This window comes from Salvelinus alpinus, chromosome 28 (assembly GCF_045679555.1).
Source record: "Salvelinus alpinus chromosome 28, SLU_Salpinus.1, whole genome shotgun sequence".
Taxonomy (NCBI): Eukaryota; Metazoa; Chordata; class Actinopteri; order Salmoniformes; family Salmonidae; genus Salvelinus; species Salvelinus alpinus.
In genome coordinates this window covers 18,812,575-19,027,787 of record NC_092113.1, presented here as the reverse complement: position 1 = coordinate 19,027,787, position 215,213 = coordinate 18,812,575, and the positions used below count along the sequence as shown (strand labels likewise).

At 41.9% G+C, this 215,213-nt stretch overlaps 6 protein-coding genes across 21 annotated transcripts; 2 read left to right on the top strand and 4 right to left on the bottom strand.

Annotated features, from left to right (window-relative positions):
- The first annotated feature begins 287 nt into the window (after positions 1-287).
- Positions 288-30,448, top strand: LOC139557330 (matrix metalloproteinase-23-like). Of its 3 annotated transcripts, XM_071372001.1 has the most exons (9): positions 289-669; positions 15,378-15,531; positions 17,988-18,123; positions 21,551-21,690; positions 22,153-22,320; positions 28,015-28,179; positions 28,550-28,660; positions 29,604-29,730; positions 29,887-30,448. In XM_071372001.1, exons 3-9 carry the CDS (start codon positions 18,011-18,013, stop codon positions 30,059-30,061), a joined length of 999 nt encoding a protein of 332 aa, XP_071228102.1. In that variant the 5' UTR covers positions 289-669; positions 15,378-15,531; positions 17,988-18,010; the 3' UTR covers positions 30,062-30,448. The 3 variants fall into 3 exon arrangements, with proteins under 3 accessions (XP_071228100.1, XP_071228102.1, XP_071228101.1); XM_071371999.1 differs by lacking the exon at positions 15,378-15,531 and having other exon boundaries at positions 288-669; positions 17,984-18,123; XM_071372000.1 differs by lacking the exon at positions 15,378-15,531.
- Positions 30,449-31,349: 901 nt separating this feature from the next.
- On the bottom strand, positions 31,350-63,143 carry LOC139557329 (cyclin-dependent kinase 11B-like). 8 transcript variants are annotated; one of them, XM_071371991.1, is made up of 21 exons: positions 63,033-63,111; positions 62,356-62,403; positions 61,917-62,050; positions 61,168-61,307; positions 60,836-61,014; positions 53,740-53,890; positions 42,116-42,294; positions 41,848-41,976; positions 41,603-41,698; positions 40,316-40,429; positions 40,122-40,196; positions 39,727-39,932; positions 38,145-38,235; positions 37,948-38,069; positions 37,582-37,687; positions 37,297-37,418; positions 36,964-37,071; positions 36,389-36,505; positions 35,808-35,956; positions 32,248-32,437; positions 31,350-32,028 (listed from the first exon to the last, which is right to left on the bottom strand). In XM_071371991.1, the coding sequence occupies exons 3-21, from the start codon at positions 62,025-62,027 to the stop codon at positions 31,936-31,938; spliced, it is 2,478 nt and encodes an 825-aa protein (XP_071228092.1). In that variant the 5' UTR covers positions 62,028-62,050; positions 62,356-62,403; positions 63,033-63,111; the 3' UTR covers positions 31,350-31,935. The 8 variants fall into 8 exon arrangements, with proteins under 8 accessions (XP_071228092.1, XP_071228096.1, XP_071228095.1 ...); XM_071371995.1 differs by having other exon boundaries at positions 42,116-42,255; XM_071371994.1 differs by having other exon boundaries at positions 53,740-53,887.
- Positions 63,144-63,230: 87 nt separating this feature from the next.
- LOC139557332 (solute carrier family 35 member E2A-like) lies at positions 63,231-89,736 on the bottom strand. Of its 3 annotated transcripts, XM_071372003.1 has the most exons (10): positions 89,525-89,736; positions 84,866-84,951; positions 75,775-76,196; positions 75,462-75,597; positions 70,247-70,374; positions 69,081-69,201; positions 68,899-68,952; positions 68,566-68,638; positions 67,775-67,920; positions 63,231-67,458 (listed from the first exon to the last, which is right to left on the bottom strand). In XM_071372003.1, the coding sequence occupies exons 3-10, from the start codon at positions 76,052-76,054 to the stop codon at positions 67,170-67,172; spliced, it is 1,227 nt and encodes a 408-aa protein (XP_071228104.1). In that variant the 5' UTR covers positions 76,055-76,196; positions 84,866-84,951; positions 89,525-89,736; the 3' UTR covers positions 63,231-67,169. The 3 variants fall into 3 exon arrangements, with proteins under 3 accessions (XP_071228104.1, XP_071228103.1, XP_071228105.1); XM_071372002.1 differs by lacking the exon at positions 84,866-84,951; XM_071372004.1 differs by lacking the exons at positions 84,866-84,951; positions 89,525-89,736 and adding an exon at positions 79,664-79,934.
- A 672-nt stretch (positions 89,737-90,408) lies between these two features.
- On the top strand, positions 90,409-102,267 carry LOC139557328 (uncharacterized). The gene is made up of 9 exons (XM_071371989.1): positions 90,409-90,558; positions 92,051-92,147; positions 92,468-92,639; positions 92,879-93,027; positions 93,281-93,457; positions 95,536-95,652; positions 97,314-97,400; positions 97,507-97,654; positions 99,871-102,267. The coding sequence occupies exons 1-9, from the start codon at positions 90,545-90,547 to the stop codon at positions 99,891-99,893; spliced, it is 984 nt and encodes a 327-aa protein (XP_071228090.1). The 5' UTR covers positions 90,409-90,544; the 3' UTR covers positions 99,894-102,267.
- A 2,177-nt stretch (positions 102,268-104,444) lies between these two features.
- LOC139557327 (NAD kinase-like) lies at positions 104,445-131,932 on the bottom strand. Of its 4 annotated transcripts, none has more exons than XR_011671365.1 (10): positions 117,107-117,554; positions 112,360-112,489; positions 110,128-110,233; positions 109,485-109,570; positions 109,230-109,332; positions 108,910-109,046; positions 108,253-108,352; positions 106,014-106,171; positions 105,488-105,697; positions 104,445-105,153 (listed from the first exon to the last, which is right to left on the bottom strand). XR_011671365.1 is itself a non-coding variant. In XM_071371987.1 (10 exons), exons 1-10 carry the CDS (start codon positions 131,915-131,917, stop codon positions 105,006-105,008), a joined length of 1,170 nt encoding a protein of 389 aa, XP_071228088.1. In that variant the 5' UTR covers positions 131,918-131,932; the 3' UTR covers positions 104,445-105,005. The 4 variants fall into 4 exon arrangements, 2 of the variants coding, with proteins under 2 accessions (XP_071228088.1, XP_071228089.1); XM_071371987.1 differs by lacking the exon at positions 117,107-117,554 and adding an exon at positions 131,799-131,932 and having other exon boundaries at positions 105,615-105,697; XM_071371988.1 differs by having other exon boundaries at positions 105,615-105,697.
- Positions 131,933-143,321: 11,389 nt separating this feature from the next.
- Positions 143,322-199,204, bottom strand: LOC139557326 (guanine nucleotide-binding protein G(I)/G(S)/G(T) subunit beta-1). Of its 2 annotated transcripts, XM_071371985.1 has the most exons (11): positions 198,790-199,204; positions 160,514-160,620; positions 159,814-159,852; positions 159,247-159,353; positions 154,608-154,671; positions 154,208-154,370; positions 153,710-153,776; positions 153,259-153,460; positions 150,204-150,420; positions 148,850-148,965; positions 143,322-145,032 (listed from the first exon to the last, which is right to left on the bottom strand). In XM_071371985.1, the coding sequence occupies exons 2-10, from the start codon at positions 160,568-160,570 to the stop codon at positions 148,859-148,861; spliced, it is 1,023 nt and encodes a 340-aa protein (XP_071228086.1). In that variant the 5' UTR covers positions 160,571-160,620; positions 198,790-199,204; the 3' UTR covers positions 143,322-145,032; positions 148,850-148,858. The 2 variants fall into 2 exon arrangements, with proteins under 2 accessions (XP_071228086.1, XP_071228087.1); XM_071371986.1 differs by lacking the exon at positions 159,247-159,353 and having other exon boundaries at positions 198,790-198,821.
- Positions 199,205-215,213: the final 16,009 nt, after the last annotated feature.

Sequence of the window (215,213 nt, the reverse complement as noted above, 5' to 3'; positions counted from 1 at the left end):
CTGTTCCCCGGTAGACCGTCATTGTAAATAAGAATGTGTTCTTAACTGACTTGCCTAGTTAAATAAATAAATAAATATGCGCATACCTCAGCTAAAATGAGAGACCTGCACAGACTAGAGAATTTTTTCCCTAATCTTTTATGAACTTTATTAATAAGCAGTCAAAAATAATTGATTCGTCAAAATAGTTTTGAGATTGTCGAATACATGCAGGTGGTTTCCTTTCCATTTAAACTTGTCAAGCTCTGACTTTAATTTAAAGTAATGTGAAACCATTGGCAGACTGTGCGAATAGCGCTGCGCCGGAGGGTTGTATAGCTGCAGACTTTTTGATGTAGCTTTGAGCTGGCGGTGGGTGACAAAGGATTCCACAACCCATTCCGCTGGACTGTGCGTGCCACGGTTATCCTCAATTGAAAATATTGTGTTCAAATAAAAGGATGCAATGGATGGCCATTGATATCCATGGGGATAGATGGTGGTGAAATTGACTGGTCTGTCTTTGTTGAGGGAATTTTTCTGGAAGGTGATATCGCAACGATGGTGTGTCAGACGTTCAGAAGTTTACAAAGAGGCGATGTCAGTGCCCCGTTGCTTGCTGTGACGGTGCTTGGGGTTCTGTTCGCAGGGATGCAAGAAACCACAGCCTTTGCCACCTGGAGAATAGAGGTAGGGTGTGACAATTCCACTTTCTAACAGCATACCTTCTATCGCACCGGTTTATTCAGTTTGTATACTGGACAGGTTAAGAAAACCACATTGCTGGAATGATCAAGACTTTGGATGTTGAAAACCATTCAGGACCAAAACAATCCTTTCATTTGAAAAAAACATCTGTGTCTACCAAGATATATGCTTTGTGACAGCTGTTGGACAACAGCAACTTTTAAATAAAGAAATGTCATTGTAATATGAAGCACATTTTTCGTTAGACGGTAAAGGACTGTAGCCCACTATGACTTCATCAGATAGAAATCTAAATGCCTTTTCATAATCATTAATTATGCACGAGATAATGTAGCCTTTTCCTATTCAATAATTGGAGGAATTCCAATTTTGATGGTGCAATAAAATTGTAGGCCTTCAAAATAGGCTACCTATCCACTGGATAGGCTACAGTTAGTGGAAAATATTAATATTAAGGACAAAAATAAATTATGGAGTTGAATACGGATTGGATGGTTTCATCCAACTGGGCACACACTTGTTGAATCAACGTTGTTTCCACGTCATCTCAAATAAAATAAAATGTTATTCCTCACATGCTTGGTAAAATGTTTAGGGCCTTCCTCTGACATCGCCTGGTATAGAGGTCCTGGATGGCACTTTTGTATTTTTTAAATTTTATTTAACCTTTATTTAACTAGACAAGTCAGTTAACAACAAATTCTTATTTACAATGACGGCCTACCAAGAGGCAAAAGGCTTTCTGCGGGGACGGGGGCTGGGATAAAATATTTAAATGTAGGACAAAACACATATCACCACAAGAGAGACACCACAACACTACATAAAGAGAGACCTAAGACAAATCAAATCAAATTTTTATTTGACTACAACAGGTGTAGACCTTACATTGAAATGCTTACTTACAAGCCCTTAACCAACAATGCTTTAAGAAGTTAAGAAGAAAAACGTGTAAGTAAGTAAAAATTAGATAAGTTAAAAAAAATTAATCAATAAAAGTAACAAATAATTTAACAGCAGCAGTCAAACAATAATAGCAATAGCAAGGCTATATACAGGGTAGAGGTCGACCAATTATGATTTTTCAACGCCGATACCGATACCGATTATTGGAGGACCAAAAAAAGCCGATACCGATTAATCGGCCGATTTTTATTTATTTATTTGTAATAATGACAATTACAACAATACTGAATTAACACTTATTTTAACTTAATATAATACATCAATAAAATCAATTTAGCCTCAAATAAATAATGAAACATGTTCAATTTGGTTTAAATAATGCAAAAACAAAGTGTTGGGGAAGAAAGTAAAAGTGCAATATGTGCCATGTAAGAAAGCTAACGTTTAAGTTCCTTGCTCAGAACATGAGAACATATGAAAGCTGGTGGTTCCTTTTAACATGAGTCTTCAATATTCCCAGGTAAGAAGTTTTAGGTTGTAGTTATTATAGGAATTATAGGACTATTTCTCTCTATACCATTTGTATTTCATTAACCTTTGACTATTGGATGTTCTTATAGGCACTTTAGTATTGCCAGTGTAACAGTATAGCTTCCGTCCCTCTCCTCGCTCTTACCTGGGCTCGAACCAGGAACACATCGACAACAGCCACCCTCGAAGCAGCGTTACCCATGCAGAGCAAGGGGAACAACCACTCCAAGTCTCAGAGCGAGTGACGTTTGAAACGCTATTAGCCCGCACCCCGCTAACTAGCTAGCCATTTCACATCGGTTACACCAGCCTAATCTCAGGAGTTGATAGGCTTGAAGTCATAAACAGCGCAGTAGCTGCTGGCAAACGCACGAAAGTGCTGTTTGAATGAATGCTTACGAGCCTGCTGCTGCCTACCATCGCTCAGTCAGACTGCTCTATCAAATCATAGACTTAGTTATAACATAATAACACACAGAAATATGAGCCGTAGGTCATTAATATGGCCGAATCCGGAAACTATCATCTCGAAAACAAGACGTTTATTCTTTCAGTGAAATACGGAACCGTTCGGTATTTTATCTAACGGGTGGCATCCATAAGTCTAAATATTCCTGTTACATTGCACAACCTACAATGTTATGTCATAATTACGTAAAATTCTGGCAAATTAGGCGGCCCAAACTGTTGCATATACACTGACTCTGCGTGCAATGAACGCAAGAGAAGTGACACAATTTCACCTGGTTAATATTGCCTGCTAACCTGGATTTCTTTTAGCTAAATATGCAGGTTTAAAAATATATACTTCTGTGTATTGATTTTAAGAAAGGCATTGATGTTTATGGTTAGGTACACATTGGAGCAACGATACACACCGCATAGATTATATGCAACGCAGTACACGCTAGATAAACTAGTAATATCATCAACCATGTGTAGTTAACTAGTGATTATGATTGATTGATTGATTGTTTTTTATAAGATAAGTTTAATGCTAATGTAACAGTATAACTTTAAACCGTCCCCTCGCCCCGACACGGGCGCGAACCAGGGACCCTCTGCACACATCAACAACAGTCACCCACGAAGCATCGTTACCCATCGCTCCACAAAAGCCGCGGCCCTTGCAGAGCAAGGTGCAACACTACTTCTAGGTTTCAGAGCAAGTGACGTAACTGATTGAAACGCTAGTAGCGCGTACCCGCTAACTAGCTAGCCATTTCACATCCGTTACACTCACCCCCCTTTCAACCTCCTCCTTTTCCGCAGCAACCAGTGATCCGGGTCAACAGCATCAATGTAACAGTATAACTTTAAACCGTCCCCTCGCCCCGACACGGGCGCGAACCAGGGACCCTCTGCACACATCAACAACAGTCACCCACGAAGCGTCGTTACCCATCGCTCCACAAAAGCCGCGGCCCTTGCAGAGCAAGGGGCAACACTACTTCTAGGTTTCAGAGCAAGTGACGTAACTGATTGAAACGCTAGTAGCGCGTACCCGCTAACTAGCTAGCCATTTCACATCCGTTACACTCACCCCCCTTTCAACCTCCTCCTTTTCCGCTGCAACCAGTGATCCGGGTCAACAGCATCAATGTAACAGTATAACTTTAGTACGTCCCCTCGCCCCGACACGGGCGCGAACCAGGGACCCTCTGCACACATCAACAACAGTCACCCACGAAGCATCGTTACCCATCGCTCCACAAAAGCCACGGCCCTTGCAGAGCAAGGTGCAACACTACTTCTAGGTTTCAGAGCAAGTGACGTAACTGATTGAAACGCTAGTAGCGCGTACCCGCTAACTAGCTAGCCATTTCACATCCGTTACACTAGCTAGCAACTTACCTTGGCTTCTTGCTACCCTCGCGTAACAGGTAGTCAGCCTGCCATACAGGCTCCTCGTGGAGTGCAATGTAAGGCAGGTGGTTAGAGCGTTGGACAAGTAACCGGAAGATTGCAAAAACGAATCCCCGAGCCGACAAGGTAAAAATATGTCGTTCTGCCACTGAACAAGGCAGTTAACCCACCGTTCCTAGGCCGTCATTGAAAATAAGAATGTGTTCTTAACTGACTTGCCTAGTTAAATAAAGATTAAATAAAGTTGTACATTTTTTTATATATATATTTTCGGCCTATTCGGTGTCCAAAAATACTGATTTCCGATTGTTATGAAAACTTGAAATCGGCCCAAATTAATTGGCCATTACGATTAATCGGTCGACCTATAATACAGGGGGCACCAGTACAGAGTCAATGTGCGGGGGCACCGGTTAATTGAGGTAATTGAGGTAATATGTACATGTTCAGTGGGGAGAACAAGTATTTGAAACACTGCCGATTTTGCAGGTTTTCCTACTTACAAAGCATGTAGAGGTCTGTAATTTTTATCATAGGTACACTTCAACTGTGAGAGACGGAATCTAAAACAAAAATCCAGAAAATCCCATTGTATGATTTTTAAGTAATTCATTTGCATTTTATTGCATGACATAAGTATTTGATACATCAGAAAAGCAGAACTTAATATTTGGTACAGAAACCTTTGTTTGCAATTACAGAGATCATACGTTTCCTGTAGTTCTTGACCAGGTTTGCACACACTGCAGCAGGGATTTTGGCCCACTCTTCCATACAGACCTTCTCCAGATCCTTCAGGTTTCGGGGCTGTCGCTGGGCTATACGGACTTTCAGCTCCCTCCAAAGATTTTCTATTGGGTTCAGGTCTGGAGACTGGCTAGGCCAGGACCTTGAGATGCTTTTCCTTCGTTGCCCTAGCTGTGTGTTTCGGGTCGTTGTCATGCTGGAAGACCCAGCCACGACCCATCTTCAATGCTCTTGCTGAGGGAAGGAGGTTGTTGGCCAAGATCTCGAGATACATGGCCCCATCCATCCTCCCCTCAATACGGTGCAGTCGTCCTGTCCCCTTTGTAGAAAAGCATCACCAAAGAATGATGTTTCCACCTCCATGCTTCACGGTTGGGATGGTGTTCTTGGGGTTGTACTCATCCTTCTTCTTCCTCCAAACATGGCGAGTGGAGTTTAGACCAAAAAGCTCTATTTTTGTCTCATCAGACCACATGACCTTCTCCCATTCCTCCTCTTGATCATCCAGATGGTCATTGGCAAACTTCAGACGGGCCTGGACATGCGCTGGCTTGAGCAGGGGGACCTTGCGTGCGCTGCAGGATTTTAATCCATGACGGCGTAGTGTGTTACTAATGGTTTTCTTTGAGACTGTGGTCCCAGCTCTCTTCATGTCATTGACCAGGTCCTGCCGTGTAGTTCTGGGCTGATCCCTCACCTTCCTCATGATCATTGATGCCCCACGAGGTGAGATCTTGCATGGAGCCCCAGACCGAGGGTGATTACCGTCATCTTGAACTTCTTCCATTTTCTAATAATTGCGCCAACAGTTGTTGCCTTCTCACCAAGCTGCTTGCCTATTGTCCTGTAGCCCATCCCAGCCTTGTGCAGGTCTACAATTTTACCCCTGATGTCCTTACACAGCTCTCTGGTCTTGGCCATTGTGGAGAGGTTGGAGTCTGTTTGATTGAGTGTGTGGACAGGTGTCTTTTATACAGGTAATGAGTTCAAACAGGTGCAGTTAATACAGGTAATGAGTGGAGAACAGGAGGGCTTCTTAAAGAAAAACTGAGCCGGAATTCTTACTGGTTGGTAGGTGATCAAATACTTATGTCATGCAATAAAATGCAAATTAATTACTTAAAAATCATACAATGTGATTTTCTGGATTTTTGTTTTAGATTCCGTCTCTCACAGTTGAAGTGTACCTATGATAACAATTACAGACCTCTACATGCTTTGTAAGTAGGAAAACCTGCAAAATCGGCAGTGTTTCAAATACTTGATCTCCCCACTGTAGGTAGAGTTAAAGTGACCATGCATAAATAATAAACAGAGAGTAGCAAGAGCACAAAAGAGTGGTCTGGGTAGCCCTTTGATTAGCTGTTCAGAAGGTAGAAGCTTTTAAGAAGCCTTTTGGACCTAGACTTGGCGCTCCAGTACCGCTTGCCATGCAGTAGCATAGAGAACAGTCTATGACTAGGGTTGCTGGAGTCTTTGACATTTTTTAGGGCCTTCCTCTGACACCGTCTGGTATAGAGGTCCTGGATTGTGGGAGGCTTGGCCCCAGTTATGTACTGTGCCGTACACACTACCCTCTGTAGTGCCTTGCAGTCGAAAGCCGAGCAGTTGCCATACCAGGCAGTGATGCAGCCAGTCAGGATGCTCTCGATGGTGCAGCTGTAGAATCTTTTGAGGATCTGAGGACCATTGCCAAATCTTTCCTTCTCCTGGGGGGAATAGCCTTTGCCATGCCCTCTTCACGACTGTCTTAGTGTGTTTGGACCATGATAGTTTGTTGGTGATGTGGACACCAAGGAACTTGAAGCTCTCAACCTGCTCCACTGCAGCCCCGTCGATGAGAATGGGGGCGTGCTCGGTCCTCCTTTTCCTGTAATCCACAATCATCTCTTTTGTCTTGATCCCTTTGAGGGAGAGGTTGTTGTCCTGGCACCACACGGCCAGGTCTCTTACCTCCTCCCTGATGTTTGTCTCATCGTCGTCAGTGATCAGGCCTACCACCGTCATGTTGTCTGCAAACTTAATGATGGTGTTGGAGTCGTGCGCGGCCATGCAGTCGTGGGTGAACAGGGAGTACAGGAGGGGACTAAGCATGCACCCTTGAGGGGCGCCCGTGTTTGAGTTTATTTTATTTTTACAGGGCCAGTGCACAGTAATCAACGTTTCAGTAAAAGTGCCGGTTTTAGCCAGCATTTTTCAACCGCAGTCCCTGGGCAGGTTATTAAAAACAATTACAATATAGACAATCATTGAGCAGTGAGCACACGCAGAGCAACATAGGACAAGCAGACATAGAATACAGACAGAGCAACATAGGACAAGAGAGACGTAGCATACAGACAGAGCAACATAGAACAAAAAGCAGCAAGACAAAATTCATAAAAGCAACAAAGTGTTTCCACACCTCACAAGCTACAGACAACAGACAACATGGAAAGCGGCAATACACAGCTAGGGATTATGTTCACAAATCTGATTGACCTTTAGCCATGTCATCATGCATTTTGTGAAAGTGTGATATGTGGTGCAGTTATGTGTGTCTGATGGCAGTGTATTCCAGACATGGGAAGCTCTCACAGAGAAAGCGGATTTACTAAAGGTGCTTTTCCTGAAGGGAACTATACAGTCACCTCTCATGGCAGACCTTGTTGATCTGCTGCCATATGTTTGGGTTTTCTGTTTAACAAAAATACTGAGTGGAGGGGGAGCCAGGCCATTTAGGATCTTGAATACAAGACATGCGTCGGTGTATTGCACAAGATTTTCCCAACTCAGGAGCTCATGCTTTCTGAGGATGTAACAGTGATGATGGCTATTGGGCTTCCTATCAAGCACTTTGAGAGCCTATTTGTAGACAGACTGAATAGGTTTTAATGTTGTACAGCAAGCTTGGGCCCAACTAGTCAAGCAGTATGTTAAGTGGGGGAGTATCATAGATTTGAAGTTCAGTTTTGCTACCTCTGTAGTCAAACAATTTCGTATAAATCGGAAATTAGCTAGGTTGAATTTGGTTATCTGAATTACCTTTTTCACATGCTTTTTAAAAGAGAGGTTGGAATCAAGTATGATGCCAAGGTACTTAAAATCAGATACCACCTGGAGCTTCTCCACTGACACATAGACATCTGGTTCAGTAGCATCTGTTGCCCTCTTTGTGAAGAACATGCAAACAGTTTTGTTCACATTGAGATGCAAACACGAGTCACTGAGCCACTTTGTAACCTGGACCATTACAGTAGTGGGTTCTTGTGCAGCTTGTTGTTTGCTCTTAGCATGTACATATATCACTGTATCATCTGCATACATTTGAACTTCAGACCCAGTACAGACAGAAGGCTGAACAGGAGGGGCCCCAGTATTGACCCTTGGGGCACGCCCACATCATAGCTAAGAGTGGGCGACAGCTCATTGCTCACTCTGACACACTGAGTTCTGCCTTCAAGGTATGATTTCATCCATCTCAAGGCATCGGGGGAAAAGTTGAACTTGGACAATTTTGTGATGAGGAAATTGAGAGTAAGCGTGCTGGATGTGTTATTGCCTACCCTCACCACCTGGGGGCGTCCCTTCAGGAAGTCCCAGGGTCCTTAGCTTAGTGATGAGATTGGAGGGCACTATGGTGTTGAACGCTGAGCTGTAGTCAATGAACAGCATTCTCATGTAGGTGTTCCTTTTGTTCAAGTGGGAAAGGGCAGTGTGGAGTGTAATATAAATTGTGTTATCTGTGGATCTGTTGGGGCGGTATGCAAATTGGAGTAGGTCCAGGGTGTCTGGGATGATGGTGTTGATGTGAGCCAAGCCTTTCAAAGCATTTCATGGCTACAGATGTGAGTGCTATGGGGCAATAGTAATTTATACAGGTTACCTTAGCGTTCTTGGACACAGGGACTATGGTGGTCTGCTTGAAACATGTAGGTATTACAGACTAAATCAGGGAGAGGTTGAAAATGTCAGTGAAAACACTTGCCAGCTGTTCAACACATGCTCTGAGTACGCATCCTGGTAATCTGTCTGGCCCTGCGGCCTTGTGAATTTGAACCTGTTTAAAGGTCTTACCGACACTGGCTACAGAGAGTGTGATCACACAGTCGTCTGGAACAGCTGGCGCTGTCATGCATGATTCAGCGTTGCTTGTCTCGAAGCGAGCATAAAAGGCATTTTTCTCGTCTGGTAGGCTCACGTCACTGGGCAGTTCGTGGCTGGGTTTCCCTTAGTAATCCGTGATAGTTTGCAAGCCCTGCCACATCCGACGAGCATCAAATCCAATGTAGTAGGTTTCGATCTTAGTCCTGTATTGATGCGTTGCCTGTTTGATGGTTCGTCGGAGGGCATAGCGGGATTTCTTATAAGAGTCCGGGTTAGAGTCCCTCTCTTTGAAAGCATCAGCTCTAGCAGGTCAGTGTGGATGTTGCCCGTAAATCCATGGTTTCTGGTTGGGATATGCATGCACGGTCACTGTGGGGATGATGTCGTCGATGCACTTATTAATGAATCCGGAGACTGATGTGGTATACTCCTCAATGCGGATGAGTCCGAGAATGGATGAGTCCCAGAACATTTTCGGATGAGTCCCAGAACATATTCCAGTCTGTGCTGGTGAAACAGTCCTGTAGCTTAGCATCTGCTTCATCAGACCACTTCCGTATTGAGCGCGTCACTGGTATTTCTTGTTTGAGTTTTTGCTTGTAAGCAGGAATCAGGAGGATAGAGTTATGGTCAAATTTGCCAAATGGTGTCACGTGTGCTCCCTCTACGGCCTCTTCTACGGCCTCTAGGTCACCAGGCTGCTCGTTATGGCGCACATCGTTACGTTCACCTGCGCGTCATCAGACTCACCTGGACTCCATCACCTCCTTCATTATCTGCCCTATATATGTCACTCCCTTTGGTTCCTTCCCCAGGCGTCATTGTTCCTGTTTCAGTTTCATGTCTGTGTGCTGTTAGTGTTTCTTGTTTTGTATTATGTTCCATTTATTTTATTAAAACACTCACTCCCTGAACTTGCTTCCCGACTCTCAGTGCACATCGTTGCAAATGGAGGGCAAGGGAGAGCTTTGAATGCTTCTCTGTGTGTGGAGTAAAGATGATCTAGAGTTTTTTCGCCTCTACTTGCAAACGTGACATGCTGGTGGAAATTAGTTAAGACGGATTTCAGTTTTCTTCCATTAAAATCCCTTGCCACTAAGAGTGCCGTCTCTGGATGAGCATTTTCTTGTTTGCTTATGGCTCTATACAGCTCATTGAGTGCGGTCTTAGTGCCAGCATCAGTTTGTGGTGTTAAATAGACAGCTATGGAAAATATATATGATCAATATCTTGGTAAATAGTATGATCTACAGCTTATTATGAGGTATTCTAACTCAGTCGAGCAGAACCTCGAGACTCCCTTAAAATTAGAGATTGCTATTCTGTCCTGCCAATGCATAGAAAAACTAGAATATTATCCGTCCTTTTTCAGACAGGTTTCCAAGATACATAGGATATTACAATGAGCCAACGTGGAATAGACGTTGAATTGATGTCTGTGCCCAGTGGGATGTCATTTCCTTTAAAATAGACATATCATCACTATCAGGATAAGGTAATACCCAGATGCAGACCGCGTCGAAGTAACAATGTTTATTACAGCAACAGGGGCAAAGGTACAGGACGGCAGTCAGGGTCAGAGGCAGGCAGAGTGGTCAGGCGGGCGGGCTCAGGGTCAGGACAGGCAAGGGTCAAAACCAGGAGGATGAGAAAAGAGACACTGGGGAAAAGCAGGAGCGGATTCAAAAAATGCTGGTTGACTTGACAAACAAGACAAACTGGCAACAGACAAACAGAGAACACTGGTATAAATACACAGGGGATAATGGGGAAGATGGGCGACACCTGTATGGGAGTGCAGACATTCACAAAGACAGGTGAAACAGATCAGGGTGTGACAATCACAAAAGCCAGACTTGCTTGTATGAGCAACAACAATTCTTATTGTATTGTAGATATAATAAACATTGTTTGATCTGGCTGGCTGAAGTCTTTACCCTCCCTTATACCAAGTTAGCTATTCTAAAAGTGTCTACTATTATTCATAAATTCTGTTTCGATTTTTAGTTGTTTTCCCCAGGAATAAATGGAGTAGCAGTTTGACAAGGGTACAGCTTGTCTTAGAACAACATGTACTGTAGCTTAAAGTAATCATGATTTAGGGCCAGGCTACATGGACATATCTCAAGTTACTCCAACTTAAGTGCAATGCCTGCTCCAGCTTGTAGGCTATGTCCTCTTCTTTTGTAGTGTATGTTTCCTTGACTCCGTTATCAGTGTGGCAGGAAGTCTTCAGTCTTCTGCAGGGCTCCTCTGCTGTTAGTCTGGGAGTATAGTCCTCAGCTCTTGGCAAAGGTCTTGTTTTCCTGACGATTAAGGAACATTGGAAATCTTGAAGGAATGCTTAGTGTTTACATAATTTCTCTCTGAAGAAATGTTTCCTTTTCATACAGATATTTTACCAGTATAGATTCTGATTTATCAAATAGCCAATTCTTTAGGTTCTATTTCCACTGTATTTGTATGTAAGTTTGAAAACATTGTATATAAACAATGCAACGAGGTCAGGTCGTGTTGGTCCATTCCTTATCGTTGATGGTAAGGTGTTTGTGGAGTAGAGCTGTCGATAGGCTAAATGAGCTTATTCACTTGTCATAAAAGTCACCTATCACAAAGTCACCTAAAGTGATTTGGATAATCAGTCATACAGTGTATACTTTAACTGTATATTTTACGTTCTATTACTATTATGTAATAACAACATAGTCACAAAATATTTCTAACCGCTCTGAAATAGAAAACACCATGCTGGCCTCTTTCAAAGCTGTAAAACACGAGTAGAATCCATGTGTTATTATTGGGAGAGTCTTATTTGTCCCTCTCCAAAGGGACATCAGACATACTGTATCTGCAAAATGTATCATACTTAAAGTTTGGAAAGCAGTTTTCTTTTTCCACAAGATGGAATGCCCTCGCATGAAAAAGTAATGCCTAACATTCACATGCAAGGCATTGGAGTAATAACCTGAAGTTATGTGCTATAGTAACTGCAAGAATTACAATAGAGATGAATATCCTCAGCTGGTGAAGTCAAGCCAGAACTCTTGCAGCATGGAACTGTTTCTTGTTTTGATTTTGAACATGAGATTGATACCTATCAATACTGTAGAAATGCCATAAATCACAACTGTCAGTTCAACTAACAGTCTTAGTAGATTACAGTACGAAGTACATGGTAACACTTTACTTGAAGGGGGTATAAATAAGACATTCAAAAGAGTTTTCAAAATAAAAGTGAATTTTCATTACGGTACTAAAAGTCTCGAAGTAACACTGAAATAGATCTTTATTTATCCATTGTACAACAGAAGTTTGTACAATGAAATTGGTACAATGGATCAAAACACATATTTTTGGCTTATTTTAGCATAGAACACACTGTAGGCCTAACATTACATTATTTTAGCAGAGAACCCACTGTAGGCTTAACATTACATTATTTTAGCAGAGAACCCGCTGTAGGCTTAACATATTATTGTAGCAGAAAACTGTAGGCCTAACATGACATTATTGTAGCAGAAAACTGTAGGCCTAACATGACATTATTGTAGCAGAAAACACGCTGTAGGCCTAACATTACATTATTATAGCAGAAAACACGCTGTAGGCCTAACATTACATTATTGTAGCAGAAAACTGTAGGCCTAACATTACATTATTGTAGCAGAGAACACGCTGTAGGCCTAACATTACATTATTGTAGCAGAAAACACGCTGTAAGCCTAACATGACATTATTGTAGCAGAGAACACGCTGTAGGCCTAACATGACATTATTGTAGCAGAGAACACGCTGTAGGCCTAACATGACATTATTGTAGCAGAGAACACGCTGTAGGCCTAACATGACATTATTGTAGCAGAGAACATGCTGTAGGCCTAACATGACATTATTGTAGCAGAGAACATGCTGTAGGCCTAACATTACATTATTGTAGCAGAGAACATGCTGTAGGCCTAACATTACATTATTGTAGCAGAGAACACGCTGTAGGCCTAACATGACATTATTGTAGCAGAGAACATGCTGTAGGCCTAACATGACATTATTGTAGCAGAGAACATGCTGTAGGCCTAACATTACATTATTGTAGCAGAGAACATGCTGTAGGCCTAACATTACATTATTGTAGCAGAGAACATGCTGTAGGCCTAACATTACATTATTGTAGCAGAGAACATGCTGTAGGCCTAACATTACATTATTGTAGCAGAGAACATGCTGTAGGCCTAACATTACATTTATTATTGGTGCTCCAGGCCAGAACTCGCTTTAGGCCAGGTACTCGGTTTACTTCAGATTAGCTTTCTCACGGATACTGTCACAGAAAAGTTCTTAATTCGATAACAGAACATTGATCTTAAGGGCTGTCCTGCACCATTGAAAAATGACAAGAGAGGATACAAAATACTCAATGCAAACAGTTACTAACCGCTTACCCTGTGCTGCTCCCAGCCTATAACATGAAGTGTGTCACAGGGTTGGGTACTGTGGCTGTAAACATATACATTTCCACTGTACAATAGATAAATAAAGATATATTTCAAGGGACTTTTATTTTGAAAACTTCTCACAAATGATGTTGAATAAATGTGTTATAAGGTTTGTTATTAATGATACTGCAACACTGTTATATAAAGGTATAAAGTTGTTATATAACTGGTTTCATAAAGGTGTTATGCATGCTTTATATATACCCCCTTAAAAGTAAAGTGTTATCACTTACTTTTACTTAGGCTATCTTTTACTCCTTGAGGATCTCCACCGCACCGCATGTTTTTATGTCCAGTTTCTCGAGTTCCCTCCATGAATACTTCTGATCTTCCAACTCATGTTGTTACTGATATTCTCCTTAGTTCTTTGGTCAGGTTCAGACACTCCTAAATCAAGTCAATCACATCATAATAATACATTTTGCAGAGCTGATTTGATTGGTCGAAAGACCGATTAGTGAAAAAACGTGTAGACGCAGCCATCGACAGCCATCGACAGGAGATAAGAGCACTAACAGTGACAGAACACTAAGTACTAGCTATGGATAGTTCATTACTATCATTCCCCATCCTGATATCTCTGCACTGGCTCCCCGTCTCATTCCGGATTGAATTCAAAACCCTCCTGCTGACTTTCCAGTGTATTCATGACAATGCCCTTCCTTATCTCAAAGAACTGAGCTCCCTCCAAAACCCCACCCGCACCCTCAGGTCAATCGATATCCCTCCTCCATGACCCCAGAACCAAGATCCGCTCCTTGGGGGATCAGGCTTTCAGCCTCTGGAATGCCCTCCCGGCCTAAAAACGTTTCTCTTTAGGAAGGCTTTCTATTGATAGCTGTGCTCCTTGTTGTTCTTGTTCCTTGTAGTTTCAGCTGTGTTCTTTGTGTCAGTTGCCCTGTCTAGTTGTGTCAATATTTGTTATTCTATTTGGTAAAACATTTGTATTTTATGCACTTTGAGTTTATTCTGTAAAATGAAAATGAAATTATTATTATAAACACAAAGACAACACTCTACGTTATAATTTTATTTTAAAACCCAGCTAACACAGAACATATCCATCACTTTCCTTAACTTCTCTGGGATATGTGGGACGGTAGCGTCCCACTTCTCCAAAAGCCAGAAAAAATGTAGCGCGCCAAATTCAAATATATTACTATAAAAATTAATCTTTCATGAAATCACACATGAAAGACACCAAATTAAAGCTACATATGTTGTGAATCCAGCCAACATGTCTGATTTCAAAAATAATTTACGGCGAAAGCACACCAAACGATTATGTTAGCTCAGTACATAGCCACAGAAAAACACAGCCATTTTCCCAGCCAAAGATAGTTTTCACAAAAAGCAGAAATAGAGATAAAATGAATCACTAACCTTTGATGATCTTCATCAGATGACACTCATAGGACATCATGTTACACAATACATTTATGTTTTGTTCGATAATGTGCATATTTATATCCACAAATCTCGGTTTACATTGGCGCCATGTTCAGAAATGCCTCCAAAATATCCAGAGAAATTGCAGAGAGCCACGTCAAATAACAGAAATACTCATCAGGAACTTTGATGGAAGATACATGTTTTACATAGAATTAAAGATACACTTGTTCTTAATGCAACCGCTGTGTCAGATTTCCAAAAAAACTTTACGGAAAAAGCACACCATGCAATAATCTGAGACGGCGCTCAGATATAACAACATTTCTCCACCATGTTGGAGTCAACAGAAATACGAAATTACATCATAAATATTCCCTTACCTTTGATGATCTTCATCAGAATGCACTCGCAGGAATCCTAGTTCCACAATAAATCGTTGTTTTGTTCGATAATGTCCATTACTTATGTCTAAGTAGCTACTTTTGCTAGCATGTTTAGTGCACATGTCCAAATGCTCGCGCAGATGCAGGCGAACTCGGACGAAAATTTCAAAAAGTTATATAACAGGTCGAATAAACTGGTCGAACTAAGTAGAGAATCAATCTTCAGGATGTTGTTATCATAACTATCCAATAACGTTCCAACCGGAGAATTCCTTTGTGTCTCTAGAAGTTATGGAAAGCAAGACGATATCGTTTGGAACACGCGTGACCAGGAACTGGCATTCTGCCAGACCAATGACTGAAACACCTCCCATCCGGCTCAACATCACAGTAGAGGCTTCAGTCCACGTTCTACAGACTGTTGACATCTAGTGAAAGGGGTAGGAAGTGCAAACAGATCCATATCTTACAGGGAATTGAATAGGCGATGAGTTGAACATCGACCAGCCTCAGAATTCTCACTTCCTGTTTGAATTTTTTCTCAGGTTTTTGCCTGCCATATGAGTTCTGTTATACTCACAGACATCATTCAAACAGTTTTAGAAACTTCAGAGTGTTTTATATCCAATAGTAATAATAATATGCATATATTAGCATCTGGGACAGAGTAGGAGGCAGTTCACTATGGGCACGCAATTCATCCAAAAGGGAAAATGCTACCCCCTATCACAAAGAAGTTAAAGATTCTCCTTTGATTATTTGACAAATGACTTTCCCACTAAGTTCTGGAAACCCAAATTAGTTTGCTGGGAATACAGATCATGATCATAAATATAAATGAAATCTGGATGGTGAAGTTACACACGCACGTGCACAGATAAGGCTCTACCTGTGCAGAGCACATGCTCCTTTAACCTTCCATGCTCTAATACTTGATATATTTACTTTGTAAACTGTTTTTTAATTGTTGTTCTGAACCCAGTGCCCATAAGTCATCATTAAATTCAAGTAAATTATGTTTAATTTAATTAGCCATTAAGATGTGGCCATCTATTGCTTTTATGTACAGTGGGGCAAAAAAGTATTTAGTCAGCCACCAATTGTGCAAGTTCTCCCACTTAAAAAGATGAGAGAGGCCTGTAATTTTCATCATAGGTACACTTCAACTATGACAGACAAAATGAGAAACAAAATCCAGAAAATCACATTGTAGGATCTTTTATGAATTTATTTGCAAATTATGGTGGAAAATAAGTATTTGGTCAATAACAAAAGTTTCTCAATACTTTGTTATATACCCTTTGTTGGCAATGACAGAGGTCAAACGTTTTCTGTAAGTCTTCACAAGGTTTTCACACACTGTTGCTTGTATTTTGGCCCATTCCTCCATGCAGATCTCCTCTAGAGCAGTGATGTTTTGGGGCTGTTGCTGGGCAACACGGACTTTCAACTCCCTCCAAAGATTTTCTATGGGGTTAAGATCTGGAGACTGGCTAGGCCACTCCAGGACCTTGAAATGCTTCTTACGAAGCCACTCCTTCGTTGCCCGGGCGGTGTGTTTGGGATCATTGTCATGCTGAAAGACCCAGCCACGTTTCATCTTCAATGCCCTTGCTGATGGAAGGAGGTTTTCACTCAAAGTCTCACGATACATGGCCCCATTCATTCTTTCCTTTACACGGATCAGTCGTCCTGGTCCCTTTGCAGAAAAACAGCCCCAAAGCATGATGTTTCCACCCCCATGCTTCACAGTAGGTATGGTGTTCTTTGGATGCAACTCAGCATTCTTTGTCCTCCAAACACGACGAGTTGAGTTTTTACCAAAAAGTTCTATTTTGGTTTCATCTGACCATATGACATTCTCCCAATCTTCTTCTGGATCATCCAAATGCTCTCTAGCAAACTTCAGACGGGCCTGGAGATGTACTGGCTTAATCAGGGGGACACGTCTGGCACTGCAGGATTTGAGTCCCTGGCGGCATAGTGTGTTACTGATGGTAGGCTTTGTTACTTTGGTCCCAGCTCTCTGCAGGTCATTCACTAGGTCCCCCCGTGTGGTTCTGGGATTTTTGCTCACCGTTCTTGTGATCATTTTGACCCCACGGGGTGAGATCTTGCGTGGAGCCCCAGATCGAGGGAGATTATCAGTGGTCTTGTATGTCTTCCATTTCCTAATAATTGCTCCCACAGTTGATTTCTTCAAACCAAGCTGCTTACCTATTGCAGATTCAGTCTTCCCAGCCTGGTGCAGGTCTACAATTTTGTTTCTGGTGTCCTTTGACAGCTCTTTGGTCTTGGCCATAGTGGAGTTTGGAGTGTGACTGTTTGAGGTTGTGGACAGGTGTCTTTTATACTGATAACAAGTTCAAACAGGTGCCATTAATACAGGTAACGAGTGGAGGACAGAGGAGCCTCTTAAAGAAGAAGTTACAGGTCTGTGAGAGCCAGAAATCTTGCTTGTTTGTAGGTGACCAAATACTTATTTTCTACCATAATTTGCTAATAAATTCATAAAAAATCCTACAATGTGATTTTCTGTATTTTTTTTCTCATTTTGTCTGTCATAGTTGGAGTGTACCTATGATGAAAATTACAGGCCTCTCTCATCTTTTTAAGTGGGAGAACTTGCACAATTGGTGGCTGACTTAATACTTTTTTGCCCCACTGTAACTAAATAAGTCGTAATAGCTCAACGATTCTGTGACCACAGTTGCAAATGTTTTTTTTGGGGGGGGGGGTTTCCCTTTTTTTTTTTGCTTGAGCACCACCCCCCAAAAAGTCTGTGCACGGCCCTGAAGTGACATCTGTGTCCAGTAGGTTGTAAATCCCTCCCTCGCTCCTAACTGGTCGAGCCAAATCTCAGGTGGTTAATCTACAATTTTTTTGTCCAAGGAAGAAGCTCACACCTCCGGTGTGTTGATGATTGGGATTCGTAAAGATGCTCACTCGCAGGTTCTCCACCTCTCCAGGAACAAGCGCTACACCTTCACCCCCGAGAAACTAAAATGGGACAAGTTCAAGCTCACATACAAGTATGGAGATTGCTTTTTTTTCACGCCTTCCTTTCTAACCAAAGGATTACTGCCTAAAAAACAAAAGAAATGCTGTTTTATTTGACTTCCGACATACAGTTGAAGTCAGAAGTTTACATACAGCTTAGCCAAAAACATTTAAACTTTGTTCACAATTCCTGACATTTAATCGTAGTAAAAATTCCCTGTCTTAGGTCAGTTAGGATCACCACTTAATTTTAAGAATGTGAAATGCCAGAATAATAGTAGAGGGAATGATTTATTTCAGCTTTTATTTCTTTCATCACATTCCCAGTGGGTCAGAAGTTTACATACACTCAATTAGTATTTGATAGAATTGCCTTTATATTGTTTAACTTGGGTCAAATGTTTCAGGTAGCCTTCAACAAACTTCCCACAATAAGTTGGGTAAATTTTGGCCCGTTCCTCCTGACAGAGCTGGTGTAACTGAGTCAGGTTTGTAGACCTCCTTGCTCGCACACGCTTTTTCAGTTCTGCCCACAAATTTTCTATAGGATTGAGGTCAGGGCTTTGTGATGGCCACTCCAATACCTTGACTTTGTTGTCCTTAAGCCATTTTGCCACAACTTTGGAAGTATGCTTGGGGTCATTGTCCATTTGGAAGACCCATTTGCGACCAAGCTTTAACTTCCTGACTGATGTCTTGAGATGTTGCTTCAATATATCCATATAATTTTCCTCACTCATGATGCCATCTATTTTGTGAAGTGCACCAGACCCTCCTGCAGCAAAGCACCCCCACAACATGATGCTGCCACCCCCGTGCTTCCCGGTTGGGATGGTGTTCTTCAGCTTGCAAGCATCCCCCTTTTTCCTCCAAACATAACGATGGTCATTATGGCCATACAGTTCTATTTTTGTTTCATCAGACCAGAGGATATTTCTCCAAAAAGTACAATCTTTGTCCCCATGTGCAGTTGCAAACTGTAGTCTGGCTTTTTTTTATGGCGGTTTTGGAGCAGTGGCTTCTTCCTTGCTGAGCGGCCTTTCAGGTTATGTCGATATAGGACTTGTTTTACTGTGGATAAAGATACATTTGTACCTGTTTCCTCCAGCATCTTCACAAGGTCCTTTGCTGTTGTTCTGGGATTGATTTGCACTTTTCGCACCAAAGTACGTTCATCTCTAGGGACAGAACACGTCTCTTTCCTGAGCTGTGTGACGGCTGCGTGGTCCCATGGTGTTTATACTTGCGTACTATTGTTTGTACAGATGAGCGTGGTACCTTCAGGCATTTGGAAATTGCTCCCAAGGTTGAACCAGACTTGTGGAGGTCTAACGTTTTGTTTCTGAGGTCTTGGCTGATTTCTTTTTAATTTTCCAATGATGTCAAGCAAAGAGGCACTGAGTTTGAAGATAGGCCTTGAAATACATCCACAGGTACACCTCCAATTGACTCAAATGATGTCAATTAGCCTATCAGAAGCTTCTAAAGCCATGACATCATTTTCTGGAATTTTCCAAGCTGTTTAAAGGCACAGTCAACTTAGTGTATGTAAACTTCTGACCCACTGAAATTGTGATACAGTGAGTTAAAAGTGAAATAATCTGTCTGTAAACAATTGTTGGAAAAATTACTTGTGTCATGCACAAAGTAGATGTCCTAACCAACTTGCCAAAACTATAGTTTGTTAACAAGACATTTGTGGAGTGGTTGAAAAACTAGTTTTAATGACTCCAACCTACGTGTATGTAAACTTCCGACTTCAGCTGTATTTACGAGGGACAGTTGTCTAAGAGGTTTAATCAGAATTGGTGAATTTCAGGTGTTTTGATAGTGCCCATTGATTTATAGTGGCAAGAAAAAGTATGTGAACCCTTTGGAATTACCTGGATTTCTGCATAAATTTGACATAGATGAAGATCAGATCAAAATGTAAGTCCCAACAATAGACAAACACAGTGTGCTTAAACTAATAACACAAATTATTGTATTTTTCTTGTCTATATTGAATACATAATTTAAACATTCACAGTGGAGGTTGGAAAAAGTATGTGAACCTCTAGTCTAATGACTTCTCCAATGAGTCAACTAACCTGGAGTCGAATCAATGAGACGAGATTGGAGATTTTGGTTAGAGATGCCCTGCCCCATAAAAAGTTTTGCGTTTTCTATTCACAAAAAGCATTGCCTGATGTGAACCATGCCTCGAACAAATAAGATCTCAGAAGACCTAAGATTAAGAATTGCTGCCTTGCATGAAGATGGAAAGAGTTACAAAAGTATCCCTAAATGTCATTCCACGGAAGACAAATTGTCTGTAAATCGCGAAATTTCAGCACTGTTGCTACTCTCCCTAAGATGACTGCAAGAGCACAGCGCAGAATGCTCAATGAGGTTAAGAAGAATCCTAGAGTATCAGCTAAAGACTTACTGAAATCTCTGGAATATGCTAACATCTCTGTTGACGAGTCTACAATACGTAAAACACTAAACAAGAATGGTGTTCATGGGAGGACGCCATGGAAGAAGCCACTGCTGTCCAAAAAAAACATTGCTGCACGTCTGAAGTTCGCAAAAGATCACCTGGATGTTCCACAGCGCTACTGACAAAATATTCTGTGGACAGATGAAACTAAAGTTGTGTTGTTTGGAAGGAACACACAACACTATGTGTGGATAAAAATAGGCACAGCACAGCACATCAACATCAAAACCTAATCCGAACTGTAGACTATGGCGGAGTGAGCATCATGGTTTGGGGCTGCTTTGCTGCCTCAGGGCTTGGACCGTTTGCTATCATCGACGGAAAATTGAATTCCCAAGTTTATTAAAGACATTTCGCAGGAGAATGTAAGGCTATCTGTCCGCCAATTGAAGCTCAACAGAAGTTAGGTGATGCAACAACCCAAAGACAGAAGTAAATCAACAACAGAATGGCTTGAACAGAGGAAAATAAGACTTCTGGAGTGACCAAGTCAGTCCTGACCTCAACCCGATTGAGATGCTGTGACATGACGTCAAGAGAGCGGTTCACACCAGACATCCCAAGAGTATTGTGGAACTGAAACAGTTTTGTAACGAGGAATGGTCCAAAATCCTCCTGACCGTTGTGCAGGTCTGATCCGCAACTACAGAAAACATTTGGTTGAGGTTATTGCTGCCAAAGGAGGGTTAACCTGTTATTAAATCCAAGGGTTCACATACTTTTTCCAACCTGCACTGTGAATGTTTACATAAAGTGTGTGTTCAATAAAGACATGAAAAATTATAATTGTTTGTGTTATTAGTTTAAGCAGACTGTTTGTCTATTGTTGTGACTTAGATGAAGATCAGATAACATTTTATGACCAATTTATGCAGAATTCCAGGTCATTCACAAACTTTTTCTTTCCACTGTAACTGATTTCTGCTGTTGTAATATGCCAAGTTGTTTCCCCAGATAATCACATTGTGTCTGTGCAGGCTGCTCTCTTTCCCAAGGAACCTGATGAATGCCAGTGACACGCGACGGGGTATCGCCAAAGCCTTCACTATGTGGAGTGACGTCTCACCCTTCAGCTTTAGAGAGGTTCCCACTGACCAGGAGGCAGACATCAAGATAGGTGGGGGCACAACAAACATACTGTACCTAAAGCATATCAGGCATTATGACTGCCATATAGTCCTATTCTAGTAGAAGGCCTACACAGTGAAATGGGTCTGAAATGCCATCAGCATTTGAATTGAACAAATCTGCCTCTACTGTTTATTTATCTAATGTTCAGTGTGAATTATGCCTGAGAAAGAGTCTTGAGCACCTTCAAGCATGTGTAATAATTTTCAAGTGCCCTAAATCATGCAGAAGCTGTCTCAGTGGGAGCACCACGGTCTGGGACTCTTGTTCCATAAATAAATTATTGGTGCAAATGTGAGAAATGTCTGTCATCCCCAGGGGGATTGAGAAGTTTGTCCTTTGAAATCCATCATCTCCTAGACTGTATGTAGAATGAGATAGAGGCTGAAAAGGATGGTGTGTTTTGCCTCTTGGCTGCTCTGACTAAGGCACAGCTCTCTCTTTTTGGCAGGCTTCTACCCCATCAACCACACAGACTGTCTGCAGTCCTACTTGCACCACTGTTTTGACGGCATTACCGGTGAACTGGCCCACGCCTTCTTCCCCCCGACGGGGGAGATCCACTTTGACGACCATGAGTATTGGATTCTGGGAAACATGCGCTTCAGCTGGAAAAAAGGCATGTACCTTTTTCTGAGTTTTTGTAAACTGCTGTTGTGGACTCAGCACCAAAGCTACTTGCAGGATGTCCAGCTCAATTATTGTCAGATGCACTGGGTTGAATAGTATAAATTGTAGTAGACACTGTAGTTGGTAATTATGTCTTGAAGCTGGAAAAGTAGACAGTGTAATACTGTTCCTAAATGTGTAATGGTTGGTTACTGTGAGTTTAGAGCAGGGATGGGCAACTGGCCCTTTTGAAGGCCCTCGGATCAATTTGGTTGTTTTTCTTTTGTTATGTCGGTCACTGAATTAGCCCATGTTAGCTAAACATTTTAGATTGGTGAATTAGTCTAGCGGCCAGCTATCTAAACATGTAGTAATCAAGGTCGAATTAGAGCCAGGGGCCCTTTTGTTAGTCAAATAAATGTACACATTCAATCTATTCATCCAAACTGCTTGCGTACGTCAGCGTGCGTCTGCATAGACAGGCTCTAAAATAGAACTTGGTTGACACTTGACTACTCATTGGTTTTTACAAGCAGATATCCACGTGGGTGACTGAAAGATGCACAAGGTCCAGTTGGTGGTGGTAATGCTCCTTAAAGTTGGTTGCCAACCGCAATATAAAATCCACAGATGAAGAAGGATGAACGAGGAGAGATTATGAAAAGAAAATTAATTAAAAACTAACTAGGTTTCCCCTTTTTATCTGTGAATTAATTGTCGGAGTAGAGAATAAACAATTTTGAATGACCATATGCATGTTAGGTAAAATAACAACCCAATGTTTATCTCACCGGAAGAATTAACAGAAAGCTGGCTAAATGTCCATGAGTGTTTTGACCTGTCCCCAAATTAATATAGTTGGTTCACAGTTGGTTTTGGTATTTTAACCTTTTCACAGTCCCAGTCCAGAATTCAAGGAAACGTACAGTATTACGTGCTGACCACACCTCTCGCGTCGTGTGCGCGAGTATTGCAAAATAAATGTACACATACATGTTATTCAATCATTGCACTCACACTGCTCGGGTGCATCAACGATCGTCTGCGTAGCCAGGCGCTAAAATAGAATATATATATTTGTGACGCTTGACGCACTGAAAGTCCCACCTCTCTCATCTCCTCATTGGTTTTTAGGAAGCATTTACCCAAGAGCGTGATTGAAAGATGAACTGAGGTTCACACTCCAGTCCAGTTGGTAGTGGTAAAGCACCTTAAAAGGTTGGTTGCCAACCGCCATATAAAGTCCAAAGAAGAAGAAGAAGCAGCCTGAAGGAGGAGAGATTACAAGAAATGAACTCGTGGATTAATTGTCGGAGTAATTGTCGGAGGACCTTGTGCATTTCAGGTAAAATAACAACCCAATGTTATATCCCAGGAGAAATTAGGTAGCAACAGCAAGCTAAATTGCAATACATGTTTCATGCTTTTCGACCTATCCCCAAATTATTATAGTTGGTTCAGAGTTTGTTTTGATATTTCAACCTGCGTGTCCTGGTCACGTCTGGTGTGGGTTGACAAAATCAACATGCGCGTGAGTGGTCTGGTCAGTATGTTATACAGAGCCATGATTGCATGGAACTCCCACCTTATACAGCGCAAGTGAACTCCTCATGGCACAATCCACATTTTGTTACGTTACAGCCTTATTCTACAATTGATTAAATTGTTTGTTTTCCTCATCAATCTACACACAATACCCCATCATGACAAAGCAAAAACAGGTTTTAAGCACCTTTGGTAGGTTGGGTATGACGCTACAAGCTTGGCACACCTGTATTTGGGGAGTTTCTCCCATTTTTCTCTGCAGATCCTCTCAAGCTCTGTCAGGTTGGATGCACAGCTATTTTCAGGTCTCTCCAGAGATGTTCGATCAGGTTCAAGCCTGAGCTCTGGCTGGGCCACTCAAGGACATTGACACTTGTCCAAAAGTCACTCCTGCATTGTCTTGGCTGTGTGCTTGAGGTAGTTGTCCTGTTGGAAGGTGATGTCCTTAGCGCTCTGGAGCAGGTTTTCATCAAGCATCTCTTTGTACTTTGCTCCGTTCATCTTTCCCTCGATCCTGACTAGTCTTCCAGTCCCTGCCGCTAAAAAACATCCCCACAGCATAATGCTGCCACCACCATGCTTCACCGTACGGATGATGCCAGGTTTCCTTCAGATGTGAAGCTTGACATTCAGGCCAAATAGTTCAATCTTGGTTTCATCAGACCAGAACATTTTGATTCTCATGGTCTGAGAGTCCTTTAGGTGTTTTTGCAAACTCCAAGCGGGCTTTCATGTACTTTTTACTGAGGAGTGGGTGCAGAGATGGTTGTCCTTCTGGAAGGTTCTCCCATCTCCACAGAGGAACTTTGGAGCTCTGTCAGAGTGACCATCAGGTTATTGGTCACCTCCCTGACCAAGGCCCAGAGGTGGGACCAAGTCATTGTTTTACAAGTCACAAGTAAGTCTCAAGTCTTAGCACTCAAGTCCCAAGTCAAGACCGTCAAGTATCAAGTCAAGTCTCAAGTCCTAAACTAGTCATAATGTGCTCTTCACCAAATGTAATACCACTTCATATTTTTAACAAGAGTAATAGTTAGTATATTACAGTTACGCAAATCATGAATGCTTTTAAAAATATCTATATATTTATTACTTTCCAAATAAACGTTATTTCCATGGAAATACATGGGTAAGACCTATTGAGGATCGCTATGGGGCGCAATCGGGCGATGTAGGCTTGTACACAATCGGCCAATCTTAACACACACACACACTCTGTGTGGTTACAGTAGCCTAACGTATGTCAATGGTTTTATGAACAGCAGTAACATCAGGCAGGATTTAGGCTACCAACTGCCTGGGGTTGTAGCTCAATCTTGGGTGCATTGATCACGTTCCCGCACTGACTGACTGTGTGGAGGCTCATTAATTTAACGTTATGTTAGCCTACATGCTATACTAGTAAAGTTATAAATTATATAGCTGTCGGCTATATTAGCCACGACTTCTTTGTGCAGCTTCAAATGTCGAACAAAGTTGGAAATTGTTGCGCCTCCGTCTGTAATTTTCTTCCCGCATGTTTTGCAAGTTGCAATCCGTTTTTTGTTGATACAGCGTCGTCTTTATATCTGAAAATAATAATTTTGGGTATCTTCTTTCTAAGGGCTTCATCTGAATTCACTCGACAACGTTCCTCTGCACTGCCACGCACAACTTTCTCTCTGCTGGCACAATTTGATTGGCTGCTGTCCGATTCAAACTGTAATCCGTTAAATTAAGAGTTGATGCGCTGCACACTTTTTTTAATAGCATAATTTTTAATATTTGGGTTTGGAGGGTATCAAGTCAGGTTGAGTCAACAGGCTCAAGTCCAAGTCAAGTCACGAGTCATTGGTGTCAAAGTCGAGTTGCAAGTCATCATATTTGTGACGCGAGTCTGACTTGAGTCCAAGTCATGTGACTCGAGTCCACACCTCTGCCAAGGCTCTTCTCCCCCGATTGCTCAGTTTGAACAGGCGGCCAGCTCCAGGAAGAGACTTGGAGGTTCCAAACTTCTTCCATTTAAGAATGATGGAGGCCATTGTGTTCTTGGGGACCTTCAATGCTGCTGAAATTTTTTGGTACCCTTCCCCAGATCTGTGCCTCGACACAATCCTGTCACAGAGCTTTACGGATAATTCCTTCAAACTCATGGCTTGGTTTTTGCTCAGACATGCACTGTCAACTGTGAGACCTTATATAGACAAGTGTGTGCCTTATCAAATCATATCCAATCAATTGCATTTACCACAGGTGGACTCCAATCAAATTGTAGAAACATTTCAAGGATGATCAATGGAAACAGGATGCACCTGAGCTCAATTTCGAGTCTCATAGCAAAGGGTCTGAATACTTATGTAAATAAAGCATTTCCGTTTTGTATTTGTAATAATTTTTCTAAAATGTCTAAAAACCTATTTTCAGTGTCATTATGGGGTATTGTGTGTAGATTGATGAGGGGGAAAAAACTATTTAATCAATTTTAGAATAAGGCTGTAACGTAAAAAAAAATTGGAAAAAGTCAAGGGGTCTGAATACTTTCTGCATGCACTGTATGTAAATTGTAAAATATGTCTTTAATGTCTTTTTTGTTATGTTTCGGACCACAGTAAGACTAGCTGTCGCCATTGGTGTTGGCTAATGGGGATCCTGGTAAATTAAATAAATGAATGTGTCTGGTGGGGATAAAAATCAACATGAGCACGCAGATGCATACGCGGAGCCGGTTTGGTTAGTGTGGCTTGTATTAGCAAATGTATACTACCGAACAAAGAAATATCAACATTTATAATCATCACTTGTGTTCAAACATATTAAGTAATCAAAATGTCTGTCGATCAGTGGCCTCTCAAACTGTACACTTCCATGAGAATTTGACCCCTGAGAGTGTGGCAGTTTGAACAAAACATAAAACCACAAGAAAACCATCAGAACATTTAAAATTCATGTTTTTCGCCCCACTGTCACTAACCACGTTTCAATCCACAGTTATGAAAGTAAAGTAATGCTATTTAAAAAAAAAAAATCACAAGTGTGATGGAAACAGAAAGTGTCAAATGTTATAAATGTCGACAATTTGTTCGACATGGTGGAAATTATATGTTGATACCATGATGTCGAGGTAAATTTGCAGTCACGCGATGGTATGTTGTGTGGTCCTCCCACTGCAACATGGAACAGCATGCAGTTTAGCCTACAGGGTGGTGAAAGTGCACAGTGATGAGCTTATGCTACTTTCCAACCATGGACCCTTATAATGAGTAGACTTTTTGTGGCCCCCAGCCCCATCAAAGTTGCCATCCCTGGCTTAGAGCTTTGCAGCTTGTTGTTAGATCAACTGTATCTCAGTATTGTCTTCTTCATCGACACAGAGTCCAATGGCGGCGGGCTTTCCACCACTCCAGACGACACTTGGTAATGCGCATGGTAATCTTAGGCTTGTGTGCAGCTGCTCGGCCATGGAAAGCCATTTCATGAAGCTCCCGACAAACCATTCTTGTGCTGACGTTGCTTCCAGAGGCAGTTTGGAACTCGGTAGTGAGTGTTGCAATCGAGGACAGACAACTTTTACGAGCTAAGCACTTCAGCACTCGGCGTTCCTGTTCTGTGAGCTTGTGTGGCCTACCACTTCGCGGCTGAGCCGTTGTTGCTCCTAGACTTTTCCACTTCACAATAACAGCACTTACAGTTGACCGGGCAGGTCTAGCAGGGCAGAAATACTGACTTGTTGGGAAGGTGTTATCCTATTACGGTGCCACGTTGAAAGTCACTGAGCTCTTCAGTATGGGCCATTCTACTGCCAATGTTTGTCTATGGAGATTGCATGGCTGTGTGCTCAATTTTATACACCTGTCAGCAACAGGTGTGGCTGAAATCCACTCATTTGAAGGGGTGTCCACATACTTTTGTATATATAGTGTATTTCCATGGATGAGGAAAAGAAGAAGGAAAGGATTTTCGCCACTTTAGACTATCAGGATGCTCCCCAGGCTGCATCACATCCGGCTATGATTGGGAGTCCCATAGGGACACAATTGGCCCAGCGTCGTCCGGGTTTGGCCGGGGTAGGTCGTCATTGTACATAAGAATTTGTTCTTAACTGACTTGCCTAGTTAAAGGTTAAATAAAAAATAAAATAAATTGCAGAGACAGAATTAACAGTGTTGTGTTGTTTGTGCAGGGGTGTGGCTGACAGACTTGGTCCACGTAGCGGCTCATGAGATCGGCCACATCCTGGGCTTCATGCACTCCCTGAACCCTAAGGCCATCATGCACCTGAACGCAACTCTGACGGGGCGCAAGCTCATCACACAGGACGAGGTGTGGGGCCTGCACCGACTCTACGGTATGCCAAGCACCCACAAGCAAATAACCCTGTATTACAGACAGAGAGAAACAATGGTGTTACATTGATTTGTAGCACAAAACAACCATCGGTACTTAGCACATTTTAAACTTTAAAGAACCAATTTATATTGGCTTTATAGATCATTCATTAAGTCTTCATGAGCACTACATAGCTGCTTCACAAATAATTTAGACGCAACACCATTGCCTGCTACAAGTAAATGTGGCAGTAATGAGTAGTCGAACCTCTTATAATACAGAGTTATTGTAAATGTGCAGCCAGATTGTCTTCCCAATTTTTTTTGCTGTTGCTAAAGTTGCTCCCTTGTCCCTCTCTCCCCACTCCTTCTCCTCCTCCTCTCCTGTAGGATGTTTGGATAGATTATTTATCTGTCCAGCCTGGGCGCGGAAAGGCTATTGCGACAGTAAGCGCAAACTCATGCAGAAGCACTGCCCCTCCAGCTGTGATTTCTGTTACGGTAAGTGCAGCACTGCAGAGGAAAAAAGATTACTCTCAATCTACTGGTGCAAGGAATTGCTCAGTACCGTCTGCCAAAGCAGCGAAACACAGCCAACAAAGTTCAGCCATGCAGAACCATGATGAAGGTTTGCAGCCCTCCTGATTTAAAGGCAGATTAGATACTTGCCACTGGAGTAGTCATTCACAAAGAATTACCTCCTGATGAGATCCAGTCTGCCTAACAGTAAGCGAGCAAAGAAGTCAGTGAGGCACCTCGACAGCTTGAATTCCCATAACCTCCACAGCTTATGACTCCTCCACCCCGGCAGCCATAGATTGTTGTGGGTTTGTCCGATTTTTGTGTGTAACAAGGGAGAACGTGGAGGAGTGAGGATACCATTCCTGGCTCCGAATCTGTTCCTCATTGTTGATTGGAAAACGTTGTACGGCTGTGGAAAATTCCAGAGTGACTCCAAACCACTGGAATTTCAGACTGTGGCTTGACGGTTAGAGACACAGAAAGTCAATTTGGGATTTTTGCAGCCCAAACTAGTGGCTGTCTTTTAAAAAGACTTCCAGCTGGTCATGACATTGTGTTTACACTGGCCTAAATTAACTAGATAGACAATGTCCATCGTTTACAAATGGCTTCTGACCGGTTCCAGTGACTTTTTTGATGCACAATATGGAGGTAGATATTACGCTTAATTTGAGTGCCTATGTCTTGGGGATAATTTGAAGTTTAATGATCCTAAATTCCCACTCAGATCAGGGTATACAATTAGTAAGACGGCATTTTCTGGAAGCTTCTTAGTTTACTTTTTGGAGTAAACATGACATGAAAAAAACATTAACATCCCCATTGCGAAATGAGTCATACTAAACCGAGTCATGTCTGGTTAAGACTTTATACAGAAGTGGATATCTCAGCCTTTAGCCTTGTGTTCCCTAACTCTCCTCAGAGTTCCCATTCCCCACTGTGGCCCCCACCCCCACACCCCAACGGACCAAACACAAGCTGGTGGCTGAGGGGAAGAAGCTCACCTTCCGATGTGGGAAGAAAATTGCAGCTAAGAAAGGCAAAGTATAGTGAGTATGGCTTATTTAGTCCCGACATCACTTCGAACAAATCATGATATCCTACCAACATTAGCTTATATTGAAACGGATTTGACCCCAATTCTGATATTATGCGCTCTCTGAAAGTTTTTCCCAAGCTAGGTGTACTTACTTGTGTTTCCGTAGCTGGTACAAAGACGGAGAGCTTCTGGAGTACTCCCACCCTGGCTACCTCTCCCTAAAGGACGACCACATCAGTATTGTGGCCAATGCTATCAACGAGGGCACATACACCTGCATCGTGAGGAAAAAGAACAAGGTCCTCACCAACTACTCCTGGAGGGTACGTGTGCGCTTCTGAGGGCATTGCCACTCTCTGCACACAGAAGCACTGGTTATTAGCACAGAGACCGACCACACACACACACGGCCACAGAAGAATAATTCCTAGAAAATAAGTCCCTCAGACCACTGCAATTTCACTGCATCCTCTTGGGTACACTCAAAATGGCCACCAGTCCACCCATTGACTTTAATGTGGATGTCCGTTCTAGGAATTATATTTCCATGCACACGTTCGCTCACACAAACATTGCTTGGTCAAACGGGGACTGCACTCACTTGGGCACATATTTTAATGTATGTACGTTCTATTTCTAAAAAATCATGTTATGTAAAAAATAAATAAATAATTGTCATGCATTTTCATATGCGCACAATAAACTTCTGTGATCATTAGTATATTGAATATTGATGTAAAATTACATTTTGTGACAATCGAGTACAAATTAGATACACTGCTGGCATTGTTTCTGTTATATTATGTGAACAACAGAATGTTCTTTGAAGTTAGAGGTCACTAACACTTACAGGCTAGCTAGTAACCTCAAACTTGAAATATTGTCCTGAAATGTTTTATAATTTTGCCTATCCTGGCTATATTAAGCCATGGATAATGCATTCTAAAGCTACTGCCTCTTAATGCAAGTCATATAAATCATTTACTGTCTGAATTGAAGTTGGGTAAACCTAAAAACAAACATTGTTTACAGTCACTGGAAATATTTGGACCTTTATTCACATATGGAACACCACCGATATCTAGCTTGCTCAGCTATCCTTTAGGTGGAGTCAATACTTTTCCTCCAGAAGGTGCAGTTCCACTAACAGCTCCCTTTACATGCTCATTTGACACATCAGGTGTAATAATCCACAGAAGGGCTTAGAGGGGACTCGCAGATAAAACTGATGAATGTACATTTCCATTTGTGTTGGTTCTAAAGAGTCTCCAGACGAGGGAACATTTTGCAACTGTTCCAGTCTGAGCAGCCAGCAGTCTCCCAGGAATGAGACTGCACTGTTTATTTCCCTCCAGCTAGAAATCAAATAATTTATTGGTTTAGTCCTAGAAATCGCAGCCACTTCAACAACAAAGACAGAAATCTGGGGCTCTTTTCCCTGAAAGAACAAAGTCCTGAGACAAAGTGTGCAGTGCAAAGAATGACATCACTCTTGGGACGGCTACTATTGAGCTGGATTCAACGCTGGGAATTTTGGGGGACTCGACTTCCCTTTTGGCAGGCAGTGTGTGGTGCTGTTTGCTTAGCTTAGACAGCATTTATAAATACCAGCAAAAAGGTGGACAAATAAAAGCTTCACATTTTATTTCTAGCAAAAACATGTCCCGGGTCAGTATGTAAGCCATCGGTTATACAGTAAAGTCCTTATAATATGATGGATCGACATGGCTCTAACACTGCTACATTATTATACAGTATCTCCAGTACTCAAGAAATACCAACGACTTCAAATCTAGTCCTCTTCAGCAGTGTAAAAAAGTCAGAAAACAAAAAGCCAACATGAGCTAAGGTACAGTCAAAATTGTAGTTAGGTTTTGACGCACAGTTGCCTCATTTCCATAAAAGTTAAACCTTGTCAGAATCGAGAAAATACTTTAAAAGTTCAATGGTTGGGATTCAGCCATATAGTTGGGAAAAAGGGACAGTGTGTTTGTCCGTCGTTCATGTTATGTGACGACCAGTCTCCACCCTCACAGGGTTACGGTGAGGGCAGTACGCTGACCCCTGACAACGGAAGCCATTCCCCCAATGAGTCCAGCCACATAAAAAACGAAATGTCCCATGATTCTTGTTCGGTCAGCTGGCCAGGCTAGTATGTCTCTTCCCATAGGGTGCACCATAGGGTGCGCAGGGTGTCCTGCCCTCCAGGCGCAGCTCAGAACTTGAGGCTGAACCCTGGGCCCACGGCAGAAGCCCCTTGGTTGCTGGTAGTCAGATGGAAGCCTGAGTCTTTCAGGTCATCGTCGCCCTGGAGAGAGGACAAGCCACACACATTAGCTGATGAGGAACATTGCCTTTATGCCAGGGAACTAATGTATTCTGGAAAAATAAGTATTAAGCAGTGGGAGGATGCGTCTTGACAACACACAGTAAAGTGCTGTAGGTCTTCAATCTGTCAAACACAGAAACCAAGCTCAGATGTCAAAACCTAGTCGACAGAGGGATGTAGAGTTAAACCCAGCCTCACCAGCTGACTGTAGCCCAGTCCTCCCTCTGGGGGGCGCGGGCTGGTGCCCCTCTTCACCCTCTGTTGCTCGCTCTTGGCCGGCCAGGTGGGGAACATGGAGGGGTCGATGGGCTGCGGTGTCTCCCGGAAATACTCGTGCTTCAGCGCCTCGTCCGACAGGATCCTCTTGCTGGGGCAGTAGGTGAGGAACCTAGTGGAAAGGGAAAAGGTCAAGGGCGGCAGAGGTCACTCAAAATGGCAGTACTTCTGCAATTAGGTGGTACTCGCGAAACAAAAGTCCCGACTTTAAATATTCGTCATACTTCTGCACGCTACTCTTCTGACAGTTTAAGCTAGAAACGGCATTCAAACTTAAATGTGCTGACTGGTCTGCTTTTTGATATGAATTAATTTGTGTGTCTTTTTGTCCGTCTTCGTAGACTAACATTCTAATGCTCCCCATTGTGACATCACTTCCAACTTCCATTCACTGTAAATGCAACAATTCAACTTGACACACAGCTACTTTGACCATTTTGCCAAACCCTGACACAAAAAGTTAAGAGGGTAAAACATCTTCCTCTACTTCACTGCTATTCAAATCTGAAACAGAATTATCTGGTACCGATGTAACCTTACAGCTGTTTAAATGACCGTATCAACATTTTCTGTAACTTTTTATAAACTGACATTGACCACTTTCGAAACAAGTTAGACAAAAAGTTAGACGTTATGACATCTGTCTACTTCTTTGTTATTCAAATCAGGAATTAAGAACATAAATATCTACAACCAATCAAGAGGTACAGCTGTTTTAGTAATAACCATGTCAACTAATTTAGCTAACTTCCCACTGTTGGATTTACTGCCATGGAACTTTTCAGAACTTTCAAATTATAAAAATGGGGGGGGTTAGCATGAGACACTGAGTAAACATTATGACTTTTGACACTAAATCAGCTACCTTGACCACTTTTCTGAACAATTCGTCGTAGACAAAAACTTCAAAAAGGTATGGCACATTGGGTCTACTTCTCCGATATTCAAATCTGAAATCAGAACAGCAATAACTACTAATCATCCCACACACAATCTACACCTTCAACCATACATTCATTCCTTTATCATACCAATCAGTCCAACTTAACCTTGTTTTATCCCTTCATCCCTCCATACATATGGTCTTCCATCCCTGTATCCTTACTTTATTCACCTGTCCATTTATTTATCTATCCTGTCATAACATTCTTTTAACAGCTTTTTTCTTTGATTAAGAAATTCATGTATGGTTGAAGTAAGGGATAAATGCTTGGGATAAAATAAAGTTTTTAAATGTGTTTTAAAGTTCATCAACACCTCCTTGTCTTCTGTACTCTATTATTACAGTTAGCATATACTGTGGTATTAATGTAGGAGTGTATAAAAGTGTAGTAGGCTAGTCTGAGTGCAGTTATTTGTGATGAAATATGTGATCCAACTGCCCCACAATCCAAAGTAATAAGGTTCATAGTGTCCTCTATGAAAATAATCAGACCAATTATTTTACTACATTTAACTTGGACTATATTTAACTTATTGGCTTATGTAAAACGTTTTAAACTTATTCCACTACCACAAAAATACTTGTAAAGAGTAAAAGTCCAATCAACCTTTCTTCATGAAAAATTACCATCTAGTCTGTATTAGTAATTTTTCATGAAGAAAGGTTGATGGGAGGAGAGCACATATAGTCCCTCTAAATGAACTCAGCAAAAAAAGAAATGGCAATTTTTCAGGACCTTGTCTTTCAAAGATAATTCGTAAAAATCCAAATAACTTCATAGTAAAGGGTTTAAACACTTTTTCAATTAACCATAAACAATTAATGAACATGCACCTGTGGAACGGTCGTTAAGACACTAACAGCTTAGAGACGGTAGGCAATTAAGTTCACAGTTATGAAAACTTAGGACACTAGAGGCCTTTCTACTGACTCTGAAAAACACCAAAAGAAAGATGCCCAGGGTCCCTGCTCATCTGCGTGAACATGCCTTAGGCATGCCACAAGGAGGCATGAGGACTGCAGATGTGGCCAGGGCAATAAATTGCAATGTCCGTACTGTGAGATGCCTAAGACAGCGTTACAGGGAGACAGGACGGACAGCTGATCGTCCTCACAGTGGCAGACCACATGTAACAACACCTGCACAGGATCGGTACATCCGAACATCACAACTGCGGGACAGGTACAGGATGGCAACAACTGCCCGAGTTACACCAGGAACGCACAATCCCTCCATCAGTGCTCAGACTGTCCGCAATAGGCTCAGAGAGGTTGGACTGAGGGCTTGTAGGCCTGTTGTAAGGCAGGTCCTCACCAGACATCACCGGCAACAATGTCGCCTATGGGCACAAACCCACCGTTGCTGGACCAGACAGGACTGGCAAAAAGTGCTCTTCACTGACGAGTTGCGGTTTTGTCTCACCAGGGGTGATGGTCGGATTTGTGTTTATCGTCGAAGGAATGAGCGTTACACCGAGGCCTGACCTCGGGAGCGGGATCGATTTGGAGGTGGAGGGTCCGTCATGGTCTGTGGCGGTGTGTCACAGCATCATCGGACTGAGCTTGTTGTCATTGCAGGCAATCTTAACGCTGTGCGTTATAGGGAAGACATCCTCCTCCCTCATGTGGTACCCTTCCTGCAGGCTCATCCTTACATGACCCTCCAGCATGACAATGCCACCAGTCATACTGCTTGTTCTGTGCGTGATTTCCTGCAAGACAGGAATGTCAGTGTTCTGCCATGGCCAGCGAAGATCTCAATCCCCATGAGCACGTCTGGGACCTGTTGGATCGGAGGGTGAGGGCTAGGGCCATTCCCCCCAGAAATGTCCAGGAACTTGCAAGTGCCTTGGTGGAAGAATGGGGTAACATCTCACAAAAGGAACTGGCAAATCTGGTGACGTCCATGAGGAGATGTACTGCAGTGGTGTGGCCACCAGCTGCATTGACTGTTACTTTCGATTTTGACCAACCCTTTGTTCAGGGACACATTATTCCATTTATGTTAGTCACACGTCTGTGGAACTTGTTCAGTTTGTCTCAGTTGAATCTTATGTTCATACAAATATTTATGTTAGGTTTGCTGAATATAAACGCAGTTGACAGTGAGAGGATGTTTATTTTTTTGCTGAGTTTAGTCTTCATCTCATATAATCACACAGGGTAAGTTAAAGCAACAAGGCTGACAACGCAATCTTAAGCCTAGTCTTGTGGCTGAAGGACCGACATCCTCCAGTCCAAACATGAGACGGCTAGCAGCCACTGGCCAGGGGTCATTGCACTTCCTGGGTCATTATACTGAAGACATTCCACTGCACTGATGTCAACATTCACCCAAAAGATGACAAACTTATGTATAGCAACACTTGGCAAACATTTCATTCTTGCTAGTATTTAGAGTACATTTTTAGATTACACTTTCATGGCATTGTTCATTGAGTCGAGTGGTTTTGTATTAAAATCTTCTCAACTGAGATTTTCTAAGAACCAAAGCTTGTTTGTCTGAGAAATGTAACAGATATGGGTAGATTAGACGTACTTGTTCATGAGGTCGAAGCCCTGGTCTGAAAGCAGGGCTCCGAAGCGCTTGCGCAAGTTGTTGTAGGGGTACTCTGTAAAAGTCATCTTCTTCACAGCAGGGAGCTCGTTGTAGCCTGGCCAAATCTTCTCGCTGGGTGACCCAAGGTCCTGATAAGAACATGCGTCAACACACAGACACGACACATGGAGTTAATGTTTTATGTGTGGGCTGGGGGGGGGGGGTGTACTGGAGCACAGTCAAGACCACAGCTTTTAATCTGAGTTTTACAGTTTAGCCCAGTCACACAACCGCCACAGACAAGTCTGTTACGTCACCATGTCTATCTAAAAGAGACTGGGTCACTGAACTGCAGTCCCTCTTTGGAAAATACATTGTGTAGTCAAATCAAATCCATTTAATCTGACTACATCCTATTCCTAACTCTGCCACCTTGTGGGGAGATCATAAAACTGGAAAACCCACAAAAGCATGTGGTAGCTGTCAAGAATGCACGCAGATGTAAGAGTGGAGTATATAAAGTGCTTTTACTTTCCAAACAGTATGAAGTAAAATGTACTTTTTGATACAAATTTGCTAACCTTAAATATCTTGTTAATTTGGTCAATTTCTGATTTTCCAGGGAAGAGAGGTTTCTGGGTAAGGAGCTCTCCAAATATGCAGCCTACAGACCACATGTCCACAGCTGTGGAGTACTCCTGTGGAGAGAGAAACACACACTCGCTAAAACCACAGTATTCTAAGTAACAGACAGCACCGCATGAGTCTGGGTTGAAGTGTTTAGTCTGGGCGAGGACAAGCTTTGACTTGGTAGTGGTGCTGTGTGTATGTAGTCTTAGGCTATGTTTAGAACTACAGACTTCGACACTATTGGAAGGCATACAAAGTATGTGTTGTGTTGTCTGGATGCGGTAATGTTCACACTCAGGTAGCGGTTTAGAATGGCACTTTTGACTGGAGAGGGTCTTTGATGACTGAAGTTTCTTGAGATGTTTTGACTCAAGGCAGAGTTTTGAATGCAGGTGTCTCTACTGTGGCTATGTCGCTCACAAGACATTGATTCACGGTCAGTTTTGTATAACATCCCACAAATGGTAATTGTTAGGATTTGGGGAGGTTAAACAGATTCTAGATCTGTGCTTAGGTCCTGACTCACTTTGGCTCCCAGCAGCAGTTCTGGAGAACGGTACCACAGGGTCACCACCACAGGGGTGTAGGGCTTCAGGGGAGAACCATACTCACGGGCTAGACCAAAGTCCCCCACCTAGAACAGCACAACAAAGAACAAACATTACAAAAATGCCCAAGACGCAAGCATACACACTCACGCACATTCAAGTCATTAATAAGCCTAGAGCGTTGCATTTCTTCATCTGAGCCATGGATGATCTAATCCTTATCTGAAGTTCCCAACCCACAGCAGTTTTAATATTATTATAATGGAATATAATACATCATACATATATAATACAACAGGGCATTATTACACCTTGAGGATCCCCTTGTGGCTGAGCAGCAGGTTAGAGGTCTTCAGGTCGCGGTGGAGGATCCAGTTGTCGTGGAGATGGCGGACGCCTCGCAGCAGCTGGATCATCAGGGTCTTCACTTCGCCTGAGGCCGACAAAAAAGAGGAAGTGGAAAAGAGACATGAGCTCATAAGCTTACATTAAAACAATTCTCTTACTCTAACCTAGCCAAAATACATGGGAAAATGGCTGGAGGACATAAGTGTACTGTATTTTTTTGCAACTCAAACTGAATCCCACAACATTACCTGGGAGAAAAGGCTGTTTCATGGTCTCCATCAAGCTTTTCAGGTCGTGCTCCACGTAATTCATCACAATGTAGATCTTGTCCATGTTGCTTCCAACAACGATTTCCTAACATGAGAGAAAGGATGAGTTTAGCTGGTACTAGTATTCCATTTTTTTTTTTTTTTTTTTAATTTTTTAACAGCCATTATATTATGTCAATTTGTTTAACACTTTTGGCTACTATGCATTGTATGAAAGGCGCTACACAAAATGTATTTCAAAATAATATATTATTGAGGGGGGAGTTCCTCTGAGTCAGTTGTGTGCTGCTCACCATTGAAAATATGATAAATGTTTATTTCTATGTGCATTTCTATGCACCTCACCCTGACAGTGACGATGTTGGGGTGCTGGGCCTTCAGAATGGTGTTGATCTCTCTCAGAGACGTGATGGGGAAACCTTCTTTCTCCTTCTCCATCTTCAGACGCTTTAAGGCCACAATCTCATCTAGAAGAGAAAGGCCTGTTTTAGAGTGTCTGTCCAGGGATGGATCGGAAGTCAATTGCAAGGTAGTCCACATACCTGTCTTTTTGTCCTTGGCCCTATACACCACGCCGTAGGTCCCTTCCTCGATACGATTCAGACACTGGAACTCCTCGACACTGCGACAGCCCTGAAAATGAAATGAAACCAATGCCAATCAATACGTGTCCATATGATTTGCATGTGTGTGTACAGGCCTGAGTCAAATACGTATTACTTTTCTGTCAAGCACTTGATTTCGTCTGCCAGGTGAGAGCATTTCTTGAAATATTCCATTGTACCAGGCAAGCTATGTCCAGGTTCATACACATTTTGAAAGATGGAATTTCTTGAGTTATCCATGACTTTTAACCACATTTCCATGACCAACAATTGTAAGCGCAACTATGTAAGCGCAACGTGGTAGACACGTGGAGGCTGCTCTTCGATCTCATGTATCATATCCTGTCGTTATGCAAGGTACTTAAGCCCACACAAAAGTAGACTACCTGTAAGGCAACTGTATAAAACATGTGGTCAACCCTCAGTCTGGAGAGCTACTAGCTGTGCGGGCTTTTGATAAGGCCCTGCTCAAACACATCAGAGACAGTTTTTCAAGGTCCGGTTGAGCAGATCATTTCAAATGTGGTTTGTTAGAAGGCTACTGGAATAAAAGCCTGCATAAATACGAGCTATCGTGGATGATGGCTGACCACCCTTGACGTATAACATTGCAACAATAAAACCGAATACGTTTTATACCTTTTGAAATAATTTGCTAATTTAATATATCAAACAACAAATGGCTATGGTAGGCTACAATTATTTTTATTCAGCTGAAGCAAGCCCACAAATTTTCTTCAGGAAATGTACCTTTTCTAGTTTAGTCATATTTACCATAGAAGTGTTTACATTTCAGGCTATTGAGTTGCAATGTCCCATACATTGGATGGCCAAATAAACTGGAAGTATCTACAAATCAAGTTGAAGCCAAATAATCCAAAATAAAGGCTACATCTAACTGAATCTGAACTAATAAAATGGCGAAGTGAATCTTTAGTTTCATGAAAATAGTTTAAATTAATAATTTTAAAAAGTAAATCAACTTTGTATGGCCTTATTCGTGAGTGTTGGGACATCACATGAGGAAAACATGAATGCATGCTAATAATAGCTAAACAGATAACTAGAGGGTACAAGATATGTTTTGAATTGGCAAACTAGTTATTAGTCTGTTCTCTATCATATTTTATAGACTAGGCCTACCTTCTGCCTCAATGTCCGACTGTCTCTCTCTCATTGAGCAACGGCCGACTCCTCACGCACACATGCAGGTGATGCGCGCAAACACAGACTCGCTCAAGTGTCATTCTGAATCTGGCTGATGTGTTGATTTTTTATTTTATTGGTAAAATATTGATATGATGAAAAATGATGATATTAATTTCCATAACTTTTCGGGTTTGATCCTTTTCCAAAACTTTCCCAGGCCTGGAAAACACCATTTAAACATTTCATGACTTTTCCAGGATTTGAATAATGACCGTACGAACTCTGTAGGTCAAGTGCACCTCAGGCATTTGAAATAAAATAAAAAGGTATTTGACCCAGGTGTGGTGTGCTGCCAGATAGATGGACAGACCTGTAGAGCTGGCAGGTACTTGGGCAGCTCCTTTTTTAGCTCCACGGGGGAGATGGGGGGAGAGTCGGGGATGTAGTTCTCCTCAGGCTCAGGGGTGGCTGAGTGGGAGTGAGACACAGACTGGGGGGTCACGTCTCCATCCCCTGCCTCCTCTTCCTCTTCCTCTCCACTTTCCTCAGTATCGTGGTCAAATCGTGACTCTGGCACTGTGAGGGTTAATGAGGAGGCAGTTATAACTTACAGAAACAAGACAAAAATCGCATCTAGAAGCAGCTGGTTGAGAGTTAGACCTTTTCCGATAAAAAAGCTTAAAGAAAACGAACTTTACTCTCAGACATGACAATAACACCTGTTCAAATGACTGCCATCAGACAAATGGTGTGTGAAATGCCTACCTGGGGGAATATGGTTGCCGTTCTCTCTCTCTTCCTCAAACTCTTCCTCAGACTGCTCGTCTTCACTCACCACACCTGAAACACAGACAATGGGTGGGTCAGAGCCATGTCACTGTGACAACACTGTAATTGTACTAAGTGATAAAACAAGCGCGCACACACACAAGCAACAGAAGTAGAGTAATTCAGCAGACCTGCAGTCTGGTCAGATTCTCCTGAGCCTGATTCCTCGTTCTCTCCCTCGCTCAGGCTGCTAGATCCATCTTCAACGCCATTACCCTCCTCATCGTCAGAGCCCGACCCTGAGCCTAGGGAAGAGAAGTCCACTCAATGTCACCTCCAAACAACCCACAAAAACTGATAACACAAGAAGATGTCTGGATTGTAAATACAGTATTGTTAAATTTAAATGTTGACAGATAACGATGAAATAATTCCACTCTGTAACATTATAACTGTATGAAATTGATTAGAATCATACATTTATTATCTGATGGGTTTGTTTAGGGGTAGTCAGTAAAAGTATAATTAATGATGTGTGTAGTTTGTCAGAATTAGGGTAAAACAATATATCTTTATAGTATCTTAAACACAGACTGTCTGAGCAAAATTGGGTGCCGACCTTGCTAGGGCCCTCAGAGATTTGGGAGAGGGCAGTGAGTACTCCCTAATCTTGAGGGAGGACAGGGAGTGCTTCCCACGGTCTCCCCTGTTTTTCTATATTGATAAATAATGTTAGTTCATAAGAAAGAGGTTATGTAGCATGTACCTGGGAAGAGAGGAATGTATGTGTGTGCCTAAAGAAAACAAAGTGGATCATTAAACTATGTTTGAACCGACCCGGCTATAACTCTGGGGAGATAAGATAGGACAGGGAGAGCCCCTCCAGATTTCCCGTATCTGGGGGGGACTGGAACTGTCAGCTGAGTGGTAATAAACTGTGGTGAGACTCCAGGAGAAAAAGAGAGAATCCAAATATTAGTGTGTATGTATGTGCGTAGGTTAAGAGAATATTATTAAAGGAACGTCTTTGTATATGCACGGCAGAGCTCTCGTAAATAAACATTCTGACTATTGTAGACTGGCGTCGGTCTGTTTCATTTCAATAAGAACCTTACAAATTCTTAGTAACAGACAGAGTAGTTTAATTGAAGTTCAGTTTATGAACATTGAGAACACAATTATCGTAACAACAACGGACTAGGGCTCTCGGGAATAAACATTTTGACTATCATAGCTGGGCCCCCGTCTGTTTCATTCAACCAGAATCTTACAAATTCTGGGTTGCAGACTGAGTAGTTTAATTGAAGTGGTTTATGAACATTGAGAACATAATTCTCGTAACAAGTATCTATAACAGTTACAACTCTGTTAAAGATTAAACATCAGTAGAAGTGTAATGTTTTCATAACTTTTTTGTGATGCCATCTGTTGTGGGGTATGTTGCAACCTTGAGTGAGTGTGTGTGTGTGTCTACCTACCTAAGGAGGACTCTCCTGTGCTGGTCTTCCTCTCACTGTCACTGATGTCCTGAAGGTCAGAGAGAAGGTCCTTGTCCTCTGGCTTCTCATCTTTCACTGTTGGACCACAAACAAAACAAAATGAGCATCCCATATCACACAGAAAAATTATAGTTAAGTAAATTGAATGAAATCAATTACTAAGTCTTGACACCAATTCTACCAAAGCAAAATTATGTAAAACCATCTTGATTGGAAAGTCTCACCACCAGTTCTACGTGGCTCGCTGCTGTGCTCCGGTCGGTCCTGGGGAGCCTGGTTGGGACTGCGGCTGCGGTGGCTCTGTTTGGGCTTGTCCCCGTACTCATCGGGCAGCGCACGGTGGTGGGACGGAACTGTCAGAGAACGGACAAGACATTTCGCTTCCCGTCACCAACAGCGCATCCTTACATATATCAAAATACTTACATTCACGTACACGCTAAGGCTGTAAACTCTAACCCTACACGTGTGCGCAAATGCGTGAACCCTGACCTTCTCGGCGCGCCTCACGCTCTTTGCGGCGCTCCTCTGCCCTCCTCTCTCTCTCCTTCTGCTCGCGCTGCTCCTTCTGCTGCTGCTCACGGAGCTTGCGGTCCCTCTCGCGCTGGCGCTCCACCTGCTCCAACCTGTCCCTGTAGTCCGGGGAAGACGGGGGAATCCTGTCAGGAGCTCTCCAGAAACCCAAAAGCCACCCACCCCACACTGTTAATGTCTGATGCATGGAAGGGGAAGAGTACAGTATACAGTGTGACAGGTAACTGCACAGTAAAAAATATGTCTGACCAGCATGTGACAGTTTGAGGATATGCACGTTTAAAGGTAGACTAAGATATGACATCATAAGCTAGGTTTCCACCCAATTTGCGACAGATTTTCAAGCAAATATTATAAAATAGTTTCCATCAGACGGACTTTGTTGCGAATAAAGGGCTGCGTGTGATGACGTAGTGCAAACACTACTGCACTTAAGTTTCCATGTACAGAAAAAAAAACATAAGTTAAACTTTTTAGGGATAGGGGGCAGCCTTTTCACTTTGGATGAATAGCGTGCCCAAAGTGAACTGCCTCCTACTCTGTCCCAGATGCTAATATATGCATATTATTATTACTATTGGATAGAAAACACTCTGAAGTTTCTAAAACTGTTTGAATGATGTATGTGAGTATAACAGAACTCATATGGCAGGCAAAAACCCAAACAGGAAGTGGAAATTCTGAGGCTGGTCGATTTTCAACTCATCGCCTATTGAAATGCCAGTGGGATATGGATCTGTTTGCACTTCCTACGCCTTCCACTAGATGTCAACAGTCTGTAGAACATTGAATGAAGCTTCTACTGTGATGTTAGGCCGGATGGGGGCTGTTTGAGTCAGTGGTCTGGCAGAGAGCCAGGTCCTGGTCACGCGCATTCCAAATTATATCGACTTGGGTTCCATTAATTCTACAGACACAAAGGAATTCTCCGGTTGGAACGTTATTGAATATTTAGGATAACAACATTCTGAAGATTGATTCTATAGTTAGTTTGACAAGTTTATTCAACCTGTAATATAACTTTTTGAAGTTTTCGTCCGACGTTCGCCTGGACCTGCACGAGCGTTTGGATGTATTCTAAACACGCTAACAAAAGTAGCTACTTGGACATAAATAATGGACATTATCGAACAAAACATCAATTTATTGTGGAACTAGGATTCCTGGGAGTGCATTCTGATGAAGATCATCAAAGGTAAGGGAATATTTATCATGTAATTTCGTATTTCTGTTGACTCCAACATGGCGGAGAAATGTTGTTTATATCTGAGCGCCGTCTCAGATTATTGCATGGTGTGCTTTTTTCGTAAAGGTTTTTTGAAATCTGACACAGCGGTTGCATTAAGAACAAGTGTATCTTTAATTCTATGTAAACCATGTATCTTTCATCAAAGTTTATGATGAGCATTTCTGTTATTTGATGTGGCTCTCTGCAATTTCTCCGGATATTTTGGAGGCATTTCTGAACATGGCGCCAATGTAAACTGAGATTTTTGGATATAAATATGCAAATTATCAAACAAAACATACATGTATTATGTAACATGATGTCCTATGAATGTCATCTGATGAAGATCAAAGGTTAGTGATTAATTCTCTCTCTATTTCTGCTTTTTGTGACTCCTATCTTTGGCTGGGAAAACGACTGTGTTTTCTGGACTTGGCGGTGATCTAACATAATCATATATTGTGTTTTCGCTGTAAAGCATTTATTTTTATTATTATTATTTTTTTTTTAATCGGACACGATGGGTAGATTAACAAGATGTTTATTTTTCATTTGCTGTATTGGACTTGTTAATGTGTGAAAGTTACATATTTCAAAAAATATATATACAGTGGGGAGAACAAGTATTTGGTACACTGCCGATTTTGCAGGTTTTCCTACTTACAAAGCATGTAGAGGTCTGTAATTTTTATCATAGGTACACTTCAACTGTGAGAGACGCAATCTAAAACAAAAATCCAGAAAATCACATTGTATGATTTTTAACTAATTAATTTGCATTTTATTGCATGACATAAGTATTTGATCACCTACCAACCAGTAAGAATTCCGTCTCTCACAGACCTGTTCGTTTTTCTTTAAGAAACCCTCCTGTTCTCCACTCATTACCTGTATTAACTGCACCTGTTTGAACTCGTTACCTGTATAAAAGACACCTGTCCACACACTCAATCAAACAGACTCCAACCTCTCCACAATGGCCAAGACCAGAGAGCTGTGTAAGGACATCAGGGATAAATTGTAGACCTGCACAAGGCTGGGATGGGCTACAGGACAATAGGCAAGCAGCTTGGGGAGAAGGCAACAACTGTTGGCGCAATTATTAGAAAATGGAAGAAGTTGAAGATGACGGTCAATCACCCTCGGTCTGGGGCTCCATGCAAGATCTCACCTCGTGGGGCATCAATGATCATGAGGAAGGTGAGGGATCAGCCCAGAACTACCCGGCAGGACCTGGTCAATGACCTGAAGAGAGCTGGGACCACAGTCTCAAAGAAAACCATTAGTAACACACTACGCCGTCATGGATTAAAATCCTGCAGCGTACACAAGGTCCCCCTGCTCAAGCCAGCGCATGTCCAGGCCCGTCTGAAGTTTGCCAATGACCATCTGGATGATCCAGAGGAGGAATGGGAGAAGGTCATGTGGTCTGATGAGACAAAAATAGAGCTTTTTGGTCTAAACTCCACTCGCCGTGTTTGGAAGAAGAAGAAGGATGAGTACAACCTCAAGAACACCATCCCAACCATGAAGCATGGAAGTGGAAACATCATTCTTTGGGGATGCTTTTCTGCAAAGGGGACAGGACGACTGCACCGTATTGAGGGGAGGATGGATGGGGCCATGTATCGCGAGATCTTGGCCAACAACCTCCTTCCCTCAGTAAGAGCATTGAAGATGGGTCGTAGCTGGGTCTTCCAGCATGACAACGACCCGAAACACACAGCCAGGGCAACTAAGGAGTGGCTCCGTAAGAAGCATTTCAAGGTCCTGGAGTGGCCTAGCCAGTCTCCAGATCTGAACCCAATAGAAAATCTTTGGAGGGAGCTGAAAGTCCGTATAGCCCAGCGACAGCCCCGAAACCTGAAGGATCTGGAGAAGGTCTGTATGGAGGAGTGGGCCAAAATCCCTGCTGCAGTGTGTGCAAACCTGGTCAAGAACTACAGGAAACGTATGATCTCTGTAATTGCAAACAAAGGTTTCTGTACCAAATATTAAGTTCTGCTTTTCTGATGTATCAAATACTTATGTCATGGAATAAAATGCAAATTAATTACTTAAAAATCATACAATGTGATTTTCTGGATTTTTTAGATTCCGTCTCTCACAGTTGAAGTGTACCTATGATCAAAATTACAGACCTCTACATGCTTTGTAAGTAGGAAAACCTGCAAAATCGACAGTGTATCAAATACTTGTTCTCCCCACTGTATATTTCCGCCTTTTCAGCGGAATATTGTCGAGGGGTCGTGTGTCCTAGAAATGTTAATGTGTTTTCATTGCGTTTTCCATAGATTTTTTGGTTGTCTCAAACTAACGATCGGGGTTTGATAATGTAACCAAAACAATCGCATTTGCGACCGTTTGTTTGATTTGACAGTGCAACATTTTTAATTGGTCGCAAGTTATTTATTTTTTTACCTGGTCACGTTTTTATTTATTTTTATCATCATGATTTATTCAAACAGTAATGTACAATTGACCAAAAATAAACCAACTTGCTGAAGAGGCAACAATGGCACAGGAATGACCTTGTCGGTTTGTGTCAGGGCTTGACATACTGGAGAGGTTTTGGAAACCATACGGGCCAGTCAGACATTTGAAAATCAGACATTTCCTCTCAACCTGGTCTCATAGCATTTCGTATTATTTTATAGGTGAATCTGAGACTCTCAATTTAGTATGATATGTTACGTTTTTTGTATGGTATGTATTAATTTCTGGATGTCCATCACCCATTTCGCATGATATGCTACGAATTCTAGCTAGGTGGCTAACATTTGCTAGACTAGTGGTTAGGGTTAAGTTTAGGAGTTAGGTTAAAAGTTAGGGGAATGGTTAGTTAAAAGGGTTAAGGTTAGTCTTAGAGAAAGGGTTAGCTAACATGCTAAGTAGTTGCAAAGTAGCTAAAAGATAGAAATGATTGAAAAGTGGATACTTAGCTAAAATGCTAAAGCTGTCAGTGATGAGATTCGCTAGCCATTCGTGTTCTACGCCCAACCAATCACCAACGTTTCACCTTATACGGCCACCCATCCACCCACCACCAAACGTAACATATCCTACTAAATGCAGTGTCTCAGATTTATCAAATCAAATGATAGTCACATGCACCAAATACTAAAGGTGTAGACCTTACAGTAAACTTACAAGCCCCTAACCAACAATGCAGCTTACATTTTTTTTTTTAAGTAACAAATTATTAAAGAGCAGCAGTAAAATAATAGCGAGTCAATGTGCGGGGGCACCGGTTAGTTGAGGTAATATGTACATGTAGAGTTATTAAAGTGACTATGCATAGATAACAGAGTAGCAGCGGTGTAAAGGGGGAGGGGTGCAAAGCAAATAGTCTGGGTGGCCATTTGATTAGATGTTCAGGAGTCTTATGGCTTGGGGGTATAAGCTGTTTAGAAGCCTCTGGATCTAGACTTGGCGCTCCGCTACCGCTTGCCGTGTGGTAGCAGAGAGAACAGTCTATGACCAGGGTGGCTGGAGTTTGACAGTTTTTAGAGAACTCCTCTGACACCACCTGGTATAGAGGTCCTGGACGGTAGGAACCTTGGCCCCAGTGATCTACTGGGCCGTACTCTCTACCCTCTGTAGTGCCTTGCAGTCGAAAGCCGAGCAGTTGCCCTACCAGGCAGTGATGCAACCAGTCAGAATGCTCTCGATGGTGCAGCTGTAAAACCTTTTGAGGATCTCAGGACCCATGCCAAATTTTTTCTGTCTCCTGAGGGGGAATAGGTTTTGTCGTGCCCTCTTGACAACTGTCTGGGTGTGCTTGGACCATGTTAGTTTGTTGGTGATTTGGACACCAAGGAACTTGAAGCTCTCAACCTGCTCCACTACAGCCCCGTCGATTAGAATGGGGGCGTTCTCGGTCATCTTTTTCCTGTAGTCTAGAATCATCTCCTTTGTCTTGATCACGTTGAGGGAGAGGTTGTTGTCCTGGCACCACACGGCCAGGTCTCTGACCTCCTCCCTATAGGCTGTCTCATCGTTGTCCAGGCTGTTGTGTCACCGGCAAATTTAATGATGGTGTTGGAGTCGTGCCTGGCCGTGCAGTCATGAGTGAACAGGGAGTACAGGAGGGGACTGAGCACGCACCCGAGGGGCCCCTGTGTTGAGGATCAGCGTGGCAGATGTGTTGTTACCTACCCTTACCACCTGGGGGCGTCCCGTCAGGAAGTCCAGGATCCAGTTGCAGAGGGAGGTGTTAAGTCACAGTGTCCTTAGCTTAGTGATGAGCTTTGAGGGCAATATGGTGTTGAACGCTGAGCTGTAGTCAATGAATTGCATTCTCACATAGGTGTTCCTTTCGTCCAGGTGGGAAAAGGAAGTGTGGACTGCGGAGTGTACACGTCCAGGTAATCCGTCTGGCCCTGAGGCATTGTGAATGTTGACCTGTTTGAAGGTCTTACATCGGCTGCGGAGAGCGTGATCACACTGTCTTCTGGAACAGCTGGTGCTCTCATGCATGTATCAGTTTTATTTGCTTCGACGCGAGCATAGAAGTAGTTTAGCTCGTCTGGTAGGCTCGTGTCACTGGGCAGCTCTCGGCTGTGCTTCCCTTTGTAGTCTAATGGTTTGCAAGCCCTGCCACATCCAACGAGCATCAGAGCTGGTGTAGTATGATTCAATCTTAGTCCTGTATTGACGCTTTGCCTGTTTGATGGTTCGTCGGAGGGCATTGCGAAAGGGGGCATTCAAGGAGGGCATTGCCGCTCCTTGAAAGCGGCAGCTCTATCCTTTAGCTCAGTGCAGATGTTGCCTGTAATCCATGGCTTCTGGTTGAGGTATGTACGTACGGTCACTGTTGGGACGACGTCATCGATGCACTTATTGATGAAGTCAATGACTGATGTGGTGTACTACTCAATGCCATCGGAGGAATCGCGGAACATATTCCAGTCTGTGCTAGCAAAACAGTCCTGCAGTTGAACATCTGCTTCATCTGACCACTTGATCGAGACACTGCTGCTTCCTGCTTTAATTTTTGCTTGTAAGCAGGAATAAGGAGGATAGAATTTGGGTCAGATTTCCCAAATGGAGAGTGAGGGAGAGCTTTGTATGCGTCTCTGTGTGGAGTAAAACGTGGTCCGGAGTTTTTCCCCTCTGTTGTACATTTAACATGCTGATAGAAATTTGGTAAGACGAATGTAAGTTTCCCTGCATTAAAGTCCCCGGCTACTAGGAGCGCTGCCTCTGGGTGAGTGTTTTCCTGTTTTCTTATGTCGGAATTCAGCACTTTCAGTGCAGTCTTAGTGCCAGCATCAGTCTGTGGTGATATGTAGACAGCAACGACAAATACAGATGAAAACTCTCTAAGTAGATAGTGTAGTCTACACATGAGATACTCTACCTCAGGCGAGCAAAAGCTTGAGACTTCCTTAGATATTTTGCACCCGCTGTTATTTACAAAAATACATAGTCCGCCACCCCTTGTCTTACCAGACCTGCTGTTCTATCCTGTCGATACAACGTATAACAAGCCAGATGTATGTTGATAATGTCGTCTTTCAGCCACGACTCCGTGAAGCATAACCACTAATAGGTACAGAATAATACGAAATACTCAGACCAGATTGTCCCTTTAGTCGTTGGTCCTTGAAGTAATTGAAGTTGGCAGCTGATTTAGAAGTTCTACTGCTCCAATATATTAATGCCATGATTTCATTTCTGACCAGTTCTTAAAGAGTTGTAAGCGCTTTTGTTTGTTTCCCGTCTTTTCAATTGAAAGGTGTTGTGCTTGTCTGTTGCGGTAAAGCCATGTGCGGTTATTATGAACAAGACAAAAGTGAATGTTGGCTTCAAATTGTTTTTTTGTTTTTTTTACCGTTATTTTACCAGGTAAGTTGACTGAGAACACGTTCTCATTTGCAGCAACGACCTGGGGAATAGTTACAGGGGAGAGGAGGGGGATGAATGAGCCAATTATAAACTGGGGATTATTAGGTGACCATGATGGTTTGAGGGCCAGATTGGGAATTTAGCCAGGACACCGGGGTTAACACCCCTACTCTTACGATAAGTGCCATGGGATCTTTAATGACCTCAGAGTCAGGACACCCGTTTAACGTCCCATCCGAAAGACGGCACCCTACACAGGGCAGTGTCCCCAATCACTGCCCTGGGGCATTGGGATATTTTTTTTAGACCAGAGGAAAGAGCGCCTCCTACTGGCCCTCCAACACCACTTCCAGCAGCATCTGGTCTCCCATCCAGGGACTGACCAGGACCGACCCTGCTTAGCTTCAGAAGCAAGCCAACAGTGGTATGCAGGGTGGTATGCTGCTGGCATTTTTTTCATTCAAAACAGTGGAAAACACTGGAAAATCTGTGCACTTTGTGTAGCCGTTAGCGATGCTAATCATTTTTGGGTAGATGGAAAGGTAATTAAAAAGTTAACTACAAAGTAGCCTATGCCTACCCAGCAGAATCATGATTATTTGCATCAATGCAGTGGCCATTTGTTTTTGAAAACTCCATCACAAGTTTGCTACAGAAACACAGTTAGCCAAACAACTGTCTGGATAGGTGCGCAACTGAATTAAAGGCTAACTACACTAACAAACCTAGATTTCTCCAATTTTACCCAGACCTCCAAATGTTTCCCCTGATGTGGTTTAAGAACTATTGTGGAGTGAGAAAAGCAAAATGTTTATTTTGTTGTTTTGATATTAGAAAGTGTGATTGAGAAAAAACCTGGAAAGAACAGAGGGAAATCAGTCCTCTCCTGCTGTTCTTTTTGTGTGTGCTATGGTATTGTTTTGGTATTAAGTATAATTATTTTTACGTTCTGCCCTCTAGAGGATGTTGCAGGAAGGAACACATGGCACACTCAAATCGCTGCAAAGAAACCACTAATATTTATTTAATTTAACTAGGCAAGTCAGTTAAGAACAAATTCTTATTTACAATGACGGCCTAACCCGGCCAAACACTAACGAAAGCTGGGCCAAATGTGCGCAGCCCTATGGGATTCAAGACACTTGCTTGGGCCAAGAAACATGAGCAACGGTCATTATACCGGTGGAAATCTGTCCTTTGCTCTGATGAGTCCAAATTTGAGATTTCTGGTTCCAACCGCCGTGTCTTTGTGAGACGCAGAGTAAGTGACCGGATGATCTCCGCATATGTGGTTACCACCGTGAAGCATGGAGGTGGTGTGATGGTGCTTTTCTGGTGACACAGATTTATTTAGAATTCAAGGCACACTTAACCAGCATGGCTACCACAGCATTCTGCTGCGATACGACAACTCATCTGGTTTGCGCTTAGTTTTTCAACAGGACAACGGCCAAACACACCTCTAGACTGTGTAAGGGTTATTTGACCAAGAAAGAGAGTGATGGAGTGCTGCATCAGATGACCTGGCCTCCACAATCACCCGACCTTAACCCAATTGAGATGGTTTGGGATGAGTTGGACCACAGAGTAAAGGAAAAGCAGCCAACAAATGCTCAGCATATGTGGTAACTCCTTCAAAACTGTTGGAAAAGCATTCCAGGTGAAGCTGGTTGAGAGAATGACAAGTGTGCAAAGCTGTCATCAAGGTTAAGGGTGGATACTTTGAAGAATCAAAAATATATTTTGTTTTGATGTTTTCACTATTATTCTACAACGTAGAAAAAAGTAAAAATAAAGAAAAACCCTTGAATGAGTAGGTCTGTCCAAACTTTTGACCGGTACTGTACAGTCGTGGCCAAAAGTTGAGAATGACACAAACATTAATTTTCACAAAGTTTGCTGCTTCAGTGTCTTCAGATATTTTTGTCAGATGTTACTATGGAATACTGAACTATAATTACAAGCATGTGTCAAAAGCTTTTATTGACAATTACATGAAGTTGATGCAAAGACTCAATATTTGCAGTGTTGACCCTTCTTTTTCAAGACCTCTGCAAACCGCCCTGGCATGCTGTCAATTAACTTCTGTGCCACATCCTGACTGAAGGCCGCCCATTCTTGCATAATCAATGCTTGGAGTTTGCCAGAATTTGTGGGTTGTTTATTTGTCCATCTGCCTCTTGAGGATTGACCACAAGTTCTCAATGGGATTAAGGTCTGGGGAGTTTCCTGGACATGGACCCAAAATATCCATGTTTTGTTCCCCGAGCCACTTAGTTTTCACTTTTGCCTTATGGCAAGGTGCTCCATCATGGTGGAAAAGGCATTGTTCATCACAAAACTGTTCCTGGAAGGTTGGGAGAAGTTGCTCTCAGAGGATGTGTTGGTACCATTCTTTATTCATGGCTGTGATGTTAGGCAAAATTGTGAGTGAGCCCACTCCCTTGGCTGAGAAGCAACCCCACACATGAATGGTCTCAGGATGCTTTACTGTTGGCATGACACAGGACTGATGGTAGCGCTCACCTTGTCTTCTCCGGACAAGCTATTTTCCATGTGCCCCAAACAATCGGAAAGGGGATTTATCAGAGAAAATGACTTTACCCCAGTCCTCAGCAGTCTAATCCCTGTACCTTTTGCAGAATATCAGTCTGTCCCTGATGTTTTTCCTGGAGAGAAGTGGCTTTTTTGCTGCCCTTCTTGACACCAGGCCATCCTCCAAAAGTCTTTGTCTCACTGTGCATGCAGATGCACTCACACCTGCCTGCTGCCATTCCTGAGCAAGCTCTGTACTGGTGGTGCCCCGATTCCGCAGCTGAATCAACTTTAGGAGACGGTCCTGGCGCTTGCTGGACTTTCTTGGGCGCCCTGAAGCCTTCTTCACAACAATTGAACCGCTCTCCTTGAAGTTCTTGATGATCCGATAAATGGTTGATTTAGGTGCAATCTTACTGGCAGCAATATCCTTGCCTGTGAAGCCCTTTTCATGCAAAGCAATGATGGCACATGTTTCCTTGCAGGTAACCATGGTTGACAGAGGAAGAACAATGATTCCAAACACCACCCTCCTTTTGAAGCTTCCAGTCTGTTAATCGAACTCAATCAGCATGACAGAGTGATCTCCAGCCTTGTCCTCGTCAACACTCACACCTGTGTTAACGAGAGAATCACTGACATGATGTCAGCTGGTCCTTTGTGGCAGGGCTGAAATGCAGTGGAAATGTTTTTTGGGGATTCAGTTCATTTGCATGGCAAAGAGGGACTTTGCAATTAATTGCAATTCATCTGATCACTCTTCATAACATTCTGGAGTATATGCAAATTGCCATCATACAAACTGAGGCAGCAGACTTGGTAAACATTTATATTTGTGCCATTCTCAACTTTTGGCCACGACTGTATATGCCATATCTCACAACCTGGTGATGTAGCTCTTGCGCTACCTTTCCCTGAGTGAGAGAGGTTTGTATTTTGATAAAATAACCACGACGAGGTAAATTGTCTACCAACAATTGCGCAATAAATAATTTCCACTACAATTTGTTGCATAATAAATTTTTACTGACACAAAAAGATCCCACTGTGTCAAACAAATTGTTGAGATTTAGGAAATTGTACCGACACTCCATGTTTCCATCACAATTGCTAATTTAGTTTTTGTTTAGCATGACTTTACTCGCATAAAAACTGTAGATGGAAATGTGGTTAGTGACAGTGGGGTCAAAAAGCATGAATAAAAATATGTTTTGGGGGGGGGGGGGTTATGCGCTCTAAAATGTTAAAATTGCCACACTCATGGGTCACATTCTGGTAGAAGTGTAGTTTGAGAGACCACAGAGACATTTCAATAACTTCATACCTTTGAACACAAGTGATGATTATAAATGTTGATATTTCTTTGTTCTGTAGTATATATCTGCTAATACAAGCCACGCAAACATGCTGACCAAACCCTCTCCGTGCATGCGTCTATGTGTGCATGTAGATTTTTTTCTATCCCCATCAGACGCTTTATTGACATGCAGGTTAAAATACCAAAACCAACTGCGAACCAACTATATTAATTTGGGATAAGGTCGAAACACAAATGAAACATTCATGGACATTATGCTAGCTATTTTGTCCTGGGAAATATATAAACATTGGTCTGTTATTTTACTTGGTCCTTTCTTTAGCTGGATCTTTGTGTGTTCTCCACTTTTTTTTTATTTTTTATATTTCTTCCTCTTCTGTGGATTTTATACAGCGGTTGGCAACCAACAAAGTTGCATTACCACCACTAGTGGACTGTGGACCTCATTCATCTTTGAATCACCCACGTGGGTATATGCTCGTAAAAACCAATGAGAAATTGGGACTGGAAAGACGTGCAGCGCGTCAACCAATTTAAATTTAAGCACCTGGCTACGCAGATGCCAGTTGACTCGCTCAAGCAGTTTGGATGAAATGGACGGTTTGGTCAGCATGTAATACAAACGTGTTTGTATGTGGTCACAGTAGTCACCTCTCTCTGCGGGATTGGGCTCTGGCCTGCTCCCTGCGTTTCTGCCTCTCCCAGTCTCGCCGGGCCTTGTCCTGCTCCTCCCACTGCCGCTTCCTGCGCTCACTCTCCCTGTCTTTGTCTTTGGGCCGCACATGTTTCCCTGCTGCTGCTACTGTGATAAAAACAAACACATGTAAAACAGTGCTACTAGGTGCTACATATGCATGCATACAGTTTAAAACCACAGACAAACCAGTCCCTATTCAACTATCTACAGCAATACCATAGAGAAAGATGGAGGACTCATCCTTATATCTTTGCCATTATAGCATCTGTGACAGCATAGCAGGGCTGACCACATTTAGTGGACTGGTGGATAGGCTGTTGGTCGACCAAGATTTTTTTTGTCGAGCAGTCACAAATAGATTCCCCCCCATGAGACACCTGTCTGATTCTCACCGGTCTTCTGTGTACTAACCCATTGAGTAGGCTGCGGAGATGCAACCATCCAAGAAGGGAGTGTGGCTAAGATGCACAAGACATGTCTCTCTCCGGAATGTGCTCTGTTCCGCCACTTCGTGCACTTTCATTGTTTCATTGTGTAAATTGTTTGCCCTTTGATTGTTAGTGTTTATCAATTCCCCATTACATATACCTAAATGTAGGCTAATACACCAGTATCAGCCTACATTTACTGTTCATTTGCTTTATTTCTAATCTATAATGAACAAAAATATAAACGCAACAAGCAACAATTTCATTGATTTTACTGAGTTACAGTTCATATGAGGAATTTACTCAGTCAATTTAAATTCATTAGGCCCTAATCTACGGATTTCACATGACTAGAAATTTCTAGCATCTGTTGGTCAGATACCATGAAAAAAAAAAGGTCCTCAGGATCTTGTCACGTTATTTTTGCGCATTCAAATTGCCATCGATAAAACGCAATTGTGTTCGTTGCCCGTAGCTTATACCTGCCCATACCATAAGCATACCACCAACTTGGGGGACTTTGTTAGCAACATTGACATCAGCAAACCGCTTGCCCACACAATGCCATACACGTGGTCTGCAGTTGTGAGGCCGGTTGGACATACTGACAACTGTCAACAGTTTCATGAGCTAAAATAAAAGATCGCAGTAATGTTCTATATGCATAAAAAGCATATTTCTCGAAAATGTTCTGCACAAATGTTTACATCTCTGTTAGCGGGGCTGTGCCCAAACAAAAAAATAAACAAATTGTTGACCAAGAGACGTCGGTTATTTTTAAACTTTTCTATATACAATGCATTCGGAAAGTATTCAGACCCCATGACTTTTTCCACATTGTTACTTTACAGCCTTATTCCAAAATGTATTAAATAAATGATTTCCATCAATCTACACATAATACCCCAAAAAAAACAGGTAAATTATTTTGCCAAATTTATATAAAAAACAAAACAGAAATACCTTAATAAGTATTCAGACCCTTTTATGAGACACAAAATTGAGGTCAGGTACATCCTGGGGGAGAAGGGCATTGGTCAGGGAGGTGACCAAGAACCAGATGGTCACTGACAGAGTTCCTCTGTGGAGATGGGAGAACCTTCCAGAAGGACAACCATCTCCGCAGCCTTCCACCAATCAGGCCTTTACGGTAGAGCAGCCAGACGGAAGTCACTCCTCAGTATGAAGCACGACAGCCAGCTTGGACTTTGCCAAAAGGCACCTAAAGGACAGACCATGAGAAGCTAGTACAAAGTATAGAGAGATCCTTGATGAAAACCTGCTCCAGAGCACTCAGGACCTCAGACTGGGGTGAATGTTCACCTTCCAGCAGGACAACGACCTTAAGCACACAGCAAAGAAAACGCAGGAGTGGCTTCGAGACAAGTCTTTGAATGTCCTCAAGAGGCCCAGTCAGAGCTCGGACTTGAACCTGATCAAACATCTCTGGAGACCTGAAAATAGCTGTGCTGCGACACTCCCCATCCAACCTGATAGTGCTTGAGAGGATCTGCAGAGAATGGGAGAAATTCCCCAAATACAGGTGTGCCAAGCTTGTAGCGTCTTACCGAGGCTGTAATCGCTGCCTAAGGTGCTTCAACAAAGTACTGAGTAAAGGGTCTGAATACTTACGTAAATGTAATAATTCAGTTTTTTATTTTTAATACATTTCTAAAAACCTGTTTTTGCTTTGTCATTATGGGGTATTGTGTGGAGATAGAGGATAAAACAATTGAATCCATTTTATAATAAGGCTGTAACGTAACAAACTGTGGAAAACTTTAAGGGGTCTGAATACTTTCCGAATGCATTGTAGACACATCCTATGTTTTAATCAAATCAACTATTTGCACTGAGCTTGTCTTATGCTTTAAGCTAACTGTTGGATGAAATAATTAAGACACACAAATGACCGCAATTTATTTGATTGTGCCGCCTGCCTCAGACTTGCTGTGCTGTGTTAAAAAGAAAAGACAGAGTGACTGTGTGACTAGCACCCGTTACCCCTCTCTCCTCCCTGCTGCAGCAACCACCACAGAACACGTGTGTATAGTGCTGTCCATGTTGCTGAAGCTGCAACATAATTACAGCCATTTCTGACCTAAAAGTTGTTACCGAAATCCCTAATTTGTTTTGGGAAAACATTCCCTACTCCCTCAACCCTGGAGAACAGTTGACTAAATGGGGTGTGCCCTAACTGTTCATGAGCAGTTCTTTGCCAAGATAATCCATCCACCCGACAGGTGTGGCATATCAAGAAGCTGATTAAACAGCACTATCTTTACACAGACGCACCTTGTGCTGGGGACAATAAAAGGCCGCTCCAAAATGTGTAGTTTTGTCACATCATAATGCCACAGATGTCTCATGTTTTGAGGGAGGGCGCAATCGGTATGCTAAATGCAGGAACGTCCACCAGAGCTGTTGCCAGAGAATTTAATGTTAATTTCTCTACCATAAGCCGCCTCCGATGTCGTTTTAGAGAAATTGGCAGTACGTCCAACCGGCCTCACAACCACCGGGTGAGTGGTTTGCAGATGTCAACGTTGTGAACAGAGTGCCCCATGTAGTCAGTGGGGTTTTGGTATGGGCAGGCATTAGCTATGGACAATGAACAATTGCATTTTATTGATGGGATTTTGAATTCACAGAGATACCGTGACGAGATCATGAGGCCCATTGTCATGCCATTCATCTGTACACAATTCCTGGAAGCAGAACATTTCCCAGTTCTTCCATGGCCTGCATACTCACCACACATGTCACCCATTGAGCATGTTTGGGATGCTCTGGATCAACACGTACGATAGCAGGTTCCAGTCCCCGCCAATATTGAGCAACTTTGCACAGCCATTGAAGAGGAGTGGGACAATATTCCACAGGCCACAATCAACAGCCTGATCAACTCTATGCGAAGGAGATGTGTCGAGCTACATGAGGCAAATGGTGGTCACACCAGATACTGACTGGTATTCTGATCCACGCCTCCACATTTTCTTTTGAAGGTACACTACATGACCAAAAGTAAAAGGACACCTGCTCGCTGAACATCTCAGTCCAAAATTATGGGCATTAATATGGAGTTGAGCCCCCCGCCCCCTCTGCTATAACAGCCTACACTCTTCGAGGAAGGATTCCACTAGATGTTCTAACATTGCTGCGAGGGACTTGCTTCCATTCAGCCACAAGAGCATTAGTGAGGTCGGGCACTGTTGGGCGATTAGGCCTGTCTCGAAATCGGCGTTCCAATTCATTGCCAAAGGTGTTTGATGGTGTTGAGGTCAGGGCTCTGTGCAGGCCAGTCATGTTCTTCCACACGAATATTGACAAACCATTTCTGTACCGACCTCGCTTTGTGCATAGGGGAATTGTCATGCTGAAACAGGAAAGAACCTTCCTCAAACTGTTGCCACAACGTTGCCTTGGAGGGGGTGGCTGCTATTTTACGGGCTCCTAACCAACAACTATTTTGTTTGTAACTTATTTTGTACATAATGTTGCTGCTACCGTCTCTTATGACCAAAAAGAGCTTCTGGACATCAAAACAGCGACTACTCACCTCGAAATGGACGAAGATTTTTTCTTTAATGAGTCTGATGCGAAGGATATAGTGCTTCCCCAAGACCAGGCCCAAATCCCCATCATTCGCGTGAAGAAAAGACGGAAATACAGGGGGTGGAGGTCAGACACTTTACTCAGTACTTTGTTGAAGCACCTTTGACAGTGATTACAGCCTCGAGTCTTATTTAGTATGACGCTAAAAGCTTGGCACCCATTCTTCGCCGCAGATCCTATCAAGCTCTGTCAGGTTGGCTGGGGAGCGGTGCTGCACAGCTATTTTCAGGTCTCTCCAGAGATGTTCGATCGGGTGCCTTGTGAGAATTAGTCAGCGAGTGTGTAAACCACCTTTACCATCCGCTCTATTAGCTACGTGCTTCAGCACTTGCCGGTCCCGTTTTGTGAGCTTCTGTGACCTAACAGTTTGCGGCTGAGCCGTTGATGCTCCTAGACGTTTCCAGTTCACAATAACAGCACTAACAGTTGACCAGGGCAGCAGTAGCAGTGCAGACATTTTACGAACTTGTTGGAAAGGTGGCATCCTATGACAGTGCCACATTGAAAGTCACTGAGCTCTTCAGTAAGGCCAATATACTGTCAATGTTCACATTTGGAGATTGCATGGCTGTGTGCTCGATTTATACACCTGTCAGCAACAGGTCGGTGAAATAGCCGAATCGACTAATTTTAAGGGCTGAATACATACACTATATATACACAAAAGTATCTGTGACAAACAGATTCATATCTGTATTCCTAGTCATGTGAAATCCATAGATTAGGGCCTAATACATTTTTTTCAATTGACTAATTTCCTCATATGAACTGTAACTCAGTAAAATCTTTGAAATTGTTGCCTGTTAAGTTTATATTTTGGGTCAGTATAACGTTTTCTTCACCTCAAACAGCAAGTAAAACAAAGTATATTTTTAGAATCAATTGAGAATGCCAATAGTTCTCTCCCTTTCGATAACCATTCAACACGAAAGAGAAACATGTAATGCTCTGATCCAATGGAAACCTAAAATACATGATTACGTCTTATCCCTTGCACAAATAGCCTACAGCTGTGTCTGTCCCAAGCTCACTGGTGCTGGAAACTTAAGGCCCAGAATATTTCATACAATGCTGCAAGTTTGCTAGTGCAAGCTTCAGTTGATACAATGTTTCAAGTTTGTTGCAGACAGGCCATGTGTAGCCAATGTGATTTATAGCAGACTTAATTTCATCAGGATATTTTCTACCTGCAGGCTACAATGTTTTTATTGGCTGGCTTTATTTGAGCTACTTTTACACTTACAGTGCATGCGGAAATTATTCAGACCCTTTTACTTTTCCCACATTTTGTTACGTTACAGCCTTATTCTAAAAATGATTAAAATGTTTTCCCCCCTCAATCTACACACAATACCCCATTGTGACAAAGCAAAAACAGATTTAGACATTTTTGCAAATGTATTAAAGATTTAAATTAATAAAATGGAAATATCACATTACATAAGTATTCAGACCCTTTACTCAGTACTTTGAAGCACTGTTGACAGTGATTACAGACTCAAGTCTTATTTGGTATGACGCTACAAGCTTGACACACCTGTATTTTGGGAGTTTCTCCTATTCTTCGCTGAAGATCCTCTCAAGCTCTGTCAGGTTGGCTGGGGAGCGGCGCTGCACAGCTATGTCCAGTTCTCTCCAGAGACGTTCGATCTGGTTTAAGTCCGGGCTCTGGCTGGGCCACTCAAGGACATTCAGAGACTTGCCCGTGAGCCACTGCTGCGTTGTCTTGGCTGTGTGCTTAGGGTTGCGGTTCTGTTGGAAGGTGAACCTTCACCCCAGTCTGAGGTCCTGAGCGCTCTGGAGCAGGTTTTCGTCAAGGATCTCTGTACTTTGCTTCGTTCATCTTTCCCTCGATCCGGACTACTCTCCCAGTCCCTGACCCTGAAAAAACATCCCCACAGCATAATGCTGCCACCACCATGCTTCATGGTGTCAGGTTTCCTCCAGAAGTGACCCTTCGCATTCAGGCCAAAGAGTCCTTTAAGAGCTTTGTGGGTTCTGTCTGGCCACTACCATAAAGTCCTGATTGGTAGAGTACTACAGAGATGGTTGTCCTTTTGGAAGGTTCTATTTCCAAAGAGGAACTCTGGAGCTCTGTCAGTGACCATTGGGTTCTTGGTCACCTCCCTGACCAAGGCCCTTCTCCCCCGATTGCTCAGTTTGGCTGGGCGGCCAGCTCTAGGAAGAGTATTGGTGGTTCCAAACTTCTTCCATTTAAGAATGATGGAGGCCAATGTGTTCTTGGGGACCTTCAATGCTGCAGACATTTTTTGGTACCCTTCCCTAGATCTGTGCCTTGACACAATCTTGTCGTCTCGCAGCCCTACAGACAATTCCTTCGACCTCATGGCTTGGTTTTCGCTCTGACCTGCACTGTCAACTGTGGGGACCTTATATAGACAGGTGTGCGCCTTTCCAAATCCTGTCCAATCAATTGAATTTACAACATGTGGACTTCAATGAAGTTGTAGAAACATCTCAAGGATGATCAATGGAAACAGGATGCACCTGAGATCAATGTTGAGTCTCATAGAAAAGGGTCTGAATACTTATGTAAATAAGGTATTTCTGTCTTTAACACATTTGCAAAAATATCTAAAAACCTGTTTTTGCTTTGTCATTATGGGGTATTTAATCAATTTTAGAATAAGTCTGTAACGTGACAAAATGTGGAAGGGAAAGGGTCTGAATAGGTTCCGAATGCCGTGTATACATAGGGTGTCTATGTATGGAAAAATACACGGTTAAACATTTTGACCAATCCAATCTTAGAAAAGACAACTTTTGGTCGTCCAATTTTTTTTGTTGTTGCTGGGGCCAGCCCCACAGCATGGCCTGCCCCATTGAGGCTACAACCCATAGGAATCGCCACGTAATTGACTACTTTAAAATGGCGGAAGCATGGTGGAAGCCCTCAATGGCACTGACCATGCTAAAAAGACCTTTTAGCCACTAGAGTTGTCTATAATTCTCTATGAGCAATACACATCCCAGGATGGCAATGTACCTCCTTCAGCAGAGTGACTGCGACGACGTCTCTTGTCCTTTCTCTTCTCCTCCTTTCTGTGGTGAGATTTGTCTTTCCTGGCCATTTGCTGGGGAGGCTTTATTGCCAGCGATTCATCCTCTTCTCCCCTGGAATTGGGAAGACTGTCTAGTGCCAACGACTCAACAAACAGGCTGCCCCTGTGCATAGCAGGGTCGCGTTCAGTTAGGACAAAAATGGGAGAAAATGTATTCAAAAGGGATAAGTTCAGTTTTTAAAGACGTTTTCTCCAGTATCTGGCCCTCCTGAACGTAACCCCAATTCCCACGGCTCTTTTTCCGTATCCCCTTTACCTGTCCTCTGTGGAGTCTTCCCGTATGTACGGGGAATTCCGGATTGTTATTTCCATTTTTTTATCCCGTAGTTCTCCTTCCTCCGGAGTGTTTCGTTTGGCTTCCCGATCATCCGTCTGTGGACCAGGGCACGGAACGCACTGGACAAAACATGGGACAGGGACATTATAATGTTCTAAAAAAATGATACGCGGTACAGTAAACATAACAATGATTGATTGCACATAAGGTAAGATAATGATAAAGTTTGAGGCACTAGTTCAAGGACAGATCTAGTCTGTGTAATACATTTAGATACACAATAATGTCAAAGTGAGAAAAAGCATCCTCTGATGGGGAGAGAAACAATTATGTCCTAAATCAACACCTTAGCCTATAATCAGGTGGAGATCAGAGCTGATCGGATATGTGTAAGCAATATGGCCAACCTTTCACCTAGTTTATCAGGGGGCAAAGTTGAGACATTTCCACATTCCTTATCCCAATCTCTTCTCAGATCTCCCCAAGTGTATAGTTGGTATTAGGGCAGTGTTTTCCTCGAGTACCCCCAACAGTACACATTTTTGTTGTAGCCTATGACAAGCACACCTGATTCAACTAATCAACAAGTCCTCAATGAGTTGAATCAGGTGTGCTTGTCATAGGCTACAACAAAAATGTGTGCTGTTGGGGGGTACTCAAGGACACTGTACTAGTGTATAGGGGCTAGTGGTCAGTTTGGGGCACAACAGCATTTTTCTTCTGTTTACATTTTTCTGGCTTTTGGGCTCTGTCCTCTCTTCCAGCTCCCTTCTGCGTTTCTTCTCTTGGAGAATTTCGTCGAGTGTTTTCACTTTCCAGGTGTCCTTTTCGTCCCCCATCAGCACCCGCTCGCCACCGCCTGCTACACAGAGACAGAGACCCCCAACACAGAGATTCAATGCAAGAGCATTGTGAGATATGTCATGTTAATGGCAACTGTGGTATTCATGTACAATGATTTAATTTCATACCTCTACAGTTCAACGCATGCGTTTCATGATTTGAGCCAAGGTGTAAATGCACACTATTTCGCAAGAGGGTTGTACGAATATGAATTTGATGGGTAATAATAGTACAAACGGTTAATGCACAGGATAAAAAAGGTTATATCGTATAGGGGTTGTATGGGAGAAGAGGGTCAAGTTGGTAGACTATAATTGCTGTTACCTGAGTAGCGCCTCGTATCTTATCCATAGCAGTAACGTCACACTTTCACTGGTAAAAAATAAACACAAAACACCAATCCAAAAATGATGGAAGTAAAAAGTCGAGGTGATATCAAGGGGGCGAGAGAAGTTAAGTTCAAGTCAAATCGAGAAATCTACAAACACACGATACGTGAAATCTGTCTAACAGTAGTTAACCATAAACTCTGAATATATTACATGTTACTGCCTAGCTAGTATGTTTACTTAGCTAACGTTAAGTCCGTTACCATAAATACACAAACTCTAAACGTTACGTAAGGTCAAATAGTTTGCAGTTAGCGTACAATAAACATCTAGCAAAATTACCGGTCTGACGTAAATTAATATGCTAACCGTCTTTCGTTATGAAACATCGGTAGGTGTACAGTTAACTAGCTATCAGCTAGCCGCATCCGTGCATGCTTCTTCTAACTAGCTAATGTTAGTCAGATGCTAACGTTTGCCAATAAGCATGCTAAAGTTTGCTTGCTAGCTAGCTCACGGACGCTCACATATGCAATAAATGAACATTCCGGTGATACGTTTTGAGTTTAAGGGCACATTTTTATTGAATTTCGTCTCTTCTAAATATATCCGAAGTGTGTTAGCTTAAAGCTTTCGAATGATTCGCATTTTAACTTAAGTGATTTAACAAACCTGAAAAACGCTCCGCGCAATTTTGGAACTCCGGAAGATTCGTTGACTTCTGGGGTCATAAAATTACTTCCGGTTAATACTTCTTCGCTGCATTGAAAAATAAGAGGACACCTTACTGCCATCACCTGGGCAGGAGTTGCAACTGTTTCTAGGTGCAAAACTACGGATACCAACGAACAAAAATTTCCAGACCTGATATAACACAAGAAAAATCACTTTTATTAACCCAGTTCATACTGTACATTATCTATTATTAAATCGATTAAACCTTACATTGTTTCACTTTAACAGCTCCCCAAAATATACAATTAGTAACCACAAACTCACATTACCAGCACCCCAAAATATACAATTAGGATCCTCATTGACAATTTCAAATGAAACACCCTTTTCAGTTATATGTATTAGCACTAGGCCTATTCAGTAGACCTATTTTGTTATATTATCATCCCTTAATCCTACACAATCATTTTACCTTCCATCTTCTGTTATACACAGATTGAGAGGTACATTAAATGGGAATTTTGACATATTGCTAGACACATAAATTACAATGAGAAGTGGGAGATAAATCCCAGTGTAAAAGTACTATATCAAGTTCATATGGCAACCAACAAAATAATTGAGGCGAATAGATCAACATCAAATAAAAATGTCCACAGGTTTATTATATATATATTTTTAAGATAAATGCCTCTGTTTTAAAATAATACTTCACTTATAAAATACAACCCAAAAAACAGATTCTGAGCAAATTCTCAGAGAATAGGAGAAAAGCGTCTCTTGATGAGAATTTTACAAAGCACTAGACATGATGTAGTCTTTGATATACCCCATTGGTTAAACATTTTGAAGTTGACAATAAATACCTTAATCACAGTAGTCTTATCAACACTGTACCATTACTGAAAAGCACAGTCTGGTAAGATCATGAATACAGAGAAACGTGCAAAAAGTGGGACTAGTAAAATAATTAGAAGATTGAACAAAGCCAGTCTGCAAGAGTCAGAAACAACTAACTATAAACATTGATTGATTGAAATAGTCAGGGAACACAATATGACATTCTAGTCAAAATGCACACACATTAGTGTGTACATTAGTAATGTACCAACATTGTCATCCAATGGCATGTGAGAACTTTCACAAATATTGTGTTGTTTAAACGCAGACTCAGCAATATGACATTGTCATACACAGCAGGGTGACTTCCTGCTTAGATAAGATTCAAAAATATATATATTTTTTTTAAACATTCCAATTTGTCAAAAGTTGAGACATGCCCATATCGGGAAGTGCCAACAGTGCCAGTGTTGGTAAATTATAACTTTCCTTTGTTGAACTTTTTGTTCGTCTGAGAAAAGTACCACAGAGTACCACACCATGACAAAACCAAGGCAATGCCAGTACTATTCACTCAAGCAAACAGACGTTTCCTTTTTATGTCAGCTTCCCCTTACAAAATGTAATCAGTTTTGAATAGTTTCACTTTAGCCTATCCTACTGACCACATGTTTTCTATAGAAAAATGACAAAAATTACCTCCAGTTTTACTAAGCCAAAGCTCAATAGAGATGTTGAATCATTTCAATCTTTGTAGCTAGCTCTTTCAATCCATAGGACTGACAGTTTTTAATTAAAGTGGCAATTCCCTCCATATGGGATATACTGTTGTCAAATCAAACACACTTCTGAAAGGCCAGTGCAGAAAAAAATTGCCGATCTGAAACGATTGAATTCCAGCCATGGTCTGCTTCAGTCCTTCAGGTTTTCCACTAGATAGCACAGCTACAAAGTCAAAATTGGCTATATCATAAAAATGTATGAAAACAAAGACGTTTTTTGGTCTTAATTTAAGGTTCGGTTTACGCATAAGGTAAGGGTTAAAAATCTAATTTTAAGTAGATAGATTGTAGAAATAGGCAGGGTTTATGACTTTGTGGCGGTGGCAAATAGTGACGGCCGTCATTGGTGCCAAAGTCCTTCTGGTTTTTGTTTCTCCCTGGTGCTTAATTGCTCAAAGTGTCATTGATTGGCTAAGGAAGTCACACACCTGGTTATGCAGATATAATTCAGTTCCAAGTTAAAAGGCAAGAATGAAAAACCAGCATAGAATACAGGCCTAGAGGACAAGAGTTGTACACCCATGGTCTGCTCGCTTATTCTCTCTCTCCCTCTCTCTCTATTGTCAGGCAGCATTGAATAAATCAGTCTTTGGAGATTCCACAACAGAATCTATATAATTTAGCTTGTTTAATGTAAATATTAGATTACCTCACCAAAATGGTAATATGGCTGAGAGGAAATGGTTAAAACTTATTTCGGGATCGGTGTCCCATCCACGGGACGGTTGAGCTAACGTAGGCTAATGCGGTTAGCATGAGGTTGTAAGTAACAAGAAACATTCCCAGGACGTAGACATATCTGATATTGGCACAAAGCTTAAATTCTTGTTAATCTAACTGCACTGTCCAATTTACAATAACTATTACAGTGAAATAATACCATGCTATTGTTAGACGAGAGTGCACAGTTTTGAACTTGAAAAGTTATTAACAAACAAATTAGGCACATTTGGGCAGTCTTGATATAACATTTTGAACAGAAATGCAATGGTTCTTTGGATCAGTCTAAATCTTTGCACATACACTGCTGCCATCTAGTGGCCAAAAACAAGTGCACCTGGGCTGGAATATCACATTATGGCCTTTCTCTTGCATTTGAAATATGGTACAAAAAAATACAAAATAACGTTTTTTTCCCCTCTTCTTTGTATTACCTTTTACCAGATCTAATGTGTTATATTCTCCTACATTCCTTTTACATTTCCACAAACTTCAAAGTGTTTATTGTCAAATGGTATCAAGAATGTGCATATCCTTGCTTCAGGGCCTGAGCTACAGGCAGTTAGATTTGGTTAGTTCATTTCAGGCGAATATTGAAAAAAAGGGGCGGATCCTGAAGAGGTTGGTTGAGAGACCTTGGGGCGTTTCATAACCAGAACTACTAAAAATACATTCATTGTTGAACAAGAATGCAAAAACAACAAAGGAATGTACTCATGACAAATAACAGTTTCATTAACAGTATGCTTAGCACTTGAAATAAAGTACATCAAGTCTCCCTTATTCAACTGACTCTTAGCAAATAACAAGGTTCAGTGTGGCACAGAAAGTAAGACAAGGGTGCGGAAAGCTACACAATGCCACATAAACCCAAATCAATCTCTCAACACCTAGCTATGACGAAACGTTCAGGTTCTGTTCAAGAACAAGAAAATGAAGAACCAACACAATAGTAACCTAAAGAAAGCTTTGCAAAAATAAAAATGGTTCCTAGCTGAATTTGTAAGAACTGCAGATGATGATAGACCTCTCCAGACTGCACTCGAGGTTTTCAAATATTTCAAATGAAATTGCTGTGAGAAGTTCAGTGTCAACGGTGAGCTTTGGGAAAACAAATAAGGGTTACCCTCTCTACCTCATCTCCCCCGAAGGTAAGACACCTTTGTGGTTAGGCTAATGCCTCAAATATTTGCTTTACACTTGTGACCAATTGGTATACAGCTGAGCTAAAGCACTATTAGAATGAATGATGAATGCCTTGACTGTTCTGCATGTTGATGGACTTTCACCAATGATCAGGAGAATAAAGCTGTTTAGTCAACGACAATGTGTGCCCATAACCGAAAAATGCAAGACTCAATAAAACATTACAAAAATTATCATAAAGGCAAGTATGCAGAAAAAATAGACTTGCATTGAACCGCTTCCACCCAATGAACATTGAGTGAAATCCTGAGTTTGCTCGTGTTTCAAAACCATATGAAATAATGAAACATTTCAGGTGAGGGAATGGAACAACAAAAGGAATTGACAGTGTAAAAGTGAAGTTCAAACACACCAGAACCGAGTCAAACACTGGTCCGCGTTCAGACCGCACACTAAGGCAAGTTCACAAAGGTATCATCAGAGTGAATCAAGGTGAGGCCGAATGAAACCAGCCTCTCGAATTGACAATTCCCACTGAGAGAAACCCCAGTGACAGATCCTTCCACTGTGCTATGATGACCGTTGACTTCTCCGATTCGTTGTAATGCTGGTGCAAGTCTGCATATCAGGTTCTACATGATCAAAGTTAAAAAGAACAGACCTCTTTGGTCTCTCCCCCTTTGGTCTCCTGGGGAGTGTATCGGTCCGATGCTTTGAGCTCGTGGTCCTGCAGAAGTGGTTTGTTGTGTTGGTCCTGAGCCTGGGCGTGGGCCAGGGCCTGTAATGTGTCTCTCTGAAACTGCTTGGCCTTGTTGTACAGCAGCACACCAACAAAAACCAGGGCCGTGCCGGCAGCGCTGAGCACCGTTATCTGGTTACTGAACACAATGATGCTCAGCCAGATAGACATGGCATGCTTCACTGTGCTGGCAACACTGTGGAGGAAAGGGGAGATTGTTAGATACTGCTGCAGGTTGCACTCATTTTTTTTTTTTTTGAATGTGACTACTGTCTGTCTGTTTGACAGACTGCCTGTCTAAATGCAATGACTGTCAAGGATAATAGTAGTTAGCAATTTCCACCTGAAAGTGACTGGGGGGCTTCTCAATAGTTTCAAGTGGCTCTATCCTTATCTAATTTCCTTCATATGCACAGAGGTAAAAAATAAATAAAATAAACAGAAGGGAATGATGGCTAACTGAAAGGGAATGATGGCTAATTGAAAATCCTCCCTGCCTGTGTGACTCCTACCTAAAGGTGACGGGAGAAATGCGTCCCATGAGGGCGTAGGCGGTGACACTCTGCAGGTGGAACAGGACCCCATCAAACAGCAGCAGCAGAACGATGTCTTGACTCCAGCTGAACGAACGCTCACTCTTCCCAATCACTGGAAGGTCCTGGAGGCACAAAGGAGCACAGGAGAACACCAAACTGAAACAGTCCCAAACCAAATACCAGGTCAAGTTGCTAACTTGGTATTTTCATTGTTAACCAACTTAAAACTTAAACACCATTTTCATTGTTTTTAAAGCAACCGTTTTACAACAAACAGGTATTAGGCTATAGTCATTATGATGGTAATAGTATTTTATATCATTTGTATCTGACATCAGTAGCTTTAGCTGCACAACACAGTACTGCATTCAAAACAAATGGAGACCGGTACACACTAGGCTACACGATATACTCCAGGTCATGAAGCTCAATTATTAGGCCACAGTCTGGGAACTGCTTGTCAACAATAGTGGCCTCCTGTCATTACACCAGAGCACTGTGCGCAGGGTGCACTCCAATTACAATGACGCCAGCCTGCTGGACACATATACTTTTCTAATATAGAAGGGATGACATTTATGCACTATTAACAGCATATTAGTTATTTTGCTATTATTATATACTAAGAAATATAGACATTCATTTTCAGTTACTGTAACAAATACTCTGTTCAACCAGAATGTTCAGAGCACTCATTAACTGTCAATCATAAATGTGTAATACCAAATGGTAATATATTCAATAGTACAGTAATATACGTGACTGACCATGAGGAAGACCCAGGCAGGTATTAGCATAATGACTGCAGCTGCACTGGTGTAGAACTGCAGTTCTGTAGGGCTAATCAGGACACAGGAACAAGTATTTTATTCAGTACAGACACCGGTAAACACTTCACATACTATAATCTACCGTCAACAGTTCAACATTAAATTCCTCAAATTCTTTACACATCTGTTAACAATACACTGTGATTTGTGTTTATTTTGTATTCCTAGGATACAATAGGAATTATTATCCAGTACAGGATATAAAACTGGGCCTAATACATTCATTTAGTTCTGTATATTATAAACTAGGAAGTACTAAAAACAACTTACCTGAATTTGTAGGTGTCTCCACTTAGTAGCTTCTTTGAAAAAACATTCTGTAAACTGATAGAGGGAATATTAAGAGAACCATGAGAATGTGTGGTGGTGTCACATTGCCCTGAAAAGACAAAGCTGTGAAATGTGAGAAATGTCATAAAAATGGGTACTATTGTGTTACTGTGTGTGAGTACCAGTCCATGATGTTGGTGGAGAGGGCTGCAGAGAAGCCCAGCATATTAAAACTGATCTCTGTTGCAGTGCAGAGGGCCAGGCCAGCCATGACAGGAAAAAGGGACAGGTTCACCCACATCCCTACAGTAGTGTGTGCGCACACACACACACACACACACACACACACACACACACACACACACACACACACACACACACACACACACACACACACACACACACACACACACACACACACACACACACACACACACACACACACACACACACACACACACACACACACACACACACACACACGCACGTCAGCTATCTGCACAAGACCTAGCCCTAAAGTATTGGTAGAGTGACATTTTTGTTGTTGTTTTGGCTCTGTACTCCAGCACCTTGGATTTGAAATGATACGATGGCTATGGAGGTTAAAGTGCAGACTGTCTGATTTAATTTGATGGTATTTTCATCCAGATCAGGTGAACCGTTCAGAAATCACAGCACTTTTTGTACATTTTAGGGGACCAAAGATATTGGGACAAATTCACTAAAAACAGATTATTTTGTGCCCAATAGAAATTGATGGTAAATATTATTTTGTGTCATTGGAGTCACATTCTATTCTTATTTACAATAAAAGTATCTAAACACTTCTACATTAATGTGGATGCTACCATGATTACGGATAATCCTGAATGAATCGTGAATAAATACGAGTGAGAAAGTTAGATGCACAAATATCTTACCCCCCAAAAATGCTAACCCCCCCTGTTATTGTAATGGTGAGAGGTTAGCATGTCTCGGCGGTATGATGTTTGTGCGTCTAACTTTCTCACTGATTATTCACGATTCATTCAGGATTATCCGTCATCATAGTAACATCCACATTAATGTAGAAGTGTTCAGAAACATATTCTATTCTTATTTACAATAAACGTGACTCCAAAATGACACAATACAATATTTACCAATAATTTATATTGGGCACAAAATAATCTGAAACACAATTGAAAGACACAGCAAATGCATCCAACAAATTTGTAGTTACAAGCTTGATGTAGTCATTGCCTGCTATGAATATGGGACCAAATACTTACTTTTTACTAGGCATAAGTGAATTTGTCCCAATACTTTTGGTGCCCTAAAATGGGAATACAGTGTGCATGTGCTTTACCTGTGTATTCCCCTAGGATCAGCCTAGACATGATGACAGTGAAGATGGGCGCGGAGCTCTTCACTGTCTCAGCAAAGGAGACAGCCACATTCTTCAGGCTCACCAGTCCCAGCACCACACTAGTGAACCTGCAGAACAGGATAGGTTAGTAGCATTCAGACCAGAAGACAATCCCACACCACAACCACTCCTAACCTATGCTACACAGACTATCCCTTTTCCAGATTGTCAAACTGTTTACCTGTAATGATAGATGAGCTGAGATTGAGTTGCAGCATCGCACTTCCCTAAAATGTAACTGTTTAGAGGCCATTTAAAAAAGGCCCACATCAGAGGAAGTTGAAGCACCTATTTCGAGTAATTCCTGTCCTAGAGCGGAAATTCTCGTTTAGGTTCCACATCAAAGACTGATGCTGGTAGCAGAGAAATAACAAATAGGGCACTAAACAGACAGCTGTCAGCATGCTAAGCTAACAGTCAGCTAATGAAAGTTATAGTATGTGAGCACCATTTCAGTTAAGACAAGCATACTGTAAAGGAGTCAGCATGCTTCCTAGCCGAAACAATTCGGTAGCGTTTGTGCATATATTATGATAATGTTTTTGTTCATTTGGATTTCGTGTTTTTTTTTTTTTAGGTTGTTCAGGAACACAATATTTTTATGGAGGCAAGCTGAAGTTCGCCCCTTCGTCTGTGAGTGGCCAAAATTAGGGATTCTTCAATAGAGTCTTTGTTGTCATTCAACCGAGAGATGAGTTGTTTTGATTAACATTTTTTAATTGAAAAAAACTGCACCAAATATTAAAATTGATGACAGATTTCTTGAGTCATCTTAGTTAAACTGACTATTTTGAGGAAGTCTATACTGGCTACGGCACTCAAAATGGACAAACTACTATTGCCTCTTTTTTTCTTGTTTTTCCAAACAAAGGTCTTTTAAGGGAGTATGCAGCACACTTGTTTGGTTCGGCAAGCCGAACTGATGCATACTGGCGCCTTAGGTGAAAATAATTACTTCAGGAAAAGACTGCCAGTCTACCTATCAAGAGATGAGTCTCAGCTAAACTGCGCTATACGAGCCGTTTACGATTGTCTGACTCTTGCCGTTTGATAATTCCAGTGAAACAGTGCCGGCCATTATATACAGTGCATTCGGAAAGTATTCAGAGCAAATTACTTTTTCTACATTTTGTTACTTGGTCTTGGGCTGTTTTTCATCACTGCACAGCTTTTTGGTCTCTCCAGAGATGTTCGACCAGGTTCAAGTACGGGCTCTGGCCGGGCCACTCAAGGAAATTCAGAGACTTATCCCGAAGCCACTCATGCGTTGTCCTGGCTGTATGCTTAGGGTCATTGTCCTGTTCGAAGGTGAACCTTCGTCCCAGTCTGAGGTCCTGAGCGCTCTGGAGCAGGTTTTCATCAAGGATCTCTCTGTACTTTGCTCCGTTCATCTTTCCCTCAACCCTGACTAGTCTTCCAGTCCCTGCCGCTGAAAAACATGCCCACAGCATGATGCTGCCACCACCATGCTTCACCGTAGGGATGGTGCCAGGTTTCCTCCAGACGTGACGCATTCAGGCCAAATCTTCGTTTCATCAGACCAGAGAATCTTGTTTCTTATGGTCAGAGTCTTTTAGGTGCCTTTTGGCAAACTCCAAGCGGGCTGTCATGTGCCTTTTATTGAGGAGTGGCTTCCGTCTGGCCACTCTACCTTAAAGGCCTGATTGGTGGAGTGATTACCAGACTGTTGTCCTTCTGGAAGGTTCTCCCATCTCCACAAAAGAACTCTGGAGCTCTGTCAGAGTGACCATCGGATTCTTGGTCACCACCCCGACAAGGCCTTTCTCCCACGATTGCTCAGTTTGGCCGGGTCGGCCAGCTCTAGGAAGAGACTTGGTGGTTCCAAACTTCATTCATTTAAGAATGATGGAGGCCACTATGTTCTTGGGGACCTTCAATGCTGCAGAAATGTTTTGGTACCCTTCTCCAGATCTGTGCCTCGACAATCCTGTCTCTGAGCTCTAGGGACAAATCCTTCAACCTCATGGCTTGGTTTTTGCTCGGACATGCACTGTCAACTGTAGGACCTTATATAGACAGGTGTGTGCCTTTCCAAATCATGTCCAATCAATGGATTTTACCACAAGTTGACGCCAATCAAGTTATATAAACATCACAGGGATGATCAATGGAAACAGGATGCACCTGAGCACAATTTCAAGTCTCATAGCAAAGTGTCTGAATACTTACAGTACCAGTCAAAAGTTAGTACACACCTACTCATTCAAGGGTTTATCTTTATTTTTATATATTTTTTTACATTGTAGAATAATAGTGAAGACATCACAATTATGAAATAACACATATAGTAGGTAGTAACCAAAGAAACACAGGTAGTAACCAAAGAAAGTGTTAAACAAATTTAGATTCTTCAAAGTAGCCACCCTTTGCCTTGATGACATCTTTGCACACTTGGCGTTCTCTCCCTTTAGTTACTGACCTAACGCTCTAACCACTAGGTTACCTGCCTAGATACATTTAGAATTCAAGGCACACTTAACCACCATGGCTACCACAGCATTCTGCAGCGATATGCTATCCCATCGAGTTTGCGCTTAGTGGGACTATCATTTGTTTTTCAACAAGACAATGACCCAACACACCTCCAGGCTGTGTAAGGGTTATTTGACCAAGAAGGAGAGTGATGGAGTGCTGCATCAGATGACCTGGCCTCCACAATCACCCGACCTCAACCCAATTGAGATGGTTTGGGATGAGTTGGACCACAGAGTGAAGGAAAAGCAGCCAACAAATGCTCAGCATATGTGGGAACTCCTTCAAGACTGTTGGAAAAGCATTCCAGGTGAAGTTGGTTGAGAGAACGCCAAGTGTGCAAAGATGTCATCAAGGCAAAGGGTGGGTACTTTGAAGAATCTAAAATCTAAAATATATTTTGGTTTGTTTAACACTTTTTTGGTTACTACATGATTCCATTTGTGTTATTTCATAGTTGATATCTTCACTATTATTCTACAATGTCTAAAATATAAAAAATAAAGAAAAACCCTTGAATGAGTAGATGTGTCCAAACGTTTGACTGGTACTATAGATATATATATATATATACACACACAGTCGTGGCCAAAAGTTTTGAGAATGACACAAATATTAATTTCCACAAAGTTTGCTGCTTCAGTGTCTTTAGATATTTTTGTCAGATGTTACTATGGAATACTGAAGTATAATTACAAGCATTTCATAAGTGTCAAAGGCTTTTATTGACAATTACATGAAGTTGATGCAAAGAGTCAATATTTGCAGTGTTGACCCTTCTTTTTCAAGAACTCTGCAAACCGCCCTGGCATGCTGTCAATTAACTTCTGTGCCACATCCTGACTGATGGCAGCCCATTCTTGCATAATCAATGCTTGGAGTTTGTCAGAATTTGTGGGTTGTTTATTTGTCCATCTGCCTCTTGAGGATTGACCACAAGTTCCCAATGGGATTAAGGTCTGGGGAGTTTCCTGGACATGGACCCAAAATATCCATGTTTTGTTCCCCGAGCCACTTAGTTTTCACTTTTGCCTTATGGCAAGGTGCTCCATCATGCTGGAAAAGGCATTGTTCATCACCAAACTGTTCCTGGATGGTTGGGAGAAGTTGCTCTCGGAGGATGTGTTGGTACCATTTTTTATTCATGGCTGTGTTCTTAGGCAAAATTGCCCCTGTACCTTTTTCAGAATATCAGTCTGTCCCTGATGTTTTTACTGGAGAAAAGTGGCTTCTTTGCTGTCCTTCTTGACACCAGGCCATCCTCCAAAAGTCTTCGCCTCACTGTGCGTGCAGATGCACTCACTGCCTGCTGCCATTCCTGAGCAAGCTCTGTACTGGTGGTGCCCTGATCCCGCAGCTGAATCAACTTGAGGAGATGGTCCTGACACTTGCTGGACTTTCTTGGGCGCCCTGAAGCCTTCTTCACAACAATTGAACCGCTCTCGTTGAAGTTCTTGATGATCCGATAAATGGTTGATTTAGGTGCAATCTTACTGGCAGCAATATCCTTGCCTGTGAAGCCCTTTTTGTGCAAAGCAATGATGACGGCACATGTTTCCTTGCAGGTAACCATGGTTGACAGAGGAAGAACAATGATTCCAAACACCACCCTCCTTTTGAAGCTTCCAGTCTGTTAATCGAACTCAATCAGCATGACAGAGTGATCTCCAGCCTTGTCCTCATCAACACTCACACCTGTGTTAACGAGAGAATCACTGACATGATGTCAGCTGGTCCTTTTGTGGCAGGGCTGAAATGTAGTGGAAATATTTTTGGGGGATTCAGTTCATTTGCATGGCAAAGAGGGACTTTGCAATTAATTGCAATTCATCTAATCACTCTTCATAACATTCTGGAGTATATGCAAATTGCCATCATACAAACTGAGGCAGCAGACTTTGTGAAAATTAATATTTGAGTCATTCTCAAAACTTTTGGCCACGACTGTATGTATATATATATATATATTTTTCTCTTCAGTTCCTCCTGCAGCTATGGAAACCTGCCTGGTGGTCTATATGCTGGTGGTCTAGGTGCTACCTTGTCCCGGACCTGCTGTTTCGACCATCTCTCTCCGAGACCTGCTGTCTCGACCTCGGAGTTGCTTGACTATGAAAAACTGACATTTACTCTTGAGGTGTTGATTGGTTGTCTCTATAACCACTGTGGTTAATATTTGAGCCTGCTAGTCATCTATGAACATTTGAACGTCTTGAGGAATGATCTGGCTTTAAATGGCCATGTACTCTTATAATCTCCACCTGGCACAGCCAGAAGAGATCTGGCCACCCTTCGGAGCCTGGTTCCTCTCTAGGTTTCTTCCTAGATTCCTGCCTTTCTAGGGAGATTTTCCTAGCCACTGTGCTTCTGCATTTGCATTGCTTGCGGTTTTAGGCTGGGTATCTGTATATTACTTTGTGACAACTGCTGGTAACAGAGTGATGCTGAGACTCAGCACTTTAGAATGCATGTCAAACAAAAGTTTGTTACCGTTATTCTGTTTTGATTTTCTTGATTGATTGACAACATAAACATTGATAAATTAACATTAGCCATGATGGAAATAAAGACTAGTCATGTAAGTATTACTTAAAAAGAAACAAACCAACCAAATAACTTCAACTATGCAGCTGAAAGAAAGTAGATAACAGTGCAGACCCACCTCATGAGCCCCACAAACAGCATGATCATGAGGAAGTTGGGGGGGTACTCAGTCCTGGACTTGTGCTGGTATAGGCAGCAAGGCACATACATCTTCAGAAAGCCTATGATGGTGGTGGAGACCATTTGAACAGCGCCTACAAATCAATTCAAACCAATAAACTATTGGACAACAACATGTACGAATTGAGCCCTCTACCCCTGAGGCCCTTAGTACCCTGAATAAAATCAACCAATTGAGTCAAACCATCTATTGATTGGAGTATTGAACATCTGAAATTGAGTGTGTGTCTGTGTGTGCACATGTTCCTTACCCAGCATGCTGGGTTCCCCCTCCAGCAGAGACAGGATGTACTTGTTGAGGAACAGTGTGCAGAAGCTGAAGAAGTACCACAGGCCCAGGTAGACCAGCGACTTAGAGTTCCACACCCCCGAGTCTGCCTCGATCACAGTGGTCTCTGTGATGGTGATCTTCAGCACGTGTTCCCCCGGCATGCTCTCGCTGCGTGCCAGCACCACACGCTCCTGCCTGCTCCGGAACGGCGAGAGAAACCACCACAGGGAATGTCTTCCAGCCCGACTGTTGGAAGCCATGACACACGGTGCCCGAGGATCTACCAACCGGGAACCAGCAGGCACAAACACAAGAGAGGAGGGGCAGGGGACTGGTGGAGAGGGCCGGTCAGTCTGTGTGTCCGTCCATTGGCATGTTCAGCATGCCTGTAGAACTGGTGGTCTATGTAACACAGTTAAAACACAAGGAATGATTGTAGTTGACAGTCTTCTATAGCATAGGGGTTCTCAAACTTTTTGGGTCCGGGACCCCTTTTGTGATAGCAAATTCATCAGGGACCTCCTCATAATCAGAAAATAACTAGAGTGGGATAAAAATAGCATACAAGGAGTTTTACTATGTCTTCTGCAGTGCATGGCCGGACAAACCAAGTTTCAGGCCGTGGGAAATAAACATTTTAAAGATCTGCCTCTTGGTATCTGAGAGAACATTTTGCAGTTTTAAAGCACATTTCCTGTAATTCTACACATTTTGAACTTTAAAAGGTCAAATGCAGACGTTTTCATTTCAATATCAAATAATTTCTGGGTAACATTTAAGTGCCTTTCTGTGATTGTTTTCAATTGAAATGGTAAAAAGAAACAAATTGATTTTTAGCAAAGGGCAATTTCTTAAGCAATAATTTAGCTAGGGGTGGTCTAAGTGTGGAAGGGAAAACTGAAAATGTGCTGTTATTGGCAGAGGTTTGGAATAGGGATACAAATGTTGGTAAATGTAGCTGCCGACCCTCATTAACTGGTTAACAAACAGTTAAATTTGTTCCAAATAGTAAAGTGATGTGACCAACTGAAAATACTATGCGCACAAACATTTAATGGACATTTTTCATTATAGAGCTATTTTGCATACCATGAGACTTTCATGTCTTCATCACAGGAAAAGATCAACGGTTGACATTTAAAAGCTTACAAACAGGGTTGTCAAACTACACTGCTCAAAAAATAAAGGGAACACTTAAACAACACAATGTAACTCCAAGTCAATCACACTTCTGTGAAATCAAACTGTCCACTTAGGAAGCAACACCGATTGACAATAAATTTCACATGCTGTTGTGCAAATGGAATAGACAACAGGTGGAAATTATAGGCAATTAGCAAGACACCCCCAATAAAGGAGTGGTTCTGCAGGTGGTGACCACAGACCACTTCTCAGTTCCTATGCTTCCTGGCTGATGTTTTGGTCACTTTTGAATGCTGGCGGTGCTTTCACTCTAGTGGTAGCATGAGACGGAGTCTACAACCCACACAAGTGGCTCAGGTAGTGCAGCTCATCCAGGATGGCACATCAATGCGAGCTGTGGCAAGAAGGTTTGCTGTGTCTGTCAGCGTAGTGTCCAGAGCATGGAGGCGCTACCAGGAGACAGGCCAGTACATCAGGAGACGTGGAGGAGGCCGTAGGAGGGAAACAACCCAGCAGCAGGACCGCTACCTCCGCCTTTGTGCAAGGAGGAGCACTGCCAGAGCCCTGCAAAATGACCTCCAGCAGGCCACAAATGTGCATGTATCTGCTCAAACGGTCAGAAACAGACTCCATGAGGGTGGTATGAGGGCCCGACGTCCACAGGTGGGGGTTGTGCTTACAGCCCAACACCGTGCAGGACGTTTGGCATTTGCCAGAGAACACCAAGAGTGGCAAATTCGCCACTGGCGCCCTGTGCTCTTCACAGATGAAAGCAGGTTCACACTGAGCACATGTGACAGACGTGACAGAGTCTGGAGCCGCCGTGGAGAACGTTCTGCTGCCTGCAACATCCTCCAGCATGACCGGTTTGGCGGTGGGTCAGTCATGGTGTGGGGTGGCATTTCTTTGGGGGGGCCGCACAGCCCTCCATGTGCTCGCCAGAGGTAGCCTCACTGCCATTAGGTACCGAGATGAGATCCTCAGACCCCTTGTGAGACCATATGCTGGTGCGGTTGGCCCTGGGTTCCTCCTAATGCAAGACAATGCTAGACCTCATGTGGCTGGTGTGTCAGCAGTTCCTGCAAGACGAAGGCATTGATGCTATGGACTGGCCCGCCCGTTCCCCAGACCTGAATCCAATTGAGCACATCTGGGACATCATGTCTCGCTCCATCCACCAACGCCACGTTGCACCACAGACTGTCCAGGAGTTGGCGGATGCTTTAGTCCAGGTCTGGGAGGAGATCCCTCAGGAGACCATCCGCCACCTCATCAGGAGCATGCCCAGGCGTTGTAGGGAGGTCATACAGGCACGTGGAGGCCACACACACTACTGAGCCTCATTTTGACTTGTTTTAAGGACATTACATCAAAGTTGGATCAGCCTGTAGTGTGGTTTTCCACTTTAATTTTGAGTGTGACTCCAAATCCAGACCTCCATGGGTTGATAAATTTGATTTCCATTGATAATTTGTGTGTGATTTTGTTGTCAGCACTTTCAACTATGTAAAGAAAAAAGTATTTAATAAGAATATTTAATTCATTCAGATCTAGGATGTGTTATTTTAGTGTTCCCTTTATTTTTTTGAGCAGTGTATTTTATAATCCCCCCCACATTTTTTACATTTGTCATTTAATATTAACGTGAATTATCTAAAAACGCATAAACTATGTTTTTTTCTTCATATTTGCATATGTTGTAGTTTAGACCCTATTTTACATAATCTGAGGGTGGCTAATGTTGAGACGCAACATGCTCTTAAACAAAGAGTGGGTGTTCTGTAAAAAAAGCCCACAAATGGGACCACGCACTCTTGGGTGTGGGTGAAGGAGAACAGATAACCACAAAGTCCCACATTCCAGGCCAGATTTACAGAACAAATAAACTGCTCTTCCTTTCGCCTTTTACGACTGAGTGGCCCTGAGTGTGCAAAGCTGTGTGCAAAGCTGTCATCAAGGCAAAGGGTGGCTACTTTGAAGAATCTAAAATATATTTTGACTTGTTTAACACTTTTTTGGTTACTACATGATTCCATATGTGTTATTACATAGTTTTGATGTCCACTATTATTCTACAATGGGGCCTCCCACTCTTTCTATTACTGGTTCAAACAGTTTGCGCTGTTCTGTGAAGGGAGTAGTACACAGCATTGTACGAGAACTTCAGTTTCTTGGCAATTTCTCGCATGGAATAGCCTTCATTTCTCAGAACAAGAATAGACTGACTAGTTTCAGAAGAAAGTTATTTGTTTCTGGCCATTTTGAGCCTGTTATCGAACCCACAAATGCTGATGCTCCAGATACTCAACTAGTCTAAAGATTGCCAGTTTTATTGCTTCTTTAATCAGAACAACAGACTTTAACTGTGCTAACATAATTGCAAAAGGGTTTTCTAATGACAATTATCATTTTAAAATTATAAACTTGGATTAGCTAACAACTTGGCATTAGAACACAGGAACGATGGTTGCAGATAATGGGCCTCTGTACGCCTAATGTAGATATTTCATGAAAAAAATCTGTCGTTTACACTGTATTTCTGATCAATTTGATGTTATTTTAATGTACAAAAATGTAGCTTTTCTTTCAAAAACAAGGACATTTCTAAGTGACCCCAAACTTTTGAACGGTAGTGTAAATACGCTCAGTCTTTATCAAACTACTGTTTTTGCATAATTTCAGTGTGGAACCTGTTAATGCCGATTCCAATTCTAAATGCCACTTACAGTTCGCAGTTAGTTACCTCAGCCACAAAGTCATAAACCCTGCCTGTTTCTACAAATTTGCTTTGAAAAAAATCTGATTTTAAACCTAACCCCTAACCTTAACCACAATATTAACCTTTTGCCTTTCCTTAAATTAATACCAAAAAGCAAATAATTTTTTTCATGAAATTTTACAATTTTGACTTTGTGGCAAGTAGTGACAACCACAAAATTATGCAATTATTTGAAAACTGCAGCTCATTGTTGGAACACATTTTCCCTACTGTCAACCAGTCCATTTAGAATTTGTGATTAAACTGTCATCATTTGGCAAGGAATGTAGCTTGTGTATCTTATCAGTTAGATACGTTTTATAGGAGATGATTGTGGACTTCAGGAAACAGCAGAGGGAGCACCCCCCTATCCACATCGACGGGTCAGTAGTGGAGAAGGTGGAAAGTTTTAAGTTCCTCGGTGTACACATCACGGACAAACTGAACTGGTCCACCCACACAGACAGCGTTGTGAAGAAGGCGCAGCAGCGCCTCTTCAACCTCAGGAGGCTGAAGAAATTCGGCTTGTCACCAAAAGCACTCACAAACTTCTACAGATGCACAATCGAGAGCATCCTGTCGGGCTGTATCACCGCCTGGTACGGCAACTGCTCCGCCCACAACCGTAAGGCTCTCCAGAGGGTAGTGAGGTCTGCAGAACGCATCACCAGAGGCAAACTACCTGCCCTCCAGGACACCTACACCACCCGATGTCACAGGAAGGCCATAAAGATCATCAAGGACAACAACCACCCAAGCCACTGCCTGTTCACCCCGCTATCATCCAGAAGGCGAGGTCAGTACAGGTGCATCAAAGCAGGGACCGAGAGACTGAAAAACAGCTTCTATCTCAAGGCCATCAGAATGTTAAACAGCCACCACTAACATTTAGCGGCCGCTGCCAACATACTGACTCAACTCCAGCCACTTTAAAAATGGGAATTGATGGAAATTATGTAAAAATGTACCACTAGCCACTTTAAGCAATGCCACTTAATACAATGTTTACATACCCTACATTACCCATCTCATATGTATATATACTGTACTCTATATCATCTACTGCATCTTGCCATCTTTATGCAATACATGTACCACTAGCCACTTTAAACTATGCCACTTTATGTTTACATACCCTACAGTACTCATCTCATATGTATATACCGTACTCTATACCATCTACTGCATCTGCCATGCCGTTCTGTACCACCACTCATCCATATATCTTTATGTACATATTCTTTATCCCTTACACTTGTGTGTGTGTGTAAGGTAGTAGTGTGGAATTGTTAGGTTAGATTACTGTTGGTTACTACTGCATTGTCGGAACTAGAAGCACAAGCATTTCGCTACACTCGCATTAACATCTGCTAACCATGTGTATGTGACTAATAAAATTTGATTTGATTTGATTTGATATAGGCATTTATTTCAGTAGCACGTGTGTGTAGAGGGAGCGGTAGGAACGCAATTGAGTGAGTGAGAGACAGAGGGGAAAGGGTGAACTGTGTGATGCTTGGCTTTGCTTATTGTATATTGTGTCCCAGAAGTAGAGGTCGACCGATTAATCGGAATGGCCGATTAATTAGTGCCGATTTCAAGTTATCATAACAATCGGAAATCGGTATTTTTGGACACCGAATAGGCCGAAAACATAAATATATATATTTCTTTACACCTTTATTTAATCTTTATTTAACTAGGCAAGTCAGTTAAGAACACATTCTTATTTTCAATGACGGCCTAGGAACGGTGGGTTAACTGCCTCGTTCAGGGGCAGAACGACATATTTTTACCTTGTTAGCTCGGGAGATTCAATCTTGCAACCTTACAGTTAACTAGTCCAACGCTCTAACCACCTGATTACATTGCACTCCACGAGGAGCCTGCCTGTTACACGAATGCAGTAGAAGCCAAGGTAAGTTGCTAGCTAGCATTAAACTTATCTTATAAAAAACAATCAATCAATCATAATCACTAGTTAACTACACACGGTTGATGATATTACTAGTTTATCTAGAGTGTCCTGCGTTGCATATAATCGATGCGGTGCGTATCGTTGCTCCAATGTGTACCTAACCATAAACATCAATGCCTTTCTTAAAATCAATACACAGAAGTATATATTTTTTAAACCTGCATATTTAGCTAAAAGAAATCCAGGTTAGCAGGCAATATTAACCAGGTGAAATTGTCTCACTTCTCTTGCGTTCATTGCACGCAGAGTCAGTGTATATGCAACAGTTTGGGCCGCCTAATTTGCCTGAATTTTACGTAATTATGACATAACATTGAAGGTTGTGCAATGTAACAGGAATATTTAGACTTATGGATGCCACCAGTTAGATAAAATACGGAACAGTTCCGTATTTCACTGAAAGAATAAACGTCTTGTTTTCGAGATGATAGTTTCCAGATTCGACCATATTAATGACCTACGGCTCATATTTCTGTGTGTTATTACGTTATAACTAAGTCTATGATTTGATAGAGCAGTCTGACTGAGCGGTGGTAGGCAGCAGCAGGCTCGTAAGCATTCATTCAAACAGCACTTTCCTGCGTTTTGCCAGAAGCTCTTCGCTGTGCTTCAAGCCTATCAACTCCCGAGATTAGGCTGGTGTAACCGATGTGAAATGGCTAGCTAGTTAGCGGGGTGCGCGCTAATAGCGTTTCAAACGTCACTCGCTCTGAGACTTGGAGTAGTTATTCCCCTCGAAGCAGCGTTACCCATGCAAAGCGAGGGTGGCTGTTGTCGTTGTGTTCCTGGTTCGAGCCCAGGTAGGAGCGAGGAGAGGGATGGAAGCTATACTGTTACACTGGCAATACTAAAGTGCCTATAAGAACATCCAATAGTCAAAGGTTAATGAAATTCAAATGGTAGAGAGAGAAATAGTCCTATAATTCCTATAATAACTACAACCTAAAACTTCTTACCTGGGAATATTGAAGACTCAACTTGTTAGGGATAGGAGGCAGCATTTTCCCTTTGGATGAATAGCGTGCCCAGAGTGAACTGCCTCCTACTCTGTCCCAGATGCTAATATATGCATATTATTATAAGTATTGGATAGAAAACACTCTGAAGTTTCTACAACTGTTTGAATGATGTCTGTGAGTATAACAGAACTCATATTGCAGGCAAAAACCTGAGAAGAAATCCAAACAGGAAGTGAGAATTCTGAGGCTGGTCGATTTTCAACTCATCGCCTATCGAAATCCCAGTGGGATATGGATCTGTTTGCACTTCCTACGCCTTCCACTAGATGTCAACAGTCTGTAGAACGTTGAATGGAGCTTCTACTGTGATGTTGAGCCGGATGGGAACTGTTTGAGTCAGTGGTCTGGCAGAGTGCCAAGTCCTGGTCACGCGCATTCCACATGATATCGACTTGCGTTCCATTACTTCAATGGACACAAAGGAATTCTCCGGTTGGAACGTTATTGAATATTTATGATAACAACATCCTAAAGATTGATTCTATACTTAGTTTGACAAGTTTATTCGACCTGTAATATAACTTTTTGAAGTTTTCGTCAGAAGTTCGCCTGGACCTGCACGAGCGTTTTGGATATGCGTACTAAACGTGCTAACAAAAGTAGCCACTTGGACATAAGTAATGGACATTATCGAACAAAACAACAATTTATTGTGGAACTAGGATTCCTGGGAGTGCATTCTGATGAAGATCATCAAAAAGTAAGGGAATATTTATCATGTAATTTCGTATTTCTGTTGACTCCAACATGGCGGAGAAATGTTGTTTCTATCTGAACGCCGTCTCAGATTATTGCATGGTTTGCTTTTTCCGTAATGTTTTTTTGAAATCTGACACAGCGGTTGCATTAAGAACAAGTGTATCTTTAATTCTATGTAAAACATGTATCTTTCATCAAAGTTTATGATGAGCATTTCTGTTATTTGATGTGGCTCTCTGCAATTTCTCCGGATATTTTGGAGGCATTTCTGAACATGGCGCCAATGTAAACTGAGATTTCTGGATATAAATATGCACATTATCGAACAAAACATACATGTATTGTGTAACATGATGTCCTATGAGTGTCATCTGATGAAGATCAAAGGTTAGAGATAAATGTTATCTCTATTTCTGCTTTTTGTGACTCCTATCTTTGGCTGGGAAAATGGCTGTGTTTTTTGGACTTGGCAGTGATCTAACATAATCATATGTTGTGTTTTCGCTGTAAAGCATTTTTTAAATCAGACACAATGCGTAGATTAACAAGATGTTTATCTTTCATTTGCTGTATTGGACTTGTTAATGTGTGAAAGTTACATATTTCTAAAAAATATTTTTGAATTTCCGCTCTGCCTTTTCAGCGGAATGTTGTCAGGGGTTCCGCTAGCGGAACGTGTGTCCTAGAAAGGTTAAAAGGAACCACCAGCTTTCATATGTTCTCATGTTCTGAGCAAGGAACTTAAACGTTAGCTTTCTTACATGGCACATATTGCACTTTTACTTTCTTCTCCAACACTTTGTTTTTGCATTATTTAAACCAAATTGAACATGTTTCATTATTTATTTGAGGCTAAATTAATTTTATTGATGTATTATATTAAGTTAAAATAAGTGTTCATTCAGTATTGTTGTAATTGTCATTATTACAAAAAAAATGTAAACAATTGGCCGATTAATCGGTACGGGCTTTTTTTGGTCCTCCAATAATCGGTATCGGCGGTGAAAAATAATAAATCGGTCGACCTCTACCCAGAAGACAGACAGAGATAGGCCGTTACCTGTGCCAATTAGCTATCTAGCATACTCCGAACACCTGTGTGTAAGTTAACTAGGGAGGAAGTGAAGTTCGTCAACTGGAGGCACACAGTTTATGGATCTGTGCAAAACTGCTACAGTAAGTATATATTTTTTTTAATTGTGTAAACAACAATTCCGACACTGTGATTTAACGCTTAGAATATTTATATATTCCTCCATTCGTTTACTTTTAGGTTGTGTGTATTGCTAGATATTACTGCAATGTTGGAGCTATAAACACAAGCATTTCGCTAGACCCGCAATAACATCTGCTAAACATGTGTATGTGACAAATAAAATAAAAAATCTAAACATATGATGATATGCACATATGCTGATATGCCCCTTTCATGTCGGCGCAAAATAATATTTCCAATTTAAAAATATACACTTACTGCAGCAGTTTTTCACAGATCCATACACTATGTGCCTCCAGTTGACGAACGACACTTCCATCCCACATACAAAACAACTGGGAACCCTGAAAAATAAAGGTCAAATCATGATGTCATTGATCTTCAGGTTGGAAAGTCAGAGCTCTAGAAAGAGGCCTGCGTTTTGGAATTGGAATTCCAAGTTGGATGACTGTTCAAATCGGGATTTCATTGTTTTTTTCCGAGTTCCCAGTTGTTTTGAACGCATTAAAGTCAGAGATTTCCGAGTTCCATTTGTTCTGAACACGGCATAACACACAAGTGTTGGGAGCACAATAGATATCTAATTAGCACATGCCTACATCTTCAATCTGTCTTCCGTAAACAAGCGCTGTAACGTGGCGATACGGCCACGTGGGAACACCAACCATACCTAACAAGATGTGTAGTAATTTACTTTTTGTTTTGGGAAAATTATTTCTCGCTGATATGAAAGATATGTTCTAGGGATGCACGATATATCGGTAAGCATATCGGAATCGGCTGATATTTGCTAAAAATGCCAACGTCGGCATTGGCCCGATGTCTAGTTTAACGCCGATGTGCAAAACTGATGTCAAAGTTGACATGCATACCTATATAACGTAGATAGATGACGTAATGACGCCATGAAAAATACAGCGCTACACAGAACAAAAGCAGAAAAATACTAAGCATACACTTCCAACAACTAAACAAGTTCAAGTCGAGCAGTCATTTAAAAGAGTAAGAAAATTTCAGCGAGACAACTCAAAGGCGAAATCCAATAACTCCAAGATAATGGAATTCATTGCCATTGACAATCAACCGTTCTCTGTCGTGGATGATGTTGGCTTTCGCCGACTGGTTGAGCACCTCGAGCCCCAGTACACCCTACCAAGTAGGCGCTATTTTTCAGATGTTGCCCTACTGGAGTAACACAGTATTGTTGAAACGCACATCCAGTCACTGCTATTAGCTTCACAACTGACATTTGGACCAGCGATGTCAGCCCCATGATCATGCGGAGTCTGACAGCACAGTGGGTCGACGAGGATTTCGTACTGAGGAAAGCCGTATTGCACGCTCAAGAATGTGCTAGTTCTCATACCGCTGCTGCCATTTCAATGGCATTTGAGAACATGTTTGAAACTTGAAAACATGAACACACTCCTAGCTCCATTCAAACAACTGACTCAAGAAAAAAGCTCATCAACTGTATCTGCAGCAGACGTGATACCCTCTGTCATGGCATTGAAACGCCTGCTCAACAAAACTGCCGACACAGACCGCGGGGTTAAAACTTGCAAATGTATTCTACAAGGGGCTGTGAACAAGCGATTTGGTGGCATTCTCTCTGAGCCTCTTCACTGTGTCGCCACCATACTCGATGCTAGGTACAAGGACCGCTACTTCAATACAGACAAGAAACAGGGTTTATGTGAAATGTTACAGACGCAGCTGGACAAGATGGAAACGGACAGTAACATTGCGTTCCGAGGAAGAAAGGCCACGGACAGACAGAGCTGATTTATTTAACGATGCAAGTCAGTTAAGAACAAATTATTATTTACAATGACGGCCTACCCCGGCCAAACCCGGACGACGCTAGGCCAATTGTGATGAAATCCCGGTTGAGACTGAACAAATGAACAACGAAACAGCACAGGAAGTAAGTGAAAGAAATAGGTTTTGACTATGTTTTACTGGTAATGGGGACATACGTCAATGCCAACAAAATAACTTTTTGGTCAGTGTGTGTGTGTTTTCAACTATTTAACTGTACTATAATGCAGATAAAATTATAAATATTGGTTATCGGTATCGGCTTTTTTTGGCAAGGAAAATATCGGTATTGGCCAAAAATGTCATATCGGAGCATCCCTAATACGTTCCTTATGTTTCCAAAAGAGTAGCACAAGCGATGCGTGTAAATGTTTAGAGCAAGCGTCAGGGATCTTAACAAAACTCCCCTGGTCAGAAGATACTATTGTCAATAGGTGCTAAAGTAGTTAGTGTCTATGAATGGCGTAGTTTACACGGAGCCAATTGTGGGCGAATGTAATGACTGTAACCCAGGGTTACATAAATTGTAGAGTAATAATATTACACTCTAAACTTATTCCACAGATCCCTTGACCAACATTTTAAAATGTGTTGTTGGTACTAATATTCATTAAAAAAAATGAATTGTAAACTCAGCAAAAAAGAAACGTCCTTTTTTCAGGACCCTGTCTTTCAAAGATAATCCGTAAAAATCAAAATAACTTCACAGATCTTCATTGTAAAGGGTTTAAACACTTTCCCATGCTTGTTCAATGAACCATAAACAATTAATGAACATCCACTTGTGGAACGGTCGTTAAGACACTATCAGCTTACAAACGGTAGGCAATTAAGATCACAGTTATGAAAACTTAGGACACTAAAGAGGCCTTTCTACTGACTCTGAAAAACACCAAAAGAAAGATGCCCAGGGTCCCCGCTCATCTGCGTGAACGTGCCTTAGGCATGCTCCAAGGGGGCATGAGGACTGCAGATGTGGCCAGGGCAATAAATTGCAATGTCCGTACTGTGAGACGCCTAAGACAGCGCTACAGGGAGACAGGAAGTGGAAGACCACGTGTAACAACACCTGCACAGGATCGGTACATCCGAACATCACACCTGCGGGACAGGTACAGGATGGCAACAACAACTGCCGAGAGTTATACCAGGAACGAACAATCATTCCATCAGTGCTCAGACTGTCCACAATAGGCTGAGAGAGGCTGGACTAAGGGCTTGTATTCCTGTTGTAAGGCAGGTCCTCGCCAGACATCACCGGCAACAATGTTGCCTATGGGCACAAAGCCACCGTCGCTGGACCAGACAAGTGTGGCAAAAAAGTGCTCTCCACTGACGAGTCGCTGTTTTGTCTCACCGGGGGTGGTGGTCGGATTCGTGTTTATCGTCGAAAGAATGAGCGTTACACCGAGCCCTGTACTCTGGAGCGGGATCGATTTGGAGGTGGAGGGTCCGTCATGGTCTGTGGCAGTGTGTCACAGCATCATCGGACTGAGCTTGTTGTCATTGCAGGCAATCTCAACGCTGTATGTTACAGGGAAGACATCCTCCTCCCTCATGTGGTACCCTTCCTGCAGGCTCATCCTGCCATGACCCTCCAGCATGACAATGCCACCAGCCATACTGCTCGTTCTGTGCGTGATTTCCTGCAAGACAGGAATGTCAGTGTTCTGCCATGGCCAGCGAAGAGCCCAGATCTCAATCCCATTGAGCACGTCTGGGATCTGTTGGATCGGAGAGTGAGGGCTAGGGCCATTCCCCCCAGAAATGTCCGGGAACTTGCAGGTGCCTTGGTGGAAGAGTGGGGTTACATCTCACAGCAAGAACTGGCAAATCTGGTGCAGTCCATGAGGAGGAGATGCACTGCAGTACTTAATGCAGCTGGTGGCCACACCAGATACTGACTGGTACTTTTGATTTTGACCCCCCCTTTGTTCAGGGACACACATTATTCCATTTCTGTTAGTCACATGTCTGTGGAACTTGTTCAGTTTATGTCTCAGTTGAATCTTGCTATGTTAATACAAATATTTACACGTTAAGTTTGCTGAAAATAAACACAGGTGACAGTGAGAAGATGTTTCTTTTTTTGCTGAGTTTATATATTGTTTTATCTGGAAGCGGACCCCATGCAGTACCTCCGTGGACCCATAGCTGTGGGAAGTAAGCACCCACTGAAAAATGAGAATAAATAAATAAAATAATCAATTTAAGTAGCGCACTGGGCTTTTAATAGTCCTGTTTGAGCAACCGACATAGCAGTCTGCAGCGCCAGCGCGGGTAAAAAGATTTGTCCATGCCTCCCACCCGTTGACAAAACTTACTCAGCACCTCCCACCACAACATCCGCAGCGAAAGAAATCGCAGCACCCCCACCCCCAAAACTACTTCCTGCAGCTATGCACGGACCCCACTTTGAGAACCACTGTTCTGAGGCATCTAGTTACTCAACCCATGCATGGAAAATAGCCTTCATTAGTGACTTGCTTGTAGTTAAACAATGATACACTAGATATTACAGGCAATACTGCCGGGCACATGTTTCTTACAGTGCACGAATGTAATAAGTCAGATCCACATAGCGATTAAAATGCAGGAGTGGTGCAAAGGTCGGTGTAGTTAAAGTAGCCTGGATCTTCATTTATATAGAAACCACAAATAAATACGTACAAACCAGTTTACATTGGCAGGTTACATATGAATACATAAAGCAGAAATATTATAAATATTCCTAATGCTGCCTCTGGCATCCTCGCTCATCACGTTTTCGCTCATTTTACACAAACAAGACCAAAAGCTAGCTAAAACGGCATAGTTGGCTGGCAAGTATCTGACGTTAGCTAACTAGTTTACTATTTTACAAACTAGCTAGTTACCGTTACTGTAACATTAATTGAGAGGCAAAATTCACCCGCTGATTAGCTATAAGTTAGTCATTTAGCTAGCTAAAAGTGAATGTGCTTGTGTCTCAAATAGCCTACTCGTAAAAATTCTCATTTATTGAATGAACGCGCTGTTCATTGGTAAAATATATATTTATATTTCAAGGTTATTAAACTCAGTTTGTAGATGCAGTAAATGTTGGAATTATCTTACCAAGTGGTGCCGCCTAGTTAACGTTAGTTATGCAATTCCGATTTCTGGTATACGAGTTCCAAACAGTCGCTAGCATAAGGACACCACGGTTATCACTAGTTACCACAGCCACAAAGTCAAAATTGCTATTGTAAAAATGTATAAAAACAAAAATAAGCTTTTTGGTCCTAATTTAAGGTTATGGTTGGGCATTGGGTTAGCAGTGTGGTTAGGTTACAAAACTGATTTTAAGATGATATTTTTTTTTTAAATAGGCGGGGTCTATGCATTTGTGGCTGTAGTAACAAATGACGACCGGACACCACCCCCGCTTGGTGGACTTTCAATTACTTTCACGGAGTTCAATTACTTTCACGGAGTTCAAGCCCACTGTCAAGACGACAACTCCGCCGCAGCACCATTTCCAATTTTGAAATAACAAAGATGTCTCTGAATGTAGTTTTGAATAGATAATACATGGACCAGGTGAATGTACATGTTTATAGTGGAGGTTGGATACGTTTGTATTGTCTTTGTTTACAATGTGTAATGCATTGATAAGTGGCTTGGGGAGTCATTATGCCCCCTTGTGGCTAAACATTTTCCGTGCAACCTCATCAAGGGTGTGTTCAATATGCAACGTTTTGATGGTTGAGATGAATGCAGAGTTTGCAAATCTTTACTGGTTTGCGAATGCAAAGTGTATTTTAAGTCGTTGTGCTAAATAAAACTAAACAAATCATCGTACAGTGTTCAGCACCATCCCTGTTCTAAAACATTCACGATTGACTATTGTTATGATATTGACTGGACCCGTTTTCAAACAAGTACGTGCATGTTATGCATGCTGAATACACCTCAGAAAGACGTCAGACATATACAATTGTAAGCGGAACTGTGGCGTTATGGTTTGCACACCGCCATTAAAACAAAAAAAATATGTGGCGTGAAAACGTTTGAATTTAGCAGCCAATGTGGGCTTGCTCGCTGAGATGTAGAAACATCAAGAACACGATTATCTAGTTACTGTTTCACTTAAAAATGGAAGAGATACGGTGAGTTTATGAGCGCGACTTATTAACAGAATTACAATCATCGATGTAGTGTTCGTTTAGTGACAGGGTGTGATTTGAGTTCCGTTTCCAACATTATTTCGTTTGGTATGTCCATTGCCAGAAGATACCGACTCTACCGTTACGCTTGTTTACACTGAGCTGAACTGGGGTCCGAACTCAGTCCTGGTTACATTAATGCCATGTCAGAAACTTGGGCATTTCCGATTTGCTAACTTAGGGGGTTAGAGTCAGATCCGGAGTTTCCCACTTATGAAGTATCAGAATCAACCAATGGGAAGGTCTACACACAAACAACTTCAGTTAATTTTAATCGGAGGTCTCAAGTTTCAGACATGACTTGATAGCGGCTTAAGACACTTGGAGCAGGTGCAATATATAGGTCAGAATACGTACCTCACTACAGGGATGGGATATGCCACTGTACTCCAAATTTTACCTTTGTCCACACAGCTCCATCGAGAAGATTGAAATACTGCTAGTTTTCCCGGAAAACTGACCTTTTCATCCTCATGCTAGCTAGCAGTAGTCACAGCAGCCATTATTGAATGGCACGTTGCATTGAACAACAAAGGTGCTGATACTGCCATTCCAAAATGGCTGCGGTGGCTCTCTTAATCCGACTTCGATACCGAAGTGACTTTTTCATAGCAGGTTAGGAAAAGGGTTAGGGTTAGTGAAAATGCTCTTCTAACCTGCTACGAAAATCACTTTGTATTGAAGTGGCGTGAAACGTGTGTCCTGACAAAAGGGCAGTTTTCTGGGAAAACTAGCAGTATTTCAATCTTCTCTATGTATCAGTGTGGATAAAGGTACAATTTGGAGTACAGTGGCATATCCCATCACTACATTTAGGTACGTTTTCCAAACCATATCTCGTAAACCCTATGCCATGGCTGTCTGTCACCAGATCTCAACCCAATTGAACACATTCTGAAGCGGTGCCTGAAACGGCATTTTCAACCACAATCAAAAAAACACAAAATAATGGAATTTCTCATGGAATAATGGTGTCACATCCCTCCAATAGAGTTCCAGACACTTGAGGGGTGGCAGGTAGCCTAGTGGTTAGAGTGTTGGGAGAGTAACCGAAAGGTTGCTGGATCGAATCCCCGAGCTGACAAGGTAAAAATCTGTCGTTCTACCCCAGAACAAGGCAGTTAACCCACTGTTCCCCGGTAGGCTGTCATTGTAAATAAGAATTTGTTCTTAACTGACTTGACTAGTTAAATACATTTAAAAAATAGAAAATATAATCTATGCCAAGGTGTATTGAAGCTGTTCTGGCTCGTGATGGCCCAACACCCTATTAAGACACTTTTATGTTGGTTTCCTTTATTTTGGTAGTTACCTATATCTCGTCATGGATCAATGAATATGACAAATTATTATGTGTATATCAGCCATTCAATATACATTTGAACCTATTACCATCTTGCGTGGTAACTAATATCCACATATATTTCTATTTCAGTCCACTGTTGAGCAATCAGCCGTGGGAGGGCTCAGATCTCCCATCCCCAAACCTGAGACCAAGGCACCAGGAGCTGATCCCAACGCCATGTGGCCCGGTCAGTATACATCCCAATTGTTCTCCTTATACACAGAGTAGACATTGTCACATTTATCTGTTCTAGCTGTTGCTTGAATTGGGAACCAGAGTCCTATTCAGTTCAACATACTTCCTGCACTGTAGAAAAGTTCCTTTTTGTGTCACTCAACTCTGTAAACATGTTTCTCTTATCACATGAATAAGAATGTAGGCTACATGTTCACAGCATAAGAAGATGGTTCCTTTGTCTTACTCAGAAATTTGCACCCGTTTTGATTGAATAGGGCCCTAGGTGTCTGTGTAAAGAAAGGTTATATGCTTGGTTTCTCCTCCCCACAGATAAAGCCTTGGTCAGAGCTGTCATGCTTGGTGAAGCTTTACTTCTGCTTCACCATCGCCTCTCTACTGGCACTATTGGCCCTCACACTGACAAACATCTACAGGCAAAGCATGGCAACGTACAGCTATGAGGACGACTTCACTGTATCTCTCATCCAACTGGTTGGAATTTGTAAGTGGCATGTCTTACATTAGTGGCAATAGCAACAGATTGTTAACTAATGATGTAATCAACAGAGAGCCAACTCCTTACTGTGTCCAGACATGAACACATTATGAAAAGTTCAGAGAAAAGAAATGTAATCCCCAATTCTGATCACCCCATGTCAGCATTGTGTTCTATGGTTAAATCCTGATTATGCTGCCTACACCAATACTGTATCACACACAGTCTTCTTTATGTTTCTCCAGTGTTCTGCATATACTACATCACCAGGGGCATCCTGCAGGAGAACAGGCAGGAGTTGATAGTGTTTGTCCTCAGTGTGTTGGTGGTCATGATGCGCTCTGTGGTCAACTTCATGGTGCTCCCTGTCCAGGATAGAAAGGACTTGCTTCTGGTACGCTGCATGTGGACCGACAAAATTAAACCAACTCCTATGTCTAATCCAGGGTCATGTTCAGTACGGTATACCATAGCAAAGTGTTTTGCAACAGAAAACAACAATCTGTGTTCTCATTGGACATGTTCAGGTACTACCTCCCTGTTTAAAAACATATTCTCCCTACGGAACATGATTGTGCATGTGCTTATGTCACAGGTGCTGTTTGAGTAGCTGCAGTAGTGAATCAGTGTGTGTGCTTGTGTGGTAGGTGCGGTTTGTGTGCATCCTGTGTGTGGGCGTGGTCCATGTCCTGTGCGCCACTCTGCTCATCCAAAGGCCCAACATGATGGCCTTCCGGGTGGGCGGAGCTCTGGAGAGCTTCCAAGAGCAGTACTTCCTGATCAACCTGTGCTTCTCCATGGTCACCTTTGACCTACAGGCCCAGGTACCGCCACATTCCACATGTGTCATAATACATGACTGACACACGACAACCATTTTCTTCCGACAGATGGCGTCATTCTAACACGTTGTGTTGCCTTGACATTGAGCATCTTTGGTGCAGATATGTATGATTGCCTTCAGGGTATTTTTTTTGTATTTATAAGGATCTTTATTAGCTGCTGCCAAGGCAGCAGCTCCTATTCCTGGGGTCCAAACAAATTAAGGCTAAAATATAACAGTACATATAACATAATTACACCAGTACATATCTACAATACATTTCTAATATCACCATACAAGCGTGTGTGTAGAGTGAGTTCGTGTTTTAAACCTGAAACCTTGCATGTTACTTGATGTGGAATAGAGTTCCATTTAGTCATGGCTCTGTGTAGTACTGTGCGTTTTCCAGAGTCTGTTCTGGACTTGGGGACTGTGAAGAGACCTCTGGTGGCATGTCTTGTGGGGTATGCATGGGTGTCTGAGCTGTGTGCTAGTAGTTTAAACAGACAGCTTGGTGCTTTCAACATGTACATACCTCTCACAAAGACAAGTAGTGATGCAGTCACTCTCCTCTACTTCGAGCCAGGAGAGATTGACATGCATGTCATTGATGTTAGCTCTCTGTGTACATTTAAGGGCCGGCCATGCTGCTTTGTGCTGGGCCAACTGTAATTTGCCTTTGTCCCTCTTTGTGGCGCTTGACGATATGGCTGGGCAGTAGTCCAGGTTCAACCACTCGAGCCTGTAAGACTTGTTTTGTAGATAGGGAGAAAGCACTGCTCTGCTTTCTTGACATTGCTATCTTAGCTACCATTACATCAGTATGTTTTGACCATGAAAGTTTACAATCCAGGGTTACACCAAGCAGTTTACTCTGCTCAACTTGCTCAATTTCCACATTCTTCATTACACAATTTAGTTTAGGTTTTAGTGAATGATTTGTCCCGAATATATTGCTTTTAATTTTAGAAATATTTAGGACTAACTTATTACTTGTCACCCATTCTAAAACCGACTGCAGGTCTTTGTTAAGTGTTGCAGTGATTTTACTTGCTGTGGTAGCTGACGTGCATAACGTTGAGTCATCAGCATACATAGACACACAGGCTTTACTCAGTGCCAGGTCAGTAGGAAAGACTGAAAAAAGTAAAGCGCCTAAACAGCTACCCTGGGGAATGCCCGACTCTACATTGATTGTTGGAGAGGCTTCCATTAAAAATCACCCTCTGTTTTCTGTTAGACAGAACTCTCGATCACAATATAGCTGGGGATGTAAAGTCATAACAAAAAAGTTTTCAACAGCAGATTATGATCGACAATGTCAAAAGCTGCACTGAAGTCTAACAAAACAGCTCCAACAATCTTATTATCAATTTCTTTCAGCCAATCATCAGTCATTTGTGTAGATGCTGTACATGTTGAGTGCCGTTCCCTATAAGCATACTAAAAATCAGTTGTTCATTTGTTTACTATGATATAGCATTGTATCTGGTCAAACAATTTTCCCCGAAAGTTTACTAAGGGTTCGCAACCGGTTGATTGGTCAGCTGTTTGAGCCAGTAAAGGGTGCCTTGCTGTTCTTGGGTAGCGGAATTACTTTTGCTTCCGTCCAGGTCTGAGGGCTTAGATTGAAGAGGTGGCAATATAGTCCGCTATCATCCTCCATCATTTTCCATCCAAGTTGTCAGACCCAATAGCTTGTCATTGTTGATAGACCATTTTTTCTCCTCGCCCTCACTAACTTTACAGAATTCAAAATTATAATTTTGGTCAGTTATTTGGTCAGTTATGCATTGATGTGTTGGTTCAGAATTTGTTGTTTGCATGTCATGCCTAAGTTTGCTAATCTTACAAATTAAAAAAATAATTAAAGTAGTTGACAATATCAGTGGGTTTTGTTATGAATGAGCCATTTGATTCAATGAATGATGCAGCAGAGTTTGCCTGAAATTGAATTTAAGGTGCTCTAAAGGTGGTCCTTTATATCAGGGCCATTCATACATCAGGGTCTTTGGGATGGAGCTGTACTAGATTTATAGTTGGTATAATCTGTGGCTGGTTTTTCTGTTTCTCTGTCAGCTGTGCCTTTGCATACTGATTATGACGTCAGGTACAACCATGTCCTTCACAAACAGCATCATCCTGGGCTTTGGAGTGGTCTGGGCCTGCCTTACCGCAGCCATGGGGGCTATCGCAGTGAGTAACAAGTATCAAGAGAATAAAATATGTAATTTCATAATTAGTGTGCACTGCACATGTGCATAAACAGTATGTAAAGAATAGAACATAAATCACAATGAAATACTACACGCATAAAGTATGTGAACTTAATTGAATGAAGGATGGTGTAAATAATTTTTAGCCTGTAAGCACCTATGAAGCGCATACAGTGAGGGAAATAAGTATTTGACCCCTTCTCAATCAAAAAGATTTCTGGCTCCCAGGTGTCTTTCATACAGGTAACGAACGGAGATTAGGAGCACACTCTTAAAGGGAGTGCTACTAATCTCAGTTTCTTACCTGTATAAAAGATACCTGTCCACAGAAGCAATCAATCAATCAGATTCCAAACTCTCCACCATGGCCAAGACCAAAGAGCTCTCCAAGGATGTCAGGGACAAGATTGTAGACCTACACAAGGCTGGAATGGGCTACAAGACCATCGCCAAGCAGCTTGGTGAGAAGGTGACAACAGTTTCTGTGATTATTCGCAAATGGAAGAAACACAAAAGAACTGTCAATCTCCCTCAGCCTGGGGCTCCATGCAAGATCTCACCTCGTGGAGTTGCAATGATCATGAGAACGGTGAGGAATCAGCCCAGAACTACACAGGAGGATCTTGTCAATGATCTCAAGGCAGCTGGGACCATAGTCATCAAGAAAACAATTGGTAACACACTATGCCGTGAAGGACTGAAATCCTGCAGCGCCCGCAAGGTCCCCCTGCTCAAGAAAGCACATATACATGCCCGTCTGAAGTTTGCCAATGAACATCTGAATGATTCAGAGGACAACTGGGTGAACGTGTTGTGGTCAGATGAGACCAAAATGGAGTTCTTTGGCATCAACCCAACTTGCCGTGTTTGGAGGAGGAGGAATGCTGCCTATGACCCCAAGAAACCATCCCCACCGTCAAACATGGAGGTGGAAACATTATGCTTTGGGGGTGTTTTTCTGCTAAAGGGACAGGATAACTTCACCGCATCAAAGGGACGATGGACGGGGCCATGTACCGTCAAATCTTGGGTGAAAACCTCCTTCCCTCAGCCAGGGTATTGAAAATGGGTCGTGGATGGGTATTCCAGCATGACAATGACCCAAAACACACGGCCAAGGCAACAAAGGAGTGGCTCAAGAAGAAGCACATTAAGGTCCTGGAGTGGCCTAGCCAGTCTCCAGACCTTAATCCCATAGAAAATCTGTGGAGGGAGCTGAAGGTTCGAGTTGCCAAACGTCAGCCTCGAAACCTTAATGACTTGAAGAAGATCTGCAAAGAGGAGTGGGACAAAATCCCTCCTGAGATGTGTGCAAACCTGGTGGCCAACTACAAGAAACGTCTGACCTCTGTGATTGCCAACAAGGGTTTTGCCACCAAGTACTAAGTCATGTTTTGCAGAGGGGTCAAATACTTATTTCCCTCATTAAAATGCAAATCAATTCATAACATTTTTGACATGCGTTTTTCTGGATTTTTTTGTTGATATTCTGTCTCTCACTGTTCAAATAAACCTACCATTAAAATTATAGACTGATCATTTCTTTGTCAGTGGGCAAACGTACAAAATCAGCAGGGGATCAAATACTTTTTTCCCTCACTGTACATCATGTAAAACAGGTTTATCTGTCCTTTGTTCCAGGTTTTAAAAGAAGCCAAGCTGCTGGTTTGGGTCTTTGTCCTTCTGAATGTGCCGGAGGTGGCCTACTTCGTGTACCTGATGTACAGGGTGAGCTGTGAAAGCTAGTGGTTGAACTGATCTCAAATCAGATCTTTAGGGAAAGTATGGTGAATGGTTGCTCTGAGATGGACTTCATGTGGTCTTCTGATTTCAGATCAGTGTACACTGGGGGCAGGACAAGACGTATACACTGGAGGCTGCTGCTGTGACTGGAGCGGGGATCTCAGTGCTGATCAAAGGCGTGCTTTTCTGGTCTCTCTTCCGATTGGCGCGCAGCTTCGGCCAGGGCCTGAGAGAGAGGAGTGAGTAGATTACTACCTGTATTTTTCCTTCACCTGTTCCACCGTATGTTTACCAGGAGTCAATATACTCAGGCTAGACTAGAACAAGGCTCATAGACGACACAAACATTCAAAAAAATGTTTTGACACATTGAAGGAGCATTTGTATTAACACATTTTTGTTATGGGCACAGTAAAACAGTCATTCCAAGAATTTCTGACTGAAATCATGAAACAGACCTTCAACTACAGTTGAAGTCGGAAGTTTACATACACCTTTGCCAAATACATTTAAACTCAGTTTTTCCACTATTCCTGACATTTAATCCTAGTAAAAAATTCCCTGTCTTAGGTCAGTTAGGATCACCACTTTATTTTAAGAATGTGAAATGTCAGAATAATAGTAGAGAATGATTTCATTCATCTTTTATTTCTTTCATCACATTCCCACCCCGCCACACTGGCAACACTTTAAGGGGCATTGCACTAATAATTGGGCTGACTAGGGAAACGCTCCCGCTGTTCTGTTCCTACTGCCCGTCTGCACGTTCAAACTAAAACATTGTAACTAATAATGGCATCTTTATGCTTTCAATTATAAAAATACTCTTTCAAAATGCCGACGTTTATTTAGTTCTGGATCCATAACGAATTACTATGGGAATAAATATCAGAAATATACTCCAGTCCTCTATATGTAATTATTGGCGGAGAGTCACGTCATACTGTAGGCCTACCGTATGCGACATGAGTCTCCACTAGTGTTGAGTAATGTGCTGTTAAAAGTTGTGTAGGTCTTATTTAAAGAGCGTATTGAAGTTAGAAGCAATAGGATTTGAAGCAATAGCCTACAACTATTTTAGCACAGTTTTGCACTGCTCTGAGACAAGCATGGGGACTGGTCTTAATAAATCAATGAGACTTTTATTTTCACTGAATCTCCGTTTGGGTATTGGTTAGACTATAATTAGAAAATTAGGGTGTAGAAATGTTATGCTCTTAGTGTAACCTTTATTTTAACTAGGCAAGTCAGTTAAGAACAAATTCTTATTTACAAGGACAGCCTACTCCTTCCTCCCCATCGGGGAATTGAACCCCGGGCCCCCGCGTGCCCTGCCCGCACGACACGGGGATTCTTTAGCTAAATAGCCCAGGACTGTACTCCTGACTGTCACATTGTACAGCGCCATATTTTCCGTTCCATCCTAACAGAAACCCAGAGGGTTTTTTGTTTTTCTTGGAATAGAAACACCATAATATTAAGCAAGTACCAGTCAAAAGTTTGGACACACCTACTCATTCAAGGGTTTTTCTGTATTTTTACTATTTTCTACATTGTAGAGTAATAGTGAAGGCATCACAACTATGAAATAACACATATGGAATCAGTTAAGAACAAACTCTTATTTACAAGGACAGCCTACTCCTTCCTCCCCGTCGGGGAATTGAACCCCGATCTCCCTCGTGCCCGCATTCCCTAGTACAGCCATTATTGAAGTCTATCAAATGCTTCTCAAAGATAGCACTAACTAGCATTAATGGTAACAGTGGTTCACACTTAAATAATGTGCCATAGAATACTGCAACTTTTAAAGGAGGAACCACTGTAAAGCCAATTTATGCTTGCTCTAGTGATGCGATCCGGAGGCTCTGTACAGAGGGCGTGATGCAACTGCAGAGCCCCCGTAGCCTTGCAGAGGCCAAATCGAGCTCATACCGGATTACGGTGCGCTTCCCAAATGTTTTAACAATGTGGAGGACTCCGTATAGCTCCGGCATTGACATGATTGGTTGACTGTAGGTGGGGCGGGAGGTCCTGAATAAAACAAACTTCCTTGACAACAGCTCTGCGAAGCATGAATGCCCTGACTTCTGCAGAGGCTGTATCACCGTAAATGCTGCACAGCCAATGCAGATGTCGGCTTGACCATGCAGTGTTAATGAACAAAATAACTATAGAGTTTATGTGCATGGCACAGCCATGTAGCCTATAGGCTACCCAGACCAGTAACATCATTAAACTCTAAATATGCCATTCTATTATTTCTAAAATACATTTTATTAGCCTTATGTTTCTTAGGACATGCCTAAAATAAATAAATGGGACTATGTGAATTAGGTTCTAAAAAACATTGCCTGATACATTTTTTAGAAGGCAACATACCGTAAATCTGTCTGTAAAGGGTATGAGACTAGCTAACCAGGGTACTTTAATGTCTCTCTCTCTCGCTCTCCAGTGTTTTCATCGGACAAGCAGTAAAGTGCCGTCATGAGAAGGAAGTGGCTACGGTTACACAGGATGGATAAGCAACAATTTCAAAATGTTGTAACAACTCTCTGGTTCTGACCAATGTTTGAAGTTAGGAAATAGAGGGAAATGCACTCAAATGGGCATTGGACCGGTCTGTTTTTATGAAGATGATTTCACTGCAAGTGACAGACATACAGTGCCTTCGGAAAGTATTCAGACCCCTTTACTTTTTCCACATTTTGTTATGTTACAGCCTTATTCTAAAATGGGTTAAATAAAAAAATAAAAATCCTCAGCAATCTACACACAATACCCCATAATGACAAAGCGTAACAGGTTTTTAGAAATGTTTGCTAATTTATAAAAAATAAACACCTTATTTACATTATTATTCAGACCCTTTGCTATAAGACTCGAAATTGAGCAACCTTGATGTTTCTACAACTAGATTGGAGTCCACATGTGGTAAATTTGGATTTGGAAAGGCACACGCCTGTCTAGATAAGGTCCCACAGTTGACAGTGCATGTCAGAGCAAAAACCAAGCCATGAGGTCGAAGGAATTGTCTGTACAGCTCCGAGACAGGATTGTGTCGAGACACAGATCTGGGGAAGGGTACCAAAAAATGTCTGCAGCCTTGAAGGTCCCCAAGAACACACTGGCCATCATTCTTAAATGGAAGAAGTTGGCTGACCGGCCAAAATGAGCAATCGGGGAGAAGGGCCTTGGTCAGGGAGGTGACCAAGAACACGATGCTCACTCTGACAGAGCTCTAGAGTTCCTCTGTGGAAATGGGAGAACCTTCCAGAAGGACAACCAGCTCTGCAGCACTCTACCAATCAGGCCTTTATGGTAGAGGGGCCAGACGGAAGCCATTCCTCAGAAAAAGGCACATGACAGCCTGCTTGGAATTTGCCAAAAAGCCACATAAAAACTCTCAGATCATGAAAAACAAGATTATCTGGTCTGATGAAACGAAGATTGAACTCTTTGGCCTGAATGCCAAGCATCACTTCTGGAAGAAACCTGGCACCATGTTGTTTTTCAGTGGCAGGGAGTGGGAGACTAGTCAGGATCAAGGCAAAGATGAACGGAGCAAAGTACAGAGAGATCCTTGATGAAAACCTGCTCCAGAGTGCTCAGTACCTCAGACTGGGGTGAAGGTTCACCTTCCAACAGGACAACGACCCTAAGCACACAGCCAGGACAACGCAGGAGTGGCTTCGGGACAACTCTGAATGTCCTTGAGTGGCCCAGCCAGAGCCCGGACTTGAACCCTAACATCTCTGGCGGAACCTGAAAATAGCTGTGCAGCGTCGCTCCCCATCCAACCTGACAGAGCTTGAGAGGATCTGCAGAGAGGAATGGGAGAAACTCCCCAAATACAAGTGTGCCAAGAAGACTCGAGGCTGTAATTGCTGCCAAAGGTGGTTCAACAAAATACTGAGTAAAGAGTCTGAATATTTATGTAAATGTTACATTTCAATTTAAAAAATAAAATAAAATGTTACCTGTTTTTCCCTTATCATTATAGGGTATTGTGTGTAGATTGAGGGGGGAGACATTTAGTCAAGTTTAGAACAAGGCTGTAACATAACAAAATGTGGAAAAAGTCAAGTGGTCTGAATACTTTCCGAAGGCACTATAAGTTGCAAAACACTGTAAACTAATTATTTTATAATAGCTGATGAGCACCACTGATTAATTTATGTGAGTCTATGTTACGTTTATCACATTTTGCCTACTTCTAGAGGATTCATCTCAGTAAGTTGGATAATGCTTACCCTTTAATGTGCCTACAACACGTACAGTGAGATGTTAAGTTCTTTGGAGTCTGGAGAACCAGTTTACAAGGCCAAATGCACAATCTAACTTCTGAAACAGCTACTGTATGTAAATCAATGCAGATATTCTGTACAACAATTATCTTTTTAGGGTCACTTTGCTTTTACCATAATCATTAATGGATTATAACTTTTACCTTATTATTTAAAGTTTAAAAAAAAGTAGAAAAAGTAGTAAAATAAATTGAAGACAATATTCAGTGGTATTCTAATACATCCATTGGAAATTGTGCCCTGTCTATGAAATGGTTTATTTGAGAGGTTTTATACTGCTAACTTTTTAGATTTCTGTTTTGGTGAACAATATTTATAATTGCATATACAGTAGTATATTCCTATGTATTAACTACTATTAATATGTCCATTGTCTATGCACTACACAAAATATCTTAGTTTGAAATCATTTTTAATCTATCATTAATCGTTGTTGAAAGACAGTGAACATTATCTTTATAGGTTTTCGCTGCACTTTTAATTTGTTGACAACCCATTATCGTGTTTTTGTAAACTGCAGGTTCTCAATAAAATATCGAAATAAGTGTTGCAGTAAACTCCTTAATTATAATTTAGGAAGAGAAGTGAACTGCTGGGAAAGACCATACTTCCTCAAATATTCAATAAGTAATAAAGCATGTTATGCTGTCTTTTTCCTTGTTCTCGGTCACTTACAAAAAGAGGGGTCAAATTAATCTGGCCTCGACATGCATGAAAAACAATAACGCAGCATTTTAATATTTCAACAAGGTATCACCAAACAAAAAAATGAACACAACAATTAATTGGCTCATTAATATATTACTATGTATTAACTACTCGACATTTCCATTTTAAATGTACTGTTAGAAATGTAATAGTCTTTATATTGATTAAAAGTTGCTCACATTGCTGAAAGCCAGTTAACACATGATTATCTATTTGGTAATTGCAGTAAACTCCTTTGTTGCTTAATAAAAAATTAAAAAATGCAGGAAGAGAAGTGCACTGCTGTGAAAGATATTACTTCCTCAAATTGTGGGTTCCATTTTTCTTTGTTCCTGGACACACATAAAAGGGGTAAAATTCATTGGATGACCAAAATACAGCATATTAATGTTTCAACAAGGATCACTAAATAATACCAAATCAATTGAAAATGAACACGTACTGACAATAGATTGTCTCTCTTTGTTTATTAAAGTGCTCTGGAAAAATATAATTTATTTCAGAAACAATATTTACAAAGTGATAGGCTCTCAGAGTTATAGAATTCTACAAAATAAAGTTAAAAGTGAGAAGCACTTAGAGAATAACTGACATAGAAAGAACAATAGGAATAAGGTCCTTCATCCAAAAGGTCCCACAAAGATATCACATTGGGGGAAGTTTATATGATTTGCATGATTTCAGTGTAACTGGTTTGTAAGGCAAATTTCACAACTGCCTTTACTTCAGGAGAGAATACACTGTACTCTCTGAAAAATAAAGTATAGTAGCATACAAAGACAAATGGATTTCTCCCTAACAACTGAAGGGACTGCCATTAACTTGAAAAGACTCCACTCCAAATTCCATTGAAAGAGGACATTTGTTTTTCTACTTTGAGAAAATAGATAATATAGTGAAACTGACTTACTGTACTAATCATATACATATCAATATACAAAAATGTACCAGAGATTTATATTTCAGCAATGATAGTGTAAACTGGTTAATAAATATATCAAGCATCATTAGAAAATAAGGAATGATTAATTGACTAGAGTTACCTGGTCCTCTTGCAGAGTGTGGTGCGCTGGTATCCACAGTGCTTAGACCAGTTTTTCCATCAGGGGAAATTTCACTTGCCCATCCAACACACAATGTACGTAGTAAACTCATACACTATAATTTGTCTGTAAGATAGAAGAAAAACCCTCAAACCATATTTTATCAAGTCGGTATATTCAGAGCTTGTCAATAAGCGGGGTGAGTGTTGCAGTCTCATTTGGTAAGGCAGGCAACTACCTCGTAGAATCTGAATGCCTTCAATCTCTCAGCATACTGCAATAAGTCAGACACCATAGGTCAGGGGTTGACAACCCTGGTCCTGGAGTGGCACGGCAGGGTTTAGGTCCATCCAGACACTACACAAGAATCTACTCATTACCTCACCAACTGAGCTAATTATTCAATATCATTGATGGGCTAAATTCCACCTACCTGGCCTCCCATGTCTAAAGCAAAAAATAAAAATAAAAAAAAACTCAAAAACCTGGGGTGGTAAAAACCCTGTAGACTCACAATCACTTTGATTGTAAACAATGGAATCACCTTAAGCATCCCACTTGACTCTGAAACGAATGACATAGTAGAGCTATGGCTTTATAGTGAAAGGCTATGAAGACATCAGGTTGTGGTCTCATCTCACCTGGAATGGACTTCAGTTCTTAATGTTTGTGCCATACTCTTGACATTACACACGGTCAGACACCACAGCGTTGTTGTTGTAGACAGAGTAGTTAAGATACGCAACATTAATGTAAGATTAACATTTGTACAAGCCATTTGAGAAGCTTGAATATGAGGAATACTGAAGATATGGTTATGTTACACCTGCACTAAGATGTAAATCCGATTTAAGAAAATGAAAGTTATGTAAACCTTAATTGATTATGATAATATAATATTTACCAGTTTAAGGCACAATCTATACATTTAGTTCATTATTGCAGAGTAGAAGCAATTATTCTGCTATTCCTGAAGTAGTAATAATACATTTTATTTTAGGGATTGTATCAAAACGTCAATCATTACTATAAAATACAATTTCAACTCCATATCCCCAAGAACATTGGTTCTTGATAAACGTCCCCACTGACAACAGTCATTATATCTGTGTTATATGTTGAGGAGCTTGGGGTTGATCCGTAGCTCAGTATTACTTTGTCTCACAGGTTAACTTTAACCTGGATTGTTTTCAGTCAGACATGAGACAATCTGGTTGTTGGCATAAAAAGACCATTTCAACAATCTTTTTAAAAGGGTGTGAAATTCTTAACAGTAAGGGATGATCTAGAACCAAAACAAATTCATCTCTGGAGGATGTTGGTTGCAAATTGGCCTGATGGAATCCAACTGAAGTCAAAGGGTGCGTTCCAGATATAGGATCGCTACATCATTTTGCCGTGGTATGTTAAACACTTGTCCAGGTATTGTAAAGATCAGATTTGATTTTTGAAGAACTGCGCAGAATCTGTGCATCTGGAACGCACCCAAAATGGTGTACTATGAGAATGGTGTCACGGTGAGGTTGTTGGCGTCAGAACACGTCCTCCTTGGAGCTAAGGTAGTTCTGCTTTTTTCTCACATTCCAGTGTAAACATTGTGCCAGGCTCTCGAACCAGTCGTTCACGGGATCCCGGAAACAGATGGAGGGAACGGGGAAGCAGGAAGTAGTGATGGTAATGCTTGAGATAAAAAGAGAGAGAAAGACAAAAGAGCAAACGTCACAGTCAATCAGGTATGAGTGGGAGGCATGCAAGGTATTCGCAATCCCCCCCAAACAATGATGAAAGAGAGACTTGAAACTGGCTGACTAACTTCCTAAAAGGAGTCCTCTGTTACTGGTATATCAATGGGCTGCCAGCATTTCAGCGACAAGGAAGATAATTATCTCTGGCTGCATAAAGGAAACATCATGTGATCATCTACAGAACATCATGTGATGTGACATTTTTGTCTCGAGTACATGAAACTGGTCAATATAATTATATAACTGGTACTGTCTGTGTATTCAGGCACCTTGCGGGAGTTAGATGAGCTTTGGGTTGAGTTCATCAGGCTATCTTCCATGTTTATCAGCTTTTGTTTGGTGGTATTTTGACTAGGGGGGAGGTTGCGATGACTGAGTGGTCAAAAGGTCACGCACTTGTCTCCATGGCAGATCTCTTGTCTCTTCCTCCCATCGAATGACACCCAGGCCGTATTCCTGGAGTCACGTGACAGCATGATCTGAGCGTGACAGACGGAGCAGAAGATAGGAATCCAGATGAACGACCAGTCAAAGACAACAAAAGTCTAGCAGTAAATGTGAGTGTGTGTATTATAAGCAATGTCCTCATTGCCATGCATCACCAGTGACTGAAAGAGTACGCATTGTGCTAGCTGTGTGTCAGACTGGTCATTGGTTACCTTTGTGTACTGTTCAATACAAATTTTCTGGAGAGGAGAAGTAAATGCTAATGTCTTGTGGAGAGGAGCAGTAAATGGATAATGACAGTATGGTGAACGCATGTGTGTGTATGAATGTGCATTTGTGTGTGTTTACCTTGAGTTCCACCCCAGCAGGCACCACTATGGGTCTGAAGGACAGTGAGTGGGGGCATATGGGGGTGATCATGATGGCCGACACGTTGGGGTGGATCATGGAGGCTCCGGCTGCTACCGCGTATGCAGTGCTGCCGGTGGGAGTAGAGACGATCACACCTGACACAACACAAACACACAGTCTGAGACAGACACTACTTTGACCGCTACACCACCAACACCCAAGCCTAAAAACACCAACAACAAGCTAAAAGAAGTTCCAAAACACAGTAAACCATCCCCATGACAACGGAAATACTTCTGACATTTTGAGAGGTTTCCAGAAAGGGAGTTATAGGAAGTAGTGAAGGACAGATAGCAAAGCAAAGACTAAACGTTGCCATCTCAGCCAAATCTACCAACAAGGCGAGCTGCAACAGTATGCACCACTAATAGAACATCAGTACCATGTTTGTATTTGAACAGATTTATCCCTCGTGTCTTGTACACAAGCAGTAAGCAGTCGTATAAACATCACAGTATAACGACCAGTTACAGCATCTAAACTAGAGGTCGACCGATTATGATTTTTCAACACCGATACTTGGAGGACCAAAAAAAGCCGATACCGATTAATCGGACGATTTTTATATATATTTGTAATAAATGACAATTACAACAATACTGAATGAACAATGAACACTTATTTTAACTTAATATAACACATACATAAAATCAATTTAGTCTCAAATAAATAATGAAACATGTTCAATTTGGTTTAAATAATGCAAAAACAGTGTTGGAGAAGAAAGTAGAAGTGCAATATGTGCCACGTAGTAGAAGTGTAGAAGTGCAATATGTGCCTCTGGTATAGAGGTCCTGGATGGCACTTTTGTATTTTTTAAATTTTATTTAACCTTTATTTAACTAGACAAGTCAGTTAACAACAAATTCTTATTTACAATGACGGCCTACCAAGAGGCAAAAGGCTTTCTGCGGGGACGGGGGCTGGGATAAAATATTTAAATGTAGGACAAAACACATATCACCACAAGAGAGACACCACAACACTACATAAAGAGAGACCTAAGACAAATCAAATCAAATCAAATTTTTATTTGACTACAACAGGTGTAGACCTTACATTGAAATGCTTACTTACAAGCCCTTAACCAACAATGCTTTAAGAAGTTAAGAAGAAAAACGTGTAAGTAAGTAAAAATTAGATAAGTAAAAAAAAATGAATCAATAAAAGTAACAAATAATTTAACAGCAGCAGTCAAACAATAATAGCAATAGCAAGGCTATATACAGGGTAGAGGTCGACCAATTATGATTTTTCAACGCCGATACCGATACCGATTATTGGAGGACCAAAAAAAGCCGATACCGATTAATCGGCCGATTTTTATTTATTTATTTGTAATAATGACAATTACAACAATACTGAATTAACACTTATTTTAACTTAATATAATACATCAATAAAATCAATTTAGCCTCAAATAAATAATGAAACATGTTCAATTTGGTTTAAATAATGCAAAAACAAAGTGTTGGGGAAGAAAGTAAAAGTGCAATATGTGCCATGTAAGAAAGCTAACGTTTAAGTTCCTTGCTCAGAACATGAGAACATATGAAAGCTGGTGGTTCCTTTTAACATGAGCCTTCAATATTCCCAGTTAAGAAGTTTTAGGTTGTAGTTATTATAGGAATTATAGGACTATTTCTCTCTATACCATTTGTATTTCATATACCTTTGACTATTGGATGTTCTTATAGACACTTTAGTATTGCCAGCCTAATCTCGGGAGTTGATAGGCTTGAAGTCATAAACAGCGCTGTGCTTCAAGCATTGCTAAGAGCTGCTGTTTGAATGAATGCTTACGAGCCTGCTGCTGCCTACCACCGCTCAGTCAGACTGCTCTATCAAATATCAAATCATATACTTAATTATAATATAATAAACACACAGAAATACGAGCCTTTGGTCATTAATATGGTCAAATCCGGGAAACTATAATTTAGAAAACAAAACATTTATTCTTTCAGTGAAATAAGGAACCGTTCCGTATTTTATAGAACGGGTGGGAACCCTAAGTCTAAATATTACCTGACATGAATTCTCCTCGTGGATTGCAATATAATCGATTACCGATTGTTATAAAATGTTGAAGTCAGCCCTAATTAATCGGCCATACCGATGGGGTAAAACATGTCCTTTAACCCAGTAGCAGCAGGTTGAGGGGTTTACTACTCACCGTCTCCCTGTACCGTGGTGATGAGGTGTCCGTCTAAGAAGAGGTCCACGTTGGAAAGGTAGGAGGACGGGCCTCTGTCCACCACCACCTCATTCAGCACCTGTTGGACCAGGAAACCCAGAGTCATGTTAACCAGAGATACTCCACTAGCCATGTTGGTAGTTACTTTGGGAATACTTTTTGAACCCAGCCCTATGTTATGACTTGTTAATGCCCACTCAGTAGGAAGCAGGGACTGTGTGTATGATGACAATGCAGAAGGAACTACGATCAAAACTCAAACACCCCACATAGCCCACATACATCAACCCTATGATAGATGATAGCACCAGGCCAAAATAGAAGCACATAGGGTGCATTGCTAGAACTACAGAAAAGCAGTGAAACAAATCCATGTAAGGAGGAAGTGAAACTAGACCTGAAGGATTGCTGCCACCCTACAATCCCCAAAACAGGTTGTACATTTAGACCTTTCTGGTATTTTATCATGCCGCTGGGATCTGAGGTCAGGCCTGTGACAGTGGGAACATTACCAGAATAAAGACAATGAGTCCTTTGACTGAGATGTTCCACGTCATCATGATGCTAGGAGCCTATTGTGGTACTAACCATAATACTGGGGTAACATACCAGTCCGGTGTACTGTGTAGCGCTCACCTGGTACTGCATGGCTTTGCGGCTGCCCTCGCTGTCTCCGTTTGTCATGATGATGCCCTTCTCGTCCACCCGGGCCTTCTTCTCTCGGCTCTCCTTCACCACTCGCAGGCGACTGCGCAGGATGATGGTGGCGTTACCTGCTCAGCAGACACACAAACTTTTGTTTAACTAAGAGTAGCATGTAAAATGTAAATGTGAACCTAGCAGCTAGAAATGCTAACTGTAGCACAACGTGTGCCGTGTAAACAGCCACCAGCATACAGATAAGAGAGTAAGGCTTCTGTTGTTGAAATTGGGTAAGGCCAAGCCTAAAGACGTACCCTCAATGATTTGGGTGATCTGAGACTGGTATGTGTCAAAGTTGAAAGGCGTGAGGAAGCCCAGAGAACCCAGGTGGAAGGCCATAACAGGTGGAACACTCTTCTGAAAAAACACATCAGCACATACACACACAAGCAAGCTATGGAAACAAGCACAATCAATATTTATTTTACTACAATTCACAGTATATTCAAAAACTGACAAATGAGTATGTTTACTTTACTTGGAGAAGTGAATGAATAGTAAATGTATACCTGGAAGAGTGATGATGCGTAAAGTAAGGTCCCATCTCCACCAAGACAGATGATGAAGTCTACTCGATTGGAAATGTCATCGAGATCTGCGGTGTGCATACAAACACATTAGGTTCAAGTCCGTAAGAGAAAGCTATACTACTTCAAGTGAGAGTTTCATAGACATTCATAGACAATCCTGACATTGACACAACAGTCACTTTTGTTGCTGAGAATTTTCCTGCAAAGCAGAAAATGCAAACTTGTAATGCATTTGAGTTTTAAAAAGGCTTCTAAAATCTCTCATTTCCAATTTCAGACTTGATTTTCCCTAACAAAAATGTATTAACCCCTACAAAATAATAAATTAATTATAATCCACATAATAATTCACAGTTCCTGTTGCTGCAGGATTATTTTCCCGCTGTAGCATACTGGCTCAAATTAAGATCCTACATCACTAGCTACATAGATTCAATCAGATCAATCTATCATCCTTCAGGATTGTATTCACTAGGCACCAAATGGAAGAAAACGGACAAAAAAAATGTAGGGACTACCTAAACTTCTCCCATAAGATAATGCATTTTAGTTTTTTTGTTGAAAAAAAAGGGCTACTTTGTGCACTAATGAATACGACCCAGTCCTCTAATGGTCTCCTCACCTTCTCTGAAGGTGCACAACTTCTGGATAACGGCCGCAAAGCTCTCATCGGCCTGGATGGCTAGGTCCGCCAGAACCTTCCTCTCCACGTAAACAATCATGTTTTTCTGGTAGGACAACGCACAAGTATAAACATATGCATTAGCAACATGCACATGTAATGCAGGGTTTGTACAGATTGTAATGCAAGTCAAATTTTGGGGCTCCCGAGTGGCGCAGCGGTCTAAGGCACTGCATCGCAGTGCTAGAGGCATCACTAAAGACCCTGGTTTTATCCCGGGCTGTATCACAACTGGCCGTGATCGGGAGTCCCATGGGGCGGTGCACAATTGGCCCAGCGTCGTCCAGGTCAGGGGAGGGTTTGGCCGGGGTAGGTCGTAATTGTAAATAAGAATTTGTTCTTAACTGACTTGCCTAGTTAAATAAAAGGTAAAACAATAAATGTTTAAAAATTGAAGGACCTTCAAGTGCTTTTTCAAGCACAAATATTTATTTTCAAGGACAATCAATTTATAATAGTTCCTATTATGCAATTGTTTCTAGTTGCCACCAGATGGCAGTATATTACCACAACCTCATGAAAAAAACACTAACTTACTATTCATCAATACCTTACAAGTTCTACTCAAATAATATGTGTTTCACTACTTATTTACATGAGGACTGATGGTGTTGACTGATTTCCTTATATGAACTGTAACTAAGTAAAATCGTTGAAATTGTTGCATTTTGTGTTCATATTTTTGTTCAGTATACATAATATTAAATTGTCTTTATATTTAAATTGTCTTTAAATTTCACAAAATGTTAGGTCCCACAGGCCAGCCCATAATGAAAGTGAATTCTGACAGTGTAAAAGGCCCTTAGTTGACTCTAAAATTGTGTATTCTATACCCATTTGAAGATAAACAAGTTCTTAATGAGTTTGATAAGATTAATGACTCTCTCAGGGGACCCTATTTAAACATGGGTCCCGGACCCAAAGTTTGGGAACCACTGTACTACTAACGTCATCTTTATAGCTAGCTACAGTACCTGGCTAATAGCCAAAGCCCTTGAGCAACCTAGCTAGCTAGACTTCTGACTGAAATATCAGTGACTATTTACCAGTCATTCTCCGAGAGTCAGGGTGGGTTTGTGTGGGGTTTGTCTGTTGACACGGCAGGAGTCGAGGGATGTTAAAAGAATTCCCACTGTCAGCGGCATCTCTCTGCTATTTGCCGCTGTAGATCTGGGCTGAGGTAGTTTGTTTCACCTCTCGGCCTATGTCGTGGGCGGAGTTTCCCATTGGAAAGAGTGGTGAATTAATGAATGCGCTGCTAACATGGAAAATTCGGGGGAGCAGGAGAACATAACGAGCATACATGAATCATTCATGATTCCACTCGTTCGCAGAGTAATGCGTGATTTGAACTCAGATCAAGAAGCCTTCTGAGCGTTCATCAATGCTGGGAATGCAATAATAAGTGGGTAAACGATAATTAACCAAATAAAAAGGTTGAGTAAACGCAAATTCACAAATAAAACCGTGCATAAACAGCATTTACCCTCCACTACATCCCTTGTTGGGTTTGGTAAACCCATTTTTAAAAATTCTACATTTGCCCAGCATTCTAGCTATTGATGTGACGTTTGGCGGCGCCTAATCAGTCAGTTCTGTACCTGCCTGGCTGAGTGGCAGTGTGGATGAAATTAGCGAGCTCGCCAGGCAACCAGAACGCAAAACACGTGAGGAAATTAAACTTGGTAGTCTGCCTGGAAATTAATTTGCAAGACCAATAACATATTTCATAATTTTCTGTTCTCCTCATTTTAATTCAAGTACTTTTCAAGTACCAACATGAGAAAATGTCTGATTTTCAAGTTATTCCAGTATTTGAATATCAGAGTGCCAAATTCAAGTACTTTAACCACCTCAAGCACCTTGTGCGAACCCTGGTAATGCTAATACTTTCATATTACCCTTTAGAAGACTAATAGGTCGAAAGAATATTCAGACTGTACAGTTTACAAGCAGCTTTACTTTCTTGTAAGGTGTAAGTATACAATTATTCATTTTTTAAAATATATTCTCAGTCACTAATATTTCTGTTTTTAGGGACTTAATGGCAGACTTTCTAATGAAACTGAACTACACACACCCATCAAGGCCGCTAAGGTGCATGTAGCTATAATTTGAGACTAGAGAGCCTCTGCACACTGTGGGTCACTGCAAAAAGTACAAATGTCCTACCTCTGTGAGAAACACACAGAGCTCTTTGAAAGGCTGCAGTAGACTGGCATCCTGGATCTTCTTAATGACAAGGACACTTTTGGGAGGCTTGTTCCACGTCAGTCTCTGGCTGGCTGGGTCCTGAATGTGCCTGAGTGGTGAGAAAGAAAGACCACAGGTAATCAATACCTTTTTTAAGAGTAATAATGAATTGTACATTTTAATCACTCATCATTTGATCAAAGGGATTGCAGCAACAAAGAGCTGTTTTTCCGTAATAAAAAAATAATTCAATTTTGATGGAGCACCATTTGTAAACCTACAGCGAAGAACTGTAGTTTTACACGAGTCATAGTCCTTCTTGACATTTTGAGGTGAATAAACATAGTTGTAATTCTCCCATGGTTTCTCACTACTGTAGCCTGTAAACTTTGCGGCTATTGAACATTTCTGGTTTGGGCATGGTGAGCTCTCAGTAGCCATGTTTTGAGCTCTTGTGGTTGTTGGCTCAGTGTTCCTTCATACTGTTTGTTTTTACCAGTTTGATAAGATGCAAAGCTGCTTAATACCTATCCTATTATTGACTGGGGCTTAGTCTAGTAACACTGGCAGCCTCAGAATTCAGCAGGGTCAAGAAGGGACCATACATTTATATAAACACATCACAGTGACCTCACATTCCAACCAAGGTGCAGGAATAACACCCTGATGAAGGCGACACGTTGAAACGCTCTGGTGTCATAAGTATTTTTCTTGTCAACTTCCACTGTTGTACTTGTTTCAAATTTCCATTAGGGCTGTGACGATACCAGTATCACAATATTTTTTCCATGGCAAAAATTAAAACATGAAGCAGACCGAACTCTTTTAGTCCTTTAAAAAAACGGCTCTATATAAAATATTGTGTGCTAAAGCTTGGAAAATAAATTAATGTGACACTGGATGTCAACATAATTATGTTTGTTCCCAACATTCTGGCTGTTTTCCCAAAGAAGTTAACTCCGCTCGTGTATTGTTTCCTTGCCACGATTCTAACGAGTATCGCGCTACAAGTATCGTCCAGACGTAATCTCCAGTGTCATGTACATTTTCGAGGGGTTTGTGGAATAGTGTTAGTTGACAGAGCATACAGATACAGTGGTAGAATGTAAATTTTGTCATCATTCATTAAAAGTAAGGCTACTTGTAATTTTTTACATAATGCATGCGATTAGCTCTAGCAGTCCTTGTCGACTTTGTGAGCTGGTTACACGTGACCTTAACTTGAAACTCAAATGGTCGATTAAAACAAAAACTAATCTGTAGGCCTTCATACAAAGTAGCCTAATTGAGGGAAAACCAGAGTTGTGCTGTAGTTTGTAGTCCTTGTACAATATCAAATTGTTATTTTGAGATACTGTTAAGGATGAGATACTCTGTCTGTTGAAACAGAGGTTTGTTTTACATACAAAATGTGTTAAAACAGTAATACAACAGTACAAATACAAGAGATGGACCACACATGATAACACCAGTTTACTAGATTACACACTACACTGCTTAATCTATTATTGTTTGGCTTCTGGTACCATAAGACTGACACTGTAAAAGAGACATAGTTCCCGTGTGGCTCAGTTGGTAGAGCTTGCCGCTTGCAACGCCAGGGTTGTGGATTTGATTCCCACAGGGACGAAAAAGTAAAACAATTTGTGACTCGTTTCAGGAAACTAGGCATATGTCGTGCGTCACTACTTCACAGGAGAGCCATTTGAACGTAAACTTTAAAAAAAAATCTAAATGCGTTTTTTGGCAGGAATGCCTTCTGGAACATGTGAACTTTTATGTGCCTTAATAACAAACTTGTATGCCATCTGTAAATATGAATACAATTGTTAAATTACGAGCCTAGTTGGTTTAGCCACAGAAAAGACAGCAACCTTCCAGCTAGCCATGATTGGCTGAGAAAATGAGTGGGCTGGACATGCCGAGATGAGTTCGGATTGGTCTGACATGTAGCACGAGTCGGTCTATTTGAGCTGGTCAGTATGTGTAGGTAATCCTGTCTGACGCGGCTTTTTAAAAAAGATATATCGCATAGTAGAACTGCATAAGTGTTGCTCTCCACTTGGAGGACCGAGTTTTGAAACAGTGGAGTTAGAGTATGATAGCTAAGGAGATGGAGAAAACCCCTGTCTCTGGATTACATCTTCAAACTAAGGGCAACCATGGCATCCGTGAGAGAGGGAGAAGCGTACATCCATGTATACATTTTCAGATATTACACGTTTTTCAGAAAGTCATTTTCATTTCAAGATAAAGTGTACTGTTAGCTAGCTAGCTAACGTTAGCTGTCTGGTTTGCTAGCTAATGTTACGTGTATAATCTGTGTAGTAATATTATTCGTATCGCAGAGCCATTTGCTTTGCAAGTTATAGCCTAATGTTAGCAAGCTAACATTGAACCTGTTTGGTTAGTTAGCTGCAGATTCATGTAGGGCAGTAATGTCATGAGTTGCGATTATGGTTCATTGTTTAGCTAGCTAGCTACATGTAGTAACAAAATACTCCACTATGCAAGTAACCATTTCAATAGACTGTTAATGATGTCACTGCGACAACAGTTGATAGACATAGCTGGTAAATTCACTCTCGCTATCTACTCGGATTTCAGAGCACTTTCGTCTGAGTATGCCAGTGCGCAGAATAACTGATGAATTTACGAACACTCAACACCCGTTGAATATGGCCGGTGTCAGTAAACGTTGGCAAAAAAGCGTAAATTGTTGACAGCAGCACAGTTGCAGTCATCAACGCTCTGGATAACATAAAAACAGCCTAACCAGCTCTGCTAGGGCGAGTAAAATGGTCAGAGTGAGCTGTTCTCTCATTTGTGTCTGGAAGTAGCTAGCAAGCTAGCAAACATTAGCCAGTTAGCTTGGGTGATTGACTGCTGCTGTTAGGACAGAATGCTCGGATCAACCCTTAAAGAGATGGGTGGGGCTAAAGCTTAAGAGGGTGTGAATGATGCTGAATGGGTATAGACAAAGAAGAGGTCTGCAGTAGGTGTACCAAAACATACAAAGGCCATTTTCTCAAAAGTGAGGTTACAAGTTTACAACTTTCAAAACATAATTACTTTCCCATTGTTCCTCAACTTTAGTGTATGATATACCATTTTCTAGCTAACTTTCTACTTTGTAAAAAGTCAAATGTAAAAAACACAATTTCAAAAGTTGCTACATAAGACCGAATCAAGCCGGTCGGTCACATTTATGCACTCACTACTTACTGTAAGTCACTCTGGATAAGAGCGTCTGCTAAATGACAAATGTAAATAACCGAAACTTGGATTTCCATATCCTTGAAATAAGTCTACTGTATGTAAAACACTGACATGTCAACTTGGGTTGCCAGATAAGTGCAAGATTGACATTACATCAACTTGGGTTGCCAGATCTATAAATCCTTCGGAGAGAAACAACATTTTCATATTCCCCATCATCTCTTTTGGGGTATGGTAGTACGCAAATGTACAATCTGGCAATATTTTGAGGATGTTGGGGCGGCAGGTAGCCTAGTGGTTAGAGCGTTGGACTAGTAACCGAAAGGTTGCAAAACCGAATCCCCGAGCTGACAAGGTAAAAATCTGTGGTTCTGCCCCTGAACAAGGCAGTTAACCCACTGTTCCTAGGCTGTCATTGAAAATAAGAATTTGTTCTTAACTGACTTGCCTAGTTAAATAAAGGTAAAATAAATTATTAATCTCTTGTGGATTTGAGTAGTTTACGTGAGATTCTTTGTTGCTGAGATTAGTGGTAGTGTGTACTTGGAGGATCATCTTTCATTATAAATCAAGGTTTCAATATGTTGTATCTGACTTTCTAAATGTGTATCTGTTTATTGTCAACAACTGAGTCCTCTGTGTTAGCCAGAGAGGGTGTGTGCAGTGCACCACAGTCATTACTGCTCATGGGGTGAGGTGGGGGCTTGTGTCAAACCATTACAGACCGAAGTCACAACCCAACTCATGACACAACCCAACTCTGAATGTACCTCTATTCACGAAAGGCCACAAATTACAATTCCATACAGGAATAGGCTACAATTGGAACAAAATAAAAAAAGATGCAAAAGTTTTGATACATGAGAAAACATCTTTACAAAACGTAACATTGGGCTTTACGAAAGGTACTTTGTAAAAACATGTAATTTGTTTGTGTGACATATGTGAGCAGTGAGCACACAATTAGCCTATGTTATAAGCCAATATCAGAACAGGCAAACCCTCACCCACACCCCTGCCCCCACTGGAGAAAGTCTGGCTAAACAGGTAGGCAAAACCCTCGTCCCTGTTTCATTACAAAGACCAAATATGGACAATGTCACAATGTGCCTGTGTTTTGTCAGTGGTATGGCTCATTTAGTTACAAATAGCAGTCACTCATAATAACCTCAACCTACAGCCAGCCATCTAGGAATAGTACTTCTCATTTTAAATTCCACTGTTTACAAATGAGAGTAAAATCATGCCCATATGACCATATATACTCTACAGATGGATACTATCTATACATACCATAGATACTAGTACACAGGTATAAGTCTTTCAGGTCCTAATGTCACCTAATGACAAACCAAAAGCAAAAGGAAAAAAACACATTCACTATGCTAACAATACAGGACGATGCAGGTTAGTACTTCACTCATCAAACATTACTGGTAAAGCCATGTTCCTATTGAGAAAGCCTGTCAGCCGAAGAGAAAGAAAGACAGAGCGAGAATATTCTCACCATTTCCACACTTTGTTGTCGCTGTTCTCCGGAGCTTGCGGTTGCACACACTGGTTGAATTTCATGGCTGTCTGCATGTGATGCTTCTTCAAGCAGAGATGGGTGGAGAGAGCACTGACTGACTGTGCTTGGTTATGCCTAGCTACCTGCTCTTCAGTCTATCTAAAGCAACCATATCTTCATATCTAAAGCAAAACAACTCATTTTGCTCTGTACAGTCTCTGTGTGCCTAAAGCATTCTTTAAAAAATCCAGTGGTTAATTCAAGTTCTATTTAACCACCTAATGCAGATCTCACCACTGAAGTTCAATTCTGTTGATAGTCTTCCCATAAGCTGCCTTCAATATCTATCCTTCATCAAACCACCAGAAAAGCCACAGTTGTCACTACTTCTTCCTGGATTGCCTTGTGTAAATATTAACTCTAAATCTCTACTCTGCATTCTGACGATGACCCAAACCTCTCACTCATCTTAAAACAGACCTGATAGAATGACATCATCGCCAGCCCCGCCTACAACAATTACAGACCTTCCCCTTTAAGGGAAGACAACTCTCTCATTGGCTGGCTGTGTTAAGATGTTATAGAACAATGTTCAAGTGGACTTTCCCGGGTTAGTCCTACCTAAAAGTAGTTAATCTGAGAACATTACATACATAGGACCATTACAGATGGATTACACTTCCTTGATATGAGGAATAAGTACTATGAATTGTTTGTTATATATTATTCAATGAGTATTATAACATTTTTGCTAGGGCATATACAGTAAAAAAAATTAACTACCCCATACTGCTTTGTCGAATAAAAAAACGTCCATGAATGTATTAAAAGAGACACATTTTAGAAGAGTTTTACAATGAAACAAATTGTAAACAAATCTTTTGCTACATAAAAGAAAAGGACATCCTAAAATGAGTGCCTGTCAAATCAAATCAAATTTTATTTGTCACATACACATGGTTAGCAGATGTTAATGCGAATGTAGCGAAATGCTTGTGCTTCTAGTTCCGACAATGCAGTAATAACCAACGAGTAATCTAACCTAACAATTTCACAACAGCTATCTTATACACAGTGTAAAGGGATGAAGAATATGTACATAAAGATATATGAATGAGTGATGGTACAGAACGGCATAGGCAAGATGCAGTAGATGGTATCGAGTACAGTATATACATATGAGATGAGTAATGTAGGGTATGTAAACATTATATTAAGTGGCATTGTTTAAAGTGGCTAGTGATACATTTTTCACATGTATGGCAGCAGCCACTCAATGTTAGTGGTGGCTGTTTAACAGTCTGATGGCCTTGAGATAGAAGCTGTTTTTCAGTCTCTCGGTCCCTGCTTTGATGCACCTGTAAAGACTGCTCTTCATTATAATGACAGATACACTACACTGAGTGTCCAAAACATTAAGGACACCTGCTCTTTCCATGACATAGACTGACCAGGTGAATCCAGGTGAAAGCTATGATCCCTCATTGATGTCACTTGTTAAATCCACTTCAAATCAGTGTAGATGAAGGGGAGGAGACAGGTTAAAGAAGGATTGTTAAACCTTGAGACATGGATTATATATGTATGCGATTCAGAGGGTGAATGGGAAAGACAAAATACTTAAGTATCTTTGAACATGTTATGGTAGTAGGTGCCAGACGCACTGGTTTTTGTCAAGAACTGCAACAAGAACAGCCAACTTGACATAACTATGGGAAGCATTGGAGTCAAAATGGGACACCATGCCCAACAAATTGAGGGGGGGTGAATTCTTCACCAATGACTGGAGATGAGTTGGACAGAAGGTGGAATTTATTTTTTAGAGATGAATCACACGACACAAGTGTGTGTATGTGTGTAAGAAAGGGGGGAGGGGTTGTCTGTGTGTGTGATTGTCAGTGTGGACGTTGGCCACACTTTCAAGGCTAAAACATGTCACTGCCTGCAGATCAAGCAACTTTCTCTTGCCCACATCAGTCAAATCAGCACAGCAGACATCTCCACATTATATAACGGGAAACAAATATCCACTAAGGGTTCTTTCTTTCTTTCTTTCTGCATAGGAAATGCTTGGGCTGGCCGAAAATGTATATGGGATGGGAAAACATATTCAGATAGAAAATGAAGTAGAATATACACTGCTCAAAAAAATAAAGGGAACACTAAAATAACACATCCTAGATCTGAATGAATGAAATATTCTTATTAAATACTTTTTTCTTTACATAGTTGAATGTGCTGACAACAAAATCACACAAAAATTATCAATGGAAATCAAATTTATCAACCCATGGAGGTCTGGATTTGGAGTCACACTCAAAATTAAAGTGGAAAACCACACTACAGGCTGATCCAACTTTGATGTAATGTCCTTAAAACAAGTCAAAATGAGGCTCAGTAGTGTGTGTGGCCTCCACGTGCCTGTATGACCTCCCTACAACGCCTGGGCATGCTCCTAATGAGGTGGCAGATGGTCTCCTGAGGGATCTCCTCCCAGACCTGGACTAAAGCATCCGCCAACTCCTGGACAGTCTGTGGTGCAACGTGGCGTTGGTGGATGGAGCGAGACATGATGTCCCAGATGTGCTCAATTGGATTCAGGTCTGGGGAACGGGCGGGCCAGTCCATAGCATCAATGCCTTCCTCTTGCAGGAACTGCTGACACACTCCAGCCACATGAGGTCTAGCATTGTCTTGCATTAGGAGGAACCCAGGGCCAACCGCACCAGCATATGGTCTCACAAGGGGTCTGAGGATCTCATCTCGGTACCTAATGGCAGTCAGGCTACCTCTGGCGAGCACATGGAGGGCTGTGTGGCCACCCAAAGAAATGCCACCCCACACCATGACTGACCCACCGCCAAACCGGTCATGCTGGAGGATGTTGCAGGCAGCAGAACATTCTCCACGGCGTCTCCAGACTCTGTCACATGTGCTCAGTGTGAACCTGCTTTCATCTGTGAAGAGCACAGGGCGCCAGTGGCGAATTTGCCAATCTTGGTGTTCTCTGGCAAATGCCAAACGTCCTGCACGGTGTTGGGCTGTAAGCACAACCCCCACCTGTGGACGTCGGGCCCTCATACCACCCTCATGGAGTCTGTTTCTGACCGTTTGAGCAGACACATGCACATTTGTGGCCTGCTGGAGGTCATTTTGCAGGGCTCTGGCAGTGCTCCACCTGCTCCTCCTTGCACAAAGGCGGAGGTAGCGGTCCTGCTGCTGGGTGTTGCCCTCCTACGGCCTCCTCCACGTCTCCTGATGTACTGACTGGCCTGTCTCCTGGTAGCGCCTCCATGCTCTGGACACTACGCTGACAGACACAGCAAACCTTCTTGCCACAGCTCGCATTGATGTGCCATCCTGCATGAGCTGCACTACCTGAGCCACTTGTGTGGGTTGTAGACTCCGTCTCATGCTACCACTAGAGTGAGAGCACCGCCAGCATTCAAAAGTGACCAAAACATCAGCCAGGAAGCATAGGAACTGAGAAGTGGTCTGTGGTCACCACCTGCAGAACCACTCCTTTATTGGGGGTGTCTTGCTAATTGCCTATAATTTCCACCTTTTGTCTATTCCATTTGCACAACAGCATGTGACATTTATTGTCAATCAGTGTTGCTTCCTAAGTGGACAGTTTGATTTCACAGAAGTGTGATTGACTTGGAGTTACATTGTGTTGTTTAAGTGTTCCCTTTATTTTTTTGAGCAGTGTATTTAGCAGGGAGTACCGGTAGGCAGGCTGTATCATAGTCTATAAAACTATCTTTGCTACTTATGGACAGCCGAGAGGCTTTGCACCTGACTGAGGATGCTAATCCATCTATTATTTCTGCTTAAAGCAGACAAGTTACATGACGGCCCGAGTCAAGTGCCAAGGAAGGCTCTGGCCAATCTCTAAGAAAAGAGACAGTCAAATTGCTTTGGTAAGAGTCTTTCATAACTGTACGCCGACTGTCCCACAATGTGTGACATGCAGTGTTGGGGAGTAGTGATCTACAGTACATGTAGTTCAACTAGTAATTCAACTACATTTTGCAGTAGCTTGGTGGTAGTTGGACTAAATTCAAATATTGTTTTCAGTAGTTAATCACTTTTCTTAATGTAGTGGTGTAGCTAACTACTGGAACTATACACAGAAAATCCAAAATATGGGTGAAGTAGGCAAGAATTTCCTTTCTTTTTCGGCATCAAACCTGCCAAACTCTCACTTTCAGTTTGATCCCATCAGTCCAAAGACCCCAGCAAAAATCGGCTTTTCATTAATCTGACCTTCATTTACAGTGCCTTGAGAAAGTATTCATACCCCTTGGCTTATTCTACATTTTGTAGTGTTACAGCCTGAATTCAAAATGGACTAAATATTATTATTTTTTATCTCACCCATCTACACACAATACCCCATAACGACAAAGTGAAAATATGTTTTTATAAATTTTCACACATTTATTGAAAATGAAATACAGAAAAATCTCATTTACATGTGTTCACACCCGAGTCAATAGATGTTAGAATCACCTTGGCAGCGATTACAGTCTTTCTGGGCAAATCTCTAAGAGCTGTGCACTCCTGGATTGTACAAAAAAAAAAAAAATTATCTTCAACCTCTGTCAAGTTGGTTGTTGATCGTTGCTAGAGAGCCATTTTCAAGTCTTGCCACAGATTTTCAAGCCGATTTAAGTCAAAACTGTAACTAGGCCACTAAAGAACACTCAATGTTCTCCATTTTTATATTTATTTTTTAGGGGGTGGATCAGCTTTAATATTGCAGATAGATTGTTGCTTCAATCAATGTAATTGTCTGCATAATTTCCAATCCCCCAAATATGTTTTGGGGTAAATATATCTATACACACACACACACACATACACACACTACCGTTCAAAAGTTTGGGGTCACTTATAAATGTCCTTGTTTTTGAAAGAAAAGCTCATTTTTTGTCCGTTAAAATAAAATTGATCAGAAATACAACGTAGACATTGTTAATGTTGTAAATGACTATTGTAACTGGAAACTGCAGATTTTTTTATGGAATATCTACTTAGGCGTAAAGAGGCCCATTATCAGGAACCATCACTCTGTGTTCCAATGGCATGTTGTGTTAGCTAATCCAAGTTTATAATTTTAAAAGGCTAATTGATCATTAGAAAACCCTTTTGCAATTATGTTTTGGATTTCTATTTGCCATATATTTTTCAACTGTGCTGTGATGCTTCACAAAAATACTGAACCTTTCTATTCTCATAGTTTCTACAGATTATCTTTAATTTACAAACATTTTTGCTAAAATAATTATTATGTTATTGATCGATTGACTATGACTTTTCAAATCACCCAGTATTGCTATCTGCAGCGTTAGCTCTAGGTACATGTTGCAATTCTTCAGCCATTCCTGGACCTGTGACCAAAAACGAGCTACATATGGACAGTACCAAAATAAATGATCTTGTGACACTGCCTCCTTGCAGCAAAATCTGCAGAGCTGGGAAGATTGTATATATATACCCCCATATATATAACATTCATTGGTTGCAAGAATTTTGTATAATAATTGAAATTGAAAAAATTCTAAGTATTGAATCTGGTGTCGTTTTGCATGTCAATTCATAAACCACGTGCCATGGAATCGGTACATCGAAAATCTCTTCCCAACTATTTTGCAATTTATATGGCACAGGTCCTTCAATTAAATGTTGTCTTGGTAAACAACTCCAGTGTATATTTTGTCTTGCGTTTTAGGTTACTGTCCTGCTGAAAGGTGAATTTGTCTCCCAGGGTCTGTTGGAAAGCAGACTGAACCAGGTTTTCATCTATGATTTTGCCTGTGCTTAGCTCTATTCCACTTATTTTTATCTTAAAAAACTCCCTAGTCCTTGCCGATGACAAGCATACACATAACATGATGCAGCCACCACCATGCTTGAAAATATGAAGAGTGGTACTCAGTGATGTGTTGTGTTGGATTTGCCCCAACATAACGCTTTGTATTCAAATATAAGATTATTTCTTCGTTACATTTTTTCCAGTTTTACTTTAGTGATTATTGCAGTACTTATTGCAAAAAGGATGCATGTTTTAGAATATTTTTATTCTGTACAGGCGTCCTTGTTTTCACTCTGTCAATTAGGTTAGTATTGTGGAGTAACTAGAATGTTGTTGATCGATCCTCAGTTTTCTATCACAGCCATTAAACTCTGTAACTGTTTTAAAGTCACCATTGGCCTCATGGTGAAATTCCCTGAGCGGTTTGCTTCCTCTCTGGCAACTGAGTTAGGAAGGACGTATATTTGTACTGACTGGGTGTATTGATACACCATCCAAAGTGTAATTAATAACTTCACTCAAAGGGATATTCAATGTCTGCTCTTTTTTATTTTTTACCCATCTACCAATAGGTGCCCTTCTTTGCAAGGCTTTGGAAAACCTTCCTGGTCTTTGTGGTTGAATCTGTGTTAGAAAGTCACTGCTCAACTGAGGGACCTTACAGATAATTGTATGTGTGGGGTACAGAGATGAGGTAGTCATTCAAAAATCATGTTAAACACAATTATTGCACACAGAGTGAGTCCATGCAACTTATTATGTGACATTTTTACTCCTGAACTTATTTAGGCTTGCCATAACAAAAGGGTTGGATACTTATTGACTCACAATTTTTTTTTACTTTTGTGAACTAACACTCGCACTTGACCCCCCTTTACTAGCCCTGACTTTACTGATAGCTACTTTATTTAGGAATAATTAACTTACTATGACTGTGATATATAGTTGTCCCACCGAGCTCTCTTAAGATGACTGCACTAACTGTAAGTCACTCCGGTTAAGAGCGTCTGCTAAATGACAAATAAATAAAAAATCTATCACAAAAAAAAAGCCCAATGCAGTTGTTTTTATATCAATTTGAAATAATTTCTTGGTAATAATTAAGTACCTTAATGCAATAGATGTTCAAAAAAAATGCGCAAAAATGGCTTTTAACACTATCATTCCACTATTAGCGGCAGGTATATTATGGACATTTTCTAAAATGACAATGCAGAAATTCAAAGAAATCTTGTGTAGCACCTTTAAGTTAACTTTTTTTTCTTCTTAAAAGGGGCAATCTGCAGTTGCTAAATCCATTTTTGTACTTATAACCAAATTATATGTACCCACTGATTCTTGAACAATATAACTTATAAATGCCTCATGACCTTAGTTAAAATGTTGTACTCCATCAGAACCCAAAATATAAACATTACAAATCTTTTCCGAGATGGGAGATAATTAACTTGCCATCTGTAGTATCGTATAGCTTAGGATTTGTGACATTACGTACTTTTGAGGATAATAGGCACGTTTCTCAACATATACACTGACTTTGAGAAGGGATTGCGTGACGATTAGTTTAGCATGACAACATGAATGCGTCTGGTCGACAGTCTGCTGGGTGGGGTGTTATACATTCCTTCCTTCATTGGATTCCTATCTCCTTTCTATAATATTCTGGCAACGGCATCATGCAATGCACCCTGCACATCATGCTATTACACATTTCGAGGTAGGAATATCGCAAAAATATATGATTAATAGCGCATTCGAGAGAAGACATCCTTCCAAGTTATGACAACGGCAAGTATTGAAATAGTGATCTAAAAGTCGTATTCCTATTAACTTCCAGTGTAGTGAGAGCGACTTTATCCCAGTGCCACGTCAATAGAACGCCAATAACTCAGATACACATGAAAACATGAAATGACCCAGGGAATCAATAGAACATCACTCAGAGATGCACAAAAACAATATAACATTCAAAATGGGTGAACCTTTCCTTTAAGAGTTACCAGCAGTTGTCTTAGAAAAGGGCAGTAAGTCAGCAGTTCCCACGCCATAGACAGTTCCCGCAACAATTTGGAGGTGTTGAAAGAATGTTTTGATATTTCTGTAGGATCCATCCATAAATAATATAAGCTTACATGCAACATTATCGGGGTCATTCTGCAAAATGAGTCCCTTTTGAGTCCCTTTGGTATTTTATATAGAAATTGTGCACCAATGTTGAATAAAAAAAAATGAAGTGCCCTTTAATATAGACCACATGGAAAATTCTATACAATTCTATACAATTGCTATTGCATTTTGACATGTCCCCCTGTCAGAGGTGGCAGCAATTATTTTTTAATCCTAATGGTAACCAGGTAAAACTCCGGAACCTAGTTGTAGCAGGGACCTTAAGGGTTGCCGTAATGCCTGGGGCAAGTGAGCTGAGCAGTCGGGCAAGTTGAGCCTGTTTTCTTCTGAAAACAACAAAACAGTAAGGAATTCCTGTAGGTGTAGCCTAAAACTGATCTTCCTGGTTCATCCCCATTGTTAAAGTGAAAGACAGACAATTTATGGCATTTATAGCAGCTGGGAAAGTTGAGTCTGCTCTGTGGTTGTCCCATTAGGCAGGGGATTTTTTAAAACTGAATACAACCAAACGGCAAAGAATTCCAGTATGGGCGTCACAAAATATATATTTTTACCTGCTACAGTGGATATTTAATTTTTGGTGCGAAAAGTGCAAATCAATCCCAGAACAACAGAAAAAGACCTTGTGAAGATGCTGGAGGAAACAGGTACAAAAGTATCTATATCCACAGTAAAATGAATCCTATACTGATATAACCTGAAAGCCCGCTCAGCAAGGAAGAAGCCACTGCTCCAAAACCGCCATAAAAAAGCCAGACTACGGTTTGCAACTGCACATGGGGACAAAGATCGTACTTTTTAGGAAAATGTCCTCTGGTCTGATGAAACAAAAATAGAACTGTTTGGCCATAATGACCATCGTTATGTTTGGAGGAAAAAGGAGGAGGCTTGCAAGCCGAAGAACACCATCCCAACCGTCAAGGATGGGGGGAGGCAGCATCATGTTGTGGGGGTACTTTTCTCCAGGAGGGACTGGTGCACTTCACACAATAGATGGCATCATGAGGGAGGAAAATGATGTGGATATATTGAAGCAACATCTCAAAACATCAGTCAGGAAGTTAAAGCTTGGTCGCAAAAGGGTCTTCCAAATGGACAATGACCCCAATCATACTTCCAAAGTTGTGTCAAAATGGCTTAAAGATATACTTCTCCTTAATAATGCAACCGCTGTGTCAGATTTCAAAAAAGCTTTACAGCGAAAGCACACTATGGAATAATCTGAGTACAGTGCTCAGCCACCAAAACAAGCCATACAGATACCCGCCATGTTGTGGAGTCAACAGAAGTCAGAAATAGCATTATAAATAATCACTTACCTTTGATGATCTTCATCGGAATGCACTCCCAGGAATCCCAGTTCCACAATAAATGTTTGTTTTGTTCGATAAAGTCCATCATTTATGTCCAAATACCTCCTTTTTGTTCGCGCGTTTAGTTCACAAATCCAAATTCACAAGGCAAAGGCACTTAGTCCAGACGAAAAGTCAAAACAGCTCCATTACAGTTCGTAGAAACATGTCAAACGATGTATAGAATCAATCTTTAGGATGTTTTTATCATAAATCTTCAATAATATTCCAACTGGACAATTCCTTTGTCTTTAGAAATGAAAGGGAACGCAGCTCTCACTCACGGCCGCGCGCGTGACTTAGCTCATGGCATTCTGCCAGAGACCTTAGTCAAACAGCTCTTATTCGCTCCCCCTTCACAGTAGAAGCCTGAAACATGGTTCTAAAGACTGTTGACATCTAGTGGAAGCCGTAGGAAGTGCAATTGGACCAAGTTTACACTGTATCTTGGAAATCTACATACCTCAGATTTCCCACTTCCTGGTTGGATTTCTCAGGTTTTTGTAGTGTTTTCTATCCAAATATACTAATAATATACATATCTTCGCTTCTGGGCCTGAGTAGCAGGCAGTTTACTCTGGGCACGCTTTTCATCCGAATGTGAAAATAGCGCACCCAGCCATAAGAAGTTAAGGACAACAAAGTCAAGGTATTGGAGTGGCCATCACAAAGCCCTGACCTCAATCCTATAGAAAATCTGTGGGCAGAACTGAAAAAGCGTGTGCGAGCAAGAAGGCCTACAAACCTGACTCAGTTACACCAGCTCTGTCAGGAGGAATGGGCCAAAATTCACCCAACTTATTGTGGGAAGCTTGTGGAAGGCTACCCGAAACGTTTGACCCAAGTTAAACAATTTTAAAGGCAATGCTACAGAATACCAATTGAGTGTATGTAAACTTCTGACCCACTGGGAATGTGATGAAAGAAATAAAAGCTGAAATAAATAATTCTCTCTACTATTATTCTGACATTTCACATAATTAAAATAAAGGGGTGATCCTAACTGACCTAAAACAGGGAATATTTACTAAGATTAAATGTCAGGAATTGTGAAAAACTGAGTTTAAATGTATTTGGCTAAGGTGTATGTAAACTTCCGACTTCAACTGAACCTGAGGAATGTGGAGTGTGCGCTCTGCTTTCTATCGACGTGTGCCATGCCCGACCCGCGCAACCAGTGATTTCCGTGAATCTGATTGGTCAAGACTAGGGCTGTGCCGGTGATTGTCAAGCAAATAACTGCGCGTCTCACGGTAATTGACCGTTAATTAACATAAACACATTTAGCATCTCCTGGCTTCCACGCATAGCCTACAAGCCACTGATGCAGACCTTTCGAACATCTACATTTTAAAAAGTCTAATAAATTCATGTAATATAGCCTACACCATTAAAGTAAATCCATAATTTATTTTAGACAGGTCTAAAGAAGCAAGATATGAAGAAAAATGATGTGTATTTCAGAAGAACAGAATAGCATACTCTGAGTTGTCATTATGTTAGGCCCTGATCTGGCTATGCCATATGGCTGTAGTCTACACTAGTTAATTTAGCAGACAAGATTTGCTTAGAATTCAGTGGCATTATTTTATAGTATGAAGAACACAATCGAACATAGCTGAATAAAATAGAAAGGATATTTTCTCTAAACGATTTGAGGGAGTGCGCACATGCGGCTATCCTGTGTTGAGAGGTTAAAGAAACAGTTCCTCCTATATGCTTAATTTAGAGTTATTTATGCAATTTTAGTTGTGATACAAACGTTGGGCTATATGTTTGGATTTTTAATACATTCTAAGGCTGCATGAAGTGACTAATGATGATTTAAAAAGTAGCATAAAAAGGCATGAGCTCTGCTTTGTTATTTGCGCAGGCTGCACACACTTCATCAGTCTCTTATTCACAATTTGACAAACACTTGATAATGTCTTGAATTTCCCGGGGCATCCCCTTTGTGTGGCTTTAATACACCCTAAAGAATCCATGCCTTTTGCGGCCAGTGGCTGTTGTGCCCTTGGCTGAATATAATAATTATAATTCCTTTCTCCCGGCTGGATGCTCTGATGTACCTCTCACTCACATTGCTCTCTCAGATATCTCAATTCTTATTAGCCAATGCCAGTCACGTGATTGGCTCATTCTCACAGGCTACAAGTGAAGACAAACACATCGGGGACGCAACTGTGCGCGTCCTTAACCAGTTCTGAGGTGCATATTGAAGATATTGGATGAACTGTCCACATTTATTTTTCGGCAGTAGGCCAAACAAAGAGCAAAAGCACTAGCCTATCAAGTTTTGTACTATGGGGGATAGTAGACTGACATATTGGGCTGCCTATATCAATCTACTATCCCCCATAGTACAAAGGTCGACCTATTCTGTGCGAGAAATAAATATTCCAAACATAGTCTGGGACAGTGGGATGCGATAGATCCCAAATTGATACAACCACTAGCATCACAAAAACGTTTTAAGCAATGAGACTGACGCAACAGATCAGAACGTTTAGCTTAAAATGTTGATAAACTATTAGGCTATTTCTTCACATTATAAGTGCAGCAATGCACACGGCAGTAGCCTATAAACGTGAATGTTCCAAAATGCAATCAATTAGCGGGAAAACACAATTGTCAAAAGTGAACGCAAACGCAATTATGCATGTAATGCTTTTATTATAAAGGTGGATTTTTATGGTGAAAATTCTCACCCAAACTTGAAACTCACGCATTGCGTATGTATGCCAGTAAGGCTCTACACCCATTGTAAAGCGGATTAATGTGCTTAATTTCAAGAAGTTATTTGGCCACTTTAGTTGTGATACAAACCTTATCAAAACACATAGGCCTATGGGCTAGCCTACATGAGGTGTGCGACTATGATTTGAAAAAGTCGTAAAAAAGGCATGCATTGTATCTTGCCTTACTGCTCACAAACTGGGCACCATTCACAAGTGATAATATATAATTCACAAGTGATATGCTAATATTGTCACTCATCAGACTGTTCTTGATGTAATCTTATCTTTACATATACTAAATAATATATGTGTGGAATATATTTTGAATTAGAATGGACCATTATCATGCACCTGTCTCGAAACAGGGGCAGGGGAAAAAATACATGTAATCTGTACACTTAAATAGCGAATGGAGGACGTTCTTCCTGTGGTTTATTTTCATGCCAGCCAGGTAGGCTATACTCCTGTTGTAAAGAGAAGCAATGTGCTTAATATTAGGAAAGTTGAGAAATAAAAATAGTAGGCCTAGCCTATAGAAAGCTGATGGGATCCTCCTCTTTTCACTGGAGGCCATCACTCTGTTTTCATACGCAATTGCATAGCTTATAGAAATGTTGCACAACATGAGCTCATGGGCTCTCATGAAGTGTTTGATTTTCGATCACATTTGCATTGATGTCAGAGTGATTAGAGGGACAATAGAGTGCCGAGTACCAGGCAGTTAGCAAGTTTGGTAGGCTACTAATGACCATCAGCAGCATCAGAGCTTGGAGAAGCCCAATTACCGTGACTAAACACATGGAATTTGACTGCCGTCATGACTCGTGACCGCTGGTGTGGCGGTAATACGGTCACCGTAACAGCCCTAGTCAAGACACACACACACAACCTGCAGCACTCTGTTGAGGACATAGTGCGCGAGTTGACAAATTATGAGGCAAGTCAGTCTAAAAAAAAAACAGTAGGCCTACTTTGTCTATGTTTTCAATGCTTTTGCGTACATTTTTTATTTTACCAAATCAGAAGTGGTGGGGCGCTGCAGTTTAAATAATGTTCAGTTTTATCACTCAACACAATGTCACAGGTGTTTAAAGTTGAGGGAGCGTGCAATTGGCATGCTGACTGCAGGAATGTCCACCAGAGCTGTTGCTAGAGAATTGAATGTAAATTTCCCTATCATAAGCCGCAACGTTGTTTTCGAGAATTTGGCAGTATGTCCAACCGGCCTCACAACCGCAGACCACATGTAACCACACCAGCCAAGGACCTTCACATCCGGCTTCTTCACCTGCGAGATCGTCTGAGACCAGCCACCCGGACAGCTGATGAAACTGTTGGTTTGCACAACTGAAGAATTTATGTCTCAGGGAAGCTCACCTGCGTGCTCGTCGTCCTCACCAAGGTCTTGACCTGACTGCAGTTTGGCGTCGTGACCGACTTTAGTGGGCAAATGCCTACCTTCGATGTCCACTGACACGCTGGAGAAGTGTGCTCTTCACGGATGAATCCCGGTTTCAACTGTACCAGACAGTGGCAGACAGTGTGTATGGCGTCCTGTCAGGGAATGGTTTGTTGATGTCAACATTGTGAACAGAGTGCCTCATGGAGGCGGTGGGGTTATAGTATGGGCAGGCATAAGCTACGGACAACGAACACAATTGCATTTTATTGATGGCAATTTGAATGCACAGAGATACTGTGACAAAATCCTGAGGCCCATTGTCGTGCCATTCATCCACCACCATTACCTCATGTGTCAGTATGATAATGCACGGCCCCATGTCGCAAGGATCTATACACAATTCCTGGAAGCTGAAAATGTCCCAGTTTTTCCATGACCTGCATACTCACCAGACATGTCACCCATTTAGCATGTTTGGGATGCTCTGGATCAACATGTACAACAGCGTGTTCCAGTTCTCGACAATATCCAGCAACTTCGCACAGCCATTTAAGAGGAGTGGGACCAAATTCCACAGGCCACAATCAACAGCCTGATTAACTATATGCAAAGGAGATATCGTGCTGCATGAGGCAAATGGTGGTCACACCAGATACTGACTGGAATTCTGATCCATGCCCCTAACTGTTTTTTTAAGGTATCTGTGACCAACAGATGCATATCTGTATTGCCAGTCGTGAAATCCATAGATTAGGGCCAAATAAACATATTTCAATTGACTGATTTCCTTATATAACCTGTAACTCAGTATAATCTTTGAAATTGTTGCATGTTAATGTGTTTATATTTTTGTTCAGTGTAGTAGAAATCAATGCACACTACTGAGGAAGATAACAGTCTTTCCAGACCCACGTGTTTGACAACAGCCTGATAATCAGATAAGGTGATGCGCTGTACCAAAATGATACTGCCAATTAGAGAAAAAAATATATATGTTTTTATTATCACATACACCGGCGCCCCTGGAGCAAATTAGATGACACATTCTCAGTATGGATGAGCCTAGTATGTTGACATTTGTTGGCAATGGAGCTTTATCTGTAGTACAACTTGTACACAGTATGTCATTTTAGAAAGTACTGTAATAGTCAAGACAGATTTCGGGACACAGCCCGAGACTTTTCCCCACAGTTGGTAAGAATCACATGCACTAAGTGTCACTTAAAAACATCAGTTGATAGTAACTTACATGACTGCGTGTGGATTCTGCAGCATACATGCTTTTGGTCCAAAAGTGGTCACAGGACTTGTTCCATGTAAAGACTGATTTTTCCTGAAACATTTGAATGACAGAGAGAAAAAGGACATTGTTTACAGGTTCAAAACGCTCTCACAAAAGTCAGAAAATAATACTGGTAGATGTGTCGAGACACCCCAGGATATCCTTTCAAAATAATTTACTAAATCTCTTTAACCATAAGAATGCATACTCAGCCCTGGGTCCTTTTTCAAAACAAGTTTGTTAAGCAACTGTAAGGCACCCATCCTACATGGGCTGGGCCTACATTTTCACCATCCTCTCACGGAAGTCGTATAATGTGAAGTTGCAAAAAGAATTGCCACGAAGAATGATCTTTTAACTCTACTGTCATTTTGTGTTGGTAGAAGGGGACAATTTTCGGGAGATGTTAAACTTTTAGCATGTTTCAGATACAGGTATGCTTCATATCTGGAGCCGGTAATACAAATTAGTTTGGATGGAAATCAATCAAGTTAAATCTGATATTTATGAAAACACCCATCTATTAAATCTCAAATCTAAACCAATTGAGAAAGACTATACTGAACAAAAATATAAATGCAACAACTTCAACGATTTTACTGAGTTACAGTTCATATAAGGAAATCAGTCAATTGAAATAGATGAATTATGCCCTAATCTATGGATTGCATAGGCCCACCCACAACCAATCAGAAAGTGTTTTTCACCGCAAAAGGGCTTTATTACAGACATAAATACTCCTCAGTTTCATCAGCTGTCTGGGTGGCTGGTCTCAGACGATCCCGCAGGTGAAGAAGCCAGATGTAGAGGTCCTGGGCTGGCGTGGTTACATGCGGTCTGCGGTTGTGAGGCCGCTTGGACATACTGCCAAAATCTCTAAAACGACATTTGAGACAGCTTATGGTAAAGAAATTAACATTCAATTTCTCTGGCAACAGCTCTGGTGGGCATTCCTGCAGTCAGTATGCCAATTGCACACTCCCTCAAAACTTGAGACATCTGTGGCATTGTGTTGTGTGACAAAACTGCACATTTTAGAGTGGCCTTTTATTGTTCCCAGCACAAGATGCACCTGTGTAATGATCATGCTGTTTAATCAGCTTCTTGATATTCCACACCTGTCAGGTGGATGCATTGTCTTAGCAAAGGAGAAACACTCACTAACAGGGATGTAAACAAATTCGTGCACATTTGAGAAAAATACGCTTTTTGTGCACATGGAACATTTTTGGGATCTTTAATTTCAGTTCATGAAACATGGGGCCAACACTTTACATGTTGCATTTATACTTTTGTTCAGTATATATGAATCTCAAACACTGATCAAATACTTTAATCAATTTCCAACCTCAGTTTTGCAAATACTGCACCAGCAAATTAGGAAATAATATAAATTAGGCTACAAGCAAAGAAACATTCACACACAGACGACACAGTGACATTTTATTTTCTAATTTCTCAAATACAGATGTCTCAAAAGCAGCGTGATTCAAGAGTACAGCAGTTGAAAAGTCCTGAATTAATTATATTTTCTAAACTTCGTTAAAATAGCAGTAACTGTATGAGAGCTTTGACTGTTTTAAGGGTGAAAGGCCACTTCCATTTGATCTGAATGGGTCCACCTGCTCTGACGGAGCTCGACAAGATGGCCACCTCTCCTCCCCTCTCAGGGGGCCCTCTGGACAGTCAAGTCACGTGGCAGGTTAGCAAATCCTATTAGTTGTCTGGTTCTAAAAGTTCACCATCTGCTACTACACTACAGGCTGCAGACAAGATCACTGTGTGTGTGTGTGTGTGTGATGCCAAAGCAGATGATCATTTACTGCTCCATGTAGATGGGTTCAGCTGGTGGTTTCCTTCACACACACTCCCTCCAACACACTTGCACCATCCACCGTGGGCAAACGCACTTACAGACAAACGGACGTGCCGTTCCCTCTAAAACTCTGCTCTAGTGGCTTGAGGGACTGTACAGTCTTTCACATTTTTGGGATGGTGCAATTGCAAACCACGGACATGTCGTAACGGTCTGCCTCAAATGTACTCTCTCACAAGTCACAACCTTAAACCATACTGCAAATGAGAAGCTAGCACATTTACCAAGACAGAATAAATGAAAGTGTAAGAGTGGGTCCTGGTGTCATCTGAAAAACATTGCTCACCAACATTGCTCACCAGGAAATCTCTCTCAAATAAAAAGCATCTTAGGTTGATTCAACTGTCATAGTCATACTATATGACAGATGCCCCATTTTCAGTAGCTAACAGAGCAGCAACACACAGTAACTTTTTGTCAGCACAGATCTTTAGTCATGGGGGTAGCATGGTGTTGATTCACACCCAAAAAGCAATTTGCATACACATTGAAAATAAAAAAAGGCAATAATGACAAAAAATAGGGTAGTAAGAAAACCAAGTCACTTGACATTTTTCTTAGCACTTGTATTTAAAAAAAAAAAGTATTCCATCATTTAGTATTGCACAAGGTGAAATGAAAACGGGGTGATAATACAGTACCTGTAGTCGCAAGCAGTGGCAGACGAGGTGCTCAGGCTGCGGGTCTTTCTGGTGCGGCAGGCCAGGTCACGGGCGGGGGTCTCCCCACCATCGCAGGCAGAACAGCAGTAGGGGACAGCCTCCACTCCAACCTGCTCTCCAGTTTCCATCTCAGCTCAGTCTGATAGGAAACACACAGGCCAAGAGGGGCCAAAATGGAAGCTTGGGGTCTTCAGTCAACAAGGCAGGGTTACTTCAAATGCTTATGAGTCTATAAGGTTTAGCTTTGGGTTAGTGTTGACAGAAACTCCAAATGATACTGTGGCTAGCTTAGAATGCATGGTCAGAGTAGTACTCATGTAAGATACACTTGTGCACTTGCTCTTCTTTGTACAGTATGTGCAACATTTACAAAGCATCTTGTCAGTAGCATGTGACAAACATTTGAAAATACATTGGGCTTGCATCTGCATGTATGGAGGCTCAAGTTATTGCACAGAAACACTGTGCAGATTACATTACCCATGAATGTAGTCTTACTAACTGGGCATTATCATGATGTCATTCCTTTAGCACTAAGTTATCTAGCTACAGCCAGAGCCATGTATTTCTAAGTGTTTTTTGTTAGCGAGTCAAATATTATATTAGCTATGATAACTAACGTTAACTATTTCATAATAACCAAGACAGCTTGCTAGTTAGTTAGGGAAAGGTGATACCTAGTCAGTTGCACAACTGAATGCATTCAACCGAAATATGGCTTCCGCATTTAACCCAACCCCTCTGAATTAGAGGGGGGGCTGCCTTAATCGACGTCCATGTCATGTGCGCCCGGGAAGCAGTTGTTGTTGAGAGTTTTCCGCGTACCGCTAAACTACCTGTCGCCTCTAGTTATCCCGCAGGTTAGCTGACGTCTGTTTTTCTAAAAGAGACTGACCACTGGTCTGACATTTGGCTGGTACCAGCGGTAGTGCATCTCATAACGTAAGCTAGCTAGCTAACGTTAGTTGTCGAGCTTTAACCAACTATATGTAACGGATGTGAAATGGCTAGCTAGTTAGCGGGTACGCGCTAATAGCGTTTCAATCAGTTACGTCACTTGCTCTGAAACCTAGAAGTAGTGGTTCCCCTTGCTCTGCAAGGGCCGCGGCCTTTGTGGAGCGATGGGTAACGACGCTTCGTGGGTGACTGTTGTTGATGTGTGCAGAGGGTCCCTCTGCGTCCCTTAATCGACGTCCATGTCATGTGCGCCCGGGAAGCAGTTGTTGTTGAGAGTTTTCCGCGTACCGCTAAACTACCTGTCGCCTCTAGTTATCCCGCAGGTTAGCTGATGTCTGTTTTTCTAAAAGAGACTGACCACTGGTCTGACATTTGGCTGGTACCAGCGGTAGTGCATCTCATAACGTAAGCTAGCTAGCTAACGTTAGTTGTCGAGCTTTAACCAACTATATGTAACGGATGTGAAATGGCTAGCTAGTTAGCGGGTACGCGCTAATAGCGTTTCAATCAGTTACGTCACGTCACTTGCTCTGAAACCTAGAAGTAGTGGTTCCCCTTGCTCTGCAAGGGCCGCGGCCTTTGTGGAGCGATGGGTAACGATGCTTCGTGGGTGACTGTTGTTGATGTGTGCAGAGGGTCCCTGGTTCGAGCCCGGGTATGGGCGAGGGGACGGACTAAAGTTATACTGTTACATTGATGCTGTTGACCCGGATCACTGGTTGCTGCGGAAAGGGGGGTGAGTGTAACGGATGTGAAATGGCTAGCTAGTTAGCGGGTACGCGCTAATAGCGTTTCAATCAGTTACGTCACTTGCTCTGAAACCTAGAAGTAGTGGTTCCCCTTGCCCTGCAAGGGCCGCGGCTTTTGTGGAGTGATGGGTAACGACGCTTCGTGGGTGACTGTTGTTGATGTGTGCAGAGGTTCGCGCCGGGGTCGGGGCGAGGGGACGCCATAAAGTTAAACTGTTACATATACAGTGAGGGAAAAAAGTATTTGATCCCCTGCTGATTTTGTACGATCCCCCACTGACAAAGAAATGATCAGTCTGTAATTTTAATGGTAGGTTTATTTGAACAGTGAGAGACAGAATATCAACAAAAATATCCAGAAAAACGCATGTCAAAAATGTTATAAATTGATTTGCATTTTAATGAGGGAAATAAGTATTTGACCCCCTCTGCAAAACATGACTTAGTACGTGGTGGCAAAACCCTTGTTGGCAATCACAGAGGTCAGATGTTTCTTGTAGTTGGCCACCAGGTTTGCACACATCTCAGGAGGGATTTTGTCCCACTCCTCTTTGCAGATCTTCTTCAAGTCATTAAGGTTTCGAGGCTGACATTTGGCAACTCGAACCTTCAGCTCCCTCCACAGATTTTCTATGGGATTAAGGTCTGGAGACTGGCTAGGCCACTCCAGGACCTTAATGTGCTTTTTCTTGAGCCACTCCTTTGTTGCCTTGGCCGTGTGTTTTGGGTCATTGTCGTGCTGGAATACCCATCCACGACACATTTTCAATACCCTGGCTGAGGGAAGGAGGTTTTCACCCAAGATTTGACGGTACATGGCCCTGTCCATCGTCCCTTTGATGCGGTGAAGTTGTCCTGTCCCCTTAGCAGAAAAACACCCCCAAAGCATAATGTTTCCACCTCCATGTTTGACGGTGAGGATGGTTTCTTGGGGTCATAGGCAGCATTCCTCCTCCTCCAAACACGGCAAGTTGAGTTGATGCCAAAGAACTCCATTTTGGTCTCATCTGACCACAACACGTTCACCCAGTTGTCCTCTGAATCATTCAGATGTTCATTGGCAAACTTCAGACGGGCATGTATATGTGCTTTCTTGAGCAGGGGGACCTTGCGGACGCTGCAGGATTTCAGTCCTTCACGGCGTAGTGTGTTACCAATTGTTTTCTTGGTGACTATGGTCCCAGCTGCCTTGAGATCATTGACAAGATCCTCCTGTGTAGTTCTGGGCTGATTCCTCACCGTTCTCATGATCATTGCAACTCCACGAGGTGAGATCTTGCATGGAGTCCCAGGCCGAGGGAGTTTAACAGTTATTTAGTGTTTCTTCCATTTGCGAATAATCGCACCAACTGTTGTCACCTTCTCACCAAGCTGCTTGGCAATGGTCTTGTAGCCCATTCCAGCCTTGTGTAGATCTACAATATTGTCCCTGACATCCTTGGAGAGCTCTTTGGTCTTGGCCATGGTGGAGAGTTTAGAATCTGATTGATTGATTGCTTCTGTGGACAGGTGTCTTTTATACAGGTAACAAACTGAGATTAGGAGCACTCCCTTTAACAGTGTGCTCCTAATCTCAGCTCGTTACCTGTATGAAAGACACCTGGGAGCCAGAAATCTTTCTGATTGAGAGGGGGTCAAATACTTATTTCCCTCATTAAAATGCAAATCAATTTATAACATTTTTGACATGCGTTTTTCTGGATATTTTTGTGGTTATTCTGTCTCTCACTGTTCAAATAAACCTACCATTAAAAGTATAGACTGATCAATTCTTTGTCAGTGGGTAAACGTACAAAATCAGCAGGGGATCAAATACTTTTTTCCCTCACTGTACATACATCACAATTGGATATTCTGATGCCGCTCTGGCAATTTATTGATTGGGGACCTTCTTATTGAGGAATGTAATTTTTCTTCTTGAGTATATGTGTGTTGTGCTGTTTTATATTGTATTTGATTTTGTCTTATGAAATTGTATATGCAGGGCTCCCTTGTGAAAGAGACTGGTCTCAATAGTGACTCCCTGCTTAAATAAATAGCTAAAATAAGATAGCTTGTTGTGTGTTGCTGTTAAACTACTAGCTATCTAGCAATTATAACCACTGAGCTATAATAAGATGACAACAAAGATGAAAGGCTAACGCTATCCAGGCGAACTCTGTAATTACTGATGTCATCTTGCGTTTCTTGAGCCACAGTCCACCTTCTTCTGTTTGGTTGGGTTATATATAACCTTTCTAATTTACTTTTAAGTAAACATTTTTGTAAATTTGTTTTTATTGCGTTGGAATTGTATTTGTATGATTGTGTGCAGTGCTCCCTTGTAAAAAGAGGCCTTGCTCTCAATGGGATTTCCCTGTTTAAATAAAAACAATAATTATATGTTTGTAATCTCCAACCAATCGACCATAGCTCAACCGGCCGCAAAATTGTGATATTTATTTTATGTCATTCATCTTAAAAGTAATAATGCTGCTAGTTGAGCTATGGTCGTTTGGTTGGAGATGACAAACATATAATTATAGTAATTGAGCCTTAAATTTTTCATCAGGCTCCTCCATCTCGACATCCCCTGAATGCCCATCTGCTAGCCGCGGCCCACTAGCTGTCTAGAGCATATCGGACTGTTAGCTGAAGAGGTCCATCAGCCAATTTCTTGGGCTACTATACCTATTTGCCAATTGGCCTGGACCCTTTTACTACACGGAGCCCTGTTGATCCATCACGACTGGCCTGCCGACGTAACCGCACGAGGGGGCTACAACAGACTTCTTCCGTCGCGACGTCCCTCTGAGGCCCTTCTGCTAGCCTCGGCCCGCTAGCTGTCTGAATCGCCGTGTCTCCAGCCCGCCTAGCTACTCACTGGACCCTATAATCACTCAGCTACGCATGCCTCTCCCTAATGTCAATATGTCTTGTTCATTGCTGTTTTTGTTAGTGATTATTGTCTTATTTCACTGTAGAGCCTCCAGCCCTGCTCAATATGCCTTAGCTAACCCTTTTGTTCCACCTCCCACACGTGCAGTGACCTCACCTGGTTTAAATGGTGTCTCTAGAGTCAATACCTCTCTCATCGTCACTCAATGCCTAGGTTTACCTCCACTGTATTCACATCCTACCATACCTTTGTACATAATGCCTTGAATCTATTCTACCGTGCCCAGAAATCTGCTCCATTTACTCTCTGTTTCGAACGTACTAGACGACCAGTTCTTATAGCCTTTAGCCGTACCCTTATCCTACTCCTACTCTGTTCCTTTGGTGATGTAGAGGTTACTCCAAGCCCTGCAGTGCCTAGCTCCACTCCCATTCCCCAGGCGCTCTCATTTGTTGACTTCTGTAACCGTAAAAGCCTTGGTTTCATCCATGTTAACATTAGACGCCTCCTCCCTAAGTTTGTTTTATTCACTGCTTTAGCACACTCTGCCAAACCAGATGTCCTAGCCGTGTCTGAATCCTGGCTTAGGAAGGCCACCAAAAACACTGAAATTTCCATCCATAACTAACATTTTCTGACTAGATAGAACTGCCAAAGGGTGCAGCGTTTCAATCTACTGCAGAGATAGCCAACAGAGTTCTGTCTTACTATCCTATCCAGGTCTGTGCCCAAACAATTTGAGCTTCTACTTTTAAAAATAAGAAACAAGTCTCTCACCGTTGCCGCTTGCTATAGACAACCTTCTGCTCCCAGCTGTGCCCTGGACACCATATGTGAATTGATTGCCCCCCATAATTGATTGCCCCCCATCTATCTTCAGCGCTCGTGCTGTTAGGTGACCTAAGCTGGAACATGCTTAACACGCCGACAATCCTACAATCTAAATTTGATGCCCTCAATCTCACACAAATTATCAATGAACCTACCAGGTACAACCCCAAATCCGTAAACACGGGCATCCTTATAAATATCATCCTAACCAACCTGCCCTCCAAATACACCTCTGCTGTCTTCAACCAGGATCTCAGCGGTCACTGCCTCATAATGGGTCTGCGGTCAAACGACCACCCCTCATCACTGTCAAACGCTCCCTAAAACACTTTAGCGAGCAGGCCTTTCTATTCGACCTGGCCCGGGTATCCTGGAAGGATATTGACCTCATTCCGTCAGTAGAGGATGCCTGGTTATTCTTTAAAAGTGCTTTCCTCACCATCTTAAATAAGCATGCCCCGTTCAAAAAATGTAGAACAAGGAACAGATATAGCCCTTGGTTCACTCCAGACTTGACTGTCCTTGACCAGCACAAAAACATCCTGTGGCGTACTGCATTAGCATCGAATAGCCCCTGTGATATGCAACTTTTCAGGGAAGTTAGGAACCAATATACACAGGCAGTTAGAACGCAAAGGCTCGCTTTCTCAAACAGAAATTTGCATCCTGTAGCACAAAGTCCCAAAAGTTCTGGGACACTGTAAAGTCTATGGAGAATAAGAGCACCTCCTCCCAGCTGCCCACTGCACTGAGGCTAGGAAACACTGTCACCACCGATAAATCCACGATAATTGAGAATTTCAATAAGCATTTTTCTACGCTGGCCATGCTTTTCACCTGGCTACCCCTACCCCGGTCAACATCCCTGCGCTCCCCACAGCAACTTGCCCAAGCCTCCCCCATTTCTCCTTTACCCAAATCCAGATAGCTGATGTTCTGAAAGAGCGGCAAAATCTGGACACCTACAAATCAGCCGGGCTAGACAATCTGGACCATCTCTTTCTAAAATTATCCACCGAAATTGTTGCAACCCCTATTACTAGCCTGTTCAACCTCTCTTTCGTATCGTCTGAGATCCCCAAAGATGGGAAAGCTGCCGCGGTCATCCCCCTCTTCAAAGGGGGAGACACTCTAGACCCAAACTGCTACAGACCTATATCTATCCTACCCTGCCTTTCTAAGGTCTTCGAAAGCCAAGTTAACAAACAGATCACCGACCATTTCGAATCCCACTGTACCTTCTCCGCTATGCAATCTGGTTTCTGAGCTGGTCGTGGGTGCACCTCAGCCACGCTCAAGGTCCTAAACGATATCATAACCGCCATCGATAAGAGACAATACTGTGCAGCTGTATTCATCGACCTGGCTAAGGCTTTCGACTCTGTCAATCACCACATTCTTATCAACAGCCTTGGTTTCGCAAATGACTGCCTCGCCTGGTTCACCAACTACTTCTCAGACAGAGTTCAGTGTGTCAAATCGGAGCGCCTGTTGTCCGGACCTCTGGCAGTCTCAATGGGAGTGCCACAGGGTTCAATTCTCGGGCCGACTCTCTTCTCTGTATACATCAATGATGTCGCTCTTGCTGCTGGTGATTCTCTGATCCACCTCTACGCAGACGATACCATTCTGTATACTTCTGGCCCTTCTTTGGACACTGTGTTAACTAACCTCCAGACGAGCTTCAATGCCATACAACTCTCCTTCTGTGGCCTCCAACTGCTCTTAAATGCAAGTAAAACTAAATGCATACTCTTCAACCGATCGCTACCCGCACCTGCACGCCCGTCCAGCATCACTACTCTGGACGGTTCTGACTTAGAAAATGTGGACAACTACAAATACCTAGGTGTCTGGTTAGTCTGTAAACTCTCCTTCCATACTCACATTAAGCATCTCCAATCCAAAATTACATCTAGAATCTGCTTCCTATTTCGCAACAAAGCATCCTTCACTCATGCTGCCAAACATAACCTCGTAAAACTGGCTATCCTGCCGATCCTTGACTTGGGCGATGTCATTTACAAAATAGCCTCCTACACTCTACTCAGCAAATTGGATGCAGTCTATCACAGTGCCATCCGTTTTGTCATCAAAGCCCCATATACTACCCACCACTGCAACCTGTATGCTCTCGTTGGCTGGCCCTCGCTTCATATCCGTCGCCAAACCCACTGGCTCCAGGTCATCTATAAGTCTTTGCTTGGTAAAGCCCCACCTTATCTCAGTTCACTGGTCACCATAGCAGCACCCACCCATAGCACGTGCTCCAGCAGGTATATTTCACTGGTCACCCCCAAAGCCAATTTCACCTTTGGCCGCCTTTCCTTCCAGTTCTCTGCTGCCATGACTGGAACGAATTGCAAAAATCACTGAAGCTGGAGACTCATATCTCCCTCACTAACTTTAAGCACCAGCTGTCAGAGCAGCTCACAGATCACTGCATCTGTAAATAGACCATCCAACTACCTGATCCCCATACTGTTATTTATTTTATTTTGCTCGTTTGCACCCCAGTATCTCTACTTGCACATTCATCTTCTGCACATCTATCACTCCAGTGTTTTATTGCTAAATTGTAATTATTTCACCGCTATGGCCTATTTATTGCCTTACCTCCCTTGCACACACTGTATATAGACTTTTTCTATTGTGTTATTGACTGTGTTAGTTTATTCCATGAGTAATTCAGTGCTGTTGTTTGTGTCGCACTGCTTTTCTTTATCTTGGCCAGGTCGCAGTTGTAAATGAGAACTTGTTCTCAACCATCCTAGCTGGTTAAATAAAGGTGAAATAAATAAGTGATAACTAAGCTTAGGTAGAAGTTGTAGAAATCAGTTTTTCCAAACTAGACAAGCTATGGAACTCCAATAATTAGTCCTCTATATATATATATATTTGAAATGCATGCCATCCCCAATACTCTCTTTCCTGGGTTGTCACGCAGTCCCTCGTTGATAGGAAAATTAAGACAAGTGACGTTTTGGTAACACTTTCTATGAGCCACTGGCTTATAGGGTCTTATAAGGAACCATGAGCTTTTTTATAGTGTGTGATTATTACAAATGCATCTACTGTGTATGTATTTATAAAGGGTGTTAATAGGAGCTTTGAGATGTGATGAAGCAACTTTAGGGTGATTGGTGGCATTCAATGAATTTCATTCCTGCATTAAACAATATTTCACTGGAGACATCGTTCAGCATAAGTGTTTGCTATAGTACATAACTAATGCAAATATTGTAAAAGTAAAAAGCAACAATTATTTAAGTGTAAAATAAATCACTTTATTTGTAGTTAATAACTAATATTGCTAAACATTCGAACTAGCATATTTTCTCAAATAATTATACTCGCAACACATCTCAAATGGCATTTTATTATATCTTAAATAAAAATACATTTTAATATAGAGTCTATCTTGCATCCAGCTTTCAGTTGTACACCGTCTAAAATTAAATACAAAAAAGGTGAGAAGGGAACAGTGGGGGTGTAGAGATCTACAGTTATTTCATGGAGAGAAAAAGGAAAGGGAAATTCATTTGTAATATTTTTTTATTTTTATTGCCGACTCCACGCCTAACGCACAATTACAGAACATTTTTGTACAGAATGTCGCAGAGAAAACAGAATGGAAAAAATGCCACTACTGCTAAAGAAAGAGTCTCTGTTTACAAGGAGAGGGATACAGAACATTCTGCCATTCAGATGCTGCAAGTTCCTTCTTTTTTATTATTAAAGGACAGAAAAAAACCTGTTTGTTACAAAATGTTTTTTTTTTTTGTCACTGGAATTTGTTTGCTACAGAAGAAATTAACATTTCTTTGTTCCATTTGTGTGTCTGTGCGTGCATATGTGTTTTAAATGTTTACATTACTTTTAAATCAAGCAATCCTTCCCAAGTATGGATATAAGACCAGGTAACTGTTTATGTTAAGGTGTTTGCTGCTCTCAAGTGCATAGCTTTGACATTTTAATTGAATTATTTATGCACAGATTAGCCAAAAACAATATAAATACCATTGTAATTATGATATATTTAACAGGTTATTTTCTTAAAAAGAAAAACATCAAAAGGACTTAGTTCCATATGAACCTCTTTTTAAGCAATTCTACAGCATGCGATCCTAAGAGTTAACCCACCCATGGCAGACAACTTTTTTTATATTTTTTTTACTTAAAAAGTTTCAATATCATTATTTTCGAACATTGATTTATACAACATGTCGTTCAGAGTAATAACTGCATTTCCAAGCACAGAATGGGTTCCTCTCGAAACTCCGGAAAGAAACCGGGGTATAAGTGGAGGCTTCCCTACCCAACCAAATCACGTCACCGGTCCCAACCACAGTCAACAGAAAAGGGAAATAAAATAAAGTGAACCGATGGGATTCTTCATTTCATTATTCTACATTGTCACCAAACAAAAGGTGAAGAGAATAAAAATAAAAAAAAGTTTTGATTTGTTTAAAATTAGCATTCATTATCACAAACAGCATGTGCTTGGTTAGTTAACTTTTCTTTAAACATTCTGCATATGCAAAGTAAAATTGTGCACAAACAAATTCTTGACTAGACAGAAACCCCCAAAAAACTGAGTAAAGCATCTTGGGACTCAATATTCAGAATGGCCAGACCCTGTCGGTGGCTCATGGCCCTGTTGAAGCTCAATTCTCTTGCCTTTTTTTCTGATGTGATAAAGCTGGATTAAAATGAGATGATCATTTTATTTCCAACCTACAAAACTTGATTCTAAAATATATCAAGACTAACAGAAAAAAACAAAGCTTTTGATCCTCAATTTACCAACAGGAGGCCACTGATCTAGTTCTGGGGGAAAAAAGAAAAAAAAGGAAAGTAACATGACCGAAAAATTAAATAAACATGGCTGGCCAAAAATATATCAAGAGTTCGATCATCATTGTGTAAATGACCTTCACTCAAACCTGTGTATTGAAGATGGATGATATTTGCGTGGTGGTGAATGTATTTTCATTCAACACAATATCAGAAAATGGTCCCAGGAGGAATGCACAATTTCTTCCCCATTCCATTTCATACCACTGCAAATCCTCATCTTTTTTTAGCTGAGTGATAAACAATTGTGCTCTTTTAGAGGAGAGAATTTTTGCCCTTTTGGGGTGTTGGGAGTCAGTATAGTGATGTTTTGAGAAAATTGGATATGCAAAAAATTGAACATTTTTATGTTGGAATGGTCTTCCACTCAACTTTGGAGTCCGGACGCCATCTAAAAAAAAGAAAGCAGGACAAAGAGAAACACAATTATTGTTATTTGCAACAAAGGGACTTCCTAAAAGTGTACAGTCATTGTAGACAATTAACCTCTTAAAATTGAACCAAACAAAACTGGTCAACGGTGAGCTACAAACTGGATGGCCGCAAACCAACAAGCAAAGTTAAGACTGAGCTTGACTTGATTTTAGTGATCTTCCCATGTTCACCCCCAGATGGCAGCAGACATTCAAACTAGAGAATATGATATCCAGTGCTACACTAAATTACCAAAACTATCTGGACACCTGCTTGTCGAACACCTTATTCCAAAATCATGGGCATTAATATTGAGTTGGTCCCCCCTTTGCTGCTATAACAACCTCCACTCTTCTTGGAAGGCTTTTCACTAGATGTTGGAACATTGCTGCGGGGACTTGCTTTCATTCAGCCACAAGAGCATTAGTGAGGTCAGGCAACAGGCCTGGCTCGCAGTCAATGTTCTGTATGGACCTTGCTTTGTGCACGGGGGCATTGTCATGTTGCAACAAAGTTGGAAGCACAGAATAGTCTAAAATGTTATTGTATGTTGTAGCGTTAAGATTTCCCTTCACTGGAACTAAGGGGCCTAGCCCAGACCATGAAAAAAAAGCCCCAGACCATTATTCCTCTTCTACCAAACCATTCAGGTAGGTAGCGTTCACCTGGCATCCGCCAAACCCAGATTCATCCGTCGGACTGCCAGATGGTACGTTTCCACTGCTCCTGAGTCCAATGGCGGCAAGCTTTACACCACTCCAGCCGACGCGTGTGGCTGCTTGGCCATGGAAACCCATTCCAGATGAACAGTTCTTGTGCTGACAGTGCTTCCAGAGGCCGTTTGTAATGATCTTTTTATTAGAGTGTTATTTTCTTTTAACAGGGGTTACATAGACAACCAAACTAAGCGTACCACAGACTAAGTACAATCAAAAGGAATAAGGATACAGCAAAACATTATACCAAAAGCAGTAATAAAATGGAGAACAAAATGTTACTTCACAATGATAACATGGGGCATTTATGGGAGGTTTTCTACAGGACAACAATGGTGACTAGATTTTCCAAAATGTAACAGACTTCTGGTGTAAATCAAAGGTACGTTTCTCTAGGGGTAGAATAGCAGAAGCTTGAGAAAGCCACATTCTCACAGATGGTACTTCAGGTGTGGATCATAATAACAATATAATTTTTTTTGCTAAGTAAACAAGTGTATTGAACAGATGTTTAGAGTCAGGGTCAAACACAACGTTACAATAAATTCAGCGAAAAAGCAAATTGTCTATCCAAGATGTTCTGGATGTGTAAATGAATATCATTCCAATAAGACAGGATTCTGCTACACTACCAAAAAACGTGCATGAAGGTGCCAGTATCCTGTTTACATTTGAAACATAAATGCGATGCATTGGAAAACATTCTTTTAAGGCGAACAGGTGTAAAGTAGGTTCAATGAAAACATTTGAAATGTAGTTCTTGTGTGCTTATGGATGTGCATTTGGGGTAGACCCTTTCACAGATAGAAGCCCATTCTTCCTCACCGAATGCATGTCCAATATCTTTCTCCCAAACATGTCTCAAAGTGTCATAGGATGAGGCACTTCTGTTCAATAAAATAGAATACAAGTCAGAGATTAAACCTCTCCGAACTTCAATCATTTGAAAATGTAGTTTAAAAATCGACTTTCTTCTGACCCTCTATGAAGTGGGGGGGGGGGGGGGGGGGGTCAGACTCGGTTTTTATCTGTTGGAATGATTTAAGAGTGTCCTGAGTAAATAAAGGCGTAAAGTCAGCAATACCCTTTGTCTTCCAGTCCAGAAGTTCAATACTCCTTATTGTGTGTAGGGGAGGGGGGGGGGGGGGGTCTGGATTAAGGGCAATCAGTGACCAGAGTGATATATGGTCTGGAATCTGCAAGTACCTCTCCTTACATCTTTCCAAGCTAAGAGTGTATCATGTACTGTAAAATTGTCAGATAATGCCTGGATCTTTCCAAAACTATTAATAAAATGCTAAGGAAGCTATTGCTCTTGGATGACATGCTATTGATTCCATTCTAAAGTGAGTGGCGTCTGTCTAGGTACCAACTAATCATGTGCTTGATCTGAACAGACCAGTAATATAGTTGCAGATTTGGCAAAGAGACCCCTCTCTAAATCCTTAAGCTTAATTTACTTGGTAAATTAGGTTCTAGGTTTCTTATTGTTCCAGATATATTTAGAGATATTTGCATTCCTTTTCTTTAAAAAAAAGGACTGAGATAGATGCCAAGGGATATTTTGGAATAGATAATTTAGCTGAGGAAGGATGTTCATCCTGACGACATTAATCATGCCAAAAAGAGTTTGGTAGAGGAGATCAGTTAACCAGGTCCTATTTAATCTTTGTGAGCAAAGGCATATCATTTGAAGTGAACAGGTCTTTAAGATTTGGAGTAACATATATGCCCAAGTACTCCAAGCCTGTTTCAGACAGCTGGAATGGCAATATCATATCTCAGTTGATTGTAGAGGGGATATTCAAAGGTATAGACATGGATTTATCCACGTTAATTTTGTACCCTGACAGGTTACCATATTCAGATATGATGTCCATTACTGCAGTGACATAGGTCTTTGGTTTAGACATGTATAAAAGCACATCAGCAAATAATGACATTCTGTGCTCTTCGTCACCCACAGAGATGCCCCTTCCAGGGGCAGTTTGAAACTCAGTAGTGAGTGTTGCAACCGAGGACTGACGATTTTTACACGCTACGCGCTTCAGCACTCGGTGGCCACGTTCTGTGAGCTTGTGTAGCTGAACCGTTGTTTCTCCTAGTCACTCTAGGAGCTGAGCTCTTCAGTAAGGCCATTCTACTGCCAATGTTTGTCTATGGAAATTGCATGGCTGTGTGCTCGATTTTATACACCTGTCAGCAACTGGGGTGAGGCTGAAATAGCCAAATCTACTTGTTTGAAGGGCTGTACACATAATTTTGCATATATAGTCTATTACACAACCTCAACACTCTATCCACTCAAATACAATTAGGCAAGGATGATGAGATCAATCTTTAGCCAAGTTACACGGGTACATGGTCCCCTCATGAGAAACCAATTTTATCCATCAACTGATACAGAATGCATTCTCATGGCAGCTCAACCCAAATAGGACAACCCACTTTACGAAGTGGCACAGATACCATGCAACTACATGGCACCTTTACTTGGTGTTATTTCATAACAATACACAGTAACTCAATTGAAACCATAGGCTATTTCCACTCAGTATAATTATAGTTTCATATAGCGCATCTGCACAGTGTTCAGCTGAGTAAACACATTCTGGTTACCAATGTAGCTGTAGAGGAACTATAGGGCATAATGAAACAATGAGGAAAAATACATTTCTTCACCCAGGACATAGAGCAAGTACAACTACATTTCTATTCAAGTCAATCACGCATTCATGTCTTAATTTACAGGGTCTATGTTACTGTAAGGCATATTGAGATGTTTACATGAACATAAGTTATAGTCCACCTCCAGATATTTTGGAACTTTTCCAGTTGAAAAATTATATTCAGAGTAGAACCATAGTAATATACACATATTACACTTTAAGCTTCAATAGAGAAATTTGGAGCAAAAAAACAGGGCTTTTGACTCAAAACTGACATTCTACAACTTCAGAAAAGGTTAAAGTGAAGTGAATTAAATTGGGGTTACATTTTCTTTATGGGGAGAGATGAGGAGAGTGCCATAGCATGTCAGGCATACTTGTGGTGGGAGGGCGGCTGTGAAGTGGTTACCTTCAGAATCTAGTTCCAGATCTTGAGGAAGCTGTCCCAGGACCCTGTTGCCACGGCCATGCCGTCGTCGGTCACACCCAAGCAGCTGACACGGTTGTCATGTCCAGCCAGGACACCTAGGGACAGAGCAGGGTCAGACCATGAGATCATATCACAACACTCTCAGCCAACACCACACCATCTCCTCTGCTCACTTAGTTTGACCCTTAAAAGATAATTCCATGAACAACCTGGCTAGTCTATAATTCTGTGTATGAGATCTATTGCATTGTATAAAATGGAAGAATCAGTTATTAGCAAATGTTACTAGTACAAGTGCATGTCAGATCCAGCCCATCGCTTTCTCCTTGGATCCAGACCAGTCAAATTCACTAAACTATTCATGCCTCTGTGGGAGCTCGTCCGCTGCTGGAGCAGGTGAAACAGCAGGGGCTGCATCCACAAACCCCGTTACTGTACAAACTAGCCTTCACTTGCACACTCCCTGTCATAGATTTAACAATGGTGAAAACTCCCTCCAGCCAATGCTTACACCAGTCTTATGCTTTTGAATCCACGAAGGGAAGTCTAAGTGCACAATTCTGGAAAAAGGTGAATAATCTGGAATTCCCTAGTTCAATATGCTCTATACCCAGAATTGCTGTATGTCTGCAGTATCCCTGCTGTACTTGAGGAACTAGTCTGGCTACAACACCGACCTGTGTGGCCCCAGACGGTACCTCCGATGTGCTCAACTAAAGTAACCCTGCTGTCATCTGATACCTACAGGACCCCAGTCATTCCTGTAATACGGAGATGCTCCAAATCAATATCTCTCAGGGACTCCACACATTTTGTCACATGCGCCAAATACAACAGGTGTAGACCTTACTGTGGAATGCTTACTAACAAGCCCTTAACCAACAATGCAGTTAAGAAAATATTTACTAAATAAACATTTTTTTAAAGTAACAAAACTGAGGCTATATGCAGGGGGTAGCAGTACCAAGTCAAAATATCCCTGCTACAGTAGAACCACACCTAGTAGATCTAGTCCATTCCAACACCACACCCCTTTTCACCAGCACTGGCTGCACTAGCTACATTCCACCCTGTTCCACTACCTGAAGATGCTGATGAAGTCAAATATAGGTGTACAACCGTCAGAATGTAGCTTGACCACTGCTCTGCCACTGTACCCCCGACCTTTGTCATCATGGCCGCCTCAAAGTAGGATGAAGTTGGCTCTAGATCTAGAGTCAGTTTAGTGTTTTCCCCCCTAACCATTAACGATGGGATTGGGGAGTACGGTGACCTGATTCTAGACCTCTGGTTAGGTTGCTTTTTAACCCAGTCACACTTGCCCGGCATTCACCTGCACGGTCGGCCTTGAGGCTGTCCCACACGTTGCAGTTGAAGTCATCGTAGCCGGCGAGCAACAGGCGGCCACTCTTGGAGAAAGCCACCGAGGTGATGCCGCAGATGATGTTGTCGTGGGAATAGACCATCAGCTCCTGGTCAGCGCGCAAGTCAAAAAGCCTGCAGGTGGCGTCGTCCGATCCCGTGGCAAAGGCATTGCCGTTGGGGAAGAACTGGAGGGAGGGAAAGAGGGGGGGAGAGAGTGAGGGTTGGTCTGATAAATTCCTCAACGCTCTACATGCGGTGTGTTTGTATGAGCTAGTACATAATGGCTGCTACAGCATCACCAAGGTGGGTGCTATACATTGGTAATGAGGATACCTTTCATAATGTAAAGCACTTGGTATTGACCAAGTGACCACACATAATAAAGTTGCCAATGGACAATAGATATGTCCACAATCACATATAACATAAATATAGACCACCCTTTAACAAGCTAACGTAAACTCACCCCACTCCGTACTAATGTGCGCAACCGCAACATTCAAACGAGGCTGCAAAGAAAACTAATGGGACTGTAGCGACTATGTTGACTTCAAAATTGGGGGTGTGAACTAGGTTTCTATTCAAGCGTTGATCGACATGGTAATGGCTCTATAGTATTGGAGAAAAGTTGAAAAAAACGGACCCTCCGTTACATCTAGACGTGTCATGTCGTAACGTACAGCACTCATAAAGCAACTACACTGCTCAAAAAAATAAAGGGAACACTTAAACAACACAATGTAACTCCAAGTCAATCACACTTCTATGAAATCAAACTGTCCACTTAGGAAGCAACACTGATTGACAATAAATTTCACATGCTGTTGTGCAAATGGAATAGACAAAAGGTGGAAATTATCGGCAATTAGCAAGACACCCCCAAAAAAGGAGTGATTCTGCAGGTGGTGACCACAGACAACTTCTCAGTTCCTATGCTTCCTGGCTGATGTTTTGGTCACTTTTGAATGCTGGCGGTGCTCTCACTCTAGGGGTAGCATGAGACGGAGTCTACAACCCACACAAGTGGCTCAGGTAGTGCAGTTCATCCAGGATGGCACATCAATGCGAGCTGTGGCAAAAAGGTTTGCTGTGTCTGTCAGCGTAGTGTCCAGAGCATGGAGGCGCTACCAGGAGACAGGCCAGTACATCAGGAGACGTGGAGGAGGCCGTAGGAGGGCAACAACCCAGCAGCAGGACCGCTACCTCCGCCTTTGTGCAAGGAGGTGCACTGCCAGAGCCCTGCAAAATGACCTCCAGCAGGCCACAAATGTGCATATGTCAGCATATGGTCTCACAAGGGGTCTGAGGATCTCATCTCGGTACCTAATGGCAGTCAGGCTACCTCTGGCGAGCACATGGAGGGCTGTGCGGCCCCACAAAGAAATGCCACCCCACACCATGACTGACCCACCGCCAAACCGGTCATGCTGGAGGATGTTGCAGGCAGCAGAACATTCTCCACGGCGTCTCCAGACTCTGTCACGTCTGTCACATGTGCTCATGTGCTCACTGTGAACCTGCTTTCATCTGTGAAGAGCACAGGGCACCAGTGGCGAATTTGCCAATCTTGGTGTTCTCTGGCAAATGCCAAACGTCCTGCACGGTGCTGGGCTGTAAGCACAACCCCCACCTGTGGACGTCGGGCCCTCATACCACCCTCATGGAGTCTGTTTCTGACCGTTTGAGCAGACACATGCACATTTGTGGCCTGCTGGAGGTCATTTTGCAGGGCTCTGGCAGTGCACCTCCTTGCACAAAGGCGGAGGTAGCGGTCCTGCTGCTGGGTTGTTGCCCTCCTACGGCCTCCTCCACGTCTCCTGATGTACTGGCCTGTCTCCTGGTAGCACCTCCATGCTCTGGACACTACGCTGACAGACACAGCAAACCTTTTTGCCACAGCTCGCATTGATGTGCCATCCTGGATGAACTGCACTACCTGAGCCACTTGTGTGGGTTGTAGACTCCGTCTCATGCTACCCCTAGAGTGAGAGCACCGCCAGCATTCAAAAGTGACCAAATCAGTTCCTATGCTTCCTGGCTGATGAGAAGTTGTCTGTGGTCACCACCTGCAGAATCACTCCTTTTTTGGGGGTGTCTTGCTAATTGCCTATAATTTCCACCTTTTGTCTATTCCATTTGCACAACAGCATGTGAAATTTATTGTCAATCAGTGTTGCTTCCTAAGTGGACAGTTTGATTTCACAGAAGTGTGATTGACTTGGAGTTACATTGTGTTGTTTAAGTGTTCCCTTTATTTTTTTGAGCAGTGTATTTCTGTCTTACAATCTCTCTCCACCAGGTGTAGCACTTCTCTCATCCTTTAAAAACAAGAAATGGACAGTGACGGGGTAAGGGGGGATACCTAGTAATTTTTTACATCTTCATTGAATGCGATCATCATTCTCAAAGCCACTGTTACCTTCTAAGGTCACTTTAGCACCGCCCTAAAAACCCGATTCAAATTCAACACAAACCTTCAAATAGGTATGTGATGACACATTATATAAACTCCTTATAGTGTTTTATTTCAATTTTAGAGGCGATAAGGTGATAAGTTGGACAGATTGAGTGAAAAAAAGCAATTTTCCCACACAATATCTCTCCTTCACACTCACGCATTAGTTTCGCTTCCCCACCCGCCATTTTTAAAGAGGCTCATTGCCCGCTTGAATTATGCAGAAACGGGCAGTGTTTAGGTCATGTAATTTATTCTGTTGGAAAGGGGAGAAATTGTGCTTTACAATGGTATTGACATTACAGTTGATCTGGAAGTATTACGTTTTGGGGCGCTAAAATAAGGGCAATTGTACGGAACAAGGCGATGTACGAGTTTATGTGAGTTCACGTTAGTGTGTATACAATGTCTGTTTTGAAGTCTCTGTACGTCTGAATGAAAAAGACAACCACAGGTGTGGGCAGCGCGCAGCGGAAACACTGGCATCACAGGTGAGTTTGCGGCTCCGTTTTGAATGGAGGTGTAGCTAAGTAGGTTGAACGGCGGTCGGGTCGTGTGATTGACTTACGCAGATGGCATTAATGTCCGACTCGTGTCCGGTGAAGGTCTGTCGGCACATTCCTTCTCTGACGTCCCAGAGCTTTGCGGAGGCGTCACATGCCCCGGACACAAACAGCCGGGTGTCGGGCGCCAGCGACAGGCTCATGACGTCACCGGTGTGGCCGGCGAACGTGGTCGTCTGCTGGCCCGTCTCAATGTCCCAGAGAGCACTGGGGGACGGAGAGTGGGAGGGAGGAGAAAAGAGAAAACATCTGAGGGGAGTTTGGAGTGAGTGCCTTCTGTCATACTCCTGGTTTGCATTCAGATATCTGCCTTTTCATGTATTCTCAAAATGTTATCAACACAACAGTGCAGAACTGGCATATCCACTCAGTGAACATGGGATGGGTATCCATCCACCCATTCTTCCTCAGGGTTGGGTTGCCTGTCACCCAGGCAGGCACAGTTCCCTCACTCACCAGGTGGTGTCTCCAGAGCTGGTGACAATCTGGCTGTCATCCACGAAGCGACAGCAGGAAAGGTAACCTGGATGCCACAGCAGAACAGACAGTAAGTCAGTCAGCCAGCATTGAGAAGCAGTCACAACACACAGGGGAAATGGTCTCAAGACAGAAGGAGAAACTAATTAAACTACATTACAGTTTGTACATTATAGGCCTGACCCTGAAGGGTACAAATAGTTTATAAGAAGTGAATGTGTACAACAGAACCAGCTCAATAACACGACTGTGCCTTTTCACAGCAACTAGACAGACACAGCTCCTGTCATGAGACTGAAATAAATGCCATTGAACATATCCAATGCTTCCAAGGTACTGGTAAAAAAAAATAAAAAAAATATAGTGCATAAACATTACCTATCCTGCAAACTGAACGTTGACCATAGTCTATCCTGTGTTACAGGTGAGCTGTCCGTGTGTGTACACTGTGGTACTTATTAGGGGTGACTACCGTACCTGTGTGTCCGGCCAGCTCACGGCTGACACGCACGTTGCCCTCGCGGGTCTTGAGGTTGTAGATGGAGCAGATGTTGTCTAGGCCTCCGCAGGCCACGTAGTTCCCAGAGGGGGCGTAGGCGCACGTCATCACCCAGGAGGAGCGCAGTGGGATGGCGTGGACCTGAGAGAGACAGGCGGGAACACTTGGTTTGATTCCAGCATGGACCACATATACTGGGAAGCCTATATCACATATACTGGACATCCTATGTCATTGTCATGAAACAAAAAATGGTGGAGAATCTTTTTGTTTAGTTGCCCTCATGTCTTTAGGTAAAATAATAAAATGTGAACAAAAATGCATTCAAGTGTGAGAGCTTCCTTTTGATTCTTAAAGATGTGGACAGGTCAACCTTACCTTGTTTGTGGTGTAGCTGTCCCAAATAATGAGTTTACCATCCTGGGAGGCACTGACTAAAAGCCTACGGGGCAAAAGGAGAGCAATGACTAAACCAGTGATATTAAAGGAAATCTTAAGAGCACTAGTATTATTAGAGCACATGATTGACTGATATGCACACACCACGAATCCAAACAAAACATGTTAAGTTTGGAACTGTTAAGACATCAAGCGGAACACAGGCACGCAGACAGATAACTGCTTCCCTATGAACATAGGGTGAAACCATGTTTTGCATTTTAGGGGTGGTGTGGTTTCCAGGGGTCTTTATGGCTGGGGAGCATCTCACCACTATCTGGGCAAATCAAAACAGAGTCGCCACGGAAACCAGGCCCTTATGGCCAGAGATGGCTGGCTGGGGCACATTGGCTCCCTTCGGACCCACTCAGTGTATGCAAATCACACATGATAACACACGCACGCTAACACGCACACTTCTTTACTCTTCAACATCCCCCTTCACGCATAATAGGAAGGACAAGGTAGGTAAACCTATATTATGGGTGTGGTGGGTGTAAAACTGTAAGAGTGGGTTAGAAGCGGTAGCTTCAGCACTGGCAGTGATTCAATTCTTCCTGTCTCTGTGGTTTGAAATCATCTTCTGTTGGTTGAGGCTGATGAAACACTGCTAGGTGTTTGCCTCAGGTACACTAGCCTTCCAACTCCTGCACGCTAAACTGTTGCATGCTTAAAAGAGGGTCAAAGTAGCACATTTGGAGGAAAAAAATAGGACATTTTTCAAATAATGAATAAACCAGGCTTGTATGGATTTAATTTCGCTTTGGGTGAGTTTTGAAAAAATAAGCTCTAGTGGAAAGTTTACTTTGAACCACGGTCGGTGTGTCACTGTCCAAGCAGTTTCTCCAGAGTGAGTAAGATGCTTAGCAGAGATTGCAGCGCATTATCTGACTTTCCAAACATGCCTGCACTAAAGCAGGACTGGATTGAACTAGCGCTCGTCTACTAGCTTAGCGCTGCTCTATTCACTTACATTTACTGATTACACATTTGCATTTCAATTACCTCTGCTTTTCCATTAGACTACTGGCACCTCAATGTGAACTTGAGTGACTTGAGGACTTGCTCTCCTACTCGGAGACACTTCATGAATAGACCCCTGCTCTGAGTCAATTAAAGGAAACCCACCAGGAAGGGAGCTATAATTATTATTACTATACAGTTGAAGTCGGAAGTTTACAAACACTTAGATTGGAGTCATTAAAACTTGATTTCAACCACTCCACACATTTCTTGTTAACAAACTATAGTTTTCGCAAGTCGGTTAGGACATCTACCCTGTGCATGACACCAGTTTTTTCAACAATTGCTTAGACTAGAGGTCGACCGATTAAATCGGGGCCGATTTCAAGTTTTCATAACAATCCGAAATCGGTATTTTTGGGCGCCGTTTTATTTATTATTCTTTTTAAATTTTATACACCTTTATTTAATCTTTATTTAACTAGGCAAGTCAGTTAAGAACACATTCTTATTTTCAATGACGGCCTAGGCAGAACGACAGATTTTTAACCTTGTCAGCTCGGAGGATCCAATCTTGCATTGATTACATTGCACTCCACGAGGAGCCTGCCTGTTAGCGAATTCAGTAGAAGCCAAGGTAAGTTGCTAGCTAGCATTAAACTTATCTTATAAAAAACAATCAATCAATCATAATCACTAGTTAACTACACATGGTTGATGATACTACTAGTTTATCTAGAGTGTCCTGCGTTGCATATAATCGATGCGGTGCGTATCGTTGCTCCAATGTGTACCTAACCATAAACATCAATGCCTTTCTTAAAATTCAGCTATGCTAACATATTTTCAAAAGGGTTTTCTAATGATCAATTAGCCTTATAAAATGATAAACTTGGATTAGTCATTTACAACGTCAACACTGTATTTCTGATCAATTTGATGTTATTTTAAAATGGACACAAATTGCTTTTCTTTCAAAAACAAGGACATTTCGAAGGGAAATCAAACTTTTGAACGGTAGTGTGTGTGTGTGAGATAGATATATATCTCTCACACACACACGAAGTCGGAAGTTTACATACACTTTAACCAAATACATTTAAACACAGTTTTCACAATTCCTGACATTTAATCCTAGTAAAAATTCCCCGTCTTAGGTCAGTTAGGATGACCACTTTATTTTAAGAATGTGAAACGTCAAAATAATAGTACAGTGATTTATTTCAGCTTTTATTTCTTTCATCACATTCCCAGTGGGTCAGAAGTTTACATACACTCAATTAGTATTTGGTAGCATTGCCTTTAAATTGTTTAACTTGGGTCAAACGTTTTGTGTAGCCCTCCACAAGCTTCCCACAATAATTTTGTTAATTTTGGCCCATTCCTCCTGACCGAGCTGGTGTAACTGAGTCAGGTTTGTAGGCCTCCTTGCTAGCACATGCTTTTTCAGTTCTGCCCACACATTTTCTATAGGATTGAGGTCAGGGCTTTGTGATGGCCACTCCAATACCTTGACTTTGTTGTCCTTAAGCCATTTTGCCACAACTTCGGAAATACGCTTGGGGTCATTGTCCATTTGGAAGACCCATTTGCGACCAAGCTTTAACTTCCTGACTGATGTCTTGAAATGTTGCTTCAATATATCCAAATAAGTTTCCTTCCTCATGATGCCAACTATTTTGGGAAGTGCACCAGTCCCTCCTGCAGTAAAGCACCCCCACAAAATGATGCTGCCACCCCCATGCTTCACGGTTGGGATGGTGTTCTTCGGCTTGCAAGCCTCCCCCTTTTTCCTCCAAACACAACGATGGTAATTACGGCCAAACAATTCTATTTTTGTTTCATCAGACCAGAGGACATTACTCCAAAAAGTTGAATATTTGTCCCCATGTGCAGTTGCAAACCGTAGTCTGGCATTTTTATGGCAGTTTTGGAGCAGTGGCTTCTTCCTTGCTGAGCGGCCTTTCAGGTTATGTCGGTATAGGACTCGTTTTACTGTGGATATAGATACTTTTGTACCCGTTTCTTCCAGCATCTTCACAAGGTCCTTTGCTGTTGTTTCGGGATTGATTTGCAATTTTCGCACCAAAGTACGTTCATCTCTAGGAGACAGAACGCGTCTCCTTCCTGAGCGGTATGACGGCTGCGTGGTCCCATGGTGTTTATACTATTGTTTGTACAGATGAACATGGTACCTTCAGGCGTTTGGAAATTGCTCCCAAGGATGAACCAGACTTGTGGAGGTCTACAATTGTTTTTCTGAGGTCTTGGCTGATTTCTTTTGATTTTCCCATGATGTCAAGCAAAGAGGCAATGAGTTTGGAGGTAGGCCTTGAAATACATCCACAGGAACACCTCCAATTGAATCAAATGATGTCAATTAGCTTATCAGAAGCTTCTAAAGCCATGAAGTCATTTCCTGGAATTCTCCAAGCTGTTTAAAAGGCACAGTCAACTTTGTGTATGTAAACTTCTGACCCACTGGAATTGTGATACAGTGAATTATAAGTGAAATAATCTGTCTGTAAACAATTGTAGGAAAATGTACTTGTGTCATGCACAAAGTAGATGTCCTAACCGACTTGCCAAAACTATAGTTTGTTAACAAGAAAATTGTGCAGTGGTTGAAAAACGAGTTAATGACTCCAACCTAAGTGTATGTAAGTAAACCTCCGACTTCAACTGTATGTATGTATGTATTTTTTTAACCTTTATTTTACTAGGCAAGTCAGTTAAGAACAAATGCTTATTTACAATGGTGGCCTACCCCGGCCAAACCCAGACGACGCTGGGCAAATTGTGCGCCGACCTATGGGACTCCCAATCATGGCCGGATGTGATACAGCCTGGATAAAAACCAGAGCGAGAGACAAGAGTCCCTGTGCCGAAATAGCACCCGACTCTGGGTCAATACTTACATCTCTCTGGTCGACTGCACTTCACTACTATTTAGATTCTTCAACCCGCCAAAACAAAGACAATAAGACACAGTAATATGACTTTACGGATAAAGGTGGGAGAATAATAATTGTAATAATTTTCTGTTGCATCATTGTGAGCTCACCCGTAAAGAATGGTCTCTTCTTTTAATTGGGGTGGGTTGATAAAAATGAATTGGAGCAACAAAGCGAGAAGACAAAGCAATTTGGTTTGGGGTGAGTGTGGTGCGTGTGTGTGGTGTCTCTATGGAGCGGAGTGTTATTAGTTGGCTGGTTGCTGAGATGAGAGCTGCTGGGCTAGGGGCTCCTGGGAAGGCTACCAAAGCTCAGGAACACAGGAGTCACCAGCACTGACTGACACTCAGGGAAGAGCAGCCAGCCATACCACTAAACAATGGACTACTCAATTTTGAATATTTTATCTACCCGCATACCCCACCAAACCACACATGCAACAAACGACACAAAAACACTTGTCCACAAACACATAGCATAAAAGTTAAACTCGTTAATGTTTTTTTTTAGGTTTTAAATTGCGAGGGAGTCATCTTGGAATCTCTATACAGGGAACCTACACATCGGGGGGGAAATTAGCATATTTTATGGCAACTTCCTGGATTTAGGGAGAGGGGTTGAATTATTTAGTTAATGGACAGAATGTGGCTAAATAAGATTACCTCGAGTCAGTGCCCCAGTGCATGGCATAGATTTTAGCCAGATGCCCCCTCAGTGTCCTTCTAGTGCGCATCTGAATTCGGCCAATTGGGTCGATGTTTGCTGTGATCTGAAGGGAAGGGGGGGGGAACAATCAATGACCATGACAAAATAGGCTGTGTATCTGCATGGGATGCTCTTTACTAGGTTCTCTTCTGTGAAACAATTGCCTTTCCTTCATCAGCCCCCATGTTGCATTTATAAAAGTACAGAGAGTGGGTGCTGCTGCTTCTAGCATTTGTTGGCTGGGTGACAAAGAGCCTAGCAAGAGCAGGCTCTATTCTAGTGAGCTATCTCTGCTGCTATCTAAGGACAGCCTTTGAGCCGTGGAATCATTGGACCCCAGTGCATCTCGCTTACCTATCCCAGTTTAAACTTTACTAGGCTTTGACAACAGGTTTAACATGGCCCTTCACCTGTATCCTGAATAATGAGGAAGGCTTTATAGTGGTTCCCCATCCCCTCCAATCTCGTTTCTGAACTGCACTCTACGGGATCTATTTGTGGGGTAAGGTGGGAAGGTCTCTTACCTGAGACAAGGTAGCATCCGCACACGCTTTCCTGGCATCCTGGAAGTAACAAAAAAAATAGTTACATTTCATTATCACTGATCTAAATGGACAAGTCCTTATTCTATCCCACATAAGTTTTTGATAACGTGACAATTTCTCAAAGAATTCCACCTCAATGAATCAAAGTGTTGAGCCAATCATTTCAGCCATCACGGTAATAAAATTACCATTCCCACTGACTTGATAAACAACACCATCACTTGCCTCTCTAAACCCACTTATTTTGGCTCAGTGTTGACTCATGGCTACACTATTAAAATGAGATGCGTTTAAACCTCCCAAAACAATTCAATTTCAATCTAGACCACAAGCCCAATTGTGTTATTTTTGGTGTTTAAACGTATCACATCCTCACTTTTGCTATCCAGCTAGCATCTTGCAGAGATTTCACTAGCAATAGCTAGCTCGTTACAAGAGAATTGTCTGAGACTAAAACAGATGCTTGAGTATGTTATATTTTGATAAAAGAGAAGATAACGCTGATTGTAGCATTCTTAAGTGCTAAAATGTAAATGTTCAACTGAGAACAAAGTTAGTGTTAGGCTTTAGGTACATCTGCGAGAATTGTAGTGCCCTCTAGTGGCTCTATGTAAAATCCCTGCACAGAGAATGCATTTATGAGAAGAAATCAGGGAGAGGACGATTGTAGAGGACTTACTCTGATCTGGTTCTTGAGCTGCTCGGCCTCCTGGCGTAGCTGGTCTAGTTCGCTCATTTTCCTCTGCTAATGGGGTGCTTCGCTCCGCCGCCGGGACTCGTGCTGATCTGAGGGGCGAGAAAGAGGAGAGACAAGCTCAACACCCTGTTCACACAGTTTTCCCTATTAGCAATTAGTGTTACTTACCAGACCATGGTTCAAACAGTATTTACAACCTGATAAAATCCTAAAAGTACAAACCCAGCCCATCTGGCACTCCAGACAGGCTCAAGCAAACGCCCTCTGAAACCAGGTCTGGTACACACAGGTAGCTAAATAAACAGCTGTTACGGGGTCCCTAACAAGTGGGCGTCCAAATCCCTGAGACGGGCTCAATACGCAATTCCCGAAATAGCAAGGACAAGCTCAGGGCACTAGGGTTAAATGTTCCAGACATAGAGACCATGTTATGATCAGATGCTATTTCTAAATAGTAGACTAGATTTAAGCTAATACCTTTGTGTTGTGAAAGAAGAAAATGAAGCAGTTTCCTATCACATTTTCACGTAACATCCAAGAACGTAACTGTTGAGAAGAAAATTCGGCATTTGGACTCAGCATACACTAGCATCTGTAAAATTCACAGTAAAGACAATTCCTGCTCAGAATCACACATCACCCCCCCGAAAGATTCATAAAGTCACACAAACTCACTGGGAATCACAGAATCCCAACCCAGAATCCCAACCCTAGAGAAACCAAAATGTGTCCTTGCCAGCAAAAACAGTTACCTAGCAACAGGATTCTGCAGCTAGTTTGTGCTAAAGATCACCATTTCCAAAAATGATGCAGAATTTCTCTATCCCCCATCCCATCCCCTCTCGATAGACTAGCCAACTCGAGACAAACATATGGTGGCCGGTAGCCATTCCTGGACAACTGAGGCGAAATTGAAATCCATTGGCGGAAATCCATTGAGTCTGCAAAAACATTGAGAACATACCCCTCCTTTGGCTTGCCAAACGGAGAGGGCTGGAGCGCGAAAAGAGAGAAGCCTGGTGGGTTCTGTGAGCTACTTCTAGCATAAAGGTGCTCAGGTGACAAAGACAAGCACTAGTTCAGCTCTCAGACACTCTGGCCCTGGTCAGTGGACTCAGAATTCTCCTCCCAATGTCATTCCTGTAATCCTGGGACACAGTTGATTCAGCTCCTCCAACCAAATCCGGTTAAGACAAAACCTGCTGATGATCCTAAAAGCAGTGGCTATCCCGCTGACCCCAATCCTCTGTTGGACGGGCTTAGCCTTGACACTTTCACTGTCTGGAGACGAGACGAGACACAAACACAAAAGTATAGGCTACTTAGTGTAGTGATAAATGCTACAGTACAAGTTGGAAGTTCTGCATATTGACAGTCTGGGTTGAAGATCATTATTGGCTAAGGCTACGTTTGATCGAGACTGCTAAGCACCGATGCTACCTTCGATCACTATGCAACAATGCTCATCTTACATTTCTACCAACTGGTTCCACAATCAAAAAATAACCCATGGTCATCGTCAACCAGTTGCCATTGGTTTTTACAAGAAAAATGTATTTTGTGTTAGTACATTAACAGGCTTCCAGCTTTACGATTTGTAGGTTTGACCAAGACAGGGATAAAGGAATTCAGCAAATTAGGAAATTGATCTTAACATCTTCAATGTACATAGGTAATGCATTTAAACTAAGCATTTCTTTAAACTGTTTTGTGCAAACATTGGGGGGAAACCATTACATCCACCTTTGTCATTGACAACACAGTTAAAGAAACACAAATATCCACATTTCTTAGTCCAAGTATGTAGACTATAACAGTTTCCGAGTTTTGCAAAACATTTCAACCATCCCGTCTATTTTCCTTACCTCCCTCTCTCTCGGTCTTTTCTGTATGGGTCGTGTGTTCTAAGAGCTTGGAGACCTTCTGAATGAAGTACCTTATCCTTCAAACACCTGAGCCATCTCAGCAGCTACCTGCCACCTGATTGGCTCACGGGCTAACTGGGTCTACTTCTAAGCAATGAGACTTAACCCCCTAATCGTGTTGATAAAAATGTGTCATGATAATATTACTAACTCTCCTTGGTCTTCTCCCTGACGAGAGCCAGTTAGAATGACCTGTGTGTGGCCCTTTCCCAGAACCAAAGCCATACAGGCAGATCTGTACGTTATTTCAACTAAATACACTTACAAGACAAAGTGTAAGTGAGTAGTAAGGTCTACTGTGAGTATTCTAAACTACAGGGTAGGGCTGGGCGATATGGACAAAATATTATATCACGGTATAAAAAATAATAAAAAATGTTGACGTCATTTTATGTTTTTTAATAATAAAAGTTCTAAATTTGCTTTATGAGTAGTGTGACCCTAGGGTGGCAACACATACATTAAGTGATTTCAAATGGGTCTTTCTCCATTATGATTTATACTGTTCAATTCAATGTTTTATACTGTTCAATTTAACTTCAACCCCACAGAAATAATTGATCAATTTCTGCATTTGAGATCATTTCCACACTGCCACGTAGGGCTGCACGATATGGGCAAGTAATATGGGCCTTCTTTTTAACCAAATGTTGCAATACGACTTGCGATTTAGAGCAAAATACTTGGGTTAATTATTGGAATCATGGGAATAGAATGTCTATTCTAATTATATAGTTAGAATATAATAGTGGGCACTTTCAATACAGTGTTTGACATGACAACGAATGAAAATGCCAGGGAGGAGTTATTGTGACAGGGTAGAAACTGTGCTGATAGGTGTTTCCTAGGAGACCCTATAATCTTTGGCTACATTGAATGTTCTCTCTAAACTACTTCATGTAGTTAACATATGCTTGCTTTGCGTTTACCTCTAATTTAGAAGACACTGTTGCACAAACAACATGCTGATTTAGGTCTACACAATCACTGGTATTATCAGGCTGTATAGCTAATTACGCTTGCGCTTATTCAGTACATGTATTAGCTAGCTAGCGATTAGCATTAACGGCTAACAAGATTTAGGAACAACTTGCTAAGAAAAGACAAATGAGCTGTTTGCTGATGTAAGAAACACAGGCTAATAGTGTAATTAGAATGCTAGTAGATTTCTATTAAGAAGCAGTGACAAATGTATCGTTGTCATCAACAGTGTTGCATATGCATTGACCATGCAGACTGAACTCAAGTGTCTCGTGGTTGAAAAACTTCAAATGCGCTCCTTGAGTGACAGGAAGCGTGGCTAGGTCTGTGGAAAGCGGCATAGAGTGGAGAGAAAACTCAAGTAGCGAAGTAAACTATAAAATGGACGTTACACACTGCGTATCACATTTAGCAAACCTAACATTCAAATACTGGTATAGAAGGTCATGTAAAAACCCAAATCGGTCCGTGCATCAATACCGGTTTATCGCAATAAACGGTATACAGCCCAGCCCTACTACAGGGTGCCTTTGTGACAGGTTAAAGGAAATACTAATAGCCTGTTATACATTCAAAAGTATTAGTAAATTCATAGTATGTGAGGATCTTAAAACATCTAAGGTTAAGAAGATCATGCATTCAGTATTAGTTGATAGATTGATAACATTTATATAATTCTGTTAAAATCCGTCAAGCATACAAAGGGTACGAATTGTGAGAGGAATGTGTAAACGTTATGTTGATTCCTTTATGTTGTCGTGGATAAAAGTGTTAATCTGTGATCTACTAAATGCTCTTAATCTATGAGCCTGAGATCGATTGCTCTGGTCTCCACTCAAGTTCACGGAGAATTCGCGGTCTTTTTCTCATTGCACTAAACGTTCAATGAGTAAACATTCCGTATCACTATCGTGATTCTTTCTCCCCTTTTTCAGGTACATTATTGATGATTAAAAAGAGTAATTTAAATGTAATAACTTGATAACATGTCAAGAGTGTTTAAGGTTTGTTTAGTAACATGTTGAGGAAGTTGGTTGGGTTTGCAGAGAGTAATGTGAGTCGTGCTCGGTTGCAGCTAGCTTCGTACTGCTAGGTACTGCTACGTAGCTGCCATTTTATGTCGATTGTGAATGAACGTGTGCGCTGTTGGTAAGATGTTTTGCGGCGTTATTTGTGTGGTTGTTTTTCAAACACTTTGTTGCCTGTTGATGAATTGTGTTATGGTTTACTGAGTTAAAGCTTTGCTTGACAGTTATATTGAAAACAGTATTTGTTTCAGTGATGTACAGTGTATACTGTTATGATTTGAATAAGCCTTGTACCCTACAAAACCTATCGTTCCTGTAGATCTGTTGTTCTGTAAAATGTGTTATTTATGTACAATGATTGCACTAAACGTTCAATGAGTAAACATTCCATATCACTATCGTGATTCTTTCTACCCTTTTTCAGGGGTGTAACACCTTGAATAAGCTTAGGGATGTCTAAGATTTATTTATTGTGCTATATTGGATGTTGGTGGTGACAAAATAAGATTATAAATCCCATTACAATAGTCAGTTACATGAAGAAAAAAAAGGGGGCATTAATATGCTGAGATGGAATATATACAAACCAAATTGGTCAAACAGATGGCATTGAAACCAACCATGGTGGCAGAAATATGAGTGGAGGGGGGGGGGTCTGTAAATGGTGGCAGAAGTGGGATTTAGGGGCAGCCTGGGGAGACTACATTGGTGATGTAAGTGTGATATTTATTTGTGGGGGAGCTCTGTGATGGCGGCAGAGGTGTGATTCAGAGGGCCTTTTTCTGTTCTGGTGGTGGGAGTGTGTTGAAACCGCTGGCAGGCCCACTGATAGTGTGTCTCTATGCTGCTGCCTTCTCTCTTAGCCGGCTATTTTTAGAGAGGTGGTGGAGGAGGGAAGCAGACTTCACATTTTCCAGCCAGTTCTATTGGCTCCATCAAGCACAATGCAGTGACATAGGGAGAGGGAAGTGAAATTAGGGGGGACCAGCGCTTTAAAGGCATTACTTCTTCCTATGAAGCAAATCAGCATTTACTACCTTATCAAGCCCTGATCCCACATTGTACTGCTATTTGGCATAGGAAAGCCTAATAAACGAATCATAGAAACTGTTGAGGAATTCCTTCATTTTCAAAAGCATCCAGTGGCAATTACTTCACATGCAATAACAGCTATAGATTTGATCAGAATAAAAGTGGATAAGATAGTCATTACTAAGCCACCTTTCCAATCACATTATAGGTTCTGAGACAAAGCAGTCAAATCACTTCTCAGAACCCAATTTCCCCTACCCCCAGTATGAACGCAAACGTTATTCACATAAAAAATACCATTAAAACAGACCGGTTTGATTCAAAATGGAAATATACTGAACAAAAATATAAACAACTATTTCAATGATTTTACTGAGTTACAGTTCATATAAGGAAATCAGTCAATTTAAATAAAGTCATTAGGCCCTAATTTATGGATTTCACATGACTGGGTAGGGGTGCAGCCATGGGTGGGGACTGGGAGGCCATAGGCCCAACCAATGGGGAGCCAGGCCCACCCAATCAAAATGTGTTTTTCCCAACAAAAGGGCTTTATTACAGACAGAAATATTCCTCAGTTTCATCAGCTGTCCGGGTGGCTGGTCTCAGACAATCCCGCAGGTAAAGAAGCCGGATGTGGATGTACTGGGCTGGTGTGGTTACACGTGGCCTGCGGTTGTGAGGCCGGTTGGCCGTATTACCAAATTCTCTAAAACGACGTTGGAGGCTGATGGTAGAATAATGTACATTCAATTCCCTGGTGGACATTCCTGCTGTCAGAAAGCCAATTGTACACAAGTTTTGGCATTGTGTTGTGTGACAAAACTGCACAAGGTGCACCTGTATAAATGATCATACTGTTTAATCAGCTTCTTGATATGCCATCCCTGTCAGGTGGATGCATTCTTAGCAAAGGAGAAATGCTCTCTAACAGGGATGTAAGCAAATTTGTACAAAAATTTGAGAGAAATAAGCTTTGTGCATATGGAGCACTTCTGGGATCTTTTACTGAAGCTCATGAAACACGGGCCCAACACGTTAAGTTTATATTTTTGTCTAGCATAGATAACTGCCGAATCATAATTGGGTTGTTGTGGTGTAAAGAAGAGGGAAGCGCCTCCCCATGGCATGAAGAAGGGGACTGAGGAAGGCTGGGTGGGTATTTAGGGAGATGTTCTGCTGCACAGGAGGATAGAGGAGAGGGAGGAGAGGCGGAGGGAGGACAGAGCCAGATTAGCCTAATGAGATTTAACAAGCAGAGGACGATTGGGAGGAAACCTGCTAATTAACCCCTTGGTGAAGGGGAACAGGGTGTGGTAACCTTCACAACATTAAGAACCCAGCGGAGCAGGCGCACAGACCCAGTCACCTTGTTGCTACTGCTGGGAGCCTCTTAAGGTTGCAGCCTGAGAGATCGGTGCTACTACACACTTACAGTTGAAGGTCGGAAGATTACATACACTTAGGTTGGAGTTATTAAAACTTGTTTTTCAACCACTCCACAAATTTCTTGTTAACTTCTTTGGGGTGGGGGCAGTATTTTCACGTCCGGATGAAAAGCAGGCCCAGAGTAAACGGCCTGCTACAAAGCCATAAAAGCTAGAATATCTGAGAAAAAAATCCAACCAGGAAGTGGGAAATCTGAGGTTTGTAGTTTTTCAACTCAGCTCCTATTGAAGATAGTGGGATATTGGTAATGTTGCACTTCCTAATAGATGTCAACAGTCTTTAGAACCTTGTCTGATGTTTCTACTGTGACGTGGGGGCGAATGAGAGGGGATTGAGTAAGGTCTATCATGAGCTGAACATGCGCTGACCATACGCGTTCATGTGAGAGCGAGCTCTGTTCCATCGCAATTCTGAAGACAAAGGAATTCTCCGGTTGGAACATTATTGAAGAATTATGTTAAAAACATCCTAAAGATTGATTCAATACTTCGTTGTCATGTTTTTACGGAGTGTAATATAATTTTTAAACTTTTCGTCCGTACTTTCCGCTGGACTTGCCCGCGAGTCGTGAGTTTGAAAAGTGTAATGAACGCTAGAACAACGGAGGAATTTGGACATAAATGATGGACATTATCAAACAAAACAAACATTTGTGGAACTGGTATTCCTGGGAGTGCATTCTGATGAAGATCAAAGGTAAGTGAATGTTTATAATGTTATTTCTGACTTATGTTGAGTGCACAATAATGGCGGATATATTTGTGTCTTGATTGAGCGCCTACTTTATTGCATGATTATTGCATGGTTTGCTTTTTCCCTAAAGCTTTTTTGAAAATCTGACACAGCGGTTGCATTAAGGAGAAGTGCATCAAATTCCATGCATAACAGTTGTATCTTTTAGCAATGTTTATTATGAGTATTCCTGTAAATTGATGTGGTTCTCTGCAAAATCAAAGGATGTTTTGGAACTTCTGAACGTAATGCGCCAATGTAAACTCAGATTTTTGGATATAAAAATGAACTTTACCGAACAAAACATACATGTATTGTGTAACATGAAGTCCTATGAGTGTCATCTGATGAAGATCAAAGGTTAGTGATTCATTTTATCTATATTTCTGCTTTTTGTGAATCCTCTCTTTGGCTGGAAAAATGGCTGTGTTATTCTGTGAATAGGCACTCACCTAACATAATCGTTTGGTTTGCTTTCGTCGTAAAGCCTTTTTCAAATCGGACACTGTGGATGGATTTACAACAAGTGTATCTTTAAAATGGTGTAAAATACATGTAGGTTTGAGGAATTATAATTATGGGACTTCTGTTGTTTTGAATTTGGCGCCCTGCAGTTTCACTGGCTGTTGAAGAGGTGGGACGCTACAGGGCGTCTCACGTACCCTAGAGAGGTTAACAAACTATAGGTTTTGGCAAGTTATTTAGGACATCTACCCTGTGCATGACAAGTCATTTTTCAGACAGATTATTTCACTTAACTCACTGTATCACAACTTCAGTGGGTCAGAAGTCTACATACACTAAGTTGACTGTGCCTTTAAACAGCTTGAAAAATTCCAGAAAATTATGTCATGGATTTGGAAGTTTCTGATAGGCTAATTTACATCATTTGAGTCAATTGGAGGTGTACCTGTGGATGTATTTCAAGGCCTACATTCAAACTCAGTGACTCTTTGCTTGACATCATGGGAAAATCAAAAGAAATCAGCCAAGACCTCAGAAAATACATTTTAGACCTCCACAAGTCTGGTTCATCCTTGGGAGCAATTTCCAAAACGCCTGAAGGTACCACGTTCATCTGTACAAACAATAGTACGTAAGTATAAACACCATGGGACCACGCAGCCATCATACCGCTCAGGAAGGAGACGCGTTCTGTCTCCTAGAGATGAACGTACTATGGTGCGAAAAGTGCAAATCAATCCCAGAACAGCAAAGGACCTTGTGAAGATGCTGGATGAAACAGGTACAAAAGTATCTACTGTATATCTACAGTAAAACAAGTCCTATATTGACATAACCTGAAAGGCTGCTCAGCAAGGAAGAAGCCACTGCTCCAAAACCGCCATGAAAAAGCCAGACTACGGTTTGCAACTGCACATGGGGACAAAGATCGTACTTTTTGGAGAAATGTCCTCTGGTCTGATGAAACAAAAATAGAACTGTTTGGCCATAATGACCATCGTTATGTTTGGAGGAAAAAGGGGGAGGCTTGCAACCCGAAGAACACCATCCCAACCGTGAAGCACGGGGGTGGCAGCATCATGTTGTGGGGGGTACTTTGCTGCAGGAGGGACTGATGCACTTCACAAAATTGAAGGCGTCATGAGGGAGGAAAATTATGTGGATATATTGAAGCAACGTCTCAAGACAACAGTCAGGAAGTTAAAGCTTGGTCGCAAATGGGTCTTCCAAATGGACAATGACCCCAAGCATACTTCCAAAGTTGTGGCAAAATGGCTTAAGGACAACAAAGTCAAGATATTGGAGTGGCCATCACAAAGCCCTGACCTCAATCCTATAGAACATTTGTGGTCAGAACTGAAAAAGCGTGTGCGAGCAAGGAGGCCTACAAACCAGTTACACCAGCTCTGTCAGGAGGAATGGGCCAAAATTCACCCAACTTATTGTGGGAAGCTTGTGGAAGGCTACCTGAAACATTTGACCCAAGTTAGGCAATACTACCAAATACTAATTGAGTGTATGTAAACTTCTGACCCACTGGGAATGTGATAATTCTCTCTAATATTATTCTGACATTTCACATTCTTAAAATAAAGTAGTGATCCTAACTGACCTAAGACAGGGAATTTATACTAGGATTAAATGTCAGGAATTGTGAAAAACTGAGTTTAAATGTATTTGGCTAAGGTGTATGTAAACTTCCAACTTCAACTGTTTGTCAAATTACCTAGGTTAAACGTTCCAGGTGTATTTCCAAATACTTCATTCGAATGCATGTGAAAGTAATTGAGATATCTTAAATAGTTATTTTAACCCAGGTCTGATGGCCACACACACAGTGGCCATTTATTTAACCCAAAACCAACACTGACAAACTCCGTTTGCCTTGTGGTTATTGACTCTTAAGTTTATCATCTTGACATCTTTACCTTTATTACAGATTAAACTGAGAGTCCAAGTGGTCATAAAAAGTTGAGTGGACTTGGCCAAGGATTTCTACGGGCTTATCACTATCATCCCCGATTGTTTCAAATTTCAGGTTTTGAAACGTATAGGTCTGTCAAACAAATAAAATCGAGTTAATTGCATGGTTCTCTAATGAATTATGATTAATGGCAACTTTATAAATCATTCAAATTTGACCCTAATTAAACATGTTAATTTAAAACACATTACATGGGTTGTAGGTATAATCTATTTTGATTATAGGGGAAGAAACCGTATTCTACGAAAATAAAAATCAGCAAGGTCTGATATAAAACTTCATGTAAAATATAATAGCTACAGCTATTAGATTTAGCCTAGGCTACTTCTTATCCATGTTCTTCCACATGAACTAGTCACTAGTGCTGGGACAATAACTGTATAATCATGTAACCGTCAATTATGGACGATAAACATATCGTCATAATACATTCCTTTTAGGAGGAGGGCGGGGGTTCAACTTTATTTTCAAGTAGATAGTAGGAATGTGCATCTCTCCTTTCATGAACGATTCTATATGCATCTAGATACATGGGTCCGACACGATACAGGAACAATACATTTGTTCGGTGCGATTCGGTTTGATTAGTTCGTTCCCCTAATGTGATTCGGCTGGATACGATACACCAATGTTTTGTTGTTGCGTGAACACATTCCTTTCTCTATTTAAATTAATCTGCTGCTGATGGGAGCTCAGAAACTGGGCCTCTCTGAGATGGCTCTGTCGGAGATGACTTTGCTAACCAGAGTGGCCCTCAGTGTGTGTGTGTGTGTAGGCACCTGAGCTGAGCCATATGGCAGACTGAGCATCTACCACGGGTGGGGGCAATGTATGCTTTTTGTCCACCCACTTTTAATCTGAAATCACCATCCCCCACTGATTAATTTATCTTCAATCTGCAAAAATGACTTGAGCTAGTATGCTACCATGTCAATATTCATCGTTAGAAATTAGAAGACATTTAGCCAATTAATGCAATGCATTTTGGGATTTTACCCAGTCTCAAAATAAGACCATTTTGAATTTTACAGAGAGCTTCTCCCACTGACCTATGAATACGACCATGTGCAGCTCGCAAAAATTATTGCGGTCCTTTATGAAATTATCATGTTCATTTAAAAGTGACCAAATACACTGACTTTTTAAAGCAAAACTACTTCTTATGGTAAACCGGAATAATCTAAATATTACCGCGACACTGGCGGTCACGAGTCATGAAGGCAGTCAAATTCCATGTAACCGTTTAGTCATAGTCACGGTAATTAGGCTTCTCCAAGCTCTGATGTTGCTGCTGGTCAATAGTTGCCTACCAAACTTGCTAAATGCCTGGTACTCAGCACTCTATTGTCCCTTTAATCATTCAGACATCAATGCAAATGTATTAGAAAATTTATATCAAAACACTTCGAGAAGATCCTCCCTAGTGGCGCAGCGGTCTAAGGCACTGCATTGCAGTGCTACTAGAGATCCTCGTTCGAGTCCAGGCTCTGTCGCAGCCAGCCGCGACCGGGAGACACATGGTGCAGCGCACAATTGGCCCAGCGTCATCCGGGTTAGGGGAGGGTTTGGCCAGCCGGGATGTCCTTGTCCCAACGCGCACTAGTGACTCCTGTGGCGGGCCAGGCGCATGCACGTTGACACGATCGCCAGGTGTACGGCGTTTCCTCCGACACATTGGCGCGGCTGGCTTCCGGGTTAAGCGGGCATTGTGTCAAGAAGCAGTGCAGCTTGGCTGGGTCGTGTTTCGGAGAACGCGCGGCTCTCGACCTTCGCCTAATAGTTTTATTTGGGATCTAGTTTAATTTGGGATCTATTGCACCCCACAACTGTCCAAGACTATGTTTGGAAAATGTATTTCTTGCACAGAGTAAGTCGACTTTTATACTATGGGGGATAGTAAATTGACATATGCTAGAGCTTTTGCTGTTTGCTTGGCCTACTCATCTTGTTGGCTGATAAACTAAATGTGGAGAGATTTTGAATAAGCACCTCGGAATTGAATAAGGACACGCGCAGTTGCGTCCCCGATGTGTCTGTCTTCCATTGTAGCCTGTGAGAAAGACCCGATCATGTGATGGAGAGGCCAACGTTTGTAGAACAACTAAAGTTATATTAAGAACTCTAAATTAAGCATATAGTAGTATTCTTCATACTAAAAGAACTAGTGTAGCCCACAGCCATTTGGCATAGCCACATCAGGACAACTCAGAGTATGCTATTATTTTCTTCTGAAATAGACTACATTCTCTTCATATCATGTTTCTTTAGACCTGTATAAAATAATGGATTTATTGTGAAGGTGTAGGCTATATTACATGAATGTATCCTACTTTTTTGCATGGAAGCCAGGAGATGCTAAATGTGTTTGTTAATTAACAGTCAACTACCGTGAGAATGACAGTTATCTTCTTATGGCTTGGGTGAATAAGGTGCCCAGAGTAAACTGCCTGCTACTCAGGCCCAGAAGCTAAGATATGCATATTATTAGTAGATTTGGATAGAAAACTCTGAAGTTTCTAAAACTGTTTGAATGATGTCTGTGAGTATAACAGAACTCATATGGCAGGCCAAAACCTGAGAAAAAATCCAACCAGGAAGTGGGAAATCTGAGGTTTGTAGTTTTTCAACTCTTTGCCTATCCAAGATAGTGTACATTTGGTCCGATTGCACTTCCTACGGCTTCCACTAGATGTCAACAGTCTTTAGAACCTTGTTTCAGGCTTCTACTGTGAGGTGGGAGAGAATGAGAGCTGAATGAGTAAGAGGTCTGCCAGTGCCATGAGCTCATTCAGGTGCGCTCCCGTGAGAGGTAGCTGCGTTCCATTGCATTTCTAAAGACGAAGGAAATCTCCGGTTGAAACATTATTGAAGATTTATGTTAAAAACATCCTAAAGATTGATTCTATACATTGTTTGACATGTTTCTACGAACTGTAATGGAATTCTTTGACTTTGTCTGGCCTGCACGTCGTGAATTTGGATTTGTGAACTAAAGGCGCGAACAAAAGGAGGCATTTGGACATAAATGATGGACTTTATCGAACAAAACAAACATTTATTGTGGAACTGGGATTCCTGGGAGTGCATTCCGATGAAGATCAAAGGTAAGTGAATATTTATAATGTTATTTCTGACTTCTGTTGACTCCACAACATGGCGGATATCTGTATGGCTTGTTATTGGGTCTGAGCGTCGTACTCAGATTATTACATGGTGTGCTTTTTCGGCAAAGTTTTTTTGAAATCTGACACAGCGGTTGCATTAAGGAGAAGTTTATCTAAAGTTCCATGCATAACACTTGTGTTTATCTACATTTATGATGAGTATTTCTGTAAATTGATGTGGCTCTGCAAAATCACCGGATGTTTTGGAAGCAAAACATTACTGAACGTAACACGCCAATGTATACTGAAATTTTTGGATATAAATATGAACTTTATCGAACAAAACACACATGTATTGTGTAACATGAAGTCCTATGAGTGTCATTTGATGAAGATCATCAAAGGTTAGTGATTCATTTTATCTCTATTTCTGCTTTTTGTGACTCCTCTCTTCGGCTGGAAAAATGGCTGTGTTTTTCTGTGACTAGGTAACTTACTGACCTAACAATCGTTTGGTGTGCTTTCGTCGTAAAGCCTTTTTGAAAATCGGACACTGTGGTGGGATTAACAACAAGTTTATCTTTAAAATGGTGTAAAATACTTGTATGTTTGAGGAATTTTAATTATGAGATTTCTGTTTGAATTTGGCACCCTGCACTTTCACTGGCTGTTGTCATATCTATCCCGCTAACGGGATTTAAGCCATAAGAAGTTATTTGCTTAACAATCACCGGCTGACAATTTCGTGACCGCCACAGCCCTAGTTGTGTCCATTCCGGTTAACTCAGTGTAAAAAAAAAATAAAAAATAAAAAAATAATCTACAGCACGCTTGGTAACAATGACCCAGCGAGTTACGTTGGTTGTAACTCAACTAATAAAGCCTGTGACTTGACATTGCGGAAGTCATTTTACAAGCATCTGAACGCTGAAGGTGCCACGCAGATGTACGAATAGCCTACCGGAAACAGGGATCGGCCTACCTCTCGTTGGCGCGAGTAGCTATGTCTCCCACACTGTGCACACAGTTATGACAGTCCTACGCAGTTACATGCATAAAAGTTCGATAGGCTACTGAACTGAAGGAGAGGACGCATCAACTCAGTCTCAACAGATAAGTTATTTTCTGAATAAAACAATAAGACGAAAAAAACATTACGTTTGCATGACAAAAGTTATCCAAAATTCCCTAATCGTCACAGCCCTACTAGTCACAAGCTGCTACTGTACTAGAATTGGGATCCTTTGCTTTAATCTTTTGACCTGAGAACTACAACAGAAACAGTAGCTAAATGGAATGGAAGTTATGTTCTGATTAAAATCATTGTGGGAAATGAGTTGCTCAATCTAGGCATTCAGCCATGGCATTCATAGTTAAAGAAAAGGTTAAATAATATGTTTTAATTCTAAACAGTCTTGTTTTAGGTTAGCTAGCTAACTTCAGCATAACTACAAATTAAGTTTTTGCTGTCATCTAAAGAAACAGGATGCGTGGTGCTTAAAAGAGATCGTGTGGAAGCACATTTTTGGGTGAAAAAAATGGAAGATTAAAAAAACAAACACTTAAAAGGTAACTGTAATTAACACATTAACCCATGACAGCCCTTATTGTTGTTATAAAGATCAGAAAACTCATGCTCCCTAAATCTAGGAAATGTCTCTGAAAAAATCGACGGTGGCCTGTGGATGTTTCACCACTGGTATGCTTGATACCATGGACACTTCACACGAGGCTCTGACAAAACAACCATATATTTTATGACATAATGATGACTTCCCTGACTCTCAATCTACCCACCTAATCTAATGGTACCGTCAGCCACATTGGTGTGAAATTGGGGCAGCATTTGAAAACAGAAAAAGTGTGGTGTAGGAAATCTTAATGTTGAACTGGCTGAGATTTGGTCAGTGTGTGGGAGTTAAATCCTGCCTCTCACCAAACTGTGCCATGTATTAAGTATTAACCATGAGGCCCTCTTGAAGCAGCATGGGGGTGAGGAGGAGGGGGTTGGTCTTAATAATTAAAGACCCCTTCCCAGCTGCCCCACTCCTCCCCTGCATGATGTGGCGTTACTCCTTCCTGCCTGGCTGATCTTAGACTTCACACCGTCGCATTACTATTCCTTGGGCGCTATTTACCTCATGACCAGATTTGCTCATTTCTAAAAGCGAGAGGAGTAGGTGACGGATCTTCCTTCCATGATGTTACACAGTGAGACTGTCTGCATGTCAGTACTTCAGCCATTTATTTGGTGTATGTCAGCACACTCCCTCTACACCAGGAAGTGCAGCGTGGAGCCTCTGAACGGGCGTTTCCTCTCAAAGGGTGTTTCCTTTGCTGCTTGTCTCTCTCCCTCTGTCGAAACACCCAGCGGAAGTGGCGACAGCGCATCCTCCCAAAACAATCTCTTTCAATCGCCCTCTCCCTTCGGGTAATACACCAGACAGGTGACAAATACCATCTGACCGGTCTGCAAGCAAAACTCCAGTGTTTGACCATGGTCGGATGCTCGGTCCCTGTTCTATTGTGTGCCACAGCACCAAGCCACAGAGGCTACTGCTTGCCTGAGCAGCAAGAGGTGCTGTGGATGGTGAGCTCAGCTGAGGCTGCTGCAGCACACGTAGATTGACACACTAGTCCTCAGTCAAAGTATTCCACATTTAGCCTATTCCACACTCAAAAAAATCATTCAGCACTAGCTCAGTGTGACCTGAAATGATCACCACAGTAAGTACGCTAGAAAATATTTAATATGGGCCCTCAGATCCACAAAAAGTTCTGCAGCTGCACAATTGAGAGCATCTTGACTGGCTGAGTCACCTCTTGGTATGGTAACTACTTGGCATCCAAACGCAAAGCGCTACAGAAGGTAGTGCATAAGGCCAAGTAAATCACTGTGGCTGAGCTAGTTATTTTTCTATTGAACTACAAGACTGAAGGAGTACCAGATATGTACCAATATATTATTACCATACAAACCACAAATTCAAAGCCATTCAAATCAAATAGGCTAGTTTATGAATAGCGGGGGAGAGAAAATCTGAGTCATTTGGAGAAACACCCTTGAGCAAATCTCAATAAGAATAGCTGTCTCATGAAAACAACACCTACCAAACCTGTTTGTCCAACATATCAAATCAAATCAAATTTTATTAGTCACATACACATGGTTAGCAGATGTTAATGCGAGTGTAGCGAAATGCTTGTGCTTCTAGTTCCGACAATGCAGTAATAACCAACAGTAATCTAACCTAACAATTCCACAACTACTACCTTACACACACACACAAGTGTAAAGGGATAAAGAATATGTACATAAAGATATATGAATGAGTGGTGGTACAGAACGGCATGGCAGATGCAGTAGATGGTATAGAGTACGGTATATACATATGAGATGAGTACTGTAGGGTATGTAAACATAAAGTGGCATAGTTTAAAGTGGCTAGTGGTACATGTATTACATAAAGATGGCAAGATGCAGTAGATGATATAGAGTACAGTATATACATATGAGATGGGTAATGTAGGGTATGTAAACATTGTATTAAGTGGCATTGTTTAAAGTGGCTAGTGGTAAATTTTTACATAATTTCCATCAATTCCCATTTTTAAAGTGGCTGGAGTTGAGTCAGTATGTTGGCAGCGGCCGCTAAATGTTAGTGGTGGCTGTTTAACAGTCTGATGGCCTTGAGATAGAAGCTGTTTTTCAGTCTCTCGGTCCCTGCTTTGATGCACCTGTACTGACCTCGCCTTCTGGATGATAGCGGGGTGAACAGGCAGTGGCTTGGGTGGTTGTTGTCCTTGATGATCTTTATGGCCTTCCTGTGACATCGGGTGGTGTAGGTGTCCTGGAGGGCAGGTAGTTTGCCCCTGGTGATGCGTTCTGCAGACCTCACTACCCTCTGGAGAGCCTTACGGTTGTGGGCGGAGCAGTTGCCGTACCAGGCGGTGATACAGCCCGACAGGATGCTCTCGATTGTGCATCTGTAGAAGTTTGTGAGTGCTTTTGGTGACAAGCCGAATTTCTTCAGCCTCCTGAGGTTGAAGAGGCGCTGCTGCGCCTTCTTCACAACGCTGTCTGTGTGGGTGGACCAATTCAGTTTGTCCGTGATGTGTACACCGAGGAACTTAAAACTTTCCACCTTCTCCACTACTGACCCGTCGATGTGGATAGGGGGGTGCTCCCTCTGCTGTTTCCTGAAGTCCACAATCATCTCCTTTGTTTTGTTGACGTTGAGTGTGAGGTTATTTTCCTGACACCACACTCCGAGGGCCCTCACCTCCTCCCTGTAGGCCGTCTCGTCGTTGTTGGTAATCAAGCCTACCACTGTAGTGTCATCCGCAAACTTGATGATTGAGTTGGAGGCGTGCATGGCCACGCAGTCGTGGGTGAACAGGGAGTACAGGAGAGGGCTCAGAACGCACCCTTGTGGGGCCCCAGTGTTGAGGATCAGCGGGGTGGAGATGTTGTTACCTACCCTCACCACCTGGGGGCGGCCCGTCAGGAAGTCCAGGACCCAGTTGCACAGGGCGGGGTCGAGACCCAGGGTCTCGAGCTTGATGACGAGTTTGGAGGGTACTATGGTGTTAAATGCTGAGCTGTAATCGATGAACAGCATTCTCACATGGGTATTCCTCTTGTCCAGATGGGTTAGGGCAGTGTGCAGTGTGGTTGCGATTGCGTCGTCTGTGGACCTATTGGGTCGGTAAGCAAATTGGAGTGGGTCTAGGGTGTCCGGTAGGGTGGAGGTGATATGGTCCTTGACTAGTCTCTCAAAGCACTTCATGATGACGGAAGTGAGTGCTACGGGGCGGTAGTCGTTTAGCTCAGTTACCTTAGCTTTCTTGGGAACAGGAACAATGGTGGCCCTCTTGAAGCATGTGGGAACAGCAGACTGGGATAAGGATTGATTGAATATGTCCGTAAACACACCAGCCAGCTGGTCTGCGCATGCTCTGAGGACGCGGCTGGGAATGCCGTCTGGGCCTGCAGCCTTGCGAGGGTTAACACGTTTAAATGTTTTACTCACCTCGGCTGCAGTGAAGGAGAGCCCGCAGGTTTTGGTAGGGGGCCGTGTCAGTGGCACTGTATTGTCCTCAAAGCGGGCAAAAAAGTTGTTTAGCCTGTCTGGGAGCAAGACATCCTGGTCCGCGACGGGGCTGGTTTTCTTTTTGTAATCCGTGATTGACTGTAGACCCTGCCACATACCTCGTGTCTGAGCTGTTGAATTGCGACTCGATTTTGTCTCTGTACTGAGACTTAGCCTGTTTGATTGCCTTGCGGAGAGAATAGCTACACTGTTTGTATTCGGTCATGCTTCCGGTCACCTTGCCCTGGTTAAAAGCAGTGGTTCGCGCTTTCAGTTTCACGCGAATGCTGCCGTCAATCCACGGTTTCTGGTTTGGGAATGTTTTTATCGTTGCTGTGGGTACGACATCGTCAATGCACTTCCTAATGAACTCGCTCACCGAATCAGCATATTCGTCAATATTGTTGTTGGACGCGATGCGGAACATATTCCAATCCGCGTGATCGAAGCAGTCTTGAAGCGTGGATTCAGATTGGTCGGACCAGCGTTGAACAGACCTGAGCGCGGGAGCTTGTTGTTTGAGTTTCTGTTTGTAGGCTGGAATCAACAAAATGGAGTCGTGGTCAGCTTTTCCGAAAGGGGGGCGGGGGAGGGCCTTATAAGCGTCGCGGAAATTAGTATAACAATGGTCTAGGGTTTTTCCAGCCCTGGTAGCACAATCGATATGCTGATAGAATTTAGGGAGTTTTGTTTTTAGATTAGCCTTGTTAAAATCCCCAGCTACGATGAATGCAGCCTCAGGGTGTGTGGTTTCCAGTTTACAAAGAGTCAGATAAAGTTCGTTCAGGGCCATCGATGTGTCTGCTTGGGGGGGAATATATACGGCTGTGATTATGATTGAAGAGAATTCCCTTGGTAGATAATGCGGTCGACATTTGATTGTGAGGAGTTCTAGATCAGGTGAACAGAATGACTTGAGTTCCTGTGTGTTGTTATGATGATCACACCACTTCTCGTTAATCATAAGGCATACCCCCCCGCCCCCCTTTCTGTACTGTAATCTAGGTTAAGAAATAACATTTTGAAACAAATCTGTGGTTAACTGGTCTCCCTAAACTAGCTACATGAGACAAACCACATTCTTCCTTCATTCCACTAGCCTACTTCCATAAACCCCTGGCTACTTGGACAGTAACAAGCACAAAAAGTCAAGAATCAAAAGGAAACCAAACACATTCCGGGTGGACATCAGTCTTTCGTGAGGACAGGGAACTGAAAATATGGAGGAACAGCCAAACAAAAGGTATCGCTCTTCTCCATACTGTAGCACAAACCTGAACTGGGCTTCCATACTCACCCTTTTTCCCCACTGGTTTGCTTCTCAAATAGAGTTCCAGGTTACTGTGATGTGATGTGAATACCCCCCATCAGTTCTCCCCCTCTCCTCCAGCATCGAGACAATCCTACCCCTTCTACTGATCCACCTTAAGGAGCAGGGATGAACTCAGGCACTCCCTTCTACCAGCCCCCCTCCTTATGGGGGTACATAGGGTGGCTTTCCAAAATCCTGCACCGTCACTGGGATGAAGGCCTACTGGGTGCAGAGTGGACGGGAGGCTGGACAGTGTGCGGCCAGTGTCTGAACAGGGGGCTAAGTGCTGTGAGGAAGTCATGCATGTGAAGGGAGCTGAAACACAAGGTCACAAAAAGGTCCAGGACAAGGGGGCTGATGGGGAAAGGCAGGAATCACTCCCAGCCATTTCTTAAAAGCCTCGGCCACACTCACTCAAGCACACACTCCGGCTCTCAGGCCCTCTCTTTGCCAAATGGAGTCCAGCAGTAGCATTAAGGAAAAGAGAGCGAGCGAGCACGAGAGACAGAAAGTGTTTCCACAAGCTCATGGAATAGCCAACCAAATCACAACCCACAGTAAGTAACACTGATAATTTTTTACACTTTTACAGTGTTAGTTCCATCTGCTGTTGTACAATATGATGTAAAACAAAAATTTACTGCAATGGGCCTTTAAAGAATCATGGAAGAGTCCACGTGTCAAGCTTCCTATAAAGAAGTATGACTGAAGAATGAAGCAGGTGTTAAACATGGGCTTTGCGACACAGAAAGCAGCAGTTGACTACTCCATAGTCAACGCTTTGATTAAAATCAGTAGACCTAGATCCATATATAGCATCAAAGCTTGGACCGAGATACTGAAAAATAGCTTCTCTCTCAAGACCAGACTGTTAAAACAGCCATCACTAACACAAAAGGCGAAGACTTTTGGAGGATGGCCTGGTGTCAAGAAGGGCAGAAAACAAGCCACTTCTCTCCAGGAAAAACATCTGGGACAGACTGATATTCTGCAAAAGATACAGGGATTGGACTGCTGAGGACTGCGGTAAAGTCATTTTCTCTGATGAATCCCCTTTCCGATTGTTTGGGGAATCCGGAGAAAAGCTTGTCCGGAGAAGACAAGTTGAGCGCTACCATCAGTCCTGTGTCATGCCAACAGTAAAGCATCCTGAGACCATTCATGTGTGGCGTTGCTTCTCAGCCAAGGGAGTGGGCTCACTCACAATTTTCCCTAAGAACACAGCCATGAATAAAGAATGGTACCAACACATCCTCCGAGAGCAACTTCTCCCAACCATCCAGGAACAGTTTGGTGACGAACAATGCCTTTTCCAGCATGATGGAGCACCTTGCCATAAGGCAAAAGTGATAACTAAGTGGCTCGGGGAACAAAACATGGATATTTTGGGTCCATGGGCAGGAATCTCCCCAGACCTTAATCCCATTGAGAACTTGTGGTCAATCCTCAAGAGGCGGGTGGACAAACAAAAACCCACAAATTCTGACAAACTCCAAGCATTGATTATGCAAGAATGGGCTGCCAGTCGTCAGGATGTGGCCCAGAAGTGAATTGACAGCATGCCAGGGCGGATTGCAGAGGTCTTGAAAAAGAAGGGTCAACACTGCAAATATTGACTCTTTGCATCAACTTCATGTAATTGTCAATAAAAGCCTGTGACACTTATGAAATGCGTGTAATTATACTTCAGTATTCCATAGTAACATCTGACAAAATATCTAAAGACACTGAAGCAGCAAACTTTGTGAAAATTAATATTTGTCATTCTCAAAACTTTTGGCCACGACTGTAGACTTGAAATCATTGGCCACTAACAAATGGATCACTAGTCACTTCATTAATGTCACTTTAATAATGATGTTTACATATCTTGCACCACTCATCCCAGATGTATATACTGTATTCTATGCCATCTATTGCATCTCGTCTATGCTGGTCGGTCATGGCCCATCCACATATTTATATGTACATTTTCTTATTCCATCACTTTACTTAGATTTGTATGTATTATGTAGTTGTTGTGGAATTGTTAGACTACTTGTTAGATATTGCTGCACTGTTGGAACTAGAAGCACAAGCATTTCGCTACAATCGCAATAACATCTGCTAATCATGTGTATGTGACCAATAAAATGTGATTTGATATCTGTGACCTATATCAATACCATATAATTATCATCAGCTTAAAAAAAACACTTCAATTTGTTTTATTTGGACCAGAGTGTTGGCTCTCTCCACTAACCTACCCATTGTTCCTGCAGTGATGAGGATTCACCATCGTCATCGAATGATGTCATAATTTATATGCTGACAATGAACAAAAAGCCTACCAGTACATACATTTGGGTGCCAAATGAACAGCTCTCTTACTGATACAATTAGGTAGGCTACGGAAAAGTAACTCACTTTAACATCACTGTCTGGCAACTCCTGATTGACAATACAAACAAGATTTTTAGTTTACTGGTCCCGATGCGATATCATGGACATAACTAGGCAAGGATATGAGATCGACTTTATTCAGTCAATTCCACACCTTTTGTAAAACTAGTCACGCTTGCTGTTCGTCAATCAAAGGACAGTAAGAAGTCTCTGCACCACCACTCCGAGGCTGCATATGAAATACGCAAGGGACCAACATTAACTTGTTTTCTCACTGGCCGAAAATCTTCTGGCCCGAACAGAATTTCTACTGGCCTGGAGATGGTGTAGTTCTTAAATGTTTACGGTCATGCAGGGCCTATATAGGTTGGCATGCTTTCTCTCTATACTCAGCTATTAATAGGCTACATTTGGTTCTTATATGTATTAAAAAGCTGTGTAATATAATTTAGCAATGCAAGTATTACTATATTCTTTGGAATTTCATTGTATAAATTGCATTCATTTTTATTTCTAAAGTATGTAATTGAAAAGATTTGAAAATGGGACGCTGCCCCTTTAAGGAATATTCCAAAAGAGACATGTAGGCTAGCCAAGAAAAATGCTAGGTATATTTTTGAAGGTTTCTTTTTGCAGACGATCAACAGTAGCCAGCATATTGCTGGCATGTTCACTATAGAAGGTTAACTTTTGTAAATCACTTTCCCTAAAATAAATACAAACAGCATAACATTTATGCGTAGTTTCCAACCGTAGACTGCGACAGAGCAGGTAAATGTTGAACTGGAATGCCAAAATGCGCTGAAAAGTTACAAGATCCACTGGCCACAGGTTTAGTTGGCCCACTGGTCCAGGGCACCGTTAATGTCAGACCCTGCACGCTAAAGAAAATAAATGACTGTGCCAGAGAACAAATAGACAAGGTGGATTGACTCATCATTACCACATTATATGGGACATGCCAATTCATGCCCTGTCCCTCTGTGTAAAGAAATTAGACTGCAACCACAGCGTACACACCAAGGTACCGAGAGGCGGGACAGAGACTGTCAAACCAGCAGCGTCTCCCTGTCATCCCTTACTTCGTAACTGTGTAAGTCTATCCTATCAATAGATCGCTAGAAGATGCATATTGTTCATTCTAGCAGGAGGGAGCTCAGCTGACTTTTCTGACCAGATAAGTAGCCTAGTTAAATTAAGTGGAAAAAGTACACAGCTGAAAATTAGTATAATCTGCTGTATAGCCGACTGCCGGTGCTAGCGGAAAACACTGGAGAGAGAGAGAGAGAGATAGAAAGAACGCGAGAGAGAAAGCAAAAGAGAGCAAACGGTTATTGTAGAACATACAAATTCAAATCAGACAGCCAGACACTGCCATGACTGGGAGGGGGCCACTGCCCGCTATTCACCATGATCCCAAACAGAGCCGCAAACAACCCAGAATATGGCACGCACGCACACACCACAGCATAGACCTAAACCACAGCATAGACCTACACCACAGTATAGACATTGGCATGTTTTCACATGAGGCAGCCTCTTATAACCATGACAATTTTACACTGTGGGACTGGGGAATAGAGACCACCTGACTACAACTGGCCCATGTCAGGAATGGGTGAATTCCAAAACCTATAGGAAAGTATCAATGAACTGAAATGAGTACCCACTAGCCTACTTTCCCACCACTGAAAATAGAGCAAAGCACACTTGGATCCAAAATCCTGGGGCTAGAATACATAACGTGAAACGCTTTTGATTGGGATAGGGTTCCTCTGATCTGGTAATTCCTTGTATAAATCCATATATTCAGACTTGCAGGAGTGTTTTTATTGTTACAGTCTTGCTGTGTGCCTCTGCAATATCTACTAGGCATATGTAACAGTACTCTTACCAATGACGGTAGCCTCACTAACGGCGAACACATTTCTTTTGTGACTGCTTGTACCAAATACAATTGTTTTTGCTTATTCACTTAATTGACCTAGAGAGACTCTTTATGCTGTTCTGTCAGAGCTGACTAGACATACAATTGAGAAAATGACAAAGATGGTCACACACAATACTTGAGCTCGTGTACACATTGACAAAAAGGCCCAACACAGAAGTATCCTTTCAATGTATTATTATGATGCGAGTCCCATTGAAGTCAGGACCTCAGGGCTGATGGGGATAGACGGGATGGGTTGGCCATCATAAAAGGCCCCACTCTGAGGACACTAGCATCAGGACTCTATATACTGTATATTCTGTCTACACAAAAGCAGTTCCTGCTCAGCAGCTACACGCCCAGGGGCTACATGCATATGGCAACTAGCGAAGTCCCTTGCATTTCCTCTACAACTGGGACGACGACCCCCACTACGGTTAGAAACGTGGCTTCGGTAAACAAGAACCCTCTGCTGTCGAACCATGGGACTGACTTCAGAATGGATGTGGGGAAGAAACACGCTTGCGCAATTCAATTAAAGGATTAATTAAAAAAGGAGCACTACACTTAAATCCATGGCCACGCAGGCCCAACATACGACAGCACACATACAGTACATTTATATATACTTTTCTTACACGAGGCACATGCATAGAAAAGCTGGCCATCCTCAGAGTCAGTTAACAAGAAGGTTTGTCTTATTTCCATTAACTTCAAGGATAGGGGGCAGCATTTTCACGTTTGGATGAAAAGCGTGCCCAGAGTAAACTGCCTCCTACTCAGTCCCAGATGCTAATACACTGCTCAAAAAAATAAAGGGAACACTTAAACAACACAATGTAACTCCAAGTCAATCACACTTCTGTGAAATCAAACTGTCCACTTAGGAAGCAACACTGATTGACAATACATTTCACATGCTGTTGTGCAAATGGAATAGACAAAAGGTGGAAATTATAGGCAATTAGCAAGACACCCCCAAAAAAGGAGTGATTCTGCAGGTGGTGACCACAGACCACTTCTCAGTTCCTATGCTTCCTGGCTGATGTTTTGGTCACTTTTGAATGCTGGCGGTGCTCTCACTCTAGTGGTAGCATGAGACGGAGTCTACAACCCACACAAGTGGCTCAGGTAGTGCAGTTCATCCAGGATGGAACATCAATGCGAGCTGTGGTAAAAAGGTTTGCTGTGTCTGTCAGCGTAGTGTCCAGAGCATGGAGGCGCTACCAGGAGACAGGCCAGTACATCAGGAGACGTGGAGGAGGCCGTAGGAGGGCAACAACCCAGCAGCAGGACCGCTACCTCCGCCTTTGTGCAAGGAGGTGCACTGCCAGCGCCCTGCAAAATGACCTCCAGCAGGCCACAAATGTGCATGTGTCTGCTCAAACGGTCAGAAACAGACTCCATGAGGGTGGTATGAGGGCCCGACGTCCACAGGTGGGGGTTGTGCTTACAGCCCAACACCGTGCAGGACGTTTGGCATTTGCCAGAGAACACCAAGATTGGCAAATTCGCCACTGGCGCCCTGTGCTCTTCACAGATGATAGCAGGTTCACACTGAGCACATGAGCACATGTGACAGACGTGACAGAGTCTGGAGACACCGTGGAGAACGTTCTGCTGCCTGCAACATCCTCCAGCATGACCGGTTTGGCGATGGGTCAGTCATGGTGTGGGGTGGCATTTCTTTGTGGGGCCGCACAGCCCTCCATGTGCTCGCCAGAGGTAGCCTGACTGCCATTAGGTACCGAGATGAGATCCTCAGACCCCTTGTGAGACCATATGCTGACACATGCACATTTGTGGCCTGCTGGAGGTCATTTTGCAGGGCGCTGGCAGTGCACCTCCTTGCACAAAGGCGGAGGTAGCGGTCCTGCTGCTGGGTTGTTGCCCTCCTACGGCCTCCTCCACGTCTCCTGATGTACTGGCCTGTCTCCTGGTAGCGCCTCCATGCTCTGGACACTACGCTGACAGACACAGCAAACCTTTTTACCACAGCTCGCATTGATGTTCCATCCTGGATGAACTGCACTACCTGAGCCACTTGTGTGGGTTGTAGACTCCGTCTCATGCTACCACTAGAGTGAGAGCACCGCCAGCATTCAAAAGTGACCAAAACATCAGCCAGGAAGCATAGGAACTGAGAAGTGGTCTGTGGTCACCAGCTGCAGAATCACTCCTTTTTTGGGGGTGTCTTGCTAATTGCCTATAATTTCCACCTTTTGTCTATTCCATTTGCACAACAGCATGTGAAATGTATTGTCAATCAGTGTTGCTTCCTAAGTGGACAGTTTGATTTCACAGAAGTGTGATTGACTTGGAGTTACATTGTGTTGTTTAAGTGTTCCCTTTATTTTTTTGAGCAGTGTATATGCATATTATTGTTAGTATTGGATAGAAAACACTGAAGTTTTTAAAACGGTTTGCATCATGTCTGTGACTATAACAGAACTTATTTGGCAGGCAAAACCCTGAGGACAAACCATTGAGTTTTTTTTTTTTGGTCACTCTTTTCAATGGGTTTTCATTGGGAATCCGGATTTCTAAGTGACCTTCCTGCAGTTCCTATCGCTTTCACTGGATGTCAACAATCTTTAGAAATTGGTTGAGGTTTTTCCTTTGAAAAATGAAGAAGTAGCCATGTTCAGAATGAGGCTCCAGTGAAGTGTACTGTTTGTTAGAGGCGCGTGACCAGAAAGCATGCTACACATTGTTTTCCTCCAGTATTGAACACAGATCATCCAGTCTTCAATTTTATCGATTATTTACATAAAAAAAAACTAAAGTTGTATTACAAAAGTAGTTTGAAATGTTTGGACAACGCTTTTGAGATATTTTGTAGTCACGTTGTGCAAGTTGGAACCAGTGTCTTTCTGGATCAAACACGCCAAATAAATTGACATTTTGGATATATAATCAACGGAATTAATCGAATAAAAAAGGACCATTTGTGATGTGTATGGGACATATTGGAGTGCCAACAGAAGAAGCTCGTCAAAGGTAAGGCATGAATTATATCTTTATTTCTGGGTTTTGTGTCGCGCCTGGAAGGTTGAAATATGATGTTCTGTGATTGTTAGCTGGGGTGCTATCCTCAGATAATAGCATTGTTTGCTTTCGCCGTAAAGCATTTTTATTTTTTTTCTGACACGTTGGCTGGATTCACAACAAGTGTAGCTTTAATTTGGTTTATTGAATGTGTGATTTCATGAAAGTTTAATTTTTATAGTAATTTATTTGAATTTGGCGCTCTGCTTTTTCACTGGATGTTGGCCAGGTGGGACGCTACCGTCCCACATATCCCAGAGAGGTTAAGCCTAACTTTTAATATACTAAGGCTTTTGAAATTGTATAGCCTATATAACCTAAATTGCAAAGGCAATGGGGTACGATGTTCAATTATGAATGCTAACCTGTGCTCCGCTCTATAAAAAGAATTGCATTCCACTTTCCTCTCGCTTCCTTTCAATGTAAAGAAACACTACACAGAAGAATATGGAATTTGGGTGAATTGTCCTTTAAAATGGTCCCATTTCTGTAAAGACGGGTGCTCGTGGGTGATTAGTGCTTTCTGTAGAGATCGGCTGATGATAAACACCACATTGATGGGAAGTTTAACTTCTTATGGCTGGGGGGCAGTATTGAGTAGCTTGGATGAATAAGTTGCCCAAAGTAAACGGCCTGCTCCTCAGTCTCAGTTGCTAATATATGCATATTATTATTAGTATTGGATAGAAAACTCTAAAGTTTCTAAAACTGTTTGAATGATGTCTGTGAGTATAACAGAACTCATATGGCAAGCAAAATCCTGAGGAGAAATCAAAACAGGAAGTGAGAAATCTGAGCTTTGTATGTATTCACCAGAGTCCCCAATGAAATCCCCTTGAGATATTAATGATGTTGCACTGCCTAGGGCTTCCACTAGATGTCAACCATCAATAGAAATTATAATGAGATTTCTATGGTGTTGTGGGAGTGAATGATAGCAGAATCTTTCAGGTGTCTGGCAGTCAGCCATTTTCTGATCACGGTTATTCCTCATGGTACCCACTTGCGTTCCATTTCTCATGAAGACAAGAAGGAATACTACGGTTGGAACTTTATTGAAGCTATATGTTAAAAACATCCTAATGATTGATTCTGTACTTAGTTTGAAATGTTTCTTCGACCTGTAATATAACTTTTTGAAGTTTTTGTCCGATGTAACGCTGACCAGAATGAGCGTTTGGATATATATACCAAACGCGCTAACAAAAGAAGGTATTTGGACATAAATAACGGACATTATCGAACAAAAACATTTATTGTGGACCTGGGATTCCTGGAGTGCTTTCTGATGTAGATCATCAAAGGGAATATTTATCATGTAATTTCTTGTTTATGTTGACGTCAACATGGCGGCTAATTGTGACTAATTTTTCTGAGCGCCGTCTCAGATTATTGCACGGCTGGCTTATTCCGTAAAGTTTTTTTGAAATCAGACACAGCGGTTGCATTAAGGAGAGGTATATCTATAATTCCATGTGTATAACTTGTATTATCATCTACATTTATGATGAGTATTTCTGTTGAATGATGTGGCTATGCAAAATCACATGATGTTTTTGGAACTAGTAAATGTAACACGCCAATGTAAACTCATATTTTGATAAATATGAACTTTATCAAACAAAACATACATGTATTGTGTAACATGAAGTCCTATTAGTGTCATCTGATGAAGATAATCAAAGGTTAGTGATTAATTTTATCTCTATTTGTGCTTTTTGAAACTCCTCTCTTTCACTGGGGGAAAAAAATGGCTGTGTTTTTCTGTGGCTATATGTGGTGACCTAACATAATCGTTTGTGATGCTTTTGCTGTAAAGCATATTTGAAATCGGACACTGTGGTGGGATTAACAACAAGAATAGCTTTAAAATGGTATGAGATACATGTATGTTTGAGGAGTTTTTAATTATGAGATTTTTGATGTTTTGAAAATGGCACCCTGCACATTCACTGGCTGCTGTCATATCGATCCCGGTAGCGGGATGCAGCCATAAGAAGTTAATTGATTGATTCATGAAACATTTCATGGAATGAAATAGGAAGACAGGCGGCTGAGCTGGGTGGAAATGGCAGGTGTGTTCTGTGCTGTACAGGTGTCCAGACTACCAGCCACAATAAACAGTGAAAACAATACCAAACTCCCACAAGCATGGCATAAGCGCAGAGGGGTATCTTTATTTTTTCTAATTTCTCTCAGGTGGTCATACTTGTGTACAACCACAATACTGAGATTAACACAATGATAACTATGTCCAAATCACTATCAGGCATTCTGGTCATAGTAAAGTGGAGCTTTCTGAACTTTACCACTCCAAACAGAACAGAGTCATTAAGAGAAACAGAGCTGTTGGGGGTGTCCGTAACCCTTCACCTGTCCTCTAGCACCTAAATTCCCAGGCACCCATCCGCACAGGATAGTGCCCATGCTGGCAGACTTACTCCAAATGCCACGCCATTTTTTTCCATTTGTGCTTGTGACATTTACATTTCATTGCAGAAAAATTAAGGCACAGAAAAAACAAGTCAAGCTTGCCCAAAGCCAAAAGCATGACTGTTTAAAAAACAAAATACACTCCTTTAATATATTTACCCCTCCCCCTGCTCTCTCTCCCAAATACCAAAAAGAGAAGAACACGTGTAAAGTGTCACATGACAGTCAGCCAGTCCTTTTTACTCCAGCGACTCACGGTCTCTTTTTCTGACGTATAAAAACTCACTGCCTTCCTGTCAGAGTTCTGGTTTGGTCACATTTTCCAGCAGGCAGTCAAATCTATGGGGCTAAATGTAAATAGAAAGCAATAGGCTTTTCTTCACAGAAGCAGCACCCTGAGGTTCCCCATGCAAAGTGCTGTTTTAGGTTGACGGGACTCCAGAGCAGTGGAACGACCGATGACACAGGAGTAAAGGGCTCACTAACTGCCCTGTCGCCACTCACTTTGACTATTCAAAACATAGTGGGGCCCTCAGCCGTGCAGTCATCCCTGAAAAAGCCAGGGCCACACAGTGCGAACCTTCATTCAAACTAGCTGGTGAGCTGAACGGTTACCACAACACAGCTCTCCTGGTATACAGCTAACTGAAACTGTGTGGCTTGTATTTACTTGGCTTTCTCCCACACATTGGGACAACTAACAATGGAACAGAGGAGATGTACTGACAAAGGACATGTTTGTCCTCAGGTAAAACACGAAAGAAATGCAGATTATGAAGCCGATAGCTAACACAAACCACACACACACCTGGGATGCCCAGAATAACCAGGGTGTCCATCACTTGGCACACCCCCCACCACTGACCTGGTCATACAGCTGAGAGCGAAGAGAAAGGGGTGTGTGGGGGGAGACAGAAGAGAGAATGGGGGGGGGGGGGGGGGAGTGGAACAGCAGAGAAGAAGAGTGGCCAGTCACATGCAGCCAATACTTAAAATAACCCAGTGGTGGTGAAGATGTGCTTGTTTGTGTTCAAATATACTTCGACCTCAGGGGGTCAGGCCCAGGCTAGGCTTCAACATCCCACCCTTCACTCAGCCCAGAGAGCAGAGCAGGCTGGGTTGGCCAGCGCTCTAGTGCCCAGTCACTATTCAACTGGCACCCGGGTTTTAAAAAATTTCAAAAGTAGGGCTGCATCGGAAATAGCCGAGCCCCATGGAAGAGCACTGCTGCTGTGGCTGCCATGTCAGCCATGCCGTGACCCATTGGGGGAATAGCAGGAGGGAGTGAGTGTAGCAGAGTGGATGGTGCTTGAGAGAGAGAGAATGGAAAGCATAGAATCTCAGAATCTTAAGCACGGGTGGAAACGGGTCAGATTTGGTAAAACAGGGATGACAGCGCATCTATGAACCCTAAAGTAAAGACGAGCTGTCAGCCTGCACTACAGTTGAGGTTGAGGAAGGGGTAAGGACGGGACAAGCAAGGAAAAGGAACTTGTCTGGGAAATCTATTGGAATGACTTGGTTCCGACTGTACAGCCGTTGAAGGGAGGTTAATATTAGCAGTCAAACGCCTGCTGCCTGCCCTGGGTGATCTGACCCAACTGTGTGCTAAAATGATGGAGTAAGGAACATGGAGGACAGACAGACAACAGGAGAGAATATTCTGACAGGAAACTTTTGCTCATGACCGGTGTTCCTCTTACTGAGGGATGTTAATGCCTGTCAGTGTTTCTCAGCCCCAAGTACTGGGCTGCCAAGTTAAATATTGCCCCAGTACGAACATTCTTAATGTGAACATATCATAGCAAGTTTTGTATGGTTTTCCTTTTAACTTAATCAGTGTCATCATTATTAGAGTCAGAAAAAATTTCGCAATGTGGAAATTTGTACACAAGCGCAAAATAGTTATGTGAAGCAGAATATCCTAAATAAACACGTCTACAGTAAAACAAGTAAGTCGGTAGAAAAATAGGGATGAAATTGCCAGGGACCTCACGATACCACGACACTTGTGCCGATACGATGTGAATTGCGATTTTATATTCATCACGATTCAATAGGAATTGTGATTTGATACTGCGATTCAATGTTCCAAACATATTGATCACCATATAGGTCTGCGCAGAGGGACAAGAGAAAAAACTATTTTTGATCAGTCATGGAAATAAGTGCTGAAAACATATTGGATGGAGAACAAGCTATTTAAGGAAAAATTCTGGCATTTTGGCACAGCCGACATATCCCAACATGTAATTGTATCGATTTTCTCCCCCATCACTAGTCAGAAACTAACCAACAATTCACTTATAGATAATCCCATCTAGTCTGGCTGTGGCAGTCCCAGTCATGGTAACAGGGCGGTACTGCTATTGTGACAGTAAGAAATTCCATATGGCTAAAAGCAGGATCATAGGAAAATCAGCACTATCATTGACGAAACCTTGTAATCCTAAAAGCTGAAATCCACAGACGGTAAGATTTTAATCCCTTTTATTCCCTACGCTCACAAAAATCCAGTAGGATGAAAATATGTTTAAAACAAAACAAATACTCCCCTCTGGTTACCCAAAGGGCAGATAACTCAGCTCATCCCCTGGTAGTGATCATGCTCATCATGTCATCTCTCAGTCTAAGATGAACAAGTCAAGCCAGTGGGGAAAATGTCAGACAAATTCGGAGTCTGCTTTCGCGTCCTGATTGTCAAGGCAAACGTTAGTATGACAGTCATCAAACTAACGTGTCAACTCCACTAGTCTGATAGACACCGACTGAAGTCTCCATGTAAGGCACTATATATGTATACAGTTGAAGTCAGAAGTTTACATACACCTTAGCCAAATACATTTAAACTCAGCTTCACAATTCCTGACATTTAATCCTAATAAAAATTCCCTGTCTTAGGTCAGTTAGGATCACCACTTTATTTTAAGAATGTGAAATGTCAGAATAATAGCTGAGAGAATGATTTATTTCAGCTTTTATTTCTTTCATCACATTCCCAGTGGGTCAGAAGTTTACATACACTCAATTAGTATTTGGTAGCATTGCCTTTAAATTGTTTAACTTGGGTCAAACTTTTCGGGTAGCCTTCCACAAGCTTCCCACAATAAGTTGGGTGAATTGTGGCCCATTCCTCCTGACAGAGCTGGTGTAACTGAGTCAGGTTTGTAGGCCTCCTTGCTAGCACATGCTTTTTCAGTTCTGCCCACAAATTTTCTATAGGATTGAGGTCAGGGCTTTGTGATGGCCACTCCAATACCTTGACTTTGTTGTCCTTAAGCCATTTTGCCACAACTTCGGAAGTATGCTTGGGGTCATTGTCCATTTAGAAGACCCATTGCAACCAAGCTTATAAGTGAAAAAATCTGTCTGTAAACAATTGTTGGGAAAATTACTTGTGTCATGCACAACGTAGATGTCCTAACCGACTTGCCAAAACTATAGTTTGTTAACAAGAAATGTGTGGAGTGGTTGAAAAATTAGTTTTAATGGCTCCAACCTAAGTGCATGTAAACTTACGACTTCAACTGTTGATGTGCTCCCTGTTCACCCTCCTGGTTCCTGCCAGAAGTCAACATGAGGCAGTGGATCATGTAAGGATACAGCGGTGTCGCAGTCGCACAAAATATGCACATGAAAGTCTTTTAGACAACAGCTTACATGAAATGACACAGAAGGGAGACGTAGATTTGTGCAAAGCATCTCCCCATGTTCTACTGGAGGTGTGTGGTGTTCTGACCTGTAAGCAACTATGAGATCAGAGAGCCAGGAGGCCTGAATACTGTAGTCACTGATTAGACTCAATCACACTTCCAGGGTGAGAGAAACCACAGTGGCGCTCAGAATTCTGTGAGTAAGACTGAGAAATTAGGTGACGACTATTTCGGGAGTAAGTGAAAGTCACATTTTAGTTATTTAAGCAGACGCTCTTATCCAGAGCAATTTATAGTTAAGGTGTTCATTTTAAGGAAGCTAGATGGGACAACCACATATAACAGGCATAGAAAGTACAATTTTCCTCAATAACATAGATCAGTAGAGTCAGCTGGGGGGGGGGGGGGGGGGCAAGTGCTGGTTAAGTCACTCACTCTCCTGGCACAGACATAGAAGTGAATACATATTAAAGGACCCAAAGGCTTCAGTCTTCTTGATGGCCAGTACCCTGTAGGTATAGGCAAGTGGGGAGAATTCACTAATTGTTGTTCAAGTGCATCAAAACAAAAAGTTAATTTACTGAACGTGGTTTTGATTAAGTTAAGTAATGGCAGAAGTGGGCCAAGCAATATGATATTTCACAGTGTCCACAAATCCTTACAATGCCCCTCATCCACAGTACTTGCTTTGCTCCAAGTCAAATTAACTTATTTAAGTCTAGAAAAGACATGTAGGACTAGACTATAATCAAAATGTGACAATAGTAAAGGAGCAGACCCAGTACACTGATATTTAAAGTTCACAGATACAGCAAGCCTTCACTTTTCATTTGGATAGCATTTTTATCAAAACATATGATACATATAAAAGGTCACTGAACAACAAAGTTGGCAAATATGTACAAGAATCTATGAATTATTTTATCTTAAATCATTACCGAGACACATATCCTCAAATGGAGTGGTGAGGAAGAGGGCTCTACCGTGTCCAGAAACTAACTCGCCATTCATTTTCTGTATTCAGGGATTTGCTGGTGACACTGTCTGTGATTTATTTAGAATTCAAGGCACACTTAACCAGCATGGCTACCACAGCATTCTGCAGCAATAAGCCATCCCCTATGGTTTGTGCTTAGTGGGTCTATAATTTGTTTTTCAAAAGGACAATGGCCCAACACACCTCCAGGCTGTGTAAGGGCTATTTGACCAGGAAGAGTTTTGAAGAGTGCCGAGTGCTGCATCAGATGACCTGGCCTCCACAATCATCCAACCTCAACCCAATTGGGAAGGTTTGGGATGCGTTGGACTGAAGTGAAGGAAAAGAAGCCAATAAGTGCTCAGCATATGTGGGAACTCCTACAAGACTGTTGGAAAAGCATTCCAGGTGAAGCTGGTTGAGAGAATGCCAAGAGCGTGTAAAGCCGTCATCAAGGCAAAGGGTGGCTACTTTGAAGAACCTCAAATCTAAAACATATTTTGATTTGTTTAACACTTTTTTGGTTACTACATGATTCCATATGTGTAAATTCATAGGTGATGCCTTTACTACTTTTCTGCAATGTAGAAAATAGTAAAAGTAAAGAAAAACCCTTGAATGAGTAGGTGAGTATAAACTTGACTGGTACACACACACAAACTCAGCAAAAAAAGAAACATCCATTTTTCAGAACCCTGTCTTTCAAAGATAATTCGTAAAAATCCAAATAACTTCACAGATCTTCATTGTAAAGGGTTTAAACACTGTTTCCCATGCTTGTTCAATGAACCATAAACAATTAATTAACATGCACCTGTGGAACGGTCATTAAGACACCAACAGCTTACAGACGGTAGGCAATTAAGGTCACAGTTATGAAAACTTAGGACACTAAAGAGGCCTTTCTACTGACTAAAAAACACCAAAAGAAAGATGCCCAGGGTCCCCGCTCATCTGCGTGAACATGCCTTAGGCACGCTACAAAGAGGTATGAGGATTGCAGATGTGGCCAGGGCAATTAACTGCAATGTCCGTACTGTGAGACACCTAAGAAAGCGCTACAGGGAGACAGGACGGATAGCTGATCATCCTCACAGTGGCAGACCACATGTAACAACACCTGCACAGGATTGGTACATCCGAACATCACACCTGTGGGACAGGATGGCAACAACAACTGCCCGAGTTACACCAGTAATGCACAATCCCTCCATCAGTGCTCAGACTGTCCGCAATAGGCTGAGAGACACTTGACTGAGGGCCTGTTGTAAGGCAGGTCCTCACCAGACATCGTCGGTAACAACGTCACCTATGGGCACAAACCCACCGTCGCTGGACCAGACAGGACTGGCAAAAAGTGCTTTTCACTGATGAGTCGCGGTTTTGTCTCAAGAGTGGTGATGGTCGGACTCACGTTTATCGTCAAAGGAATGAGCGTTACACCATTACACTGAGGCCTGTACTCTGGAGCGGGATCGTTTTGGTGGAGGGTCCGTCATGGTCTGGGGCGGTGTGTCACAGCATCATCGGACTGCGCTTGTTGTCATTGCAGGCAATCTCAACGCTGTGTGTTACAGGGAAGACATCCTCCTCTCTCACGTGGTACCCTTCCTGCAGGCTCATCCTGACAAGACCCAACAACATGACAATGCCACCAGCCATACTGCTCATTCTGTGCGTGAGGAATGTCAGTGTTCTGCCATGGCCAGCGAAGAGCCCGGATCTCAATCCCATTGAGCAAGTCTGGGATCTGTTGGATCGGAGGGTGAGGGCTAGGGACATTCCCCCCCAGAAATGTGCGGGAACTTGCAGGTGCCTTGGTGGAAGAGTGGGGTAACATCTCACAGCAAGAACTGGCAAATCTGGTGCAGTCCATGAGGATGAGATGCACTGCAATACTTAATGCAGCTGGTGGCCACACCAGATACTGACTGTTACTTTTGATTTTGACCCCCACTTTGTTCAAATGGACAATGACCCCAAGCATACTTCCAGAGTTGTGTCAAAATGGCTTAAGGACAACAAAGTCAAGGTATTGGAGTGGCCATCACAAAGCCCTGACCTCAATCCTGAAGAAAATGTCTGGGCAGAACTGAAAAAGCGTGTGTGAGCAAGGAGGCCTACAAACCTGACTCAGTTACACCAGCTCTGTCAGGGGGAATGGGCCAAAATTCACCCATTATTTTTGGAAGCTTGTGGAAGGCTACCTGAAACGTTTGACCCAAGTTAAACAATTTAAAGGTAATGCTACCAAATACTAATTGAGTGTATGTAAACTTCTGACCCACTGGGAATGTGATGAAAGAAATAAAAGCTGAAAGAAATAATTCTCTCTACTATTATTCTGACATTTCACATTCTTAAAATAAAGTGGTGATCCTAACTGACCTAAGACAGGGACATTTTTACTAGGAATAAAGGAATTGTGAAAAACTGAGTTTAAATGTATTTGGCTAAGGTGTATGTAAACTTCCGACTTCAACTGTATGTATATACACACACACACACACACACACACACACGTATATACATATACACGCGTATACATGTATATATATACACACATACACACTACCTTAATACCGTACATCAAAATGAAACAGTGGTATTGGAAGAATACTGACTCAAATGCATCGTGTTAAAACAAATAAATCTCATTCAAATGAAGAACAGTTAAGTCGATAGTGCTATTACATATTTGTACACGTAGACAGAATATTTCTGAATGTAGAAGCTCACTGGCTAATATTGAAGATGTCCCACACCCCACACTATCAACACCGGTTTCACTTTAATATCATTTGAATCATTTATTCATACACTATAAAGTCGTATATTTACTAACAACTCTGTATATTAAGAAACATTCCAAATATCTATTATGGTAAACCTGAATACATCCGATGCTGGGCTGCTGTCTTTCAGTCTGGGTAAAAAAGCAGTGTGGGAAAAGGCTTTGAACGCCATCTTGTTCGTTGCAGCTGCCTGGGCCCTGAATACAGGAACCCATTCATTCAGGGAGGGGGGTGGCGGACTAGCAAAATGAATTCATCTTTGTGAAGCAAGAATTACAAATAGCCCTTTTGAAAGACGGAAAATGTTTAACGCTAGCAAATAACTACAGGGGAAAACCAAAACTACAGCCGTCCTATATTGTTTTTCAAAATGTAAAAAATCTGTGATTTTTCTTTTACCCAGAGTTCGATAATGGCAACATTGTTACTACTCGTTCTCAACATTGTGCGACAATGTCTGGTTCAATGGAACTGAAAGTCCCGCGCGTTAAAATGTTTGCATAAGATGTCTCCTCCCTACAGTTTTATTTATATAGTTAGAAACTAACAAGATTAGGTGCTTCCTCATTTTAAGTGAACGTTACTCATTTCCTCTAGTTTACTCCATTAAATATTCACACTGGAGCGGCATTACTATTTAGGTGTAACCACTTGTACACTAGCTAATAGACACATGGCAAGGGTGAACAGATTGTCGAAATCCAATTAACGTTAGTTTACTACATCTCTAGATCATTAAACGTTGAGGCTCAAATTATGACAAATTAAATGCACCGTACACGAATAAAGTAGCAAGCTGGCTAACCAGACTACTGCCTACCAGCAACACTTTCTACATAACTAACGTTAGCTAGCTAGACGACAGTGTTAGGCTGGACACAAAACGAATGTCCCAGCAGCAACTAGCTAACGTTACATCTTGGTTGGCTCCTCTTGGCAGGCAAACACCCACTGTCTTGCTAACCAGCAAACGTAGGCTGTAACGTTATGGCTTTCTATAGTGTCTATGTCAGGTATGGACTACGAAAAAGTGGGGATCGTAGAAGCTAGCTGTCGGCTCCAGCGTTGGTGTACCAGACATTTGTAGTCTCACTGACTTGTATTAAATTAAAACAAATCCTCTACGGGATAACCGTATCAATTAATCCTTGTAAAAATACAAAGTCAGATATCAGAACGTTATGCATCAGCATCTCTGTCACTTGGTACAGTAGTATTTAACTAGCATTTAAGAACTAGCATTGCTAATTTACTAGTTAGCTACTGTAAATAGCTAGCTATCTATGGAATGTCGGTCAACCAACATATTCATCTTTTCAAAATCAAATTTACAGTAGACTGAATCCACTCACACCATTTCATTAGTTGGCTACAGTACGTTTGCTATTTAGCTAACGTTAGTTAGATGAGTGACAGGCAGTGCAACTCAGAAATGCAGATGTTGACAGTAGCTACCTATCGTTAACTAGCTATCAATCGATCTTAGCAACTAGTACTAGCTACCACTAATTTTGAAGTTTAAATGTAGCTGCTAGTATGGTAGCTAACGTTTGTTAGCTTGCTAGCCCACTCAATGTACAGTATTGCAAAACATCTAAAGTTAAACCCCAGCCACGGTAAATAACTAACCCGCACTATAAACATTTGCATAAAGTTACTGTTGTATACTGTGAGTAGCTACGACCACAACTCAAAGTAGCTCAACATCGAATCATTTAAAGTGAGTGTATTGTCGATCAACTATTTAGTTAGGTACCTACCCCCACCCCCGTCGCAGTAAAGTCAGATTCAACCAGCGAGTCACTCAACCCAATTTAGCTAACCCCTTTCGCCTGGCTTCCTAGTTAGTTAGCCACAGTAAACCAATGTTAGCAGGCTAACTTACATTAAAAAATATATATAAGTTGTCAATCCTCCGTCCCAAATCATAACTTACCCGTTTTCAGTCGAGGGTATCCGTTGTTTATATCGCATTGACTGGAAACAGCGAAGATCGACTCCTCTCCGCCTACTAGCACACAGACTAGAGCTAGCAAGCTATCGAGGAGCGGCACTCCCCGAACCCAGCTTTCGATCCGCCAAGGGGAGACACACCAGCACAATGATGAGGCAATGTTAACCCTACCAACTCCTTTGTGGAACAGCAATGGGTTTGAGTCTAGGGACGGTCTTCTAACTCACAACAACCTCTTTCCAATCTTCTGTCCTTGTCTTTCCCACCGTTCCCCTATTCACTACTTATTCACACAAGTAATATCTCAAACTCTTCCTACTGCCCTCAAACAGCAGCGATGGGCGCGGTAACCCTGCTCTCAGCTCTAGGAAACCCCACGTTACGGGTGCGTCATAACGCACGGCAAAGGTTCGTGGTCGCTTAAAAAATCTGGGCCTTGGTCATTTTGCTGGTAGCTAGCGTAATATAAAACCAAAGTATTGGCTTTTCATGTGATTTTAGTTTGTACTCCCATGAATGGGTGTTAACATTAAAGGGATAGTTCACCCATATTACAAATTGACATATTGGTTTCCTTACCCTGTAAGCAGTCCGTGTACAATGTATGACAACAATCCATGCTTGGGTTTCCCTGGCACTGTGACCACATGCTAACGTCTTAGCATTTGTTGCACAAATCACATTCAAGTCATGGGTCCGATTTTAGCATTTTTTCCACGCATCATGTTCAAAACATCTATAAGTGACTTTGTTGAGCTTCACAATAACTTGTAGATATTTTCGGATGATTTGGACATGATGGGCCAAAAATGCTAATACCGGTTGCTAGTTGCTACAACTATGTTTGGACTTATAAATTATTGATAAATACCCATTGATTCTTGAAAAAAATAACTTACAAATGCCTCATGTGCTTAGTTTAACTGTCATACCCCATCAGAACCCAAAGTATAAGCTTGTTTTACTCCAATGTTAGTAAACATTGTAAATGTAAACACACCGTATATAGCCCCAAAACATGGTTAAAACTATCATTTTGATTTCATGGATGGTCAGTCCTTGCATCCATAGCTCTGTCTAGGAATTTGAGAGTGGTTACATTTCTCCAGGCCCATCCCTCAGCTTTTTACCAAAACAAAGGTGGGGTGCCCACTTTGTTATTGTTTAAATTAAGGTATAGCTTTAATAGAGAAAACAGAAGTACCAGTGAAAGCTAAAATTGTCAGGGGACTATACCATCTCTGTCTACTCTAGAAGAACATATCAGTCCACACAGAGACAACAGATCATTATCACCAGCAGCTAGTGTGTGTAATAGCGCTCAGAGGAAGGGCTGATGATGCTCAGTGGGTTAAGATGTTACTTAGAGACCTGGAACACAATATCCCCTCGTCCATTACCCAGGGGAGACAGCAGCATCAACAAACCCCTCTCCTGGAGCTTAAGTTCATTAAAGGCCCAGTGCAGTCAAAATGATGTTTTCCTGTGTTTCTTAACATATTGTACAACAGCTGATGCAACTAACACTGTAAAAGTGTGAAAAAATGTGGTCAATGTTAGGTCCTGATAGTTGGTTGTTGAAAATACAATTTACACAGGACCTTCTAATCAGCAGGTTTTGCAAGGGGGGAGTATTGGCTTCACCAGGCGGTATAGGTTAATATACCAATAACAAAGAGAGTTTCAAACCTCTCTGCCAATAACAGCTAGTTTTCAGGTAACATAACCCTTCCATTAGGCTCCTCCAATTAGGTCCCTCACTCAGACCACTCCCATACCGTCCTAGCAAAATTGTTGCTTGAGACTTATTTTTTCTAAAAAGCTATATTTGTGGCTTTTTGACAATTTTAAGGGAAAACTATTACAGTAATGTACTTGATTGTCACCCAGAAATGATTTTATATTGAAATAAAAACATCTACTTTGGGCCTTTAGGATCAATGATACTTCTGTATAACCAGACATCCTCTACTACCCTACCCAGTCTCTGGGGCTTATCTGCTGTGAAGTATAGACAGGAGAATTTGTGCAAATGCTTCATTCTAGTAAATCATAAAATGACATGTTGCTATTAGCTCGAGACAGAGCCATGATAATCATGTAAAACTACACTAACTCTGTTCTGAGAATATAAAATGCATCCTGCCCATGCATCAGAATTATTTTCATTTTTGTCAGGGTGTAGGTATGTAGGTGTGTCACAGGACAACAGAGTGTGTGTGTGTGTGTGTGTGTGTGTGTGTGTGTGTGTGTGTGTGTGTGTGTGTGTGTGTGTGTGTGTGTGTGTGTGTGTGTGTGTGTGTGTGTGTGTGTGTGTGTGTGTGTGCTATATTGGCAGGCACACACCTTCTACCAGGTCACCTGAGTCTACATATCTCTGCAATTTCCTGTGTTGCTCAGGTCACTTTTGAGGCCTGAAAGCACTGTGACAACACACAGCTCTAGTCCAGAGGAAATTATGGCACTGTTCAGCATACTGTACAATGTGCTCACAGAGATGACACCTGCACAATGACCTCTCTGATATCATATGGGCCACTAGTGGTAACATGATGCACACCCCAGTCAGCCTGGACCATTTGTATGTCATTATATCTGAGCAGTGTTATGAGGGTTATTGGGTCAGTGAAGTGTTTATTTTACTGAAATGCAACCCTGTTTAAGTATTTTGAAACTTATATTTTGGTATTTGTTTAATTAGTCCAATGTTGATACAGCCCCAAAATGTTTTACATGTCAACAATCAAGTTTTCAATATATAGAACTTTCAAAATACAGAAAGTGTCACAGATTTACACCAAACTCTGAGTGTGTGTGTGTGTGTGTACTGCATACATTTGAGCGGATTCCTCTGTAAAACATACACCCTGTGGAGTGTAGAGACTGCTATCTCTTCAGCCAACACCTCTGAATTAAGTTGGTGGCTGGTTCCAGAGGGACTCATCTGCACAGCCCAGCCCATCTCAGCTAGACCTGAGTGCTGGTGAGATTTAGTTGCCCTGGCTACACTGTCTGCATGCATGTGTTGTGAAGCTAATGCCATATGCCCCAGGGAACCTTTTCAAAGATTGTCTGACTTGCATTTGCCTTTGACTTATAGGCGGTAAGAGAAAGCCTCACTGTAATATCCATTGTTTACGAAAGTTTTATAGAAAGATGTATCAAAGATAGCTTTTTAATCAAAATAAAGTAAAGTAATGTGTCATGCAGTGTCAGTTTTGCCATTTTAATCTGGGAAATTCCCATTATTTTACACTTTATTAAGTCACTCATTTGTGACGTTTAAAGCATAATAGGTCTACTGTAAAATGTTAGTGGACTCTAAACCTGGGAAATGTTTCCACCCAGTGGCTTAAGACAGTAACTGCTTCTAGTCATTGGCAGTCTTGTTATACTGGCCCCTCACATCTTCAATGTACGTTTCAGAAAAATGCATGGAAATTCTCTCTCTCTCTCTCTCTCTCTCTCTCTCTCTCTCTCTCTCTCTCTCTCTCTCTCTCTCTCTCTCTCTCTCTCTCTCTCTCTCTCTCTCTCTCTCTCTCTCTCTCTCTCTCTCTCTCTCGCACACACACACACACCACTGATCATAGAAAGCAAGTAGCAGTATTAATGGACTTAATGGAAAATAAATCAGATTACAAAAAGCCGAAATGGCAACACAAATATGATCTCAAACAATTCATAAAACGGGTGACATTACATTAAGCTCATAATGACCTTGCTTTTTATAGCCTGGATGGGCTGCACTAATCTGATTTAGTGTAATCTGCTTCAATCTCTGATAAATGCTTACTAATATATCTTACAGAATGGATGGATGCTATTGGCCCACCACAGCATTACTGACATATGCTGTTCCTATATAGAGCTTCGGCATATGTTTAAACTAAGAACCTCATTCTCATATTCCTTATATTCTCTTTTGTAGCAGTGCTGTCTAGCATGTAATGACAGAAATCCATTTTAAATTAATGAATAGGAACATAATACACTACATGGCCAAAAGTAGGTGGACACCTGCTCATTGAACATCTCATTCCAAAAATAATGGGCATTAATATGGAGTTAGTCCCCCTTTTGCTGCTATAACAGTCTCCACTCTTCTGGGAAGGCTTTCCACTAGTTGTTGGAACATTGCTGTGGGGAATTGCTTCCATTCAGCCACAAGATCATTAGTGAGGTCGGACACTGATGTTGGGCAATTAAGCCTGACTCGCAGTCTGCGTTCCAATTCATCCCAAAAGTGTTCGATGGGGTTGAGGTCAGGGCTTTGTGCAGGCCAGTCAAGTTCTTCCACACCGATCTCGACAAACCATTTCTGTATGGACTGTGCTTTGTGCACGGGGCAATTGTCATGCTGAAACAGGAAAGGGCCTAGCCTGAACTGTTGCCACAAAGTTGAAAGCACAGAATTGTCTAGAATGTTATTGTATGCTGTAGCATTAATATTTCCCTTCACTGGAACTAAGGGGCCTAGCTCAAACCATGAGAAACAGCCCCAGACTATTATTCCTGCCACAAAGTTGGAAGCACAGAATCGTCTAGAATGTCATTGTACGCTGTAGCGTTAATATTTCCCTTCACTGGAACTAAGGGGCCTAGCCCAAACCATGAAAAACAGCCCCAGACTGTTGTTGCTCTTAGACATTTCCACTTCACAATAACAGCACTTACAGTTGACCAGGGAAACTCTAGCAGGGCAGACATTTGACTAACTGACTTGTTGGAAAGGTGTTCCCAAGTTGAAAGTCACTGAGCTCTTCAGTACAGGCCATTCTACTGCCAATGTGCCTATGGAGATTGCATGGCTGTGTGCTCGATTTTATACAGCTGTCAACAACGGGTGTGGCTGAAATAGTCAAATCCACAAATTTGAAGGGGTGTGCACATACTTTTGGTCATGTAGTGTATATCCTGCTCATTTCGTCGTCAAAGCCTTGTTGTTTTACAAGTGACATGGATTTATTATTACAGAGAGCTACTGTATGTATTGGTTTTAACATGTTGCTAGTAAAGTTCTCTTCACTGGGCAGCAGGTAGCCTAGTGGTTAAAGCGTTGGGCCAGTAATCGAATCCCTGAGCCGACAAGGTGAAAAATTTGTTGATGTGCCATTGAGCAAGGCACTTAACCCTAATTGCTCCAGGGTCACCGTTGATAATGGCAGACAGTGGCTGTGGAGGGTGTCTCAGGGAGAGTGGGTTATGCAAAAAAACACATTTCTAACTCATGTGTGTATTAATTATTACTATTATACTTTTACATTTTATATCAAGAATTATCTGCACTTGTAATAGTGAATAACTTTATTTTTTTGATGTGTAGTTAGGTCATTTGTATTACAGTAGTAGTAATTGAACAATTAAATTAGAGAAGGTATGAGCAGGGCTACACACCAATTACAATGTACCAGAGGAGGCTGGTGGGCAGATGTATAGGAGGATGACTCATTGTAATATTTAACCAATTCAATTGTCCTGTTGTCTGTAGCCAAACAATTAAAGAATAGTTTTGTTCTCTGTACCTTCAATCAAATGGTACAGTCCTGTTGTATGGACAATTAACCAATTAAATGATCCTGTTGTCTGTAGTCAAACAAGTAAAAAGTAAAAAATATGGTCTTGTCTGGACTAATAAACAAAGAATACAGTCCTGTTCACTGTACAGTTAATTAACTATTTAAAACCTTTAACAACAGGAGTATTGAACTGAAGGACATCAGTCTCCCTGTACTGACCCATCTATATCATGTTAACCCCTGATTCAGACAGAGGCAGCAACACTCAGACACAGACCTTCACAGGTTACACAACTTCACAGGGCAGAGCCCACGGACAGAGATTTTCACAGCTAACACCTTCAGCAAATCAAAAGAGTAATTAGTAAAGTAGGGAAAGACCCTCTGAGAACTTGTGTGTGTGAATTTGAAATGAAACAATGACTATGAGGTTAAAGTGCAGACTGACAGGGTATTTTCATCCATATTGGGTGAACCGTTTAGAAATTACAGCACTTTTTGTACATAGTCCCCCCATTTCAGGGGACCAAAAGTATTGGGAAAAATTAACTTGTGTATTAAAGCAGTCAAAAATTGAGTAATTAGTAGGGGGGGAGTAGTCTGTCATTTTTCACTTTTACAGTAGCATATCACACAATGACTGTAACTTAAATGAATGAATGAGTGAAAGTTTGCTTACTTCTTTTAGTAGGCTACACACAGTATTGGTCCTAATACTATGACTACAATATTTAGAAAAAAACTGTCAATTTGACCCCGCCCTGGGTGGGATCCAATGAGCTTCCTAAACAAGGTCATGAACGTGGTACCTTGTGACATTGGATGGCTTGGTGCCCAATCTGGGGGGGGGGGGGGGGGCATGCAACAGCAGAATGTTCTGCTTTCTCTTTTCAAAACTAATTGAATGGCATTTTTAACCCTGTAGGTAGAAACCTGCAACTTCCCACAGGTGAGATAAATTGCACAGTAAACGAGAATCGCCTGCCTCCAACCAAATAAATTTGAATTCTGAATAATTTACTCCAGGCCCCCCAGATTGGGCACCTAGCCATCCAATGTCACGCCTTCATTAACATTGTAAGTTTTTTATGTTCTTGGTTCTGTGTAATTGTAAATCAAACAAATACAGCACCAAAAATGCATATTTGTATGCATGTTATTTTTGTGAATTTTGTTGTTGAATTTAATAATTTTTTGGGGGTGGGAATAATGCAAGGAAATGTACATTGGATCCCTAGAGGATGGCACTTCAACGCATTAATTAAAACACTTGTTTCCAAAGTGGTCCTCGATGGTAAAGTATCCATCCACACTACTACTGTGCCCCTCAACTTCTCTTCATTATGCTGTTAAATTTCAGGAAGAAGTCAAGACTGCACAGGAGCTCTTAAAGCAGAAGTTGAGGTTCTCGGATGCAGTAAGAAAGCCCTTTGATAAAGCAGCAGAGCGTACTGTAAGAATAGTGTCTTAATAAAAGCATTGCCAACCTCGATTGTACAATATTTTCCCATTCTTTAAAACATTCTTCAAGCTTTGTCAAGTTGGTTTTTCATCATTGCTAGATAGCCATGTTCAAGTCTTGCCATAGATTTTCAAGCCGATTTATGTAAACTATAACTAGGCCACTCAGGAACATTTAATGTCGTCTTGGTAAGTAACTCCAGTGTATATTTGGCCTTGAGTTTTAGGTTATTGTTCTGCTGAAAGGTGGATTTGTCTCCCAGTGTCTGTTGGAAAGCAGACTGAACCAGGTTTTCTTCTAGGACTTTGCCTTTGCTTAGCTATATTCCTTTTTATTTTTATCACAAAGAAATCCCTAGTCCTTGTCAATAACAAGCATCCCTATAACATGATGCAACCACCACCATGCTTGAAAATGCTTGAGTGGCACTCAGGGATGTGTTGTGTTGGATTTGCCCCAAACATAATGCTTTGTATTCAGAAAGTTGATTTATTTACCACATTTTTTGCAATATTACTTTAGTGCCTTCTTGCAAACAGGATGGATGTTTTGGAATATTTTTATTCTGTACAGGCTTCCTTCTTTTCACTCGGTCCTGTCACGTTCCTGACCTGTTTTCTGTTAGTTTTTGTATGTGTTAGTTGGTCAGGACGTGAGTTTGGGTGGGCAGTCTATGTTTTGTGTTTCTATGTTGGTTAATGGGTACCTGATATGGTTCTCAATTAGAGGCAGGTGGTTTTCATCTCCTCTGATTGAGAATCATATTAAGGTAGGTGTTTGCACATTGGGTGTTGTGGGTGGTTGTTTCCTGTGTCTGTTGCAACATACGGGACTGTATCGTTTGTTTGTAGTCAGTACTTCTTCGTTTCATGTAAGTTCGTAGTCCAGGTCTGTCTACTTCGTTTGTTGTTTTGTAAATTCTTAAGTGTTGTTTCGTGTTCGTCTATCATTTAAATAAATGTATTATGTCAAATTACTACGCTGCAAATTGGTCCTCCGATCCTTCTCGCCTCTCCTCGTCCGAGGAGGAGGAATATGACGACTATCGTTACAGGTCCTTTTAGGTTAGTATTGTGGCTTAACTACAACGTTGTTGATCCATCCTCAGGTTAAACCTATCACAGCCATTTAACTCTGTAACTGGTTTAAAATCACCATTGGCCTCATGGTAAAATCCCTGCGCGATTTCCTTCCTCTCCAGCAACTGAGTTAGGAAGGACTCCTGTATCTTTGTACTGACTGGGTGTATTGATACACCATCCAAAGTGTAATTAATATCTTCACCATGCTCAAAGGGATTTTCACTGTCTGCTATTAACATTTTTTTTACCCATATACCAATAGGTGCCTTTGTGAAGCATTGGAAAACCTCCCTGGTCTTTGTGGTTGAATCTGTGCATGAAATTAATTGCTTGACTGAAGGACCTTACAGATAATTGTATGTGTTGGGTACAGAGACTGTAGTCATTAAAAAAGTATTGTTAAACACCGTTTTTGCACACAAAGTTAGTCCATGAAACTTATTATCTGACTTGTTATGCACATTTTTACTCCTGAAGTTTAGGCTTGCCATAAACAAAGGGTTGAATACTTATTGACTCAAGACATTTCAGCTTTTCATTTAATTAATTTGTAAAAATTTCTAAACACATAATTCCACTTTGACATTATAGTGTATTGTGTGTAGATCAGTGATACACAACCTAAAAATGTAATCCATTTAAAATTCAGGCTGTAACACAACAAAATGTGGAAAAGGTCAAGGGGCGTGGATACTTTCTGAAGGCACTGTGTGTATTTATTTTGATTGATCTTTCATTATACTGCTGTTTAAAAATGTTTTCCTTTCTCCTGCAGAAGTACCAGGCCACACTGGAAAGGTAAGTGATCTGCCTCCTGGGTGATTCCACACCAGCGTGGACAGAAAATATTTTTGGTATCTCAGATTGGCAATTCTCACAAATTTAATTGAGACGAAGCATGTTTGACATGCTTTTTACATTTGTATCACAAGCCACTTTTTTTGAAACTCATGATTAAAGTGTCCATTTCAGATCTTTTTAGAGCTTACATGCCTCCTGTAAGACCCTATGATCCGTGAACTGTACTGTAACGGATTTCCTCTTCGTCTGAGGAGGAGCAAGGATCGGACCAATGTGCAGCGTGGTAAGTGTCCATAATAGATTTTTAATAAATCAAAATGAACAAAAAACAAACAAACAACCGAAACAGTCCCGTATGGTGCAAACACTGAAACAGGAAACAACCACCCACAAAATACACTAGAAAACAGGCTACTTGAATATGGCTCCCAATCAGAGACAACGACTGACACCTGCCTCTGATTGAGAACCATACTAGGCCAAACACATAGAAATATAACAACAGAACAAAACATAGAAAAACAACAGAATGCCCACCCCAACTCACACCCTGACCAACTAAAATAAAGACATAAAAAAGGAACTAAGGTCAGAACGTGACATGTACATGATACAGACAACATCTTGGTGTCATTATACTCCTTATAGTGTTCTCTAAAATATGGAGTATGTCTAAATTCTGAAATATAACGATTCACATGAATTTATTCAACATTAAAAATATTAGTATTCTAGGGATGGGCATTTGAAATGATTGCAGTATTTGAATAATATCACAATATTTTTTTCAGATATCCGGATAGTCAAAATACATGTGCTAATACATGTTTGATTTACAATTGCACTGTGTTCTACTTGTTTCAGCAGAAGGGTGGGCGAGGAGTGTGAAAAGAGCAATGGCCGGTGTGTGTGACAGTCTGTGTGTTGCACAGAGGGAGAGAGAGAAAGTAGCCAAACCGTCTTGCACTAGTTCAACAAACTTGTTGTGCCCATAGAAGCTAGCTAGCGACAGTAGCCAGCTATAGCTAGCTAAAGTAACAAGGCTAATTGAGGCTATTTTGCTGCGCTTCCCGTCCAATGTCTACTCATCATTTGGCCAACTTGTAGGCTACCGGTGCGTCCTTTTTTAATGGAGTGCACTCCTAAAAACTGTCATAAAACAGTATACATTTTTTAAATGTAATGGTCTATCCTTGTAAGCTATGTAGCAATGTCACACAGATCATTTTATTTTATTTTAGACAGCCTTTCCCCCTCCCAAAAAAGCAGGCCTATATTTTTCCAAAAAATAAATACTAGTAATAATAAGGCCAACATAAGTAGATGTGGTGGTTTGAGATTCAGCCCATGCAACAACAAAAAAACTCTAACATAAAATGGCGGATTTTGATGGGGATAGCCTCTGAACGATTAATGTCAATTTCTATATTAATGTTTATTGTTGAATACATTTGTGAAATATTATATTTCAGAATGTAGACATACTCCATATTTTAGAGAACAATATAAGGAGTATAATGACACCAAGATGTTATCTGTGTCGTACGGTTCACAGATCATAGTGTCACACCCTGATCAGTTTCACCTGTCCCCGTTATTGTCTCCACCCCTTCCAGGTGTTGCTTATTTTCCCCAGTATATTTATCCCTGTGTTTCCTGTCTCTCTGTGCCAGTTCGTCTTGTATGTTAGTCAAGTCAACCAGTGTGGTTTCCCCCAAATACTCCTTTTGCTATTCTCTTTTTGATAGTCCTCCTGGTTTTGACCCCTGCCTGACTGGACTTCTTTCCCACCTGCCTGATCATCCTGCCTGGCCTGACCTTGATTTGGCCTGCCCTTTGGTACCTTTTGAACTCTGAACTGGTTTTGACCCTTTTGCCTGTCCACAACCATTCTCTTGCCTTCCCCGAATGGATTAATAAATATTGTAAGACTCCAACCATCTGCCTCCTGTGTCTGCATCTGGGTCTCGCCTTGTGTCATGATACAAAGGGTCTTACAGGAGGCATGTATAGCTTCAAAAAGGGCCTAAAATTGCCACCTTCATGATTGTCACGTTCTGACGTTCACTGTTTATCGTTTTATTAAACATGTTGAGCACTGGCTACGCTGCGTGTTGGTCCAATCCCTGTTACACCCTCTCTTCTCGTGAAGAGAGGGAAGGCTGCCGTTACAATGATTTTGATTTTGATGATTTTGTAATACAAATAAAAAGCATGTGAACATCCTTCTTCCAATTACATTTATATTTTGGAATAGGCAGAACAATACCAACATTGTTTTTGGACCACGCTGGTGTGGAATCGCCCTTCTCTGTGGTTCTGAACCCAGTTTTTCCTATAATCTGGACGAGTTAAGTAGCATCCCTCTGAAGCTGCTACCAGCACATGTCACTGTAGTCGTGGGGTAATCAGATTCAGATAATCCACAACAGATTACATAATTTTGCTTATACAACCTAACAGAGCTAATTTTAGTTCAGATTTTTATTTGGACATTTCTGCATGTATCTATAAAAACTAACTCTTTTAAGGGGTGGTTAGAAGGATTACTTTATCCTATCCTAGGTATTCCTTAAAGAGGTGGGGTTTCAGGTGTCTCCGGAAGGTGGTGATTGACTCCGCTGACCTGGCGTCGTGAGGGAGTTTGTTCCACCATTGGGGTGCCAGAGCAGCGAACAGTTTTGACTGGGCTGAGCGGGAACTGTACTTCCTCAGAGGTAGGGAGGCGAGCAGGCCAGAGGTGGATGAACGCAGTGCCCTTGTTTGGGTGTAGGGCCTGATCAGAGCCTGAAGGTACGGAGGTGCCGTTCCCCTCACAGCTCCGTAGGCAAGCACCATGGTCTTGTAGCGGATGCGAGCTTCAACTGAAAGCCAGTGGAGAGAGCGGAGGAGCGGGGTGACGTGAGAGAACTTGGGAAGGTTGAACACCAGACGGGCTGCGGCGTTCTGGATGAGTTGTAGGGGTTTAATGGCACAGGCAGGGAGCCCAGCCAACAGCGAGTTGCAGTAATCCAGACGGGAGATGACAAGTGCCTGGATTAGGACCTGCGCCGCTTCCTGTGTGAGGCAGGGTCGTACTCTGCGAATGTTGTAGAGCATGAACCTACAGGAACGGGTCACCGCCTTGATGTTAGTGTAGCACAGAACATTTTCGACCAACCTTTACTTGGCGATACTTTCTAAAATCCTGACTTGGAAGGCAACATGTTTTCTAAACTTCCATGTCTAGTTGCAGGGGGTTCGTTTTAATTTAGAAAATTCTGCGTTAAATGTTTTGCTCCATGAGGTAATCCAACAATGTGTATGCCACCATCTTGTCTATTTAAAATCTTCTCATTGATTGTGAAAGGTGTGTCATCATGACATGCGGCATTTGCGGCACACCCACCTGTCTCAATCAATTAGAGAAGATTTGAAATTGACAAGATGTCGGCGTACACATTGTTGGATTACTTCGTGGAGCAAAACCATTATTTTATTTAATAACGGAGCATTTTGTAAATTCAAACGAACCCCCAGCAACTAGTACTTTAAAATGGAAGTTTAAAAATGTGATTCCACATGGAGAGAAAGTCAACTGTGGGGCCTGGGCAAATACCTTGACAGCTTGCTGTGTCTGGTAACTAGGGGTGGCAGGTAGCCTAGTGGTTAGAGCGTTGGACTAGTAACCGAAAGGTTGTAAGATCGATTCCCCGAGCTGACAAGGTAAAAATCAGTTGTTATGCCCCTAAACAAGGCAGTTAACCCTGGGCCATCATTGAAAATAAGAATTTGTTCTTAACTGACTTGCCTAGTAATAAATAAATAAAATATCCTGGGTGATAATTCATCTGAATGGGTGGCCAATGCTGCACAACAGAGCAGTGTTTTTCAATCTATTCCTGCGTGACTACTAGGGTGTGCACATTTTTGTTATAATCCAGAGCTAATGTAGCACATTGGGATGTGTGAAACGTAATCCTCAGCCTTAAGTCTCCCTACTTGCGACACTTCAGGAGGGCGGTCACGTTTGCTAGCAAGGCATGAGCCGAATCAGGAGGAAGTGGTACTCGCTAAGCAAGCAGCGTGAGGTCCTTTACACTACCACACCTGATTCAACTAATCAAGGGCTTGGTGATGAGTTCATATGTTGAAACTGGTGTGGTAGTGGGGCTGGGCTAGAACAAAAATATGCCCACCTTGAGAAACACTTAAAGTACAGGACCATTCTAGATCTGCCCTTCAGGAGATTAATGGTAATTCAACTCATGAATTGATTAACTTTCAACCACATTTTCCTCTTGGGATAATTTTTTATTTTTATGACTCGAACTGAATTGACCCCAAAGCCCAACCCCATAATTACGGTGCATTCATGATAAGGCTTTTAGACGGCAGTCGCTTCTTAAGGCCACTAGGGGAGTTCAGATCACGGAGATTGTGCAGGTGCGTCCGTGGCCGGCGTCCATCGTGCCCCTGGGTCGGCTCCAAGCTGAACTCCACATTCTTCACATGGATGGCAGAGGGCAAAGGTCACAACATAGGTTAGCTGAACACAGAAGAAGAGAGGGAGGGGAAGACATGTGGTCCGAAGTGTGCAGTTACTCACCCTATCTCATGGAATACAAAGCATGGGAGTTTTGTAAGAAATATGGTAGAAACTAACTCCCTAGTCCATGCTCACAAGAATCCACTGTTTTTGAATCCATGACAGAGAGGGAATAAGGGGGAGTGGTGCACACTTTGGCTGCGGTCCTATTCTTTCCCTATCTTCCCAATGTTAGGATCTCCATATGAATCTGTACTCATCCTATTGATGTTATTATAACCAGATGATTTCAAGCTGTTTGTATTGATGTTATTATAACCAGATTTGAACCTGTTTGTAATGATGTTATTTCAACCTGCTTGTAAGGCTGCTGTAACCAGTGAGCTAGCAGTGAACCTGGCCATGTCTCAACTCAATGTACTGAAGATGTTGTCTCCAGAAGAAGTCAACTACCTTGTCTTTACATTTTGATTCAGCATTAGTATAAGTATTATTGTGACCATTTGCGTTAGCCTACCTTTACCACCAAGGGATGTGGAGCGGATGCCGCCCACATCCAGCTCTCTGACCGCTGGGGTCATGGCCCCCTCTCTGTAGACCCCTCTGAGGGTGAGGAGCAGCACAGGCAGGGGGGGCTTCTCCCAGTTTACTACACAGGGAGAAGAGAACAGGCTAAACAGATTCACAGTGACGAGAGAGAGAGAGACTTACTTATTTGTGGGCTCAAAATCCCAGGAGGTTGGAGGGCATCAGTGGGCACTGCCAGCGGGTCTCCTCCACACAGGTAAATAGTGTGAGAGCGAGCAGCACCCTTCAGCACCATGACACACACTGTTCTCTGAGAGAAGGAGCGGCAGGGTGTTAGAGCAGCCCATGCTCTGTTTATACAATCCATAGTGACAGAAAAGGGGTCAATTTATCTTTACAGTCTGAGATAGTGATTACATCTGAAACATCCTGCGTCAGTAAATCATTTTATAGTTATACTGAACTCCTGCATTAGACACCTTCCCATTTATTGCCAACCAAATATAAAAGCCTTTATCAGGAAACTGGTTCATACTGAAAACATGCTCTATATTCAGCTATGTGTGTGCGTACGTGAGCACTGCGGCTTAGCACTGCTGCTGTCCTAAAGGGAGGAGATGAGTGGCCTAGTAAAGTTAGATTGCCTGTAATTCTTAGGCCTTGCTCTCACTGACTGCATCATCTCTTAGGACTGCCACTGGGTTGGTGATGGGGGGTTTAAATAAAGTTTAATTTGAACACCGCACTATAAACATAAAAAAAAATAAGCAGAGGTGTTGGTTGTGTCCAAATTGGCACCATATTCCCTATATAGGGCATTTATTTAGATCATGGCCCTATGGTGAAAAGTAGTGCACTATATATGGAATTAGTAGGGAGCCATTTCAGACACAGTGTGTCTTAATGAGAGTTAGATGATTTGATTCTGTGGCACCTTGTTCATGAGCTCCACCGCCAGTCTGACCAGGTAGTGGAGGCTCTCGTGGTCTGACAGGAAGGTCACAGTGATGTCCTGGCTCTTTCCTGGGGTGATGGCGCCCTCTGTGGGCATCACACTGAACACACTCAGACCGCTGTAGTTCTGGGTCCCTGGCCATTAGGAGATGGGAGAGAAAGAATCCAGGACTAATAACCTTTTACACTCGTACCTGTATACTGGTTCAAAATTACTGTATGGGTTTTGACTGACAGCTGTTCTGAACTTGAGCACGCTACAAAAAGTTGCCCCCATCCCTCCCGCTAATTGAGTAACTTTTGAAACTTGAAAAATGTTGTCTGAGTGAGGGAAATGCTGTAAACTAAGAGGACTCAATGTATTTTGAAAGATGAGAAGTTGAGGATGATAATAAATACCTCTTTGATGTCATACAAGCAGGCCAAACACCTGTGAGTCCAAATGTGCACATCACATTTCCATATCATAACACTCATGTCATATACAGTGCCAACGTTTATGATCACTATGTTTGATGTACAGTTACAAGATGACATGGCGTCATACCCTGGGTTGTTCTGAACAGAATGAGCCTGTTTGTCTATTGTGAAGAACATTTGTCGCGGAACAGGCACCTGAATGCACTCATGACTCCTTTCTATGCACACCACAATTACAATCTGTTTCTATGAATTGTCTTGTGGAAGCCTAACACTGTGAGATCAATAGAACAAACTGGCAATAGAACAAACTTTCAAATGATGCCCACCTGACCCAGATTGTGATTTACAATCAGCCGTTTTTGGAAGAAAAGAAACACATAATTGACATATGTAGAGATGTATTCACAGGCAAGGGTGAATAGGGGGAAAAAACTGCCAGTGTCAGAATCATACCCGGGTCCAAATACAATTTTTTCAAATAGTTTATTACCTGTCCTTGATGGATCTTTCCTGGTTCAAAATATTAATAAACCAATAGAATAGTCCCAAAAACACAAACCCTGTCCATCTGTCACTCCATGCAGGCTCAGGCAAACACTCAAAGTATGTGAAAGATAATAGTATTTGAACCAACCTCTGGTCAGAATAATACATTTGAATGGACTAACCCACAGCCACCTGGTTGTAGTTGATTGACCACTAGGGGGGCCTGATGACTGGGAAATGCTGCTCCAGGTACAGCGTGTTGAGGGGGCCGTTGGAACAGAAGAAAGCCCTGTCAGCAATACAACAACTAGGGTGACCACATTAAAAAAATACCCAAATGTGGGACAACAGTAAAGTTGATATTGACTAGGAGCTCAATGGAGTTGTAGTGTGTACAGTAAAGTTGATATTGAATAGCTTCACAAAGGAGTTTTAGTTTGTACAGTACATTTTATATTGTATAGTATCTCCATGGATCTCCAGGATCTACATGTTGCTATAGTGTGTACAGTATCCTACCTGCAGGATGTGGCCTGGCGGACACGAAGCAAGGGATGACGTAGCGACAGTTTAGCGCAGGGAAGGAGTGCAGAAGGTAGGCCCTGCCTGCAGCGTACTCCTCTGAC

Bases quoted from the DNA above. Each gene is read 5' to 3' on its own strand.
- LOC139557330 (XM_071371999.1), top strand. From the start codon at position 466: ATGGGGATAGATGGTGGTGAAATTGACTGGTCTGTCTTTGTTGAGGGA. The intron at 21,691-22,152 runs GTGGGGGCACAA...TCTTTTTGGCAG, and splicing joins GGAGGCAGACATCAAGATAG to GCTTCTACCCCATCAACCAC. The intron at 22,321-28,014 runs GCATGTACCTTT...TTGTTTGTGCAG, and splicing joins GCGCTTCAGCTGGAAAAAAG to GGGTGTGGCTGACAGACTTG.
- LOC139557329 (XM_071371993.1), bottom strand. From the start codon at position 62,027: ATGGGGGACGAAAAGGACACCTGGAAAGTGAAAACACTCGACGAAATT. The intron at 41,977-42,115 runs GTCAGGGTTCAC...GTTCTCTGACAG, and splicing joins GCGTGAGGCGCGCCGAGAAG to TTCCGTCCCACCACCGTGCG. The intron at 37,688-37,947 runs GTGAGGTGCATA...CTCTCATGTTAG, and splicing joins CCAACATCGTCACTGTCAGG to GAAATCGTTGTTGGAAGCAA.
- LOC139557332 (XM_071372003.1), bottom strand. From the start codon at position 76,054: ATGGCTTCCAACAGTCGGGCTGGAAGACATTCCCTGTGGTGGTTTCTC. The intron at 69,202-70,246 runs GTAAAGCACATG...ACACTACTGTAG, and splicing joins GATCCTAGGGGAATACACAG to GGATGTGGGTGAACCTGTCC. The intron at 67,459-67,774 runs GTAGGAGTCACA...TTTCCTCCACAG, and splicing joins ATTTCTCCCGTCACCTTTAG to TGTTGCCAGCACAGTGAAGC.
- LOC139557328 (XM_071371989.1), top strand. The intron at 93,028-93,280 runs GTACGCTGCATG...CTTGTGTGGTAG, and splicing joins ATAGAAAGGACTTGCTTCTG to GTGCGGTTTGTGTGCATCCT. The intron at 97,401-97,506 runs GTGAGCTGTGAA...TTCTGATTTCAG, and splicing joins TCGTGTACCTGATGTACAGG to ATCAGTGTACACTGGGGGCA.
- LOC139557327 (XM_071371987.1), bottom strand. From the start codon at position 131,917: ATGTCCTTTTTCTCTCTGTCATTCAAATGTTTCAGGAAAAATCAGTCT. The intron at 109,047-109,229 runs GTACGTCTTTAG...TCTGCTGAGCAG, and splicing joins GATCACCCAAATCATTGAGG to GTAACGCCACCATCATCCTG. The intron at 105,154-105,614 runs GTGCGTGACCTT...TTTTATCTCAAG, and splicing joins GAGATCTGCCATGGAGACAA to CATTACCATCACTACTTCCT.
- LOC139557326 (XM_071371985.1), bottom strand. From the start codon at position 160,570: ATGAGCGAACTAGACCAGCTACGCCAGGAGGCCGAGCAGCTCAAGAAC. The intron at 159,354-159,813 runs GTAAGAGACCTT...CCTTCCCTTCAG, and splicing joins CGGATGCTACCTTGTCTCAG to ATCACAGCAAACATCGACCC. The intron at 150,421-153,258 runs GTAAGTCAATCA...CCCTCCCTCCAG, and splicing joins CGGACATTAATGCCATCTGC to TTCTTCCCCAACGGCAATGC.